This window comes from Crassostrea angulata, chromosome 1, assembly GCF_025612915.1.
Source record: "Crassostrea angulata isolate pt1a10 chromosome 1, ASM2561291v2, whole genome shotgun sequence".
Lineage (NCBI taxonomy): Eukaryota > Metazoa > Mollusca > Bivalvia > Ostreida > Ostreidae > Magallana > Magallana angulata.
The window spans coordinates 34,114,939-34,403,296 of record NC_069111.1 but is presented as its reverse complement, the minus strand read 5'-3'; the positions used below and the strand labels follow the sequence as shown (position 1 = coordinate 34,403,296).

The following is a 288,358-nucleotide window of genomic DNA, read 5'->3' as shown; positions in this document are numbered from 1 at the left end:
TTTATAGCTTCAATCTTAAATCAAACATGGGCGTTTGCTCTATAACCGAGTTTTTAAAACCTCTGAAAAAGTAATGCACATGTCAGAAAAAAACCATACTTTAAGTCTGCATGATTAATATCTAGACTGAATAGATCCAACGTCAGACGTATAACGATACTGGGTCAAACAATGTCAGAGTGGTAACAAAGGCAGGCATTTAGCGCAAAATTGTTTGCCTTTGGTGTATCTACTAGTTCTATTACACAAAAAATTGTTATTTGATCAAATTATTTTATATTTCTATATATTTTTAAATCCCAAGCAAACAGCATACAAAGAAATCCCTTGGTAGTAAGTAACTATCCTAAATAGCAGTATATATAAGAAACACAAGCATTTGACACGCCTTCTTTCTTGGCAGAATCATCATTACAAAATGATTCAAACAATCTTCCATTCATTAAACTTTCACGATTTTCTCATATTTTCTCTCTGTTTTGAAAGATAATTTTCAAAGCCTCTTATTTTTCCGAACGGATTTATTTTTATTTTTTTGCTGCTGCTATATATTCCTATCAATACTGAGTTCCCTACTTGTGCCATCTCAGTGATCATAGGATATAGTAACTAAATATATATATAATATATTCAACATTCTTCGGAACTTGGTGTTTCCCATAATTTTTTTTATTTTAGAAACTAGTCTGTTTTCTTGCTAAATATTCAAATTTAAAGTTAATCACCCAGGTAAATGTAAATACTGTATCATTCTCTTTATTTGCACGTTGTGAAGGTCTGTCAGTGAGATATATAAAAAAAAATTCACCGAGATGTATCTGAATTGTGGCTAGATGGCATAGGTCTGTCATCAAGTCACCTTTCCAGACATTTCAGTCAACATTCAGGTACCTGACATTTAGGCAACTGAAAATCTTGTTTAGTTTGTCTTTTTGTTGATTTCATAAGTCATGCTTAAAATAAATAAACTGCTTACTTAGTTCTTTAAATGATTCTAAATTAAACCGCTATATCTAATTATTCTTTAATATTCTAGCTTATATTTTTCTTACTTCATTTGGAAAAACTGAAATCCCATAACCCCCCCCCCCCCCAATAAAAAGGCTCTGTTTCATGTTTGTTTTAAAATGTCTGGATTGGGAAAAGAAGATATGTAAAAAAATAAAAAGACTACGGACAACAAGTCTTCGGATAAGCTCAAAATTTTGGATTTGATGAGATAAATGAAAGTTTAGTAAATTACGCTAATTTGTGATAAATTGCAAAAGTATTGTTTATCCTTTGTAGCACTGCAATGATTTTTTAAATCAAAATCAACCTTTTACAACACTGAGCTAATGCTCTTGTAGTTATCGTTGATTCATCCCTTTCTCTGTAAATAATGATAATATATAAACATTCAGTTTGTGTATCAGTACAAAACAGCACCTAATATTATATCAATGATTTTATTGCATTTGTACGAGATTATTTCATGACAATGTCTCATATTACAGTCTGCATTCTATCTTATACTGGAAATCAGTATGCACCCACATGACTTACATGTATATGAAACCGGATGCAAATTACCAGCCAGTTTCATATCTTTAAAAAAAAACCTGCTTGTGTCATTTACTCCAAACTTTAAATAAATTAAGCCAGTCAGACTAAGGTGAACTCAATGTTTTTTTAAGTGCAATCCATTGATTATTAACGCCATACCATTTTGTTTAGATATATGGTGCACCCACAATATATGTATTCATTTCTGATCAGAAATGGCTTAATAAGAGTTACTATAAAAGAACAGAAAAACGCTTCTTCAAATGATTTAATTGGTTTGTCTCAAAAATAGTTTAGTCTATAATGCTTTTGTCCGTAAAGAAACAGTACAAAACGTTTTGTTTCGTCTTGGTCTGAGTATTGCATTTAGGGGGGCGGGGGGGGGGGGGGGTCAGTTCATTTATTTAGAAACTAGCTATCTCATATTAATAACTCCTTAATGTTGCAAATTATTACGACATATTTAATTGTATGTATACATAATGCACAAACGGTTTAGAAACAGGTTCTTAAAATTTACCAGGGCTTGCTTGTAAACAATGTCTTATCACAGAATGTCTTGGAAAACATGTTATTCAATAGGCTATTCAACATCAAATGTTAAAAGAAAAGACAAAGGTGAAGAAGTTTCTCATTTTTTATCACAGTATCGTTTATAAATTATAGTAATGAAATTAAAAAAAACAAGTAATTATTTTTTAAAGAGAGAAAAATAAAGGTGGTTTTTGAAACCAATATTGCGTAATGAAATAAAAACAAGTAGTTTTGTTGGACAGAGAGAAAAAAAAGGTGAACACAATCTTTTTTGTAAACGCATTCCATTGCTGAATAATGTCATCCAATCTTACGTAAATGTTGTAGTGTTTCTCATCACTCTAAAACTAATTATATAAATTCTTCAACCTTAGTTCGATTAACAACTTTTCTGCATAAATATCCAAGATAGAACCAAGGGTTTACCCCACCTGTTGGAGTGTACAGCTGAAGTTCAATGTTAGGCTTGAGAGCTTTTCTCCCTTCTTGACTATATAATGAGTAAAGAACCTGCTGGTCAGAATTCATTAGTTTCTGGTCCAGAAAGTATAATACTGCTCTCTCGTAAAGTTTTTCAAACTCTATCACAACATTTCTGGTCCCAATGAATAATCCTCCACCGACCCATACTACATTGCTACGAAATATGCTGAAGGGTCTTGTGTTCATTCCCTGATGAGATATAAGATTGACTGCTAAACGAGATGAGTCAAAGTTTGGTGGGATTTTTAATTCAAAATATTGATTGCTTCCAATCAAGTCTCGAAAGTATCCTATATCAAGCCAAGCAAAATATGAAGTGTTGTATAAATTCCTTCGCACTGCATCTGCAACCACTGCGTATTTTGCATGTTGCGCAGCAGAGTAGGAAGGATTTACGGTGTTTGGGTAGTGCGCTGGGTACCCTGGTTGGCTGTACACTTGTTTAATTTTATCCAACAATGAAAATGGCCAGAGAGATGTCCTATTTATAAAAACAAGTTCAGTCTGGTACTCCAATTTTCCTTCGGACCTCTCTTTGGTTATTAAATCGCGAAATTGCACACAGTCTGTGTATATCACAAGAGGATTCATTAGGTACTTGAAAGTCTTGGTCCATGTTAAATAAGTATTCGTTGTAAATGTTTGATGAGATCCTTTTCTGAAAGTTCCAAGATTCCAGTAAGCCGTTACGACTGTTAAGTTAGAATGGGATATTTTTTGGGATGTTTCATTAACAGCATTTCCATCGACATATTTCCCTTCCTTCGGAAAGATTTTCGATAAATAATTCCATGTACCTTCATCTGATGTTTTGTTGGACACCAAATGCAAATAAATCCTGTTTGGTAGATTCCATTTCTGCAAAAGATAAACAGGTTTATAACAAATAGTGATACTTCCTCGAAATCATCGTCAACTTAAAAATGTACACGGTATTCCTAATTTTATTTATTCTCCTAGAAAAACCATATACGTGTAACAATTTTGTTATTTATGAGATTAAGAAATAAAATACGTGTTTTCTTCGACTTAACAAGATCACTTAAGTGGACTTAACATGATAACTTAAGTGTGTTTTTGAAATACTCGTATAATAGCAGATACGAGATCGAGCACATCAATAAACATCAATAAAAACTTCAATTCTGCTCTACTAACATCTCAGATTTCACATTAAATAATAATAATATAAATAAATTCCAGCTTTTTGTTTGGCTGTTTTAGGTAGCTTTTGTCTCCATTTTGGATCCGATTGTGTCAAAACCATGTGAACTCAGGTATTTTAAAGTAAACTTCAAAATTTTGAAAAACTGATAAATTGAAAATATAAAAATATACACTTTAGTTCACTTCAAAATACTTTTACTCTTTTCTGATTTTTTATGTTTTCATTGACAAGACAATAAGACTTTCTACAGTCTTATTTCATCGGTCAAGTTTTATGATTAATTTAAGTGTATTAGTGTTCGTTCAAACACTATTCGTTCGTATTTTAACAGTACGAAGAGATGTATAACGCGTTATAAACTTTTAAATAGACAAAATGATGGAATAAGATAATAAACTTTTACTATTTGAGATATATCTTTCTTTCCTTTTTTAATTGCATACAATTATTTGTAATTGGGCTATTTTCTACATATTGTGGCTACCAACTCAATGTACTGAAAAGTACGCTAAAGTGGTGCGCTCATTAGATCCTCTGTCATTCTCACTCTATCAAAGACAACAACTTTGTGACCCAGATCAACACCTTTCTGCTTACATTCATCAAAAAACAAATTGTTAACTTGATGTTTGGTTATTTTGCAATCCAGACAAAATGTAAAACAATATATCTGGAGTACCCAAAATAACGGATTTTTTAATAAGAGTAATATTTACTGGTCTTTTAAAATAAACCTGTTCTTTATACCACTTTACTTTACCCAATACCCCGGTGTTACTACATTATATTTATATATTTCTTTTCTTTATCTCGTGTAACATAATTTATGTTTTGAGTGTAATAAATGAACATTGATTTTAGAATACCCAACAAATAATTAGTTTCTTGTACATGTATCTATATATACATTTATAAATTGGAGTATGTGTAATTAGTGTATATGTTATAATTTTATTCTTGTTTTGATTGATTAGTTAAAGACTAACGATCACGACACTTCTTCGACTACGACAAAAACCGTACATAGAGTAAAGTACATGTACTTGCATATTTCCAATGTGTTTATCCTGAAATGGAAGTAATTACGTACAAACAATTTGTTTAACTTGTCCTCAAAATGAAAAAATACAGAATTCCAATTTTGAATATTGAAAGTCCTTCTTAATATTTTATAATTAATTCCAACACAGCTCAAGCGCGAAATATTGCTCAGCACATTGTGAGGGGGTGTTGTAAAAAAGGCAATGTGAAATTATTCGATAGATATCATTTGCATATCATGCTGAGTCCGTGCAAGTTTGATAGGCTTTCAAAATATAAAATAAAATTAAAGAACGCCTAAGAAGATTTAACGGAAAGAGTGTGAGTTGAAACTAAACACTACGTTCATTGCTCTTGTTTCCGGAAACTCGAGTACTTTTCCTCCTTAAAATACTAGTATGTCACACTTAGTAAATGTAGGAGAGGTTTCACTTATCGGTTTTGCATAGTTTATAAAAGCTTGATTCTTCATCTAATTAGTATATATATCTAGATTGTCTTACAAAAATATCAGATCATATTATCATGTCAAGTCAATGTATTTTGACAAATCAAAAACAAAACCAAAAAAAACCCAGATTGTAAGCAAAATACAAAATTGCGTAAGTTTAGTGTGGAAAAGAAGTGGAAACTTACTGTTGAGATAAAATTCCTTTGTCCATAATGATTGATCGAAAACCCAATAAGAAATGGTACAAAAAACAAAGAAAGGGCATAATACTTCCATTTTGTCATCTTTATCCTATACAATCTTGTAGTGAAAACTAAATGGATACAGGAAATTAATCACGTGATATGGATATTTTTAGACAACCAGACGTACATGTATTGTAGCGATCTCATGTACTGTGTTACATGAGTAAGACTGTTTCTCATAAGTTGAAGTAGTTATAAACATCCAAGCAGAGAGAGAGAGAGAGAGAGAGAGAGAGAGAGAGAGAGAGAGAGAGAGAGAGAGATTGAGATTTGTTGAATGTGAAAATTATGTTATTGTTGGTGTCAAAGTCTTATTTCCTTTAGACGTCCAATTCACATTTGTATCCAGTCCTTCGATTTACTTGTTAAACTATTTGAACAAGTAGGAAATAAAAGCATCATAATCCGGAAAATAATGTCTGAAATAATTGAACTTCCACCTTTATTATGTGGAAATAATCCGTAATATCTCTACCAAGTTGGTACAGATGACCCCGCTAAATATAAAACCCATTTAATATTATAGTTCGCTTAATATAATACATTTTCAAAATTAATCATTTCTAAATAAACCTATAACAACTGTTAATGATTGAACGCCACTTAATGTTGTATATATATCATTAAGCGTTAATATTGTAATGCTTAATGCTATTAAATTATTGATAACTAACGACATATCGCCTCTTAATGATAGAATTGCTAAGAAATGCACGGCAGCCCTAACGCTTAAAAAAAAAGAGCAAATATCTAACACTCTCAACTTTTTAACATTAAACGTTGCAATCGCACTCCTTAATGATGAAGACTTGTAAAATTGAATGCAAGACTTTCATGAAATAAAATTTTTTCATTTCCATAAATTCGCTTACACTGTAATATTACTTATTAGGTTTGTTACTGACTGTTTAAAGAAATTTGTGGGGTCGGTAAAGTCCATAGAAGGCTCGGCGAAATTTGTGGGGTCGGTAAAGTCCATAGAAGGCGAGGCGAAGCCTCGCCTTCTATGGACTTTACCGACCCCACAAATTTCTTTAAACAGTCAGTAAAAAACCTAATAAGTGTTTTGTTTTGTCGAGGACCTAAAGTTTGATATGTAAACAAACGTTTGTGTAGAAAATCAGTTCAAATAACGTTACGTCCGCCATGTTGCCCTATAAATTTTGACGCTTGCCTTTTAAAGAAATTTGTAAGGCAGCCACATGACGCGTTTCATCCAATGACGTCGCGACATTCTAGTCCGAGGCAAAACAACATTATTTAGTAATATATTTTTATTACTTCATGTATTACTTATTTACTTGTTTTTGTATTTTTGCTATTATTAATTAAACTTTCAACATGCAGAAAAGAGAGAGAGAGAGAGAGAGAGAGAGAGAGAGAGAGAGAGAGAGAGAGAGAGCATGTTGATGAACCAATCAGAGATGTGATCGACGATGATAAGTAGGAGGAAAAAGTAGTGGCTGTAATTCATACTGGATCTAATTAGTTTCGCACGAAATGGAGGTTGTCTTACTGGTTTCAATGCATGCTACATAAAGATGAGTGTTTATTGAGGAAATGATTTTACTTTGATTTTAAAATTCGTTGCTAAGAATTGCAAATTTAGATGAAAAAGTGCAATAAACTTTATAATCAATTTTTAGGCATACGAAATATACGTAGAAAATACGTATACTTGCTGAACGATGCGTTCACCAGAATTGTTGAAGGATCGGTTATTATAGGAGTCCGGTTAATATAATCATTTTTACTGACAAAATAGATTCTATATTAAGCGGGATCTACTGTATTTCTATCTGTACATAGATTTAAGGCCAGACGACGCGTTCCTCGGGAATCTTTTTTGTATCTCCTTGTAATAAAGAGTTCCAATAAAAAAAAATTAATTTTATAATTACTTTAAAAATGATCAAAATTTACTTGAATTAGGTTATATGTGTACATGGTCAAGTGGTTAGAACTGTGGCCGCTCACTGCCAGAAGCGTATAGGTTCTAGAGGTCGTGAGTTCAAAGCCCCGACCCGGCGGAGATATAGTTCTAATTTAGTGAATTTCGCTGTGCTGTAGATGTATTTATTTTTATATCAGCAATTCAAGTGTATTTTCAAGAAGATTATATAGGAAATTGCATACTCTAATATTTTGCAGAAATGCCTGGTAAGGTACCCTAATTTTTTGCAAGAAAGCTTGTCAAAGTAGTAGTAAACCATTAACAAATTCCCGGAAAAAGTTATCTAAAATTGAGGAACGTGTCGTCTGACCTTAATTGAGAATGTTGTAACTTTTTGTCATTTTCATTTTTCACATTTTTATATCAAAATCGTAGGACAGAAAGCGGTCATTGAGTAACAATGGAGTGAACACATCCTATAACAAAGCAAAGCTGATATATAGCAGATCTAAAAGAATTTACGGATATTCATTATTCAGATGCTTTTTTGTTCAAACTACGGAACAGACTTGCTCAAACACTCTAAACCATCTTAAGGTTTTCAATGTATAATGATCTTGGCATATAAAAGTATAATGTATTTACATGTACATGGAAATTGCAGCCAAAAATGGAAATTTTATGTGTTACACAATTTAAGAAAATTTTGGTGTTTGTGGATAAGATTTATTGTAAGATCGGCACAGTTTGCCAAAAAAAAGAAACCATGTTCATTTATCTGTTTATTGTTGAGTATACGAGCTGGTAAGGGGTGATGCGTTCCCTTCAATGCCTTGAAGCCGGGCACATTTTCGTTTGTTAGGATAGTATCGGGTTTTAACTTTCAAGTTCGTCATACGTCATTTTCTTTTATAAACTGTGTAGGAACAGGTTTAACTATTATTTACAAAACCGCCGCTGTCACACTCAGTGGGAACAATTAATTCGAAATCAAAAAATTAACTAACCTAAGGAGAGTTTTCAACTATTCAAATTTGTTTTGATCAAATTCAATATTACTCTGAAATATTCTGGGGCCTGTATAAGAATGTATTAAATATTATGTAATCACTTGTACAATGTATCGAATATGACAAGACGGGTGCATGATTCTTAATTCGTATATACATACATGTAACTACATATTTTAAACTTCCTATTTACTAACATGACTTTTATTAATACATTCTTCATGTAAATCTAGTTAAAAAATCCATTAAGATGGATTAAATTTCGTCCGTGATACTGTCACCCGATATTTCAGAACGTAGCGATGTCGATCAATACCTTCCCCTTTCTTTGTTGTCTCCCTAGATTGTTCAATTGTATAGACGTTCCGCATAGGTAGTTTTGGACACAGGTTTAAATCAATAGCAAGACGGAAAGGACCGGTGGTTTATCGTAGAAGCCGAAAAAGATTGGCGTACATGAATGTGTGGTATAAAATTTCCTCCAAAACTGGAAAAATGAAGTATGTTAAATTCACATCAAGATCAGATCAAGAGTCGCCATTTTTTCATGTAAACACACTGCACCACTTCACTTTACGGGGCTGGTGATGGTGTTTAAAAAATTATCAGAGGCAAATAATGGGACGACATTGGAAGGAAATTGCACGAGAAACTTAATGGTACTAATTTTCCCCACAGAATGTGTGTAAATAATGTTAATTTGTCAAAAACTAGCGCAATGTTTTTGGGCGCCGTAAATTGCAGTTTATTCTAACTTTAGGAGGTGCTGGTTGTGGATTCATTTGGGTTGAGTGAGGGCAAAAGTTTCGAAATTCCCAAGGATTTTCTCTATATCCATTAATATTTTAACATTTACACCTTATGACGACTTTTGAGTCCCCTCCATTGGAAATATGATCTGAAATATGATCTTGTTAAACACCCCCCCCCCCCAAAAAAAAGGGGGGAGGAATGACTTGTTATTTTCAACAGGAACTGCAGCAGAAAACAAGTATTTATTAGAACATGTCTGTACCATATGGACAAGGGTCTGAAGGTTAAGTACATTATGTATTGCATACAAACTGGGTCTCAGTCAATATTTCTCTAAAACCAATTGACTGTCGAGGATCTTTTAAATTTCTTTTCAATTAAGACCATGTTCCTATTTCGACAAGAACAGTGTTGGAAGGTTCAATGGTCATACTCATTTTGTTTGGGTACTATCTTTTATTATCTGTTTTATATTAAAAATAAAAATCTGCGATTCACCAGCTATATAATGATTCCGAATCCAGCCATATAGGTTACAGTATGTGAGGAAACTGTTGGTAAAAATCGATCAATGTATTGACACTGTAGACTTGGTGGTATCTAGGTACTAAGCATGTTAAGTATTTGCAGACACACGTTTATATTCCAATGTGTACAGTGTACAATATAACATGGACGAATAAAAAAAAACCTATGAAAATTAATAATCTTTAACATACAATTCACGGATGCTCTATATTTACCCTGTATATTATGTGTTTTAATAATCGCGACTTACCGTTATATCATCCAGAAAAACTGCGTAGGAAACAAAAGTCACGAACATAAAAATTGCTGCAACAAGAACTATTAGCTTGGGTCTCTCCATGAATATTTCGCTACATGTACGTCCACACCATTATCACAATCGAACATGCGCAAACACTGACGGGTATGTCGGTCATACACCGTCTGTTTCTTGAACGAAAATGATGAAATCCTTATGATCGCGAATATAAACTGAGATGAGCGGTGAACACAAAAGTGCATGTACACAGAGAAATTCAAGCCTTCTCCAGTTTCGATCCTATCAAAAATGAGTGTCTATTTAAAATCCCCAGACACAATTTAAATAGTTTATGTTTACAGGCATACCGCGGGTTATTCCACACCATTCATGAAAACATGTCCACAGGCATTTGGTTCAAGAAAGCGGAAAACCATCACGGAAGACAATGCTGTAACTCGACCGTAACGAACTGTGCTGAAGGCACAAAGCCGATAATGTAGCCGTTGTGTATACTCGTAATTATCCCTAGAAAATGTGTGTCCATATGGACACGCAGTTCACAACTAAATATAGAAATACAGGAAGACAGATTAATTGCGTAACTTCATTTTTTTTTATCATCACAGCGTTTTTTATAGAACAAAGAAAATTTCGGAGCCGAGCAAACTCTGAGCTTTGGTAATGTTTAAGCACCAATTTTAACACCATGCATTTTAATCTCCTAGTTGTACAATGTTTATTCAGAAATGAGGATTTTAAAAATGATTTGGTCATGAAGTGGCAGGCATGCAGATAATGTCTAAGATGTAATGATCTTACGTATTGTGGTGCCAAAGGAGGTATTGTTATCGATTATGTATTGGGCACTCTGGGCATTCTAGGTTATAAGTTCATGGCTAAACTTATTTTTTTATTTTACATGTAAGGTGTAATAACACATCATTACAAAATGGCTGACCGCTGATCAAAACGACATTTCGTTTTATTAAAAGGATTCTGGTCAATAATCAATTCACATTGAACTGAGAGTGGGTTTGAATTTCACATTGATTTTCAGAAGGAAATGTATTCAACAGACATGACATATGTATATCGCTGGAAGTAAGATTTAGATCTGTAAGTAGATTAAATTGTCACTTCCGCACAATGTACTTAGATTAAAGGAATATTATTTTAAATTTGATTTATCTATTAACAGAGGGTTTGAAAAATGTGTCAAGACTTTTGTGAATGAATTAGCGTTTCTGATGTCTGACTTTTATCAGCTGCCCAGTCCCCGTTAAACAAATAGGTAATGAGATCGACTATGGGCGACGGAAAGGGTAAAACGAACAACTTATTTTACAATAAAACAAGCTAAAATACAAAACAGACCAGCTTAAAACAAAACCTACAGCCTCTTTTGCGAAATCAACAGATAGTGATGCGAATCATATGATCACCGATGCAAAACCAAAAGCGATGATCAAGCACTGAATTATCGCTAGATGGAGTGCAAAGAGGTATAAGGAGAAATCGTATCCTGAAGAAAAAGTATTCATAAACTAGAGCAGAGCTCGTGGCAAAGCCACGAGTAGGTCTTCCGTTGTTGCTGCGAGTTGAAATTTAAATGATTTGGTGTCAAACGATTATAATGACTAATGACTAAAATTTCACTTCTGCTTTTGTTATAAAAACGTGTTGTGATTGAAAGCCTGTATAAAGACAGGAAGGAAATGTTTTAGGAAAACTATTTGTCGAACACAGTTTGTGTAATTGTTTTGAAAACTCTTTAAAGCCCTGTCACACCAAGTTGCGTTCCCAGGGCGTGTTCACGGCGTTGTAAAATTCATGGAATTCGTAGGATCGCAAGGAAAATTTACAAGTGAAAATGTCAAGGCATCCTGATGGGGACTGAGGCGTCCTTATAGAGCTCCCAACTACGTTTCCACAGAGTTCTACTTGGCGATTGACTGCGCTCTCGCTGGGTATCCGCCGAGTGCTCATGACGTGCTAGGAGTTTTTACCACACGTCCACAGCGTGCCCTGCGAGCTGTCTGCGTGCACGTGCGCTGTCACGGCGTTCTAAAATGTTCTAGGATATCCCACCACGGCGAACGAAGATGCCGTTGCATTGTTAAGGCGCTGTAGTAGACTCTAGTTCGTTTACCATGGCGTTTTACATTATTCAATGACGCAGCGGGATCGCCGTGAGGACGCAGCTCCAGTGTGACAGGGGTTTAAACAATGAGAAGTTTAATGGCGAGTTAAATTTTTAAGGGTAGCAAGGATTGTTATATACATGTATTCATGATTCATGTAAGGAAATGAACGCAAAAACGTGCATAAAAAACACGTAACTTCTGTAATTAAATCTTTCTAATTTTTTGAAGACTATGTGCAAGTTTGAAATTGTTGCGTGCTGTCAAAATTTGGTAAATAGCCTAAATTGATGGCATCTTTGAAAATTTGTTCAGGGCTGATATTATTTGATAATACGAGTAGACTTGAACATTTAAAATAATAATCAGCTATGAAAGATCATCGGGAGAATTTATGCATAAGTGAGCGTCTAAATTTTACACCTGATATACAGACACCGTTATGCAACGTAAAATTAAATGACATTATTTACAGAAATGAATATTACTTCTCTCGACGATGCAAAAATATGCAAAATACCTATTTTTAAGTCATTTTTGTTCTCCTTTATCGGATCATAAGTAATTCTCTCGGAGAAAGTTTACGTATGTATTTTGAAAAAAAGCCGGTAGAAACTTCAATACAAATAAGGGAAAAATTTTGGTGTTACGGTTTTTATTTTCAATTGCTTTAATTAAATGTGACAAAGGGGCATATTCGGTCGGAATTTAGGGGTAACATGTACATGAAGTAAATTTGATGCAAGTTCCATGTTTGTATTTTGTGGTTTTTTTGTTTGTTTTTTGCTTTTCTCTGTTTTATCATAAAGATATATATAAAAAATTACGTACGTCACAAGCAATATTTGCCTTCTCTATTTCTCTGGTATTTTAATAGAGTTGACCTAAAATTAGTATTCCACTGGCTGTAGCTAACCTTGTAAGTAAATTAAGTTGCATGACAACCTCAAACCACACAACTTCAATAAAACTTTTTTTTAAAATCAATTTTCATATAAATAGCAATAAAGAAAATCCCAAAGAACACATGTCCCATCTCACTGAAGTGTAACTTTGAGAAGCGCTTATATTTTTTGGAGGCAGATATGTCACTATATTATAGTCTGTAAGTCAAGTGAACTAATCTGTCCACACTTGCAATACTTTGATGATTTCTATGGCGGTGTCGTATAATATCAGGTCCGGTTCGTAAAATGGTCCGGCCGGACCTTTAATGTTAACATTTAAGGTCCGGCTTTCCTCTATAAGAAATGGTCCTACCCGTAGTCACTTATTGCAATTTATCTCAGAGTCATTATTTTTTTTGCTCATGTGCATTTACATGTATCTAAAATATGTCTTTGTTTATATAAACCTGTCGGCCATTAGCGTATGGTACATCACAGTATAGCCGTATCACTAATTACTTTGTGGAATATTAAATATTGATAGCGGATTAGATTTTGACAAATTGTTTACGAATCTGAGTAAAAAAAGAAAATAAAAACATGAGTATTTTTACAATAATTTGAACACCCTATTTCGTCGATTTGTTTTTTTTTTAATCTCTTTCGGTGTATACGGATTAACGGAGGATTTCACGTACACACGGGTAAATGAAGCCCTGCAGGCATTCACACCTTACCTAATCAGAATACACCCCTAATCTGGGAACTGTATAATGACCTGATGTTTGGATAAAACAGTCATTATTGTGGTCAAAGTCTCACAACTCCAACAAAAAGTATCGACCAATGCTGATTTTCGAACTTGACCAAAGTAATAGTGGTATAAACATTTAGTATAAATTTAATGAAAATCCGTCAAAATTTGTAGGCACGAGACCGCTTACAAAAAAAGTGTGACGCACGGACACACGGACGCACGGACGGACGCCCGGCATTTCTATGTCCCCGCACCGCGTTGCGGCGGGGGACAAAAATATGCGTTCGATTAGATTTTATAGACCATATAAAAAGCAACTGTGTAAATGTCCTGATTTGTCGATACAATGACCTGATGCCCTGATCGGAGATCTGATCATGCTAATAGCGTATTCATCATGAAGACAAAATATGCTCTGTACGAAAGGCATAGTTTACTGCATATATTGTTCATCCGAATGTTCAAAGGTGTTATTAGTATTAAACTTAATAATGATTGTGTTGGTTTGCATTAAAAAGTTAACCGATATAAGTACATGTGTAAGATTTTCTCATCCATAAAGAGGATTTTATAAATTCATATAAATATAAAACTAAACATTATTGAATACATGTTTATATTGACAAAAATATCTAAAATATCATATTGATTTAAATTTTAGACCTAATAGCTAGTATATTGATCTCACTGATAATTATGGTAATTCAGCCACTCAACTATGAATTGAAATAATTATAACCAGTTGTTATAAAGCGGCAATTTTTACTTTGATACTATCGAGAAAGCAAATTTTCAAAAACCTTTAAAAACATAATAAGAAACAGTTATCAAATTTGATCTAGATGAAGATAGTCTCCAACGATTGGTCACTGCATCTATAGCAATTTTCTTCTCAAAATTATAATTCACAAAGATGATTGGAGCGAAGATGTACATTGTTTATTTTGATCTGTCGTAAGGCAGAATATATTTTTTTCATTGGTTAAGTAAGTAATTTTTGCATGAGCGATCATACAAAAATACATATTCATATTGCTATTATCGTCTCATAATTAAATTTGTATCTATTTAAGATTACATTTTTCTCTACAAATGTAAAACGCGCTTCATTTTAAAAATGGGTTTTGCGTGTATTATTCATCGCATTGTCTTATTTATTAGGCGTTTGTTCAGGTAATAAAAAGATATGAATAAAACTTATAATATCATCATTCAGGATGCGCAATTTTGTACACTGTTCCTTGGTAAATATCTATATAAGTATGTAATGATAATGGGTTTTTTTTTAATGAATTCATGTATTTTTAACTTAATCATACTTTTGGGAAAAGTTTAATTTTGAACAGTGTACGCGATTGCCCAGGTATAGTATAACATGTATGGATACCTAACGGTGACAACTAAGTACATGTCTTTCTTTATTTTCACATGTATATACACCTCCTTTCATATCTGCGTCTGAGTTCCTTCGGGGGCTTCTGGGAGGAGATAATGCTAGACATTTGGGGGAGACTGCAATATAACCTAATCTGAGAGAGAATAAAGGCTCCACTGTAGTGTTCATCGTCTCAAGCCACGGGTTTTGTGTCCATTCTATTTCCATAAACTGCACAACCAATGATATGCTCTCTCTCTCTCTCTCTCTCTCTCTCTCTCTCTCTCTTTTAAGGTTTCATAAAAAGATAGACGGTATATAATTTGTAATAAAGTGCTATGATACAAAGCGTTTTGATGCAGAAATATATTTGTACACTGCCTAGCAATTATCTTTAGATTGCTGTCTGAGCGCCTTTAAGGCACCATTTTAAGTTGTTTTACTACTTCACATTTCAAAACCTCACAAAATTAGATGCATTTCTTTACATAAAAAATTAAAGAATGATTTAGTTTAAAGGGAAAAGTGGAGAAAAATTATGACATTCTTTAATGGGAGCTAGTGATAAATGAAAAAAAAATAATTTTATCAGTCAAATAATCTTTACATCATTCGAGCTTGACGTTAAATGAGACTTTCACATGAATAGCATTCGGAGACATTTACACTTTCCAGATCACTAAATACACAACACTGTGGGATTGATACGAGGGTTGCTCCAAAAGTAGTGTCACAGTTGCAATAAAATCATGAAAACTCGCTGTAATGACAAAATCTCGAACTTTATTATATTTACATATATTTATTTAGATCTGAAAATTTTAGTGCAAAACAATGTTTGTTTCCGAAGACAACATATATAGAGCGTTAGGTAAGGACAGTCGCCGCACGCCTGCGACGTTGGTTATGTATTTTTGACGTTTTGTTTTAAACTCATACTTCTGTGCTTTACAAAGAAATGGTTGGGAAGCTAAATCCACACTTTATTGTAATTTTTTCTATTACATGTAAATATCAATACATTGTATTTTATCTGTAACATCCGGTCGCGACGGTACCAAACAAGATTCTATAATCTATTATTGATATTTTCAATAGAATTTTCCAGATTGTTTTTGAAATATTACACAGTATTGAAATGGCAAATACTTGAAAAGTGCATTTCTTCTGTTGAGATATTTCAGATCTTATTGAGATGTTAATTTTCTGAGATTGTCCGCGCGATATCTCAATAAAGTCTAGTGACTGAACAACCAATCATTGCCATCAAATAGACCTTAACATGTTAATGTACAGAATAGATACAGCGTTTTAGTTATTAGTCCATCACTTCAGCAATCACCGAAGGTGACACCAAAAATCGGCTTTTAAAAGTTTTTGCTTTTCTAATGAAAAATTCTATCTATTTTAGATCCTTTCGAATGAAATATACGTTATCCTCATTTGAGATATTTCAGATATCTATTTGATATGTTTCTTTTCTGATTTTGTACGTGCGATATCTCAAAAACAGTAAGTGATTGAACAACCAATCTTTGCTTTATGAATATGTGCAGAATACGTATCAATAACTTGTCTGTCGGTTCTGGTCGTAACCAGAAGCAAGCAAAATTGTACTTTTTACTTTTATAATTTTCGATAGAATTTTCCAGACATTTTTTTAAATTTCAGCGCATTATTGTAATGGTAAATACATGAGTATTGCTTTTTTCTACTGAGGTATCTCAGATATTTTCAGAATCTTTTCTGATTTTGTCTGTGCAAGACTCAATAACGGAAAGTGATTGAGTAACCAAGATTTGCTATATGATAAACCTAAACAAGTAGATGTGCAGCAAAGGTATCAATGATTTATCCGGCATGTCCAGTCGTCACCGGAACCAAACAAAATTATATTTTTTAAAACTTTCTAATCAATGATAATATATTCTAGATTTTTTCAAAAATTCAACCCAGGATTATAATCTCACGGTAAATCATCATGATGATTATTGCGTTTCTTATGTTTAGATATCTCGGATATGTCATTTAGATGTCTCTTTTTTTTTTTTTGTTATTTTCATGTTTTATTTGAAATGTTAGAGTATCAACAGAGGAACACGTTTTCTTTTTTTACTATGATTTTCCGCTTTGCAATTGCAAATGCAACGAAGTGTTTAAAGACAACTTTTGTAGTTTTAAAATTCGTCTATGGAAGACCTATTCGTTGCTCGCAACGAGATCGCATCTAGTTATATTTACTTTTCAGTTATAGAAGTGGGGCCCATTGCATGTACATGCATTGTATCCCCAAAAATACAGTAAAATTAGTGTTATTTTATTTTTTTTAAAAATAGTAAAACAATTTTGTAACTAAGTTTCATCCGACGGTTTTTTATATTGAGACAAACCCCTGGAATCAATTTTCAAACGATTGTCCGTCTCCTTGAAATACTCTTAAAATAAGGTAAATTTGTGTGACGGTTTTAATTTTCATCTAATGACCTTCTTATCTTTTTTATAATGGAGGGGCCGGCAAGAAATGCATGCTATGATATTTGTGGGAAAAAAAATTAATGATACACGTATATGTGAGTGTAGAAGATTAGACAATTAGATAATTAAGGGGTCCTCTAAGGGGCACAGGTATAGAGTATACCTATGTTCACCTGAAAAGTACAAGAGTTGATTATTCATTATCACTTTCGTCATATTTTGAATTCATTTTATTTCATTGTAAAAAGTTAAAAGGAATGAACACGATTTCTTAAACTAAGATGTTACTCTCCTTGTTAAGAGCATTATGTATGTTAAATTAACTTATTGACTTATTAATCAAATAGTATATGCTACATAAAAAAAAATAGATACCTACTCCAAAATTTCCTAAATGTTTGTATTAGAAGCAAACAAATTTTCATAAGAAAGATTAGATAAAAATATGAAATTACTTAATTGAAAAACTTAAAATATTTTCAAAATTAAGGATATCGTTTTTATTTTGCTCATATTAATGAAAAGTAATCTATAAAACAAACGACATACAAAACAAATGTTTTGCCTTTTTATCAAATCCTAATGTAAGAGATAGAAATGCATTGAATTCCCTTGAGAAGATATTTCTTTAAACAACAATAATTTATAAGATCTATTTATGGGGTTTTTTTTTTTATCTACACTTGTATATCTTAACTTCTCTCTCAATTATTTTGACAATATTAAAATGAAAACTAATGTTTAGGGGATATCTGAGTGATTCGAGAAAGTTAATGCAATTTACATGTACAAATATTTTAAACCAAAATTTAACTAGCTAGTATTTTTTTTTTCTGTACATATGTCAAATTCCGTATGTTATTCTTTTTAAAGTTTAAAGGGGCATGGTCACGATTTTGGTCAATAATTTTTCCGATTCTAATGTATGCAATTCTTCATTAAGACAATTTTGATAGGCAGCAAAAATTCGAGTGCCATCCGTTAAGTTATCAGCGATTTACTGAGCTTACAATTCTTTGCTATGTAAACAAATATTTTGTTTACAATCTTAATGTCGAAGACCTTAAATGAATGTGTTAAATATTAGAAACTTTTTTTTGTTAAAATGAATATAAAGAAGATATAATAAGCTATACTTATCCCGTAAAGTTGCTTTTTAGTGCTCAAATTAATCAAATATTACACATGAATATTTAGTTATGGAGAGAGACACATCATTATGATGGAAACACCAGGAGAGAGAGAGAGAGAGAGAGAGAGAGAGAGAGAGAGAGAGAGAGAGAGAGAGAGAGAGAGAGAGAGAGAGAGAGAGAGAGAGAGAGAGCAAGCATATCATGTAATGATTCGGGCTGGGTGGTTGGGTTGATTATGGGTGCTGATTCTAATATGTTAATATGATAATCAAAGTAAAAGAAATTATTAAAATACATGTATACATGGATAATTAAAAAGATAAATTGATTGGTATCCTTCACTTTGGGACTCAGAATTGAATTGAAATTAAAACCTTCGAAATTAAAAAGATAGGAATGAAATGTATACCCCGGACCTTTTATGTTAGGCAGACCTCTTCTTATACGGGCCGGACCCTTTTATAGCAAAGGCGGACCTTAAATGTTCAAATTAAAGGTCCGGCCGGACCCTTTAACGGGGCGGACCTTTAATTATACGACACCGCCTGCATAGCATAATGTAGTCGTATTTCATAACATCTAATCCCAAGAACAAATTACCTTTGACTTAAAACTTTTTATTATAATATATATAATTCTGTTCATAACTATACATAATAGAAGTTTAGCGTGTTCAACAGGTCAATTTATTATAGCCACGTTCTCAGATTATGTTACTCGCACCTTTAATGTGAAAATGAAAGTCTTATTGTTTGATAATTGACCACTTTGAAGAAAGCACCCTTCGAACTGTTGATTAATTACATAACTATTGATGATTTGCAGCCATAAATAACCTGGGGCTATATATGTTCTGAGCTCTGTGCGCTGAAGCGACACAAGATTTTCGGTAGCACGTGGCAATTGAATTAACGCAATAAAGTTGAAATTTACAAAGACTGACCGAATAAAAAAACGGATGGAAAAGAGAAACACGTTCAAGAGAAACTGTTAAACATAAGAAGTCACTATCAAATGATTTTCGACAGATCTGGAATTAAAAAAAAAAGAGCACTTGGTAGCGGGGCGGTGGGAGGGCAACACAGATATAAGTTTGTTTTCACAATGAAATGATCGCAGGCACGTAGCATCAGGGGGGGCCGGGGGGGGGGGGGGGGGCTGGCCCCCCACTTTTTCTCGCAGCAACAAATTTTTTAAAATTTACATATAGAAATTAGAATTATCATGGAGTTGGCCCCCCCCCCCCCACTTTTTTGGGAGTATGTAAAAAATGATATGAAAGAAGGAAATGAGGATTGAAACTGAAGTTATTAGTAAGCCAGCCCCCCCCCCCCCCCCCTGATGCTACGTGCCTGCGATCATTTCATTGTGAAAACAAACTTATATCTGTGTTGCCCTCCCACCGCCCCGCTACCCCCCCCCCCCCCCCCCCAATGGATTAGGATTTTAAAGATTTTGGGAAACTTTAAATTTGGTGTTGTTTTTTTTTTTTTTTTTTTTTTGCTTGTCAAGATTTTTTGGATGAGTCTGGCCCCCACCTTCAAAAAACGATGCTACGTGCCTGGATCGAACGACCATAGAGAAACATTACAGAAGTTAGTTATATGTGACCGATAGAATCTAAACAAAACTTGTTTCAAAACTCAAGTGAATATTCTTTAAAATAATCACCGAATGCCTCAATTTAGGGCATTCCTTTATCGTGCCAGCACCTACTGCTAACATGTAACATGGAACTTTGATCATAAATTGATTTGATTTTTAAATTACCTTATATGCTGTCGTATAAATCAATGCTAAATCAACTGTACAAGTAACATAAATTAATCTGTTCACCTTAAATTAATATAATAGTTGAAAACATAATAAAAATAGTTGCGTTCATACAAAATACCAAACATGCACGCGTGATAAGGTACATGTAAATGTGGAAGATGTCACTTGCGCGGGATCTCCTCGGCCATGTGCGAGGGATGATCATTATTTAAAGGTTTTAATATTTGTGTTGTTTTGTTTTTTTTGGTTGATTGAAAACATTATTTGTACAGTTTTTAAAACATTTAAGACTTTCAAATCAAACTTTTAAATATGTCTGACGAGTTGGAGTAATATCGCTTTTATTAATTTTCAGAACGACTTTTTAATTTACTCTCCGATGTTTGATTTAAACAGATACAAAATGAACAAACTTTTATAACATATAGTTAAAACATTGTACAGTGTATTTACGGCTATATAAACTCAAACAAGTTCATATTCATGCAAGTGTGCGGGTGCGAATCTTGTGTATTTAATTAGATAACCGTTTACCGCTAGGTAGTGCAGCCGCGGATGATTTCCTCGGCCGCAGGCGAACGATAGATTACGTAAAGATCGAATTAACGCATACACACGCACAGCTCAGAACCTAGGAAGATTTGAAAAGTTTGCAATTTAATTACTAAAATCTATCAAATAGAAACTTTTTTTTACTTAAAACCCCTAATTGATCTATATGTCTGATATTGCATTAGATTGAGAATGGCATTGCTTTCATTAATAAACTGAACGATTTTTTAATTGACACCCTATCGTTTAATCCAATTGCAGATAAACCTTTATGTGTACGTAATCAAAACTGAATCAATTCTTCAGTTCGAAGCTAAATTTACTCATATATGAGAGACGCAACGCTCGTGTATTGGATAACCGCTGACCTCTAGGTAGTCCAGCCGCGACCACGGTGACCGATTTTCTCGGCCGCGGGCGAGGGATAGCTTACGTAGTGATACGCACACAGCTCTGATTCAAGGTGGATTTTAAATGCATGCAGTATGATAACTAAAATGTAATGCATAGAATTTTTTTCAATACGTAGTTTGTGTTTTACTAGAGAAGAAAAAGAATGTTTTGATTTCCGATTCCCGTCTTTAAGGACTGTGCACTATAAGAACTAAGCAACAATGACTTAAACTTCGGAATTCTTTAAATAAAAAAAAACAGCATGTGTTCTAATTTTTTTTCCTCATGAATTAAAGCTTCCTGTATAAACCAGCATACTTTCTGTGGTCACTTTATGCAAGTTTTAAGCACAAAGACTTTCGTTAAGTTGCCAAATGAAAACAGGTACATGTTAACATGTAAAGCTTTTTACACTCATACTACACAAATCACTTACAAAATAACATTGTAACGACCTTTATAAGATCCCAACATACAACTTTTCCAGCGACAGCCATATCGAAATCCTAACCGTTTTTGAGTTATTCAGCAAAATCTTTTAAGGGCTACTGGCCCTTAATTGAAGGGGCCAGCCCTTTTTTATTGGTCTCAAATGAAAGCCCTTAACATTCTGCACAACTTTTGTTCAATATGTATTTAGGAAATATTTTAAACTAAAAAGTTACGAAGCTAAACCATGAGAAAATTTTTGCTATTTTTAGAACATAGATTTCGATTGATTAATTCGAGTGGAATAATTGGAAAAAACTTAAATACAAAAATCAGAGGACAATATTCAAAGTGTCAATAATAAAGATTTTTAATTATAAATTATTTACTACGGACCATTTCGGAGCCTTTGTCTGGAAACTAATGCCCCTAAAATTTTAGAAAAAGGGAAATAACTCAAAACTTGAAGTTGCGATATCAATTCTTTTTGTGCTCTAGCAACCTTATTTAAATTACAATATACTGTGAAAATTTGAACGAAATCGAATGACAAACAAATAAGTTATTGAGGATTTAAAAACGTCTAGAAGAAGAAAAATTATAATGAAGAAGAACCATCAGAATCAATACAAGGTCTTCCGTTGGAAACGGAAGACCTTAATTAGGGTGCGTTTTTTCCGAGAGAAAAATCGGAGAAATTGGAGAAAACGAAAAATAAATTGAAATAGTTAAAAAAAACTGTACTAAAGTAATAAAGAGTACCTTAAAATCCTGATCCGTGGGGGGGGGGGGGGGGGGGGAGGGGGGAGAGAGAGAGAGAGAAATATCGTAATTTACACCAGTACCTATATTAACTTCCATTTCACCACTAATTTCCTTCCTTTCACTCCAGTCTCTTATTATGGACTGGCCAACTTGACGCCCATTAACTTTTTTACATGTAAATTTAAGAAGAATGCTTCTCTTATGTTTCTAATAATTGAATGTTTTTCAGTGTAATTCTTTTTATAATGAAGTGATTTATTTAATTAGAATTTGAAAAGAGGGTTTATGTTGAAACACTTATAGATTCTTTAAAATACATGTACCATTGGAGTAATCATTGCTTAGCCAGCTAGTTATATCACTCTACTTAATTTTAAACAAAGCGTTTTTCTTTTTCCAGTCTTATACGTTTACTCCAAGTTGCTGAATATCATATGTTTTGGAAGGTAAATTGAGTGATAGGAGACGTTCTTCCTGTAATCAAATAAACCATGTACTGGTAATTGACCTGTATCTTTAGTTAACCCCCACCCCAGTCCTCATCCCCGTTCAAAAAGACGGTAAGAAAGATTCTCTAGTGTTTACGAGTCATCATTCTATCATAAGGTACATTTGACCCCTTATCAGATATATTTTAATATAGAAAATTTTCCTTTTTTCTACATATTGTGTCTTTATATTGTAATTGTGTTTCAAACTATTTCTGGAACAAAATGCACAAAAAGTAACTAATATCTTTTTGTCACTATAAATCCCATTTCGCCGCAAGGAAATATTTTCTATCACTTGATAATCTGCTTCGTAAATATTCACACTTATCATGGCGACGAGCGAAATATCTATCTAGTTAAGGTCAAACAAATTTTACGTAACAAATCACTTTTCAATTAGAAATTTCTTTTGATGTTTGATCTACTCAATTAGTGTCAGGTCATCGGATTAAGCCCCTATCTTTTTGTCAAGAGGCCCTCGCAAGGGAATCCTTTTCTATTTTTATTGATATAATAAGTAATTAACCCCTAATGTACCTCACCTGGTCTAAGTTGATTTTTGTCCCAAGATCCCAGCGCGTCACTTTATGCTGGACCCTTGTGGAATAAATATCTTTATTGTATATCGACTCCATTTATCAATTACAGGTACATGTAGGACATTATTTCATATACATTTTTATATGCATTTTTATAGGCATTTTTATAACAACTATTTGTCTTTTTGAAGGGTAAAACGTTCAACTTTCCTGTCATTGAATTTTACAATGTCATGAAATTACATTTATTTATAAACATGTATATTACATGCTTTGATAAGAAAATATTGTTAGTCAGAAATATTAACTTGAATGTTTATTTTCTCAATCATTTTATGTTCATAATCATTTTCCCATCTGTTCTTTATATTTTGTTATTTGATTTATTTTTGATTTTCTTACTTATCAATTACCCCGCTTTTTACTTCGATAATTGCTAACGCGTCTTCCGGAATAACCACGTGATTGGTTCTAAATTTAGTCATTGTTTATACTTTCGCCCAAGAGGAAATGCGGGTTTTACAAATATATTTCGTTAAGAGAATGCGTATTTCATTATATAATTACAATCGATCGTTCTTAAATTATAATGTAAGTGTTTAACATGTTTATTTTTATCTACGCTTTCTTTTATTTGAACTTAAGATCTATATTTAACTTTAACCCACTTTACATTTTTATTTCGGCTCGTCAACATAGCCGAGTACATGTGTACTCGCGCTAAGAATAGGTTCGTAGCTTACTACTACATGTAAATAAATATAGTTGACTTTTCAATAATTATGGTCCTCACCATAGCCAAGCGATCTCTCCATTTTAGTTAATTTCCCCCTTATTTTATTTTTTATTTATAATCATATGATATAGATATGTACTTATAAAACACAGATTTAATGTGGTCAATATTCACTTAGCATGTGTATACGTTACAATTGTGTAAGAGTATGCAAAGACTCATTTTTATTGTGGTCCTTTTTATGTTGCATCTCTATACATATTTTGTAAAGACTCATTGTTTAGTACTCTGTTTTATTTGTCATCACTTTTATCATTTGTTTATAATGCACTTTATGCTGGACCCTTGTGGAATAAATATCTTTATTGTATATCGACTCCATTTATCAATTACAGAACACCAACCTTAACAACCACACCCTAAGCGCGAAATATTCTTTCGTGACAATTCTATCAACAAGTTAATTAGAAATTCCATTTCAGAATTTGTGATTTATACGCATTTTTTCAAAGTGCATTAAGTGTCTCGATACTAAAAAATATTGATGTACCTTCATAACGCGTTTTGAAAAAAAATTTCAAAGTGCGTTGATCATGTTACAAATTTAACGCACTTTGAAACAATTTTTCAAAGTGCGTTATTTTTTCAAAGTGCATTGCTACACCGCCGTGCAGTTTAATGCTGAAAGTAAGCGATTGTAGAATATTTTATCATAAAGCGCCAGCTGACTTTGACAGAAAAAAACATGAATTTTCAAAATCAAGTAAAATTCAATTCAAAATATTTGAAAGAAATACCAATAAAAAATATCATAATGAAGGTGATGTGTTAGAATAAGTTGTATAACTTCTCGGGTGAAAATTGAATTAAATACAATAAAACACGGTTATAACGAAGCGCCAGGGACGGGCGATTTTGCTTCGTTATAAGCGTAATTCGATATATCCGTCAAGTTTACGACATGTAATATAGTCACGGGGAATGAAAATCACTTCGCTGTAAGCGTCAATTCATTATACACGTGTTCGCTTTAACCGTGTTTTACTGTAATACAATAAATGGTATTGTTGTTCCGTCCGCATTTTTAAACAAGATTGTCCTTTTTCAAACAGCATTTTATAGTGCATCAAAATACATGTAGATATAAAAAGAGATTTGACATAAAAATACATGTAGATATAAAAAGTGATTTGACAACAGGCATGCAGTTCCTATATAAGTTTTCTTCACAAGGAATAATGTTAGAAAGGATTTACATGTCACAATTAAATACGGAAGCGTATTAGTGCCACATAATACACTTCACATTTTTTTTATTTTCTACACTTTAAAGTGTAAATTTTACACTTTAATCTGTAAAATTTACACTTTAATCTGTAAAATTTACACTTTAATCTGTAAAATTCACACTTAAAAGTGTAAAATTTACACTTTATTCTGTAAATTTTACACTTTAATCTGTAAATTCTACACTTTAATCTGTAAAATTTACACTTAAATCTGTAAATTTAACACTTTAATCTGTAAAATTTACACTTTAATCTGTAAAATTCACACATTAATCTGTAAAATTCACACTTTAAAGTGTAAAATTCACACTTTAATCTGTAAAATTCACACTTTAATCTGTAAAATTCACACTTTAATCTGTAAATTTTACACTTTAATCTGTAAATTTTACACTTTAATCTGTAAAATTTACACTTTAAAGTGTAAAATTCACACTTTAATCTGTAAAATTTACACTTTAATCTGTAAATTTTACACTTTAATCTGTCAATCTTACACTTTGATCTGTAAAATTCACACTTTAATCTGTAAAATTCACACTTTAATCTGTAAAATTCACACTTTAATCTGTAAAATTTACACTGTAATCTGTAAATTTTACACTTTTATCCGTAAATTTTACACTTTAATCTGTAAATTTTACACTTTAATCTGTAAAAATCACACTTTAAAGTGTAATATTCACACTTTAAAGTGTAAAATTCACACTTTAATCTGTAAAATTTACACTTTGAGCTGTAAAATTCACACTTTTATCTGTAAATTTTACACTTTAATCTGTAAATTTTACACTTAAATCTGTAAAAATCACACTTTAAAGTGTAAAATTCACACTTTAAAATGTAAAATTCACACTTTAATCTGTAAATTTTACACTTTTATCTGTAAATTTCACACTTTGATCTGTAAATTTTACACATATGTCTGTAAAAATCACACATTAATCTGTGAAATACTATGTCAACACCACATGGTTGTTTTAATTAAATGTCCGACATTTCTTTGATCTTGCTTTAATAATAAACATTGCAATCGAGAAATACTGTTCTCATTAACAGTATTCAATTTTTCAAAAACTGAAACAGTTATAATTAAATTCTCTTAGACAAAATGTATCAGTGTCACATGGCCAAAAAAATGTTCAACGCTAAGGGCTTTTTATAATGCAAGCTGTTTCCCTCGTCTTTTTCAATCAGATTAAAAGTTTCGCAAAAACTGAAAAAAGTGATAATTCAATGGACTAAAAACTAGCGATCACCACTAATTTATCTGACGGCCAGCCGGCCACCACATAATTATATTTATATGTAGAATTATCTGTAACAATTTTTTGGGGTTTTGACTTTTTGTTCACTTTTATGCAAATACACAGTCTTCAAACCTGCTAAATGTATACAAGACTTTTACTAGTTTAAAGCATCAATTTTATTCATTTGTATACAGTACAATTTTATTTAATCAAGTTCTTGTAGTACGTACACAACTCAAAGTACTGCACGTACATATGCTTAATCGAGGTTTAGACAGAATGCTACATAATGTATATTCTTTGAATGATCAGTAATTCAACACTATTTGTTATTTTTATTGTAAAATCATCATAAAAAAGTGTGGAAGAAAGCCGAGGCATAAAATCACTGATATCTATTTGAAAAATCCACGGTTTTTTACAAATATCACTGTGTAATGATGTCACTGTATTGAAGACAAAGTTTGAAATATTTGCTAATTAAAATATTTCAGTCCATAACGGTTCGATCGAACCACCGGAAATGATAAATACTCTCCAATGTATGTGTTTATATGAGCCAATTTTACAAGATAGTGTGTAAATTTTACACTTTAAAGTGTGAATTTTACACTTTAAAGTGTAAAATTTACAGATTATAGTGTAAAATTTACAGATTAAAGTGTGAATTATACACATTAAAGTGTAAAATTTACAGATTAAAGTGTAAAATTTACAGATTAAAGTGTGAAATTTAGAGATTAAAGTGTATAATTTACAGATTAAAGTGTGAATTTTACACTTTAAAGTGTGAATTTTACAGATTAAAGTGTAAATTTTACAGATAAAAGTGTGAATTTTACAGATTAAAGTGCAAAATTTATTGATTAAAGTGTAAAATTTACAGATTAAAGTGTAAATTTTACACTTTAAAGAGTGAATTTTACAGATTAAAGTGTGAATTTTACACTTTTAAGTGTAAATTTTACGGATTAAAGTGTGAATTTTACAGATTAAAGTGTAAAATTTACAGATTAAAGTGTGAATTTTACACTTTAAAGTGTGAATTTTACAGATTAAAGTGTGAATTTTACAGATTAAAATGTGAATTTACAGATTAAAGTGTGAATTTTACACTTTAAAGTGTGAATTTTACAGATTAAAGTGTGAATTTTACAGATTAAAATGTGAATTTTACAGATTAAAGTGTAAATTTTACAGATTTAAGTGTAAATTTTACAGATTAAAGTGTGTAGAATTTACATATTAAAGTGTAAAATTTACAGATTAAAGTGTAAATTTTACACTTTAAAGTGAATTTTACAGATTAAAGTGTGAATTTAACAGATTAAAGTGTAAAATTTACAGATTAAGGTGTGTAGAATTTACATATTAAAGTGTAAAATTTACAGATTAAAGTGTAAATTTTACAGATTAAAGTGTAAAATTTACAGATTAAAGTGTGAATTTTACAGATTAAAGTGTAAAATTTACAGTTTAGAGTGTGAATTTTACACTTTAAAGTGTGAATTTTACAGATTAAAGTGTAAATTTTACACTTTAAAGTGTGAATTTTGCAGATTAAAGTGTGAATTTTACACTTTAAAGTTAAAATTTTACACTTTAATGTGTAGATTCTACAGATTAAAGTGTGAATTTTATAGATTAAAGTGTAAATTTTACAGATTAAAGTGTAAAATTTACAGATTAAGTGTAAAATTTACAGATTGAAGTGTAAAATTTACAGATTAAAGTGTGAATTTTACAGATAAAAGTGAAAATTTTACAGATTAAAGTGTGAAATTTACAGATTAAAGTGTAAAATTTACAGATTAAAGTGAATTTTACACTTTAAAGTGTGAATTTTACAGATTAAAGTGTGAATTTTACAGATTAAAGTGTGAATTCTACAGATTAAAGTGTAACATTTACAGATTTAAGTGTGAATTTTACAGATTAAAGTGTGAATTTTACACTTTTTAGTGTAAATTTTACAGATTAAAGTGTGAATTTTACAGATTAAAGTGTGAATTTTACAGATTAAAGTGTGTAGAATTTACATATTAAAGTGTGAATTTTACACTTTAAAGTTAAAATTTTACACTTTAAAGTGTGAATTTTACAGATTAAAGTGTGAATTTTACAGATTAGAGGGTACAATTTACAGATTAAAGTGTGAATTTTACAGATTAAAGTGTAAAATTTACAGATTAAAGTGTGTAGAATTTACATATTAAAGTGTAAAATTTAAATATTAAAGTGTAAATTTTACACATTAAAGTGTAAATTATACAGATTAAAGTGTAAAATTTACAGATTAAAGTGTAAAATTTACAGATTAAAGTGTAAAATTTACAGATTAAAGTGTGAATTTTACAGATTAAAGTGTGAATTTTACAGATTCAAGTGTGAATTTTACAGATTCAAGTGTAGAATTTACAGATTAAAGTGTAAAATTTACAGATTCAAGTGTAAATTTTACACTTTAAAGTGTGAATCTTACAGATTAAAGTGTGAATTTTACAGATTAAAGTGTAAAATTTACAGATTAAAGTGTGAATTTTACAGATTAGAGGGTACAATTTACAGATTAAAGTGTGAATTTTACAGATTAAAGTGTAAAATTTACAGATTAAAGTGTAAAATTTACAGATTAAAGTGTGAATTTTACAGATAAAAGTGAAAATTTTACACTTTAAAGTGTGAATTTTGCAGATTAAAGTGTGAATTTTACACTTTAAAGTTAAAATTTTACACTTTAATATGTAAATTTTACAGATTAAAGTGTAAAATTTACAGATTAAAGTGTAAAATTTACAGATTAAAGTGTAAATTTTACACTTTAAAGTGTGAATTTTACAGATTAAAGTGTAAATTTTACAGATTTAAGTGTAAAATTTACACTTTAAAGTGTAGAAAATGAAAAAATGTGAAGTGTATATGTTGCACTAATACGCTTTCGTAATCAAAGAATATATTTAACGCGTGTGAAATTTATTGTAATGTTTCATTGAAATAATTTATTTTCTCTTTCATGGTGGGTTTTTTTTTTATTGTTTTACGGTTTTGTTTTTTGTTGTTGTTTTTTCGTTGTTTTTTTTAAGAATGTTTTTTAAAACATTTTAACTGACGACAAGCATTTCCTCGTCATAAACATAATCACGTGAAAAATTCATAATTTCATTTGATAACCTTTCAGTTTTCATAGAGGCTTATCAGTTTTTTGTCGGAAGTCTATATTCTGAAGTCGCCCAACGCATCGACCTTATCAAAGCTTTATTCGGTTGATGCTCCATTATAGCCTCGAGCAATCTGACGTTCAAATGCATTGCAAGGCCATCTCTTTTGCTTCCTCATGATGCTATGAAGTGCAGAGAAAATGCACCGAAAAATTGTCGCAATTGCTAGTAGCTCGATATACAAAATACATTTTAACGCGGTCGAATACATGTACCTGTTTATGTTAATAAATAGACAATTCGCTTGAACAAGCGATATTTAGACTCGGGTCTAAAGCGCGAAGAAGCAAGCACGCTCTCTTAGTCTGTCACACGTTTTCTATTACCCTGGCTCAAACATTGCTTATATTTCGTAGTTTATTTAGTTATTTAGCTCGATTATGCGCGGATCTACAATGTAGGGATGTTGGGGAGGGGGGGGGGGGAGTGGTTGTAAAAGATCAGTATTAGCTCTGTGTTACAGAATTAATTTCCATAGCAACCCACACAAGTCTTGTTACACGGTTTTCATTTATAATCAATATTTTGTCTTTTTAGAATACATGAATAACGACAGTAACGTTCTCTTTTATTTCAGGTTCCCTATTCTGGAACAACTTACAAGTATTTAGCAACCAGCAACTTTCAATGGCAACCATATCCTAGTGATATTTGTTTGGTAAAACGATTTAAAGTGAAACCATAATGGAATTATAAGATACTACACATTCGGCCAGTTAGAAGGAGTGTTTGAAGAAATACAACGAACGGTAACTCCGAAATAAGAAATAATGAAAATTACCGACCCGTTGTTAAAATATACCGGTGAATTGCACGCATAAGCTAGGATTTGCGGGTGGGGTTTGGATGGATTTAGAGACATAACTTTAACAATTTTTTTTATTCAAAACTAATAGTGATATGAATTATTGCAACTTTTCGAAGTAACTCGTAAAACAACTGTAGGCCCCAGGTAGTCCATCTGAATTTTTCAGACCAGGAGCTACAGACCTGCAACTACGACTTCTCAAAAGCACGTCCATCCGCCTCCTGGTTATTTTTCTCGCAAAATGAGGTTCTCAATAATGTAGCATGTTCATCTGTTTTGAATAATAAATGTGGCATTATGTTGAAAAAAGAAAATTGAATGAAAGCGTTAATTTTCGCCAGTAGCTCTTAGTGTTTATGACAAGGCATTTTAATGAACAAATTTTAAAAGCTTGACACAGGTCTATGACATCAAGCGACCACCATCCAAACTAATAAGTTAAATTAAAATCTGACTGGGTTATTAAAGTCTTTTCGACATGGAATAGTATTGTTTATATTTATACAAGACTTTATTTTAACCTGTGAACCCACATTTTTATCAGAGAGGATGAACAATGGAAAAGGAGATAATTGATTAAAGTATTGCCCATACCAGGCCCATTCCACCACTCTTTCTATATCCAATAGATTTTTAGGGAAGACCCTCTTGTTATTCTATTGTTTCTTTTTATTATTAGGGTGTTCCGTTTGTTATTCTACTGTTTCTTTTTATTATTTTTTTTTCCCCGCAAATTTTGTGCAGTCCATTTCTCGTACATTTTTTGTCTGATTGCTATGAAACTTTCAGGGTATGTAGATGGTATTAAGATCTCTAGACGTTCTTTTCAAATTTTTGCTAGATGTGTCCGCGCAGAACAAATCTCTGTCGGCGCCCCTGTCTGTAACCCCAAATATAAACAGCGACGAACGGCATTATGGGAAAGACAGAGCCATGGATGCCGAAAGCAGAGGAGAAGTGTATTTTTTCGCCGTACATGTTGTACGTTCACGTGCACTTTTCAATCCACAGTGAAGCACATGAACAGATGTTTACGTTTACATTGATCAGCTGTTAATAAGCTGATAAGAGTTACGAGTAATAACAGAAAAAAGATGGACATTTAACAGGTCTAGGCAACCTCCGTTTTTGGAGGATAGCTCAATTTCAAGATGGCTGCTGATTTTTACCATATATGGAAAGTCACTTTGCATTGTAGGTGAAATTATCCTCCATTTTTGGAGGATAGCATGGGTATATTTCAAAGGCTTCGTGCATATCTTTAATGAAAAAATGCAAGCACCAGACCATATGGGAAATAAAGTTATGGAAATAAACTAATGATTGTATGCGGCGATTTGAAATTCTATGTATAGTATTTTCACAATATGCTTTGAAAGTGTGTACTTCCTGTGTTCAGTTTTACAAATGACATAGACTATTTACATCTGTTTCATTTAATCAAAATCACAAAATAGTGATGTTTATTCCTCATTAAAACATTAATGACTTAATTCACGTTTAGAGACACATAATAGATATCTTGATCTGCTATATTGTACATGTACAAAGGAAATGTTTGCATATACCTTAGGAACTTTGTAGCTCTTATTCTAATTAATTCACAGGTTATTTAGTATCATTTAAATTTAATCCCCTTCACACAAAAAGACAATGTTAAATTTTATTAATCAAAATGATACCATTTATAGATATCAATTATCCTGAATATTGAAAAAAAAATGTGAGAGTCTTCACATAAAATATTTTCTTTAAAATCAGCCCTGCAATTATTTAAACTTAAATATTATCAATAAATATAATTATAAATAGCTAAATAAGGTGATATTTTTATTGTCTAATAATTATATTTTATTCATAGTTAACGCCCTTTGTAAAAACAGAATTAATTGCCCTTCATCTGAAAAGATCCACCAGGGGGCACAAACATCTATCCTCCAATTTTGGAGGATAAAATCTATCCTCCAAAAACGGAGGTTGCCTAGACCTGTTTAAAAGTGTGATTTATGTGGATGTTACTGAAGAAGGTAAGTCTTTTTACTCATTTTAAAGTTTGAACTTTCTTGTCTTTAGTGGTTAAAATGTCAGCATGTAAACTAGTTAACATTTAGTCTATAGATGTGTACATGTAAGTACGTGCACACTGTCACTGATGTATGTTATTTTGTTAGTTCAGACAATATAAATCCTTTTAACAGAGTTGAATCCAAAATGTTTACCTTTTATTTGTTTTTTTTCCTTTACTTTTTACCAGAATTTTCAATTTTCAATTCAATTTATTGACAAATTCCACATGTGGCGAAAGTCATACATACAGTATACAAATATAGTTAGTACATAGATTTTCTTATGTTATGTGCATCACGTATGAAGTTACAAATATTTCTCGCTCGAGGTTCATGGGAGACTGGAAAGGATGACCAAATTTATCTATTTAAAAAAAAAACAGTTTGTGAATTTTGAACTCAAAATTCAAAGCAGGGTCTAATTAGAAACACATGATATATTCTGGTGCGGAAGACTTTAAATGTAGACATGAATACCCTGTAGACATAACATCAAGTAAATAAATTGTATACTTCAGAGTTAAACTGTTAAAACATGACTTTAATATTTTTATGATGCCGATCATTGTATCATTAGAGAGGTTTAGCAGACCAACGGGTACCTGGTACATGTACATGTAGGTTACAAGTTAGAACTATGCGTACCAGTTCACATAATTTTTCTTGTTTAGCAATTATGATGTGTACTTAAATTGTCCTTGTTAATGTTTTAAATGTAATTTTTATATTCTCTTTTATTTAATCTGACTACTGGCAGTACTGGCGTGCGAGCAGTTCTTGCCGAGGACCATTTCTTGCTGGTGCATTGTTACATCATATTTTCATATATAATTTTATGTGTTGATATTAAAAATGACGTAACAATGCACTGGTGAGAAATGGTACTCGGCGAGAACTGATCGCACGCCAATATTGATTAATTACAGACAAAAACTGAAGGCTGCAAGTGTTATATTTTATTGATCACCATTATCTAAATAATTCTTTATATATGTGACAGTCAGACTGGTTTGAATACCAGTGCCAGATAGCTCAGTTGGTAGCTAGAGCACCTGACAAGAGATTCAGGGGGCCCAGGTTCGAATCCCAGTCTGTTCCGTCATTATTTCTCCCATCTTGTACATATATATCAGATATACATGTATAACAGATGATTAAGAGTCATCACATGTTTTGCAAGATGCAATTTATTTAAGTGTTAAAAACGTTAACTTTACAACACAATACATTTAAGTGAATATTTATGTTTCTTGATATTATTTGGTGTGGTTTTCTTGACAGCGTCGCATACAAGTCAGTGTCAGCTACATTATGCATAAACAATTTACCCGCTCCTAAACCACAAACTTTCTTATTAGTGGATTTAGGTTACCACTGATTGTCTGCTGTTGCAGCAGACTAATAATATATGCACAGACAAAACACAATGAACTTATCAGAGAATGAAAAATCCCTCGAGTTACTTTCAACTGTTGGAATTCGGGTATTTTTTTTTAAAATTTACATACTTGTGACAAAACATATATGTGGTACATACAGCTGTAGCTTTATGAAGAAAATTTGGGTTAGACCATATATAGCTACCATGCAAGCTAAATGATATTTACAAAAAACTTGCAATTTATGGCGCACGAAATATACGCTAGTTTTATAAAGATTGACATACATGTAATGTACCACATTCTGTGAAATATAATCTATTAAAAATTCTTTATTAAGTTTACTCATACATGTTTTATGCTTATTACACATAGTATATTTTAAAACATGTAATTTATAAGAAAAGAAACAAAACCCTTGCTAAATTTATTTGCAAAAAAAAACAAACCAGTAGAATTGATAAAACATGGTATACCAGAAGCTAATACATGTACTTTGACGCTGTTTGGATAGGTAATATTCCTTTGTAATTTACGAATTGAGATATTGACTGTTGCACTACAAGTAATAAACTCTCTCTCTCTCTCTCAATCTCTCTCTCAATTTGATAAGTGTCTATACCTAAGAAATTTTTTTGATATTGCCTAAATGTTATGTCATGTATTTGGATATGTCATACTTATTACACTGCTTGGTCAGTGTATTTTTTCCAGAAATACTATGCATATGTTAATGTAAACACAGCTATTACCAGTACATGTATGTAAACACAGCTAATTTTTTTTTATTTCAGCTCAAAACGGACTCCTGTTACCACATGGCACCACATGGCTTTTACCGGTACCTATTGATTATAGTGGGTCAGCTCTTGAGGTTAACCTGTCACCTCTAATCACATGCATATTCCTTGTGTTCTACAGACTATTTACTGGTAATTCAAATTAAATCGGATAATGCAAGAACAATAATGGAACTTTAAGAAAGCATCATGCTATGTTGTGGTTTGTGTTTGATAAGAAATTATGAAAAACAAAATTAAGACTGTTTAAAGAAATTCATAATTGTTGTGAAAATTTGTTTTTCAATAAAAGTATGCAATTATGTTTCCTTTATTTTTTATTTCATAAAGATATTAAGATGTGTTTACATAATTGAAAAATCAACCCCCCCCCCATCCAATTGTCTGCATTAAGATTACATGTAGGATATGTAAATGTACATTTGACTTTGAAATAACATCTGCTATGATAATTACTTTTGAAATGAACAAGAAACAACCTATTTCTACCTTTCTAAGGTATATATGCATAAAAAAAGTAGAAAAACATGTCAAATTTGAACATTTTTCATGGAAATCAACTCACTCTGTCTCCAGCTACCTGGGTGTGTTTGAATTTAATTTTAATTTAAGGCAGATGTCTAACTTGTAGGTTGTAACTAACTGTTTTAGCATGGTTAGAAGGAGACTAGAAATCAGAATAGATTAGATATTCACTATATATGATTGTTAGCTTACTTTTTTCATGAAAACAAGAAATCACAAGCAGGACAGCTGTCTATTTGTTAATTAAAATGGTACAAATCATACAATAAACAAATAAAGATCAAATTTTAGAATCAGTGATGATTGTTTTCAAATATGTGTGAGAAATGACTCAAGGAAATTGCCACAAGTTTCATAAAATTAGGTAAAACATTTCAAACCATTACTTTTTGTGAAAATCAAAATATGGGGGGGGGGGTATACATGTAAGGGCATTTCTAAGTGATGTGAAGCTTTTTATCATGATTATATCATGTAGATGTATGTTGTATTGAATAAGGTTTCTTTTTAAAGGTGGTTGAACAACAATTGACCTCTAAAAGGTCAGGTAAAGATGTTTTACTATGGAGAACCCTATAAATCTGTGTTTACTAAAGGAAATTGGAAATGGTGGGTTCACTTAAATGGCCATATTTTTATTAAACCTCAATGGAATTGGCAATATGTGGTATTCTTTTTCTCAGAATTGCATTAGCTTTCTTATTCTAAGACAAACCGTCTTTTCATGAAATGTTAGTGTATTAAGTTAAAGGTACAAGGAACAGTTTCGGATAAAGTACCGTCAATATTTTTGTAAAATTGAGAGTGACTGTACTTGAAGGTTTATCAGTGTTGCGTAGATTCATGAAATGAATTTTAATGATTATCATTAGTTAGAGGGATGTCTCTTGTTGGAATTGGTAAGCAATATTAAGGCCCTCTTGTTGGAATTGGTAAACAATATCAAGGCCCCTAATTTTAAGTACATGAGAAGCAGTAAATAAATAAATTATGAAACTTGCGGCTATGACTGTTGTGTTGACTTTACACAGTGAAATTGAAGGTTACAAACACAGGTTATATAACATGAAATGTAGATGGATGGGATATTATATACCTATTTACTGGGTATGAGGACAATAGCAAGTTTATTGTCCCCCAAGACAGCAACTATTTCATGAGGCAAAGCCAAGGGAAATAGTTGCTGTGGAGTGGGACAATAAACTTGCTACTGTCCGAATAGTCAGTTAATTTGTATTTTATTATACCAAAGAAAACTTTATTTGTCAGCGATACAGAATTTCTTGATGATAAACAAATTAGAGTTATCAAACTTTGTATTTAATGCAGCGATCTGATTAGGTCAGAGGTGTTCCTAGTTTAAAAAGGAGGGAAATCGAATTCTGCTGATGAATGGTTTTGATGACTATTCACCATGGGCATATAGCATGGATAATATTTCAAATTAGATAAAAAAGCATGTTTATGTGGGCACGCCTTCTAGTTATCAGTTGATGTCCGTCTGACCATCCAAGATTGCTTGACTGGAGCATAGCTTCTCTCCCCTTGGCCCAATCTGGCTCATACCTCATCCAAAGGGTTTCTTTGAGTAAAGGATGTGCAGTGACATTGAACCATGTTCTTAGGTATAAGGTTAAGGTCATAGCAGAATTATATATATAAAATCCTGTCTGGGGCATATCTTCTCTCCCTTTGGTCCAATCTGGCTAATACTCACAGAGTGTCTCTATGGTTAAACGATGTGCAGTGACCTTGAATGAAATTTCTAGGTAATTGGTGAAGTTCATATCGGATCATGCAAAAATCCTTTTTTCAGAGCTTATATACTTTCCACTAACCCCTATTTGGCTAAGACTTCACATAAGCAGAGCTTTTGAGTAAAGGGTGTGTAGTGACCTTGACCCTATTTTCAAGGTAAACTGTGAAGGTCATAGCAGAATTATATTAAAAAAATCCTTGTCCGGAGTATATCTTCTCTCCCTTTGCTCGAATCAGGCTCATACTTCACCCACATGATGCCTCTGATCAAAGGATTTGCAATGACCTCGAATTATATTTGTAGATCAAGTGTTAAGGTCATATCAGATCACACAAAAATCCATATATTTTAAGAGCATACATATACTCTCCTTTAAGCCCCTATTTGGCTAATATTTTACCTAAACAGAGCTTATTGGTTAATGGCATACAATGACCTTGAACCAAGACAATGTGAAGGTCATAGCATATCTTTTTAAAATTAGTTTTAGACTGTAGATTATTTCCAAATATGCTTAATCTTGGTCAGATTGCACAAAAATGCCTGTATGTTAGGGGGAATGAAATTGATCTAGAAGTTCTATGCCAACTGGAAAAATTTCAATTTATAGGTCAAGGTCAAAGCAAAATTCTCTTAAATAACATCAGCGGGGCCCTTTGAAATGCTCACCATTTCAATGTTGTCTGGTTCATTGTAATTTTACATAGAAAATATTCACAGAGGTATAATAAAGAAAAACTATACATCAATAAGTTTCTGACAGTTGATGTTGCAACAAGCACACAGTACGAAAGGTCAACCCCTTTGAAAAGCAATGAAGAGGAAAAGTTGCTCAGAATTATGTTTTAATCAAAATTTTTGGTTGGTGGCCCTGTTAAGGAGTTTAAGGGTTCGGCCCCTAAAAGACAGTGTTTCAGATATATCTTGAACGGTCAACAATTCTTGAACACTTGTTAAACAAAATATGTTTATATTTACGAGATCTTTTATTTGATATTAAAAAATTGATTTTTACAGAAATTTTAGTTTTGCATTCTGGATTAAGAAAAAGATATTAGTTCAAGGTAAAGTTAACTTGTACCTTAAATGTAGTTTATATCAATTTGTTAAGTCGTACTTAAACACATTCGGATTTTTTGTTAAGTCGTTCTTGAAATGGTTAAGGTTTTTTGTTAATTCATACTTAATACCATTCGGGTTTTGTTAAGTCGTACCAAGAATCATTCGATTTTTTTTTATCTTTTTGTACTTAAGTTACTTTTGTTACTAGATTAAGAACTCTGCTTCTTAGAGGTACTTCTAGCGTTACTTCCGACATTAAAGGAAAACCCACTTGTTGCTTTGCAACGAGCTTTGCTTTAGCTATTATTAGGGTCTTCCGTTTCCAACAGAAGACCCTCTTGTTATTCTACGGTTTCTTTTTCTTTATTCTTATTAAGGTCTTCCGTCTTCAGCGGAAGACCTTACTGTTTTTCTACGCGTTCTCATTCTTCTATATTATTATTTTTTTTCTTGGTAGTCACCCTTCATTTCTCAGCCATTTCTCAATCGATTTTAATGATTTTTACAGGGATGATGTCTTAGGTGAATATCTCTTTGCATCTTACTTCCTGTCTGAAAATTTACTTCCGTTTCTGAATTATCTCCCTTTTTCATGTATTTTGGAACATGATATTGTCCACGCATCTCCTCAAAAACTGTTATAGTTAGGGACTTGAAATTTATATGCAAGATAGAGTGGTTATGGTAGATTTGCTTGCTTGTTTTAGATTTGACCAGAAGTCATCATCCTTGAAGCTCGCCCGGAACTGAAAATGTTGATATTAAATTTTTTTGACAATTTTTACGAAATTTGAGATTTGATCACGAATATCTTTCTTCTAATCAATATTTTGCTAACACATGTAGAACATCAAAAATTAATCTATAAAAGATCTTTCAACTGACACCAAGCAAAAGGGGCTGACCCCTCACATTAGGGGCCAAGAGGGGTCTAAAGTCTTCTATCTATATCTCTTTAATGAAAAATATTTTGTAATGTATTATAGAAGCAAAAATTTTTATCTTCCAGTTATCTACCTATATTTGTTAAAAGTTTTCTGATATGTTACATAATTTGGATTTTAAAGGGCTAGAAGTCCAATATTTTGATCATTTATTTCTTAAAAAGGAGAAATATTTTGAAATGCATTATAGAAGAGAAGATACTCAGAATAATATTCGTAATAATATTTAACCACCAAATTTCGTTTAATGGTCCTTATAAGGAGATAAAGGGTCGGCCCCTAAAACAATCTTTCCCTAATATCTCAAAAACAGTAACACATTTCTAAACACTTGTTGAACAAAATGTGTTTAATATTAAGGGACCTTTCATTGATATCAAGAAAAAGGGGCTAGCCCCTCAAATTACATGATAAGAGGGATGTAAATGTTTCAATCAAAGCTCTTATACATATATCAGAAACAAAACAAGGGCGAGAAGTCCAATACATTTATGATTTATTTGTAAAAGAAAAAGAGGATATAGAAATTGAAGAAAAGAGTCTGTTTAAAATTAAAGGATTTTTCATTCTATTTCCAAATCATGTTTAGCTGGTAAATAGCAGAATAAAGGTCAAGCATGTATCTCAAATTCTAGTGATATTGGGAATTTAGTATTTTCCGTTTAATATAGAAGTCACCGACCACCCCCCCCCCACCTTTCATAAAATCATTTAGTTTTTCTGGCCCGATTTTACTTGATCTTTGATCTCGGACCTTTAATTTCAACTTAGTACCATTCTAGATTACCGTACTAATTACCAGACCAATTCGTTCATTATTAACAGAGTTATGAACTTTTTGGCATTTGAGTTTTAATTTTCGTGTTTGACATGTACTGTAGAAAAAAAATTCTAACTCCCGAGCCCTTCACTCAATCCTCATGAAATTTTGTGTAAATGTACCTCGGACCTCATTCTGTTTTTCTGCCAAATTTGCAGCGGGTTGAACAATTGATATCAAGCCGATCAAGCCTGTATGGGGACTTAAAATTTACACAGTGCAAGGGATGTAAGCAGCCGCGTAATATTTCTGTTGCATGTACATATTATGTATATTTCTTGTTTTCCGTTTAGTCTGTATCTACGATAGCGTGTGAACTACTTATGAATGTTAGAACTGTGGAAATTACGGTCATCAATTTTTTATGAATAAATTTACGTGTTACTGATTTCGTTATTTCTACATTTATAAGAATTTTATCAATCCTGTTGATATAAAACAGGCAAACATAATAGTAAACGACACAAACAAATCTCTACTCTGAAATACATGTGTAAAATGCATCAGTCATTGTTTTAGGACTTCCCCTAATTGTCGTTAACCGAATCCGAAATCCACACCTCAAAATTCTACTTTCGATTTATTTACGACGAAAATCAAGTCGGTCCTTTTCACCCCCCTCCAGACACAAACACGCATTAATATTTCAAATGACCTCGCACTGTTACCAAACCTGAGTAGTGAGACATCTTACACGTTGTTTTTCATCTCATACAAAAATTCAGCTCCTGTCCCGGGCGGAAACGCCCCAAATTCAATGAGAAAATCGGGAATTATTTCGCGTCAGCCATGTTTTGACGTCAACCTTCGATGATGAAATATAGACTGGCAATGCCTGTCTGATATGCGCGATATATATTTCGTATGATAGAGACAGAGGACCAGTCTACGATGAAATACTGTTATGACACCTGCAAAGGCTGTGTGTTCGAATCTCTCCGGAGCCAAGATTTGTTCTTTCTCTCTATTTCCTTCTCTCCATTTTTTTTTGACTGTCTAACTAAGATATTCAAAATAAAGGGGTTGTTGGACTGAAGTACAAGTTGAAAACACTCGTACATTAAGATTTAGACAAAAACATTCTTTAATTATTAGGGTCTTCCGTCTACAGCGGAAGACCCTTCTATTATTCTATTGTTTCTTTTTCACTTTTCTTATTATTAAGGTCTTCCGTTTCCAACGGAAAACATTATTGTTATTGCTTTGTTCCTTTTTCCCTATTCTTCTATATTATTATTTTTTTTTTCTTACCAATTTTGTGCACGCAAGATCTCGAAAACTACTCAATTGATTTTTATGAAACTTGTCGATCTTATAGATTACGATGTGAAGCGTATTGCAAATTTTTTTTATTGATGACGTCACTTCAGGTTTTGAGATATAGTCGTTTTGTCGATTTTCAGAGAGGTATTTTGTCGGCAGTACTCCTTTTAAACTATAGCAGATATACACTTGAAATTTTCACTGATGGTAGACAGAAGATTGAAATTGTGCATGAAGGTTTAAAATCATTTCGATCGCAAAAAGCGCCGAAGCTCGCCTGGACCCAAATATTGAGATTAAACAAATATCATAATTTTTTCTGGTTTTCTTTGTTTATCTCTTTTCTGAATAATATTTTGTTAAAACATATAATGTTAAATTTTTTTTATATTTATAAGACCTTTTATTTGATATCAAGACAAAGGGGCTGGCCCCTCAAATTAGGGGACCAAAGGGCTCTCAAGTCTTTCATCTATAGCCCCTTTACTGAGATATATTTTGTGAAAGATTATCGAAGCAAATATGTTTATCTTACAGTTATGTATCCAAGCAGTGTCATGATTTTATAATGTGATACGTAATTAAGGTTTTTAAGAGTTCAAAATTCAAAACTTTGATCACCGATATCTCAGAAAGGAAAAATATTTTGAAATGCAGTATAGAAGAAAAGATACTCAAAATGATCTACTAAACAATATGGATTCTTCAAAATTTCGTTCAACGACCCCTATAAGGAGATAAGGGATCGGCCCCTTAAACGCTCTTTCTGAGATATCTCAAAAATGGTAACAAATTTCTATACACTTGTTGAACAAAATATCTTTAAAAGTAAATGACTTTTCATTTGATACGAGGAAAAAGAGGCTGCCCCTCGAATTAGAGATCTAAATGTTTTCAACCAAAGCTCATACATCTAAAACAAAAAAGTATCTGGCCCTTAGAATGTAGACCTTTGTCTTATATTTTGAATCACATTTAGCCGTTAAATAGCAAAACCAAGGTCGTACATGTATTTCATGTTCTAAAACACACGGAAGACCTCCTCGTTGCTCGCAACGAGATCGTGTCTAGTTATTCTTTTTTTTCTTTTTCTGACTTTTTTGGAGCGTTATTTCTCAAAAACTACCCAACCGATTTGCAGGAAATTTTCAGGAGTGATAGAACATCGTCGTCGCTACATATTATAAAATTTTTGCATGATGACGTCACTTCCTGTTTCAGATATAGACGGTTTTGTAAATTTTTAAGGGTCTTTTTGTCCACGCATCTCCTCCGAAACTAATCAAGATAGAAGCTTGAAATTTTCAGGGGTTGTAGATGAATGTCTGTAGATGTACCCCCATGCTTCCAATAATGAAAATTGCTCAAGGCCTCGAAGCTCGCCTGAACCTGAAAATTAGCACCAAATTTTTCCACGAAATTTTTGCACATTTTCTGTATTATCTTTCGATGTGCACATAGTTTGTTAAAACATGTAATGCAAATTTGTTTCAATTTTTACGAGCTTTCCTTTGATATCAAGAAAAAGGGGCTGACCCCTCAAATTAGGGGCCAAGGGGGCTCTAAAGTCTTCTTATAATAACTCTTTACTCAACAATAATTTGTTATTAATTATATAAGCAAAAATGTTCATTGTACAGCTGTTTATCTATACAGTATCATACTTAAGTCATATATTACGTAATTAGGGGTTTCGAGGGGCCAGAAGTTCAAAACTTTGATCATTTATATCAGAAAAAAGAGAAATATTTTTAAAAGCAATGTAGAACAAAAGTTGCTTAAAGTGGTGTTCTTGTCAATATGCTACCTTAAATGTATTTGTTTATGACCCCATTTAGGAGTTAAAGGGTCGGCCCTTAAAACACATTCATACAGATATCTCAAGAACGGTTAACATTTCATGAACACTTGTTGAACAAAATATGTTTAAATTTGCAAGACCTTAAATTTGATATCAATAAAAAGGGGCTGACCCCTCAAATTAGGGACTAAAAGGGCTCTAATATCTTTTTACAATAACTCTTTACTTAACAATATTTTGTTATTAATAATAGAAGCAAAAATGTTCATTGTACAGCTGTTCATCTATACATTACCATACCTAAGTCATATATTACGTAATTAGGGGTTTCAAAGGGCCCGAACTCAAAACTATGATCATTAATATCTGAAGAAGGAGAAATATTTTAAAAAGCAATGTAGAACAAAAGTTGTTCTAAATAATGATCTGAACAATATTAAACCAAATATTTTGTTGTTAGTGGTCCCGGTAAGGGCTTAAAGGGTCGGCCCCTAAAACACATTTGTACAGATATCTCGAGAACGGTTTACAATTCATGAACACTTGTAGTACAAAATATGTTTATATTAGCGAGACCTTTTATTTGATATCAAGAAAAAGGGACTGGCCCCACAAATTAAGGGGCACAAGGGCTACTAAGTCTTTTTATGATAACTCTTTTCTGACCAATAATTTGATACAAAGATATCGGGGTTTAAAAATTGATCTTTCCGGAAATTTTGTTACCGGGTCCTTGGTTTAAAAAATAGCGTAATGTTTATAGTAAAATTAACTCGTACCAAAAATAATTGTTAAGTCGTACTTAAACACATTCGGATTTTTTTGTTTAGTCGTTCTTGAAATCAAAAAGGTTTTTGTTAAATCGTACTTAAAATCATTCGGGTTTTGTTAAGTCGTACCAGGAATAATTCATTTTTTTCATCTTTTTATTTTAGTTACTCTTGTCATTGGTTAAAGAGCTCTGCTTTTTACAGGAACTTCCAGCTTTACTTCCGACACTAACGGAAGACCCACTCGTTGCTTTGCTCTAGTTTTTATTCTTTTTCTTTTCTTCTGACTCCTTTTTTGCTCTCCTCAAAAGGTTTTTAACCGATTTTAATGAAATTTTCAGAGATTTTTGGACGTTAGCGTCCCTCAAAAATGTTAAAGTTTTAAAGAGAACGTCACCTCCGTTTTGACGTGACGTCATTTTTAAAAAAAATTAAAAGTCATTTTGTCCGGGACTTTTCTCAAAAACGCTTTAAGATAGAGGGTTCAAATTTTCAATAGTTATGATTTGGTCGATTTTAAGGCTCGAAATGAAAATCTGTCACTTCCGGTCGAAACCGGAAGGGAAACAAATTTTTCGAAAAAATGAATTTTCTGATCAAATCAAAAATGAATATGTGTTTTTTAGAGCTTATTAGGCTGAATCTAATACTGAAAGCCGTTTTAAAATCGGACGATGCATTACAGAGATATCGGGGTTTAAAAATTGATTTTTCCGGAAATTTTGATTCCGCATCCTTGGTTTAAAAAATAGCGTAATGTTCACAGTAAAATTAACTCGTACCAAAAATAATTGTTAAGTCGTACTTGAACACATTCGAAATTTTTTTGTTAAGTCGTACTTGAAATCTAAAAAGTTTTTGTTAAGTCGTACTTAAAAATCATTCGTATTTTGTTAAGTCGTACCAGGAATAATACGATTTTTTCCATCTTTTTATTTTAATTACTCTTGTTCTTGGTTTAAGAGCTCTGCTTCTTTCAGGAACTTCCAGCTTAACTTCCGACATTAACGGAAGACCCACTCGTTGCTCTGCAACGAGCTTTGCTCTAGTTTCCATTTTACTTTTCTTATTAGGTGGAGACCATTGAAAAGGCTCAGTGCCTATACCCTGGCCCCCCTCTCAGGATATTTTTTTTTTATAGCTTAAAATAGAAAATATTTGTGCGTATGTGGGATATTTTCTACTTTTCCGCCAGACTTTCATCAGTTAAAAAAACAACTTTTGAAAGTACAATGTGGTCCAAACACTTTTGAAGTAAGTGGCTACGCCACAGCAAATAGCATTTTCGAGAAAGAATGCGGGATGCATAGTTACAGGTCTGTCGCTCCCGAAATTGCATTAAGAATTTAATAGTACAAATTGTTTCACAGAATTTCGTATGAATAATGTTATTCAGTCCAAAACTAGCATACGTTTTTGTGCGCAATAAATATACATTTTTTTAAAATGGATGGCACTGTATCTCCCAGGTCGTCCATCCCAATTTTTTCAGACCGGGAGCTACAGACCTGCAGCTACGGTATGCAGTGATTGATTCATGATTTAATGTACGTTTTACTATTTCTTTTAAATGTAAAGCACAAAGTAGTTCTATAATATGAATCTAACACCCCCAACCCCAATCCCACGAGTTTCCAAAGGTTAATTAAACATGCATCAAAAAACACCGCTGGTGCACTGTCCAAGCTATATTCCTAGCAGTCATGTCTTTTATAAAAAAGAAATTTCTTTATATATTTATGGATACTTTGGACAGCAAGATCCATTGCTTAAATTGTGCACTTCTTTAAAACCGTGAAAGTAAATCCGAACCTATTTTTTCTAAACCTGTATGCTCATGGTCTTGGCGATGACAAAATTCAAATTCATTCCGGTTCAAATTCCGAATTCTAAGGACTTGTTATGCTGATTATTAATTAAATTAATTAAATAATTAATTAACGCTCATAGAATATATTTATTACCACTCTATCAATGTGTGTAATTTATCTTTCATGGTTTGCAAAGTTTTCTAGATACCATGAGTAAAGAATAATTCTTATTTCAGTTTATTTATTTCTATTCAATTGTTTTACAACATTGATTTGAGAAAACGGAGATGTTCATGAAAATGACCGCTTGTTGTTATTTTCTTGAATTTATTATGTTATTTGCTCTATTAGATGTAGTGCTGCGATTTACAACACGATCATATCATTGAAATGTAATTGAAAATTCAGTTGTGACTTTGATCCTTGGGGAGATGACTTCCATCATATATAAAGACTGATGTCCAATCCTATTATGTACTTATTTGCCAAATAAAATATTTTTTCTATTAGATTCTGATACCTCACTTCTCATCAGAAAATAACCCTCTTTTGACTATTGATTGTAGTTCTTATGATTTTACTTTTTCATATATATATATATCACATGTATGTAGAAGTCTGTGTTACTTAATTGCATCGATCGGAAAATTACTAACCACCGATCTACTGTATTCTAAAGTATACCAAACCATGCAATTAACAATATATACTGATAAATTACATAACTTGCTTAATAAGTTCACAATGTTTGAGGGGAAAAAAATCGTTAAATTTGACAATATTTGGTCTAAAAAGATAAAATTTTGGTATATGTTTTTTTCTTTCGTTTTTCAACACAATGCAACACAAAATATAGTGAAATTCATCTCCAATGTCTCTTTAACATAAATTACATTATAACCTCTTACTTCTGTCTACATGTGTATGTCATTCCGTCTACCAGTTTCAAAAGGTAATTTTTGGTGTGAAGTTCAAAATCTAGCGGAAACCTTTTTCATATATTTACTTAAATTACAATTATCATACGATTGGCATCTAAAGTCTACATTAGTAAACAACTGATATATGTAACACCTTTTGAAGAATTATTACATATTGATTCCCAGTTTTGTTGAAATGATCTGTTATCTTTTGTTTTAAGCTTTTAATTAGCCATTCATTATTAACTACTTGGTTATTCATCCAAATATTACTATACCAACTGTCATCTAAAATTGTTTTAGGTTTTTTAATCATTTAGATTCTTTACCATTTACATATTTAACATAAAACACTATACATTATTTAACAATATTTAGAATGTTTTCCATGGATAATTTTAACCAATATGCAATAATTCTTGTCTTGTATATACAATTAATGGACACAGATACTCTCCCTAATTCTCCATATGTCATAGTAGAAGACTTAAGATGAAAAAGCAGGTTACAAAATTTAACATGTATTCTTTCTGTTACATGTATATTAAAATTACTATATCCCCATACTTCACAGCCATATAACAGTATAGGAACTAAGATCCTATCAAACAAATGTAACTTATTTTCTCAAGAAAGAAGCAATTGATTACCCTTTATAATGACAGGTGTGACGCACCGGTTTGTTGAATCGGTTGTAAGCTCAGATGTTCAGGGACCGATAGGAAGACAAAGAGGACCGTAAAATAATTTTACCGATGAGTTTTAGGCAAAATTCAAGCTGATGTGGCAGCTAAATCTAATGTAAATCCAAGGTGGCGGCGATGAATGTTATTTTTGAATATATTTTGTTTCTATTATGAAAAAATATAAAAAACGTCAAATGCCCGTGTTTCTATCTTAATTTTGAGCATTTTAAAAAATACATGTACATGTATTTGCCCAAATTCATAACTCTCATTTTTTTGGTTGACAATAATAATAATAACGTTTTTGTTTACATACATCACTCTTATTTTTTCATTTTTTCGGTAAAATGGACAAATTAGAATAAAACAAAACTCACATTCAATCTGTGATAGTTATCATTGTCTACAAAACCTCTTTTCTAGGAATATTATAAAATATACCACGCTTAATCTGAAGTTGATGAGAAGATAAACAATATCTATTTATGAGCTGTACATGCATATTCTTTTGTTTTTTCAAATGCACTTGTAATTAAAAATTATAATATCAGTGCTATACATAATACATTTGAATTTTGAAAGAACTTAATGATAGTCCGATATATGATGTGCAACAATTTTTCAAGTTAGTCTATTCAGAAAAAAAAAGAAAAAAGTCATAAAAAGAGTAAATTATCCTAAAAGTACCAATCAACACATAACAAAACGATTAAGTCACCATACAGATAGGGTGGTGTAACGTCAAACTGTTAATGGTTTATAATAAGGAGTAACTGAAAAATCGCGATTCAAATTTCCATCGATACTTGAACATAATCACATCAAGCCTTCCAAAATTGGAACTCATTAACTTTTTTTTGGTCACGTATTTCAGCACAGAATAAGCTGATCGGGGGCTTTTTTTAGAATGTCATGTCATCCCGGGGTATATCAACCTTTTACTATAAAAGTTCAGAAAAAGACCTGATAAGTTATTTTATCTACAGGAATCACAATGGTCAGTCAAAATATCGTGGCATGAGTGTATTTTATGAATGAATGCAACACTTTTTAATTCAATAAACAAGTAGAAATTTATGAATGTTTCATTAAAAAAGTTATTATTTTCATTATTTCAACAAACAAAAAAATAAATTTCATCATTCTTTAACTTATCTTTAAACAATTTATGTTCAGATTTTTAAAAATATCAGCCATTAATTAAGTCACACCGGTATTTTTTTATTCAAATTTTAATACTCTTTGATTGGAGACATTGTGCAGGGTATAGATTTTATGGCGGGCCCACAATGAAAACACCAGAGTCGACTGACATCTTTGATGCCCACAACTTAACATCATGGATCTCAAACTACACTACACGAGCCATGCTGATGCAGTACCTTGTTCTTTGTCCAGAACAAAATATGTGTCAGGGACAAAGTCTGAGAAGAAGTTACGTCTTTGATGTAGAAATGACCAGAGCTTGTACGCCTTGCGACTGCGATGCATCTTGTATAAGAAAATCTTCTTGTTGTCCCTCAAAGCATTTGCTTATGGAAAATAGCTCAGATCCGATTGAACAATTGGAGCAAAACAAAACGATTTCTCTTAGTTGTTCATTGCCTTTATTGAACAATCATTCCGATTTTCAGGGACAGTCGTACTGGATGGTCGATAGCTGTCCAGATGGAAAAGTATGTATCCCATCCAAAAGCCAGTCTATAAACGTTTCCCTATTCACCCCGGTGACCTCTCTTTTGACCAACGAAACATACCGGTATCTACAATGTGCGCTTTGCAATGAGGAAAATATTTCCGACTTACTGTTTTAGAAACAGGACAAGATCGTTTGCACGTCGCGGTCTTATCTTTTGTCGTCGGTTTTGACTCCCGATGCAATCTATCAGAAGATATTTAATAGACTTTTGCCATGCAATATCTTGTTTTATCCACCAAACACAATAAGAGAATTGGTGACTCCCTGTATATCTACAACAGGCATTACTTGCAACCAAACAGGATCTCTCGACGGAAACTCATCGTACCTTATTCAGGCGTGCAAGGACTATTACCTACCTTTCATTACAAACTACAATACATTTAAAAATATATTCTGCGCTCTCTGCTATTCTATGAACTTGTTAGAATTACCAATTGAAAATAAAAAAAAGCTTTGGTTACGCGGGGTCCAAAGATTTTCCACTTTTCTCGGCTTTAATAAATTTCAACCAAAAGAGATCCGTCGATGAATTTCACAATGACGTAGAATGTGGTCATGGACAAATATTTCATAAAGAGTCGGTATGTATTTGTTGTTCGGTGTCTTTTTAATTTTCACATTAGAACCACTCGTCTGATATTGCAGCAAGTTCTGTACACTTTTAAAGAATCTTTCAAATTTGTTATGAATGAAGGTGATAATGCAAATCTAGTAATATGTGTTCTTTAATGTTGTAGAAGACCTGTTTTGCCTTGACCTGTGAGCAGGAATACGAATACACTCATCACCCACCTGAACCACCATCTGGCCAATCATCTTTTTCCAGATGGGAAGAAAACAACTACAAGATCAATTTGATTTTTGAAAAAATCGGTGGACACAACAGTTCAGCTTTCCTTTCAGTTGGAGTGCTTTTGCAAACCCATTTAGAAAACAAATTGCTTACGAATAATCTTAGCGACTATTTATGCTCTCTGAATATATTTGAACTTGACGAACGAACAGATGCAAGTCTTCTTAAAAACCTATTGGTAGGAAAAGCAGAAACTTGTGTGGAAGCATATATTCATGTATTGTGCATTCAAATGTAGTTCAAATCATGACCCCTCCCCGGGGGTGGGGTCATAATGGTAGTCGACGTTTACATAGTAATATAAAATGAAAAATCTCTAAAAAAATATTATTCTCAAAAACTATATAAGCCAGAAAAGCTTAGACTTGTGTGAAAGCATCCTCAGGTAGTGTTGATTCAAATTTGTTCAAATCATGGTCAATGGATTCCCTGAAGGAGGATTGGGACCATAATGATATTTAAATTTTTTTACATAGAAATATCAAGGAAAAAAACGTTTAAAATCTCCCAATTGCATTAAAAAGCTATCACTTAAGTGAAAGCATTCAAAAATATTAACTTCATTATTCAAGGAATAAATAGCAGTAATTAGAATTTTAAAAGAGCAAGATATGTAATTATGAATTAAATGAAATATTTATAATTGTAAATTGATTTTGTATAATATCCAACTGAAATTAAAGTATAGGACCAATATATACAAAAAAAAGTGTGAACTTCAACATGTTCTTTCCTATTTAAGAGTTAAATAAAAAATCAATTAATAAAGATCATTGTTGAAAGCAACTTTAACAAACATAATCTCAAAGGTATCAAGAAAGGTTCTAATAATTTGTTATTACTAGTTAGCCTTCAAAAGTACTCTAAAACATACACCATTCTTACTGTCTCTTTTATATGAAAATAAATGAAGACGTTTTGCTTAAGAGTATCGGGGTTAATAAATTTTTGGTTTATCCTTTTTATTATTTTGCTTGTCATTGTGTTGAAGGTTTTGCAGTAGGTCTGCCGCACCCCCCCCCCCCTCCCACTGGTCGTCTGTCTGATAATTTGTTAAATGTCATTAGTAACGATTTGAAAAATAAGAAAGGTCATTTAATCTTTCTCATATTGTTTGCCATATAAGAATTTATTATTCTCTGTTCTGCGGCCCATTTAGCCTGATCGTGGAATGATATCGCTTCGTTTTAAGCCGGGCTATGCTGAAAGCAGAGTCCTGGCTGTAGGCAGGCAAATCGCCAATGTTACTATAAATAGCACAACTTCAAAAGTAAACAAAAATCCTAACAGCGTCAAAGTAAAAGCTTCTGCTATACCAAATAGTTACACAAAGAGCCACATTTTCTCAAAAGTGTTGGCATTTTGTTTCTTTTATTCTAATTTAGTTTTCTTATTAATTACTTGTTTTAAAAACAAGACTATGCATTTTGGATACATACAATGCGCATGAATTTTATGAACTATTTTGTTGCGCGTTGAAGAAATAGGGATTGAATATATAACGCTTGTTGCAAAATTCAAGGCAGTAACTGTTGAACATTTTCTACTAGACAGATATATTTTTGTTTGTAGCCGCTTACAAAATTTGGTCGCTCTCTGACGCTTTGCAGACATTAAAAGCATAATTATGAGAGAGAGAGAGATATTAATTTTCAGTCTTTACCACACAATATGCATAGAGACACACCAAAAGAGCTCGGCTTTCAGTACTTCAGTACTTTAATTAGATTTTGTTTATCATAAAAACACTGCCTTTTTACCATATTATTCAAAATGAGCTCATACTTCGCGAGATTACTCTATAAGATTTCTGAAAATTTCTCGATCATACCTAAAATCGAACTTGACCTAGATATTCTTATGGTAAATATGTATTTCAAATTTCATACCAATATACACTGTATGCAACCTATGCCAAGAAATGAACGGAAGAACTACAAATAATTGGAATTTCGAAGTCCATGGCACATAACTCTTCAAAAATGTATCAATTGTACCCAAAATCAAACTTGGCTTAGATATTCTTATGATCAATTTTTATACTAATTTTTTTTACAGTAGGTGCAACCTCTGCGAAGAAAATAAACAGAAACTGCAAATAATTGGAATTTTTCGAAGTCCAAGGAGCATAATTCCGTCAAATATTTCTCGACTATGGTGACTCTGTGTAGCAAATTTCATTACAGTGGATGCAATGCAGTGGGTCCATTAGGATTATCTGTAGACAACTCTGAAAATCTTTCTATACAGGCTACATTCGAATACATAGTCTAGATTAGAAAATAATATTTTTAACGATTGCATCTTGTTTTACAGTTTTTACTGAGAACTTAATATAGTCCCTTCGGAGGGTTGGGATATTGAAATTCACAAACTCTTTCTTCTCTATTTCTAATATTACACAACAAATTTGGTCATTGTAAGCACATGATAACAACTAAACACAAAATTGAAAAGTTTGAGATCGATAAAAGCACGAACGAAGTCGGATGCATCTAGCAATACGACACCTGATTGAACAGATGTGTGTTTTGTTTTTCAGTGCTATTCTATACCTAAGTTTATTTCTTTTTTGTTATTTTTTTTATTTTGATATACATTATAAATGGCTGCTATGTATAATTGATCTACTACATTATTTACTTAATAGTAGCATTTTAAAAGACTTCTCATTGATGTGGAAACGAATGGACTAAAAATTGCAGAGGGATGATTAATTTTCAAACGTATTGTAAACTTAAAATCAATTTGGGCATTGTTCACGTCTATATTTTTTTTTATTTTGATATTATATTTATGGTCATGAGATTAAATATCGGGGGCATATTGTTTTTGTTCTGTCATTCCATATAACAACTTTCCTTATGAGATACTTTGATAAGTTATACTTATGTATCTTAGTTAAAAAGTTTTTGATTTAAGCGTTTTTGACCATTCTTACCGTTCGCCCATTTTTGCGTGAAAATAAATTATACCACAAAAAAATGACATCGGTCGGAGCCGGTATTTTATGCATTCTTGTAGCATTGGTGGACGAAATGAATGCGGTGTACAAAGAAGAAGGTCACCATTGTTCTTTTTTAATGTTATATGTAAATAAGTCGTGTTCTTTAAAATGTTAATTAAATGCTTCACGCTATCACGCATTGTTTTGTTTTGTTTTTGGTTGAAATATCGAACATTGCAGTTGACAAAAATGTTGTTTGACCTGACCAGCTGATGGTTTAAATGTCGAACATTACAGTTTAATGTACATTGTCTTACCTGATTTATGTGGGAGAAGACGCTGAATTCTTATGTGACTATCAATTTCTCTTGAATGGTATGGTATGGTGGAAATTGGAGAACATGAATTTATTAAAATGCAATGTTTGTTTTTATGGATTTCTCGTTGGAAACGTCTTGGAAAATACGTTAAGTTAGAGACATGTACATTCAACTTCCTGATATTATCTCCTCTAACAAATAAAATACACAACATTAATATTTTGACGCATTTTAGGTTTGTTTGGGCAGTCATGAATTGCATTTATTTTATTTGTTTAAGTAATTTATACTAGGAAGGACATTATGTATCATGTTTATATTATATATAAGGGAAATTGTCAAACAACATACATGTATGCAGCATTCCTTCCCACATTGATTATTATTGAGGGTGGTTGTAAAATATTATGCATATTTTAATTATGCAGTACATTAAATTTCTACTCTCAAAGGCATTTGTGTTTATCAAACATTATTTTATTTCGAGATTCCATACATACACTTATCCGCTGGACAAGAGTGGAATAGCTCGCTTTATCAAACCATCAACAATTCGGTTTGAAGTAAAAATTCATTGAATTGATAAAACAAAATTAGCACTTCATTACCAATAGTTTATTTCCACAAACTTTAGGACATTGCTTAAGAGGGTTTGCATGACCCGGAAATGGACAATTGATCAAATTTTCCGCATTGTTCTTTAATACTTTTATAGATCCTTATAAGGATTTTAAATTGCACGAGTAAAAAAACCGTACAGATAAAGAAAGCGTTGTATTATAGATTTCATCTGCTCTATATGGTGGCATAGATCTGCCACCACTTGTCAGATAATTATATCGACTTGTCAGATGATTATGTCGACGTGTCAGATATTTATGTCAACTTGTCAGATCTTTATGTTGACATGTCAGAAAATAACCATATGGACAAGAACCTCAGTATTTTGTTATTAAAAGCGTGTTAGGGCCACTAACTGCCATTTACTTGGCATCATAATATCTGACAGGTCGACATAAAGATCAGACAAGTTAACATAATTATTTGACAAGTCGACATAAAAATCTGACAAGATAACATAATTATCTGACAGAAAAAATAATATGGCCACTAGTTTAAAGTAGATCCAGTGTTCTGTGACGTCACACTTTTTTGTAAAACTTTGAATTCTTTAAAAATTGTGCAAGATAGTTTTATTTATTTCATGTGAATATAATCACATGGATGTAATTAGAATTATTGGTAGGTTAAAGATATTTTCGCACTCAATTTTATACTAAATTTCCAAATTTTTATATATTGTATCTATGCAAAGGGGAAATAACTCTTTTTCTGACTTTTTCTCTCAGTTGTATGTCTAAATACTACAGTTTTTCTTATTCAAACGATTAATTTTAAAATATTTTTGTAATTTTAGTTTTCTGATAAAGTTGACATTAAAATTAAACAAGAAAAACAAATTTCTGCCTAAAAGATTTTACTTTTAAAGAAAAAAAATACATTTTTCTAATGCTAAAATATCCTTTAGTTTATGTTTATCTGGCATCTCAAAAAGTGTGATGACATGTATATTTTTTCTAACAATTGATGACATTTAAGTTTATTAAGTTGAAATCAGTTCGGTTTTTCAACTTTCCTCAGAGAATTTTACGAGTATGGAGCTACCTTAAAGGAAATTATCATTCATATTATAAGATGACTTGTCAGATAACGATGTTGACTTGTCAGATGTTATGTCGTCTTGTCAAATAATTATGTCGACTTGTCAGATAATTATGTCGACTAAACGAGGCCGAGTACAGAACGGGTACGCATGCTTTCGCGCAGCGTTTCATTTGTATTGTGACGTCATCTTTTTTGCTTTGTTGACGCCGTAGCGTGATAGTTTCAACTGCAGATATTCAGTGAAATTTGTTGAAAATAGCTCGTTTGATGTGTAAAATTGATATTACATTGTGGAATAAACATAAATGTCTTGAAGTATAAGCTATATTTGGGCTCGGGTCGAAAACATGAAGAGGGTTCAGCAAACCTAGCCCTTTGTCACGTTTTCTTAACCCGCCTAAATATAGCTTAATTTATATATTTCAAAACAGTAACCATGTATTTTATATTGATGACCCTTAATATATGATGTTATATATTTATTTATTACTTAAATATGTCTGAATATTTTAATAATAATATAAAGATCACCATTTTCGCCTTTGTGAAATAAAAAATAGACATTATGGGAAATTGGGCATACAAAAAACAACTTTGATAAGGCCCCTGGAACAAACCAGGAGGTAAAAGGTTTTTTTTTAATTTGACCATTTGATGTCTTTTAGCAATAACTTTAATATGTAGAACAGAAAAAGAAATTCCTAGGGCAGAAGTTTAAAAACATTGTAAAAAATGTACAAAATTGATCAAAATTCCATAGAGTCCTATGTTAAAAATTAACAAACTTTGAGTTGATCCCTTAAACAAACGGTGTGGTAAATGTCTTATTTTTCTATCTTAAAATAATAATTATATCAGTAGAAATTCATGTAAAAAATTTCATTCAAAAATTTAGGGCAGAACAATTTAGACTCGGCCTCGTTAAAAGATGATTATGTCGACTTGTCAGAAAATATTATTATACCCCCGCTCCGAAGGAGAGGGGGTATACTGTTTTACCCTTGTGTGTCTGTCTGTCTGTCTGTCTGTCTGTCCGTCCGTCCGTCCGTCTGTCTCTCTGTCTGTCTGTCTGTCTGTCTGTAACAAAAATTTCTGTCGCATTTATCTCAGCAACTATTTATCGCAGATGCTTGAAATTTTAACACAGTGTTTGTTAAGGCATGCCATATCGTGGGATATATTTTTGTACCAATCGGATGTCAACTTCCTGTTAAATGACGACTTTGCTTATTTTTTAACCAAAATTTTTAAACAAATTGTCGTCAAAGATTTCTCAGCAACTGTTTATCGCAGATGCATGAAATTTTTACACAGTATTTGTATAGGCATGCCATATCGTGGGATATATTTTTGTACCAATCAGACGTCAACTTCCTGTTAAATGACGACTTTGTTTATTTTCAGCAAAAATTTTCAAACAAATTTCCGTCAAAGATTTCTCAGCAACTATTTATCGCAGATGCTTGAAATTTTAACACACTATTTGATTAGGCATGCCATGTTGTGGGATATATTTTTGTATCAATCGGACGTCAACTTCCTGTTAAATGATGACTTTGTTTATTTTTTAGCCAAAATTTTCAAACAAGTTTTCGTCAAAGATTTCTCAGCAGCTATTTATCGCAGATGCTTGAAATTTTTACACAGTGTTTGTTAAGGCATGCCATATCGTGGGATATATTCCTGTACCAATCGGATGCCAGCTTTCTGTTAAATGTCGACTTTGCTTATTTTGCATATTCACATCAGAGCGGGGGTATCACTAGTGAGCATTGGCTCACAGATATCTTGTTTCAACTGGATGGCACAAATTTGGCGTGGAAAGGTTATAGTGTTAAATTTTTAAACACATGAATAAGTCACAAGTCGACTTAAAATACTGACAAGACAACATAATTATCTGACAAATCGACATCAAGATCTGACAAGTCGACATAATTATCTGACAAGTGGTGGCATATCTATGCCACCATAGTTCTACATAGGTATTGTGAATGCTTATCCCCTCTTGTTTTTATGGTAAACGCTTATCAATTTAATTTGATCTGTCTCTTCGGAAAACAAGTTTTAATGATAGATAGCTATTTTTATTATTTTTGTCAGTCTTCTTTTTAAATATTTTAGGAAGCTACATTCAACAGATGTTTTATGCATTCTTTTTAGCCTTTATAAACTCGTGTGTACATTCAATCGTTTGTCTTCCTAGCGTTTGTAAATCTTCTTTACTAATTTTTTCTACATTACAAAATAATATTAAACCTTAAATTTAAAATTAATAAAGAGTAAATAAAAGTGGTGCTACTTCATATAAAAACGTCAATTGCTTTGTTAAATTGTTAATGTTAAATAAATGAGATATAAGGAGTTACAAAAGTGGTTGTTTGAAAGAAGATTTGTTTGACCTGTACAATATACAGGAAAAGTATGTAACAGACAGTACCATTACTGAGAAAACACCGCATACATTACATTTTCATTTCAGATTAGTATTAATATAATTTCTTATATTAACTTTTGTGTGTTAGTAACGATTTGATGAAATATGTCGATGATTGATTTATCCTTTGTACAGAAAGAGGAAAACATGCTATAGCTGATGCTGAAATGTAGTGCAGTTGTAGACTGTATCGATTCTGTTGGAACACAGACATGGTCAGATGTGGAAGCTGTGAATTGAATGGCCTACTTCTACAATGGGTGTGTGGGTTTAATCAATAACGGACATCGAGGTTCGTTTTACGATGGCATCAATACTCGTCTCTTCCTCTCAACCACACGAAGAAAATCACTTTTAAATTGACACAACTCACGAATAAAAAAAATATAAATTTGTGTAGTGAGGAAGATGTTTAAAGAATTCAGCTCAATAGATGCATGTAGTAATCTACATGTATCATCAAAATATTACGAGTCCCATGGGTCACAATGCTCACCTTATCTTTATTGTCTTGGTGTGAGCCAACCAGTGAAGTAGTAATATACATACATATCGACGTTATCAATTACAAGGAAATGAATAATTTAATAATCCGATTAATAACATTTTACTTCTTCATCCAATCTATCTTTGCAAGGCAAAATCTGTCGATCTACTTACAAAATCTGCATGCAGATCAATTATTTGTTTTCATAAAGAAATGTATCTTCCTAATGTGGTAAATAATATCGGTCTGTACATCCGTGTTCCTAATTTAGACGCCTTAATTGCTACATAATCTTCGTAGGGGTCACATGTTTGTATATATATATTGGAAAAATCCAATACTTATTTGTTTACATAGCTTCATTCGATATTTTTAAAGATGAACACGTAAATAGGCACTGTCCGTCATATTCCTTTTTTTATCACCGCTGTCCATGCAACTCCTTTAAAAATTTTACGCACTTTTGTCACGCCAGAAGTATACTAACATCAAATAAACAGATCAATGCAATATTAACAAACAGAATATGCACATATATTCACATAAAATAAGAAATCAATGCATAAAATCCAAAGACCACGAAAGAAATGCAACACGTCGGCCTCAAATTTCAGGTGTGCAATTGGGGTTAAAACGAAATTGAAGGATTTATATACCGGTACCTGGCCTTGGTGACAATGCATATTTACGAAAGGTGTTAAGTTTAAAAATAAACAAGTTTTTCATACAAAATCTTGACCCCTTAGTTTTAGCCTGGATCATAGGTCATTCAGGCACATTCTTGATTTTAAAAAATTGATCAAGTTAAGAAGGAAAAGTAATTCCTGTGGGCCCAGTGTACCCGAAACGCAGTACACACACACACGCGTGCACAAGAAGAAAACAAAGGAGAACAGTGGTTATTTTCACAACATTATCTTATTAGTGAAATAAATCTGTAATTTAATGAACACAAGGTAATATGTGTAAATAAGTCGTTGATTTACATGTTATTGGCCGCCAAATTCAAGCGCCATTATCACACATAAGGCAAGATATACACCACTTTTATAGCTTCAATCTAAAATCAAAACATGGGCGTTTGCTCTATAACTGAGTTTTTAAAACCTCTGAAAAAGTAATGCACATGTCAGAAAAAACCCATACTTTAAGTCTGCATGATTAATATCTAGACTGAATAGATCCAACGTCAGACGTATGACGATACTGGGTCAAACAATGTCAGAGTGGTAACAAAGGCATGCATTTAGCGCAAAATTGTTTGCCTTTGGTGTATCTACTAGTTCTATTACACAAAAAATTGTTATTTGATCAAATTATTTTATATTTCTATATATTTTCAAATCCCAAGCAAACAGCATACAAAGAAATCCCTTGGTACTAAGTAACTATCCTAAATAGCAGTATATATAAGAAACACAAGCATTTGACACGCCTTCTTTCTTGGCAGAATTATTATTACAAAATGATTCAAACAATCTTCCATTCATTAAACTTTCACGATTTTCTCATATTTTCTCTCTGTTTTGAAAGATAATTTTAAAGCCTCTTGTTTTTTCCGAACGGATTTATTATTTTTTTTTTTTGGCTGCTGCTGCTATATATTCCTATCAATATTGAGTTCCCTACTTGTGCCATCTAGTGATCATAGGATATAGTAACTACATGTATATATAATAAATTCCACATTCTTCGAACTTGGTGTTTCCCATAATTTTTTTTTATTTTAGAAACTATTCTGTTTTCTTGCTTAATATTCAGATTTAAAGTTAATCACCCAGGTAAATGTAAATACTGTATAATTCTTTTAAATATCACGTTGTGATGGTCTGTCAGTGAGATAAAAAAAAAAGAAGAAGAAAATTCACCGCGATGTATCTGAATTGTGGCTAGATGGCACAGATCTGTCATTAAGTCATCTTTCCAGACATTTAGTCAACATTCAGGTACCTGACATTTGGGCAACTGAATGGCACAAGCTTGTCTTGTTTAGTTTATCTATATGTTGATTTCATAAGTCATGCTTAAAGTAAATATGCTTCTTACTTAGTTCTTTAAATGATTCTAAACTAAACCGTTATATTCTTTAATATTCTAGCTTTTTTTTATTACTTCATTTGGAAAAACTGAAATCCCATAACACCCCCCCCCCTAAAAAAGGCTCTGTATCATGTTTGTTTCAAAATGTCTGGTTTGGGAAAAGAAGTTATGTAAAAATTAAAAAGACTGCGGACAACAAGTCTTCAGATAAGCTCATCATTTTGGTTCTGATGAGATAACAGAAAGTTCATTTCGTAAATTACGCTAATTTGTGACAAATAGCAAAATTTTTGTTTATCCTTTTTAGCACTGCAATCAATTTTTTTTTAAATCAAAATCAAACTTTTACAACAGTGAACATAACTTGTAGTTATTGGTGATTCATCCACTTTTTCTGTAAATAATGATAATATATAAACATTCAGTTTGTGTATCAGTACAAAACACCACCTAATATTATATCAATGACCAATGTTCTAAACAACGAAAGTTTTATTGCATTTGTACGAGATTATTTCATGACAATGTCTCATATTACAGTCTGCATGCCATCTTATACTTGTACAATGATATCAAGTCAGTCGACTGGACTGGAAATCAGTATGCGCCCACATAACATACATGTATATGAAACCGGATGCAAATTACCGGCTTGGGGTAAAATGCTGACGATGGACCCTCCACTTTGGAGGGTCCATAGTGGAGGGGGTGGAGCTTGGTGTGTCAATCTTAATTTAGAGTCTGTTTGATCTGTCATTCCAATTTCATCATTCTGAAAAAATTTAGAAAACCACCCAATGATCCTGTTCTCAAACAGTATGATTATCGGAAAAATCTAAGTCCGAATTCCAAGTCACCAAGAGTGTCAGCTTCGTTGCAAAATTTGTATTAACAATGCGGATTGTTGTCAGAGACAATGTCCGGTGTTTGAAATATCTCGCCATGTCATAGTGCATTTAGAAATTTCAGCACAATTATCTCTAGGACATAGGGACATTTAAAGGAAATGTAATATAAAATAAATTAATTATTTTTACAAGACTTACACTTTTGTAGAAAATTTGACATTATCATATTGAATATTTTCATAAGCTGTTATAAATTTTAAAAATTTTGTCCATTTCAGCAATAATGCAACTGTAATATTTTTACTATATATACATCTTGTGTAGAACTAATGAACAATATGTACTTTTAAAAAACCCAGCACCTAAATGAAAGTGCCATCATTCGTCATCGTCAATTAGGGGAGAGAAGTTTTATGTGCTTTTGTTTAAAAACAATGTGCCCCATTTTGTTTCTGATAACATAATTGGAATGACAGATCAAACGGACTCTGAATTAAGACTGACACACCAAGCTCCACCCCCTCCACTATGGACCCTCCAAAGTGGAGGGTCCATCGTCAGCATTTTACCCCAAGCCCAAATTACCAGCCAGTTTCATATCTTTAAAAAAAAAACCTGCTTGTGTCATTTACTCCAAACTTTAAATAAATTAAGCCAGTCAGACTAAGGTGAACTCAATGTTTTCTTAAGTGCAATTCATTGATTATTAACGCCATACCATTTTGTGTAGATATATGGTGCACCCACAATATATGTATACATTTCTGATCAGAAATGGCTTAATAAGAGTTACTATAAAAGAACAGAAAAACGCTTCTTCAAATGATTTAATTGGTTTGTCTCAAAAATAGTTTAGTCTATAATGCTTTTGTCCGTAAAGAAACAGCACAAAACGTTTTGTTTCGTCTGGGTCTGAGTATTGCATTTAGGGGGGCGGGGGGGGGGGGGTGAGGGGGTCAGTTCATTTATTTAGAAACTAGCTATCTCATATTAATAACTCCTTAATGTTGCATATGAATACAACATATTTAATTATATACATAATGCACAAAAGGTTTAGAAACAGGTTCTTAAAATTTACCAGGGCTTGCTTGTAAACAATGTCTTATCACAGAATGTCTTGGAAAACATGTTATTCAATAGGCTATTCAACATCAAATGTTGAAAGAAAAGACAATGGTGAAGAAGTTTCTCATTTTTTATCACAGTATCGTTTATAAATTATAGTAATGAAAGTAATTATTTTTTTTGAGAGAGAAATAAAGGTGGTTTTTGAAACCAATATTGCGTAATGATATAAAAACAACAAGTAGTTTTGTTGGAGAGAGAGAGAAACATAGGTAATCATAGATTACTAAGCTCACCGAGACGGAGCATCACCCTAATGAGACATCACCTTCATAAGACCACCTTTATCATTTTATATAAAAATCATACTTTATGATTTTGGATATTCATTGATTCTGTTTTGACAAAATATCGTATATCATCTGATAAAATTTTTTATGATAATTATATGTTCATATGTTAATCAATACAATGATATAAAATTAAATATTGCATCATGTCATATTTATAATATATATATATCATATAATACAATAAAATACCGTAATAAACAATCATGAGATATGATATTGTAACGTATGATTTGACATTGTATTGTGTTATACTTTATTGTATTTGATTACATAATACAATATCATAAAATATAATACAATATAGTATTATATTACAATATCATATTACATAATACATCATAACATTGAAAGATGATATTATATTGTATATTATAGAATGATATTGTATTGTATGACACTGAAACATATTTGATACATAATATGATATTATATCATATAATACAATATAATTTGATTCCAACATTGTATCTTATCAAATGATACAATATTATGTGATAAAGTAAAATATTATAAAATACATTATTTTATTATACATATTGTACCATATGACACAATAATATATATTACAATATCATATAATACAATTTCATGTGATATGATAATATATCATATAAACCAATATCATATCATACAATATCGTATGATACAATATTTTATAATATTACAATATCATATAATACAATTTCATGTGATATAATTCTATATTACAAAAACCAATATCATATCATACAATATTGTATGATACAATATTATAGAATATACAATATTGTATCATAGGATACAATATACTATTTTGCAATATTTTATGTAATTGTATCATGTGTTAAAATAATAAATCAAAAATACAATATAATATTTTACAATATTGTATCATAATATACAATACTATACATAACAATATCATGATACAATATCATATCATAAAATATCAAAAAAATTGATACAATATCATATCGTATCGTATAACTTTTTATAATATAACATATGATATCATATTGTATCATATCAAACAATATTGTTTCATATCATACAATACTATATCATTGGAATCATGTTATATCATTTATCAACAAACACATCTATCTATTGAGCAGGTTTGAGTGAGGTAGGAGATTTCTTTAGCATCCTTGATAATGGAGATCAGGCTCTGCATCTGAAGCAACCTCTGCGTTTAATTTATAATAAAGTTAAATCAACTATGCAAGCTATCATCTATAAAACATTTTACCTGTTCCAAAAAACTAAACTTCATCCAGCATCCGAAACCTATGGCTCAGATTCAGCATTCAAGCCCATCAGGTGCATTGGTATCATAAGACGCATCATCCATGCAAGTTTGGTGAAGTTTGGACCAGTAATAACTAAGATATCATCATCAGAGGGCACTAGCAATTAAAACCTTAACTTCCTCCAGCATCCGCAACCTATGGCTCAGATTCAGCATCCATGCCTGTCAGGTGCATCTGTATCATAAGACACACCATCCATTCAAGTTTGGTGAAGTTAGGACCAATAATAACTAAGATTTATTTTTTAGCATCCTTGATAATGGAGATCAAGCTCTGCATCTGAAGCTATCTCTGCGATTCATTCATATTACAGTTAAATCAACTATGCAAGATTAAAATAGTACTATCATCTATTAAACATGTGACCTGTTCCAAAAAACTTAACTTTATCCAGCATCCGAAACCTATGGCTCAAACTCAGCATTCATGCCTGTCAGGTGCATCAGTATCATAAGACACACCATCCATGGAAGTCTGGTGAAGTAAGGACAAGTAATAACTAAGATATCATCAGAGGGCACCTGTTTCAAAAACTTTATTTAACCAGCTCTTAAAACCTCAACCTCCTCCAGCATCCGAAACCTACGGCTCAGATTCAGCATTCAAGCCTGTCAGGTGCATCAGTATCATAAGACGAACCATCCACGCAAGTTTGATGAAGTTAGAACCAGTAGTAGCTAAGATATAATCACTAGAGGGCACCTGCTCAAAAAACTTAATCCAGCTCTAAAAACCTTAACCTCCTCCAGCATCCAAAACCTTTGGCTCAGATTCAGCATTCAAGCTTGTCAGGTGCATTAGTATCATAAGACGCACCATCCATACAAGTTTGGTGAAGTTAGGACCAGTAGTAACTAAGATATAATCATCAGAGGGCACCTGCAACAAAAACTTTAACCTGCTCCAAAAACCTTAACTTCCTCCAGCATCCGAAACCTATAGCTCAGATTCAGCACTCAAGCCTATCTGGTGCATCAGTATTATAAGACACACCATCCATGCAAGTTTGGTGAAGTATGGACCAGCAGTAACTAAGATATTGCTATCAAAGGGCACCTGCAACAAAAACTTTAACCTGGTCCAACAACCTTAACCTCCTCCAGTATCTGAAATTTAGGACCCAGATTCAGCATCCAAGTCTTTCAAGTCCATAAGTAGGTCCAGATGCATCATCCATGCAAGTTTGGTGAAGATAGGACAAGAAATAGCTTAGATACAGAACCTGCAACAAAAACTTTAACCAGGTCCGGACGCCGACGCCGACGCCACCGCCGACGCCGAGGGTATAGCATAAGCTCCCCTTGACTTCGTCTAGGTGAGCTAAAAAAAGGTGAACACAATCTTTTTTGTAAACGCATTCCATTGCTGATTAATGTCATCCAATCTTGCGTAAATGTTGTAGTGTTTCTCATCACTCTAAAACTAATTATATAAATTCTTCAACCTTAGTTCGATTAACAACTTTTCTGCATAAATATCCAAGATAGAACCAAGGGTTTCCTCCACCTGTTGGAGTGTACAGCTGAAGTTCAATGTTAGGCTTGAGAGCTTTTCTCCCTTCTTGACTATATAATGAGTAAAGAACCTGCTGGTCGGAATTCATTAGTTTCTGGTCCAGAAAGTATAATACTGCTCTCTCGTAAAGTTTTTCAAACTCTATCACAACATTTCTGGTCCCAATGAATAATCCTCCACCGACCCATACTATATTGCTACGAAATATGCTGAAGGGTCTTGTGTTCATTCCCCGATGAGATATAAGATTGAATGCTAAACGAGATGAGTCAAAGTTTGGTGGGATTTTTAATTCAAAATATTGATTGCTTCCAATCAAGTCTCGAAAGTATCCTATATCAAGCCAAGCAAAATATGAAGTGTTGTATAAATTCCTTCGCACTGCATCTGCAACCACTGCGTATTTTGCATGTTGCGCAGCAGAGTAGGAAGGATTAACGGTGTTTGGGTAGTGCGCTGGGTACCCTGGTTGGCTGTACACTTGTTTAATTTTATCCAACAATGAAAATGGCCAGAGAGATGTCCTATTTATAAAAACAAGTTCAGTCTGGTACTCCAATATTCCTTCGGACCTCTCTTTGGTTATTAAATCGCGAAATTGCACACAGTCTGTGTATATCACAAGAGGATTCATAAGGTACTTGAAAGGCTTGGTCCATGTTAAATAAGTATTCGTTGTAAATGTTTGATGAGATCCTTTCCTGAAAGTTCCAAGATTCCAGTAAGCCGTTACAACTGTTAAGTTAGAATGGGATATTTTTGGGGATGTTCCATTAGGAGCATTTCCATCGACATACTTCCTTTCCTTCGGAAAGATTTTCGATAGAAATTTCCATGTACTTTCATTTGATGTTTTGTTGGACACTAAATGCAAATAAATCCTGTTTGGTAGATTCCATTTCTGCAAAAGATTAACAGGTTTATAACAAATAGTGATACTTCCTCAAAATCATCGTCAACTTAAAAATGTCATTCTCACTCTATCAAAGAATCCAGACTTTGTGACCCAGATCAATATCTTTCTGCTAATATTCATCAAAAAACAAATTGTTAACTTGATGTTTGATTATTTTGCAATCAAGACAAAATGTAAATCAATATATCTGGAATACCAAAAATAACTGATTTTTCAATAAGACTGATATTTAATAGTCTTTTTAAATAAACCTGCTTTTTTATACCACTTTATTTTACCCAATACCCCTGTGTTACTACATTGTATTTCTTTACCTCATGTAATATAATTTATGTTTTGAGTGTAATAAAGGAATTTGAACTTGAAACATTGATTTTAGAATACACAACAAATAATTAGTTTCATGTACATGTACATAAATACATGTATAAATTGGAGGATGTGTAATTAGTGTACATGTTATAATTTTATTCTTGTTTTGATTGATTAGTTAAAGACTAACGATCACGATACTTCTTCGACTATGACAAAAACCGTACATGGAGTAAAGTACATGTACTTGCATATTTCCAATGTGTTCATCCTAAAATGGAAGTAATTACGTACAAATAATGTGATAAACTTGTCCTCAAAATGAAAAAATACAGAATTCCAATTTTGAATATTGAAATTGCTCAGCACATTGTGAGGGGGTGTTGTAAAAAAGGCAATGTGAAATTATTCGATAGAAATCATTTGCATATCATGCTGAGCCAGTGCAAGTTTGATAAGTATCCTCGGACTGACTTTCAAAATATTAAATACAATTAGAGAACGCCTAAGTAGATTTAACGGAAAGAGTGTGTGTTGAAACTAAACACTACGTTCATTGCTCTTGTTTCCGGAAACTCGAGTACCTTTCCTCCTAAAAATACTAGTATGTCACACTTAGTTAAATGTAGGAGAGGTTTCACTTATCGGTCAATATATTTTGACAAATCAAAAACAACCCCCCCCAAAAAAAAAACAGATTGTAAGCATAATACAAAATTAAGTAAGTTAAGTGTGGAAAAGAAGTGGAAACTTACTGTTGAGATAAAATTCCTTTGTCCATATTGATTTATCGAAAACCCAATAAGAAATGGTACAAAAAACAAAGAAAGGGCATAATACTTCCATTTTGTCATCTTTATCCTATACAATCTTGTAATGAAAACTTAATGGATACAGGAAATTAATCACGTGCTATATATATGGATATTTTTAGACAACCAGACGTTTTGTAGCGATCTCATGTACTGTGTTACATGAGTAAGACTGTTTCTCATAAGTTGCAGTAGTTATAAACATTGGCGGATCCAGAGGGGGGGTTCCGGGGGTCGGAACCCCCTTTCTTTGGGACAAATGAATTTTTTGGAAACCTTTAATGCCTATTTAAAGACAATTTCCCCATTTATAATATAAATACTTTAATAATCTCAAATAAATGCTTATAAAATTGCTTATTTAAAAAATTTCGTACAACGTACCGTAATTTTGTTCATATATGAAAAAAACCCTATCGATTTTTTTTATCGAAATAAAGTACTCTCCTTCAGCATCCGGTGTTTACTTTACCGAATAAACTCGTGGGTTATGCTATTTTTTTTCTGGAATTGTATCTGGAATGCTATCTACCCTCATACCCACATGAGACACAAAAAAAGCCTTTTTTTTGTTTTTTGTTTCCAACAATCGGAAATTCTGTTACAAAACTACAGTGTAAAAGGGTTATATGTAAACCATTATGAAAATGCAGAACTTATACATGTATGATCGCATCTGTACTACTACCGGATCATGTAGCGCACCAATTACAGGAGTTTCCTGAGACGACAATTGCTTGTACCATTGTATTACACATGTACCATATATTCAGCAGATAAATTATCCCCATTCTTTTGTCATATCCGATCATTTAAACCTTTATCTAAGAAGGCAATCGATAGAAATCAAAATCGATAAATAGTTCAGAATTTAAACATCAAAGACATAAAAAATTACCAAAAAAATCCATTTTTATAATAACTTGTCGTAATTAGTCCGAATTATTTTTTGTTTTTTAGTGTTTATTTTCTATTAAGCATAGTCGCACGTTTTTATTGCTGGATGCTTGTTTTTTTTTAAGGCTAGAAATTATGCAAATCTTCTTTACCTAAACAGAAAAACGCTCAATAATGCAGTGCACTCTGATGTTAAAATAGATGTGAAATAGATAGCGACTAAATAAATTTTTATTAAATTTACGCAGGGAAAACTTTCAAAAAGTCCTTGTTTATTGACAAGTAATGAATTTTGCAGGTATTGATTTTCATCAATTGGAACCCCCCCCCCTTTTCAAAATTGCTGGATCCGCCTCTGATTAGTACTGAGTTAACATCCACTCTTTTAAGTGCGTATGGCGGTGTTGCGGTCAGCTTCCGCCTTGAACAGGCTGACAACAGCCGGCTATTGCTCTTTGAGCAATACGCCCGGCTAAAAATCGATCAATGTATTGACTTTGTAGACTTGCTGGTATCTAGGTACTACGCATGTTAAGTATTTGCAGACACACGTTCATATTCCAATGTGTACAGTGTACAATATAACATATGGACGAATAAAAAAAAAACCTATGAAAATTAATAATCTTTAACATACAATTCACGGATGCTCTATATTTTACCCTGTATATTATGTGTTTTAATAATCGCGACTTACCGTTATATCATCCATAAAAACTGCGTAGGAAACAAAAGTCACGAACATAAAAAATGCTGCAGCAAGAACTATTAGCTTGGGTCTCTCCATGAATACTTCGCTACATGCACATGTACGTCCATACCATTATCACGGTCACACATGCGCAAACACTGCTGGGTATGTCGGTCATAAACTGTTTCTTGAACGAAAATAATGAAATCCTAAGGAGGGCGAACGTAAACTAAGGTGAGTGGTGAAAATATAAGTGCATGTACACAGAGAAATTGTAAGATGTAATGATCTTACGTATTGTGGTGCTAAAGGAGGCATTGTTATCGATTATGTATTGGGCACTCCGGGCATTCTAAATCATATGTTCATAGCTAAACATATTTTTTTTATTTCAAGGTGGAATAACACATTATCACAAAATGGCTGACCGCTGATCGAAACGACATTTCGTTTTATTAAAAGGATTTTATGGGATGGTGAACATAGGCGTCGGGGCGGGGGGGGGGGGGGGCTAGGGGGGGCTTAGCCCCCCCCCCCCCCCCATGGCACTAGTCTAGCCCCCCCCCCACTGTAAATTTGCTTCCGACGCCAGTGATGTATGTAACTTACTCCCCCATAGCCGAGTGGATAAAGTGTCGGACTTGTGATCCGTACATCCCGAGTTCGAATCCTGAGGAACTTTTGTTATTATTTACTGAAACAATTATTTTAGATATTAATTTTTTATCCCCAAACTGCAATTTTTTTTGCTTTTTTGACATTTTTACAGTTTATTTATCATTATATCGTTCATTTTCAAAAAAATTCCTGTTAATTTGAGTGACTTTTTCCGGGTGTGTTATTCCACCTTAACCATTATATTCTGGTCAATAATCAATTCACATTGAACTGAGAATGTGTTTGAATATCACATTAAATTTCAGAAGGAAATATATTCAACAGACATGATTAATGTATATCGCTGGAGGGAAGATTTAGATCTTTAAGTTGATTAAATTATCACTTCCGCAAAATGTACTTAGATTAAAGGAATATTTAAATTTGATTTATCTATTAACACAGGGTTTGAAAAATGTGACTAGACTTTTGTGAATGAAGTAGTGTTCCTGATGTCTCACTCTCAAAAGCTGCCCAGTCCCCGTTGGACAAATCGATAATGAGATCGACTATGGGCGACGGAAAGGGTAAAAGGACGTTAATGCAAAACGAACAACTTATTGCGTGGACCCTGAGGTCCACGCAGAAAATATATAAGCGAGGTTAAACCGGATGCTATGGGTAAAATGCAACCTGCGCATGAGGTAGCCTGGTTCCTGTGCGTAATGGGTAGCTCAGGGAACCAGGCGCAGGAGGATAAAACGTACGCTCAACTAGGACCCCAGGTCACCTGCTTATTCACAACTACCAATTCTGTGCACTCCGCTACAAAATGTAGTGCATTACAACCGCAAAGTGAAAGTAGAAGAACTAGTACCACTACTTAGCCTTTAGAAATGATATACAACAGGCAGAAATGTATTTTTTTTTTTAAAGAATAACCCTCTAAGTATTGGAAATACACTATAGAGGATAAAAATTTCAACATAGACTGTTATTTGAAAGATATATGATATACGTTATATAGACATAAGGTGACCTGTGGTCCCCCTAAGGATAAATTAAATGTAACACAAAATCCTCCTCATTAAAATAACAAAGTACATGTACTTCACCTTCTTACTCTGTATACGTAGGTGTAGCCTGTAGAAAGATGTAGTTTTGCCCCCCCCCTCCCCACAGCCACCAACCCATAGACTTTTTACTGATACTTTAATATAATGGTAAAATGATTTGATAATGAATTACATTAGATGTAACTGGTTTCCGTAATGGATGCATGCCAAAACAGGTTTGTATAAAAAATATCTGACATTTTCGAGCCCGTTAGTGATGAGAACTGTGTGATATTTTTTTTCATACAGAGCTGTTTTCGGCATACATCGTACTTAAAACACTGCTATTGAATTTCATTGTTGATTTACCTGAGACAGTCTGATTTTGAAGGATATCAGTACTGTAACCACGAGTCACGATCTTATTTTAAGAAGCTCACTAAAATTAGTCTGCTGCAACAAAGGAATGACATCAAATTTGTGTTCTAACTAAAGTTCCTTTGTCTACAGGTGTTGCATGAGGGTTGGAGTTCACCACTCCCCGCTCCACCTACCACTTCCCTGGACTGGATTGATTTTTACTCATCAAATTAAAAAAAATATATTTGAATTGCAAAAATAAACATAGTTAATGCGGACCTACTGTGAAATGCAGCTGAGAAAAAAATGAAGACGAGCAAATCGTCACCTCTTTAACCCCCCCCCCCCCCCTAACTTCCTTTGACGACAAAAAATAAGGAATAAATGTGATCGAAACGTGTACCGTTTTTGCTTATTTATAAAATAAAAGTCTGAACTTTTTTGTTCAGTAGATCAGAGTATAATTTTTCACACACCACATTTTTAACCTGTTGTCTCCTTATAAGTTATGCAATCTCTGGTCTCCCCAATGATGTACAATATATGGCGAACTCTGGTTTACGTATTTATTATCATCTTTATGTGACACCTGTTCCCTCTAACAATTATGTTCTTCTTAATAAACAACATAAATAAAGTGCATGATTTTCGTCTTTTAAAAAGACATAAGACAACCTCTGGTATCCGTATTGATTTTCTAAATATTACATTGATTTAGAAGCTAAGGTGACCTCTGGTCTCCTAATAGACATTGGTGTCTTTACAGTGGATGAATTCTGCACGGTAATTCTCCATCTTGTAAAAGAAGGCGGCATCTGGTCTTTGTATTGATGAACAATTTACTACAATAATTTAGGTCTAATGGTGACCTCTCATCCCCTTATTGATAATTCATAAAATTTTATCCCTAGTCTCTCTACCGTGGATTACTTTGGTCTCTCTACAGTGGATTACTTTTGTATCTCCACCTTATAAAATGAAATAAGGTGACCTCTGATCTCAATTAACAAAATTATTACGACACATATCCAAGACCTAAAACGAACTCTGGTTTACCTACAATAGATGATATTTTATGATTCTTCATCTTGTAAAATAACATTAACGGATCTCTGATCACCGTATTAATTTACAGAATTAATAATTACTACATCAATTTAGATCATAAGGTGACCTATGGTCTCCTTTTGGATATTTCACCTAAGGTGACCCTTGGGTCCCCTACAGTAGATGACTTTTTTGAATCTCCATCTTGTAATATGACATTAGGTGACCCCTGATTTCCGTTATTAATGGACAAAATTATAACGACAGACATCGCTTTCCAAAGGTGACCTTTAGTGGATGGCTTCTAGGGATATCCATCTTGTTATGACATAAGCTGATCGTTTCTATATTAAAATTATTTTATTGATGAAGGACCTGAGGTGACATCTGGTCTCCTTGTGCATACTTTCACTTCAGGTGACCCCTGATCTCCCTACCATGGCCGAGTACCTATCATGTAAATGACATAAGGTGACCTCTGGTCTCCCTTTAGATAAGGAAAATGATCAATAGGGGACATGAAATGACCTCTGGTCTCCTTATGGGTGTTTCTGTAAATGACATACGTTGACATCTGGACTTCATGTCATTTTAAGAAAATTAAAACTACATTGTCTTTAGACCTAGGTTGACGTCTGGTAACCTTTAAGATATTCACTTAGGGTGATCCCTGGTCTTCCCACTGTAGATGGTTTTGGTAAATCTTTACCTTGTATATTGATATTTTGTTAAAACTCAGGTCTCCATATTGAATCAAAGAATTGCAACGTCAATCTAAAACTATTGGTGACCTCTGGTCCCCATATCGATTTTTTACTTAAGGTGACCCCTGGTCACCCTACCGTGAATAACCTTAGTGAATCTCCATCTTGTAAAATCATCTGAGGTAACACCAGGTAGTCAAAGAATGGATAAAGACTGATTAAACTCCATCTGCAAGATGCATCTGCCGACCTCCAGTTTCCGTATTGATTTACAAAATCACTACGACATTTGAGTAGGAAATACATGTAAGGAGGTGACTTCTCTTTCTCTCATGATATTTCAATTACTACAGTGGATGACCGGTAGCTCTCAATCCTGTAAAATGACATAAGGGGACCCTTGGTCACCCTACAATGGATGACCAATGACTCTTAATAGTGTAAAATGACATAAGGTGACCCGTGGTCACCTTTCAGTGGGTGACTGGTGACTCTCTATATTGTAAAATGACATTAGGGGACCCCTAGTCACCCTACAGTGGATGACCGTTCACTCTCCATCGTGTAAAATGACATAAGGTGACCCCTGGGCACCCTTCAGTGGATGACTGGTGACTCTCTATCCTGTAAAACGACATAAGGTGACCCCTGGTCATCCTACAGTAAATGACCGGTGACTCTCTATATTGTAAAATGACATACGGGGACCCCTGGTCACCATACAAAGGATGACCGGTGACTCTGCATCGTGTTAAATGACATACGGAGACCCCTTGTCACCCTGCAGTGGATGACCGTTGACTCTCCATTGTGTAAAATGACATAAGGTGACCACTGGTCACCCTGCAGTGGACGGCCGGTGAATCTCCAAATTGTAAAATGACATAAAGTGACTCCTGGCCACCCTGCAGAGGATAACCGATGCCTCTCCATTGTGTAAAATAATAAAAGGTGACCCCTGGTCATCCTACAGTGAATGACCGGTGACTGTCCATCGTGTAAAATGATATACGGGGACCCCTGGTCGTCACCCTACAGAGGATGACCGGTGACTCTCCAAAATGATATAAGGTGACCTATGAGCACCCTACTGTGGATTACTGGTGACTCACCATCATGTTATATGACATAAGATGAGAGTCACCGGTCATCTACTCTAGGGTGACCATGGGTCACCTTATGTCACTTTACAGGATAGTGAGTCATTAATTAGTCATCCACTGAAGGGTGTCCACGGGTCACCTTATGTCATTTTGTACAATGGAAAATTACCGGTTTCCACAGTAGGGTGACCAGGGATCTCCTTAAGTCATTTTACACTATGGGGAGTTAGCGGTCTTCCACAGTAGGGTGACCAGGGGGTCACCTTAACATAAATATCATGAGAGAAAGAGAATTCGCCACCTTACCTGTATTTCCCACACAAATGTCGTTATGATTATGTGAACCTTATGTTATTTTACACGATGGAGAGTGACCGGTCATCCATTGTAGAGTGACTAGGGGTCCCCGTATGTCATTTCAAAATAAAGAGAGTCACCGGTCATTTACTGTAGGGTGACCAGAGGTAACCTTATGTCATTTTACAGAATGGGGAGTCACCAGTCATCCATTGAAGGGTACCCACGGGTCACCTTATGTTATTTTGCACAATGGAGAGTTACCATATATCATTTTACACAATGGAGAGTCACTCACTGGTCAACCACTGTAGGGTGACCAGGGGTCCCCGTATGTCATTTTACACAATGAATAATTGAAATATGCCTAGGGGGACCAGAGGTAACCTAAGTTATTTTATCACTGTTGTATTAATTCTTTATATCATTACGGAGATCTCGGCTCACCTTATGTCATATAACAGGATGGAGAGTCGCCAGTAATCCACTGCAGGGTGCCCACAGGTCACCTTATATCATTTTACACAATGGAGAGTCACCGGTCAACCACTGTAGGGTGACCTGGGGTCCCCGTATGTCATTTTACACAATGAATAATTGAAATATGCCTAGGGGGACCAGAGGTAACCTATGTTGTTTTTTTCACTGTCGTATAATTCTTTATATCAATACGGAGATCTCGGGTCATCTTATGCCATATTACTGCATGATTGAGAGTCACCAGTAATCAACTGCAGGGTGCCCACATGTCACCTTATATCATTTTACACAATGGAGAGTCACTCACCGGTCAACCACTGTAGGGTGACCAGGGGTCCCCGTATGTCATTTTACACAATGAATAAATGAAATATGGCTAGGGGGACCAGAGGTAACCTAAGTTGTTTTTTTCACTGTCGTATTATTCTTTATATCAATACGGAGATCTCGGGTCACCTTATGCCAAATTACTGGATTGAGAGTCACCAGTAATCCACTGCAGGGTGCCCACAGGTCACCTTATATCATTTTACACAATGGAGAGTCACCGGTCAACCACTGTAGGGTGACCTGGGGTCCCCGTATGTCATTTTACACAATGAATAATTGAAATATGCCTAGGGGGACCAGAGGTAACCTAGGTTGTTTTATTCACTGTTGTATTAATTCTTTATATGAATACGGAGATCTCGGGTCATCTTATGTCATATTACAGGATGGAGAGTCACCAGTTATCCACTGCAGGGTGCCCACAAGTCTCCTTATATCATTAAGCACTATGGAGAGTCACCGGTCAACCACTGTAGGGTGACTAGGATTCCCCGTATGTCATTTTACACGATGAATAATTGAAATATGCCTAGGGGGACCAGAGGTAACCTACGGTTTTTTTTATCACTGTTGTATTAATTCTTTATATCAATACGGAGACCTCGGGTCACCTTATGTCATATAACAGGATGTAAAGTCACCAGTAATCCACTGCAGGGTGCCCACAGGTCACCTTATATCATTTTGGAGAGTCACCGGTCATCCACTGTAGAATGAGCAGGGGTCACCTTATCATTTTACACGATGGAGAGTCACTGCCCAACTACTGTAGGTGACCAGGGGTCCCCGTATGTCATTTTACACAATGGAGTGTCACCGGTCATCCACTGTAGGGTGACCAGGGGTCACCTTATATCCTTTAACACGTTGGAGAGTCACCGGTCATCCACTGCAGAGTTACCAGGGGTCCCCGTGTGCCATTTTACACGGTTGAGAGTCACCGGTAATTCACTGTAGGGTGACCAGGGGTCATCTTATATCATTTTACACAATGAAGTGTCACCGGTCACCCTCTGTAGTGTGACCAGGAGTAACCTTATATCAGTTTACACGATGAAGAGTCACCGTTCATCCTTTGTAAGGTGACCAGGGGTCCACGTATGTCATTTTACATGATGGAGAGTCACCGGCCATTCACTGTAGGATGACCAGGGGTCACCTTATATTATTTTACACGATGGAGAGTCATCGGTTATCCTATACAGGGTGGCCAGGAGTCACTTCATGTCATTTTACAATTTGGAGAGTCACCGGTAGTCCACTGCAGGGTGACCAGTGGTCACCTTATGTCATTTTACACAATGAACAGTCAACGGTCGTCCACTGCAGGGTGACCAGGGGTCTCCGTATGTCATTTAACACGATGCAGAGTCACCGGTCGTCCTTTGTAGGGTGACCAGGGGTCCCCGTATGTCATTTTGCATGATGGAGAGTCACCAGTCATCCACTGAAGGGTGCCCACGTGCCCCCTTATGTAATTTCACACAATTGAGAGTCACCGGTCATCCACTGCAGGGAGACCAGGTGTCACCTTATGTCATTTTACACGATGGAGAAACACTGGTCATCCACTGTAGGGTGAACAGGGGTCACCTTATGTCATTGTACACGATAGAGAGTCACCGGTCATCCTCTGTAGGGTGACCAGTTGTCACCTTATATCATTTTACGCCAGGGAGTGTCATCGGTCATCCTCTTGAGGATGATCAGTGACTCTCCATTGTGTAAATTGACATACGGGGACCCCTGTTCACCCTACAGTGGTTGACCGTTGACTCTCCATTGTGTATAATGTTATAAGATGACATGTGGGCACCCTGCAGTGGATTACTGTTGACTCTCCATCCTGTTATATGACATAAGGTGACCCGAGGTTTCCGTATTGATATAAAGAATTAATACAACAGCGTAGTAAAAAAACGTAGGTTACCTCTGGCCCCCCAAGGCATATTTCAATTATTTATTGTGTAAAACGACATACGGGGACCCCTGGTCACCCTACAGCGGAGGACCAGTGAGTGACTCTCCATTGTGTAAAATGATATAAGGTGACCTGTGGGCACCCTGCAGTGGATAACTGGTGACTCGCCATCCTGTAATATGACATAAGATGACCTGAGATCTCCGTTTTGAGATAAAAAATTAATACAACAGTGAATAAAATAACCTAGGTTACCTCTGGTCCCCCTAGGCATATTTCAATTAAAGGGGGATGGTCACGATTTTCGTCAAATTCTATTTTTCTATATTTATTTTTTAGAATGCTTTAGACATGCATTACCAATGATCAAATAAATTTGAGAGTCATTCGTGGAGTTGAAAGCAAGATACAGAGCTGAGAATTCTTTGTAATGTAAACAACGCCCGTGCCCAGTTTTTGTTTACATAGGTTCAATATACGAGTAAAAAAATTTGTAAACCTGATTTGTCTATCTTTTAATTTATATTTTAAGCATGAATAAACAGTTTCATTTCATTGATTTAGGACCTTAGGTGACGTTGGCTTTCCTTACTGAAGTTCCACTTATGGTTAAGGTAGTCTCCTACAGTGGCGAACTTTTAGTGATTATCCATCTTTAAAAATGGCATTTGGTGAACTTGGTCTTCCAATATATTACCAAAATTATAACAACACTTGATTCAGGACCTAAGGTGATCTCTATTGATATTGTATTTATAATGATCCCTTGTTTCTCTACAGTGAATGGCTTCTGGTGAATCTGTATCCTTAAAAATCTATAAAGGTGACCTTAGGCACGTAGCATCGTTTTTTAAAGTGGGGAGGGGGGGGGGGCAGACTCATCCAAAAAATCTTCAAAAATCGTGACAAGCAAAAAAAAAAAAATCCCCCAAAGTCTTCAAAATCCTAATCCGTGGGGGACTGGGGGGAAGCCCCCCCCCTCCCGATGCTACGTGCTTGGGCCCCTAATTTCCCTATAGATTAATAGAATTCATAGGTCCTAATATAATATGACCTCCAGGCATATTATGAATATTTCACTTAACGTGACACCTGCTCTATTGATTACCAAAATTATTTTTCTCTCTTCATATATAGGACCTAAGGTAACCTCTGGTCTCGAACGAACATTCCACTAAATTTAACCCCCTGTCTCTCTAAAATGACTGACTTCCAGTAAATATTAATCTTGTAAATTGTCATAAGATAACCGGATGATATCTCCCCATTGATATTACACATAAGGTGACCCCTGGTCTCCCTACAGTGGATCACTTCTGATGAATCTCAATATTGTAAAACTGACACTAGGCAGATGTTAGGTAACTTTTGTAACCGTATTGATTAACAATATGATTACGACATTGTTTTAGGACGTAAGGTGACCTGTGGTCTCCCTATGGATATAGAAAAAAAGAAAGTAGATTTACATTCTTATCTTCACTTGTAAAAGAGTTCCATAAGTGCTCATTAATACACTCATTTTGGAGAACTATTTTCGGGGACCCAAGGTCCTAGTTGAGCGTACGTTTTATCCTTCTGCGAACCAGGCTAGCACACGTTTATCTGAATCGGGATCGGGATTCCGTGCCATAAGTTCAAAGGCGCTGTAATTGTAAAGTTGTCGGTTAACAGTACAGAAACAAAGTATTCCTTTTAAAGAAATGATCGGCATGTGATATGAACTGTCAGTATTATGAAATAAGTTAATGTTATGCCGAAACTACAACATGCATCAAATAGCATAATTTGCAATGTATTGTTGTTTTCCGAATACACATGTAACTTAACTTTACCTTTATAGTAGGCGAGGCTAGAGTACTTACCGATTAAAATTGTTTAAGCATTTAAGTATGATTGAATAATTATGTCACTGTATAAACGTTTAAATCTCAAGAAAAATGCATAAAAATATGAAATTTTTCATTTACACAAAGCTGTTCCTGCATAGTTAACGAAGTCGTGCGAATCGTATAGTGTGAGCAAATAGTAGAATTCACTGAATGCCTGATACTATACATGCAAACTTCATCAATAGATAGATCATGATTATTTAGGAAGTATGAAGCCTTTTAATTCTGAGATAAAAGGTCTGGGCTGTATACTTAAACAACGTACAAATTTAGTGGTTAAAAGCAGGGGGCTAGAGTGGATGGAATCTCTGATAATCTTATCACGTTTTCGTTGGAAACACGTGCAAATATTCCACGTATTGTAGTCCTTTTTTAAAGGACAGCAACTTGTTTTATAATAAAACAAGGTAAAATACAAAACAGACCAGCTTAAAACAAAACCTACAGCCTCTTTTGCGAAATCAACAGATACTGATGCCAATCATATGATCACCGATGCAAAACCAAAAGTCATGCACTGAATTATCACTAGATGGAGTGCAAAGATGTATCAGGAGAAATCGTATCCTGAAGAAAACGTATTCATAAATAAGGGTGCGTTTTCTCTGAGAGAAAAATCGGAGAAATTGGAAAAAACGAAAAAAAGAATTGAAATAGTTAAAAAAAAACTGTACTAAAGTAATAAAAAGTACGTTAAAATCCTGATCCGTTGGGGGGTTGGGGGGGGGGAGAAATATCGTAATTTACACCAGTTCCTATATTAACTTCAATTTCACCATTGATTTCCTTCCTTTCACTTCAGTTTCTTATTATGGACTGGCCAACTTCACGTCCATTAACTTTTATAAATGTAAATTTAAGAAGAATGTTTGTTTTTATGTTTCTATTAATTAAATGTTTTTCAGTGTAATTCTTTTTATAATGAAGTGATTTATTTAATTAGAATTTGAAAAGAGGGTATATGTTGAAACACTTATAGATTCTTTAAAATACATGTACCATTGGAGTAATCATTGCTTAGCCAGCTCGTTATGTCACTTTACTTAATTTTAAACAAAGCGTTTTTCTTTTTCCAATCTTATACGTTTACTCCAAGTTGCTGAATATCATATGTTTTGGAAGGTAAAATTCAACGCGTGTGAAATTTATTGTAATGTTACATTGAAATAATTTATTTTCTCTTTCATGGTGGTTTTTTTTTTTTTGTTTTTTTTTTTATTGTTTTTCGGTTTTGTTTTGTTTTTTAAGAATGGTTTTTTAAAACATTTCAATTAACGACGAGCATTTCCTCGTCATAAACATAATCGAGAACAAAATCTTTTTTCCGCTTTTTAGTAGGGATCGTCATTTTTAAACCAAACCCTTTCATATGTTATGTACTCTACACTACTGCTTTGTTGTCACGTGAAAAATCGTACTCATTCATAATTTCATTTGATAACCTTTCAGTTTTCATAGAAGCTTATCAGTTCTTTGTCGGGAGTCTATATTCTGCAGTCGCCCAACGCATCGACCTAATAATCAAAGCTTTATTCGGTTGATGCTCCATTATGGCCTCGAGCAATCTGACGTTCAAATGCATTGTAAGGCCATTTCTTTTGCTTCGTCATGATGCTATGAACTGCAGAGAAAATGCACCGAAAAATTGTCGCAATTGCTAGTAGCTCGATATACAAAATACATTTTAACGCGGTGGAATACATGTAGCTGTTTGTGTTAATAAATAGACAATTCGCTTGTACAAGCGATATTTAGACTCGGGTCTACAGCGCGAAGAAGCAAGCATCGCTCTCTTAGTATATCACGTTTTCTATTACCCTAGCTCAAACATTGCTTATATTTCGTAGTTTATTTAGTTATTTAGCTCGATCATGCGCGAATCTACAATGTAGGGATGTTGGGGAGGGAGGGGGTTGTTGTTGTAAAAGATCAATATTAGCTTTGTGTTACAGAATTAATTTCCATAACAACCCGCACAAGTCTTGTTAAACGGTTTTCATTTATAATCAATATTTTGTCTTTTTAGAATAGATGAATTACAATATTAACGTTCTCTTTTATTTTAGGTTCCCTATTCTGGAACAACTTACAAGTATTGAGCAACCATCTATATATTTAGTTTCAATGGCAACCCTATCTTATGATATTTGTTTGGTAAAACGATTTAAAGAGAAACCATATTGGAATTATTATATACTATACATTCGGCAAGTTAGAAGAGGTGTATGAAGAAATACAACGGACGGTAACTCCGAAATAAGAAAAAAATAAAAATTTACCAACTTGTTGTAAATTTTAAAATATTATCACCAGGTAAAATGTATATTTTACACCTCTTTAACCCCCCCCCCCCCCCCTAACTTCCTTTGACGACAAAAAATAAGGAATAAATGTGATCGAAACGTGTACCGTTTTTGCTTATTTATAAAATAAAAGTCTGAACTTTTTTGTTCAGTAGATCAGAGTATAATTTTTCACACACCACATTTTTAACCTGTTGTCTCCTTATAAGTTATGCAATCTCTGGTCTCCCCAATGATGTACAATATATGGCGAACTCTGGTTTACGTATTTATTATCATCTTTATGTGACACCTGTTCCCTCTAACAATTATGTTCTTCTTAATAAACAACATAAATAAAGTGCATGATTTTCGTCTTTTAAAAAGACATAAGACAACCTCTGGTATCCGTATTGATTTTCTAAATATTACATTGATTTAGAAGCTAAGGTGACCTCTGGTCTCCTAATAGACATTGGTGTCTTTACAGTGGATGAATTCTGCACGGTAATTCTCCATCTTGTAAAAGAAGGCGGCATCTGGTCTTTGTATTGATGAACAATTTACTACAATAATTTAGGTCTAATGGTGACCTCTCATCCCCTTATTGATAATTCATAAAATTTTATCCCTAGTCTCTCTACCGTGGATTACTTTGGTCTCTCTACAGTGGATTACTTTTGTATCTCCACCTTATAAAATGAAATAAGGTGACCTCTGATCTCAATTAACAAAATTATTACGACACATATCCAAGACCTAAAACGAACTCTGGTTTACCTACAATAGATGATATTTTATGATTCTTCATCTTGTAAAATAACATTAACGGATCTCTGATCACCGTATTAATTTACAGAATTAATAATTACTACATCAATTTAGATCATAAGGTGACCTATGGTCTCCTTTTGGATATTTCACCTAAGGTGACCCTTGGGTCCCCTACAGTAGATGACTTTTTTGAATCTCCATCTTGTAATATGACATTAGGTGACCCCTGATTTCCGTTATTAATGGACAAAATTATAACGACAGACATCGCTTTCCAAAGGTGACCTTTAGTGGATGGCTTCTAGGGATATCCATCTTGTTATGACATAAGCTGATCGTTTCTATATTAAAATTATTTTTACACAATGAATAATTGAAATATGCCTAGGGGGACCAGAGGTAACCTAGGTTGTTTTATTCACTGTTGTATTAATTCTTTATATGAATACGGAGATCTCGGGTCATCTTATGTCATATTACAGGATGGAGAGTCACCAGTTATCCACTGCAGGGTGCCCACAAGTCTCCTTATATCATTAAGCACTATGGAGAGTCACCGGTCAACCACTGTAGGGTGACTAGGATTCCCCGTATGTCATTTTACACGATGAATAATTGAAATATGCCTAGGGGGACCAGAGGTAACCTACGGTTTTTTTTATCACTGTTGTATTAATTCTTTATATCAATACGGAGACCTCGGGTCACCTTATGTCATATAACAGGATGTAAAGTCACCAGTAATCCACTGCAGGGTGCCCACAGGTCACCTTATATCATTTTGGAGAGTCACCGGTCATCCACTGTAGAATGAGCAGGGGTCACCTTATCATTTTACACGATGGAGAGTCACTGCCCAACTACTGTAGGTGACCAGGGGTCCCCGTATGTCATTTTACACAATGGAGTGTCACCGGTCATCCACTGTAGGGTGACCAGGGGTCACCTTATATCCTTTAACACGTTGGAGAGTCACCGGTCATCCACTGCAGAGTTACCAGGGGTCCCCGTGTGCCATTTTACACGGTTGAGAGTCACCGGTAATTCACTGTAGGGTGACCAGGGGTCATCTTATATCATTTTACACAATGAAGTGTCACCGGTCACCCTCTGTAGTGTGACCAGGAGTAACCTTATATCAGTTTACACGATGAAGAGTCACCGTTCATCCTTTGTAAGGTGACCAGGGGTCCACGTATGTCATTTTACATGATGGAGAGTCACCGGCCATTCACTGTAGGATGACCAGGGGTCACCTTATATTATTTTACACGATGGAGAGTCATCGGTTATCCTATACAGGGTGGCCAGGAGTCACTTCATGTCATTTTACAATTTGGAGAGTCACCGGTAGTCCACTGCAGGGTGACCAGTGGTCACCTTATGTCATTTTACACAATGAACAGTCAACGGTCGTCCACTGCAGGGTGACCAGGGGTCTCCGTATGTCATTTAACACGATGCAGAGTCACCGGTCGTCCTTTGTAGGGTGACCAGGGGTCCCCGTATGTCATTTTGCATGATGGAGAGTCACCAGTCATCCACTGAAGGGTGCCCACGTGCCCCCTTATGTAATTTCACACAATTGAGAGTCACCGGTCATCCACTGCAGGGAGACCAGGTGTCACCTTATGTCATTTTACACGATGGAGAAACACTGGTCATCCACTGTAGGGTGAACAGGGGTCACCTTATGTCATTGTACACGATAGAGAGTCACCGGTCATCCTCTGTAGGGTGACCAGTTGTCACCTTATATCATTTTACGCCAGGGAGTGTCATCGGTCATCCTCTTGAGGATGATCAGTGACTCTCCATTGTGTAAATTGACATACGGGGACCCCTGTTCACCCTACAGTGGTTGACCGTTGACTCTCCATTGTGTATAATGTTATAAGATGACATGTGGGCACCCTGCAGTGGATTACTGTTGACTCTCCATCCTGTTATATGACATAAGGTGACCCGAGGTTTCCGTATTGATATAAAGAATTAATACAACAGCGTAGTAAAAAAACGTAGGTTACCTCTGGCCCCCCAAGGCATATTTCAATTATTTATTGTGTAAAACGACATACGGGGACCCCTGGTCACCCTACAGCGGAGGACCAGTGAGTGACTCTCCATTGTGTAAAATGATATAAGGTGACCTGTGGGCACCCTGCAGTGGATAACTGGTGACTCGCCATCCTGTAATATGACATAAGATGACCTGAGATCTCCGTTTTGAGATAAAAAATTAATACAACAGTGAATAAAATAACCTAGGTTACCTCTGGTCCCCCTAGGCATATTTCAATTAAAGGGGGATGGTCACGATTTTCGTCAAATTCTATTTTTCTATATTTATTTTTTAGAATGCTTTAGACATGCATTACCAATGATCAAATAAATTTGAGAGTCATTCGTGGAGTTGAAAGCAAGATACAGAGCTGAGAATTCTTTGTAATGTAAACAACGCCCGTGCCCAGTTTTTGTTTACATAGGTTCAATATACGAGTAAAAAAATTTGTAAACCTGATTTGTCTATCTTTTAATTTATATTTTAAGCATGAATAAACAGTTTCATTTCATTGATTTAGGACCTTAGGTGACGTTGGCTTTCCTTACTGAAGTTCCACTTATGGTTAAGGTAGTCTCCTAGAGTGGCGAACTTTTAGTGATTATCCATCTTTAAAAATGGCATTTGGTGAACTTGGTCTTCCAATATATTACCAAAATTATAACAACACTTGATTCAGGACCTAAGGTGATCTCTATTGATATTGTATTTATAATGATCCCTTGTTTCTCTACAGTGAATGGCTTCTGGTGAATCTGTATCCTTAAAAATCTATAAAGGTGACCTTAGGCACGTAGCATCGTTTTTTAAAGTGGGGAGGGGGGGGCAGACTCATCCAAAAAATCTTCAAAAATCGTGACAAGCAAAAAAAAAAAAATCCCCCAAAGTCTTCAAAATCCTAATCCGTGGGGGACTGGGGGGAAGCCCCCCCCCCTCCCGATGCTACGTGCTTGGGCCCCTAATTTCCCTATAGATTAATAGAATTCATAGGTCCTAATATAATATGACCTCCAGGCATATTATGAATATTTCACTTAACGTGACACCTGCTCTATTGATTACCAAAATTATTTTTCTCTCTTCATATATAGGACCTAAGGTAACCTCTGGTCTCGAACGAACATTCCACTAAATTTAACCCCCTGTCTCTCTAAAATGACTGACTTCCAGTAAATATTAATCTTGTAAATTGTCATAAGATAACCGGATGATATCTCCCCATTGATATTACACATAAGGTGACCCCTGGTCTCCCTACAGTGGATCACTTCTGATGAATCTCAATATTGTAAAACTGACACTAGGCAGATGTTAGGTAACTTTTGTAACCGTATTGATTAACAATATGATTACGACATTGTTTTAGGACGTAAGGTGACCTGTGGTCTCCCTATGGATATAGAAAAAAAGAAAGTAGATTTACATTCTTATCTTCACTTGTAAAAGAGTTCCATAAGTGCTCATTAATACACTCATTTTGGAGAACTATTTTCGGGGACCCAAGGTCCTAGTTGAGCGTACGTTTTATCCTTCTGCGAACCAGGCTAGCACACGTTTATCTGAATCGGGATCGGGATTCCGTGCCATAAGTTCAAAGGCGCTGTAATTGTAAAGTTGTCGGTTAACAGTACAGAAACAAAGTATTCCTTTTAAAGAAATGATCGGCATGTGATATGAACTGTCAGTATTATGAAATAAGTTAATGTTATGCCGAAACTACAACATGCATCAAATAGCATAATTTGCAATGTATTGTTGTTTTCCGAATACACATGTAACTTAACTTTACCTTTATAGTAGGCGAGGCTAGAGTACTTACCGATTAAAATTGTTTAAGCATTTAAGTATGATTGAATAATTATGTCACTGTATAAACGTTTAAATCTCAAGAAAAATGCATAAAAATATGAAATTTTTCATTTACACAAAGCTGTTCCTGCATAGTTAACGAAGTCGTGCGAATCGTATAGTGTGAGCAAATAGTAGAATTCACTGAATGCCTGATACTATACATGCAAACTTCATCAATAGATAGATCATGATTATTTAGGAAGTATGAAGCCTTTTAATTCTGAGATAAAAGGTCTGGGCTGTATACTTAAACAACGTACAAATTTAGTGGTTAAAAGCAGGGGGCTAGAGTGGATGGAATCTCTGATAATCTTATCACGTTTTCGTTGGAAACACGTGCAAATATTCCACGTATTGTAGTCCTTTTTTAAAGGACAGCAACTTGTTTTATAATAAAACAAGGTAAAATACAAAACAGACCAGCTTAAAACAAAACCTACAGCCTCTTTTGCGAAATCAACAGATACTGATGCCAATCATATGATCACCGATGCAAAACCAAAAGTCATGCACTGAATTATCACTAGATGGAGTGCAAAGATGTATCAGGAGAAATCGTATCCTGAAGAAAACGTATTCATAAATAAGGGTGCGTTTTCTCTGAGAGAAAAATCGGAGAAATTGGAAAAAACGAAAAAAAGAATTGAAATAGTTAAAAAAAAACTGTACTAAAGTAATAAAAAGTACGTTAAAATCCTGATCCGTTGGGGGGTTGGGGGGGGGGGAGAAATATCGTAATTTACACCAGTTCCTATATTAACTTCAATTTCACCATTGATTTCCTTCCTTTCACTTCAGTTTCTTATTATGGACTGGCCAACTTCACGTCCATTAACTTTTATAAATGTAAATTTAAGAAGAATGTTTGTTTTTATGTTTCTATTAATTAAATGTTTTTCAGTGTAATTCTTTTTATAATGAAGTGATTTATTTAATTAGAATTTGAAAAGAGGGTATATGTTGAAACACTTATAGATTCTTTAAAATACATGTACCATTGGAGTAATCATTGCTTAGCCAGCTCGTTATGTCACTTTACTTAATTTTAAACAAAGCGTTTTTCTTTTTCCAATCTTATACGTTTACTCCAAGTTGCTGAATATCATATGTTTTGGAAGGTAAAATTCAACGCGTGTGAAATTTATTGTAATGTTACATTGAAATAATTTATTTTCTCTTTCATGGTGGTTTTTTTTTTTTTGTTTTTTTTTTTTATTGTTTTTCGGTTTTGTTTTGTTTTTTAAGAATGGTTTTTTAAAACATTTCAATTAACGACGAGCATTTCCTCGTCATAAACATAATCGAGAACAAAATCTTTTTTCCGCTTTTTAGTAGGGATCGTCATTTTTAAACCAAACCCTTTCATATGTTATGTACTCTACACTACTGCTTTGTTGTCACGTGAAAAATCGTACTCATTCATAATTTCATTTGATAACCTTTCAGTTTTCATAGAAGCTTATCAGTTCTTTGTCGGGAGTCTATATTCTGCAGTCGCCCAACGCATCGACCTAATAATCAAAGCTTTATTCGGTTGATGCTCCATTATGGCCTCGAGCAATCTGACGTTCAAATGCATTGTAAGGCCATTTCTTTTGCTTCGTCATGATGCTATGAACTGCAGAGAAAATGCACCGAAAAATTGTCGCAATTGCTAGTAGCTCGATATACAAAATACATTTTAACGCGGTGGAATACATGTAGCTGTTTGTGTTAATAAATAGACAATTCGCTTGTACAAGCGATATTTAGACTCGGGTCTACAGCGCGAAGAAGCAAGCATCGCTCTCTTAGTATATCACGTTTTCTATTACCCTAGCTCAAACATTGCTTATATTTCGTAGTTTATTTAGTTATTTAGCTCGATCATGCGCGAATCTACAATGTAGGGATGTTGGGGAGGGAGGGGGTTGTTGTTGTAAAAGATCAATATTAGCTTTGTGTTACAGAATTAATTTCCATAACAACCCGCACAAGTCTTGTTAAACGGTTTTCATTTATAATCAATATTTTGTCTTTTTAGAATAGATGAATTACAATATTAACGTTCTCTTTTATTTTAGGTTCCCTATTCTGGAACAACTTACAAGTATTGAGCAACCATCTATATATTTAGTTTCAATGGCAACCCTATCTTATGATATTTGTTTGGTAAAACGATTTAAAGAGAAACCATATTGGAATTATTATATACTATACATTCGGCAAGTTAGAAGAGGTGTATGAAGAAATACAACGGACGGTAACTCCGAAATAAGAAAAAAATAAAAATTTACCAACTTGTTGTAAATTTTAAAATATTATCACCAGGTAAAATGTATATTTTACATGTTGCGAACATTTTCTATAGTTTAGCTTGTTGGTAAATTAACGTTATTTACCCTTCTTAATTATCGTGAAATTCCTCCTGACTGTGATGTGATAGAATGTAAATTAATGTTTATCAAACGTCTTTACTGTAACAAAGAAATAGGACATCAAAGTAATCAAGTGTAGCTTTAGGAAATATACTTATTAGAAAGGCAGGATTAAAGGACAATGGTTTCAGCTTACAAATGTGTGTTTGACACTAACAGAGTTAATGCAATTACATAACAATTAGCGGATTAACACAGGTGAATAAATGGGCGTTTACCTGGGAGATGGTCAGTTTAGGGATAAAGAAATATTCTCTGATTGGATGATTTATACATGTCAATTATTTAGATGGTCACGCCAGTAAATATTATTATATGTTTTATAGATGATTCTAAGTTAGTTGAAGAGAGAAGAATTCAGTAGTTAGAGGTTAAGAGTCAAGATACAAGTCGTCCGTCTAATCCGTTACGATTTCCCTCACTGTCATATGTAGGTTAACATTAAGTAAGAATTATTGATAAGCGAGTTTCCCCTTTTTAATGTGTACTGAGTGGAGAGTAACTGTTTGTATAATTGTGTTATTAACTGGAATAAATGTGGAAAATACAGCGAGTGTTGAGCTAATTCCCTAGTAATCGCCCGGTATGGAAAATACCCCATACGGTACAAATCCGGCGGTTATGATATACCGGTGAATTGCACGCATAAGCTAGGATTTGCGGGTGGGGTTGGGGTGGATTTAGAGACATAACTTTAATTATTTTTTTATTCAAAACAAATAGTGATATAAATGAAATTATTGTAACTTTTCGAAGTAACTCGTAAAACAACTGTAGGCCCAAGGTACATGTAGTCCATCCGAATTTCTTAGACCGGGAGCAACAGACCTGCAACTACGACTTGTCAAAAGCACGTCCATCCGCCTCCTGGTAATTTTTCTCGCAAAATGAGGTTTAATCTCAATAATGTACCATGTTCATCTGTTTTGAATAATAAATATGGCATTATTTAAAAAAAAAGTTAATGAAAGTGTTCATTTTTGCAAGGAGCTCTTAGTGGTTATGACAAGGCATCTTAATGAACAAATTTTAAAAGCTTGACACAGGTCTATGACATCAAACGACCACGTGTCATCCAAACTAATAAACTAAATTAAAATCCGACCGGGTCATTAAAGGCTTTTCGACATGGAATAGTATTGTTTATATGTATACTAGACTTTTTTTTAACCTGTGAACCATCATGTTTATCAGAGAAGATGAACGATGGAAAAGGAGATAATTGATTAAAGTATTGCCCATACCACGCCCATTCCACCACTCTTTCTATCCAAAAGATTTTTTCTATTTTACTTTTTTTATTAGGCGGAGACCATTGAAGAGGCTCAGTGCCTATACCCTTCACCCCCCCCCCCCCCCCCGGATATTTTTTTATATAGCTTAAAGCAATATGAGCTGTATTTTTTAGAATTGTATTTTGTTGTAAAATCCTGCTAGTATGATAATTCTGCATGTGACTTAAACTTTTACGATAAATACGGTTGGAAAAAATCATTAATTTTTGTCAGAGGAAAGATAATTCTTCTAAGGAACATACAGTAAATCAATTTTTGTACAGGACGACAATAATTCAATTTCGCTCCAATTAATGCTCCTTAACGGCCCTTTTCACACAAATTTGGCGAAAAGAAATTTAAAAACCATGATATTTTTGTCATTTTAGTAAAAAATAACATTTTCGTTAAAAAAAAATTTATCATGAAAATTGCAGCTCATATTGCTTTAAAATAGTAAATATTTGTGCATATGTGGGATATTTTCTACTTTTCCGCCAGACTTTTATCCATCTCAATTTTTTCAGACCGGGAGCTACAGACCTGCACCTACGGTATGCTGGGATTGATTCATGATTTAATGTACTTTTCACTATTTGTTTTAAATGTAAAAGTTTAACACACAGTAGTTCTATAATATGAATGTACATTGTAAAACCCCCCTACCCCAATCCCGCGAGTTTCCAAAGGTTAAATTTATTTCTTTACGTTTTTAACTTCGTTTATTTCCGTTAGTATTCGTATTATCTGGTTTACTTCAATACTGGTTATTTCATGCACGAGCGCTTTCGCTCTCAGTAGTATTCGGGGAGTATTCGATTAATGCGACGTTCGTTACAAAGCAGTATAGGTTGTCTTTGGTTTTTGGTATGTCGACAGAATCTACAAATAGTTCTACGTCGAACAGAGATGTTACCCGAGAATCACAGGCCGAGTCTAATTCCAACTCTGGACAGGATTTTGATGTTATTGACGCAGTCAGTTTATTCAATAGCAGGTTAGACGCCGCCCTTGAAAAACAGAAAACTTTGATACTCTCAGAAGTACAAGATAAACTGAAGCCTACAAATTCTCTTGAGTTTCGAGGGGAAGGGAACGAAATTCAGTACAACTTTAACGAGGAAAGACTGCGTGGTTTAGAGCTTCTATCACAGAAACTTATATCCGGCGACTTCAGCGGAATCACCGATTTAATTTCTTCCGAGAAAGAGGCCATTCGTCAGAGAAACAAAATTCTACGCATAGCTGATAAACATGGCTGGGGGACCGTTAAGGACTATGTTGATTCTGATATTGCCGACAACAGTGAGGATGCCGCCAGACTACGTACGTTCTGCCATTTCAAGAGCCGCAAACAAAAAGCGACAATCTCCGTACGAAAGACCGGGTTTCCAGAGAAATACGGGAGTGTTCGACGGCTAATCCACTCGGAAGCTTTTTCTTGGGAGTGCAAAATTCAACAGCCGTCCGCAGTTCGCGCCGAGATTCAACTTGCCCAACTACAGAAAACCCTTACAAGCACAGACCGCAAACATCGTCTGCCACTACTGTCGGCTCCCTGGTCACTTCGCAAGATTCTGCCCGTATACCAAGCAGTTCCAGTATACAGAACCCACAAGACCCCAATCATTAGCACTCGTCCCAACATCGACAGCAAAGAATAAGAGTATCATGATATACATCAATTATTAGATTACAAATCTGACTTTGAGTTAAAATCTAGCATTTCAGTTAAAAATCGTTTAAAAAAAAAATTCATTCAAATTTTGGAAAAATGTTATAAACCTGATGATTATATACTGAATGTCATAAAATTTAGTTACAGGATTGAATTTATTACACATCCTGAAAGTGTATTTTTGTCTAAGTTTGAGTAGGAATATAGAATTTTCTGTAGCCTGGGCTCCACGAGAGCAGAAGAATGTAGAAGCGGATTTGGTGAGTTTTTGATTTTGACGATTGGGCTGTGAGCAACCTATTTTTTCATTTTTAAATACTGTTTGGGGGCCTTACACGTGTGATATTTTTGCAAGTTGCAATAATTTCAAAGTAAACAAATTTTATTCTTTTTTTTTTGGACACCTGGAACAAGCGGTGTAGATGCTTTTGCGTTCGATTGGTCACAAGATGTAAATTTGATTGTGCCGCCTATTTCTTTGATAGGGAGGGCAGGAAGACATTCATTAAATTGTGGCGCCAAGGGTACATTAGTTGTTCCGAAATGGAAATCTGCAGCGTTTTGGCCTTCTTTGATAGATAAAAATGGAAAGTTTTTGTGGTTTGTTAAAGATAGCATAGAATATAAACATCCAACAATTTTTTTCGTTCCAGGTTCTGATAAAAATAGCATTTTTGCAGCTCAGAAATTTAACAGTAACGTTATAGCATTAAATCTGGACGCTTCGTTTTGAAGTTAATATAATGTTGTTTATTTATATGAACTCATAAATACATGACTGTGTAGTACATGACTGTTGCAGGTATAATTGTGTGTATATATATATATATATATATATATATATATATATATATATATATATATATATATATATATATATATATATATATATATATATATATATATATATATATATATATATATTGATACGTGTTGCACTTGTGAGATAAATAGTTGGTACACAACGGTTGACTGCTGGCCAGTGTACTAGAAATTATTATTGGAATTATTTGTTACGTTTGGATGACTGCTATCCAAAAAGGAGGACTGCTCTCCTGTGATTTGAAGTAATGTTTTGCTGATGAATGACTGTTATTCAATTATATTTGAAATATGATATTTAATGATTGAGGTCCAGTTTATGGATGACTGCTATCCAGTATACAGACAATTGTTCTTTTGTATTGTATATAAGTAACGTTTTGAGTGCATTATGCTGGTTGGATTATATTGCATTGTTGTTGATATGATTTTCTAATGCGCATTTTTTATGTATTACAGAATGTACAGAACTTTCAAGGCCAATGGTTGAATATTGAAAAGTTTAAGAAAGATCGCCATTTACGAGATACAGCGAATTTTTTGCCGCATATTGTGAAAAACGCAAAATCTCAATCGACGAACATGAAATACAACACATATTTCTCAAAATTCAGAGACTGGTGTTTCAAGCATTCTTTTGTACATCTTTCAGCATCAGTGTCTACCGTAGCTCTTTTCATGGGAGGTTTGGTTCACCAGAGGGTTTCAACTTCCGTTTTTGAAGCATATTGCTACAGTGTTAACTGGACTCACAAATTTTCTTCAAGTTCGAATCCAAGTGTAGACAAGTTTTTAAAACTAGTGCTTGAAGGAGGGAAACGTATGTTATCAAAACCTATCAACAAAAAGGAGCCTATCAACACAGATATTCTACGCGAGTTAATGGATTTCTACTCCAAAGATCCTTCAAATGTTTTGCAATTTAGAACATTTGTGATGTGTTACTTGGGTTTTCCGGATTTTTCCGATTTAGTGAGTTATCAAATATTAGAATGTGTGACATCAAGTGGGAAAATGCTCATATTGAAATCAACATTCCTAAGAGTAAAACGGATATTTTATATATTGTTAGGGAAAATTTCCGAAGATGATCTGTTACAGCCGTTAATTATTTAAAATCCCAAAATGTGTATAAAGCTTCAAACAAATCCAAACCTCTCTCATGCACGAGAGCTAGAGAAATATTGTTATCATCTTTGAAAGAAATTGGCCTTGATAGTTCCAAATTTGCGTTACATAGTTTACGCAGTGGTGGTGTCACCGCTGTTGCTAATAAAAATGTGTCTGATCGATTGTTGAAAATACATGGTCGTTTGGTCACGGACAACGCCAAAGACGGATATATTAAGGATAGCATTGAACAAAAATTGCTGGTTTCAATGAATCTTGGTTTGTGAAATTTTTGTATTATAGTAACACTATACTCCTTTGTATATGCGATTTGTAACAAACGCACCAATCCTAAAAAATCTGTTTTTGTTTTTCAACAAATTAGTCAAGAAAATATTCATTTTCGGAGGAGTGAAACGAGGGAGAAAATAAATTTATTTCTTTACGTTATTAAATTCGTTTATTTCCGTTAGTATTCGTATTATCTGGTTTACTTCAATACTGGTTATTTCATGCACGAGCGCTTTCGCTCTCAGTATAAATAGATTTCCCGGGGAGTATTCGATTAATGCGACGTTCGTTACAAAGCAGTATAGGTTGTCTTTGGTTTTCCCTACCCGCCCTGACCCAAATATGTTTTTTGATATTAACTTATATTTTGTGCTGCCATTTATTTGTATGTCGAATGGATATTAAAAATGCGATTTGTAACGAACGCACCAATCCTAAAAAAAATCTGTTTTTGTTTTTCAACAAATTAGTCAAGAAAATATTTATTTTCGGAGGAGTGAAACGAGGGAGAAAATAATTGAACATGCATCAAAAACACCGCTGGTATATTCCTAGTAGTCATTTCTTTGATAAAAGTTCTTATTTCTTTTATAAAAGTTCATTTTTCTTTATATACTTATGGATACTTTGGACAGCAAGATCCATTGCTTAAATTGTGCTCTTCTTTAAAACCGTGAAAAGTAAACCCGAACCTATTTTTTTCTAAACCTGTATGCTCAGGGTCTTGGCAATGACAAAATTCAATTTCATTCCGGTTCAAATTTCGAATTCTAAGGACTTGTTATGTTGATTATTAATTAAATTAATTAAATAATTAATTAACGCTCATAGAAATCGTTATTATTATTGACAGATGATAATACCCTTTATGTGACGTGTGAATTTATTTCATGTATGTCGTTTTATCTACATGTAAATCTTTATATGATTATTATTTCTGTTTGTTCATCTGAAATGTTTGACGACAGTGTTATGTAATAGCAGGTGCTACGTTTTGGTCTTACTTGCTAAATTTAACTGTCCTGTATTATCCAAAATGATAAATTACATCACTTGCTTTTGACAATATTTGGTCTAAAGAGATAAAATTTTGGTATATGTTTTTTCCTTTCGTTTTTCAACACGGTGCAACACAAAATATAGTGAAATTCATCTCCAATGTCTCTTTAACATAAATTACATAACCTCTTACTTCTGTCTACATGTGTATGTCATTCCGTCTACCAGTTTCAAAAGGTAATTTATGGTGTGATGTTTGAAATCTAGCGAAAACCTATTTCATATATTTACTTAAATTACAATTATCATACGATTGGCATCTAAAGTCTACAATAGTAAACAACTTATATATGTAACACCTTTTGAAGAATTATTACATATTGATTCCCAGTTTTGTTGAAATGATCTGTTAGCTTTTGTTTTAAGCTTTTGATTAGCCATTAATTATTAACTTCTTGGTTATTCATCCAAATATTACTATACCAACTGTCATCTAAAATTGTTTTAGGTTTTTTAACCATTTAGATTCTTTACCATTTACATATTTAACATAAAACACTATACATTATTTAACAATATTTAGAATGTTTTCCATGGATAATTTTAACCAATATGCAATAATTCTTGTCTTGTGATTTTTTTGAAGTATACAGTCTCATAACTGCAGCGATCCTTGCATACAAATTTTCATAATTTTGTAACTAACGCGCATTACTCAATTTGTATGCACACACCGCTGCAATTATGAGACTGTATACTTCAAAAAATCATGATTCAATGCTGCAGTAACTTATCGTCTAAAGAAAGATGCAATTGATTACCCTTTATAATGACAGGTGTAACGCACCGGTTTGTTGAATCGGTTGTAAACTTAGATGTTGAGGGACCGATAGGATAAAATAATTTTACCGATGAATTTTAGGCAAAATTCAAGCTGATGTGACAGTTTGAAATAAATCCAAAGTAGCGGCGATGAATGTTATTTTTGACTATATTTTTTTATTTCTATTTTGTAAAAAATATAAAACGTCAAATTCCCATGTTTATATCTTATTTTAAGCATTTTAAAAGATACATGTAGGCCCCTACAATCATTTATTTGGCCATGCAATTGAATAGTGAACTGCGTTCTATCTAGAACGCAGTTCGCAATTCAAAATTTAGAATTCATTTTTGGGGCCCGATTGCCTTATATTCAATTGAATAGTGAACTGCGTTCTATCTAGAACGCAGTTCGCAATTCAAAATTGAACAGTGAACTGCGTTCTATCTAGAACGCAGTTCGCAATTCAAAATCTGGAATTCATATTTGGGACCCGATTGCCTTATATGCAATTGAATAGTGAACTGCGTTCTAGATAGAACGCAGTTCACTATTCAATTGCGAACTGCGAATATGAATTCTAAATTTTGAATTGCGAACTGCATTCTAGATAGAACGCAGTTCACTATTCAATTGCATATAAGGCAATCGGGCCCCAAATATGAATCCTCGATTTTGATTTGCGAACTGCGTTCTATCTAGAACGCAGTTCACTATTCAGTTGCATATAAGGCAATTGGGCCCCAAATATGAATTCTAGATTTTGAATTGCGAACTGCATTCTAGATAGAACGCAGTTCACTATTCAATTGCATATAAGCCCGATTCTTAAAAACTAGAGCTAACTGCGTCACCATATGTTCACAGTGGTAGTGAAATACCACTAGTAGTTGCCCCTGAAAATTTCGGGCCCCAAATATGAATTCTAAATTTTGAAATGCGAACTGCATTCTAGATAGAACGCAGTTCACTATTCAATTGCATTTAAGGCAATCGGGCCCCAAATATGAATTCCAGATTTTGAATTGTGAACTGCGAATATGAATTCTAAATTTTGAATTGCGAACATCGTTCTAGATAGAACGCAGTTCACTATTCAATTGCATATAAGGCAATCTGGCCTCAAATATGAATTCGATTTTGAATTGCGAACTGCATTCTAAATAGAACGAATTGCATATAAGGCAATCGGGCCTCAAATATGAATTCTAAATTTTGAATTGCGAACTGCGTTCTAGATAGAATCAGGTCACTATTCAATTGCGAACTGCAAATATGAATTCTAAATTTTGAATTGCGAACTGCGTTCTAGATAGAACGCAGTTCACTATTCAATTGCATATAAGGCAATCGGGGCCCCTAATATGAATTCTCGATTTTGAATTGCAAACTGTGTTCTAGATAGAACTCAGTTCACAATTCAATTGCATAGAAGGCAATCGGGGCCCCAAATATAAATTGTCGATTTTGAATTGCGAACTGTGTTCTAGATAGAACGCAGTTCACTATTCAATTGCATTTAAGGCAATCGGGCCCCAAATATGAATTCTAAATTTTTAATTGCGAACTGCGTTCTAGATAGAACGAAGTTCACTATTCAATTGCGAACTGCAAACTGCGTTCTAAAAACCGATTGCCATTTTTTTTCGGTAAAATGGAAAAATTAGTATAAAATAAAACTCACTTTCAACCTTTGATAGTTATCATTGTGTACAAAACTTCTTTTCTAGGAATATTATAAAATCTACCACGCTTAATCCGAAGTTTGTGAGAAGATAAACGATATTTATTTATAAGTTGTACATTCATATTTCTTTTGTTTTTTTAAATGCACTTGTAATTCAAAATTATAATATCTGTGCTATAAACGATACATTTGAATTTTGAAAGAACTTAATAATAGTCCGATATATGATGTGCAACGATTTCTTAAGTTAGTCTATTAAGAAAAAAAGAAATAAAGAAAAAAGTCATAAAAAGAGTAAATTATCCTAAAAGTACCAATCAACACATAACAAAACTATTAAGTCACCATACAGATAGGGTGGTGTCACGTCAAACTGTTACTGGTTTATAATAAGGAGTAACTGAAAAATCGCGATTCAAATTTCCATCGATACTTGAACATAATCACATCTAGCCTTCCAAAATTGCAACACATTAACTTTTTTTTTGGTCACGTATTTCAGCACATTACTGATCGGCGCCTTTTTTTAGAATGTCATATCATCCCAGGGTATATCAACCTTTTACTATATAAGTTCAGAAAAAGACCTGATAAGTTATTTTATCTACAGGAATCACAATGGTAAGTCAAAATATCGTGTCATGCGTGTATTTCATGAATAAATGCAACACTTTTTAATTCAATAATCAAGTAGAAATTTATTTTCATTATCATCAACAAAAAAATAAATGTTCAGAGTTTTAAAAATGTCAGCCATTAATTTAGTCATACCGGTATATTTTTTTTAATTGTAGATCCCTGTATTTCTTTTAATATTCTTTGATTGGAGACATTGTGCAGGGTATGGATTTTATGGCGGGCCCACAATGAAAACACCAGAGTCGACTGACATCATTGATGCCCACAACTTAACATCATGGATCTCAAACTACACTACACGAGCCATGCTGATGCAGTACCTTGTTCTTTGTCCGGAACAAGATATGTGTCAGGGACAAAGTCTAAGAAGAAGTTACGTCTTTGATGTAGAAATGACCAGAAGTTGTACGCCCTGCGACTGCGATGCATCTTGTATAAGAAAATCCTCTTGTTGTCCCTCAAAGCTTTTGCTTATGGAAAATAGCTTAGATCCGATCGAACAACTGGAACAAAACAAAACGGTTTCTCTTAGTTGTTCATTGCCTTTTTTGAATATACATTCCGATTTTCAGGAACAGTCGTACTGGATGGTCGATAGCTGTCCAGATGGAAAAGTATGTATCCCATCTAAAAGCCAATCTATAAACATGTCCCTCTTCACCCCGGTGACCTCTCTTTTGACCAACGAGACATACCGGTATCTTCAATGTGCGCTTTGCAATGATGAAAATATTTCCGACCTACTGTTTTGGAAACAGGACAAGATCGTTTGCACGTCGCGGTCTTATCTTTTGTCGTTGGTTTTGACTGTCGATGCTATCTATCAGAAGATATTTGATGGACTTTCGCCATGCAATATTTTGTTTTATCCACCAAACACAATAAGAGAATTGGTGACTCCCTGTATTTATACAACAGGCGTTACTTGCAACCAAACAGGATCTCTCGACGGAAACTCATCGTACCTTATTCAGGCATGCAAGGACTATTACCTACCTTTCATTACAAACTACAAAACATATAGAAATATATTCTGCGCTCTCTGCTTTTCTATGTCCTTGTTAGAATTACCAATTGAAAATAAAGAAGGCAGTGGTTACGGGGGGTCCAAAGATTTTCCACTCTTCTCGGCTTTAATAAATTTCAACAAAAAGAGATCCGTCGAGGAATTTCAGAATGACGTACAATGTGGTCATGGACAAATATTTCATAAAGAGTTGGTATGTATTTTTTTGTTCGGTGTATTTTTAATTTTCACATTAGAACCACTCGTCTGATATTGCAGCAAGTTCCGTACACTTTTAAAGAATCTTTCAAATTTGTTATGAATGAAAGTGATAATGCAAATCTAGTAATGACGTGTTCTTTAATGTTGTAGAAGACCTGTTTTGCTTTGACCTGTGAGCAGGAATACGAATACACTCATCACCCACCTGAACCACCATCTTGCCAATCATCTTTTTCCAGATGGGAAGAAAACAACTACGAGATCAATTTGATTTTTGAAAAAATCGGTGGACACAATAGTTCAGCTTTCCTTTCAGTTGGATTGCTTTTGGAAACCCATTTAGAAAACAAATTGCTTACGAATAATCTTAGCGACTATTTATGCTCTCTGAATATATTTGTACTTGACGAACGAACAGATACAGAGCAATTCGGTGCACTTATTGAATTAACTCTGAATCGTGTTCACAGTCTTAACGACATGATTGAATACTTGTTAAATCTTTTTGCAAAAGACAAAGAAGTTGTTCTTGAGGATACCTATTTGGGCTTAAACATAACTTTTACAAGTTTTTTAATTGGACAAAGATTTATTTTGTACGAGGAAGACAGATATTTGTCCCTTTTTGCCCGCCATTATGTTCATCCAATAAGTTATCGAACAAAATCTTCTTTAGCTTTTATTAATATGGCATCGACTCGGATTTTCTGTTTAAAGTCTCTCTCCACAGTGGTTGTTGCCGACTGGTATACTTGTCCCAGAGTCAGGATCAGTACGGAAAATACTCTGATAAGTTTGAAAAACTACTCTTTGTGTCTTCCAGAACTGAACACTTGTATTCCTTCTAGGTACTTTAAGAAATCTACAAGTAATCTTCAGTATGACATCTGTTTGGATTGGTTCAATCGAGCTCAAGTAACTGCCTCCAAGCCATCTGCAGATTTAGAAGAGAGTAAATATTTGTCATTGGTTTGTCTTTCCCTTTCTACAGCAGGGTCCGTCTTGACGATCATATCTTACATTGTCAAATCAAATCCGTTGGTTTCTCCAGGATCTCACATCGTTGTTTTGTCCTTCTTTATAACATTTGCAAATATTATATACACAATTTCTAAGTTTTTCCTTTGGAGCAAATCTGTATGCATAACCGCAGGTGTCTTCGTTCATTTCTTTTGGTTATCTTCGATGTTTTGGATGAGTCTCTCTTCCTTCAAGATCTTTCAGACTTTTACTGACATTGCCACCTTTCGAAAAAAATCAAAAGTTTCTACTCTCTTGTTGGTAAATTTCTTCTTCTGTTTGTTTTTTATTGGTGTCAACATATCTGTAAGCTTCTACTCTAGCGGTGGTAACAGTTTTGGGTATTCTACTTCAACGTGTTACATTGCCGATCCGAACATGATCCTTTACACGTTTGCTCTACCTGTTGGTATTACCGTCATTATCAACACATTTATGTTTTTTGTTACGATCAAAAAGATTTTTCAAAAGGAAGACGTTCGCAAGTCAAGGGAACAGCAGAGAGTCAGTGCTTACTTCCGGTTATCCACTTTGACTGGTGCGTCCTGGTGTTTTGGTTTTCTTGCTCAGATTACCCACCTACAAGTGTTTTCGTTTTTGCATACAGTTTTCAGCGGGGGTCAGGGCGTTCTTCTTTACTTTGCCTTTGGAATTCCCTTGTGGGTAAATTGTAAAACCGATAATAAACGAAACATGTCCAGTAATTAACAATAGAACATAGGTGCAGTACTCATCACTATTATACAGTTGAAACATTTGAATCCTTGTCAATCTGGCGGCGTGATGCATGTAAATAAGTTTCCTACAAAGTGTTGGCTGTCAGTTTTGAATCTAACATTACTAGGTATGTTGTCACACTAGCATTGTTTTTGTCCTAGATGAAATACCCGGTATTTATTTCCTAGATGATATATAGACTGTAGTTTTTTATAATGAATACTTCCTTTAATACTTGCTGGTTTGTTTGTTATTTGTTGTTATTTGATGTTATTCGCGTATCAAATGTGTTTTATGTGGTGCTTTAACATTTTTTAAATTCTAAATTATAAACGTACGAAATGTTGATTAATTAGTAAACCATCCAATGTATCATATCGTAATTTAAAGTAGATCCAGTGTTCTGTGATGTCATACTATTTTGTAAAACTTTGAGTTCTTTAAAATTTGTGCAAGATGTATTATTTTTTTTTTATGTAAATATGATCACATAGATGTAATTAGAAATACTGTTAAGTTCAAGATATTTTCGCAGCTTAATTTTATCCTAAATTCCCAATTTTTTATACATTTTATCGATGCTAAGGGGAAATAACTCTTTTTCTGACTTTTCTTTCAGTTGTATGTCTAAATGCTATAGTTTTTTTTTATCCCAACGATTAATTTTAAAATATAGTTTTCTGATAAAGTTGACATTAAAATTAAACAAGATATACAAATTTCTGCCTGCAAAATTTTTACTTTTAAGCAAAAAAATACGGTTTTCTGATGCTAAAATATGCTTTAGTTTATGTTAATCTGGCATCTCAAAAAGTATGATGACATGTATATTTTTTCTAACAATTGATGAAATTTAAGTCTATTAAGTTGCAATCAGTTCGGTTTTTTCAACTTTCATCAAAGAATTTTACGAGTATGGAGTTACCTTAAAATCTTTTGTCAGTTACGGCAATATTAGCTGACTTTTCTTGTACAATTTGAACTTTTATCTATAATAAGTTCAGTTTATAATTAAAATTAGTTTTGTTTCTGCAATTTGGTGCCCACATTTTATATTTCATGCATAATTCATTTGCTTTTCATCATTCATGTCGTTTTATATAACCTTTATATATATATATATATATATATATATATATATATATATATATATATATATATATATATATATATATATATATATATATATATATATATATATATATATATATATATATACTAGATGATACCCCGCGCAATCGCTGGATCTAACACTTTATATACACATTATCATCATATAATGCTTGATATGTTGAATCATATTTTTGTTCCTTTTTAGTATTATCTTTGTCCCATTTTTCTTTAAAATTGAAATAAAAAAACCAAACTGCATTGCAGATTTAGAGGAACGGACGGGGATAAAAAATCAGAACTTCAGATAAAAAGGCTGTTTTTAAAAAACGATTATTGGGGGTGGGGGTGGGGGGGTGGGGGGCATCCCTAATAATAATTAAACATTTACGTAGAATACAATAATCTTTTCAACAAATTTATGTCTTAGGTTTACCTAACCAAGGTTTACATCTGTCGTGATATAAAAAAGTATAAAATTAAATTAAAACACGTTAGGTTATGCATTATTATCCATTTGCATACATATTTTTAACCAAACTTGTCAGGTCTAAAGTACCTGGCCGACATGTTAACTCGCCCTATATATAGGGCCATGATGTCAATTAGTCAACCCGTTTCTGGGCAACCTGTTCTGGAAAGTTCTTTTCATTAATACTAAAATCGCATTAATTGTTCCATTTTATTTATTAAATTTTGTATTAATAGAAGTCCGATCCAAGGTATCTGCCCGCGATGCATGATGAACCCGTCCTACACTTTTCGTCAATTAGTCCATTCGCGTTCTTGGTTACCCCGTTCTGGAAAGTTCTCAAGCGAATGGGTATCAAAACTAAAATCGCCCACTAAAGAAACGAATTGACTCATTTTATTTATTCAACGTTTGTCAGATCTTAACTTTAATGTATTCTCTAAATAGGCTCACAGTAAATATATTCACTCTTTACGTTATCATTCAATAATATTTCATTGCAATTATATATTATGATGCAAACTATCCCTGACTTGGATCCGCCAAAGCGTGTCCACCACCTAACTCTCATTTTTGCTATTTCGGGCTTGTTTATCGAAAATGAAAGTAGGTTTTTGATTAATTTCACAATAATAACTTATCAGTTAAAATTCAATTATACCTTACGGACAGCATCACGCATGTGTTGAAATACCAAAGGTGTAAGCAAGTACTCTGGTGCAGGCGTTTTATAGTTTATTTGCAAAATGCCTTAATTTATAAGTATATATATATATATTTCATAATTTCGTAACTAACGCGCATTACTCAATTTGTATGCACACACCGCTGCAATTATGAGACTGTATACTTCAAAAAATCATGATTCAATGCTGCAGTAACTTATCGTCTAAAGAAAGATGCAATTGATTACCCTTTATAATGACAGGTGTAACGCACCGGTTTGTTGAATCGGTTGTAAACTTAGATGTTGAGGGACCGATAGGATAAAATAATTTTACCGATGAATTTTAGGCAAAATTCAAGCTGATGTGACAGTTTGAAATAAATCCAAAGTAGCGGCGATGAATGTTATTTTTGACTATATTTTTTTATTTCTATTTTGTAAAAAATATAAAACGTCAAATTCCCATGTTTATATCTTATTTTAAGCATTTTAAAAGATACATGTAGGCCCCTACAATCATTTATTTGGCCATGCAATTGAATAGTGAACTGCGTTCTATCTAGAACGCAGTTCGCAATTCAAAATTTAGAATTCATTTTTGGGGCCCGATTGCCTTATATTCAATTGAATAGTGAACTGCGTTCTATCTAGAACGCAGTTCGCAATTCAAAATTGAACAGTGAACTGCGTTCTATCTAGAACGCAGTTCGCAATTCAAAATCTGGAATTCATATTTGGGACCCGATTGCCTTATATGCAATTGAATAGTGAACTGCGTTCTAGATAGAACGCAGTTCACTATTCAATTGCGAACTGCGAATATGAATTCTAAATTTTGAATTGCGAACTGCATTCTAGATAGAACGCAGTTCACTATTCAATTGCATATAAGGCAATCGGGCCCCAAATATGAATCCTCGATTTTGATTTGCGAACTGCGTTCTATCTAGAACGCAGTTCACTATTCAGTTGCATATAAGGCAATTGGGCCCCAAATATGAATTCTAGATTTTGAATTGCGAACTGCATTCTAGATAGAACGCAGTTCACTATTCAATTGCATATAAGCCCGATTCTTAAAAACTAGAGCTAACTGCGTCACCATATGTTCACAGTGGTAGTGAAATACCACTAGTAGTTGCCCCTGAAAATTTCGGGCCCCAAATATGAATTCTAAATTTTGAAATGCGAACTGCATTCTAGATAGAACGCAGTTCACTATTCAATTGCATTTAAGGCAATCGGGCCCCAAATATGAATTCCAGATTTTGAATTGTGAACTGCGAATATGAATTCTAAATTTTGAATTGCGAACATCGTTCTAGATAGAACGCAGTTCACTATTCAATTGCATATAAGGCAATCTGGCCTCAAATATGAATTCGATTTTGAATTGCGAACTGCATTCTAAATAGAACGAATTGCATATAAGGCAATCGGGCCTCAAATATGAATTCTAAATTTTGAATTGCGAACTGCGTTCTAGATAGAATCAGGTCACTATTCAATTGCGAACTGCAAATATGAATTCTAAATTTTGAATTGCGAACTGCGTTCTAGATAGAACGCAGTTCACTATTCAATTGCATATAAGGCAATCGGGGCCCCTAATATGAATTCTCGATTTTGAATTGCAAACTGTGTTCTAGATAGAACTCAGTTCACAATTCAATTGCATAGAAGGCAATCGGGGCCCCAAATATAAATTGTCGATTTTGAATTGCGAACTGTGTTCTAGATAGAACGCAGTTCACTATTCAATTGCATTTAAGGCAATCGGGCCCCAAATATGAATTCTAAATTTTTAATTGCGAACTGCGTTCTAGATAGAACGAAGTTCACTATTCAATTGCGAACTGCAAACTGCGTTCTAAAAACCGATTGCCATTTTTTTTTCGGTAAAATGGAAAAATTAGTATAAAATAAAACTCACTTTCAACCTTTGATAGTTATCATTGTGTACAAAACTTCTTTTCTAGGAATATTATAAAATCTACCACGCTTAATCCGAAGTTTGTGAGAAGATAAACGATATTTATTTATAAGTTGTACATTCATATTTCTTTTGTTTTTTTAAATGCACTTGTAATTCAAAATTATAATATCTGTGCTATAAACGATACATTTGAATTTTGAAAGAACTTAATAATAGTCCGATATATGATGTGCAACGATTACTTAAGTTAGTCTATTAAGAAAAAAAGAAATAAAGAAAAAAGTCATAAAAAGAGTAAATTATCCTAAAAGTACCAATCAACACATAACAAAACTATTAAGTCACCATACAGATAGGGTGGTGTCACGTCAAACTGTTACTGGTTTATAATAAGGAGTAACTGAAAAATCGCGATTCAAATTTCCATCGATACTTGAACATAATCACATCTAGCCTTCCAAAATTGCAACACATTAACTTTTTTTTGGTCACGTATTTCAGCACATTACTGATCGGCGCCTTTTTTTAGAATGTCATATCATCCCAGGGTATATCAACCTTTTACTATATAAGTTCAGAAAAAGACCTGATAAGTTATTTTATCTACAGGAATCACAATGGTAAGTCAAAATATCGTGTCATGCGTGTATTTCATGAATAAATGCAACACTTTTTAATTCAATAATCAAGTAGAAATTTATTTTCATTATCATCAACAAAAAAATAAATGTTCAGAGTTTTAAAAATGTCAGCCATTAATTTAGTCATACCGGTATATTTTTTTTAATTGTAGATCCCTGTATTTCTTTTAATATTCTTTGATTGGAGACATTGTGCAGGGTATGGATTTTATGGCGGGCCCACAATGAAAACACCAGAGTCGACTGACATCATTGATGCCCACAACTTAACATCATGGATCTCAAACTACACTACACGAGCCATGCTGATGCAGTACCTTGTTCTTTGTCCGGAACAAGATATGTGTCAGGGACAAAGTCTAAGAAGAAGTTACGTCTTTGATGTAGAAATGACCAGAAGTTGTACGCCCTGCGACTGCGATGCATCTTGTATAAGAAAATCCTCTTGTTGTCCCTCAAAGCTTTTGCTTATGGAAAATAGCTTAGATCCGATCGAACAACTGGAACAAAACAAAACGGTTTCTCTTAGTTGTTCATTGCCTTTTTTGAATATACATTCCGATTTTCAGGAACAGTCGTACTGGATGGTCGATAGCTGTCCAGATGGAAAAGTATGTATCCCATCTAAAAGCCAATCTATAAACATGTCCCTCTTCACCCCGGTGACCTCTCTTTTGACCAACGAGACATACCGGTATCTTCAATGTGCGCTTTGCAATGATGAAAATATTTCCGACCTACTGTTTTGGAAACAGGACAAGATCGTTTGCACGTCGCGGTCTTATCTTTTGTCGTTGGTTTTGACTGTCGATGCTATCTATCAGAAGATATTTGATGGACTTTCGCCATGCAATATTTTGTTTTATCCACCAAACACAATAAGAGAATTGGTGACTCCCTGTATTTATACAACAGGCGTTACTTGCAACCAAACAGGATCTCTCGACGGAAACTCATCGTACCTTATTCAGGCATGCAAGGACTATTACCTACCTTTCATTACAAACTACAAAACATATAGAAATATATTCTGCGCTCTCTGCTTTTCTATGTCCTTGTTAGAATTACCAATTGAAAATAAAGAAGGCAGTGGTTACGGGGGGTCCAAAGATTTTCCACTCTTCTCAGCTTTAATAAATTTCAACAAAAAGAGATCCGTCGAGGAATTTCAGAATGACGTACAATGTGGTCATGGACAAATATTTCATAAAGAGTTGGTATGTATTTTTTTGTTCGGTGTATTTTTAATTTTCACATTAGAACCACTCGTCTGATATTGCAGCAAGTTCCGTACACTTTTAAAGAATCTTTCAAATTTGTTATGAATGAAAGTGATAATGCAAATCTAGTAATGACGTGTTCTTTAATGTTGTAGAAGACCTGTTTTGCTTTGACCTGTGAGCAGGAATACGAATACACTCATCACCCACCTGAACCACCATCTTGCCAATCATCTTTTTCCAGATGGGAAGAAAACAGCTACGAGATCAATTTGATTTTTGAAAAAATCGGTGGACACAATAGTTCAGCTTTCCTTTCAGTTGGATTGCTTTTGGAAACCCATTTAGAAAACAAATTGCTTACGAATAATCTTAGCGACTATTTATGCTCTCTGAATATATTTGTACTTGACGAACGAACAGATACAGAGCAATTCGGTGCACTTATTGAATTAACTCTGAATCGTGTTCACAGTCTTAACGACATGATTGAATACTTGTTAAATCTTTTTGCAAAAGACAAAGAAGTTGTTCTTGAGGATACCTATTTGGGCTTAAACATAACTTTTACAAGTTTTTTAATTGGACAAAGATTTATTTTGTACGAGGAAGACAGATATTTGTCCCTTTTTGCCCGCCATTATGTTCATCCAATAAGTTATCGAACAAAATCTTCTTTAGCTTTTATTAATATGGCATCGACTCGGATTTTCTGTTTAAAGTCTCTCTCCACAGTGGTTGTTGCCGACTGGTATACTTGTCCCAGAGTCAGGATCAGTACGGAAAATACTCTGATAAGTTTGAAAAACTACTCTTTGTGTCTTCCAGAACTGAACACTTGTATTCCTTCTAGGTACTTTAAGAAATCTACAAGTAATCTTCAGTATGACATCTGTTTGGATTGGTTCAATCGAGCTCAAGTAACTGCCTCCAAGCCATCTGCAGATTTAGAAGAGAGTAAATATTTGTCATTGGTTTGTCTTTCCCTTTCTACAGCAGGGTCCGTCTTGACGATCATATCTTACATTGTCAAATCAAATCCGTTGGTTTCTCCAGGATCTCACATCGTTGTTTTGTCCTTCTTTATAACATTTGCAAATATTATATACACAATTTCTAAGTTTTTCCTTTGGAGCAAATCTGTATGCATAACCGCAGGTGTCTTCGTTCATTTCTTTTGGTTATCTTCGATGTTTTGGATGAGTCTCTCTTCCTTCAAGATCTTTCAGACTTTTACTGACATTGCCACCTTTCGAAAAAAATCCAAAGTTTCTACTCTCTTGTTGGTAAATTTCTTCTTCTGTTTGTTTTTTATTGGTGTCAACATATCTGTAAGCTTCTACTCTAGCGGTGGTAACAGTTTTGGGTATTCTACTTCAACGTGTTACATTGCCGATCCGAACATGATCCTTTACACGTTTGCTCTACCTGTTGGTATTACCGTCATTATCAACACATTTATGTTTTTTGTTACGATCAAAAAGATTTTTCAAAAGGAAGACGTTCGCAAGTCAAGGGAACAGCAGAGAGTCAGTGCTTACTTCCGGTTATCCACTTTGACTGGTGCGTCCTGGTGTTTTGGTTTTCTTGCTCAGATTACCCACCTACAAGTGTTTTCGTTTTTGCATACAGTTTTCAGCGGGGGTCAGGGCGTTCTTCTTTACTTTACCTTTGGAATTCCCTTGTGGGTAAATTGTAAAACCGATAATAAACGAAACATGTCCAGTAATTAACAATAGAACATAGGTGCAGTACTCATCACTATTATACAGTTGAAACATTTGAATCCTTGTCAATCTGGCGGCGTGATGCATGTAAATAAGTTTCCTACAAAGTGTTGGCTGTCAGTTTTGAATCTAACATTACTAGGTATGTTGTCACACTAGCATTGTTTTTGTCCTAGATGAAATACCCGGTATTTATTTCCTAGATGATATATAGACTGTAGTTTTTTATAATGAATACTTCCTTTAATACTTGCTGGTTTGTTTGTTATTTGTTGTTATTTGATGTTATTCGCGTATCAAATGTGTTTTATGTGGTGCTTTAACATTTTTTAAATTCTAAATTATAAACGTACGAAATGTTGATTAATTAGTAAACCATCCAATGTATCATATCGTAATTTAAAGTAGATCCAGTGTTCTGTGATGTCATACTATTTTGTAAAACTTTGAGTTCTTTAAAATTTGTGCAAGATGTATTATTTTTTTTTTATGTAAATATGATCACATAGATGTAATTAGAAATACTGTTAAGTTCAAGATATTTTCGCAGCTTAATTTTATCCTAAATTCCCAATTTTTTATACATTTTATCGATGCTAAGGGGAAATAACTCTTTTTCTGACTTTTCTTTCAGTTGTATGTCTAAATGCTATAGTTTTTTTTTATCCCAACGATTAATTTTAAAATATAGTTTTCTGATAAAGTTGACATTAAAATTAAACAAGATATACAAATTTCTGCCTGCAAAATTTTTACTTTTAAGCAAAAAAATACGGTTTTCTGATGCTAAAATATGCTTTAGTTTATGTTAATCTGGCATCTCAAAAAGTATGATGACATGTATATTTTTTCTAACAATTGATGAAATTTAAGTCTATTAAGTTGCAATCAGTTCGGTTTTTTCAACTTTCATCAAAGAATTTTACGAGTATGGAGTTACCTTAAAATCTTTTGTCAGTTACGGCAATATTAGCTGACTTTTCTTGTACAATTTGAACTTTTATCTATAATAAGTTCAGTTTATAATTAAAATTAGTTTTGTTTCTGCAATTTGGTGCCCACATTTTATATTTCATGCATAATTCATTTGCTTTTCATCATTCATGTCGTTTTATATAACCTTTATTTATATATATATATATATATATATATATATATATATATATATATATATATATATATATATATATATATATATATATATATATATACTAGATGATACCCCGCGCAATCGCTGGATCTAACACTTTATATACACATTATCATCATATAATGCTTGATATGTTGAATCATATTTTTGTTCCTTTTTAGTATTATCTTTGTCCCATTTTTCTTTAAAATTGAAATAAAAAAACCAAACTGCATTGCAGATTTAGAGGAACGGACGGGGATAAAAAATCAGAACTTCAGATAAAAAGGCTGTTTTTAAAAAACGATTATTGGGGGTGGGGGTGGGGGGGTGGGGGGCATCCCTAATAATAATTAAACATTTACGTAGAATACAATAATCTTTTCAACAAATTTATGTCTTAGGTTTACCTAACCAAGGTTTACATCTGTCGTGATATAAAAAAGTATAAAATTAAATTAAAACACGTTAGGTTATGCATTATTATCCATTTGCATACATATTTTTAACCAAACTTGTCAGGTCTAAAGTACCTGGCCGACATGTTAACTCGCCCTATATATAGGGCCATGATGTCAATTAGTCAACCCGTTTCTGGGCAACCTGTTCTGGAAAGTTCTTTTCATTAATACTAAAATCGCATTAATTGTTCCATTTTATTTATTAAATTTTGTATTAATAGAAGTCCGATCCAAGGTATCTGCCCGCGATGCATGATGAACCCGTCCTACACTTTTCGTCAATTAGTCCATTCGCGTTCTTGGTTACCCCGTTCTGGAAAGTTCTCAAGCGAATGGGTATCAAAACTAAAATCGCCCACTAAAGAAACGAATTGACTCATTTTATTTATTCAACGTTTGTCAGATCTTAACTTTAATGTATTCTCTAAATAGGCTCACAGTAAATATATTCACTCTTTACGTTATCATTCAATAATATTTCATTGCAATTATATATTATGATGCAAACTATCCCTGACTTGGATCCGCCAAAGCGTGTCCACCACCTAACTCTCATTTTTGCTATTTCGGGCTTGTTTATCGAAAATGAAAGTAGGTTTTTGATTAATTTCACAATAATAACTTATCAGTTAAAATTCAATTATACCTTACGGACAGCATCACGCATGTGTTGAAATACCAAAGGTGTAAGCAAGTACTCTGGTGCAGGCGTTTTATAGTTTATTTGCAAAATGCCTTAATTTATAAGTATATATATATATATTTCATAATTTCGTAACTAACGCGCATTACTCAATTTGTATGCACACACCGCTGCAATTATGAGACTGTATACTTCAAAAAATCATGATTCAATGCTGCAGTAACTTATCGTCTAAAGAAAGATGCAATTGATTACCCTTTATAATGACAGGTGTAACGCACCGGTTTGTTGAATCGGTTGTAAACTTAGATGTTGAGGGACCGATAGGATAAAATAATTTTACCGATGAATTTTAGGCAAAATTCAAGCTGATGTGACAGTTTGAAATAAATCCAAAGTAGCGGCGATGAATGTTATTTTTGACTATATTTTTTTATTTCTATTTTGTAAAAAATATAAAACGTCAAATTCCCATGTTTATATCTTATTTTAAGCATTTTAAAAGATACATGTAGGCCCCTACAATCATTTATTTGGCCATGCAATTGAATAGTGAACTGCGTTCTATCTAGAACGCAGTTCGCAATTCAAAATTTAGAATTCATTTTTGGGGCCCGATTGCCTTATATTCAATTGAATAGTGAACTGCGTTCTATCTAGAACGCAGTTCGCAATTCAAAATTGAACAGTGAACTGCGTTCTATCTAGAACGCAGTTCGCAATTCAAAATCTGGAATTCATATTTGGGACCCGATTGCCTTATATGCAATTGAATAGTGAACTGCGTTCTAGATAGAACGCAGTTCACTATTCAATTGCGAACTGCGAATAAGAATTCTAAATTTTGAATTGCGAACTGCATTCTAGATAGAACGCAGTTCACTATTCAATTGCATATAAGGCAATCGGGCCCCAAATATGAATCCTCGATTTTGATTTGCGAACTGCGTTCTATCTAGAACGCAGTTCACTATTCAGTTGCATATAAGGCAATTGGGCCCCAAATATGAATTCTAGATTTTGAATTGCGAACTGCATTCTAGATAGAACGCAGTTCACTATTCAATTGCATATAAGCCCGATTCTTAAAAACTAGAGCTAACTGCGTCACCATATGTTCACAGTGGTAGTGAAATACCACTAGTAGTTGCCCCTGAAAATTTCGGGCCCCAAATATGAATTCTAAATTTTGAAATGCGAACTGCATTCTAGATAGAACGCAGTTCACTATTCAATTGCATTTAAGGCAATCGGGCCCCAAATATGAATTCCAGATTTTGAATTGTGAACTGCGAATATGAATTCTAAATTTTGAATTGCGAACATCGTTCTAGATAGAACGCAGTTCACTATTCAATTGCATATAAGGCAATCTGGCCTCAAATATGAATTCGATTTTGAATTGCGAACTGCATTCTAAATAGAACGAATTGCATATAAGGCAATCGGGCCTCAAATATGAATTCTAAATTTTGAATTGCGAACTGCGTTCTAGATAGAATCAGGTCACTATTCAATTGCGAACTGCAAATATGAATTCTAAATTTTGAATTGCGAACTGCGTTCTAGATAGAACGCAGTTCACTATTCAATTGCATATAAGGCAATCGGGGCCCCTAATATGAATTCTCGATTTTGAATTGCAAACTGTGTTCTAGATAGAACTCAGTTCACAATTCAATTGCATAGAAGGCAATCGGGGCCCCAAATATAAATTGTCGATTTTGAATTGCGAACTGTGTTCTAGATAGAACGCAGTTCACTATTCAATTGCATTTAAGGCAATCGGGCCCCAAATATGAATTCTAAATTTTTAATTGCGAACTGCGTTCTAGATAGAACGAAGTTCACTATTCAATTGCGAACTGCAAACTGCGTTCTAAAAACCGATTGCCATTTTTTTTCGGTAAAATGGAAAAATTAGTATAAAATAAAACTCACTTTCAACCTTTGATAGTTATCATTGTGTACAAAACTTCTTTTCTAGGAATATTATAAAATCTACCACGCTTAATCCGAAGTTTGTGAGAAGATAAACGATATTTATTTATAAGTTGTACATTCATATTTCTTTTGTTTTTTTAAATGCACTTGTATTTCAAAATTATAATATCTGTGCTATAAACGATACATTTGAATTTTGAAAGAACTTAATAATAGTCCGATATATGATGTGCAACGATTTCTTAAGTTAGTCTATTAAGAAAAAAAGAAATAAAGAAAAAAGTCATAAAAAGAGTAAATTATCCTAAAAGTACCAATCAACACATAACAAAACTATTAAGTCACCATACAGATAGGGTGGTGTCACGTCAAACTGTTACTGGTTTATAATAAGGAGTAACTGAAAAATCGCGATTCAAATTTCCATCGATACTTGAACATAATCACATCTAGCCTTCCAAAATTGCAACACATTAACTTTTTTTTTGGTCACGTATTTCAGCACATTACTGATCGGCGCCTTTTTTTAGAATGTCATATCATCCCAGGGTATATCAACCTTTTACTATATAAGTTCAGAAAAAGACCTGATAAGTTATTTTATCTACAGGAATCACAATGGTAAGTCAAAATATCGTGTCATGCGTGTATTTCATGAATAAATGCAACACTTTTTAATTCAATAATCAAGTAGAAATTTATTTTCATTATCATCAACAAAAAAATAAATGTTCAGAGTTTTAAAAATGTCAGCCATTAATTTAGTCATACCGGTATATTTTTTTTAATTGTAGATCCCTGTATTTCTTTTAATATTCTTTGATTGGAGACATTGTGCAGGGTATGGATTTTATGGCGGGCCCACAATGAAAACACCAGAGTCGACTGACATCATTGATGCCCACAACTTAACATCATGGATCTCAAACTACACTACACGAGCCATGCTGATGCAGTACCTTGTTCTTTGTCCGGAACAAGATATGTGTCAGGGACAAAGTCTAAGAAGAAGTTACGTCTTTGATGTAGAAATGACCAGAAGTTGTACGCCCTGCGACTGCGATGCATCTTGTATAAGAAAATCCTCTTGTTGTCCCTCAAAGCTTTTGCTTATGGAAAATAGCTTAGATCCGATCGAACAACTGGAACAAAACAAAACGGTTTCTCTTAGTTGTTCATTGCCTTTTTTGAATATACATTCCGATTTTCAGGAACAGTCGTACTGGATGGTCGATAGCTGTCCAGATGGAAAAGTATGTATCCCATCTAAAAGCCAATCTATAAACATGTCCCTCTTCACCCCGGTGACCTCTCTTTTGACCAACGAGACATACCGGTATCTTCAATGTGCGCTTTGCAATGATGAAAATATTTCCGACCTACTGTTTTGGAAACAGGACAAGATCGTTTGCACGTCGCGGTCTTATCTTTTGTCGTTGGTTTTGACTGTCGATGCTATCTATCAGAAGATATTTGATGGACTTTCGCCATGCAATATTTTGTTTTATCCACCAAACACAATAAGAGAATTGGTGACTCCCTGTATTTATACAACAGGCGTTACTTGCAACCAAACAGGATCTCTCGACGGAAACTCATCGTACCTTATTCAGGCATGCAAGGACTATTACCTACCTTTCATTACAAACTACAAAACATATAGAAATATATTCTGCGCTCTCTGCTTTTCTATGTCCTTGTTAGAATTACCAATTGAAAATAAAGAAGGCAGTGGTTACGGGGGGTCCAAAGATTTTCCACTCTTCTCGGCTTTAATAAATTTCAACAAAAAGAGATCCGTCGAGGAATTTCAGAATGACGTACAATGTGGTCATGGACAAATATTTCATAAAGAGTTGGTATGTATTTTTTTGTTCGGTGTATTTTTAATTTTCACATTAGAACCACTCGTCTGATATTGCAGCAAGTTCCGTACACTTTTAAAGAATCTTTCAAATTTGTTATGAATGAAAGTGATAATGCAAATCTAGTAATGACGTGTTCTTTAATGTTGTAGAAGACCTGTTTTGCTTTGACCTGTGAGCAGGAATACGAATACACTCATCACCCACCTGAACCACCATCTTGCCAATCATCTTTTTCCAGATGGGAAGAAAACAACTACGAGATCAATTTGATTTTTGAAAAAATCGGTGGACACAATAGTTCAGCTTTCCTTTCAGTTGGATTGCTTTTGGAAACCCATTTAGAAAACAAATTGCTTACGAATAATCTTAGCGACTATTTATGCTCTCTGAATATATTTGTACTTGACGAACGAACAGATACAGAGCAATTCGGTGCACTTATTGAATTAACTCTGAATCGTGTTCACAGTCTTAACGACATGATTGAATACTTGTTAAATCTTTTTGCAAAAGACAAAGAAGTTGTTCTTGAGGATACCTATTTGGGCTTAAACATAACTTTTACAAGTTTTTTAATTGGACAAAGATTTATTTTGTACGAGGAAGACAGATATTTGTCCCTTTTTGCCCGCCATTATGTTCATCCAATAAGTTATCGAACAAAATCTTCTTTAGCTTTTATTAATATGGCATCGACTCGGATTTTCTGTTTAAAGTCTCTCTCCACAGTGGTTGTTGCCGACTGGTATACTTGTCCCAGAGTCAGGATCAGTACGGAAAATACTCTGATAAGTTTGAAAAACTACTCTTTGTGTCTTCCAGAACTGAACACTTGTATTCCTTCTAGGTACTTTAAGAAATCTACAAGTAATCTTCAGTATGACATCTGTTTGGATTGGTTCAATCGAGCTCAAGTAACTGCCTCCAAGCCATCTGCAGATTTAGAAGAGAGTAAATATTTGTCATTGGTTTGTCTTTCCCTTTCTACAGCAGGGTCCGTCTTGACGATCATATCTTACATTGTCAAATCAAATCCGTTGGTTTCTCCAGGATCTCACATCGTTGTTTTGTCCTTCTTTATAACATTTGCAAATATTATATACACAATTTCTAAGTTTTTCCTTTGGAGCAAATCTGTATGCATAACCGCAGGTGTCTTCGTTCATTTCTTTTGGTTATCTTCGATGTTTTGGATGAGTCTCTCTTCCTTCAAGATCTTTCAGACTTTTACTGACATTGCCACCTTTCGAAAAAAATCCAAAGTTTCTACTCTCTTGTTGGTAAATTTCTTCTTCTGTTTGTTTTTTATTGGTGTCAACATATCTGTAAGCTTCTACTCTAGCGGTGGTAACAGTTTTGGGTATTCTACTTCAACGTGTTACATTGCCGATCCGAACATGATCCTTTACACGTTTGCTCTACCTGTTGGTATTACCGTCATTATCAACACATTTATGTTTTTTGTTACGATCAAAAAGATTTTTCAAAAGGAAGACGTTCGCAAGTCAAGGGAACAGCAGAGAGTCAGTGCTTACTTCCGGTTATCCACTTTGACTGGTGCGTCCTGGTGTTTTGGTTTTCTTGCTCAGATTACCCACCTACAAGTGTTTTCGTTTTTGCATACAGTTTTCAGCGGGGGTCAGGGCGTTCTTCTTTACTTTGCCTTTGGAATTCCCTTGTGGGTAAATTGTAAAACCGATAATAAACGAAACATGTCCAGTAATTAACAATAGAACATAGGTGCAGTACTCATCACTATTATACAGTTGAAACATTTGAATCCTTGTCAATCTGGCGGCGTGATGCATGTAAATAAGTTTCCTACAAAGTGTTGGCTGTCAGTTTTGAATCTAACATTACTAGGTATGTTGTCACACTAGCATTGTTTTTGTCCTAGATGAAATACCCGGTATTTATTTCCTAGATGATATATAGACTGTAGTTTTTTATAATGAATACTTCCTTTAATACTTGCTGGTTTGTTTGTTATTTGTTGTTATTTGATGTTATTCGCGTATCAAATGTGTTTTATGTGGTGCTTTAACATTTTTTAAATTCTAAATTATAAACGTACGAAATGTTGATTAATTAGTAAACCATCCAATGTATCATATCGTAATTTAAAGTAGATCCAGTGTTCTGTGATGTCATACTATTTTGTAAAACTTTGAGTTCTTTAAAATTTGTGCAAGATGTATTATTTTTTTTTTATGTAAATATGATCACATAGATGTAATTAGAAATACTGTTAAGTTCAAGATATTTTCGCAGCTTAATTTTATCCTAAATTCCCAATTTTTTATACATTTTATCGATGCTAAGGGGAAATAACTCTTTTTCTGACTTTTCTTTCAGTTGTATGTCTAAATGCTATAGTTTTTTTTTATCCCAACGATTAATTTTAAAATATAGTTTTCTGATAAAGTTGACATTAAAATTAAACAAGATATACAAATTTCTGCCTGCAAAATTTTTACTTTTAAGCAAAAAAATACGGTTTTCTGATGCTAAAATATGCTTTAGTTTATGTTAATCTGGCATCTCAAAAAGTATGATGACATGTATATTTTTTCTAACAATTGATGAAATTTAAGTCTATTAAGTTGCAATCAGTTCGGTTTTTTCAACTTTCATCAAAGAATTTTACGAGTATGGAGTTACCTTAAAATCTTTTGTCAGTTACGGCAATATTAGCTGACTTTTCTTGTACAATTTGAACTTTTATCTATAATAAGTTCAGTTTATAATTAAAATTAGTTTTGTTTCTGCAATTTGGTGCCCACATTTTATATTTCATGCATAATTCATTTGCTTTTCATCATTCATGTCGTTTTATATAACCTTTATTTATATATATATATATATATATATATATATATATATATATATATATATATATATATATATATATATATATATATATATATATATATATATACTAGATGATACCCCGCGCAATCGCTGGATCTAACACTTTATATACACATTATCATCATATAATGCTTGATATGTTGAATCATATTTTTGTTCCTTTTTAGTATTATCTTTGTCCCATTTTTCTTTAAAATTGAAATAAAAAAACCAAACTGCATTGCAGATTTAGAGGAACGGACGGGGATAAAAAATCAGAACTTCAGATAAAAAGGCTGTTTTTAAAAAACGATTATTGGGGGTGGGGGTGGGGGGGGTGGGGGGCATCCCTAATAATAATTAAACATTTACGTAGAATACAATAATCTTTTCAACAAATTTATGTCTTAGGTTTACCTAACCAAGGTTTACATCTGTCGTGATATAAAAAAGTATAAAATTAAATTAAAACACGTTAGGTTATGCATTATTATCCATTTGCATACATATTTTTAACCAAACTTGTCAGGTCTAAAGTACCTGGCCGACATGTTAACTCGCCCTATATATAGGGCCATGATGTCAATTAGTCAACCCGTTTCTGGGCAACCTGTTCTGGAAAGTTCTTTTCATTAATACTAAAATCGCATTAATTGTTCCATTTTATTTATTAAATTTTGTATTAATAGAAGTCCGATCCAAGGTATCTGCCCGCGATGCATGATGAACCCGTCCTACACTTTTCGTCAATTAGTCCATTCGCGTTCTTGGTTACCCCGTTCTGGAAAGTTCTCAAGCGAATGGGTATCAAAACTAAAATCGCCCACTAAAGAAACGAATTGACTCATTTTATTTATTCAACGTTTGTCAGATCTTAACTTTAATGTATTCTCTAAATAGGCTCACAGTAAATATATTCACTCTTTACGTTATCATTCAATAATATTTCATTGCAATTATATATTATGATGCAAACTATCCCTGACTTGGATCCGCCAAAGCGTGTCCACCACCTAACTCTCATTTTTGCTATTTCGGGCTTGTTTATCGAAAATGAAAGTAGGTTTTTGATTAATTTCACAATAATAACTTATCAGTTAAAATTCAATTATACCTTACGGACAGCATCACGCATGTGTTGAAATACCAAAGGTGTAAGCAAGTACTCTGGTGCAGGCGTTTTATAGTTTATTTGCAAAATGCCTTAATTTATAAGTATATATATATATATATATATATATATATATATATATATATATATATATATATATATATATATATATATATATATATATATATATAAATATATATATATATATATATATATATATATATATATATATATATATATATATATATATATATATATATATATATAAAAATATATATATATATATATATATATATATATATATATATATATATATATATATATATATATATATATGTTGCACACGTATTCAATACTTTTGGATAACCTTTGTGTATGTACATTATGTTTTACATCTATTCAATACTTTTATTTTAATAACCTTTGTACATCTTTGTTCGTAAAATAAAAGAGGCACATTAGTAGTTTTTTTTTCTCAATATAAATCATGATTGATTTGAGGTATTATAAAGCTGACCAATTTTGTATTGAGATATACTTTTATTCATATACATGCACCAAGTATAAATGTTGGATACAGACCCTGAAACGTACTACTACACCAAAAAAGCGTGCGACATTCGTGCGAGAAACGTTTCGTGTAAACCGTTTAGCGTTTCGTGTAAACCGTTTAGCGTTTCGTGTGAATCGTGAAGCGTTTCGTGTAAACCGTTTAGCGTTTCGGGCAAAGCGTGCAGCGTTTCGGGCAAAGCGTGTAAATCGTTTCGAGCAAAGCGTGCGAGAACCGTGTGAAACGTTCATCAGATTTCATTCGGAACTATCTGACAATTTAATTGTTTCAAAATAGCGCTCGTGTTAAACATTACTTGAAACTGATTGGCAAAACTCCTTTGAGATATTCTCGTGAAATAAATCTATAAGAAATAATATACTTATCTTTTTACAAACTTGAATTAATTTTTAACAAACAAAAGAAAAGTACGCGTATTGAAAGAAGACTAGTTACTGAGACTATTAGGCTGTGTACAACCAGTACACATACATGTAACCTCGGACATCGGGTAAGACCTGCACCTGGCTGAACCTGTCAATCAAACTCTATGTATTCGTTTTCATTGGATGGTCACGCGTCTCTTTTTTTGTCAATAGCCAATAGAAATTTTATGACTTCAAGGTAGTCGGAATCAGTATTTGATGATGCACACAATTTCAATGATCGATTATTTAACATTAATTTAAACAAAATTAAATGTAAACATAGAAAGAAAATATACTGTTCATTTCTATGAAATGCGGGAAGTAAATTCTTCTGAATCCCGATTAAAAATATTTCTACAAGTTATTATTTTAATTATTTAAACACTGATACCGGAAAACAACAAGTAATTTACACACTGAAATTTTCCTAAAATGTACACATGCAATTAATTATTATGGGAATCTATATGCATGGTACTTAATTCAAATAGATTAATTTATGATAGATATATTGTACGCCGTTATGCAGGGCGCCGGTTATGTATACGAATATTGAGACAAAAATCTAAATCATTTTTTATTTGTTGTTCTTTCCGAAATCCAAAATAGTAATGACAACTTTCTCTATTGTTTAATCCATTGATTTTTCTCTGTGATATGTACGGAACATTTATTTACGCGAATGATTCGACATAAAAAAAAATTAGTTGGTTGTTTTATAGCATTTTTCTAACTTATGTGACTAATTTAATTTTACATAACTTTCAAAATTATCAATTTAAATAATTACAGGTTTATTTACAGTTAGTTTTTTTTACATCGTATTCTCTGAAACCAATAAGAATATTAATGTGAGAAGAAAAAACAAATCCCGCCGAATACTGAAAAACCGATTTCAGTTTGTAATCATACGGATTTTATTTCTGGTATTGAATATTGTGTTACGGTAACTTTTTTCTCTGGAATTTTTAATATTTATCGGACTAATAAGAACCATGGATATTTCTTTTGAGCAATTAATATTTTTATAGAAGTAATATTTTTGACTAGTTCTTTGAATGAATAATTTTTTGCTTTAAATATAAGTACCAAATTAATTTAATTAATCAATTCAATACTTATGTACATATATGTTTCTAATATCAGTATTTCAATTATTTCGTGTTTTCTTAAAATTAATTCCTACTAACAGAGTAAGAAGAAAGAGAATGGGTAAAATCCGAGAGGACCCGAATCGATCAGGATAAAAGCGTGTCCAAAGCGTGTGAAAAGCGAGCAAATCGTTTCGTGCGAGAATCGTTTCGTGTAAACCGTTCAGCGTTTCGTGTAAATCGTTTAGCGTTTCGGGCAAAGCGTGCAGCGTTTCGTGTAAACCGTTCAGCGTTTCGTGTGAACCGTTTAGCGAGCGTGTAGCGAGCGTGCAGCGAGCGTGTGGTGTAGTAGTACGTTTCAGGGTCTGTACATTATCAGAGAGAAAATAGCACCAAAAAGCATCGCAGGATTGAAGTCTTCTTGCAGATTTATCAAATATACATCACAGTCGTGGTGGTATCAATATTAATTGTTGAATACCAATTTTTGTGGATTTTAGTTGAATTCATCCACGAAATTAATGTTTATTAAAAGGGCAATACTGATTACTAAAATTTTTTATGTTATAATAGGATTATTAACTACGAATTTAACTATTTTTGTCACAGATTTTTTAATACAATTAAAAAGGCTCGATGGCCATGGCCATTTTTAAACTAATTAAATCTTCTTATTAAGAAGCATGTGAATACAGATATAAAAAAAATGATCAACTATCACAGCTAAAATATTTGGTATTTTCTTCACTAAATGTTATTTTATTGCCATTAATATCACATGTCAAAGTTTAAGGGACATCTTATGGTTAATGTGTTGACCGTCAAGGCTCCTTAATAATTGATGCCTACATAGTAGTAAATATATTATTTTATAATCAATATCATTATTTATACTGACTGTATAATGATCACAACCTTTATATATGTACCCTCGTGTGAACAAACAAGCTGATTAATTCATTTATTAAATGTCGAGACAAAGTGCAAAATATATTGACTATTGTCATTAAAGTCAGAAAGAATTTCATTGTTTATATGTATATCCTTTTATGGATGAATAAACTAAACGACATATTATAATAAATAAAGCCATATATACAGACAACTCTTTGATTGTATCTATCCGTTTTATCCGTTTAACCAAATGTATCGTTAAAAGTGTTTAAACCGTCTAGCGAACAACAATTGTCTAAGAAAGTAGGATGAATAAACATTTTACTTGGTATGTATATAGAGTGCTAGTATTCTGAATATTCTACTCTATTCATATAAATATTGTTGACCACGTAGTTTCAGATATAAACAGCTAATTGATTTTCCAACCAGAAAAAGACGTTCTTCCCCATGGGTTACTCGTCATAGGCAGGTTTCCGTCTGGCATTCCACCTCCGTTTCTGGTTCTCAGATATACATCGTCCCCTTGATTAAGGTAAAGAACAACAGTTGTACTGCACTGGTCGTACTCCCCGACATGCGCCTTTTGGTAAACAGCCCCATACTCTTCATTGTTATTCACCAAGGCAACAGAATGTTGACTACCATCGTGTTCTCGGATTGTCCATGTGAAGACATACAAACGTGTAATTCAAAAACAAAATACAGTATATCTCAAGTAATGATACGCCTATAACTTTGAAAATAAGTAGGGTTTGATTCCTTTACAGTGCAAAAAAGTATGTAAACTTTGATGATACTAGTACCGGTAACTCTCGATAGCTCGGAATCCATGGTACCGAGGAAAAATCTCGAGGTTTCAAGAGTTCAAGTTTTCAAGAGTTCAGAATTTTCCGGATTGACCGACGTGTTTTAAAATTAGTTATGTTGTTATGATTAAGCCATTTATTTAGTGGTAACTAACTTTATTGTACTAAGTTTGCCAAATTTCGTACATTAACACATCAGTAAGCATAATTTAACAGAAACTGTTGTAAAATTATCATTTTCTATATCCTTTTCGTAACGAGATACAGTACAGGTAACGCGGATCCCGTGTTTCCTGCGCGCCGTCACGGTATAAATCGGCCAGGTGAGACAGGTATACCGCGTTCCCATCACGGTAAACTCATCATCTACCTGTCCCCGCCACGCTAAAATTATCGATGGAAAAGTATCTTAAGCGGGAGTTACCTCCCAGAATGACAAATAAATCGCGTGTTTATTTATATTTAATGACGATATTTAACCAGATTTTGATAGAGATTATAATCGAAATACTTGGAGTCTTCTTTACTATTTCTTTATTTTATAGCTATTAAATGAATTATTAAAGTATTTAATTTAATACGTGTGCAGCAATTGCAAATAAAATATTTCCGATTCCATTATCATATTTTAAGAAGAAATGATTTTAATTGCCAATAGAATTATAAATGTGTACGCAGTGTGACTGTGTTTTCTTAACGATTAATTGGTCCGCCCTACATTTGTATTGTTTGTTGTTGAAGTCCATGCTTGTCAACTAATGATGAGCAAGTGATTAAAAATTAGGGCACCCTATAATCACCAACCCGCAGTTTGAATTGCGAACTGCGTTCTAGAACGCAGTTCACTATTCGATTGCAAAAAGGTCAAAATTTCAAAAAGTAAAGTATTCCACCTCACAAAATTTTCATTTAGGCAGTGGTATACCACCAGTAGATGCCTCTGGAAATTTCAAGCCCCAAATATGAATTCTAAATTTTGAATTGCGAAATGCGTTCTAGATAGAACGCAGTTCACTATTCAATTGCATATAAGCCCGATTCTTAAAAACTAGAGATAGCTGCATCACCATATGTTCACAGTGGTAGTGAAATACCACTAGTAGATGCCCCTGAAAATTTCGGGCCCCAAATATGAATTCTAAATTTTGAATTGCGAACTGCGTTCTATAACGCAGTTCACTATTCGATTGCGAAAAGGCCAAATTTCAAAGAGTAGAGAAGACCACCTCACCAAATTTTCATGGTGGCAGTGGTATACCACCAGTAGATGCCCCTGAAAATTTCGGGCCCCAAATATGAATTCTAAATTTTGAATTGCGAACTGCGTTCTAGATAGAACCCAGTTCACTATTTATTTGCATATAAGCCCGATTCTTAAAAACTAGAGACAGCTGCATCACCATATGTTCACAGTGGTAGTGATATACCACTATACCACTAGTAGATGTCCCTGAAAATTTTGGGCCCCAAATATGAATTCTAAATTTTGAATAGTGAAATGCGTTCTAGAACGCAGTTCACTATTCAATCGCTCGCGACCGAGCCTCTCTCTCTCAACAGAATAACTATATATATTTTTTTGAGAACGAAATGTTGTTAAAACGTATCCTTATGTTCTGACACATTAAGAATTAAGAACATGTTTTGGTAGTTTTGCTGTTGATATTTCATGCCGTTAAAAACATTTAAACATGTATTGATATCATTTTATGTGTGCATGTAATCTAATTGAATATTAAGCTACTACACATATGTAAACCCGTTTTTGTAACCTTAACCCCCCCCCCCCCACCCCACCTCAAAGTTTTATGACTGTCAAAGTTAACTTTATTTGACTTTAGTCCCAATTGTTTTACATAAAGGTATGACGTCATCGCACTGACAGGAAATCACTATACGCTTGAATGCACAGAATACACAGGAATGAGGCAGGTAGATAATCTGTGTAACGATTGACCAAGAAGAATTCTACATGTATATCAAACAATTTTACTAATAGTTATATTAAATAATTGATTCATTTTACTGCGTCCTTTAACCGCTAAACGTGTTTAAGATGTTCCTTCCCGCAAAAACCTCCATTATAAACTAATCGAGAGAGAGAGAAAAAGACACAACGCATTAAACTTTCCAAACAAAGTATATCAAGCATCACGAACATTGTAAAAAACTTAACTGTTAGACATACTTCTTATTTTCTTTATGAGAAATAAAACTAATAGAACGAAACTTTATCATGGAGGGAACACGTGGTAGAGCTTGCGGGCTAATTTGATTGACAGATGCAGCACGTGGACTCAAATCTCTCTCTCTCTCTCTCTCTCTCTCTCTCTCTCTCTCTCTCTCTCTCTCCTGTAAAGTGTTGTGCGATTAGACGAAGCCGTACGCGATTTAGACCTTTTCTATTGTCGCGAATAGGTGTGAAAACCCTCAAGGGCATGTCGTTTTCTACCCTGAGTTTGTTAATCACTACATGTATACACAGAAAATGATCGTGACTTAAACTTTATATGTATACACAAGAACGCATACTGACATAACACGTTATGATTCAATGTGCTTTAATGCAGCACCAACTTTATATATGAATGATAATTTTATTATTGAATGGAAAAATAGATTTGTTAGTTGATTCCCGACATTTGTTCATTTCTCAATTTAAAAGATACACATTACCATGTATTGACAGTTTACGGCGCTTATGTGTGTCAACTTATATAATGAGAAAATGAAATTGCTCTGCACTGATACAAGTTCATCTAATGAAAATATTTAATTTTAAGATTGTTATAAAACAGGATTAACAACTAATAGAAATAATAGCCGAAATAAGTACGTCAAATACTAAGATATTTGTTCTTATTTACACATCACAAAATTCAACAGCGTAATAATCATGTTATGTTGTAATTCGACTACTGATGTTGACATGTAAGCATAGAAAGCAACAGCGTTTTGAACAGGCGACCCTGGGGTAGTTTGGGATAAAAGCCGTTCTGCAAAACAAAGAAACCAATTTAATTAGATATCAAGAACCGAAAGTTGAAGTAAACTTTTCTGAAAAGTTTCTATCGTCTGCCGTCTGTCTTTATCCCCATCTGTCCGTCCGTCTGTCTGTTTACTTTTTCGTTTACGACTTTCTCCTGAACCACTTGCTTTAAGAGTTTCACTGAATAAAAAAATATTCGAACACGGAGACTAGTACGTAGAAGAAAGCTTATATGTAGAAGTTTATTAATAAGTGTTCTTTATACCATCAAAAATGTAGGTGTCAGAAAAAGACGAAATTTTCCTTTTACGTAGGAAAAAGTAAAACGGGGTAAGGGGGTCTATCAAATTTACGGAGAGTTACATAGAAAGATAAAGAAAAAAAATAATCTGACAAAAAATGTAGCCTAAGATTTATATTTCATTTTGATGTCAGTAAGTACGAATTTATTTAGTACTTTGAAGCTGGTATTCCTGGACGACAGAGATGGACCTCAATAAGAATCAAATGGAGTCGGGGGAAAACGTGTAAAATATTTGTAGACAATATGCTAATATATAATGAAAGTTTTGTAAGAACAAAAACAAACACCTTCTCCTTCTTGTTTGTTTTAGATATACGATAAGAAAAGTTATTTTTCTATTTGAATCAAAGTAGGATATTGTAACTTAGGAAGAAATATGTGGCCAATGGGCCTCTTGTTCTTGGGTCCATCATTAATTTGACTTATGATAGGGTACTCTACAACACTGATATTTTGCTGCAATGTTCGCCTCTTCTTTGGGATTCTATGCATAATAACCCCATATATTCATATTCCTACAAATAATCGATTTGAGAGTTAAGATATGATAATCATGAAATGTTTCTGTGCGTCATTACATTTTAAAAATAAACATAGATTTAATTGTTGGGATATTTTGTACTGTTTTCATGATTTTGCTGTTATACATAAAATACAATATATATAGAATTGAAATCCATTAATTTGTGCACTCATGAACATGCATGACGGTGTCTGCATAATATCTAAAGATAGAATATTACACAATCTTACTATTTCTTTGGTCTTCAGCCAGCAATCCTTCGTGTGAACTTTCCTGATAGCCCCGTATAACCCTTGTGTTTTCATAAATGTCGTGTTCCCCGACGTTTTCACTTTTTTGGTTTACTAAACCAGTCCGATTGAAACTCCAATTCCGAGATTTATTTTTAAGATCTTGATTCTCTGACAAAAGCTTTTCAATGAGCACCTGTTGTTTTTCTATTGTCTTATGTTGGTCTTCTGTCGTTTTCTGCAGTGACTTAATCTCTGAAGAATGAAGACTGCAAACATCCTGGAGACTTACCACTACACTTTACAGATTCTCCACTTCACGCCGCAGAGACTCCACCTCTGGGTCGCCGCTCACCACAACCCAAACTATTGCAGAACAGACAACCGCTACCAAATTCATTTTCCTTTGAGTCACGTTCGCGTGGAACAGAACGCCTGATAGCTTATATAGTGCTTGGCTAGTAGATACAAATGTAGTAGATAAGGCAAAAGGAATATGAGGGAGAAAGTCTTTGATGCCCGAAACATAAATAGAGTTTTATAGAAATTGGCTTAAAGATAGATTAAAACATATGTACTATTTATTTAGATTTATCTAAAGTGTCAAAGAACATGTTTTTACTATGATGTGCAAAATAATATGAACAGTTACATATGTGTTACTGGCTGCATTCTATTTTTCCTACTGTTGAATATGAGGGAAAAAATGAAGAATTTTTCATGTGATTGAAAAATGGCGGGAAATGAATTCATAAAAGCACAAAGAAAGAACGATTTTATATAATTAGTTAAATTTAAAATTCGTTTACATGCCTATTATTGCTGTATGCTGAGAGGAACTATAGTTCTAAGTTGTTAGAACTTGTTTTCGATCCATCTGATTAATGTCAATAAAATATGTTCAACCCAATGTTGTACAATTAGTAAATTTTCTGTAATTTACAAATTTAGCTTTTTATGTTTTGTATAAGTATCAGTATGAAATGAAAATATTTTAAAATTTGTAAAAACAAGAGGCAGAAATCCTATCGAATATCATCCTTTTTTGTCAAGATGTTTGATATTAGCACAATACGATTCACATCTTGCTTATTTTTCAATTTTTTTTGGCAATTGAAAACGATTGAGTTCCGAAACAGTACTTTATCCAGTAATTGTAACTAGTAATTTTAACTAGTACATGTAATTGCAATTACCAAACGTTTCAGCATGTTTTCTATAAAAGAACATCTCACAGGTTTGACCAAATCAGAAAAAGAATAATTTCAACGTTTCTTTTTGAAAAATATTGAAAGTAACAATATTGTTGAAGTATTTTCTCAAATACTACCAGCGAAACTGTTACAGCAAGCATCGATTCACAATGCACATATTATAAAAGTGGTTTGAAATACTGGATGTGTTTTGTTTTGGTTACAGTATCAGTTAAATGAAATGTTTTTAATGTTAGGATACCTTTTGAAATGATAATCTAATTGTAGACTCAGCTTTAAATAAAAACATACTAGACAATCAATGGAGAAGCTTCTTTTTTCTTCGAAACACGCAACTTTGAAGTGACTAAGCCTACTTATACATGCGATATGTCATTTGATATATTTTGTCTGAAAAAGGTGATAATTAAGTGTAAGTAATTTACTTAGATGTAGTAGGACAAAAGGTTTTTTTTCACGTAAAACTTTAATGATTCACGTTATCTTCATTAGAAAAGAAATTGACACTCATAGTGACATTTCGCTGGCTGAGTGCCTGGTCATAGTGACTCTTTCTTTGGGAATACGACACGCATTGGTAAAAGAGTGTTAGAATGACGCTTATGTCCCAAAAGATGCGCAATTGTAATGCAAGACAAGTCATGAAAAGGACAATACCAACAAAATACCAACAAAATACCAACAAAACATTAAACAAAAACAAATAACAACAACGCGAGAGAAAATGACTAGGACCGAGATGTGTCGGTCAAAACACATTTTAAAAATGATTTTTTACAAATTTATTTTTAGACTATAAACAACTCTCTATTATTTCTCATTTAATTCAGAAAAAAATGGAAAATTTAAAATTAAAATTAAAAACTATTGTAAAATGAAAATGACGTGAAGTGGCAGGCATGCAGATAATGTCTAAGATGCAATGATCTTACGTATTGCGATGCCAAAGGAGGCATTGTTATCGATTATGTATTGGGAACTCCGGGCATTCTAAGTTTAAGGTTCATACATGTAGCTTAACTTCTTTTTTTATTTTTTTTATTTCAAGGTGGAATAACACATCATTACAAAATGGCTGACCGCTGATCGAAACGACATTTCCTTTTATTAAAGGATTTTATGGACTGATGTATGTAACTTACTTCATAGCCGAGTGGATAAAGTGTCGGATTTGTGATCCGTACTTCCCGAGTTTGAATCTCGGAGGAGGTTTTGTTGTTACTTACTGGAATAATTATTTTAGATATTCATTTTGTATCCCCAAACTGCAATTTTTTTGCTTATTTGACATTTATACAGTTTATTTATCATTTTATTTTTCATTATAAAAAAATTCCGGTTAATTTGAGTGACTTTTTCCGGGATGTTATTCCACCTTAACCATTATATTCTGGTCAATAATCAATTCACATTGAACTGAGAATGGGTTTGAATATCATATTGAATTTCAGAAGGAAATGTATTCAACAGACATGATTAATGTATATCGCTGGAGGGAAGATTTAGATCTTTAAGTAGATTAAATTGTCACTTCCGCACAATGTACTTAGATTAAAGGAATATTTAAATTTGATTTATCTATTAACACAGGGTTTGAAAAATGTGTCAAGACTTTTGTGAATGAATTTGCGTTTCTGATGTCCGACTTTAAAAGCTGCCCAGTCCCCGTTAGACAAATAGATAATGAGATCGACTATGGGCGACGGCTAGGGTAAAAAAAAGACGTTAACGCAAAACGGACAACTTATTTTATAATAAAACAAGCTAAAATACAAAACAGACCAGCTTAAAACAAAACCTACAGCCTCTTGTGCGAAATCAACAGATACTGATGCGAATCATATGATCACCGATGCAAAACCAAAAGTCATGCACTGAATTATCACTAGATGGAGTGCAAAGAGGTATCAGGAGAAATCGTATCCTGAAGAAAACGTATGAATAAATAAGGGTGCGTTTTCTCCGAATGAAAATTCGGAGAAATTGGAGGAAACGAAAAAAGAATTAAAATAGTTTTTAAAAAACCTGTACTAAAGTAATAAAAAGTACCTTAAAATCCTGATCCGTTGGGGGGGGGGGAGAAATATCGTAATTTACACCAGTACCTATATTAACTTCAATTTCACCATTATTGTCCTTCCTTTCACTTCAGTTTCTTATTATGGACTGGCCAACTTCATGCCCATTAACTTTTTGACCTGTAAATTTAAGAAGAATGCTTGTTTTAATGTTTCTAATAATTTAATGTTTTTCAGTGTAATTCTTTTTATAATGAAGTGATTTATTTAATTAGAATTTGAAAAGAGGGTTTATGTTGAAACACTTATAGATTCTTTAAAATACATGTACCATTGGAGTAATCATTGCTTAGCTAGCTAGTTATATCACTCTAATTAATTTTAAACAAAGCGTTTTACTTTTTCCAGTCTTATACGTTTTACACCCAGTTGCTGAATATCATATGTTTCGGAAGGTAAAATGAGTGATAGGAGACGTTCTTCCTGTAATCAAATAAATCATGTACTGGTAATTGACCTGTATCTTTGGTTAACCCCCCACCCCAGTCCTCATCCCCGTTCAAAAAGACGGTAAGTGATATTCTCTAGTGTTAATGAGTCATCATTCTATCAACAAATTAGAAATTCCATTTCAGAATTTGTGATTTATACGCATTTTTTCTAAGTGCATAAATTGTCTCGATACTAAAAAAATGTTGATGTACCTTCATAACGCGTTTTGAAAAAAAAATTCAAAGTGCGTTGATCAAGTTCTAAATCTAACGCACTTTGAAAAAAATTTTCAAAGTGCGTTATTTTTTCAAAGTGCATTGCCACCCTGCCGTACATGGCCGACCATGGTTTAATGCTGAAAGTAAGCGATTGTAGAATATTTTATCATAAAGCGCCAGCTGACTTTGACAAAAAAACTATGAATTTTCAAAATCAAGTAAAATTCAATACAAAATATTTGAAAGAAATACTAATAAAAAATATCATAATGAGGGTGATTTGTTAGAATAAGTTGTATAACTTCTCGGGTGAAAATTGAATTAAATAATACAATAAATGGTATTGTTGTTCCGTCCGCATTTTTAAACAAGATTGTCCTTTTTTCAAACAGCATTTTATAGTGCATCAAAATAGATATAAAAAGTTATTTGACAACAGGCATGCAGTTCCTATATAAATCTTCTTCACAAGGAATAATGTTAGAAAGGATTTACATGTCACAATTAAAGAATATATTTAACGCGTGTGAAATTTATTGTAATGTTACATTGAAATAATTTATTTCCTCTTTCATGGTGGGGTTTTTTTTTTCGATTTTTTTTGTGGGGGGGGGGGTTGTTGTTGTTGTTGTTTTTTTTTTTTTGTTGAAGAATTTTAATTGACGACAAGCATTTCCTCGTCATAAACATAATCGAGAACAAAATCTTTTTTTCCGCTTTTTAGTAGGGATTGTTTTTTTTTAAAACCAAACCCTTTCATATGTTATGTGCTCTACAATACTGCTTTGTTGTCACGTGAAAAATCGTACTCATTCATTATTTCATTTGATAACCTTTCAGTTTTCATAGAAGGTTATCAGTTCTTTGTCGGAAGTCTATATTTTGCAGTCGCCCAAAGCATCGACCTAATAATCAAAGCTTTATTCGGTTGATGCTCCATTATGGCCTCGAGCAATCTGACGTTCAAATGCATTGCAAGGCCATCTCTTTTGCTTTGTCATGATGCTATAAACACCGAAAAATTGTTGCAATTGCTAGTAGCTCGATATTCAAAACACATTTTAACGCGGTCGAATACATGTAGCTATCTATGTTAATAAATAGACAATTCGCTTGTACAAGCGATATTTAGAGTCGGGTCTAAAGCGCGAAGAAGCAAGCATCGCCTTTTTAGTCCATCACGTTTTCTATTCCCCTGGCCCAAACATTGCCTATATTTCGTAGTTTATTTAGTTATTTAGCTCGATCATGCGCAGATCTACAATGTAGGGATGTTGGGGAGGAGGGGGGTTGTTGTAAAAGATCAGTATTAGCTCTGTGTTACAGAATTAATTTCCACAGCAACCCACATAAGTCTTGTTACACGGTTTTCATTTATAATCAATATTTTGTCTTTTTAGAATAGATGAATTACAATAGTAACGTTCTCTTTTATTTTAGGTTCCCTATTGTGGAACAACTTACAGGTATTGAGCAACCATCTATATATTTATAGTTTCAATTGCAACTCTACCCTAGTGATATTTGTTTGGTAAAACGATTTAAATTGAAACCATATTGGAATTACTATATACTACACATTCAGCAAGTTAGAAGGAGTGTATGAAGAAATACAACGAACGGTAACTCCGAAATAAGAAATAATAAAAATTTAGCGACTCGTTGTAAATTTTAAAATATACCAGTGAACTGCACGCATTAGCTAGAATTTGCGGCTGGGGTTGGGTGGATTTAGAGACATAACTTTTAAAAATTTTTTATTCAAAACAAATAGTGATATAAATTATTGCAACTTTTCGAAGTAACTTGTAAAACAACCGTAGGCCCCAGGTAGTCCATCCTAATTTTTCAGACCAGGAGCTACAGACCTGCAACTATGACTTGTCAAAAGCACGTCCATCCGCCTCCTGGTCAGTTTTTTTCGCAAAAAGAGCTTTTATCTCAATAATGTAGCATGTTCATCTGTTTTGAATAATAAATATAGCATTATGTTGAAAAAAGAAAATTGAATGAAAGTGTTAATTTTCGCCAGTAGCTCTTAGTGTTTATGACAAGGCATCTTAATGAATAAATTTTAAAAGCTTGACACAGGTCTATGACATCAAGCGACCACCATCCAAACTAATAAACTAAATTAAAATCCGACCGGGTCATTAAAGGCTTTTCGACATGGAATAGTATTGTTTATATTTATACTAGACTTTATTTTAACCTGTGAACCCACATTTTTATCAGAGAGGATTAACAATGGAAAAGGAGATAATTGATTAAAGTATTGCCCATACCAGGCCCATTCCACCACTCTTTCTATCTCCAAAAGATTTTTTCCATACTACTTTTTTTACTAGGTGGAGACCATTGAAGATGCTCAGTGCCTACACCCTGCCCCCCCCCCTCTCAGGATATTTTTTTTATATAACTTAAAATAGTAAATATTTGCGCGTATGTGGGATATTTTCTACTTTTCCGCCAGACTTTCATTAGTTAAAAAAACAACTTTTGAAACTACAATGTGGTCCAAACACTTTTGAAGTAAGTGGCTACCCCACAGCAAATAGCATTTTTGAGAAAGAATGCAGGATACATAGCTACAAGTCTGTAGCTCCCGAAATTGCATAAAGAATCGAATAGTACAAATTGTTTTACAGAATTTCGTATGATTAATGTTATTCAGTCCAAAACTAGCCTACGTTTTTATGCGCAATAAATATACATTTTTTTTTAAATGGATGGCACTATATCTCCCAGGTCGTCCATCCCAATTTTTTCAGACCGGGAGCTCCAGACCTGCAGCTACGGTATGCAGGGATTGATTCATGATTTAATGTACGTTTTATTATTTGTTTTAAATGTAAAACACAAAGTAGTTCTATAATATGAATCTAACACCCCCCAACCCCAATCCCACGAGTTTCCAAAGGTTAATTGAACATGAATCAAAAAACACCGCTGGTGCACTGTCCAAGCTATATTCCTAGCAGTCATTTTTTTTTAAAGTGTTTTTTTTCTTTATATACTTATGGATACTTTGGACAGTAAGATCCATTGCTTAAATTGTGCACTTCTTTAAAACCGTGAAAAGTAAATCCGAACCTATTTTTTTCTAAACCTGTATACTCATGGTCTTGGCGATGACAAAATTCAATTTTATTCCGGTTCAAATTCCGAATTCTAAGGACTTGTTATGCTGATTATTAATTAAATTAATTAAATAAGTAATTAACGCTCATAGAATATATTTATTACCACTCTATCAATGTGTGTAATTTATCTTTTATGGTTTGCAAAGTTTTCTAGATACCATTAGTAAAGAATAATTCTTATTTCAGTTTATTTATTTTTATTCAATTGTTTTACAACATTGATTTCAGAAAACGGAGTTGGTCATTAAAAATGACCGCTTGTTGTTATTTTCTTGAGTTTATTATGTTATTTGCTATGTTAGATGTAGTGCCGCGATTTACAACACAATCATATCATTTAAATGTAATTGAAAATTCAGTTGTAACTTTGATCTTTTGGGAGATGACTTGCATATATAAAGACTGATGTCAAATCCTACTATGTACTTATTTGCCAAATAAAATATTTTTTAAATTAGATAATGATACCTCACTTCTCATCAGAAAATAACCCTCTTTTGACTATTGATTGTAGTTCCTATGATTTTACTTTTTCAAATATATCACATGTATGTGGAAGTCTGTGTAACTTAATTGCATCGATCGGAAAATTACTAACCACCGATCTACTGTATTCTTTAGTATACCAAACCATGCACATAATTTGCTTAATAAGTTCACAATGTTTGAGGGAAAAAAATCGTTAAATTTGACAATATTTGGTCTAAAAAGATAAAATTTTGGTATATGGTTTTTTCTTTCGTTTTTCAACACAGTGCAACACAAAATATAGTGAAATTCATCTCCAATGTCTCTTTAACATAAATTGCATTATAACCTCTTACTTCTGTCTACATGTGTATGTCATTCCATCTACCAGTTTCGATAGGTAATTTTTGGTGTGAAGTTCGAAATCTAGCGTAAACCTTTTTCATATATTTACTTAAAGCAATATGAGCTGCAATTTTTATGTTGAAAATTTTTTTAAAGAAAATGTTATTTTTACTAAAATGACAAAGAATATCATGGTTTTAAAATTTCTGTTAGCTCTGTTTTTGTGGGAAAAGCCATTAAGAAGCCTTAATTGGAGCAAAATTGAATTATTGTCGTCATGTACAAAAATTGATCTGCTATATATTCCTTATAAGAAAAACCTTTCTCCTGACAAAAATTAATGATTTTTTCAAATGTCATTTATCATAAAAGTTTAAGTTACAGGCAGACTTATCATACTAGCAAGTTTTTGCAGCAAAATAACATTCTAAAAAATACAGCTCATATTGCTTTAAATTACAATTATCATACGACTGGCATCTAAAGTCTACAATAGTAAACAACTGATATATGTAACACCTTTTGAAGAATTATTACATATTGATTCCCAGTTTTGTTGAAATGATCTGTTAGCTTTTGTTTTAAGCTTTTAATTAGCCATTCATTATTAACTACTTGGTTATTCATCCAAATATTACTATACCAACTGTCATCTAAAATTGTTTTAAGTTTTTTAACCATTTAGATTCTTTAACATTTACATATTTAGCATAAAACACTATACATTATTTAACAATATTTAGAACGTTTTCCATGGATAAATTTAACTAATATGCAATAATTCTTGTCTTGTGATTTTTTGAAGTATACAGTCTCATAACTGCAGCGATCCTTGCATACAAATTTTCATAACGCGCTAACGCGCGTTACTCAATTTGTATGCACACACCGCTGCAGTTATGAGACTGTATACTTCAAAAAATCATGATTCAATGCTATATAGTAACTTATCGTCTAAAGAAAGATGCAATTGATTACCCTTTATAATGACAGGTGTAACGCACTGGTTTGTTGAATCGGTTGTAAACTTAGATGTTGAGGGACCGATAGGAAGACAAAAGAGGACCGTAAAATAATTTTACCGATGAGTTTTAGGTAAAATTCAAGCTGATTTGACAGTTTGAAATAAATCCAAAGTGGCGGCGATAAATGTTATTTTTGACTATATTTTGTTTCTATTATGTAAAAAACATAAAACGTCAAATTCCCATATTTATATCTTATTTTGAGCATTTTAAAAGATACATTTACAATCATGTATTTGCCCAAATTCACAACTCTCATTTTTTTGTTGACTTTAATTGAACAAGTTTAAAGGCAGATTAATTTTCATAATAACGTTTTTGTTTACACACATCACTCTTATTTTTTTTCGGTAAAATTTTCAAATTAGAATAAAACAAAACTCACCTTCAATCTGTAATAGTTATCATTGTCTACAAAACCTATTTTCTAGGAATATCATAAAATCCACCACGCTTAATCTGAAGTTGATGAGAAGATAAACGATATTCATTTATAAGCTGTACATTCATATTTCTTTTGTTTTTATAAATGCACTTGTAATTCAAAATTATAATATCAGTGCTATAAATGATACATTTGAATTTTGAAAGAACTTGATAATAGTCCGATATATGATGTGCAACGATTTCTTAAGTTAGTCTATTAAGAAAAATAAATAAAGAAAAAAGTCATAAAAAGAGTCAATTATCCTAAAAGTACCAATCAACACATAACAAAACGATTAAGTCAGCATACAGATAGGGTGGTGACACGTCAAACTGTTAATGGCTTATATTAAAGAGTAACTGAAAAGTCGCAATTCAAATTTCCATCGATACTTGAACATAATCACATCTAGCCTTCCAAAATTGCAACACATTAACTTTTTTGGTCACGTTTTTCAGCACATTGCTGATCGGTGGCTTTTTTTTATGTCATATCATCCCGGGGTATATCAACCTTTTACTATATAAGTTCAGAAAAAGACCTGATAAGTTATTTTATCTACAGGAATCACAATGGTAAGTCAAAATTTCGTGTCATGAGTGTATTTCATGAATGAATGCAACACTTTTTAATTCAATTAACAAGTAGGAATTTATTTCATTTAAAAATTATTATTTTCATTATTTTTAACAAAGAAACAAAAATTTCATCATTCTTTAACTAATTTTCAAACAATTTATTTCAGAGTTTTAAAAATGTCAGCCATTAATTTAGTCATACCGGTATTTTTTTTTAAATTGTAGATCCCTGTATTTCTTTTAATACTCTTTGATTGGAGACATTGTGCAGGGTATGGATTTTATGGCGGGCCCACAATGAAAACACCAGAGTCGGCTGACATCATCGATACCCACAACTTAACATCATGGATCTCAAACTACACTACACGAGCCATGCTGATGCAGTACCTTGTTCTATGTCCGGAACAAGATATGTGTCAGGGACAAAGTCTAAGAAGAAGTTACGTCTTTGATGTAGAAATGACCAGAACTTGTACGCCTTGCGACTGCGATGCATCTTGTATAAGAAAATCCTCTTGTTGTCCCTCAAAGCATTTGCTTATGGAAAATAGCTCAGATCCGATCGAACAACTGGAACAAAACAAAACGGTTTCTCTTAGCTGTTCATTGCCTTTTTTGAACATACATTCCGATTTTCAGGAACCGTCGTACTGGATGGTCGATAGCTGTCCAGATGGAAAGGTATGTATCCCATCCAAAAGCCAATCTATAAACATGTCCCTCTTCACCCCGGTGACCTCTCTTTTGACCAACGAGACATATCGGTATCTTCAATGTGCGCTTTGCAATGATGAAAATATTTCCGACCTACTGTTTTGGAAACAGGACAAGATCGTTTGCACGTCGCGGTCTTATCTTTTGTCGTCGGTTTTGACTCCTGATGCAGTCTATCAGAAGATATTTGAAAGACTTTCGCCATGCAATATCTTGTTTTATCCACCAAACACAATAAGAGAATTGGTGACTCCCTGTATTTCTACAACAGGCGTTACTTGCAACCAAACAGGATCTCTCGACGGAAACTCATCGTACCTTATTCAGGCGTGCAAGGACTATTACCTACCTTTCATTACAAACTACATAACATTTAAAAATATATTCTGCGCTCTCTGCTTTCCTATGAACTTGTTCGAATTACCAATTGAAAATAAAAAAGACAGTGCCTACGGGGGGTCCAAAGATTTTCCACTCTTCTCGGCTTTAATAAATTTCAACAAAAAGAGATCCGTCGAGGAATTTCACGATGACGTAGAATGTGGTCATGGACAAATATTTCATAAAGAGTTGGTATGTATTTTTTGTTCGGTGTCTTTTTAATTTTCACATAAGAACCACTCGTCTGATATTGCGGCAAGTTCCGTACACTTTTAAAGAATCTTTCAAATTTGTTATGAATGAAAGTGATAATGCAAATCTAGTAATGATGTGTTCTTTAATGTTGTAGAAGACCTGTTTTGCTTTGACCTGTGAGCAGGAATACGAATACACTCATCACCCACCTGAACCACCATCTTGCCAATCATCTTTTTCCAGATGGGAAGAAAACAACTACGAGATCAATTTGATTTTTGAAAAAATCGGTGGACACAACAGTTCAGCTTTCCTTTCAGTTGGATCGCTTTTGCAAACCCATTTAGAAAACAAATTGCTTACGAATAATCTTAGCGACTATTTATGCTCTCTGAATATATTTGTACTTGACGAACGAACAGAGCAATTCGGTGCACTTATTGAATTAACTCTGAATCGTGTTCACAGTCTTAACGACATGATTAAATACTTGTTAAATCTTTTTGCAAAAGATAAAGAAGTTGTTCTTGAGGATACCTATTTGGGCTTAAACATAACTTTTTCAAGTTTTTTAATTGGACAAAGATTTATTTTGTACGAGGAAGACAGATATTTGTCCCTTTTTACCCGTCATTATGTTCATCCAATAAGTTATCGAACAAAATCTTCTTTAGCTTTTATTAATATGGCCTCGACTCGTATTTTCTGTTTAAAGTCTCTCTCCACAGTGGTTGTTGCCGACTGGTATACTTGTCCCAGAGTCAGGATCAGTACGGAAAATACTCTGATAAGTTTGAAAAACTACTCTTTGTGTCTTCCAGAACTGAACACTTGTATTCCTTCTAGGTACTTTAAGAAATCTACAAGTAATCTTCAGTATGACATCTGTTTGGACTGGTTCAATCGAGCTCAAGTAACTGCCTCCCAGCCATCTGCAGATTTAGAAGAGAGTAAATATCTGTCATTGGTTTGTCTTTCCCTGTCTACAGCAGGGTCCGTCTTGACGATCATATCTTACATTGTCAAATCAAATCCGTTGGTTTCTCCAGGATCTCACATCGTTGTTTTGTCCTTCTTTATAACATTTGCAAATATTATATACACAATTTCTAAGTTTTTCCTTTGGAGCAAATCTGCATGCATAACCGCAGGTGTCTTCGTTCATTTCTTTTGGTTATCTTCGATGTTTTGGATGAGTCTCTCTTCCTTCAAGATCTTTCAGACTTTTACTGACATTGCCACCTTTCGAAAAAAATCCAAAGTTTCTACTCTCTTGTTGGTTAATTTCTCCTTCTGTTTGTTTTTTATTGGTGTCAACATATCTGTAAGCTTCTACTTTAGCGGTGGTAACAGTTTTGGATATTCTACTTCAACGTGTTACATTGCCGATCCGAACATGATCCTTTACACGTTTGCTCTACCTGTTGGTATTAGCGTCATTATCAACACATTTATGTTTTTTGTTACAGTCAAAAAGATTTTTGAAAAGGAAGATGTACGCAAGTCAAGGGAACAGCAGAGAGTCAGTGCTTACTTCCGGTTATCCACTTTGACTGGTGCGTCCTGGTGTTTTGGTTTTCTTGCTCAGATTACCCACCTACAAGTGTTTTCGTTTTTGCATACAGTTTTCAGCGGGGGTCAGGGCGTTCTTCTTTACTTTGCCTTTGGAATTCCCTTGTGGGTAAATTGTAAAACCGATAATAAACGAAACATGTCCAGTAATTAACAATAGAACATAGGTTCAGTACTCATCACTATTCTACAGTTGAAACATTTGAATCCTTGTCAATCTGGCGGCATGATGCATGTAAATAAGTTTCTTTCAAAGTGTTGGCTGTCGATTTTGAATCAAACATTACTAGGTATGTTGTCACACTAGCATTGTTTTTCTCCTAGATGAAATACCCGGTATTTATTTCCTAGATGATATATAGACCGTAGATTTTTATAATGAATACTTCCTTTAATACTTGCTGGTTTGTTTGTTATTTGTTGTTGTTATACTTTCATGTTAAATACTGAAATCTGATTGGTTAAGACGCAGTTAATAATATTTACTATTACCCTCAGCGTTAGCAACGCACTTGGCAACGGGTAACATTAAAAAAAGTTACATGCGCGAAAATCATGCGCGTACGGTTCGCTGTAGAATTCACGTTATTCCTATATAAAAGCAGTAAAATTTTCTTAAAAATTTAAAAAAAGACATCCAGTATAACAAAATAAATAGTGCCTGTTTGGGAGGATAACAGTTGAAATTGACACCCCTCGAAAACCATTGTCAACCTCCGCTTCGCGTCGGTTGACAATGGTTTTCTCGGGGTGTCAATTTCAACTGTTACCCTCCCAAACAGGCACTATTTATATATTATTTGATGTTATACGCGTATCAAATGTGTTTTTTTCGGTGCTTTTAACATTTTTTTTAAATTCTAAAATATAAACGTACGAAATGTTGATTAATTAGTAAACCATCCAATGTATCATATCGTAATTTAAGATATTTTGTCAGTTACGGCGATATTAGCTGACTTGTCTTGTACAATTTGAACTTTTATCTATTATAAGATCAGTTTATTATCAAAATTAGTTTTTGTTTCTGCAATTTGGTCCCCACGTTTTATATCTTTAATGCTTAATTCATTTGCTTTTCATAACTTATGTCCTTTAATATAACCTCTGTACATGTATATGTACATGTAATTATGTTGTACACGTATTCAATACTTTTGGATAACCTTTGTGTATGTACATGTAATTATGTTTTACATTCTAATCTTTGTACATCTTTGCTTGTAAAATAAAAGAGGCAAATTAGTAGGTTGTTTTCTCAATATAAATCATGATTGTTTTAAGGTATTACAAAGCTGACAATTTTTTTATTGAGATATACTTTTATTCATGTACCAAGCATAAATGTTCATGAAAGTGTTGGATACATTTTCAGAGAGAAAACAGCACCAAAAAGCATCACAGGATTGAAATCTTCTTACAGATCTATCAAATATATTACACAGTCGTGGTGGTGTCAATATTAATCGTTGAATACCAATTTTTGTGGATTTTGGTTGAATTGATCCACTAAATTAATGTTCATTAAAAGGGCAATACTGATATCTAAAAATTATTATAGTATGATAGGATCATTAACCACGAATTTAAATATTCTTGACACTGATTATTTTTAATAAGGTTAAATTTAAAGAGCTCGATGGTCTTGGCCATTTTTAGTCTATTTTAATCTTCTTAAGGTGGCAGGGGACAGTTTTTTTGATACAATTCATTGTAGCCAAGAGATGCATGTCTTCGGAACTCTATAACTAGAATTTTCTCAGTTCCCATTCAGCACAAACTACCTTTAATTCATTATTTATAAGGCCAACCACCAATTTCTGAAGAAAATTATTATTCAAAACCTGTAAAATTCTCTACATACTGGTTTTTATGAGATTTTGACCCAAACATATTTTGCTAATTTTTCATGATTTTTCAGCTTTTTAGACCTCCCCCAGCTAACTCTCTGCAGAGGGTTGACCTTCCGTACCGCGTGCATGTTGCACTATCACATGTCAGAAACTTACCGGTGTATAGTTTACAATGTCCCATCCACCTATTTTTCGTGTTATTTTACCTCCCGTCTGTAACTTGCAATTTCACTGTGTAAAGTCAGCACAACAGTCATAGCCGCAGGTTTCGCATTTTACTTCTGATTCTCATGTATCTAACATAAGGGGCCTACATATTGCATATCAATTTCAACAACAGACACCCCTCTAACTAATGATCATCATTAAAAATCATTTCATGAATTTTAACAACACTCATAAGCCTTAAAGTACAGCAACTCTCAATTTTACAAAAATATTGACGGGTACTTTATTCGAAACTGTTCCTTGCTACCTTAAGAAGAAGAGTGTGAATACAAATATAGAAAAATGATCAAATATCACAGCTAAAATATTTGGTATTTTTCCTCACTAATGTAAGTTTATCGCCATTAATATCACATGTCAAAGTTTAAGGAACATCTGATCTGTTGACCACCCAGGCTCCTAAATAATTGATCCCTACATAATAGCAAATACATAATTTTATAAAAAAATATCATGATTTTATACTGACTGTAACGATCACAACCTTCATATATTTACCCGCGTGCGAACCAACAAGCTTATTAATTCATTTATTGAATGTCGAGACAAAATATATTGATTTTTGTCATTTAAGTCAGAAAGAATTTCATTGTTTATATGTATATCCTTTTATGGATGAATAAACTAAAGGACATATTATAATAAATAAAGCCATATATGCAGACAACTCTTTGATTGTATCTATCCGTTATATCCGTTTAACCAAATGTATCGTTAAAAGTGTTTAAACTGTCTAGCGAACAACAATTGTCTAAGAAAGTAGGATGAATAAACTTTTTACTTGGTACGTATATAGAGTGCTAGTATTCTGAATATTCTACTCTATTCATATAAATATTGTTGATGACACACGACCACGTAGTTTCAGATATAAGCACCTAATTGATTTTCCAACCAGAAGAAGACGTTCTTCCCCATGGGTTACACGTCATAGGCAGGTTTCCGTCTGGCATTCCGCCTCCGTTTCTGGTTCTCAGATATACATCGTCCCTTTGGTTAAGGTAAAGAACAACAGTTGTACTGCACTGGTCGTACTCCCCGACATGCACCTTTTGGTAAACAGCCCCATACTCTTCATTGTTAATCACCAAGGCAACAGAATGTTGACTACCATCGTGTTCTCGGATTGTCCATGTGAAGACATACAAACATTTAATTCAAAAACCAAATACAGGATATCTCAAGTAATGATACGCCTATAACTTTGGAAATAAGTAGGGTTTGATTCTTTACAGTGCAAAAAAGCATACAAAGTTTGATGATACTACATAAGTAGTACTAAGTTTGCCACAATCTCGAACATCAACACACCAATAAACATAATTTAACAGAAACTATTGTAAAATTATCCTTTTCTAGTATATTCTTTTCGCAACAAGATATTGCGGTTACTTTTTGTGTAAAATGAATGGAGAATGCTTAAACAATGCATCAATCACAGTTGTGTATACATGTACCTGATGATGGAACCATAAATACTCCAGTACTATGGTGGAAACTGTCTCCAATGTTAGTTTTCACTGTATCAAAGACTGGGACATGATGATTGTTGGTATAAGACACTGATGTTGACATGTAAGCATAGAAAGCAACAGCGTTTTGAACAGGCGACCCTGGGGTAGTTTGGGATAGAAGCCGTTCTGCAAAACAATGAAACCAATTTAATTAAATATGAAGAACCGAAAGTATAAGTATACTTTTCTGAAAAATTTCTGTCGTCTGCCGTCTGTCTTTATCCCCGTCTGTCCGTCCGTCTTCCTGTTTACTCTTTCGTTTACGACTTCCTCCTGAACCACTTACTAAAAGAGTTTAACTGAATAAAAAAATCTTCTCTCGAACACGGAGACTAGTACGTAGAAGAGAGCTTATACGTAGAAGTTTATTAATAAGTGTTCTTTATATAATCAAAAACGTAGGTGTCAGAAAAAGACGAAATTTTCCTTTTACGTAGGAAAAAATGAAACGGGGGTAAAGGGGTGTCTAACAAATGTATTGGGAGTTACATAGAAAGATAAAAAACAAAATAATCTGACCAAAAAATGAAGCCTATTATTTATATTTCATTTGGATATCAGAAAGTACGAATTTATTGAGTACTTGGAAGCTTATTTTTACTGGTATTCCTGGACGACATAGATGGACCTCAATAAGGATGAAATGGAGTCGGGGGAAAACGTACAAAATATTTGTAGACAATAGGCTACTAGTATAATTTATTGAACGTTTTGTAAGAACAAAAACAACACCTTTCCCTTCTTGTTTGTTTTAGATATACGAGAAGAAAAGTAATTTCTTTATTGGAATCAAAGTAGGATATTGTAACTTTGGTGAACCATGTGGCCCATTGGCCTCTTGTTCTTGGGTCCATCATTAATTTGACTTATGATAGGGTACTCTACAACACCGATATTTCGCTGCTATATTCATCTCTACTTTGGGATTCTGCGCATATTAACCCCATATATTCATATTCCTACAAATAATCGATTTGAGAGTTAAGATATGATAATCATGAAATGTTTCTGTGTGTCATTACATTTTAAAAATAAACATAGATTTAATTGTTAGGATATTTTGTACTGTTCTCATGAATTTGCTGTTATACATAAATGCAATATATAGAATTGAAATCCATTAATTTAAGCACTCATGCATGATGGTGTCTGCATAATATCTAGAAAAGATTGAATATTACACAATCTTACTATTTCTTTGGTCTTCAGCCAGCAATCCTTCTTGTGAACTTTCCTGAAAGCCCCCTATGAGCATTGAGTTTTCATATACCGGTATGTGATGTTCCCCGACGTTTTCACTTTTTTGGTTTACTAAACCAGTCCGTTTGAAACTCCAATTCCGAGATTTATTTTTAAGGTCTTGATTCTCTGACAAAAGCTTTTTAATGAGCACCTGTTGTATTTCTATTGTCTTTTGTTGGTCTTCTGCCGTTTTCTGCAGTGACTTAATCTCTGAAGAATGAAGGCCGCAAACATCGTGGAGACTTACCACCACATTCTTCAGACTTTCCACTTCACGCCGAAGAGACTCCACCTCTGAGTCGCCGCTCACCACAACCCAAACTATTGCGGAACAGACAACCGCTACCAAATTCATTTTCCTTTGAGTCACGTTCGCGTGGCACAGAACTTCTGATAGCTTATATAGTGCTTGGCTGGTAGATACAAATGTAGTAGATAAGGCAAAAGGGAATATGAGGGAGAGAGTCTTTGATGCCCGAAGCATAAATAGAGTTTTATAGAAATTTGCTTAAAGATAGATTAAAACATATGTACTATTTATTTAGATTTATATAAATTGTCTAAGAGCATGTTTTAACTATGATATGCAAAATAATATGAACAGTGACTTATGTGATACTGGCTGCTTTTTATTTTTCCTACTGTTGAATATGAAGAAAAAATGAAGAATTTTTCATGTTTTTGAAAAATGGCGGGAAATAAATTCATAAAAGCACAAAGAAAGAACGATTTTATATAATTATTAGTTAAATTTAAAATTCGTTTGCATGACTACTATTGTAGTATGATGAGAGGAACTATAGTAATTTGTTAGAACTTGTTTCCGATCCATCTGATTAATAAAATATGTTCAACCCGATGTTGTACTATTTGTAAATTTTCTAAAGTTTACAAATATCTGTTTGATATGGAAATATTTAAAATTTGTAAAAACAAGAGGCAGAAATTAGATCCTACCGAATATCAACCTTTTTGTCAAGATGTTTAATATAAGCACAATAAGAATTAAGTCTTGCTTATTTTTCAATTGTTTTATGGCAATCAGAAACGATTGAGTACTGAAACAGTACTTAAACCAGTAATTGTAACCAGTAATGTTAACTAGTACATGTAATTGCAATTACCAAACGTTCAGTCTGTTTCCTATAAAAGAAAATCTCACAGGTCTGACCAAACCAGAAAAAGAAATAATTTCGACGTTTCTTTTTGAAAAATATTGAAAGTAACAATATTGTTTAAGTATTTTCTCAAATACTACCAGCGAAACTGTCAAGTTGCAAGCATCGATTCACAATGCACATGTTAAAAAGTGGTTTGAAATACTAAATGTGTTTTGTTTTGGTTACAGTATCAGTTAAATGAAATGTTTTTAATGTATGGATACCTTTTGAAATGATAATCTAATTGTAGACTAAGCTTTAAATAAAAACATACTAGAAAATCAATGGGGAAGCTTCTTTTTTCTTCGAAACACGCTACTTTGAAGTGACTATGCCAACTATTATATGCGATATGTCATTTGATATATTTTGTCTGAAAAAGGTGATAATTAAGTGTAAGTAATTTACTTAGATGTAGTACGACAAAGGGTTTTTTCACGTAGAACTTTAATGATTCACGTTATCTTCATTAGAAAAGAAATTAACACTCATATTGACATTTCAGTGTCTGAGTGTCTGGTCGGAGTGACTCTTTCTTTATGAATACGACACGCATTGGTAAAAGAGTGTTAGAATGACGCTAATGTCCCAAAAGATGCGCAATTGTAATGCAAGACAAGTCATGAAAAGGCCAATACCAACAAAACATTAAAGAAAAACAAATAACAACAACGCGAGAGAAAATGACTAGGACCTAGATGTATCGGGCAAAATACATTTTAAAAATGAATCTATTTTGTACAAATTTATATTTAGACTATAAACAACTATCTATCATTTCCCATTTAATTCAGAAAAAAAAACTATTGTAAAATGAAAATGACGTGTATAATTTTTATTAAACATGATACTAGTATATGTGAAATTAATATTCTTTTCTGATAAACGCTTTCTAGATGGATGAGATTGATGTATGTTTGGGTTAAAAAGTTAAATCCATGTTGATGAAAACGTGGTACATTTTTTTATTCTGACAACCTGACTTCAATACATACTACAAGTATCATGGTATTCATTTTGGATATATAAAATGTAAGAGCCAATCTTTTAGATAAATATCAGACTATTTTATTGTTTTGCTATTTTGTAGAATAATTGACATTTAAGTAAACCTACTTTTTACCTATAGGTTGAATGCAGTTGCATTAAGTGACGTCGAAAAGTATGCGATTTTTTTTTCATTCCCATGAAAATATTTTAAAACTGTTAGTTTTTGGATTTCCTTTATGTTAGCCATCAATCCATAGATCTTCACTTGGTCTTGAAGAAATACAATACCAACGTAAACTCAGAATAGGTTTCATAAGGCATGGGTAATTACCAATTCAAACCTAATGTACCGAAATAGCACAATTTCAAGCACTTTTCATAGAATTAATTTGGGTTTTTTTTTCTAAAGTAAGCTGTGTATTTGATATGATAAAATGGCCCCCAAAATAGATTAAGCAATCATGATACCATTCGGCTCCAACTCATTGTCCTCACTTTGGGCGTTTACGTCATTGTGTTAATTGCGTCATTTTAATGTATTCTGCGTATGCAAAAAATACAAAAGCTTCAGTCTATAATACTTGTTAAAATGATCATTTTATTAAAACATTATGCATCGTACCGTATAAGGAAGAAATAGGGGCATTATGTTACTAACATTACATAACGGACAGTAATGAATTATTCGACACGATGAGTTTTGCATCAGTTGTTAACAAATGGTAACTATTAAACAAAACATGAAAGTACATAAGAAATAAATTAAATCAAAATGGATGCTACCAGTATACATTTTACGCCATTAAACTGCAAAAATGTGAAACTGTGCTTCCATGTGCAAATCTGAAGAGCTGAAAATATAACAAATATTCCAAGTTATATAACAAATATTCAAAGTTACAACACGTAATTTTTCGTTATCAAACAGCTACTTAAATTAGGAGAGGGGGTCCGATTCTATTTCAGTAAGGCAGTATATAAGATTTAAACATTGTCTCTGGAATACCACCTAATGTCATGGAACGTTTACCAAAACGTTAAAACGAATACAAGTGCAACCTGGCATATTGAACCATCTGAACATTTCGTTAGGTAGTTTTCTTTAGATACAAATGACATGAGAGGAAAACATCTTTTGAAAGTGACCTCGCAGACAGGGAACCCGGGGTGGCGCGGATGGGGGTGGCCGTCTACCCGGCCGATTCAATTGTCTGCCGAGACTGGAGCGAGGACCGAGGAACCTCCACTTTGGGGGTTTCCACGACCTTGATGACCTTTTGACGCGTACTTGCCCGGCTGGTCAGCGTGGAGTGGGATTTCTTCAGTGACGGCCGCGGTTGTTTCGGCAGGAGGCTGACGTTGGCTTGGTCCTTCAGCAGACTGGCTTGGATTCCACTGATGCAGTCGTCCAGCGCTTGTTTGGAGCCTGGGGTGTTCTTCAGGTAGGCATTGTACGTATTGACCATGCTGGGTCGGTTGTACGTGGGCCGCATTTCGTTAAGTTTGTCCAGCTCCATCCTGTAGAAATCATTCTTAGTTTTCGTGTAGTCTTTCTTCACTCGTTCGGGTGAACGTTTGCTCCATTTCTTCTTCAGTTGTTTCCTGTGAATAGATTAGTGCTTTGTAATACTAGTATTCTTTCTTGATTGACTTGACAAAAATCGGCCAACAATGATTTTTATAAGCATGCAAAAACATATCTTTTAATTTGTTTTTGTTTCGTTTGGGATGTTTAACATTGGGGGTGCAATTAAGCAATAGTCGGATGCATTTATTCACGAGTTTTCTTACATTACAAATTATTAGTTTTTAATTTTTAATAGAAACTATTTGTAAGTATGATAATTTTTCCAACGCCCCTTACCTGACTTTGGGTACGTCATCAAGTTCAAATATGCGCGTGGGACTCTCTGATCCACCATAAGGATAATTGACATTTGGAAATTTGGGGAAGTAGGTGCTGCCCTCTGGCGGCGGTCTGTTGGGGTAATCTCTCCGCCGTCTGAAAGGCAAGTGCTAATTTCAAAATTTTGCAAAGTTTTAACATGTACAGCCTTGGCACGTGTAAAAATTATGGATTATTTAAAACATAGAGCATTATTATTTTATTTTATTATTCTTGTAAATGTTTTCTCCAGTGTAATTCTGGTACGGTGTACTTGATGTCCACTGAATTGAAGAAATCGGGTCTTACATGTACATGCGTATTAATTATGGACTTTACCAGTTTTTGATCAACACACCTTAAACAACGCGCGCGTACGAATCGTTGTAAAATATTTTTGTTTGTTTACTGCAATTTGAATAGCTGTGTATTGTTCATGCCATTCGCCCGGTGATTGACAAACTACATGTACATATATAAGGTCTTTCGATAATATTAATGGTAAACAAATGGTGGACAAATTCGTAATTATGATCATGTTATGATTTAGCAATTGCAACCAATACTTTCGTAAATGTCGGCGGCCATGCAGATTTTGAAAAATGTTTTACAGCTGTTTTCTGTGGGGGTCTACACGAGTACTCACGATCTTGAGCGTTCATCTACAACACATATACTAACCATATACTTACTTTTGGGATCCCCTGTAACGGGGAACTGTTCTTCTGGAAGACTCTACGCTGTCCAGTTCCAGGAAATCCCAGGGATCCAACATGTCGACGGCTGTTTTCCGATACAAGTAACCATGGTCCGAGTCCGGGTTGGACGGCTGTTCAAAGTGAAAATGTACGTGAAGTACAGTATGTATGTACATTTTGCATACAAAGTATGTACGCGTGGAGGAGTGAATATGTACATGCAGTAAAGTATATATGTACGTACATGTAGTGTACAGTAGGCCGAAATGTTTGACGTTTTCCTGGCTTTTTAAACGGTTTTGATACTTTACAAGCTCATGTAAAATATCAAAATCATGAAAACGCTAGACATTTTAGACTAAGTGTACAGTAATTAATGTGTATGTTACATTAAAAGTTTAAAATCGAAGATTTCTAAACTTATCTATAACAATCTAGATTGTTATAGATAAGTTTAGAAATCTTCGATTTTAAACTTTTAATGTAACAGGTTATCAATTTAAAATTTACAAGCTGCTATGAGAACTTAAGTTTAATTTTTTTTTTCTCTCAAATTAATTACGCAATTTAGTTTGTAACAAAAAAAAGGAGGAAATAACCAAACAGACGGAGATGCTTTCATTTGACAAAAATGTTAATCCTCTTGACACTAGTCTTTGATATCTTCTTTACTTAATCTCCAGGCAAATTAAATAATTGTTGGACAATAGAAGTGTGAAATTATCGTAACAGCTAGATGTGTGAATGTTTATTTTTCTGGCATGTCATTACCATCTCTTTGTCATCGAAAAAAAAGCAATGCCTGTAAAAAAGAATAATTGTAAGGGAGAATGGTTTAAGATCCGGAAGAGAACGGTTGAGCTAACTGTGCTGGAACCCCGCACGTTAGCATAGAGTGTTATGTTGGGCTAACTGTGCTGGAACCCCGCACGTTAGTGGAGTGTGTGTGATATCGGACTAGCTGTGCTGGATTTCCGCACGTTAGTGTCGATTTTGTGCATAGAATTATATCGGACTGTCCGTGCTGGACTCTCCGCACGTTATTAAGTGGTTCTCTCGGAACTCCGAGAATCGGTTTTCATTGGAATCCCATGTACCGTTTATTTACCAACTTAAATACAACTTGTTGAACTTTTGTTTCGTTTTGGAGTATTTTTATTCAGCGTAAACTTGAGCGAGTGTAACGAATTGAGCTTTCCCCTGAATTCACCATATGGATTTTAAGAACTTTTATATTACAATTTACAGTCTAGAATACAAATCAAATACAAGATACGTTCGTGAAAGTTGGGTAGTATTTTTAGTAGAAAGCCGATTGGCATGCTACCGGGCTAACCGCAACTTCACGGAAAATTCGCGATAGGAACTTTACACTTAAAATTCATTGGTGAAAATTGGTGTGAGAATCGAATTGTTCCCCGTCTTCTCAACAAAGCGAGTGATAGAACCTCTAACGTCATGATGAAGCAACAAGTGCGACCGTCCATCCGCAAGAAGTCCGAAAAACAGAAAATACGGGACAGGAATCGAATGCAGCAGTTTTTGGATAAGAAATTCCAGGGATCTACGAACTCTGTGTCTCCGCCCGCTACTAACGTTACCATCATAACGACGCATTCGGAAGGAAATCCAACGCAAGCTTCCCATGCGGATTCGGAATTGACCACCACCACTCCGTGTCCAGGTGATGTAGTGGAAACCCGTGCAAACACCGTGGACGAAATAATTAAAGAAAATTCAAAACTGAGAGAACTTACAAAATCTTATGAGAGAAATATTAAAGACCTGAATGGACAGTTACTTTTATTACAGAACCTGTTACAAAAACAATCGAACTGTGCTGCCTTACAGAGCAATTTATTAGACGCTAAATGACTTTGAATCAACATATATTGTGAATTTTTGTCAAATATGTATGTTTGCATTGTTTTTTTAAAGCTTTAATTTTGTTTCAAAGTAGAACTCTGGGACAGAGTTCATTAAGGCTGTGAGAGAGATTGTTATAGATAAGTTTAGAAATCTTCGATTTTAAACTTTTAATGTAACAGGTTATCAATTTAAAATTTACAAGCTGCTATGAGAACTTAAGTTTAATTTTTTTTTTCTCTCAAATTAATTACGCAATTTAGTTTGTAACAAAAAAAAGGAGGAAATAACCAAACAGACGGAGATGCTTTCATTTGACAAAAATGTTAATCCTCTTGACACTAGTCTTTGATATCTTCTTTACTTAATCTCCAGGCAAATTAAATAATTGTTGGACAATAGAAGTGTGAAATTATCGTAACAGCTAGATGTGTGAATGTTTATTTTTCTGGCATGTCATTACCATCTCTTTGTCATCGAAAAAAAAGCAATGCCTGTAAAAAAGAATAATTGTAAGGGAGAATGGTTTAAGATCCGGAAGAGAACGGTTGAGCTAACTGTGCTGGAACCCCGCACGTTAGCATAGAGTGTTATGTTGGGCTAACTGTGCTGGAACCCCGCACGTTAGTGGAGTGTGTGTGATATCGGACTAGCTGTGCTGGATTTCCGCACGTTAGTGTCGATTTTGTGCATAGAATTATATCGGACTGTCCGTGCTGGACTCTCCGCACGTTATTAAGTGGTTCTCTCGGAACTCCGAGAATCGGTTTTCATTGGAATCCCATGTACCGTTTATTTACCAACTTAAATACAACTTGTTGAACTTTTGTTTCGTTTTGGAGTATTTTTATTCAGCGTAAACTTGAGCGAGTGTAACGAATTGAGCTTTCCCCTGAATTCACCATATGGATTTTAAGAACTTTTATATTACAATTTACAGTCTAGAATACAAATCAAATACAAGATACGTTCGTGAAAGTTGGGTAGTATTTTTAGTAGAAAGCCGATTGGCATGCTACCGGGCTAACCGCAACTTCACGGAAAATTCGCGATAGGAACTTTACACTTAAAATTCATTGGTGAAATGTATATGTAGTTGTGTGCATGTAGTTCAGTGAGTTTGTACATGTAGTAATGCAAATATGTATATTCAGTACAGTAAATATGCATGTGATGTGCATTAAATAAGTACAACAGTACAGTAAATATGAACATGTAAATGTAGTAGGTACTGTAAATGTTAACATGAGTACAGAAAATTTATATTTTTATAGTACATTTTTTTCTTCATATTTTGAAACTATAGTATTAGTCATTTAACAATTATATAAATGTAGTAGACTAGGACTAATTCTCACCAGTTCCCGCAAAGAATTGACAAAATGCATGGTTCCCAGAGAAGGAACTTTGTGAGAATTGGTTCAAGACCAGTGTAGATATTCAGCCAGTTATGTTATTAAGTTTGATTTGTGCATCTGTGACACATTGATCAAAGAACATAGTAAACTCACAATGGATTTGGTGATTCTTTTCATTTCTTTCTCCCCCTGTTCAACCTTGTACGGGTCAAGTCTGGATATGAGATTGGATTTGGTTCTAAAACAAAAGGACCGATCTTAAAGGACACTAACCACTAGCATTTACTAACTGACTGTAGAAAATTAATTTCCATTCAGTATCATTACACTTATTTTACAAAAGCGTTCGATCACTTGATCACCTTTAACTGTACTTGATATTATTTTTTTTATTCGTCACCCTTTATAGTTTTGCGTCCGAGTACGGGTGTTTTCTGCGATATTCATTCTATGCCAATTGGAAAACAAAAATTAAAAATTTGAAAAAAATAGTGATTTCCAGAATGCATTCACTTACGGATTAATCCTCGGTAGCATGGTGCGGTCAAAAACGTGTATTTCTTTGACGTGGAAAAGTTTCTTAAATGCAAGTTCTTTCCTATATAAACTGCAATGAAAATTCAAACAATTCTATATATACTAGTATATAGATCGATTACTCAATCTGAAGATAAACATTGCATATCTTTCTCTCTCTCTCTCTCTCTCTCTCTCTCTCTCTCTCTCTCTCTCTCTCTCTGAACTACTTACGATTGGAATCTCTTGATGTTGACCTCGTCAACTTTTTCTTGGATGGCGGGTAGACGAGCTAACTCACGGGTTTGGAGATTTCTGTAATGTGCGACTCTGTTCGAAGTCTTCCTTGTGTGTTTCAAGTGGTCGCCACCATCCGCTTTTTGCGAACCTTCAGTTGTTTTTCTTTCTTTGCTATCCTTAATTAAACTGTCCTTTGACGCAACACTGTGTTTCTCTATCCCCTGCTGTTTGTGGCTTTTTCCCGGTGCAGCTGCCTCTGGTCCGTCCCTTTTCTGGTCATTGACCTGAGGGAGTTTGGTTTCCTCGGTGTCTTTTGGTCCTGGATCTTGTTTCGGCTCCGGGCTTTTGATTTCCGGAAGCTGTTGAACCTCTTCTGGTTTTTTGCCCTGACCGGAACCTTAACAGGAGATGAAATAGTCCAAGATTATTTGAATTGTATAGCAAGTATAGAAAACAATTACACAGTTCATATAACTGGATGTTCCATAGAAACTACACTGATTTGGTCACAGCGGAAAGGGTCAAGGTGCAAGTATCACCAGGTAAAAGAGGCCAAATGGGAATCCCAGGTAGGAATCGAATACTTCTTATTGGTATTTGGCGCTGATTAAAAACTTCACAGCTTTTTTTATGTTTTCTCACAAGACCAGTTAACATTCATTTCTTGCATAAGAATATTTATGTTGATTAAATAATTTTGTTACTGTTGTATAACGTCTAGAAAACGGTCGATTCTCCTACAACGAGCCTTTTTTATTCACGTAAGAATACAAACCGATTAACATATTTAGAGAAGAAAACAATGTACATTAACATGTTGAGATAATCTGAAAGGTATATAAGCTTTAAACTTTCTCTCTAATACATCTTAGTATTGATCTTTTTGATAGGGTTTGTGAGGGACTTTCATAATTAAGCTGCGGCAACACTAACCTTTAAATCCCGCTTTTAAAATTAACTAAACTTCGCCTATATGTTTCTAGATATATGCGGTCTAAGTCATTCTATTTTTCACTCATAGAATGGAAGGTCAATATATTAGAAATACTCGAGAATATGAGATAGCTAAGAGACTGATACTGATTTTGTGAATCTCACTGAAAAATCGGAGATATACATGTATGAACATACCGGTACTTATAGCCTACATATACATTGTATGTGCAAGCCTGCCTTAAAATGCTTTTAAATGTTGAGTTTTCAAAAAACTTTATATACATGTATGTACATTAAAATCAAATTCAGACCAACATTTATTTGAGTGTGGACTGGTAAGGTTTCAGTTACTTTTAAGTATTGATGTCTAATAATTATAAATCAAAATACAAGTAAATCGTCGTTTATCATTATATTAGTTTTACAATATAACGACCCAGCTAGTGTTGTTATTTCACTAAGATTACTTAATCTATATGCAAATTTACGTGCTATTTTCATCAATCTAATAAAAAATCTCAAATTCATGCATATACATGTGCCTCTTACCTTTCTTTTGCCGTATTAATGAACAAATGTCGAAAACTGGGTCAAAGTCGGCGCATTTTTGGTTTTTAAAGAGCATTAACATACAAGGATGCTTAATGGCAAGAAATGTATCTCTTAATGGCTCCAAAATTTTAAATCGTATATTGATAAGACAACACATAAATGTACATTATCATGTAGAAATGGATTTCCTTTTTAAATGCAAACAAACTATCATGTAAACTTGAAACGAAATGAAGAATAAAGGGGCATAAATCTTTTGGTGTAAGGGGTATTTGTAAAGGATAAAGCATCTCAAGATTAGAAGACCACTTACACGAACTAAAGACTTATCATACAAGGCTATATTATCAGTTTCCATTCCTACTAGTAAAATTGACATCCCAATTAAAAATAAGTGGGAGAAAAAAGCGCGACTTCAGACAATAGTTATCAGCGATAACCCCCCCCCCCCCCCCCAAAAAAAAAATAAAATTTGAAAAACACAATGGAAAAATACAAACAAGCAAACCAAGAACAGTTAGCATCATAGCAGATAAATTTTTAAAAAAATGTAAATTACATGTAACACTGTGTTTGAGACAAACGCACGCCCAATATCGTTTTTAACCTGAAAAATTGTTTACAACGTGCAAAACGTAATTTCAATTGCAGCAAATATAAATTATAAAGAAAGAATATACATCAATTTTATGAAGTTTAAAACGCAGCAAATACCACATCCCCCTTTCAAAAGTTCGTATTAATATTACTATTTATTTGTCACAAGAACATTAATTTTTGCGAACGAAAATTTAGAATACGTACTTTTCAATTAATTTTTAATAAAAATAATACATTTTTGTTTTTGTAACTATCTTTTTGAGGCAACATACGGGGTATGTTACAGTAGCGTTATATTATTTGAAAAGGACATATTATTTGAAAAGGACACTCATGATCAGTTTAAAATAAATCAACGAGTGCTCGACTATCGCTCGACTAAAACCTCCGATTAATCGACTAGTCTTTACGAGTAAAATTGACATACAAATTAAAATTAAGTGGGAGAAAAAAGCGCGGCTTCTGACACTATGAATCTGCGATAACCCCCCCCCCCCCCCCCAAAAAAAAAAAATGTGAAGAATAAAATATAAAAATACAAATACAAATATACAAACCAAAAACAGATCCATAGCACATAAATGAAAAAGATGCAAATAACACTGTGTTTGAGACAAACGTACTCCGTATATCGTTTTTAAGCTGCAAAATTGTTTACAACGTGCTAAACGTAATTTCAATTGCAGCAAATATAAATTAATATAAAGAATGAATATAACTTTATAAAGTTTCAAATGCAGCAAATACCACACCCCACTTCAGAAGTTTGTATAAATATTACTATTGATTTGTCATTAGAAGTCAGTTTTCGATTGTTACCTTCACGAGTCTCAGGGCGTGCTATATCTGGTAATTTGACATCAGCCATTTTCCTTATTAGGGTAGAAAAATTCCCAAATTCCAAAATTCACATATAAAATTATAGTAAGTTATTAAAATGATTGCTTCATCTTCCCCGCCTTGTAACATCCAGAGAGCTCGATCAACTTTCTTTCACATTGAAAATGTTGAGTCGCCTATCTTGTCTATTAAGCCCAAACTGATAAGCAACCAAAAAAATTCCTCTATTCTTTAAAAGCGCGTTAATGTGCCGCCTTAGTGTGTATTTTACAACGATTACAAAGATAATGCGATACACTAATGATAAAATAACGATTACACCTGATAGAATCATTCTGATGGTATCGAGGAGATCATCAGAAAGATATGATAATACAGCTTTAATTAATTAAAAACTGGTACATGGCTGCATTAATATAACTATTAATGACAAAAATATGGAATTTAGTTTGCTAAGCTTTGATTTTGAGATTTATAATCAGTACTTGATATCAAATAAAAATAGAACGGTACAGGTGCCTTAATTGTACTTTAAAAAACTATGTAACTATGTCACTTGTACACCCGATTACATTCAAGTCAATTCAATTCAAAATGTCACACAGTTAATTGTTTAAATTTAATTTGTCTGTTGAAAAAGGGGACTAATGAGAGAGAGAGAGAGAGAGAGAGAGAGAGAGAGAGAGAGAGAGAGAGAGAGAGAGAGAGAGAGAGAGAGGGGCTGATCATTTTTCAAAACGTTCTCCGTTTTGTTGGATTTTCTACAATATACATTGTATGTAAATAGTATGCAAGCAATTTACTTTTTGTATTTTCCCTGTTATTCGTAAAAGTTATAGAAAGAAAGAACAATGAAAATTGTAGAGATCATACCTTTTTGGATTCGCCGCTGAAAATAATGCAATTTGTTTTACCCATCGCATTCTATTCTCTACTTTAAAAAAATCGGTCCAGATTTCTGAATATATTATAATAGCAGAGAAAAATAATTCATTGAATTTGCGCGAGATAACAAAAATGAATTCATTCCGTATGACCCGCCGTTATCTTTTTTCAAAGCAACTTGTTTTCTATATGAATAATAAAGAATTATCATGAATGAAATGTTTGTGCAGCTCAACAAAACTTGCCCCCTGACTGTGTCAGGTCTAAGAATGGAGGGATCAATTGTTGTTAACAGATGAATAGTCCAATACCCCTTGCGTGGAAAATGTCGGTATTAAACTTATTGAGAAGCATTGACCTTTCATCATGGATTTTAATTTTGATTACGGTTTTTTCCTCAGTCTTGGTATGTCTCATTTCTCATATACTTAAAATATGTTTTGCCCCCCCCCCCCCCCCACCTCTGCTTATCATTTTGTTTTTAGGTGTTTGCTTTGTAAAAAGGGGGCTTTTTGCTGCAAAGAAGAACATAAAATCAAGAATCAACTAGATATCGTTTAGATGATGACCTTTTTAAAGGATCCCGCTTAAACAATGGACAATATGATGAAAAGCATTTGGATAATTTTTGCTTTGACCTTAACCTATGACTAAGAAATTTTCCATTGCACGCCCCTTACCTACAGGGGTTCCTTTGATTTAATCTGAGCAAGAAAAAGACACATGGACATAATTTATGTACTAAAACTGGATATTAAAGAGATCTGAAGTGACCTTTACATTTGACCTTGAAATCTGGGTCAAGATCACTTCACATCCTTTATCCAAAAGTTCTGTTATGACCTTTACATTTGACATTGAATTTTGGGTCAAATTCACTTCACATCCTTTATCCAAAAGTTCTGTTAATGTGAAGTATTAGCCAGATATGGCGAAGGGGAGAGTATATAAGCTCAGAACATGTGTATTCCTGAATTGTTCAAAGAAAGATAAACCCACATTTAGATATACTTTGTTTATTGCGATAACAGAGAGTGTTACACATAATAGTCAATCATGCACATTGCTCCTTGTGAAACAAAAAAACCAAACTAATAAGCATCTGTATATGAATGGTGTGACCTAATTTGAATTTTACAATCGATCTATAAAAGTAGTGTTCTAAGAAATATGGACCCTGGTTCAGTATACATTGTAAAAATAGAGCTACTTTCATATTTGAGGTTATATCTGGGTCAAAATAGTTAGAGCATAAAATATTTCTTTCGTTGTACTATTGCATCACATGTTTCTCAATAATTAATATTTTTTTTAAATTGTGGATCAATAATTCAAGCCATTTAACTTTTTTTTGTAAAATCTGCAAGACAGTTTATCTGCATATTAATTTTAACTTTAAATAAATATAATATCAAATTGTATATATATGTTATTTTTCTTAAAATTGTTAATATAAATTTTTGCTATAAAAAGAACAACCTTTAGAAAACTATAGAATATTTTAGCAAACACTTAAATGTAAATATAATACAATCATTCTTTTTACAACATGTTTCTATGAACTTGGAATCTTCATGTGTCTAAGCATTGTGCATCTATGCAAATAATGAAAACAGCTGATGAAATGAATATCTCATAAAATACATGATAGTGTTTGCATTAATTTCTTTATATAATAATTAGATAAATCAACAAATAAATACCTAGCTTTTATCAAAAACCCATTTTAAACCCTTTCCATTTGTAAAAACAAGGAAACTTGCTTAGGACACATTTCAAAATGACATATTTTAGGTTATGTGCCATTTCTGTGTACCAGTAGATGAATACATTTATACAAACACAGTTGTATGTAATACATGTATAGGAGAAACTCTATATGAAATCAATGAATATTAAAGAGTTCATTCACATAAACAAAAAAACTGACAATTGTTCATAAAAGTGTACACAGCAATGAAGGGTTTTCTTGATTCTTCTTCCATTTTGACTTGAATTAAGCTATAGTACAAATGAATATTTTGCTAGGTCATTATCTGCAGAAATTTTAAATGTGACAATCAACTGAAAGGTGTATAAAATGTATATGCAAAGAATGCAATCATAAGATGTACATGTATTTAAATGTGTTTTTGAAAAATTTTGGCACTGGAAATTGAACCTTTAGACTTTTTGACTATTAGAATTTAGACTTAAAACTATTAGACATACCACTCAATATATGAATTTAGAATTCTTAAACAAACAGGCCCTGTTCCTCTGACTAGAACTCTTCAATGCCATGAGACAGAAAAACTTCTTTTATCATAAGCATCATCAAATCTAACAACATTAGAACAAATATATCAACAACCTTGAAACAACAAAACAACAACAAAAAAATCTTTTTACTGTGAAAGGAAGCATGTTTTAAATATGTGAAGATCCATATTTTTGTCAAATAAATGAGGTCACTAGGTACATGTGTACTAAGGCACTGCTCCTGAAAGGAAAGGTAACTCAAATATATAATGTTAGTTAATAGAATGTATTATCAAGGAAGGGTACACTGTACATTCCCTCTATGTACTTACAAAATCCATTGAGACGGACCCCCCCCCCCCACCCCCCCCCCCCCCCCCCCCCCCCCACAAACAATGATGATTCCACAGAAACTGACATGCCACAAATGTAAATAAAATTGCCACTCCTCCACCACATACAAATGAAATTATGTAGTTCTGTGGGGGAAAAAAACAAGTAATCTGTTTAACCCTGTGGTGAAACCAAAGATTCCTTTTTTTACATGAGTACCGGTTACTTAATTCAGAGATTCTGTCGCTTTGCATCAATTTGCATGATTAAAATTACACAAAGGAGATTTATTTCAAAGTTTCATTTAGTTCACATTTGACAGAGAAATGAAGGTGAGATTTGAAAATCTGTGTGATGTACTTCTTGCAATTTACACAGACATTAACTCCTCATATTAAATTTGGAATCTATATATAAGTACCGATAATTATCCCAACCCATCAAACCCTGTACTCAAAGAAATCTGAACCTCAAGAAATCTTCCATTATAACTGCATACATGCATGAACAAAACAGAGCACATAAAATGATTATTCAAATATGTCAATAATAAAAATCAGCAGGCACCACCATACATGTTGTACATGTACTTGTCATGATTTTGCATGGCACAGTATTGTTCTAAAGCACTTAATGTAATCTTAAAATCCTTGGAATGTTTTGATCTTTCAATGCATGGCAAGAGGGAAATGCTCAAATGTGTATAAAAAATGTACAGCAAAAAAAAATTCTAGAGTTATAAACTCAAAATATTATATCATTAAATTAAAGCTTTGCATAGTTCATGCTGCATACCAATATGGCTGCTAGAGCAAAGTGCACTATTTCTAGCAATGTATGCATAATGCTCAACTCATAAATATAAAAGAGAAATCAACTGCTTTCAAACTCTCAGATCTATGGTAACAGTAATTATTGTCCAATTTTCATATATCTGGTAAAAAAAAATTCTCAAACATAAAGAAAAACATAACAGAAATGTGTCAAATAAGCACCGTTTTACAGGTTTGAAAACAAACAACAATGGGTGCATTGAACAATCAATAAATGATGTCTTTAAAAAACAAAAGGTTTACCCATCATCTATTTTTGTGTGTAGTTTGTTCTATGAATTCATTGTGAAAATTTATTTAGACAATTAGGTGAAATGTATAAACTTTAAACTGGTGGGCTCCAACAAACACAGGTTACTTATCATTAAAAAAAAAATCATTTCTTACATACACACACAAACACACTTACAATATTTAGATGGCACATGCTCCATTGACCAATTCTTTTTATCTTCATACATATAAACCAGAATTCATAAGTTTATAAATCATTCATCAAATAAGGAAGTTCTTTCAACATCTTTGATGCACAGAAGTGGTGGTATGTTTGATTCAAACTCTGTATAAAAAATTCTACTTTTTTTTTACTGTAGACCCCTTATATCACAAGTTGCTGCAAGATAGTGTGAGTTGCAGGTCATAGATCAAAAGTAACAAATAAGGCAAATATTGTTTTTTTGCCTCTTCATTAATCTTCACAATAAAAAAAACATTTCTTGTATGAAATAAGAGTTCTACAGTTACAAACCTAATTAATATACAAACTAGGTTGTAACACAAAATATAAACAACTTTGATATCATCATGATAATACGTTCTGGCATTAAACATCTACAGAATTCACACAACTACATGTAGCATTCGTCAACATTTTTCCTTCACAGACATCACATGTACTTGAATGCATTGAATAATTTGCTGATAAATTATTAACCTATTGCACCGCTTTCATCACAGCTTCTCACAAAATCCCATCACCACTCCATTGCATCTACATTCTCACACAAAATGTGTATATAACAACTAAAACCTAAACAGACAGAAGGAAAAGTTCACCAAAACAAAACTTTGTCAGAATTATCAATAACTTCTAACTGATGTCCCTGAATCATATAGGGTCCAGTGTTCTCCGCGTCTTCTCGTCAATGTCTGGGTGCCAGAAATCCACGATCAGGATCAGACGATCAGAGGCTCCTGTGTGCCAGACCTCGTGTTCGAAGGAATCGTCAATAATAATGAACTGTCCCTCCTTCCATGTTCTGCAAACAAAATTTAGGCAGACGTGCTGTCAGAGCTCAAATAGTTATCAAAATTACACAGGTTACATATTACAAATAAATGTAGGATTGCATGCTTGGCTAAAGTTACTATAAACATATTATATATAGCAAGTACGATATATTCAATTAGCAAAAATCTGAATGTATGCATGACATTTGGCAAATTTGTACTTGTTTTAGTGGAAGTAACTTTCCACTAAGATTGATAAATTTGTACTTGATTTAGTGGAAGTAACTTTCCACTAAAATTGCTAAATAAAATACATATTGCCAAATACAGTAAATATACACTACTGACATGGATTAACCATGCAGTAAACCTTGTTCATTTGGACTTTATGATAGATAAACTGTTGTCAGGGAACAATAAATCTTCAAATGAGGAGTACAGAATGATTACCTTGTTTCATCAGCGACTCTGATTTTGGGTCCCTCAGGGATGACTAGGCCGAGATGTGCTCGGATTCTGCAGTTAGTGGGGCCACAATGGGGCCACACATGTACCCCGGGCTTCATCAGAGAGTACTTGATCTACAACAGACACCAACACTTCACATACCTCTAAATATGATAAATTACATGTATATGACCATGGTCTTAGACTTTAGGTAATACACGTATATCTTAAATAAAAATAATACAATAGATTACAATTAATTGAATTTCTTTTCATGGAATGTAAATTAAAGTGACATCTCTCACTATAATTTTTACACGTAAACTCGATAGGCATGAATGAGAATGTCTACAAGTGATACTTTAGCAAGATTATCTATCTATGATTGCTTATATTCCTGCTCTCCTCACCTGACCCCTGACACAGGATTTGGCTGGAGTGATCTGGTCCAAAAGCTCACACACTTTGGGGACTTTGGCACAGTTTTTAGCATTCTTTTTACCTTCAAAGATGAAATCAGAAGTCTATATGTACAAATATAATAAATGCAAAATAACAGCATATATTTCCTAATTTTCTAAACTTCTAAATAAACATCATAATATCAAAATTTTAGAATGCACTTTGGCTCATAATTCATTCAGGCATCATATCAGTTAATAATAAGATGAAAAAGGTATCAATATATGATTTACTGTGAATGAGGATTGCCAGTTGATTCAATTAAAATCTCTTTGAATGTGTGACAGTGTTATAGGGTCAGAGTTTACCTCTAGCATACAAGGTGAACTGCATCCACTGGCCCTTGTCCAGGAGGTTTTCCTCCTCAGGGAGGAAGCTGCCTGTCTTGGGGTCAATCTGCTTCATTCCCTCATCTCTAATCAATTTCCAGTTGTCTGTTAGTATCTAAGAATATATTTAGAATAAAAAGGAATTTTTCATTAAATCCAGAATCAGCTCTTCTTTTGATACATTGAAACTTGCATAATATTAATAAAATTGACACATTATCGGAATGCATGTGTAAAATATTCATAATGGTCACACAGATTGGACACATTTTTTGCCTAATAGTACTTGACAGTCAATGCAGCACTGTACCTTTAAATACTGTTGGTAGCCTGTTTCCTCTGGTTTCCACCAAGGTTGTGCTTTAATCCCATCACAGTTATACAGAGATCGCTGGTACTTGGACAGAAACAATCCTTTCTTTACACCTCTCTCATACACTTCATATGCCTACAAAAATAGCATTTAATATCTTCAATTAATTCTTTGATATACACCATACATCAATATTCCTTGTGAATGCACTATGCTAATTTGTCTTTATCTTCCACTGATTAAGATTTTGTATACACATGCACAGTGTATCTATATTTTGTTATTTTATATTGGAATGTATTGGAATGATTTGTGAAAACTAGCTATCACTGGGTGTAATGGCTATATTAATTAGAAGAAAAATCCATGTTTTATGAATTGTATCTATAGATAATAAATTATTACATACATGTACTCTACAAAACAAAAAATGGGATTTTGTAACAACATTGTAATATGTCTGGTTGATGAACTTCCATAGACAATCAATAACAAACCATATTAGCAATTATAATCTTCTTTCCCTAACATTTTCCTAACCCTTACTTCTCTCCTTCTATACTGTAAACCATTTACATTTGGCCATGTATTGTATTTAGCGTTTTTGGTGGAATGCGGCTTCCACTCTATCAAGTACATGTACATCGCTAAATGCCATACATATACATGTACCTGTATGCATAAGAATAGTCAAATTCAAGAATACATTAATTCAAAACCACCCTTATTTGTTCAAAAACTATTTTCCGCCAAATATAATACCCGCCAAACATCATACGTTTACAGTAAAACAGTCACCTATATTTTTGCAGACGGCAGATAGCATAAATGTACAGTAAAACATGGTTATAGGGATTGGCGCTTACAGCAAAGTGATTTTCATTCCCGATGACTTTATTACATGTCGTAAACTTGACGGATATAACAAATTACACTTATAAGAAAGCCAAATCACTGTCCGTGGCACTTCATTATAAGCGTGTTTTACTGTAAATGGAAAATTGGAAACATGGTGAATCAGATATATATCTGGTTGTTCAAGCCCATCGGTGAACATCCACAGACAGTCAGATAAAAACCTTACATGTATAGGTAGTAGGCAATCATTCCTAACTTTTTCCTCACCTTTTCTGTCTGGTTCAATCTCTGGTAGGCATCCCCGAGGTGGAAGTAGAATTTGCCCTCCTGAATCTCTTTGCTGTTGCTCTCCATTATAGCTCTCAAGAGGGGAATGCTTTCCTGAGGGTTGTTGTCAGTGACTTTTACAATAAATCCAAGATGGACCCTGGCAAAATTGTTTCCCTTGTCGATATCTAGAATCTACAATAATAGATGATAAATCTTGTGATGTTCAAGACCTTAAATACTCCAATTCCTTAAGATTTAATTGGCATCAATCACTAGCTTCTGGAGTATTGAACCACGCAGAGTAAAAGAAACAAACTCAACATAGGTATTTTTCAAGATATATAGACTTACATCTGAGAAGACTCTGCGGGCTTTTTCATTTTGGCCCATTAACAGGTATGACACTCCCAGCTTTTTCCTGACAGTTATATCTGATGGGAATTTGTTCACCAAGTTTTGGTAGGTCGCAGCAGCCTTAGAGTTCCAACCTACAAGTATTACAAAAAAATAAAAGTACCAGAACATGTTATTTCATTTTGATGATGATAGTTCATGATATATCATAAACAATCATCAAAATATATGACCAACATATATATATATATAAACGACCAATAAAATCATATATATATATATATATATATATATATATATATATATATATATATATATATACACACTGTGGAATCATTAAATTTCGTGGGGGCCAATTTTCGTGGATGACTTAAATTTTACAGGTTCGTGGGGACGTAATTTCGTGTATTCATATATATCTACAAAAGGGAATATGACTTTATTACCCTAATTCATCAATTCGTGAAGGATGTTATTTCGTGGATGAGAGGTACCCACGAATTCCACGAAAAATGAGCCACCACGAAATCTAATGATTTCACAGTACAAACGACCAATAAAATCATATATATATATATATATATATAAACGACCAATAAATCATCTCTGCAATGATGTGAATTTACACCCCTACTCCTCTCCTCAATTTACTTCTACACAGGTCTTGGCTTGTCAGTCCCCTATTGAAGAAACCTGAGAGGACTAACGTCTTCATCGCTGTTTGCGTGTCAGTCATTCTGTCCTATCTGGATTTGTCCCAACATAATTTTTCAACTATGGTTATAAGAATTAGTACATGTATAAAACTTTGCTGTGTAGCTTTATAAAAAGAAAACTACACATCAAGTTTAGTTTATAAGACTGATGAACAGATGATAAGCAAATTTTAAATTTTCTACTTCTTGTTTTTTTTTGTCCGTAAAAATTTATCTTTGTATGAGTATTTTTCAAAACCTTTTTATGCAAATCAAATGACATTACTTTTAAAAATGGGAGGTGGCAGAAGAGTACATATTTTGCTTATGCGATACCGTAGATTCTTAATCAATCACAAGGAATTAATATCTGCATAAAATCATGAGAATCATGAATTTTAAAATTTCCCTTTCATTTTTCAAACAGATGTAAACATAATGAAACTCTGATAAAAATTTGGGGTTCATGATTTTTTATTCTCCCAATCTGATGCAAAAAGGTTGAACCTCTGAATTAAGTGCTCGCATAAAATAAGGAAATTACAGCACTGTTAGAATGATTGTTACCTCGGAACTCTAGTTTCTCTCCTAGCTTCAGACCTGCTTGTTTGAACAGTTCGTCTGGGGTATCCTTAGCATCCATTACTTTCTGGAACGTAGCTATGGCCTCCTCCAGCATCTTATTGCTTCGCTGCTTCTCTGCTAGCTTGTCCAAGGATAGAGCCTTTCCATACAAGGCTCGGGGACTGTTTGGGTACTTGGTCAAAAGTTGCTCAAAATGGTCATTAGCTCTCTCCAAGTTTTTCTGTACAAATAAATGCAAAATAATTTAATCCAATGATAAACTTTTGAAAGTAAGGATAAGGAGTTCGGTATACCTGTTTTTAATATACACTAGTATTAAATATCTAAAGTCATTACATTGTACCTCTTATGTTTACTGTCAAGGCAAATAACATGCCAATATGGGTGCATGTACCGGGTACTAACTTGCCTTCTTAGAAATATAAATGCACTCACCTCTTGTATAAAGTCATCTCCTAAATCAAGTAAGTCACTGATATTGTAATCCTCATCATTTGTGATGTCTTTCTTTGGATAAGTTGCCTTTTCAAAGTTGACATCTTCATCCTCTTCCAAAACAAATTTTCCTTCTCTCTCGTCATTTGCTTTATTTAATTCCTCTCTCTTTCTCATTTCCTCTGCTATCTTTTTCTCTTCCTCTTTTTTCTTCTTTTGCTCAGCTAATTTGTCTTCTTCTTTCCTCTTCTGTTCAGCCAATCTTTGCTCTTCTTTCCTCTTTTGCTCTGCCATCTTTTGCTCTTCCTCTTTTTTCTTTTGTTCAGCTAACTTTTGTTCTTCTTTCCTCTTCTGTTCAACCAACCTTTGCTCTTCTTCTTTTTTCTTTTGCTCTGCCAACTTTTTTTCCTCCATTTGTCTCTCTTCTTCGTGTTTCTTAAACTCTTCCTCTAATCGTCTTATTTCTGCATCTGTCTTTTCAGCTTCCTTCTTTTTTGTTTCACTTTCTTTGCTTTCGTCTACTTTCTTTTTTTCCTCTTGCTTTTTCTTCTCTTCTGCTAACCTCTTTTCTTCTGCTCTCTGTTTTTCCTCTGCCAATATTCTTTCTTCTTGTTTCTTCTTTTCTTCAGCAAGCTTTTTCTCTTCAGCTTTTCTTTCTTCCTCTATTTTCTTTGCTTCTGCTTTCCTTTTTTCTTCAGCTTTTCTCTCTTCCTCTTTTCTTTTTTCCTCAGCCAGTTTTTTCTCCTCAGCTTTCCTCTTTTCATCTGTTTTTTTCTTTTCTTCTGCTAATCTCTTTTCTTCTTCTTTTCTTCTCTCTTCTGCTATTCTTTCTTCTTCTTTTTTCTTTTCTTCAGCTTTCCTCTTTTCTTCAGCTTTCCTCTTTTCCTCAGCTATTCTCTTTTCCTCAGCTATTCTCTTTTCTTCTGCTATCCTTTTTTCCTCAGCTATTCTCTTTTCCTCAGCTATCCTTTTTTCCTCAGCTAGTCTCTTTCCCTCAGCTTTCCTCTTTTCCTCTGCTATCCTTTTTTCCTCAGCTTTTCTCTTTTCCTCAGCTATCCTTTTTTCCTCAGCTATTCTCTTTTCCTCTGCTACTCTTTTTTCCTCTGCTATTCTTTTTTCTTCTGCCTTTCTCTTTTCCTCAGCTTTCCTCTTTTCTTCTGCTTTTAATTTTTCTTCTGCAAGCCTTTTCTCTTCTGCCTTTCTCTTTTCTTCAGATAATTTTTGTTCTTGTTCAGTTTTATCCTTAGTACTTTTAGGATCGTTCAGTAATTTTTCAATTTCTGCAAATCATGAAAAAACAAAACCAATTAATAGTTATTGTTATTAACTGTGAAAGTTCCAGACGATGAGTATACTGTATACAGGGTTATGAATTATTTTCTCCTTTCTTCACTTGCAAACCATTTCATCTCATCTTGAATTAGCCCAGAAATAGTTGTGTTTTAAGAGAGATATTTGGGACATTAAAATTTGATCCCCCGTCTTAAATTCGCCCGTTGACAACAAGGGCGAAAGGGGCAAAATTAAAACTGGGGTGAGTATTTCCCTGTATACATGCAGTATTCAATTTAGGACCATACATCTTTATCATGTTTGACAATGTGGTTTAATCAATTGACTGAAACCTTTAGCAGCCAAATAATATTCTTGGACTGCACAAAAAAATCATGATGATAATTTGACTAAAATTTTCATATATGAAGATCTGGCTATTTCTTTTATTGAATGTACTGATGCACATTTACAATAATTTAGTTACTATCACTTTTGATCAATTCTTTAATTTATTAAAAGACAGATGTAAATATAAACAATAAAATGCTTTCTTCAATGATTCATGTGGGTTATGAAGGTAGTGATCTTTGCAGAAAAAACTTACATAACCTGCTACATGTTGTGTATTTTTTCTGTGATGGTGCTACCTTCATATAAATGTACTAAATAAATCACCAAAGAACCATTTTTTGTCCGAGTGAATTTCATCAGGTCTACATACATATACACATACTACATGTGATAGGGACATATAAAAAATTCAGATTGTTCACCTTCTTTGGCTTTGTAGAAGAGTTCTGTCCCTTTATCTAGCACGATCTCACTACTTTCTTTGACCTTGTGGAAGAGTTCTGTCCCCTTTTCTTGCGCTATCTCGGCATAGGGTTTTACAAACTGCCAAGCATCCTTCGCTTTATGGTAACCCTCATCCACCATCTCATTTCCAGCATACTGTCGTAATACCTTATCTGTCAAAAGAGTTAGCTACTGTAAAATGTCTTTTATTCATGACAAATTTAATTCGCATTTGACAAGTGATAAAATGGTTGTTTATTAAATTGAGTCTAATTCAAACATTTTAAAACACATTTGGACATTAATTATGTTAATAGACTGATTCCAGTGAGAAATGCTTATACTAATGAATTTCTAGTGAACCTCTGGAAATGTTTCTTGCTTACGATTAAAAAATTGACTTATAGAAACATAAAAAAACCCCAATAAAATGCTTACAATATAGAATGTATGTATACAACCAATCAATAGATCAAGAAACCAGTAAAAACAATAATTATATGATATGACCAGGAAAGTCTCACCTAGCTGAGTGCAGTATTCCTGGTTGGAATACAGTACTCCTACACCCCCCAGCAGGGCAGACAGGAGGACAATGAAGCACAGACAGCCCCCTCCACAGCAACGTCTTTTCTTGGATCCAGAAGTCTGGCTGGGGACCTTGGAATCTTGCTTATTTCCATTTTCTGTAAAGATGTAAAAATCATTGCTTAAATTATCCTGTGAATTAACAGTGACATTGTTCCTTGTGTCACTTTACAATCCACTTTTATTTTTAACATATTTAATCATCAATGAATTTATGAACCGAAGAAAATATGCAGTTGTCTGTTTGTTCAACAGAATTGATTTTTGTTGCCTCAAGGTAAAAGTGGCATATAGCTTGAAGAAAATTTCATTCAACTGTATCTGATTTTTCTCTGTTATAGAACTTGTGACATCTTTTTATTACACCAAAATTCATTTGAACTTTAATATCTCGAACACTGATATCTCGAATACAATGGCAAGTTTTTTGTAAGTCCCAACCACTTATTTTTTTTTCTTGTGTTTTACCCTCTATATCTCTAATACTTGGATATCTCGAAGTTTTTAAACAGTACCATCTAGTTCGAGATAACGACTGTATTAAGAAATGTGTACTCATATGCATCTTTGTTTTGCCCAAGCTATCTTGAATGCAATCAATACTTGGTTTTTTACGGTACCATAGCACCAAAAAAGCATATTGACCTAAAATTTTTGTGTAAGTTTTCTGTGTAAATATTTCAAAATGCTCTATAAAAACTTCAAAACTTTTGGCCTTAAATAACTTCCGAAAGAAGTCTTACATAAATTCATGCAGCCCCTTAGGCATAGATTTTACAACTGAATTGACACATGTTGGCTAAAACTAATATCAAGATAAATAGTTTCTTTAAACATCTTTCTTTTCAGTTCTCATATTGCAAAATGCAAAGAATAATTTAACATTTAGTTTAAGATGAACAGCAATGAGCAAGAAGATAAATGAATTTACAAAGCTGTCTTGCCAATTCTTTTGAATTCAGATCTACAATACATTACATAATAAATTTTCAAATCTGTGGGCATGGAAAATCAACAGACTGCCTTCTCATTAACTTTAAAATCTACTTTCACTTTTATTCATTACATTTTACTTTCAATCATTTTCCTCAATTAGTCAAATAATTAATACGTCATCACAGTCATATCTCAAAACCTCTTAGAGATCACTCTAAAATTCTGTTTGTCTTAATTCTTATTAATCTTTCCAAATGTCACGAGAAAAATTGAGTAGAAAAAACATAAGAATTTAAAAGGATTTCTCACATGAAACGTGAGAAAAATTGAGTAGAAAACATAAGGATTTCAAAGGATTTTTTACTCATGAAATGTAGAAAGACTTAATTATAGACTGGCTCTAAGTAGGTAGATTGTTTCAAAGTCGCTAGCACGTTATTAAGTCGGCCGTAACTTTGCTGTGTGGGCAAGAATTACCCGACTTTCAATTAAGGGCATAGGTAACTAAGTGCTCCGGATATTAAAAATCCACACTTGCATTTTCTCTTTTGGATAAGAATAATATCTCTTGATTTACCTTTTCCATTTTGGAGTAATCTCCAGAAATATGAGGTTATTCAAAAAATTGAGGTAAAAAAGCAAGAGGTAAACGAATAGCACAGCTGACCAGACCCTCGAATTTGTGAGCAGCAGAGCTGATCAGAAACCGTTGACTTGGGATGATGTCTTACTTACTGATCGGCCTTAAACAGTGTTACACTATGAAAATTCAGTTAAGGCAAAAAGAAACTGGCTATAGCTAGCTGACTTACTTTAAGCACTCTCAGATAAAATATTTTTTTAAGTTCATATGCAACTCTTGTGTGACCATTAAACTCGTAATCGTGTGTCAATATATAATTTCATACCATGCATCTTTTTAAACTTTCCCGTTATGTACTGTATATGTCTCCACATATGTATTATAATTGTTGGCCTTGTTCAATATTATATTGACATTGGGACATTAATGTTATCAGCTGGTTACTGAACATTTTCTATAATATTGTTAACAATCCGTGGTATCTTCTTTTTTTTTTTAAAAAATACCTTTCTTGGATGCCTTCTTGCCCCGAAAATTTCCTTGCTTCCCCATTTTTATAATCGGAGCAAAATCAAAAGTAGAAGACACCGGGCAAACGTGCAACACCTGTAACGTGTACCATTGACATCTGACCCGGAAGTTGTTTTTTTTATTACTCGAGGAAAAAATATATATGTAAACCGGGTTCGCTTGGCAAAATATATTTCCGGTAAAGTAAACTAGTGTAAACTACTGACATTTTCTGTCAATTTTTAAAATAAAAAGTAAATCTTTATCAGGGACGAATATACTAACTGTTATATCTGTCTTTGTCTTTGTTTATGATGAAGAGTATTAAATATACGAGGGTTGTTCGGAAATTATTGAGACAACTCATATATTTTCTTTTCTAATTGGCGAATTTTGGTGAAAATTGGCATAGACACTGAAGAAACGCCAACAAATAATAAAACAAATTAATATTAAAAGAATATTTAATATTTTGTTTACAACGGTAGATACACAATTCGGTGGTCGGGGTACCGGGCGCAGCCATGAACTCGGATATTTAACTTAAACATCTACTTTATAAGTGTCCGTAGAATTACAGTTAATGATAAAAGAAATCAAATTAAATATGTTCTTTTTGTTATTCTTTACGACTAACTTTTAATAAAGTTTCATTGATGTTTGAGTTGAAATACGGATATGGTACACATATATTTACCAAACAATAAAAATCTGACAACGACTTTACATTGAATTTTGACGTCAATGCGGCGCACTGAAAACCGTCAAACTGGTGGAAATCTCAGAAGAAGACCTTTTAAGGCCACGCAATTGCTTAAAAAAATATTTGATGCCAAGACAAGGTATAGAGCTTCAGTTCAACTAGAATAAGGCCAAATGGATTAATTATCAAGTACTTTTGACACACTAACTGTTGTCAACAGTTTTAAAATATATAAAATCAAAGTACTGAAAGTACTGAAAAGCGCTAAGCCGGTAAGAAATTGTTAGAAATATATCAATTGATATGAAAATACATGTAAAGAATCATAGTGTTCGTTATTGAGAAAAATGCACTTAATAGAGAATCGAAATTTCAAATTTACAATTATATAACAATCTGCCTTAAAGAGTGTTTAAAAAGATATTGCTTGATTTTAAAATGTTAGCAATATCTTGAAATCGAGATCATTTGTAGTAATTTTATAATGATATTGCTGGTTAGTTTTAAACAGATTTCGCTACTGTTTAACAGAGCTACAGAGTGCATGTTTCTTGTAAAATTAGATTGTCGCCAATAACAACGTTAAAATGATGATTATTATTTATTTGCTAATTTTCATAATTTCTTTGTTTGTACATCTGACCACTTCCAAGCAAAAAAAGATGAACACTAAAAAATACAGTGACAAATTACGATACCAATATTATTGCAAAATAAAAAGCCAAAAACTTTTGACAAAAGTAAGATAATACTAATCGCATTAAAGATCTTACTTGCAGGGAATGCTACTTATTCTTTAAAATATAAGCTTTGGTATTCGAACAACATTTCCAGCCTTATTTAATAATACACCATGCAAAGACCCCTCATGAATAAACATTACCAGATGTTAGAATATCAAAATGGAGTCGCTTAATTCTTTTCATTTAAGCATCAACTATACGGTCTCTTCTGGGGTATATTTTAGCGTATATGATTGAATTTGATGAAGTCTAGCTCACATCTCATCAGACGTAAAAAGTATCGTGTTTTAACACGTATTATTAAAAGGATGTTGTCATGGACGCCTATGCAGATGTCACAACAGTATTTCACTCGTCAGAAATCGTTGGAGAAATGGAAGAACTTTTTTAAAACATAGCTTGAAACAAGGACCCCCTATAAATCCAAGATGGCGAGTGTCGTCCCTTTACTTTTTATAATGTACATTGAATACACTTTTTTAACATGACTGAAACGGGGGGGGGGGGGGGGGGAGGTTTCAGTGTATTTATTTAATGCAATACACAGAAATACATCTAAGATTACCAATCTTAATCAATTTTTTTCTTCGGGAACAAATAATTAAGAACTTCACTATCCAACAACCAAGCCCCTGTGGGGAAGAGGGGTGATAGGTTCTTGGCTTGTGGTCTTGTGGTTTTCAAGCACACGTGTAACTTCGACGTAAACAAACTCTCGTTCCTTGCTGGATGTACCTGTGTTTTGCTACTAAATTGTAGAAGCTTTGATTTAAAAAATATCAAAAGGATTTTCGCAGAAGTTTGTTTTGAATTCATAACTTGTATCTAAAGATGCGCATTTTTGGCAGGGATATATAGTAATCTTGAATACTGTAGTGACACCTGCAATACATACAAGGTCTGCCGGAAGGCCCTAGAAGTTGCCATTGGATGGAAGAACTGTTTTCACCAGCGTATCAGAGGTCGTATTAAAGAAAACTCGTAGCCATGTAATAGGGTACGGGTTCTTTTTAGAAAAATTGAACCCAGATAGAAAACTTTTAGGTTTTTTTCGACGTTATCAAGCACAGTTTCATTTCATATATGTCAATATAATGGGTACAGTTATCACATAATACGCGAATTTAAATATCTAATAGTTACATGTATATTTAATTCATAGCAATGTTGAATCTTACAAACCACTTTCAATTTTTACTGTTACTAAGTGTTTTTATTACTGCGTAATTTGTCCAATCTGCACATAAATTAGATCATTAATAAAATCATATTTGCAAATTAAACGAGGTTAGCTGGTATCACTTAATAAAGATTATTACATATATTCACAGTAGTATTTCAAGTAACTCGACAGTTACATTTTTTTTTATGAATAATAATCAAATCATTGGTTTTGGAAAATTAAAATATTACATATCAATGCAAATTGATAGAAAACTATTCCTGAAATATTGCATACAGGAAACGAAGCCTAAAATAATGTTAATAAAAAGCAGCAAAAATTATCCTGGAAAAGGTGTTAATAAAAAAATTTTGTATAAAAAATTCTGCATTTTTATATAAAACATGGTGTTCATAACTGTAACATATTAAATTTAAAACACTCAAAACCTATTGATGTTGTAGAATTATTCCAATTATCAATAAACAGCTAAAACACAACTTAATGCATATAAAATCCATTTTTTTCTCGAAATAAATCATCATGATATGGTTTTTGAGCACCCGTATCTGATACATAATAATGACATTTAAATGAAACTTATTGTTAATTTAATACTTGTAGAACAAATGCATCTGCATGCAGTATAACTTCAATTTAAATAAGTCTCACTACTGCAAAGTTATGATATTTCAAGAGTACGTCATCTCCAGGGTACGACCTCTCCAGCATCCGCCAGTAGGTGGCGGTATATAGGAAACGCGAAAACGAAAGTGGAAGTAGGTTTAGAAATCTGGCGACAAAAAAGCGCTGCAGCTATGCTTAGCGCTTTAAAAAATCACTGCAGGAGACATTCAAAGTAATTAGACTTTCGTGTAAAAATTACTCGGTTTTTCCCCTATAAAAGCAAGAATGAGAGAAAATGTAAATGATGACATCTTGAAATGAAAACAAAGGATGAGAAATGAAGAATAATTATAATTTCTGTTCGTTTGTAAGCTGTTTAAAATTAACAGAGGAGCAATAAGAAGAGATAAAATGACGTTGCAAAAAGTTTGCGGTTGCGCCGGGTCACTGGACGAAGGCACATTGGTCGGCTTATCAGGAATGATCTATTCATGCCATTGACAAGAAACTTTTCACATTGATAATCTCTATCCTGATTTACGTTTTGGTGAAATTTCAAGAGTTTATCTTTTTTACTAAAAGAATAAGGGAAAATGTCTCAATAATTTCCGAACAACCCTCGTACAACATCAGTAACCATATTCTACATTTTAACATAAAAACATCGTTATAAAAGGGGTACCTGAAACAGTTGATGCCCCTGTGATATGCGGAAAGGGCGAAATTAAAAACGAAATTTTATAAAAACTTTCTTAATATGAAAATTGGAAAGAATAGGTGCTTGGTGACGGGACCAAGAACACAATATACACCCCTACACCACATAGAAGAACTTCTCTTTTTGTACCAGCGGTATACCCGGTATATATATTTTTTATACAAAGCTTATTTCGCGTTAATTGTGATTTTTTTTAGTGTAGCATACATCACATATTAAAATGAATGATAAAAAAATAACTTACGAATGAAAGGGGTGATTTTTTTTTTTTTGGGGGGGGGGGGGGGGGGGTCCCGTTCCCAAGCACCTGTGGCAAAGATTTATGATGTCGATTTTTTGTAAAACTATAACTCTCGTAAATTGATTTCATAAGGAATACATTTTTTTCAAGTTAAATATAAAACTTAACAAGACTGATTTATATGATAGTAAAATGTTTTGTCTGCGTACAAAAGGAAAACTTGCATGCTTAATTTTTAGTTTTAAAGTGTTAACTTATATGAGGATATATCTGCTGCATGTATATATCGGGACAATATGTGGAGTCTATTTTCTAACACCGTCCCAGAAATGAAAAAAAAAGTGTAATGGTGGTGGTGTGGTTGTGGTGTTGCGTGTGTGTGTAAGGGGGGGGGGGGGGTGGGGGGTCTGCTATCCCGCAATGCCCTTCAGCATCGCAAGTATGGTCTCTTATAGTTGTTCATACATGTATCATTGATTTTATGTTGAAAAAGGTGTCGTAACATAGACATGCACTAAAGATGTCCTAATACTGCCTCTATATACCTTTATTATTATTGGGACAATATGTATACGAAAATTACAAAAGTTTGTCTGGAATTCTGCAAACATTCTAAATGAATTAATGTTTATCTCTCTCAAACCATATATCAATGGTATGTGAGATTAAAAAAATATTAACGAATGTACAAATGCAAGGTCAAGTTAGGAAGAGTAGAGAAATAAAAAAAAATATATAAGTGTAATTTTTACTAATATAACAAGAACGTTTTTGCTTGTAACTGGAGGTCAAGAGTATCTGCCAGATTTAATGGTGAGATTTCAAGCACTTGTTCATGATGCCAGTTGCTTTTAATCAAAGATTAATTAAAACCAGCTCTTTCTCCAATTGTTTAAATCAGATTATCTCGATTATGTCAACCAATCTGAGCCACAATTCGTCACTTTTATTATTTCGATGCTATATATGAACATGTAAATGCAATCTTAACACATTTTGTCAAAAAAAATGTTCTCGTTGTCACCGTGTTTATATCAAACTGTCTCGGTAAAAATTATCAATTCGTTTGCAACAATTCTACAATATATCTCTATTTCATATATTTCTACATATGGAGCTAAAATTATATTTCTGATACATTTTGTTTCAAATTTAGGACGCCAGTTATGAAACATTATAAGAACGACAAGCCACATCGCAAACTCGAAAAATAGTTTCTGTATTTCTGTATTTTTTTTTTTTTGTAGTTTAAATACAAAACACCCACAAGGTCTTGACGCTCACCTGGGTGCCACAGTCTGTAGATGGATATGTAAGGGAGTATTTTAAAGCTTCATTCAGGCACGTAGTATCGTCGTTTTTGAAAGTGGGGGGGGGGGGGGGGGTAGACTCATTACACAAAATTTGACAAGCAAAAAAAAAAAAAAATCCCAAAATCATGAAAATCCTTATCAGTTGGGGGTGGGGGTGTAGTCTACCTATAACTTCTTTTTCTGTCTTAATTCGTTATTTCATTTATATTTTTACATACTCCCAAAAAGGGGGGCGGGCAACTCCATGATAATTCAATTTTTTATATGTAAATTTTATTAAAAATAATCTTTGCTGCGAGAAAAAGTGTGTGTGTGTGTGGGGGGGGGGGGGGGGGGGGGGGGCTACGTCCCTGTCATTTTGGAGTCTAGACCCAATAGTAGACTCCTTAGACTGTTACCACCGCTCTTATTATTTGATGTTAACTAAAGGCAGTGGGTTATCCGAGTGATTCAGGTGACTTTAAACAATACATGTTCCTACATGTAGCTAGAGTCTGAACCCCTGATTCAGGGCCATGGATTTCACAATTTTGGCAAATGGCTTCATGGACATCATAACCATGCATTTAGTTGTCCCCCCCCCCCCCCCAACAACATTGCTTGGGGATTGTCAAGTAATAAATTTCACCACTGAGATTCGATCCTCTTATCTTAGACATGCTTCAAACCAAAACTGGTCTCCTAATTTTCAAGAAGTTAAAATTTTAAAATTGTTAACGGACGACAGATGAAGAACAATTGCAAGAGGTCATCTGAGTGACTCAGATGACCTAAAAACTTTGACCTCAAGGTCAGAGTCCAAGTAGCGGTAGTTTAATCAATTTTTAAAGAATCCATATCCAAAGTTGAAGCATTAAGTTACAGTTCTTGAGATGAGCATTTTAATAACATTTCCCCATTTATGTCTATATTTTATTAGGTCTCTTTTCTAGGACTAGGCCCCAGCAATGGTACCAGTAAAGGGCCTTATAGGTAAAGATTCAACCAATTTAGAATCTATACATTTCTGATGCAGTGTTTGGTTCTTCAGAAGAGAGGTTTTTGAGATACCCAACCTACTTTCACAATTTTTGTTCTCATCTCCAATTTAAACAAGAGGCCAAGAGGCCTTATCGGTCACCTGAGTTGCATATATAACCCATACACAAACTTGTCGAGGAGTCTCATTTATGCATTTAATTAGGTTTCATTCTGGAGAAGAAAAATTATAAATTTGTAATGAAGACCACCTCCCTGCCTAAATCTTTCAAAAAGAGCTGTGAAACCTATAATTTTGACGAAAAACTTAAAGATCTGTTCTATAGAATAATGAATTAAGTTTTCCTTTCTGGTGTGTGGGAGTAAAGAAGATAATTTTTTTAACATTATATGCATTAACACCTATACATTTATTTTGGCCCTGTCCTAGATTCAAACCCATACTCCCGGGGACATGAAATTTAAAATTTCAGTAGGGGACTTCCTGGTAAACATAATTATAAGTCAGTTTTTCATCGGATGTGTGAGAATAGAGAAGAAAATTTTTAAACACTATATGCATTAACACTATATTGCCCCCCCCCCCCCCCAATGTCCTGAACCCTTAACCCAGGGGCCATGAATTTCAAAATTTAGGCAGAGGGGTTATAGGAGATCATAACCATGTATTAAATTTTTTGCCCACATGTGTGGGAGTAGAGAAGAAGATTTTCTAAGATTTAATACATTTTTACTATATGGCCAATTGGCCCCACCCTAGAACCTGAACCCCTAACACAAAGGTCATAAATTTTACAATTTTGATAGAGGGCTTCATGGACATCATAATCATGTATTCAGTTTTTTGCTCACATGTGTGGGAGTAGAGAAGAAGATTTTCTAAGATTTAACACATTTTTACTATATGGCCATATTGGCCCCACCCTAGAGCCTGAACCCCTGATCCAGGGGCCATGAATTTCACAATTTTGGTAGAGGGCAACATGGACATCATAACTATGCAACCAGTTTTTTCCTCACACGTGTGGGAGTAGATAAGAAGATTTTTGAAAATTTGGCTCTTTTGTTTGCATATTTGGCCCCACCTGCAGTGCCCTGGGGGTGGTAGAGCCATGAATTTCACAATTTAGATTCCTCTTACCATAGAGATGCCTCATACCAAAAATGGTAACAATCAGCCTTGTAGTTTTTAAGAAGAAGTTAAAAATGTAAAATTGTTAACGCACGATGGACGACGACGGACAAAACGGATAGCAATAGAAATTAAGGGTTTTTTCCTCTACTCTGACAGAAAGTGATCAGAAATTAAGTTCACTAGAACTTCAGTCCAGGTGATTTACTAAGGCAGTAGAAATTGTTTGGTACATGTATGTCTCAATGGACTGAAAAATCCCAAAATAAAAGAAGTGCAAGTTTATTTTAAACTTTATTTCAAAACCATCAAAACAATTAACAACACTTGAATTTTTCAACAATAACCATGCAGTAAAGTTGATTTTGTAGTTATATTTCACCAGTCACAATAGATTATTTTGAACTTTTTATCAAAAGTTGCTGAAAACTTCTGAAATTAACAATATCACACACAAAGTCATCAAACAAGAAATATCTATATGTGATATTGGACTTAATGAACTCGTGCATAATGGAAAATTTCAAAACAAAATATACAGGATAACTATAATTCTATAACTATTGAAAAACTTCCTGATACTAAATATATAACATGTAAAATAATATTTAACAAAAATTGCATTGATGTTGCATTGAAAATAGAGACATATATATGCTTGCTTGTAACGGAAGCATGATATAGGGCAGTCACACATGACTGAACTCTCCAATGACTACACACTGAAGCAGTGTTGAATTAAGATACTAATTAAGAGACATACTGATTAGAAATACCAGTTTATGAATCGATCATGTTAAAATGTTGACTTGAGTGGCCTTCATTTTCCTACATTTCCAAACTTTAAATGCATTGCTTCATCTCAGCTAGGTGACATGATTTTAAGATATATATATATATATATTTTTTGATCCATTTTCTAAAGAAGTAAATGTGTCCAATTAAATTGTCACAACATTGTCTATTTTGGGCTTCTTTATGAATACTAATGAGGTAAAAATAAAGATTTAAGTCATGTGTACGTGGGAGAAAAGGTATATACTATACACCAATTGTTTAGCATAAAAATTGTAAATTTTTGGAATTCCAATAATTTTAAAACAGAGATGATGGAATTTCAAAGCTAGCTAGAAAACTAGAAAATTTTCAATAATACAAACAGAATGGAGGGAAATGCAATAATATGGCTATTCAATTACTAAAACAGGAAATGTTTCATAATTACAATGCATATGTGCACTGCAAGTGGAGATTCAGGAATATAAATACCGGTATCTTTATCTCTATAAAGTTATCTCCCCACCCCCTTCTGCGAAAAAAAAATATCATTATAACAGTTTCTGAAAATTTGAACACCATGGATAAACATATTGTACACAATTACACGTGCATGTATAATGACTTGAAGATCAGACACAGTAGTTTATATGTTACATGTATAATCTTGCGATACTTATCTGAGACTCCTTCGATGCAACCCCCCCCCCCCTTAAAAAATGGCATTTTATTTAGATGTTAAATATATACATTTCACGTTAGCTTACATCTACAGTGATGTATTGAACACATCCACATAAAACAGGCCAAGAAGGAGTCTTGGAATAGATATAAACAAGTACTTACATGCAAAGGGGTAGGCGTGCATGAAGAGAATTATGTTGACAAAAAATGAATAAAATATGCAAATGTGAATATCAACTCTGGTTAATTATTATAATATAAATGTTACTGGATACCAGTATTTTATCCACTAATTCCATAGCCCTCAAAAACTGTTTTTAAAAATAAAAGAATGATTTAAGGAAAAATTGAAATCAAGCACTACATAAAAAATAATATCATAGATAACAAATAATATTACTTATGTAACAAATTCTGAAGGACAAAGTTCAAAAGTCAATATTACCAATGTTTAGCTCAAGATATAAATAATAAGGTAAGTATCAGGTAATTGACCTAAAAAGTAAATATTAGTGCATACCTTGATAGGTATGTAGGTAACGACACAGAGGGGATCGGACGTTGACAGATGATTGGAGAGCACAGGTCTCCATTACTTTGTTTGTATGAATACAAGTTAATGTAAGCAGAAAACAAGATTACGTATGTACCGGTTTATAAACATATAAGTACACAGCCAAAAATGTTAATGATCAACTGAATTCTGTCTTAAAATTTATCAGAATTGTTTTTGATAATTAAATAAAGAAAGTAGTGATTTTTCTTGTTTTTTAAATGCGAAATAGCGAAAAAAATTCATTAGCATTTCAGAATGAGAATATGACATTTTTGTGTCACAGATAATGAAATTCAGAGCCAGGCAAGCAGAATTTGAAACATAAACACATTTATCCAAATGAGAAAATAAAACAGTAAGTAAAAAATAAGAATGTTAAATAACATACACATAAGCCAGGGTGTCTGGGAAAATAAAATTTGGCTTGATACAAAGTATTGAAATGCAACACCTGGTATTGTAAATATATTGTATATTTAGCGTAATGCAGATTCATGATTTGAATATGTCAGAGTTTAATATTTTTGATTATTTTGTTTGATAAAGAAAAAATCACAACATATTTTCAGCACATTAAATCTAGTAAACTTTCAAAGAAAACATATAACTGTTAAAAAATTCAACTGAATCCACTTTTGAGTATTATAACAGGGCAAAATAAAATTTTGCAAAATGTGCATGATATATATCAAATTTTTTTTGTTCAAACCATCAATATTGTCAAACAGTTTACATTAATAAGCACTCAACATCTAACACAAGAATCCCAAACTACTAGCTACTGTATTAATATACTGCTAAACTATACACATAAAAGACTACCCCTCACTGCTCATAGTTTTGTTTCACACTAACATGGCAAGTTTCTGTAATGATGTAATCAGCAGATATATGTACAAGTATCAAATGGTGTTCAATCAATCCATGCAGATATGATTTGAACACACAGTCCCCCCTCTGAGGTACTAGTATACTTTAAAGTATAACTACAGTTTTGGCATGAATTAACCATTTCAATAGGGATCTGTTCCTTAACTCCAAACTTTTCACCATAATTTCTGTTTTTGGGTCTTCTCCAGAAGCTCATCAATAGGGCTGTCAACTACAGACAGGGATATTCCCAGTTGGGCAGCATAGTACGTCAGCATAATTATCTGGTGCTGGAATGGAACCGGATATCTGAACTTGTTGACAGCGATCGTGATGTCAGAAATTACGAAAGAAATAGCTCCCATGCAGCCGCAAAGTTTGGTCCAAGTCCAGAGATCATTGTAGAACTCCACCCTGGCCACCGCCCGCCACGCCATGGTGCAGATAAGGGTGATGTATGCTGCCACAATGTACAGCATAACGCCCTCCAATGCTGGTGCTAAAAACATATAGACTAGAGCACCAGCAGTAGCAAATCCAAGACCGTGTAAGATCTTCATGGGGCGCCATCCGAAAGCTTTGGCATACGAGAACTGGGCAATGGCAAACATAAGGATGCCAACCTCAAAGTAATCAGGCCATACCAGGAAGGCATCTCCAAAGCAGGAGAAAATCAGCCCAACAAGGACTCGGCGTGAGTAGCGATAATATTCTGTCAGGTTCATTCCATGTACAAGGACAAATAGAATCAATGAGATGACTGGGAGGCATTTTACTATGCAGTAAAAGATGGACTCATCTCTGCAATCATCACCAAATAAAACAAAGAATATTGCGACTGTCTTGAAGAAAGGAACAAGATATGGTCCCACACTCTTCACCTGTAAAATATTAAAAAGAGATGGATAGAAAATTGAATACATGTACAAATATGCAAATCTGAAAAATCACACATGTATTAATTATTTACAGTGAATACCAATTTTATGATACTGCTGGCTATATTTTTTAATTCCAAAACATATAAGTTTGGTGTTAAAAATTATACAGTATTTTTTAATTAAATTTAAAATTTAGAGAGTTGCAAAGGAATGTTCATCTGCTGACAACTTGCATTCGTACAAGAAAACATAGTAAAATTTACAGCTGTGCTACAACATGGTTTGTATAATTATGTAGAACTATAAACACACTTCAGATGACAATTGATCATTAAATTAAATGTATAAAGTCACTGCGCAAAGTATTTTCATCAAAATCACCAGACCCTATAAATGAAAAAAAAAAAAATGTTATTTCCCCCTCCCCGACAAAAATACTAATAAAAAAAAAAAAACCATCGCTAGCTCTTAGCTCTCACCAGAAGAAGGGGGGATTTGCTGATTCGGTATCCCCGGACAATGTGACTAAAGGCCATGATGTGATCCTCAACACTCATTACCAGCTTCCTAATTGTCTAATAACTAACAGTCACTTAAAGTATTGGTTTCCTTCCAATTCACTGTCCACTTCAGAACTCATGACATTATGCTTGCTAACACTATATATACACCCATGTATTGAGGTTTTAATGAGTCAATGGATCTCTTAAATGGTACAAAGTCCATTTGACAGAAATTCTGGCAACAATATAGGGTATAGTTTTGTGCTGATAAGATGAGAGTTCAACAAACTCAATAGCAGTTATTAAATATCAGATGTCTTGTTGGGGGCTTTGTCCTCTTTTCTTCTTCATACTTATAACATGCATTCACAAAAACAAACAGTAAGCAACCTTCACATAATCATTAACTGAATACTTGTTGATGCCAATATGAATTAACGTCATACTGAATATCAAAAGTTCAGTGCACTGCATACCCATGAGAGAGAGAGAGAGAGAGAGAGAGAGAGAGAGGGGCTTGATATTAGATGTACCGGTATTGTATATATACCAATATTTAATTGTATCATGATTATTCCTTTAAAATATTTGATAGATATTATTAAAGAATAAATACAAAACCTTTATCATCTAGAAAGGAATTTAAAATCTGATACATGTACAAGTGATTCATACAGTACATGAAATAAAATTTGAATCAATAAATTAAATTTAATGGTTGATCAATTGTGTAAAAAAATTAATTCATTTAACACTATGTATATTTGATAAAATGTAACATACAAAAATTGAATTTAGAAAGAAAAGGGAAAAATTTTCAGTTTCTGAGATGCGTTTCTTAACTGTTCAATGTACAGTGCTGACCAGACAACTTGGAGAGTTGACGGCCCTGCTTACTGAACCATGTAAAAGTTTGTTTTCTCCGATCACATGTGATTGACTATTAAGGTATTGTTTGGCTTGAGGAATGGGAGGAGTCATACACATTGGAATATCATATAAGGAATCATTCTTTGAGTATTATGAGGTGATAATTTTGGTCGGGGCGTGATCAAATCCAATAAAGCCCGAAGGGCTTTATGATAGATTTGATCACGCCCCTACCGAAATTATCACCTCATAATATTCAAAGAATGATTCCTTATTACTTATATTTATATAATTTTAAGCCATCGTACGATTAAATATTTAAATATAAATAAGCAAACTCCGCTAGCGCCTCGATTTGGCGTCATTTGCATTATGGGTTATACAGTACAAAATCGATACCTAGTGTTATCACAGGCAAAGACACTGGAAAATGTAAATATAAAGCATATAAAGCACTAGTATTGGGTCAGCTTTACTCAATAAAGCAGCTAAAGCAAACTGCAGATGTCCATCAGAATTATAATGGCGATGACATCTGTTGACCTGCAATCAGCTTATGTACCAATACATGTAGCTGAAAAAATATCTTAAAATTCTAAATAGGTTAAGTCTAAATTAAATATACTTAAAAATACAAGTAATGCATTTTATGTATGTTATTTGACTTCTAAAGGTAATATCAATTATCAAAACTTCATTGAATTTTATTTAAAATTACATCTTTTAGTTTAGACAAATTAATTTACATCAAGATGCATCAATCAAAAATTATCATAACTTTTTTCCTGTGCTTGACCAATCTGTCAATAAACTATGAATGCAGTTCAAGTACCCTACCAGGTACCGTCCTTATAACATGAAAGGTTTACAATACTCATGCATACAGGTCATAGGGAAAAAGCAGGAACCTCTGATCTATCATGACTGGAAGCCTAAGGAAAACCTTGGTAGCAGATGAAGGGTATGTTACACAGAAGAAACTCCCTGAATGCTAAATCTCAGAGATCAGTCCCCTCATCTTGACCATTTGCTTTTGGGTTCTGCGACATGACAGGTTTTGTTTTAATGGTCTTACAAAGTCTAAAAACGGTTAACCAAGTTAATTATTTCTCAAATTAATATCACACACTCATGGCACATGTATATTTTAATCACATCTAATCAATTAATTCATCATTGTGAAAATTATCATAAACAAACGAAAATGTACAATCGATAAACATGTAATTGATTTATATAAATTGTACACTTTCATCTGGTGATAATAATTTTTAACTTATTAATAAATGCCTAATTAATTTTTTTCTCTCTATTAATATTAATGAAAAGGGCCGATAGTAAATCAGCATATTTCCCAAATGTTGTGACGTATAGGACAATTAAACACCACTAGAGTCACATGGCTATTAGACAAAGAATGGCAATTTGCCAACACAAAGAATTCACCTGTTTACCACTTTGGCGTCATTGGTATTAAATATATATACATGTATTTATTAATGAACAGTATTATCAATGTTAGGATGTAACACATGAGCTAGCTAGATAATGGTAGACACAAATATATTTAAATATATTATAAAGTCTATTAATAGCTTTAGAGTCACGTTGTTCGACAGTTTCTAGAGAGTGCGGAGAATAAAAAAAAAAACAACCAACATTAGGAAATTTTCTTTTTGCAATGCATGGTACTGTGAATGATAATTAATATGTCTACTCAAAAACGGTCAGCAAAGACAACATAGGTATACAGCAAAAGCACGGTTATTCTCTAGAAAATATGGCGCTTAAATAAATGGAACAATAAAGAACTTTCAGAGATAACCGTTAGTTCTATATGAAATGACGCCTTAAAAAGTATCAACTATCAATAAAAATGCAAGTTATTCATACCACTGTTTTAGGACTTGTTCGATTATTCATGTTTATCCTTTATATTTCAATAGCACATCAAATGTTCTCACATCGCCTGCACAGCTGATATGTCCTTGTCTATGTTTACGTCTTCTATAATTAGATGGATTGTTTACGTCACGATGCAAATTAGCTTTCGGGGTTTTACATTGAAGAAATGTAGATAAGCTCAAGTGAATACCGATGGTAAAGATCACGACTGCGCGAAAAAAAAGTAAACTTACTTTTAATTGGCTTAAATCTGGAGGAGTGACTTACTTTGACCCAATAAGAGTAATCTTTATATACGGTTTACGAAATACTCTTCGAATTTAAGAAATATAGTTTGATTGGTTGAATTTTAGTAAAATAAACCATTCACAACCGTTGTTAGAAACGATAGTAAAAGATGGTGCAAATGAGATGAGGAAGTAACTCGTTAGCATTTGATATGCTTTGAGAACTCGTGGTATGGCTGCTATTCGTCAACTTGTAGGAATAGACAAAGATGCAGAATTAATTGAAGCAGCCAAGAATGGAAAATGTGATGTCATCGAGAAGTTGTTGAAAAAATCAACAAGTGGGAGCAGCCTGTTAACCAATCTCAGGTTGGTTGGCTTTCGGTCCGCTTTCACACCTATTAGATATACATTGCATAACATTACAGGATCAAGGTGTCATCCATGTAATAGCATGTTTTTATTCTTTGCCTAACTCTACTGCTGCATACAATTATGTAAAGAATTAGCTTCTACCATTAAGTACATAAAAACTATTTGTGCATCCCTAAATTTTATTAATAATCAATGGTATTGCTTCACATCAAATGTATAAAAATTCACATACATAGTCAATCTTTAAGAATGATTAGTTGGTATCTCTGTTTTTAAGATGTGTTTACACAAAAATTGTTGTGTGAATGGGTGTTTTATGTATGTTTTGTGCATTTGAACATATTTGTACACCTCAATAGCTTTTACACAGTATTAATGCTACCATGTTAGGCATGTAGCATAGCTGCAGAACTGAAGCTCCACATAAAATTTGGGCTCATGGTCCATGGTCCCTCAGCTCAAATTTTCCGTGGAGCTATAGTTTGGTTTGATTGATTTGATTGCAATGCCAGATTGCCCAGTTGTTAATTAATAAGCACCTGACTTATGATACAGGGCATACAGGTTCAAATCTTGACCTGGTGTCTTCCATCCCATCACTTTTAAAACTAATAATATGTGCTAAAACTGTTAAAACTATTCAAGTACGAATATTCAAAACCTTTTTCCTAGCTCATTTAAGATGGTATGGGACACATCCATGTTGTGACATTATTCCTATAGAAATAAACAATAAAATCAAGTATATTTTTAGAATTGTTAGGTAACGACGTAGTGCATTAGGTTAGAGCGTACATGAACTACAAATCTGTGAGTTGGAATCCCGCTGGGGGTTTTATGATTTTCACCTTTCCAAAAATTTTTAAAATCAATATTTTGATCAAATATTGTAAAATTTGAACTTTGTAAACTTGTGAATGTATTTTGAATATCAGTAGCTTTTAATAATCCATATTAATCTTATTGATATCAACAGATATGTCCCATACCACCTTAATATGATACCATGCAGGCAATTCATTTTCTAAGTCTATCATGATAAGTAAAGCTATAAATTGAAGTATGTTTTTCAAAGTGTAGCATATCAAAATGTGATTGAACTGCATTGATTCTGTAGTTATTGTATATTGTACCTATAGATCTTTACCTAATTACTGTATGACTACAAGAACTCATTGAAGATTTACATACTTCACCATGTGTAAGTCTCTGAAATGTTATATTTTTCTATTTGTAGTAGTCTTCTGAAAGTAAATATCAACTGCGTGGACAGAGAAAAGGACACCCCTCTCCACCATGCTGCTCTGAATGGCCATGTGTAAGTCAGGATCTCAAAATATATGGAGAAGTCAATATTCAAAGTACATGTATAAGCTCAGTGTCAACATATAGTTATGAAAATGGCATATTCCTTTGCACACATTTCATTATTAAACATCTTTGCACAGCAAAGATATCCAAGTTCAGCGTCAATATATAGTTATGTAAATGGTATATTCCTATGCACACATGTCATTATTAAACATCTTTGCACAACAAAGATATTCACATACAACACATTGTAGGTATAGGCATGTGTTGAAATAAAGGTATCCTTACATAACTGTAGGGTGACTACTTGGGATAAAGTCTTAAGATGTAATCTTTCAGTAAAGAATATCTTAAGGGGCATATGAAATTGGAGAATATACTTTAACCAAATCAAATGCATTACATACATCAGTTGATACATACCACACCTGCATTATAAACAGTTTAACATTATAACTTCGAGACAATGTCCACAGGTATCCCAGAGGATTCCTGGCTGTATAGATTGATACAAATTAGAGAAAGTATATAGCTGTTTCAGAATTTTGACAATTGTTAAACTGGTAGATAAATGTGTTTAATAGAGACATCGCTTGTGCAGCCCACATAAGGAAAACATTAGTAAATCAAATAATACAAAATCTCATGAAAAGGAAGAAGACAATCTGACATGTAGTGAAATTTAAAAAAAAAAAGTTCTTGGTAAACAGAACACACCAGTATGTGTATATTTTGCGGTCAATCTATCTTGTCAGAGATAAGAAAAAGATTCAAAAATCTGTTTTATTGTTTTAATAAGTCGGGGGCTTTATAGGGTACCTTAATGCTCAACAATTAATGTAAATGAATGCATGCGTTTCCATAAAACAGCGGTAAACTGTAAATATTCTGCTAGCTATCTTTGTATGATCTAGAACTCTATGCGTTTACCTTATAACAGTAACATAACAGTTTGATCAAGATGGGGTTTTTTTCCTTAACATGTTAAAATGTCAATTCAGCCCACTTAAAAAACATTTCAGACCTGAGTAGCTGTCAAGTTATTTTAAAAGTACATCCTCAGTTTTCTTAATGTCTCCTGTGTAGTATGCATTTATGTATAATACGCACTACCCAAAAATTGGTTATAAAATGCTATAAAAAAACCCACTGTTTCTATATACGCATACCCAAAAGACGAAATTTTTATTGGAGATTTTAGAAAAGTCACTGATGTGCAAGCTTTGATAATGTACCAGAATTCTAAGCTCCTAAAAGTAATTATAACATTTGCGTATCTTTCCCAGAAACACAACAATGGTAATATCTTGATAGATAATTAGTTCAATTCTTTGATTATTGTTGTTAAATAAAGTTTGTATGCATGTCCAGAGGCGCCTGACATAATAAATATTTCTTTTTTATAATAAGATGACTCTGTACAGTGCTTCATTGGATATTGTTAAACAAACACAGTATGGTAAACAAGTGGCTGATTACCTAATGGCAAATACACCCGAAATTTTTTTTGATGCAAGGAACAACAGATAAATATTCAAATACATGAAAATTATATTAATGATTAGGTAGCTTTGATCAAATTTTGGCTGAAAAAAGTATGTACTATACATGAGACTTTATGATAGTCTAATGTTCCTTGTTTTTTGTATGACATGTTTTTAGACTCAATCATCATGACATCATTATGATGACCTTGGCCGTGACTTTGACCTTTAACATTGAACCTTGTTATTCATTTGATCAAAACTGCAGGGCTGAAATCTTGCAGAGCATCTCTCTTGAAGAGGAGTGAAAGAATTGATAATAAATCAGCTTTAAGCAAAATACTGGTTAAACCATCTTGTGGCCTTTAGCTCAAGTTGACAATTCATTTATTTTGCCAGCTATCCACATATTAACCTGTCAAGTGCCTTTTTTGCAGACCAAGGGGTTGTTGTGGTTGATGAGAGAGAGAGAGAGAGAGAGAGAGAGAGAGAGAGAGAGAGAGAGATTTTGTTTTAAAAAGTGTATCTAATTTCAGAATTTTATTAGAATTTTAGAGAGAGAGAGAGAGAGAGAGAGAGAGAGAGAGAGAGAGAGAGAGAGAGAGAAATACCAAATACTGTTAGAATCTGTAATCACAATGTATTTCAAAATCTGTAAACATGTTAAAGGTACAACAGTATCATTATTTAAAGGCAACTGAAGTAATGCACTGTCTCAGATAAGTTTATTGATTTACATGTAATTACTCAATATTCATAGTTTTAAAATGTATCGTCTTATATTTGTATTTTGTAATGATGTTTGCTTTATTGAACACTGAAAAAGTACAGATGGAAACTGTAGATAGTTACACTGTGAAATTGATTTAAAGGAGGATGAACAATTTTCATCTCACTTGTGTCATAAAAAACTACATGTAATTATCATCCGAGAATTGTATTTTTAAAAAAATGTTGTGAAGAGTGCTTTCTTGAAAAGTCCATAAATGTGTATACTTATCACAAATAATGTATTTAGAGTCCTTTCCATATTACTACATTTACCATAGGTAAATGTCTACAATATACATGATACAGTACACACGGTTATTTTTACATTGTGTTATTTTCACCCTTCTTCACTTGCAAACTATTTCGCCCTGTCTTCAATTCGCCCAGACAAAGTTGTGTTTAATTGAAGATTGATAATTTTGAAACATCAGAATTTACCAAGTCTTAAATTTGCCACTTTCCCTGTGCACATTATTTCAGATAAGCATCATATTGTTTCAGATGTTGTAAACATATTGCATCTATACTAGCTGTTCTTGAATTGTGACCCTGGCTGCTGCCTACATTCCAGAATCATATGGTTTGGGATAGAACCATACAGAATGATTGATTCTGACTTTTAATACAAACACGCAAAAAAGAGACCTAACCCCATAAAAATGAAAAAAAAAAACCAATTAATTACAGTAATTCATTTATCCAAAATGCAAAATTTAACCTGAGGTTTTGCTTTTGGCGAATCATAAAAAATACTGGACATCTCAAAGAACCGTGGCCTGGTACTGATGAAAACTGACCATGAGCTTCAAGGACTCTTCATTTCTTCTTATTGATATTTTTCTCCTGAACCAATTAGGAATGGTGTATGTAAAGGAAAATCAATTGTGGAGGAGAGAATTGCATTCTCAGTTCCATCTAGTGATTCCATCTAGGTCCATGCAGGGTAAACTTAACTGAGACACTAAGAAAATAGGCTGGAAATCAATTAGGAAATAAAGCAGTGCTATAGATATGGATAGTTTTTTTTGGAAAAAAGGTTACATTTTGGAGAGAGAGAGAGAGGAGAGAGAGATAGATATGAACCCTATTTTATATCCTTTACTAGATGATGGTTTTGAAAAATGATCCTTCTAAATAGGAATGGGTAAAATATTTGTTAATAATATATGGGCCATTGTATTGAAAAAAAAAGTTACGGGTACATGTAAAGATTTGTTGGTGTTTGTTTTATATCCACTGACTGTTGTAGTTATTTATATCTGTTTTGTTTTTGTTTTAGAGGTGCTGTTGAGATTTTGCTGAGAGAGAATGCCAATGTTAATGTAGTGGACAGCAGGGGATGTAATCCACTCCATCTAGCGGCCTGGAAGGGTAATGTGGAGATCTGCAGGATTCTCCTCACAAGTCCTCACTCTCAAATCCAGGTCAACATACAGGTAATTTCTCCTCACAAGTCCTCACTCAAATCCAGGTCAACATACAGGTAATTTCTCCTCACAAGTCCTCACTCTCAAATCCAGGTCAACATACAGGTAATTTCTCCTCACAAGTCCTCACTCTCAAATCCAGGTCAACATACTGGTAATTTCCCCTCACAAGTCCTCACTCTCAAATCCAGGTCAACATACAGGTTATTTCTCCTCACAAGTCCTCACTCTCAAATCGAAGTCAACATACAGGTAAAATACATGTACCGGGGTATTAATTAATCTACCTGAGAAATGTAGCTTTATTTTAGGTCTTTCTTACAATTAAACAATTTTCAGCGATCAACAAAATTAATAGATTTATGTACATGTAACTAAATTGAAAATGTTTTGAAACAATTTATGCTGAAATTTTCAAGAGAAATTTGAGTGAAACATTTATATAGAGATTTATGAACATCAAAATATGTAATATAGAAAATGGGACAAAATGGTGTTTTTGAACATTGAAGAACACTATTATATTTGATTTTTATTTTAGTATGATTTAAAGCTTTTTCATTTCTATTCTTGATTAGTCCAAAGTTATTTTAATCCGTCCACCACAAGTTCTTGTGATATGTAGCAAGTTTCCCGAAGACCACATTGTGTGCAGGTGTTATAATTATTGGAAACAAATAACACACCATAACATTTTGACCTCGGATGCATTGTTATGAAGGTCTAATCATACTTGTATACATATATAGGTCTGAAGCTGCCTATTGTTTAAATCTCTATTGCCAAGCTGTAATGATATCCTTGTGATGAAAATAAACTTCCCCTTACAGTGGTTAGTCTGTCTAAATGTACAAACACATTCAATGCATCTGTATTTTGATGTTATTATGGCTCCTCTTACGATATGCCCTCAGAACCTATAGTTATATTTTTTGTGTGATATATTTGAATTTATGATTATCAAATGATGATGATTATCTGTTGAAATGGCGACAGACATCTTGTATATGCATATTTAACAGCAATTGTTTCTTGCCAGCAAGCTTACATAATTATATTTTTGCATGACGCAGCATACTGTGATTTTATCGTGAATCTTTGAGAACCAATTTTTGTGGATTTGATATAATTATTGCACAAAATCAGAACGTTGATCGAAGAAAGCCGTTTATAATTCAAAATACACTTTCTTTTTTTAAATCGTGCAAAATAATCATAGCATGTGTAAAATATTTTACTTAATCATAAAGTATAATACTCCATGTCTTTCTGACTGTAGAACTGTGATGGAGAGACCCCTCTTCACAGCGCCGCCCAGTACGGATCTACTCCCACCGTGAAAATTCTCCTGGATTTCAACGCAGATCCCACTATCCGGAACCTGAAGGATGAGTCGCCGCTTGACCTGGCCGCCCGCTACGGTCGAGTGGATGTGGTGCAGTGTCTGATGGACAGATGTCCGGACCTGGTGCAGATTCCAATTCTGATCCACTCTCCACTCCATCTGGCCGCAGCGTGCGGACACAGACAGATTGTGGAGATCCTTTTGGACAAGGGATTTGATGTTAACACTACGGTATAGATTTACATCACGAGGCTTATGAAATGCATGCATTTAAAATCTTGAAAATTTTTGGTAGGGAATTAGGAGCATAAATCAAAAATATGATGTTGAAATTTTAAAGAGTTGATGATTTGAAAGGATAGATAAAGTTATTTATGCATTTGCAAGTTAAAAAAAAAGACTGTTGAATAAATGATACCTGAATGTTTTATGTTGAAATGTTACTCATTTCATTTTGTTTAAAAGAAACAATGGCTTTATTTTTATTGTGGATAATGTTTGAATAATATGAAAAGAAAACTTATTAATTAAAAAAATTGTCCATTGCAACACCTGCCCATGCAGCATCAAATCTCAGGCATGTAAAACCCAACGTGATGTCAGGAATAAAAAAAAGCATGCGTTCTTTGTGATTGTAGACGGACGAGGGTACTGCGCTTCACCTTGCAGCCTTGTACTGTAAAACAGAACTTGTTAAAATTCTTTTAGACAGAGGTTGGTATTAATTTTACATCAAAACTAAAGAATAATAATGAATTTGAAAAAAATTAATCATATTGCTATAAATTCTCATAACAATATAAAACTCGCTGTGTTTCAAAGATGTTGTGTAAAATATTTGAATGTATACTTTCTAGGTTAATAAAACTTAAATTAGCACTCTATTTTTAATGAAATTTTTTAACTGTTAAAAAAATCATGTGAATGGACAAAAAATAATTGTTTGATGTTAATTACCAGCAGGTGTATATAAAAAAGTAAATACAGTAAATTCATTGTATTGAAAATCAATACATATAAGATAAATCACAACAAAATACAAACTTCTGACCGCATGAAATTCACCATATCAATGCTTTACTATATTCAAATTTTGATATACTATTATAAAAAGTTTGACAGCTTGAATTTCACTATATCAGTGTTGTGCTATATCATAGTTTTGGTGTACTATTGTATAATTAAAAGTTTGTTTAAAGTGTTATACAAATATGACTAGTATTTAGTTGCATTCAGCAGATTCAGAAGATTATAAAATTTCTTTTGTTGCTAAATAGGCATTGACTGTTCACTCCAAAACCGAGATGGGAAAACAGTAATGGAGATTCTGACAGAACAAAAGAACCAGTCGTCCTACAGTGAAGTTATTTCACTGATTACAGGTAAAAGTAACTTGGACAAGGATATTAATAATAAAACTTTGTGAAAATTATCCAATTCTGAGAAAAAAACCATGTGGCACATATGAGAAATCAAGTTCAGGAAATTTGATTTTTCCTTTCATGCAAGTTCACAAAGGAATTGAAAATGCTGAATACTGTAGATTCCTAATTAAACGCAAGGAATTATTATCTACGTAAAATCGCGAGGAGCACCCTTGGCGAATTTTAAAATCTCGCCATTATTTTTTGAGAGTTGAGAACTATGAGAAATAAGGATAAAAGTTCTGAGCTCACAATTTTATATTCTCATGATTTGATACAAAACAACAGGATCGCGGAATTAAGTACTCGCGTAATATAAGGAATTTACAGTATAGGAACAAAGTGTTAGAAGAGGAAATCAGGACTGACAGACACATGGTTAATTGTTACATTCTTATACTGCACCAACAAGTATTTCATTCAAGATATATGACATAAGATATACAATGAACAGATATACTGATTAAGACCACCAGGCATAATGCCTATCATTCTTATCACCTGACTAGATTATTTACCTCAGACATATACAGTACATGTACTGCTCATCATCACTGTCTGACAGGTTTTGACTTTCTCTGGATGGAATCAAATTTCCATGATAAATGCTTTCTTTTTTGATTTGTTTTGCTATCATTTCAAGATGTAAAAGGAGAACATGCGAAATGCACAGAATATATTATGTACTAGTAGACAATGTCTAACATAAACAGTCCTTTGTGTAGACGTCTCAGACTCTATAGGTATTAAAAACAAAAACACCGTTTACCGTAAGTCTTGTGTATATTACCTCACTTTTTCTATCCAAAATTAGACCAGAAGTTGGGAAAGGGATGTTATGCATACTAGGTCGTTAAAATATGTAGCCAGTATGCGTGAACTTCATCTTTGGTTTATATGGTAGGACTTAAATATTTAATTTGCAAACTCTCTTTACAGAGCATTTAAACAGGGTTTCACAGCAGGAGAACCAGGAGCCCAGCGTTTATGACACGCTGGTGGAACAACCCACTCGTCCAGTCCCCACCCCCCGACTGTCGCTCTCCCCTGAGCCCGAGGCTAGGGGTTCTGACACCAGTGTCGGGGAAACTGTGTCCGTTCATTACGCAAAGATTGATAAATCCAACACCGATAGCATTCCAGCAAGGTAGTTAACAGTAAAAGCTCTCTCAAGTTTATTTGTTTATTAGATATATGTAGCAGTGAAATAAAAACCTGTAACATGCATTATTTAAAACTAAACAGCATTTGAAAAAATAATTTGCTACAATGTATACATTGTGTTGTATATATTTTAAACATGAAGGTATTGCACTGTTAAAGATTTTCAGGAAATGAAAAAATGTATTGTATTCATCCTGAAATCCTTACAGTGATGCTAAATAATGTAGTAAGTTTGGTTTGTAAACAATATTTGTCATGCTAAAATTATCAGGAATATGAAACAAATTGTGCAGTGTCCTGACTGATGTTTCCTGATTTCTGAATCAATGCATTCAGTACACGCTCTCCAGATTGAATCATTAATGCCAAGTGGAAACATCAAGGGCAGAGGCAATAAATTGAGGGAAATACTGGTACATGTACAGCAATTTTTATTACCGGTACTAGAGATTTTATAACAAAAATGCCTGGGTGTCTTTTTTCAGTGGATCAGATGACGATGCTGTATTTGAAAGCACCCCACCCCCTGTCCCCCCGCGACAGTCCACCTTTGATGACGGGGATATCTCACCTGTCCACAGGTAGCACTAGTTCATTTAACTGAACAGTACATGACTTCATAGGAGATCCATGTACCATTACAAATTCATGAGCTGGACACTTTGGAACAGTACATGATATCATGATATCATATGATATACAATCACATATTTGTTAACCAGGACACTTTGGAGTTATTGAATATCTTGACTCTGATATTCTATGATTAAAAACGAAAGGCAGTCACTATACTTTATAAACAACAGAAAAAATATGAGTGGCGATGCTGCTCACGAGAGCCTGGGATAATTCATATTTTGCAAAAATAGTGGAACTAACTTCCACTATTACACTCTTACAAAGACACACCCATGAGAATGAACCATTTTAATTATTATGATTTCCAATGTGTTGTCATTCACATTATAACATAGTCATGTTTGCATTGTGTAATGAAGTAATCCTCCCTGGAAATAATCATGATCCTACTTACATAAACTTACCAGTACTACCTATTATAACTAGGGAGTGTGGAGTGATGGGAAGAAAGAGAACCAGCTAGTGGATATTGATAAAAATTACATTTGATTTCAGGATGTAGTTTGAAGAGAACCCTCCCACCCAAACTCCAACCTCCCTCCCCCCTTGATAAAACACCACCTCAAAACTCAAAGATTGTGTACATTTTTATATGTATCTTATTTTAATCCAAGAGATTTATTGGATAAGCAAATTACAGAATAAAATACATTGAGGTATTGAATGAAACAATGTTGTTCAACCATGTAATGTTACTGTGCTGTCAAATGCTATGATTTTAACATCTATCTGTAACAGGACCATCCAAGAGGTCAAGCAGGAGAGAGACTCAATGGCATTCCAGAACATCCAACCATTCCAGCCCCCCTTCCATCATCAGGCACCCGCTAACACACCAGTCTCCAGACCCATGCCGACCCGCCGGAACGGAAACAGTCGACAGACTGAATCCCTGTATGACCCACCCATGCAGCTGCCTCCAAAAATGTGGAGGGGGGCCGCAAGCACCCAGAACCTGAGCCTGGAGGACACGCCCCCCTCTCCCTGTGAGACTGGGAGACAGCAGCAAGGTATGCTCAGATGCCAAAGTATCTTTAGATTATATCAAAATGTTTATATTTCCATTCACATTTCACAGTTTCTAATTTTAAAGTTTCTTTTGAGAGCAAGATGCATCTGAGGCTGTATATAGTCTTAGTTTATACATGTACATGTATATGTCCTACCTGTAGTTAATTCTAAATTCTCACTCTTACCTATGCTGATAATGCTTTTAAGCTTAATTAACACACCATGGTTATTTAAAGAATGCATGAAAATCACTAAGCATTCATTATAATTAATATATCAATTTAGAAATTGAATGAAAATTGATTATACATGTATCAATAATTTTAGAATTACTCAGCATTCGAACGCTTTCTAAAACTTAAAATCAAATGAAGTTCTATTGATATCTTTTTTTAATAATCTCAATCAATAAATGATGACTATGCCCCATTTCTTTCTTATGTGAGAGATATATAACAAAACGCTAAGTATGCACACAGTTTGAAGGAGGACACATTTCCTTGTACAATACAGGAAACAAAGCTCTATAGGCTTCTCAGTCATCAGCCTACCAACAGCTCACTCTCCCTTCCTTTCCTAATGTTCCTCTCATTGGGAAATTCTATTAAATACTCTCAAATTTCAAAAAATAAACTACTCTTGACAATTAGCCTCTTATCCATCTTCTAGTCAACTTATTACTTTTAAAAGAATAAGCTATATATTCATACTTAATTAAAAGTCGTATTAGAAAATATCTGACTATGTTTTATTAATTTGTTAAAAATTCAAAATGATAGGGAAATCTTCATTCTTTAAATTTCTAATTTTCTAAAAGCATCTGCCATTATTACACTTCGTTAATTATTCAATAAACATTAAGGTCTGTTGAACAAGTTTTTAGCTCACCTGAGCTGAAAGCTCAAGTGAGCTATTCTGATCACATTTTGTCTGTCGTCCGTCTGTCCGTCCGTCTGTCTGTAAACTTTTCACATTTTCAACATCTTCTCAAGAACTACTGGGCAAATTTCAACCAAACATGGCACAAATCATCCTTAGGCAAAGGGGATTCACAGTTGTGAAAATAAAGGGTCACTGTCGTTTCCAAGGGGAGAAAATTAGAAATTAATGAAAAATTTCGAGAAATTTTCAAAAATCTTCGTTTCAAGAACCATAAAGATAGGAAAGCTGAAACTTGTGTGGAAGCATCCTCAGGTAGTGTAGATTTAAAGGTGTGAAATTCATGACCCCCGGGGGTAGGGTGGGGCCACAATGGGGGCTCGAAGTTTTACATAGGAATATATAGAGTAAATCTTTAAAAATCTTCTTCTCAGAAACTAATTAGCCAGGAAAGTTGAAACTTGTGTGGAAGCATCCTCAAGAAGTGTAGATTCAAAGGTGTGAAAATCATGATCCCCGGGGGTAGGATGGGGCCACAATGGGGGGTCGAAGTTTTGCATAGGAATATATAGAGTAAATCTTTAAAAATCTTCTTCTCAGAAACTAATCAGCCAGGAAAGCTGAAACTTGTGTGGAAGCATCCTCAAGAAGTGTAGATTCAAAGGTGTGAAAATCATGATCCCCAGGGGTAGGGTGGGGCCACCATAGGGGGTGTTAAAGTTTTACATAGGAATATATAGAGGAAATCTTTAAAAATCTTCTTCTCAGAAACTAATCAGCCAGATGATTCTTTATAATTGTTAAGACTTGTCTCCAGGACAATTTTTCTGCCTCACAAGAAGGTTCAGAGTTTGATGTAGCTTTATATCCCATATATAAACAATTGTTAAGGATCTTTCTGAGAATCGCATTACTCAACATGTGATATGACTATAAAATCATCCTGTTAGAAAAGGGACTAATGATTATAAACATAAGAATATCCAGGGGGGAAAATGGATTTTATTTATACAGGATCTACATGTATTATTGTACAGTGTCCAGATTGTTTGTATTATGACTCTATTAAGCTGATTTTATCATACCTATTGTTCCTCAGGTGAGCGATGTGGCCCATGGGTCTCTTGTTGTTTGAACCTCTATTACTGACCCTCTTTGACTTCCTTGGATCATGCAATCAGCTGAATTTTTAAACTGCATCATTTTAGTTTACCGGTAATTGAAAATAATTATTATTTTATAACTTCAAATGATTTAATGCGCACTTGCTCAGAAAGGATTATAAAAACCAGTAAGTTGTGGAGGGTCAGATTTGGATACCGTTGCACAGGTTAAGGTTGTGGCCCACTTACCTCCTGTATAATTCTAACCTTATGATTTAGTGATATGACATGAAATAAAAGTTTGCATTTGAAAAGTTGAATTTGCTTCTAAGTTTTAATAAAAAAAAAAATACAGTCGTACTTTGGTATTGAGAACATTGATATGTTATAATTTCCATGAAAGTACTAGTGTCAAAGAGATTTGAGGTCTAGACGAATATTTCTATGCAATTGAATGTGATTTTTGATTTCAGTGGATCTGAACTTGTCATTGTCATTCTTAAGATCAGTGCAGATCCCCAGACAAATTTGATTTCCTCTGTTTTCTTTCTCTGCCTATCATATTTCTGATGTATAATTTTAAGCTTGAATCCTTGAATAAATATATCTTGATCACAGTAAGTTCAAGATGCCTAGGTTTTGATAATTATGTGAAGAATGCTACACTGTATGTTATGAATATACACATACCCACCCCTATAACTTTGTAAATGTATTCTAATGATGTTCACATTGTTTTTATTTTGTAGGAAAATATTTTGAAATGTCAACAAATTCCCCTGTGTCAAGTCCAAAGGTGAGAGATTACTGGTATATAATGAAATGTTTATTTATGGACATAGCAATTTCAAATTTCAGTCAAAGAGGAACACAACTCAAAGCGTGTTTCAGGTTTTTTTTAAACATGTAAGGCTGAACAAAGTTAATTCTATGTTTTACATCACCAACTAAATCTAAAACTTATCTATCTAAAGATTGGAGTTTTTTTTTTAGTTGCAAAGTAAAACGAAACTGATGGAATGATATTGAAAATAGGAGTTAGTTTTGAATTGATCAATAATGCTTAACTTTGAAACAAAGAACAGAATTTTGTCTCAGGGGTGTGGATGGGTTTATAGATCTTAATGTCCTGCATCTTGTTTATTTTTACAACCTGCCCGAAAAAAGATGTGCGGATCCTAGCTGCTATAAATGAATGCAGAAAACTTCTGTTTTTAGATACTGAATCAGAATGCAAATATTAATTATCTCAATGCTTTTACCTTCACAGGCTGTAAGACCAGTAAAACCTCAAAGAAAAAAGAAAGCATTAAGCCCTGTACCAAAACGAAGTAATCTAGCAAACAAAATCACTGACACAAAAAATGAAAGCACTGAAACTGAAGATGGCAGCCAACCAGTGAACAGTCAAACTGACCATGTTAGTGCAAAACCAGCAGAAAATGATGTCACTTCCTGTCCCACAAAAACCAAAGGTAAAGATGCCACTATTGCCCCAGATGATCCCTCACCTTGTGCTAAAACCAAAGATCATTCAAAAGAGGAGGGAGACTTAGAACCAACAGAATATGAAGTAATGGCCAAAGTAAAACACCCAGATGGAGAAGAACAAACTTTTTCAAAACAACAAAGCAAAAGTCATTCTTCTGACAAAATAGATGTTACAGACACTTACCAAATTTCTTCACATGCTGACAGATGGAACTCCTTGGACAGACAGGATGTGATTGACACTTATAAACTGGCTGGAGAAATAACAAAATTCAGGGAGGGGGAAAGCTTACCGACCCCCTGTCAGTCTAGTATACTAGATGAAGATGAAGACCATTCGGAAGAGTCTAGTGTTCCTGGGAAAAGTGGAAAAAACAAGTATGGTGAACTAATTCCTGAGGAAGCTGCAGTAGAGTATGAAAACAATAATTCTGTAGTTTCTGCATTTGGAGGAGAGAAAGAAAAAAAGGAGGTGGAAGAGACTTCCTATGAAAACAACGCCTCAGTTGCTAAGGGAAAATTTTCTGTCAGATGTTCTGAAGGATTCATACCAACAAGAGATTCCATAGGATTTTCTCCAGTCAGAGAATCAAAAGAAATGGAGACAACCAAAATGGATGTGGCATCAAATGAGACGGAAGAAAACCCTTATGATGCTACCCTGTTTCTGCAGTCTAAACCAGTTTCCAAAGCTGAGAACATACCACATGCTCAATGCAAACCAAAAGGTGACATTCCAAAGACTGAAATTAAACCAAACAAAGGTACCAATACTGAAATTACCAAAACCTCACATGCAGGTAGTGTGACCAACTGTGATAAAAACTCTAACATTCCAAGTGAATCAAAAGAAAAAGATGTGATAAATGTTGAACCCAAAAGCCCTTCTAAAAAAGGGGAACTTCCAAAGAAACCCTCTATCAGAAAACTAGCAGAAAAGAGTTCTTCCTCTGGGGAGAAAATTCCAGACCTTCCAAAAAGACCCAAACCCCCACTTGTCCCAAAACCTGTTCTAAAACAAATGGTTAGTGCTACAAAGAGAGATAACTGTGATGTACCTGTCTGTGATAACAGTGGCGGTGGGGTGTATGTGACTCTCAAAGGCCCCACCCCGTGCAGTGTGAAGGACGGAAAGTTGGAGAGGTTGTCGAATGGGGTTAGTGAGTCTGCAAGGACCAAAGAACAAGGTAGTTAATCCCTCTGCTGGTATTTTGCATTTTTTCAGAATATGGCAACTTGATGTACTGTGTATTTTTGATTGTCAATGAAATGGATTGAATTATTACCTAGTTCTAATAGGAATATCTGATCAATGAATGAATGCTAGGTTCAGTTTATATTGACATAAACTGCAGAGTTTTAAGAAAAGTGTAAATTTTTGTATTCCAGTTTATACATGTAACAAGAATAGATTAAAGTGCTTTTTAAGTTCATTCCTTGAAATTTGATTTGCAATCTTTAAAATGTCATATGTTTTAAAAAATTAAAACACTCAGTTAATGAAATTTTTGTTTACATAAAGAGCTTATAAATATGTAAAGAAATACACTTTAAATTTTTTCATATTGTAATACAAGGGGTTATTTAAGATTTGTAAAATAACTTTATTTTCTTTCATAGCTACCAAGCCACCAGGGTCTTTACAGTTTGATAAGAAAAAACATAAGGAAGAGATCCCTTTAACCCCCACGGGCTATACCCAGCCCCCCACCCCAGATTTCCCTCCGCCCTCACCGCATACAGCCATTCTAGGCATTGAAGAGAGAATGGCCATTATTGATGTAAGTTAATAATTTAGAATGGGTATGTACATCTTAAAGATGTGAAAATGACATTTTATTTTCTCCTGATCCATTTGAATTTTGAAAACTTTTGCTCATGAACAATGATGTTTGAAACATCATGTTTTACTTGAATACTTAGAAAAACAAAAATCGTTGTAACCAAATGACTATGGAAGTAGGTAATTATCTAAAACCACAATTAGTGAAATTTTATGAAGGTATCAAGCATGTATCTGCACACAAACTTGTAACAAATATAAATACATCTTGTAAAAAGACAATTTTTTTGTATCTTCCAATTAAATTCAGAGTGAGATCATTGATATTTAAAGGAGAGGAAATATTATTTAAAGGATTTTTTTCCTGTAATGTTCCACTTATATTGAATCAGCAACATCTGCAATGAAAAAAATATTATTAGGGAGAACAGAGTTTTCAAAAATGTTTTACCTTTTGACCAGTGGAATGTAGATCATTTAGAATTCTTTGATGGCTAATAATTGGCACATTAATAGTCTACCTGTAGAAATACATGCCAGGTTTGGTTAATTTTTACCTGCAGTTTAATTATATCTAAAATCATTAAATGTGAGCTTGACTTTCAAGTGCTTGTTAAAGCTTAAAATGTATGTTTTTTGGCACAAAATATTTTCTTTTTGAGTCATATGTAACCTTGGAAATTTTTAATCCACATACAACTTTCTTCTTTATTGTTACCATGCACATCCAAATTTTCTATGGTTTAATTGAAACTCAAAATTACTAGGTATGTTTTAAAATCCTTCATGTATTTGACATTTGGCAGTAGATTCTTGTGACGTTGTATATTGTGTATTAATGGAGACAGTGTATTTTACTCGTTAGTGTTAACGAACAGTAGGTGCTGGTTTGAATACCATAATTAACAGGGGGCTTTTAATCTCACAAATTGTGGCCCTGGAATAAGTACCTCTAAGCTACTTCCAGATTCCTAGCACTCACAACTCAATGGTTTATTGATTAATTCAAGATTTCCTTATAACCTTTGTTCCTTAATTGTTAGCAAGTTTTAATGTAAGAACCAGTAAATATGTGTACGACCAACAGGTATATGTAGAAATTCCTTTCTTGTTTAGCAGTATCCATCAGGCATTATATTTGTTTCATCTTTGCTCACTATAATAGCCAAGAAGATGGGTAAGCTGGTGTACCCTATGTATAGGCCACTAACATGTATTTGTTTTACATTAAATTATGATAATTATATGCTGTGTAATATCCTTATTAATACTTGAAAACTATGCTATAATAACCTTTTGTTTTTGTTGTTTTTGTTTTAAAAGTATTTCAAGAATAAAAATATTGTTCAGTAAGGAGGAGGACATAATCAAACCGCAGTACATATAAACGTTCTGAAGACCCTCCTCTGACCATAACCATGTGTTCTAGTGTAATAAGCGTATTTGGTGAAAGTCCCCCACCCCACCCCATATAACTTTGATTGCATAAAAAATAAAATTTGTAACTATCTTCAGAAAATATTTATGAAAACAAAACTAGAATAATGGCTCATAGCTTACTTTTAATCGTACATTGCATATTACATATCGCATATTATCTCCGATGCAGGCATGAAAAGCAAACATGGCAATAACTTATCATTTTATTGAGTAATCTCCCTTTGCATCTGCCTGATGTAATCTGCTTGCACTCCTAGTTTATAATCACGGTTAATTATGACAATTAGTATTAAAAATGTTAATTTTTGTACTGAGATAGGTTAATAATACATGTAGGTATGTGAGATGGTATTGGAATTGATGTCATTATTTTGAATAGTTATTCAGGAGAGAGTGTATTATAATGACATATCACCAGGCCACTACCTGGTTGTTCATAGATAAGTTTGTCCTTTGACTCTTTGTAATGTGCATTTAAACAACAACACACCTACTACATATGATGTTTGGGTCATTTATAATGTAGGTAGGGCATATTAATAGATCATAGACTACAACTTAAATTGTGACTTTGTGCTTTGACTGCTTGGTGTGAATATATAAATTTACAGGTAATGTACCATCCAGTATATGGTGTATGTACTTTATTTTGATTAAATTCTCTTACCATGTTTATCTGTTTTGATATTGTGATGCATTCTGTTTGTGATAATTTGTCCTCTCTAAAGCCATTGTGTAGAAGTGATGACATACTTCCTGTCAGTTGATTAAGAAGTAAGATATTTTAAGAGGACCTAGGATTTTTGGAAGTGCTTGACTTTACATGTAGTAACAGTGAATTAATGCATTTATAGTCTGGATCTTACATATTGTTACAGAACAAGAGGTCTTCTAAAGACATGGAAACAATAACAGAGGACAACATGATGACTGGGTCACAGGTTAAAGGTCAAGGCCATGCTGCTGATACCCAGAATTCAAAAGCACCTGCAGGCAAGGTGATGGATGAACCAGAAGAACCAGTTGTATTGAGAAGATCTTCCACGAGGGGGAGCAGTACCAGCCTGGATGACATTGTGACGGATGACAAGCTTGGCCCTTTTGCAGGTCAGTCTTAAGAATTTTCAAAGGTATTATCTGCATATATATACATGTACATGTATTAGTTAATTGATTTACTATTTAAAGGAATCATTAGTGTATGCAGTGCAACAGAAGTGCCAAGATGATATGATTATATTTTGTTCATGGTATGAACAGGAAAAAGTATAATCAGCTTACCTTGAATAAATATTCTTTTATATTTACTAGTAGGATGTAAGAACTCTGCTGCTGAAAGCTTATGGAACTTGAAATAATAAATAGTAATTGATGTAATATTTTGAGAGCAAAATGTGTAAAGTGTAATCAGTGTATGGTTAAACAATCTTTAACAGGTGTTGATCATTACTGTTTCCTGTAAATCAATATTCATTTTAAATTGAAAATTAAATTTGATGAAAAGTTAAAATTAGGTTTATTAATTAACAGATGTACAAAGCTGTCACGGATAGCAAATTGCATATATTTTGGTATAGGATATACATGTATTCTTATTTGCTAAACTGTTTTTCCCTGATTCTCTTTGGTTAATACGTACTATTTTGTTTAATCTTAGGTGAATATATTAATTTTGATCAAACATTGTTATTTCTTATGATATATACACCTTTCAAACACAATTCTAAGTTTAAAGAGATTTTTACACGGGAGAAGCAAAAATTTGAATCTCTATGAAAATCATAGGTAAACACAGGAACTCTTTGGTTGATTACCGTCGTACGTGTATACATACCATTTATTTTTTTGTTACTCTTTTTATTATGCTATAAATTGTCCTCTTTTTCACTGTTTCCAAGAAAGTGTTATATTATGTACAGCTTTGAGATGGGTAGCCATTTTGATTTGGTTGTTGTCATTGACAACTGATTTGCTTCTTTAGCAAGCTCTCTTACCCAGGACCATGCTAACTGTAAGTCTTCCTTAGCACTTGTCTCCACCATAACTCTCAGTTTTGTTTTCTTCAGTTTTGATTTGATGAATGTTGTTCAATGAATGGATTTTTTTCTTCTCTATTTCTAGGCATTGTAATTTTCTGTATATTATTTGTTATTTCTGTTCAATAATGGAAACTTAATATTACTTTGGTTTGTGAGTCTGCCATGTGCGATACTTATATGATAAATACCTGTATCAGAGGCAATGCATGAGTATGGTGTGTAATCTTTGAACCAACTTAGTTTTTCAAATGGTGAAAGTTTCTGTGTTGTGCAAGTTTATTTTTTTTAATTTTGAATTACCCGTATTTACAGATGCTGAAAGTGAAAGATGAGAATGTTGATATACCCATAAAGAGCTAGTTTTCAAGGAGTGTTACTGTAGTGTTAAAAAGATTATGGATCAGGCTTCTGAAAATACATAAGAGACTTTATATAAATCCCAGCTATAAAGCTTACCCACAGAAGCATAATGGCTCTACTTTTCAATGCAATATGAGTTACACTAAAAGAAACCTCTTCAAAAAGTATTAGGCAGCAGAGACCTGGCCTTCACTTGTATGTAGCTCAATAAAATTGAATCATCTTTTCCACTGACCTCGCCATTCATATAAATCATATGAAACTCGCTAATACTGATGTATGGTAATAGCTAGAACTCGGAGATTGCCAAGTTGCTATGACTTTATTAAGAATATTGATTGTTTGTGAAGAGGATATTCTGCAATACCATATGGTGAAAACGGACTAAATGATTCATTTTCTTTGAAATGTTGATCAATATAGGGACTGTGAACCAAGATCCTGCAGCTAATTTGAGTTTTTCTGTTGAATTGCCCGTATTTGCTATCTGCTACTTAGGAGGGGTAAAGTAAATTTACATAATGCGTCAATATATCCAAGGTATTTTTTCTCTTGCATCACAATGCCAATATTCTCTCAGCCAAATGTCATGCTTACATGACTGAGTTTGTGTCAGAAAATTAATAATTATTATGGTGTTGTCTGTAAGCTTGGAGTATAAACTTATACTGTAATCTTTCTTTTTTCTTGAGTTTCTTTACTGTAGTCTGTGTGTGTGTCTCTTTCTCCCTTACCATACTATATAATTTCTTGGTATTTGTCTGTCTGGTCAGGTTAGAATAAGAAATACATGTTAATGTGAATATGCTTATAGGTGTACATTTTAGTACATGTACATGTATATGTATTTACTTTGCCAAAATTTATACTATACATGTATATATTATATATGTAATGCACCTTTTAACATTCTCACAAAAGTTGTTAATTTTGGTTTTAATTTACTGCAAGCAAATTACAAATGATGATGACTATATGAATTAATTCTAAGAAGAAAAAGAATTATTGCCATCGGAAGTCATTAATCAGTTATGGGATATCCATCAATTGTTGTAAAATCCTAACTGCTAGAATTCTTCAATGACCTTGGTAGTGAATTTAAAGGATTCTGAATAAACAACTTTCTCATTAGTCTGCCTGAGCTAATTAAGAATTCTAGCTGAGTTGACCCCCATTTTTATTACAGATTTGATCTTTTGATCTTTACTAATGGCTGTTGCAGTGTTGTGACCCTATGTGATTGTGAATATCATTAAAGTTAAGCAGCAGTTATGTAATCGGCTGCAGATGTTGCTTGTAAAAGGGGGAGAGAGCTAACTAAACAATTTGCTTTGGCAGATAAGAGAGAGGCCTTTTAATGAAGAGAAACCAAGAGAAATTAAGCAGAAAATAGAAAACTTGCATGTAGTCAAGATACACATATTGCTGTGTAATGCAGTTGCCTTATTGTCAACATCAGCTGGTTTTTTTGTGTTCTTTACAAGTTATGTTTGGAAACAAAAGTAAATCTAATTGATGCGTTGCAGATGCTCCTGCGGTGTTGCACTTGCTGTAGCAGATCGTTCATGGAGCCGCTGATTTACTTATAGATTACAGTTATAGCACTAGCTATAGCACACACAGGGTACTGAAAGGTTAAAATGTTGAGTTTTATTATGACGTCACAAACATTGAATGCTGTTTGAGTGCAATGTCACAAGCAAAAATCAAAGCTCACACTTGTGGCTGTTATGGTGGCTCTTCCATTAATTTGGACTTACCTTTAGGCTAATGTACAGTTTGATAATTTGTCTGCACGGCCTGGTGTGTTAAAGGACACACGATTTACACTTAGTAACCAGTGTAAAAAACTTAATATCGATATACACTTTCTTTTAAAGTGCTCCACTACTAAAACAGAGACCTTGGATAGCATAAAATTACCCCTATTCTACAAAGAAATATTTTGTTGTTTTAATGAATGTAAACGTGAACTGCACTTTGAAAAAAGATCACCTGATGATATTTTACAACAACCAATATGGAATAATTGTAACTTAGTATATAAGGGAAACTCTGTTTTCTTCGAAAACTGGATTAAATCAGGAATACTATACATTAAAGACTTGTTTGACGACGAGGGTAACTTCAGACGATTAGAACATTATGCAAATATTATTAATAAATCTAACTGGTTATGTGAATACAAAATTCTTTTTCAAATAACTAAATCAATTCGAAGACTTTACTCATTCAGCAATGTAAACTTTATCAACATACAAAGCGTAATGAGTTTCAACTTCCCTCTGGGATATTACAACTTGACTGGTAAATCTAGTAATTTTTTCTATAAAAATCTCATTGAAAAAAAGTTTTGTAAGCCATCTTCTCAATTAATACTGCGTAAAGAATTTGAAATATACGATGAGAAGAGTTGGAAAAATATTTATGAATGCAAGATTAAAGATATAAAAGATAAACATGTAGCTGAATTCAGTTACAAGCTTTTAAATAATATATTATGTAATAATGTATATGTGAGTAAATGGAAAAAAGATATATCAAATCAATGTGTACACTGTAAACAAATAGAAAATATAAAACATTTGCTTTTTGAATGTAACAATGTTAAAAACATATGGAATACTGTTAGTAGTTTATTGTCATTCAAAATACAATGGAAACATATCGTTGTTGGTTTCTTCTATGAAAAAAGCGATAAAACTAAATCTCTAAATTTACTTATCACTTATGTAGCTTATAGAATTTATAAACAAAAATTCTTTGTAGATTGGATTCTATGAATGAAACTGAATGTATCATATATAATCATGTTAAAAAATCCACTTGTTTTTATGCCTCAGTTTTACGTTTTTTAAATGCAAATGCTGAGTGCAAGTTTTTTGAAAATCTGTCAAAGATGATGTGATATGTCTTATTATCATAGTGTAAAATATTCTATTATCCTAAAACTACTGAGAAGAGACCTGTCTTCCAGTAGAGCTGTCATAAAAGGGAGGATATGGACTGTAAAACAAGGTAGAACCTCCTTATTAGGACAGCAAACTCTTTTTGTCCATGATTTTTATATCATAATTATATAGACAACTACAGTGTAATATAGTAAACTGTTATATACCATGGATACATAGAGTCTGCCTATATATCTCTACACCCAGAGACTATGTGATTGATAATATTGTCTACCAGGTTAGGCAAATTACTACTTGTACATTTATTTAAATCTCTATACATTGCTAATTTAGCCTTATTTGTACACCATTTTTTTACTTGCTTTATGAATCTATGCTAATTTTATATATATGTGTAATACACTGAAACATTATCTGTGGAATCTATACAACTCTAAATACTCTTTAAAGTATTTTTTTCATAAGCAATATTTAATTAGATGACAAAAATAATAATCATAGTATCTTATTTAAGACAATGTGCTGTCTTGTAGATAGCTTATTAGAATTCTGTGCTTGAAGTTATTGTATACTTTGTTTGTTCTTGCAAATAAATTATCAAAAAAAAAAAAAAAAAAGGACCTACGATATCCCAAAATAAGGATTTAATGTTTAATTAATTGATCTTCATATTTACTGCTAAACAATTGAAAGCCGAGATTCTTTGAGGCTTGGTGTAAAATGCTGACTCTGGACCCTCCACTGTGGAGAGTCAGCTAGGCCGGGGTGCAGGGGGTGGAGCCTTTAGTGTCAATTTCAATTTTACACACAGCACACTTTGGGTAATCTCTTTCTCTGTCATATCCTGTATGTATTCTTTCTACTTGATCCAGGTCCTTAGATTGATATTTCTGATAACTCAATGTATTGTTTCTAAATGTGAAGGAAAGATTAGCATTTAGACTTCAATTAGTCTAAATCAATTAAAGCTCAGCTTTTCCCAATTTTTTGCATTAAATATAGATGGCATTGTTCTACATTTAAAGACTTACAGATATACTATAGTCAAGGTTTTATGAATGCATTTGCATGGAGCTTACATAAAGTTGTCAATTATCCATATGTGTACAACGAGGAAGTTTGGGCTTTGGGTGATCTAGCTCCAGGGTTACATGTATGCTTAATTATAAAGACTTTTTTCTCTAGATTCTGTAGAAACAGACTTCCTTTAAGGATCCATACATGCAAATTCAACTGCAGTTCATGTACTACATGTATAGTTATAGGCTAAGGTTCTTATGAATAAATCAGCAAAGTAATAAAGGGATATATAGATTAGAGCATTGTACAATATTAAGTGCCATAAACACATGTTTGAGCTCATACAGTTCTCCTCATTTGAGTCTATAATAGCGTTATTTTTCACAGTATTAAGTTCAGACAAAATTACAGTCCACCCATCTTCCATGGTAAAATAAGGTCACTTTGTATTGGTACTCCCCTGGGCACCAGATTACCCACAGCACCTACCTTTAGATTGTCTTTTGTTTTATCATCACTGCCTTCTTAAGGTCTTATATTGATTGACCTATTGCGATAAAGTTTTATAATCGGCCATAACAGGAAGAAGGTCAGCCTACACCTTCAGTAGGTTAGGTCTTACTGGGAAGCCCTTGATACGTCGACCAATTGACAACCAATATTGACAAGTTATTACTATAGATTGACATATTCTTGTTTGGATCAGTTTACCAAGTGTCCACTGGTTTTAATCAGGAGACTTTGAGCCTTATTGACAGCAAAGTTGTAGGGTATTAGACTGTGGTTGATCCGAAGATTTCTCTTGTTTGATTTTGCACAGATAAACACACCTAAGGTTTGTTACTTTATTTTAGTTTTGATTCTTGGATTTTTTTTTAGAAAATTCTGCTTAATTCTGTAATTATATGTTTGTGTGGGTACTTGTACATATGCATTTTTGAAAAATGCAAGAAATCCTGAAGCAATTTTGATCGAGTTGGAAGCCTACGTAAGGATACACATGAAAATCAGACAGACAGACAGTTTATGAGACCCACAGAGCCTGTTGCACATTAATTTATTTACTTAAACTTTCTTTTAAACAGGCTCTGTTCATTCTTATTACTAAATGTACCACTTCTAGGTTATGTAGAATAAACTATCTCGGGTGAGGGAAAAAAATTGCTGAGATTCCTAAGATTTCATGGGATGTGTACAGATTATAACAGATATAGATTCAAAAAACATTGCATTAATTAATTTAATAATGCATAGCATTCAGACGAAATCATTTAGCTTCAGACAGGTGTCAAACGGAGTAATAATCCAGCATAATCCAATTAGGGTATTAATGTCCTTTGAAGAGATTTTAAAGAACTTGTAAATGTAAACAGAAGGGCACTTGATATGTGTAGGGAATCAGTGAGGGGAATGTTATGACTAGGGTATAAAGTCGCTCTGAATAAAGCTCATTCAGTGAGTTTAGATGCCCTGACACAATTCCCTGCATTGAAAATCATCGAAAGTAATGAATGCTTTCAAAGGGGGAATTGAAAGTAAATAGTGTGTCTATGTATCAAATGGGAAACGAGTTTTACAAAATTGTGGAATTGATTGCATTTACTGTGGTGTGGCAGGGACTGTACGAGGTAAGGTCGAATGAATAATTACATGTGAAATTGAGTTCTAGCTGACAAAGGCATTCAATTTGCCGAGTGGAATTTTGAACAATTGATACATAATATCAGTGTACTCAGAATTTAAACCTGAACAAAAGCTGTGTGACTGCATTGGTCCGATGCTGAATGTCTTATTATCAAAATTAAAACAGAGTTTCTCTTGAATTTGCAATGCAAAATGAGCAGGATCTTAATGGAGTCACAAAAATGGTAAATTTAATATTTGATGCAATTAATGATTCAGTGTTTTACCAGTAATGGTTTGTTTTCGTTTTGCACCGTTTCATTTGTTTAGACAAATAGACTGCATTATATCTTTTGTAAATTAATGCAGAAGTTTGTGCCTGCAATAGATTGATTTCAGTTTAGATTAGGTACAGCAATTTGGCTTTATTGAAATTAATATTTGATAACAGAACTCCAATTCTTCCAAGGGAAGATAATATGAAATTTGTGAAGTATCAAGAGAATATCCAGACATGGTTGTTTGAGTTAATGAATTCATTTCTGTTTGCTTTGCTGGTAAAGTGACTTAACTTCAACATTTGACAATTGAATTGTATGTGTAAATCCTGTGGGTATTGAACATTTAAAAAAAAAAATTCAGATTCCAAAATATGCTACTCATTACAATGTGTGAATTACTAATACTTGTGTTCGTGATTTTTGCTAAGTCATTCTGAGCTTGTAAATCTTTTTGAGTACACGTGTGGTAGCTGCATGCATGATTTTGTGTATATATATTTTGATTGGCGATATACTGTGAAATCTTTGAGCAAGTGCAAGGTACAAGCTGTCTTCTTTTCTTCAAGTGATCAAACCCAGGAAATGTGGCTAGACATTAGAATGTAGAAAATTAGTAAAAGTCTTCCTTCCTACAAATCCCTGGAGTTCTTGAGCCTGATTAACTGATTTGTGATTGCCTGGCCATTTAATGAGGGGGGAGAGCCATTGTGAGTCGACTGACCGTTGAAGTGTTAGTAGTAACAGTGGTCTGTAGTGATTTGTATTTGTTATAGGGGGTCTTTAACAAAGAGTGGAGTCAATAGTGAGATAAGTCACCAGACAGATAGAACAAGTGTCCTACATTGTTGTTTTGGAGGATTAGATCAGTGGAGTGCCCTCTAGTGGTGTATTGCTGATTGAAGTCTTTGTGAAGATTGTGTTCAGTGGTTGTTGCAGGACTTGTGTAGTTGGAGTACTTACAGTGTGTATTGTGACATCACAGTGCTGATTTAAGTACCGGTAGATTGCAACAAAGAAGCATGCAGTAACACTATAGGAAGCAAAGGTCTGCAATTGTTGATTGATACATGTACATGTTTTAAATTGGAAAGTGAAATTGGGAAATAACTGGAGCTGCAAGTCTTCAAGTCCTCGCTGATCAACAGAGAGCACATGTAAGATACTTTTAATGATATAGACACCCAATATTTTAAAACAGCTGGCTTAATTTTACTCAATAGACATCAAGTTGTGCTGGTCATACCTGGGTAGGTGTTGAAGTTTTCTAAGTTGGTTGCAGTCAATTATATTTGTGGTGAACAAAAGGATGTAATTACAAAGACATCAAATTTTAATGAGTGTGCTGCAGTCATTATGGGGTGGTTGTCTGAAAGTGAGAAGAGAGAGAGAGGAATGGTTGTCTTCAGTGAGTGGTAGACAGTGAATGCATTGACAGATCTTATAGAGCAGGTGTGAACTGTAGCAATATCAATGAACACTGCTGAAAGACTCCCCTGTTATTTATGTGCAGGCCAGCTTGAAGGATTAGAAGAGTTGGGATAAAGGGAAGTATAATCCGTGTGAAGTTAATGATTGCAGCCTGTAGGTAAGGTGGGAGAGGCTGTCGTTTACATAGCGAATGTTGGCTGATGATCAGTAGTATTATGATGGAGTTTGGCCTCCAGAAACATTACACAGGATAGGACAAACTGCTGTTTGGTTGGTTTTGAGTTTTGAAATTTTGTCCATTTTGCTTCTGCTGTTTTAGAAAAGATGTTTTTCATTTATATTCCTGATATTTTTCTTTAACATCTTTTTATTAAACTTTTCTCTGCATTTATTGATTTTTTTCACATTTTCAGGATGCAAATAAATTATGTCAATAAATTGTAGGATAATTGAATATATTGTTGACCTTGTTAAGCCATCATAATGTAATATATATACTGCGAGGTTATCGAAAGCGTGTAGAGGAAGAGACCTTGACCTACATTTTCTTCTTACAATAGAAGTATTAGTGCCATTCCTGGCAAGTACGCCCCACTTCAAACATAAAAGTTACAAAATTAGAAAAATTAAACACAAGTGATATACACAAAAACTTCCAATTTGGGGGTTATTTATGGGCCAGTTTAAGGACATGTATATATATTTTAGCATCATGAATTAAATCCTTTAAGTATATAGGGAAATCACTCTTAATGCAACAAATTAATTTGTCAACATTGAATGAATATACAAAATGTAAAATATGTACATGACTGTAGCTTATACCATATTAAATTGTCTGCTTGTGTACTGTATATAATAAGTGATTGACCTTTCATTTTTCTATGAAAAATTTATAAATTAATTTTTTTTTTTTTTTTTACAATTACTGATTTGTTGATCATTAAATGTTGCATGCTGCAGAATGATGGCTCACACATGTCAACTAACCAATTAATATTAATTTTTGCCATTTTATTAGATCTTATAAATGAAAGTAATTGATGTAATTAATTGGTACATTTGGTATGATTATGCACTAAAAGGAGGCCAGAATGCACTTAAGGTAGTCCTATACTCGGCACTAAATGGGCTCAATCTTTAAAAGCTTAGCTTTAAATGATAAATATACATTCTAGCAATACATATACAAAAGAAAATATGTATGTTTACATGCTAGTTTGTTTGTTATCACCTCTCAGACGGGTGTACCCCCTTGCGAAAATTATTGACAATTATGAAATTTGCCAGACGTCCGTTTTTCCTAAAAATAATTACCAATTTTGCGAAAATTAGAACTGAACATACAAAATAGAGTATAAATATTTATTTAAGCCATATCTCATCAATAATTTTGCGCAAATTTTTGTATGTAAGTTCGCTTTATGGACCTGATGTATCAAAATAGAATACAAAAAATGCAATGCTAGTATCGCGTTTGGTAATTTTTCTACTATTTTATGGACTCAAACTTAAATTCATGGTGTTTATTCTATAGATTGACATCTTAAAAAAAAGATTTGGTAAAATAAATTATATGTTGACGGATTACTTTTCACGCTATAAGCTCTAAACTAAGTAGACCCTGACGAAAAAATCCGTAAAAATCACATTTTGCTACAGTTTTCTGCCTAGATCTGTCAACAATGTTAGATATCATTTAAACATTTATTAATTGACGATTGATTAAATTCGAAATAGCTTCTGTCTCTAAATTTAAACGGCCGATTTTAGTAAAAGAAAAAGAAAAATTCGGGGGGGGGGGGGGGTCAAAACAAAGAAGATATAAGCATACCTGAAAGCCTGGTTAATCAGAAACTTCGTTTTTCATTTTACTATAACAGAATCGAGTTTCTCAACATTAATCATTTCTATCTCTCATAGAATACATATATTACCGTTGTAATTGCTTATTATTGCCATTGTTTACAACAGCGATGTAGAGCAAAATCAATACCGGGTATCAAAAACGCTTTGTAAAAGTCGAACCAATATTGTAAAATCCGTATTATGACGTAGTGCGATACTCGGACTACTTTACAGTTCAGCTTAAAATATTTAGTTTTTTGTGTTAATCTTTTAAGCTGACTATATGGAATTACAGTTTATCAAGTTAAAAATAAAAAAGGCACTGCAGGACTCAGTCCTTAGTCACAAGTAATATGATACATGTACTAGAAAGTCAAATTAAACTTGAGCAACTAAATGTATATTCTGATATCGAATGGAAATGGGAGAAACCATTTTATTTAATTTTCTCGGTAATATAAAGAGGATTTTGTGCATCAGAGTTTTACAAATATGAAGTACCTCAAGCATGTTACATAATTTTTATAAAAATGTTATAAAAATGAAAGTAGACAACCAGAGAGCATTGCATTAAGCTGTAATTCAATGGGGGGGGGGGGGGCATTTAGATATAAACATTAAAGTTATACAATATCATTACACACACATAGATAAACGTCAATGGACTGAGTGTGTATCTTGGCCACAGGAAGTAATGGCTGGTAATGATTCCTGGTTATATGAGCCTTATCCTGAATAGTGTGTAATAGCGGGTGATGTAAGAACAGTGATTATAATAGTCCCAGTACGCAGGGAGTTATAGCCATCCACAAACACCAAAACATCCCAGTTAGGCTGAACAAAGCAAAATCATTTGTCAATTGTTGTGCAAGGATTATAGACACAATGAAAGGAAAATATTGTGTTTTTGGTGCATTGAATCACAGATAGTGACTTTCAATTGACGGGCACCGACTTCCTATTTGTGTTCGATGAGGTCAACTCTTCTTTCCTGAGTTTCCCCCCACCGGATATTTCAGCATTAACAACATGAGAGAGGAAGAGAGAGGGAGAGAAGGATAGGAGATGTATGCTGTGCTGTAGCTGCCCCATTCATTATTTTGACTGCAGGCTGATTGGCGCGGTTTACTTTCCTTGATTTAATCAGGGTTGTCTCAGTGTTTGTTTCTGTGTCGGCATCCTTTTATTTATTAGGTGAGCCTAATCATTTAGGAGTAAACATTTTGTCTCTGTGAACCAGGAAAGAGACCCTATTTTAACTATTGGGATTTATCTGGGAACTTTTCTGGGTTTTTTTGTGTGAGTGCAGACCATTCAAACATTTTTGGAAGGAATTTATTGATTTACAGTAAAGAGGTAATTATGGGATGCTGTATATTTAATCCATCAAATATTTTATATGTGATCTCTATAAAGATTAGATTGATTTTTCAGGCTTTCGTCAGAAAGGGGAGAGTCAGTTTTGATTTTATTCATACAGAAAACTATCCTATGTATGCACAATAAATCTATATAATAGCCTTTTAATGTCAGCATCAGGCCAGTTTTTGCCAGATACCGAACATTTTTTATCATTTTTGATAGCTCTATAATGGACAAAAACCCAGATAGAATGCAGGCATTGGTGGGAGGAAAACTTTTTCCTGTGCTTGAAACAACACACAGAATGATGTTCAGGCTTTGAGATGTTTCTATAAGCATGCTAAGATCTCTATCAGATTTCCCTGTAGTCTGCTCTCATACCAAGATCTCTTTATATCAGTCCCGTAGTATATATATGTAGCGTACTGATACATCAACATTCTTTCCATGTCAACATTTTATTCTGAAGCTCTAAACTTATTTTTATGTGATTATCCACGTATCTGTGTTAATTTGATAATGGTCTTATTACTTACTTGACAGGATTGCGTACATATCTGTGTGTATGTGATTAGTGTAAATGGCTTATGTTTATCGAGATGTCCCTCTTATAAGTAATTTTAGTGAAAGGAAGAAGCACATGTCAATAAATGGTTAAAGCTTGCTATGTAACAACAAATATTATGGTTGGCGACATTTAATTGACCATCTAATTGTTTCTATGTTCCTGCTATGGATGAGTTCCTTGACATATAAATTTAATCAAAACCACCAGCTGCTAGATTTACAGAAATATTTTTTTTTCTGAAACAGAGAAAGCTTTAATTGCGTGAAAATGGTGTTTATCTTCATCGAGTACGAGTTTGTTTCACCTGATACCTAATCACTCAAGGTAAAAAATCCAAAGATAATGGGGTGTGGGGGTATGAATTAAAACTCAGAATCCATCGGTTCCTTGCTAAGGACATTCCTCTTTCCACTTTTTGGCACATGGTTGACTTCTTCAGGCACCAACCTATTGGAATCCATGGTTCTGGTGTTGGAATGTGAAAGGAGGGAGATGTGTTTTATTGCAATCAAAATCTGTGGCCCCTAGTTTTTCCTTAGATTACATATGTACAGAGGGAGCTTTAATGAAAACGGCAGACACATTAGGTTATCTGATTCGCGTTTGATTATCCAGACAGCAAGCACACCTCCCGGAATTCATTTTTTTCTATCTCCGCATGTACAAGTGTCTGAAGAACATGGAGCCATCCAATCTCTTATTATTATTTGTGAAGATTTTCTCTCTCTGTTTAAAACATCAGGTGTGTAAGTCTATTATAATTCCAGTTTGATGTTGCAACGAAAGCTTGAGTTGCTCATTGTTTTATTTTTCTTTGATCTTTCAATGGTTTTATGTAAATTCACTGGATAATTTTGATATGTGTCTGCATGGAAAGAAAAAAAGAATTTATGATTTATAAAAGATTTCCTGTCCCTCAAAATATGATACATTTGGCAGCTAGCTTAATATTTTAGTAATTCAATTCAGTAAGCCCAACAGAATGAATGCAATACCAATATAAACAAATTAGGACATACATTCTTCCAGCTTTAATACATTTTTTAGGTCAAGCAATTTCATAATATCGTGCCTGTATATTTAAAAAATAAACAGCAATTGAAAAAGTTCTCCAGGATATGAACTTGGTTTGTCATGTGATCAAATCCTGCGAGGCCCAAAGGGCTTCTCAGAAGATTTGATCATGTACCAACGAAGTTCATTTCCTGATGAACTTTTTAACATGGCTGTTTATTACTTATATTTACAGTTGTAAAAGGAAAAGCGTTCAGAATTGTAAACATTACCGTGTTTTTTTGTTTACAATAATCCAATTGATATGCGTGTGCGATAATCAATGTGACGTCATGAAAATGTTAACACAGAATTGAACGTTTTCGCAATTCTTTAAATTCATATAAGGAAGCATTTTTGCAGATGTAAAAATAAAAAATTGAAATAAAGGGATTGCATGGACACTTAAAGTTTGCAGAGAAGGGGAACTTTGCGAACCTAGTACATGTTCTATGTCCGTCCTTATCTTTGTTGAGTAACTTGAGGATAGTTTTGTAGTGGGAGGTAATTCTTTACTAATTCTGAAAAAGAGATATGTAATGTAGAATGTTCTTTTAGTGTTTCAAGTGATTTTGCAGCATTTGTGAGTTTCATAAAGTACTGGTATTTACACTCTTTTTTTTTATTTACTTCCTCATTATCGGAAAGGGCAATTAAGATATCCCTGTCGGGAAGGAAACGAATTTATATTTGAATGATTTCAGTACTGGTTCAACGGTGTAATTTTGTAACAATTGCTGTACAAAAGGATGCGAAATGGAGTGATGCATAAAATTACGTGATGTTTTACAAGGGTGGAGACAATATGCGGAGATGTCACTTACCACAGCTATATCATCAGCGAGCTGCTTCTCCATATAGATTGTGTTATTCACTACAGGAAGTCACTTGCAGATGTATAGATTGCAAATTATGTAGTGTTTTACAACAGTAAAAAGCTCTTCTCTTGAATGGGAAGTACATGTACAGTAAACGACTAGTTTATGGGTAAATTTAATCTGTGTGCTTTTATTGGTTCATAAAGTACATTTGATGGACTGACCATTATAAGTAATATAAAAGACATTTTGTTGGTAAGTGGAATTTTTATAAAGTTTTTACACTAGGCTTATTGTCTTCCATTATAGTTTATATGTTAAATGAATGTACAGTAGAAAGTAAAAATCCTTTGGGAATTCCCCATCATTTTCATGAATTATGATACATTAGCTTACCGGTAGTTTGAAAACAGACAGATATTGTATTGATATTTTATTGATTCTATAGAACATTAGGTTTAAGGTGAATCATGCTGCTTTGATGGGTAAAATTGGATGAATTCTTGATACATTGAGATATTATTATTTATTTTCTTTAAGTACGGTAATATTAGTACTAACTTTATGTACTAGTATTGGATGTATATATCACCATTGTAACATCTAGATATTCATTCATTATAAATTAATAGAAAGGATTAATAAACCTAATTCTCTATCACTTCCAAAAAAGGTTACCCTTCATTATCAACATACACAGAAAGTTGCGCCAGATGCTTATTCTATTGTCTATGGGCATGCTTTATCTTGACAAGAAGCTAGGAGTCAAGCTGGAAGCAGAAATGAGGAGCAAAAGAATTCTGGCGTGAATTCCAGGGAAGTCAGATTTACCTGCAGATCATAGGCAATGTATCAAATGCTGGCTGACATGATAGTGTCTTGGGAGGCAATAATGTCTTAGTTCCTGGGGAGAAGTGAAGCATAAAATGCTGTTATTCCAGGCACCAAACAATGATGCACTTACATATCAATCATAGCTATAGTAAACAAGATTATACTGTGGTGCTAGGGAGTAACGAAAATGACCCATTTCCAAATTTTCCCACAGGTTTTTTTTGGCAGTCTATTGCATATGGTATTTTTTGCGATCAAGCTGTAATGTCAGTGCTGTGGTAGTAATTTTGACACAGCTGTTGTCTGTTTCGGAGAATTTTGTCAAATTAGCTAGCTTATCGGAGGAATTTTCAGTGATGATCATGGAGAAAAACAGATCTGTACACAGCTTTGATAGCCTTCATTGGCTCCCGTCTGCTCCCTGTAATTTGTGCTGTGATAAATTGAAAGCAAGGTATTTTGCACTTGATAAAAGTGCTTTGTTTCAGAGGCTGGTGTGTTTAGTTTATCAGATACAGAGGAGTTATAGTGAGGGAGTTATATTGGAAATTTGATCTTTCATTTGAAGAGAAGGAGAATCACACATTTGTTGGCAAAGATAAATGCAGTCTCAAAGCAATTTTTTAAACTTATGTTCCTCTTATAAATGAGTATTTTGTCAGTCTTTTCATTGAAAAGTAAGCATTTGTAACCCAAAGGTATTCATTTTTCCAATATATGTAATGTGTACGTAAGAAGTTTAATTTTTATTATCGATAAAGGTGGTGCAAAGCTGTACAACTTCTTGAGATATTGCATAATCAACACTTTATGTTGTGTTGGCACTGAGGTATAGCATTTGGATGCAAAGGGTAATGGCTTCAGAATAAGCAGTTTAACACTTCAAATGTGTTTTTTAACCAAAAACTCACACTTTCAATACTCTGAACACTTTAAGTCATTTAGCCGAATTTTCAACCATAGACTATTTTACAGCTTTATTCTGTGAGCGTAAGGTGAGGTGGTTATTTGAGTGTTTGATCCTCATAGAAGATGTCTTCCACCATGCAGGATTCTTAGTCTGATATCAATTTTTTTCTTTCAATTCTGTTTTGGTTGGTTGTGTTTGGCTTGAGAGTCTGCTAGCACTGGAGCATTTGCAGATCATACAGGTTCTAGAATTTCTGGTTGTGGTGTGGCATAAGGTTTTAATTCCTCCATGAATAAGTAAAGATCACAGTCAAAAAACTTTGCCAAAAACTGATAGGGAGTAAAATTGATTGATTCATGATCAGTGCTTTCAAACAATTGAAATACAATATTAAAGAATTCTTGAGATTTTAGTGGCATGTGCTACGTACTTATAGATATATCTTCAGCGTCTGAAATAATCCATATTGCACATATTGCAAACGGCAGGAAACCACTTCCTGAGAGTTCTATATGATGCATTACTAGGTGCAAGTATCGGGATAATGTATGGAGACAGCAGTAATATCCCACACAGGCAGGTTCAGTATGAGTTATGGCCCTTTGGAATGCACCTGTATAAGAATTATGAGTCAGCTAGAAAACTAAACAGAGGTCTTGGGAAGCTCTGCTTGCACGTTCTAAACTAGCCTGATATAGCTATTGTCAGGAATGTCAAGTGGCCATTAAACTGGTCAAGATATATCAACGTCAGCTAAAATTGATTTTGAAAATGACCTTGAGTGTATTGTATTCCAGAGGTTTCAACAAGTGGTTTTACTATGAATATGATTCAATAACTAATATGTTTGGATGAATTCCAACATTCTAGAAATCACAAAAGCATGATATTGTGAGGTCAAGGTGACTTAAGTTTTAGTTCTCTTTGCCATCATAGTTTCTAAATAAGTCATAGAGTTTCCAAATGAACCTGGTATGATATCCATGGAGTGACATTTAGGTGTTCTATGAGATATCATTTATAATCCATCTAATTTGAAAATTTAAGGTGGATGAGGTTATATTGTTATGGTTAGTCATATGGTATATTGTTAGAATTCTGGATCAATGATACAGACATCTAGCTAAGATGTCAACAATTGTTATTGACATTCGAGAACATTGTTGCTGTTTTGTTACAAAAATTACCAGTAACATCGAACTTTGTGTAGAATGATCAACAATTATGTAACCCCATAACATATTATTTTGTTATATTCTATCATTGTAATATATTTAAATTTTTGACAAGTCAGCATGAAAACAGAGAGTAGCAATTGATATATTTTTAACATTATGACTTAAAAATTTGATGTAATATCTAGTCGAGCTAAATAAACCTTACTACCTATCCCAAATTCAACACTAAGAAAAGTGTATTACAAATGATAGAGGTTGATATGGCAGCACTCCTTGGGCTTCTTCAAGTAAAGTTATGTAAATTGTACATTGCCAAATGTTTTTTCACATATGAGCGGGAATCAAGGACTTACACTCCCCCATCATAATCAGAGTCAGATGGGTGATTGAATCAGCAGCCAGCAGAGGCTTGGCGGGAGTTGCACAACAGCGATCCCGCTCAGATTTAGATTGTTTTAAAAAATTTATTGTGTCTGTTTTTTGAAAATTGTGTAATAATGCGGATTTGGTATCAGCCAGGTATGTTTTGTATTTTTAGATACTTCAGATTGAGTCTTGAACATTCATGGTTCAGGAATTCTTTCTGCAACAATCCACTGTAATCAGATGGTTTAAATTTTTTATTATATGTTCAACATATTGGAATGCTTTTGAAAAAGTTATTTTGTGTAGTACAGTGTATTGAATTAGTATATTTTATGTCATCAGTGGATCGAACTTCTATTTATTTTTTTTGGATCTTATTAATAACTCAATCAAAGGACATCTTATTAAGTCATCATCATTAGGTTTCATTACAGGTACATTAACGTCATGATGAAATTGAAACTCTAGAATTCAAGTTCAAGTTCTTTATTCCAAGAGACAAATGTCTCATAGGTTATACATATGAACATATACATATTAAATAAACAGTAAGAAAAACAAAGTGTACATAATCAATTTGGATAATTCACATGGAGAGTTCGTTGCTTGTTTGCATAATATAAATATTTGCCTAAATTACACAGTAATTCAAATCTGGTTTATTATGGCTATCAACCATGTATTACCAGTACAAATGATAATAAGATTTTTTTTTCATTGGTTTAATTCAAGGCATGGATTAAGTTGCAATAAAAGGGTATATGTAGTCATGAAGAGTGTAGCTCATTAAGTACTTAGAAACAGGTAGATCTTATCAGTGATGATTACCGGTATATAGGTTCTGACCTGTTCATGATGAGTGTATATATAGTTCCAGTGGTCAAGCTCATATCTTCTGTGATCACGATGTTCGAAGATTCATTATGTTGGCAGTAGTTTCATGGTCATATTGAAAGGGATTTTTGCTCAACTTAAGTTAGTGTCATAACTCATAATGTTTTCATGCAATTCAATTCAGATAATATTATTAATTACCCGGGTATTTAATAAACAGCACTTTTTTAAAACCTCATTGAAACAGGGAATTTTAATTGCAGTAATATTAGCTCAATGTACTGGGTAATTGATGACAGCATTTCCTGTCAATGTTTACTTGTTGCACAATTTGTTGACTGCTGTACAGTAAGTCAGAAAGAAGATGGGCCAGCATCTGGCTTGTCTTGTTTACAGTGAGGTATACTGGATACAGATCATTAGTCAGATGTTCTGTGGGCACCCACAAGCAATGAACTTGTGTAATGAAGTGAAAAAGAAGAAGGAAACATGAATTCTTGGCCAATTTGTGAGAAAGAACCAGTTGTTAACATCAGAACTTTGACATCTCATTTGCTGCTGTTTTTACAGCTTTTTTTTTAAATTTCCTGAAGATTTGCTGTTTGTTTTATGCAGGTTTAGGAAAAATGGTTTTGATATCTTGTTTACGAATTGTAGAACCAACCAAAAATTTCATGTATTGGTAAATTTAAAAGCACTTTGCATAATGTACAAATGATGCGTGTATGGAGACTCAGGACACATCTTCATAAAGTTACTCATTTGCCTTCAAGCATACTATGATCAATAACAAGGGTTTTTAGAAAAATGCTCACACACACGTGAATGAGTGCAGCATTGCAGGGTTCCTTAAGTTTAAAATTCTTAGTGATGTAACAGTCATCTTCATCATCATCATCAAACCATTATCATCAGCAGCAGAGCATTGTGCATTGATTCACCTTTGGTTATGTTTTGTATCTGCATGCATCTCTCCTCCAAGGAATTTGATATTGGCATTGAAATATGGTTGACTTGGGACTTAACTGCTGCCATGGCTCAAGCAGTGCTAATTTGTAGGTGCTAATTGAGGATGGAAGAATAATGGCTTCTACAGATTGAACATGCTTTTCATTAGTGTTAGAAAAAATATTTTGGCAGTGATAAACTGATATTTCAGGTATTTCAAATTTCATATCAAACCAATATGCTAGCAATCAATTCAGGAGTCATCATATCTAGTCCTGTATTTTGGGGAGAACTTTTGATCAGATTTTGTCTATAAGGAGAGTGATTTTGGATGTTTAATTTTGCAATATATATTGAATGAACACAATACAGTAATAAAATGTTTATCAAGACATTTTGATGTTTAAAGTAATACAATTTATAAGTTTACATTGATATTACTGATTTACCCACAGAAAGAGGTAAAATAAAAAGTAAAAGAGAAGGAAGTCTCAGCTTGTTGTATTAGCAGGAAATAAATTAAGATACTGTGCAAAGAGTAGTTATGCAAGATCTTGCTTCAAGGGGGGTGGGGGAGTCAACAAAATTATTATTATATATGTACATGCTTATTAAAATGTTTTTGTGGAAAATAAAGGGGCCTGAAAATAGTGGCAGAATCAAATGTTTACATTTATAATTTTTCTTGTGTTTTTGAAAATGTATCATGCAATATGTTATTGAGCAAGAGTTTCTCTTAATACGCAAATTTAATAACCAGTAAAAATACCTAAATTGAGTGGATGACTAATTAGAGAAAGTTAGATAAATATAAGTAAGTATTTCCCTTCAGGGTACAGCTCACACAGCAGGGTGCATAAATAAAGGTGTTGGTGACACCGATGAATATATACTGATCAATAAACCATATGTACATATTATATTTTATTATATGATGTGTACACTACAGTGAAGCAGTGATGGTCTTTGTGGTCATTGTAGGTCTGTATCGGGGCTCTGTGATTGGTGGACCAAGGACCTTAGTGACCCAAATTTCAGACAATGTCGCTCATCGAAATTCCTGGTCCTCTAAGAGGAAGTCTCTTCCTGGCGCCTTGGCAATGACCTTGGATCCCATGAAGGAAGAAAGCTTTGAAAAGAAAATGGCCACAATTGCAATGTCATCTCATGATCCAAGAATGTCAAGGTTACATGGTAAAGAAGATGGACCAGATGATGATGAGGAATGGGCGAAGGTAAGCATCATAATATCAAATGAGCTGGCTTCATTTTAATTTAGAGTGAAAACTTATGAATATGCTTTAAAACTTCCTCTAATAAAACCAGGTTTTTCTCAGCCCTTTTTTATCACCTTGACTTGAATATTATCAGAGTTTAAGGTACATATTCAGGTGATGGTAGAAAAAGTGGTCTGTATTGATAGGAACATGGCACACTGTACTGTGAACCAACTGTTATAGGGTACAACAAATATTCTCAATGCTCCTGTTCAAATCATTATGAATTACCTGGTACTGCAATATACTGCATAAATACATGTAAATATGATTGAAGTCAGATAGCTAGGAAAGGCAATACTTTGTCATTGGGAATATTATATTTTAAGTAAGTTGGTTAACAGAACTACATTAAACCTTAAGCTATCTTAGAGGCAGTATTTTATCCTCATTTTGATATTTTGACATGTAATATGAAATGTATATTCTTATGAGATAATTATATTTTGGAAACGCGAAATTAAAATTAATTTGACCTTTGACCTTTAGATTGCGGATATTGTCTCTAGTTTTGGAGGAGACATTGGTGTGTACACTGACCTGCCGTCATTTGAGGCTGAAATACAGATGCTCAACCGAGGTACACCAGCATGCTGTGAAGGCACACATTGTCTTGTGTGTCCATACCAATTTCAGAATTATTCACATCTTCACACAATAATCTGCCCATATTCTAGGCCATGCATGAACAGAATGAAATCTATTACCAGTTTCAGTACCAATTTCTTTTTGTGATTGCTGATTCTCATACTAATATATTTCTCTTTACATGGAACATTCTGAGCTTGCAGATACTATATTGCTTAAAAAGGCAGATAATTTTAGGCTTTCTAGTACAGAAGAGGAAATCTGCAGTAATTAGTGTTTTTTCCAAAATATCACGTGACTCAAACTTTTAAACAATTTCAAAACAAAATCCGATTATTATGGATATATAAAAAATTCAACATTCTATGTAGTACATATTACATGTAATTGACATCACACTAGAATATATATACACCGAACATATACTGATAACAACAGTTCAGGTTGCAGAGTAGAATTATAGACGAAGGAACAGGTACTAGTATTAAAGACAAAAAACTGGACGAGGTCCCAATCTCCCCTAAACCCAGACTGGTTTCTAATTTCTCAGCTGACTAACCATTCAATTAACAAGATTTTTTGTGGATTTCAGGTTTCTTTTATATTTTTTCCTTCCTATTTATTCTACTAAAAGCGGCAGGACTTGTTTTTCCTTATTGAAAGCGCCAGATATCCTGTGAAACGATATCTATTTCCTTACAGTATTTGCATGACCTTTCTGCACTTGTAGTCTTGCATGTTCTTTAGATTGAGGACATTATGGCATCTTTTGGGGGTGGAATTGCGAGGGAGTCAGTGTTCATGCGAGAAATGGAACCCGCCTTTCTGAAAAAGTTAGCCGACAGTTTGCAACAGTGTATGTATTCATAATGTCTCATAGCTGGTTTATCCTGTTATGTCATCAATATCCTATCACACATAGACATAAGAACGACACTCAGATTAGAGTCTATAAAACATAAAGCACTTTAAGTAGCATCACAGCTTCACTCATGTTTAGAAGTTTTCGTGATTTCTAAATTAGTAAAACATAGCTAGAGCACATATAACTAAAGAGTGAAAAAAAGTAAGTTCTAAATAGGTTTGGGGTTATTGAATCCCCCCCCCCCCCCCACCCCTATCTTCCACTGCCAACCTAATCCTCCCTTCCTACTCCCCCAATTACCAAATCAGATAGGAACAAAAAAATAACCAAAATGACATTAAGAAGCAGAGGATATCCTGAAACCCCTCCCCTCCCCCCCCCCCCAAAAAAAAAATTAAAAAACCTTAATACTCCAGCTGCCAAAAATCTTTGGAATTCAAGCCACCATTTATTCTTAACAGATTTTTGTTGTAATTTCTACAGTATCATATTTGTGTTGATTATTTTTGATAGAAAAATTGAAAAATGCGGTCAGGTTTGAAAAAAAAAAAGTTTTGATAAAGTCAATTAAGGAATCCTAATTGTTCCCAGCTATTTCCTCTCTCTCTCTCTGCTTTGATTCTTTCAATGCTAAGGCCAAGTCATGCTGCAATTGCAGATTTCAAACTGATTCCATAATCTCTCCGATTTGAAAATTATTCTGAATATATCTTGCATGCTTTTTTAAAATAAATCTTGACTTGTTTGACTCTTTGCATTCCTGTGCAGATCTTCATCATTGATTATATGAAAGTATTCCCTGTTATAATATGATTAATGTTTCAATATTTTTTCTGTACAACATGTTGTATCGTAGCCAATTCAGTCATATGTATAGAGATAGTGGGGTCGATAAAAATCACTTGGTGCATGTTTGTAACAGATGGGATATGAGTCAAGATATTCATGCATCTGATATGAGTACATGTACCGGTACATGTAGGATAAAATGATAGGTACAAGAAAAAGGGAGAGGGGTGGGGGTTACATGTAGATTTTTACCAGAAGTTTAACAAAAGTTATATTGGGAGTTAAAAATTGGGGAAAAAAATATTTTACATGTGTATGTAAAATACATGTATTTTATTATTTTTTTTTTTAAAAATGTAAATCAGTAATGAGGAATAATTGATATGTTTTTATTAATTTTCATGTACCAATACTTTTGTATGTATGCATCTACATCTGTTGCTGTTTGATAGACCCTGGGAGGATTTTGAGTGTCGGGGAGTGGCTGGAGGAAAACGGCCTTGGACATTACGAGAACACACTGGTTGCTAATGGCTTCGATCACACAGACTTCTTGGTGAGTTCTCAGTCACTTAAATGAGGCATCTGTTAATAGCATGGATGTTTTATCCATATTCATAGATGCAGGTGTATATTTACACAGTGAGGTATTGAAATTAAAAGCTGCACGATGCTGTTTTTTGCAGGGAGGAAAGATAATGGAGGAAAGTGACCTTGAAGCCATTGGAATTACCTCAGCAGAGCACAGAAAGAAGATCCTGGACTCAGCCAAAGCTCTGCCCCAGCTTACCCCGATAGGTAATCAAAGTACTGAAGCTACATGTAATTACTGCAGTTGCTTTTTTGTTTAGAGATCAAGATGATTTAGAAGTGCAACCTCATCACTGCATGCACCAATGTTGGAGCATTGCTGCTTTGATGGTAGTTAATTTTTCTACATTAATTTAAATCAAAGACTGGCATGATGATCATAGTATTCACAACCAAAAAATTAGATAAGAAGAGTGTATTTGACAGTAATATTTTACTTCCCTAAATAATTAAATGTACCGGTATTTAGATTTCTATGCAGAGCATAGGTATGCCAGGGCTTTTTGTTCACATTTATGGTGAATGACTAAATACCAAAGTAAAATTTTCAAATCAACTAAGTATGCATACATGTTTCACTTAGATTGTTTCATTCACCATTGCATGGTTATCAGACAATTACATGAGTCCAATATAGTGTTGATACGGAAATCATTTTGGATGTTTGGGACAAATGTAGCAATATATCCTTTATGTGCAACGGTTATAGACTGTTTGTTTAGAAGTGTTGTGTAAATATTTCAGACCCTGATAACCTCCCCCCTTCCGTCAGTGAATGGCTGAATTCGCTGCATCTGGGAGACAAGACGGAAACATTCATGAACAAGAACTTTGACACGATGGACCGAGTAATGAAACTGTGGGAAGTGGAGCTGATCAGTGTATTAGACATCACAGCTGTTGGGCACAGGAAGCGGATCCTGGCCTCGCTAGAACACAGGAAGAAGCCTGACCGACAGTTCACCAGCTTGGTACGACAAGGACAAAGAGGGATAACTCCTGCACTTCTCTGTCATATCCTAAATTGATTCAATTATACTTCATTCTTTTTACATGGAAGTGTTGTCATAACATGCGAATCATGTGTGTTTCTTTTAACTTATTTTGAGTGAATTTACTCATTCGGTTTGATTTTTCATTGCTTTACAAATTCAGTTAGAATAGATGCTATATCTAAAACCTATTGAGATTTTTGTATAGCATACAAATAATTTGATGACCATTGTAAAATATCTCCTATTTGCCAATCAATGCAAGCATTTAAAACAGAAGCACTATCTTTACCATTAAACATGTAGTCAGGCTTTGATATATATATATGTCACCTTTTTAAAGTTTTTAATTTAGAGAGCTGCTGGAAATATGAATTAAAGATTTCTTATTTTTATTTAATTGTTTATGAATTATTAGGGTCTTCCGTTTCCAACGGAAGACCCTCTTGTTTTTCTTCGGTTTCTTTTTATTATTATTTTATTTTTTATTTTTTTTCTGACTCCTTCTCGGCTTTATATCTCAAAAAGTTTTCATCCGATTTCAATGAAATTTTCATAGCTTTTGTAAAGTTTCCGTGCCTCCAAGATGTTAAAGTTTCAGCATTTACATCACTTCCGTTCAAATTTGGCGGCCTTTTTAAAATTTAAAAAAAGTGATTTTGTCCGGAAGAAATCTCCGTTAACTTTAAACATATCGCTTTGAAATTTTTACTGATGATAGATGTATCAATTCTATGATGTACTGGGGGGTTTAAAATTTTGTTCATCAATTTTGCTCAAAACCGGAAGCAATTCCAATTTTTGGAAATTTTCATTTTTTTTGAACAAAATAAGACAATACTAAAGTCTTATAGAACTTGCCATGGTGAATTCAAATCTGAAATCCGTCTGAAAATCAAACAATGCATTACAGAGATATCGGGGTTGAAAAATTGATTTTTCCGGAAATTTTGATTCCGCGTCTTGGTTTAAAAAATAGCGTAATGTTCAAAGTAAAATTAATTCGTACCAAAAATAATTGTTAGGTCGTGCTTGAACACATTCGGATTTTTTCTGTCAAGTCGTTCTTGAAATCAGAAAGGTTTTTGTTCATTCGTACTTAAAATCATTCGGATTTTGTTAAGTCGTACCAGGAATAATTCGATTTTTTCATCTTTTTATTTAAGTTACTGTTGTTGTTGGTTTAAGAGCTCTGCTTCTTACGGGAACTTTCGGCTTTACTTCCGACATTAACGGAAGACCCATTCGTTGCTTTGCAACGAGCTTTGCTCTAGTTATTTTTATTTTTTTATTTTTAGAAGAGGCGCAATAAGGATGAGGATCGATCATCCTCAGAGCCTGAACTTAACCTTTACAAGGATTACACCAAGGTCAAACCTCTTGCCTCATCCTCCGAGGAGGACAACAAGGTATCCCAGTCCCTCCCAGATAGCAGTGAGGATGAGGAAGTTTTCCGCAAAGAACAGGTAAAACCTATATCAGCAATACATGTAAACAGTAAAAAAATGCATAAATATATACTGAAGCTACAATCACATATCTGGAATTTTCGATGGTATATTATTTGCTATAGTTTTGGAAAACGTAAAAATTGCAAAAAATTTTGGTTTGTGTGTATCTTAAAAAGGCCCAATATTTTGTTTGCATTGAAAAAATTACTCATGCAAAAAAAAAATTATATAAGAATTACCTTTTATTTTTCAAAAATTGTACTAAAGAAAAAAAACAAATAATAAATTTACGTTTACCAGTATGATTCTATAGTGTTCAATATTTTCCTTGTAAATATAAATTACCGAGTTTTCAGTACTCTGATAAGAAGTAGTTAGTTGCATGATCCTTGATGAAAAGTAAAGTTTGGTTATTTGATGATCCTTTCAGGGTAAAGCTTTGAGGGACAGCTCCATACACATTCGCCCCCCTCACCAGGCTAACACCACCACTCCCATCAAACAGTGGAGGCACCGGCCTGAGATGTTGATCAAAGGCTGCTGTAACTACACCGCCCAGGTAACAGAGCAGAGTGAACTTGTGTCGTCTCTAGGGCTTATTATTGTAAATTCCTAATTAAAAGCGAGGAATTATTATCCATGTAAAATCGCGAGAAGACTAGCTGTTTCGTGAATTCTAAAATCTCGCTTTTAATTTTCAAACACATGTAATCTACATGAAACTATGATAAAATTTTGACATTCGCAATTTTGTGTTCTCGCGATTTGATGGAAAATCGTTGAATCGCGGAATTAAGTACTCGTGTATAATAAGGAATCTACAGTATTATATGTTTAAACTAGCTATGACATGGATAAGATGTAGAAACATCTCAAGTTTTGATTGATTCAGAAATAATCCAAACAAAGTCACCACCAAAAGTACAAAGAAAGACATCTTTGAACAATGTCAAAATTATTTATTATACTTGAATTAAGATTGACATTTGTTAAGCTAAGCAATGCATTTGTAAACAATTTTTAAAGTTAAAGGAAAGTGTTTATTCATTTTTGGACAGGTCATTTTACTATTCATGTCAGTTTCTTTATGAATTACAATCGATTTTCATAAGAAATAGAGGGGAAACTGTCTTCCTGTATGAAGCAAAAATATAATAAAAGCTTCATATAACATATAACAAAGTTTGACTGACTTAACAATATTAGTACAGAAGTTAATCCTAATCTCTGTAGGTATTGTATGAAATTTTCAATGTTTTCAGTATCTGGGATCTACGCTAGTCAGAGAACTTGTGGGGACGGAGTCAACGATAGAGGGAATCACCAAACTTAAGGTAGGTGTGTGAACCAGTGATTGGGGCAAGGAGAGTACGACATGCAGTGGTTTCATTGATATCCGAGGGCATCAATTTTGATTGACGTATACAGCAAAATTCAGTAGTTAGATCATTTACATTTGATATTTTTATACTGCAATTAGCATTTATTTTGCGAAACGGCTTGACAACAAAATTAAATGACAGAAATTGTTTGACAAATATTGATGAAACCACCTTAATACAAGAAAACAAATAAATGTTACTAAAAGGACTTTTATTGTTTCAACTTTGTAAAAAAAGGGAGGTAATTGAATAAGATGAAACCAACAAGTAATATATGTCTCTAATAATTGAATTTATGTATCAAAATATAATATGTTAATAAATATTTAACAGACATGTTATAATATGAGTTATCTCATTAATTCGGTGAATGACCAATTTAAATGACTGATAAGGTCATAAAATTAATCTTTCTTCTGCTAATTGTTCATTCTGAACTTTAATTTTAATTACATAACATAATCTGATTGGCAGATGAAATATAAGAAAAAAATTCAGGTTGGTTAATTGTTGTAAGCTCTGTCAGTAGTTAGCTTTGGTGATCTTCTAAAGCCTAAATCAATCACCTCTGTTGTGTTAGATTTTTAATAATTGTGTCATTTATTTCTGATATACTAGGTGTATGCATGACAAATGAAAATAGTTTCAGGTCTATTGAATTTAATGGTCTTTTTCTATTTTTGTTTTTAAGTTGAAATTGTTAGAGAAGGTAATTAATATGAATGTGCAGTCATTTTTATTATTTTTTCTTCAGTTCCTGCATTTACTATTTTCTCTTTTTGTGCATAGATGCGCATGAGTCTGGGGTTCAACAAGAGTTATCATTCTTTGATCACTCAGTAATCAACTCATCCGACCACTAACAAAGCTACCTCCGTCACTTCATTAACTTTCTCTCTATCCAAGCATGGCAATTTCAAAATTTGATTTTTTTTATGTAATACTGTATATCACTTCCCTGAAAAGTAAATATAAAAATTTAGCAGTACTTTTTAGATTACAAGATGTATGTTGTGTTCATGTGTATAGTTTTCTGTGTTATTGATACTGTGCAGAAAACTCCAAAGCATGTTGCACTTAATATTGTTTGATTATAGATGACATGGCCTTGTGAAACCTTTGCTTGCATGTACAGGCAGTTCTCTTTTCCCAAACTTTTTGAATTGTTGTACACTATATTGTGTGCCATTTAATCCTCCTATGGACATCGGATTCAAATACAGGAGAAATAGTATTCCGCATTGGGAGGAGATGTAAAATAGCAAGGAGGAAATGTATTTATAAATAGAAATAATATGTAAAGATTAACTTGTTCTACCGTGAGAAATGAGGAAGTTAATGAACATATCATTTGTGGTAATTTATTTTGTTGTAAATAAATTGGGAGCAAATTCAAAATAGTGAAGAGCATTTTTAAACATTTCTCAATGAACTCTGTATAATAGTATAGGAACATGGTGGAAAACAGTTTTAATGATCAAACTTTTAATTGCACCCATATCCTGATATAGCATCTTGGTAAAAGTCAAGTGAAATTAAGTAAGCATTAACAGAAACTCATACAATGTAGTCAGACTACTTTCTCTGACCAATCTATAGAAATAAGACTAAATATTGACAACCCTATATATTTCCTACGATGTAAATCATTGTAAGTAAAATTGAATTTTCGAGTAAAAAATCTGTATTATATTTTGATTCTTGCATGTTGCACTCTTTGTATGATATGGGAGAATATTAAGCATTTTGTCTCTGGGGAATTTGATAGGTTTCTGGGTTTGAAACAATGCTGCCTTTTTGCATGCTATAAATCTATATATATATTCTTTTTTTCAAGTTTTCCTAAAACAGGGGAGAAAAAAACTGATTGAATCTTTTACTTCTAGTTGAAGGATTAAAAGATGAAATGTAAACTTGACTTTATATTTGATTGGACCCTTTCACTCCAGTGAGCTGAATGCATTCTCAATAACTCTGAATAATATCTCCGGCCATTGGAAGCCCATAAGTCATCTGTGATCAAAAGAAACTAGACATATCCACTGAAATCGGAGATTTAAAAAAGCATATTTCATTTCGGATGTTGATTCTCAAGGGAGTCCGGGCCAGAGCTTTAGAGTCATCGTTTATAGTTTAAGAGATGAGACAGTTTTGTTTTCTTCTGATCTGCGAGTTATATCAAATTTTCCGAGCCAGTACCCATGATATCAGGCAGTATTCAAGAGCCAAATTAATTTGAAAAATGCTAATTCTCGGCGCTCATCAGGAGCAGAAATCAAGCGAATAAAACAGAACATTTCTGTCCTATGGCTGTAAATGATGTGGTCTGGAAGAAATCCTCCGTTCCTGAGAAAATGATAAAGGCCACTCCAATCATTAATCATGTGACTTCTACACAGAGTTACGCATTAAAATTTCCTCTTTCTTGTCAACAGAACTAATGGTGAAATATGAACTAATATGACTTGTCAGGTCTTCTTTTTAATCTCCTTGATCTTATTGAATTGGAGATGTTTAGAGCTGTCAACAGCTACTAAATAGCTTCCCCTATCTTTGTCCATTATTGGACATTCAAGATTTATTTCACTCAGCATCTTAACTACAGAATCTTTTTTTAATTTTTCGAGATTTAGTTGGAATCTGTTTTCTAATGGTGGATACATAGAAACTTGTCTGTCACATTTAAATCTCTGTTAACTTACATATATTATGCATGTTGCATTGAAATTTCTTAATTAGTAATTAAAAATGTCTTTTGATTGATTTTTTTTCAATATTTTTTTTTCAACTTACATTATAAAAATACTCCAATAATGTATATAAAATTTTAAAAATTGTGAGCAAAAAATTAAAAAAAAATTTATGATTGATTTTTCCATATCAAATTTACTATAAGTTGAGAGATATTAATTTTCATTTTTAGAAATCAGCAGACGTCATTGCCAAAATCCCCACCATTTTGTTGTCAATTTCCTATAAAGGGGTCAAGTTCATTGATGCTAAGACCAAAAAAGTGATATGTGACCACGAGATAGGGAACATCTTCTGTGCCTGTCAGGACGCCCAGAGCATGAACTTCTTTGCTTACATCACTCGAGACAACCAAACAGCCAAACATTATTGTCATGTGTTCAACTGTCGGACAGCAGTAAGTGGATAGAGAGATCAAGAGAGAAAGATAAAGATGAGAGAGAGAGAGAGAGAGAGAGAGAGAGAGAGATTATCTGATATGTTGTGACAGGGTTTTTTGGATGTGTATTACTTGGTATCAATTCATCTGCATTTTGTATTAAAATATACATAACCTGTACACATTAATTTCTTCCCTATAAAGTCTTAAGTGATGGACATATGGAAATAACTGCAAATTTTAGCCAAAGATTGGACTTATTAGCAAGGATAAAAAATCTATCTGGCCCTTATAGTTTTTTGAACATATTGCTTTAGTGGTGCTATTGCCAGAAATAGATTTTCTTTTGATTTGTTATTAATCTGACATTAAAGTCTCAATATTTTGCAGACAGACTGCATGTCTCTTATGTTAAACAGAGAAACAATGACAGGAGAACTTGTAAATTCTCGTATCCTGAAGTGTTGAAATAGCATTATCTCCCTTTATACTGAATTTTACAGTTTGTTAAACATTTCTGGCTGAGTGGTTTTTAAGCTAGGAAGGGTTCCATAGATTTTCCCCCTGGCTGGGTTTTGGGAGGGGCTGGCTGATGAAGCAGCATCTGTCAGGGTCAGAGAGTGGGTCCCTCCCGGTAGGAGGGTGCATCTGTATGTTCCCTGTGTATTGTGTGAGAGGCCGTCACCTGAATTTTAGCTGAAATTCATATTCTAATTAAGTTAAAGTTAGAACGAATTCATGTAAACTCCCGCAGGGCAGTTCCTTGCCATGATGGAATTTTATGCTATCGAAGGAGGCTTTATTTAAAGAAGAGAACGATAAGTGTATTAGCATTAATTTGGTACAGAATTTAATCATAGTATTCAAACTTGTTAATTGTTATAAAATAATGTTATTATAAACGTAACATACAACTAAGATTTTCTTGTCTGAATTGTAGAATGCTTATACTGTGTGTAAATTGTACAACTTGTTTGAAGGATATCATCATCTATCCGTCAAACCTGGACCAAACTCTCTATTACACATGGAAGATCTTTGCCTACTTGTTGTTGAAGAAATGTCTTTGAGTTTGCGCAGTCATCTGCATGACCTCGTTCTGAAATGCATTCAAAATGGCGTCGGTTTCTAGAATTTAAGTTTTGCAAATTGGAATTAATTTTTTTTCCATAAACTGAATACAATAACCTAAGATATATTTTCTTGTTGAGCTGTTTATTGTTCTCAAATTGAGACTCTTCAAAGTTCTGATTTCCAAGAAATAAATTCTTGCTGCAGAAAACCATCCTGAATAGACTTTGAAATACTTGGAGATTATAATGATCTGAAAAAAGTAATAATTCATTAGGGATTATTACAATGTTTACAGCGTCCATTAAGGGATTAACTTTTCAACAATTTATGGCATAGAAGTATTTAAATTTTTGCGGGCTCTGCATGTTCAATACCTTGAATATGTTAACAATTCAAGTCCTTTTATGATAATTACACAAGAAGTCATGTAGGGAAGGGTTATAATTATTTTACACCTGTAGCATTGTGCCGGTTTTGTAAGAAATAAAATATTTAAGAGAAAATCGGTACGTCCACTCGAACTAAACTGTTTACATCATAAATCATTAAATGGTTTTCTTCTAGTTCGATATGCATTCATGGTACCACTGAATAGCTGGATGCCCTAAATATAAAATTTGCCAAAGAGTGCAAAAAATAACTGAAACTTACAACAAAAGTTCTAATGGATCTCGGCAAGCTATCCCTTCATGTCATTGCTGCAATTAAGGTTGCTCAGCGTTTACCATAATGACTAAAGTGAATTGGGAGACTTGTGTAATTATGATGTATTTGTTATTGGGGCTGCATTAAATGATATTGATATATGTTTCTCAATAATTGTGCATTGTCCAGAAAAGCCTTAAAAATGATTGATTCGTCGAAGCTGTTTTGTTTGATATCAATGAATTTTTTTTTCGCCACAGTTTAAATATTGCATTTTTTAACTTCTTCTTTTTTTTTCTGAAGGAAAGAGGAGAATCAATGAAAACATTTATCATGATCTGCGATTTAAAGATAACGGGCATTTATTTGATATTAAAGGCACACCTTTTGTGAGCAAATTTGGAAGCAAAGAGGAAAATGTGATGATTTTGATAGTGCAATTTTATCTGATCTTGGCCACAAAAGATTTAAATTCTTGGGGTTCAAAAGTCACTGATTATGAACAAAAGTTGACTGCTCCTTGTGTCATTGAAAATAAAGTAGTTTAAAGTGAACAAGCTGTGAGGCAAATGCAGATAAAAAAGGAGTTAATGTTCATTGACAAATTATGTGAATGAAATGTGTTACAATGCCTTTAATGGACAGATGAGTTAGAATTACAGCCAGAGAGAGCTGCCATAGAAACTCGTGTTCTGGCTTCTTCTATCTGCATGTTCATCAGCAGTATTGGCAGCCATGCTCATCAAACTCGCATGGTGACCTTGGGATTATGCAGGTTTAGCTCACCTGTGACATTAACTCAGTATAGCTAAATTAAGAGGGTCGGATGGGTGTTGCCAATTTTAGATGATATTAATCTTGAGATTATATTAAGACAATATTAATCTTGAGATGAATAGCTCAATTTAAAGATGTTGGGAAATATTCAAATTTATAATTTGAGATATTTGGAATTTTTTCTTTACCAATAAATAATTCACAGCAAAATATATAATTTTTAAAATATTAAGACATCTGATGGGAAAATTAATGACATTCTAGCCTCGATCATTAATGAATTAGGATTGTCTGTAGTGATGACAGGTACTTGCATGCTCCTCTTTTTTCATCCGTTTTGTCACAAAACAACTTTCTCATTCATATAGACCAATCAAATCTGGATTTCCTATAACAATAAAAAGAAAGAGTAGTTAAATATTTAAAGTTTGTGATATGTGTTTGGTCATACAAGTGCTTTCCTTAGTCTACTCCCCTATAACCTTTGAAAATATGTTTTAGTTTTAATTGGTTTTTGGTGTGGAAGGCAGTTTGAATAATATCTTTGTTGCCATTTCAACTTTTTGTAAAGTTGGAATCATATAACGTTAGCCCTACATTTACATAGCCAGTTAAAGAATGTGTCAGGTTAGCAATGTGGTCTTCAGGCATGCCCTGTTTTTGCTATTAAGGTTAAAAAAATGTCCAAGCTCCATAAATTATGCCAAATGGACACAAGTGGCTATTGCTTCAATTTTAGTTTAAATCAGTTAATTATTTGTGCTTCTAAGCAAACAGCATTATTGTGTGTGGCATCTATATGTTAATGGCAATTATCTTTTTAGTATACTACGTAGAAAAACACCACGTTGAAATGTAATCTGAGATACTTAACTTATGATGATTCAGAAATGATGGAAGTTAATGTGCTTAATATATATGGAAAAACTGCATCATGATGATAGATTTAACAATCCTGATTTTCTCAGAATACTATGGACACTTTAACATAAAGAATTCAGTTGTACATGTATTATTTTACATAATTTTTTTTTTCAAATCACCCAACCTTATTAAATTTCATGTTTAAAGTAAAGCTGAGACCCTATCAAAACATCTGAACTAATTCAGTCTGTTCAAGTAAATATTTTCACGGAGTGATAGGATTGCTGGATTTTCACTGTTAATAGGTACTTTGAATGTAGTCAGCACACCCCATTAGGCCAGTGCTGAGCTGACATGTTTTCTTTGTAAGGCCGAATTGTCCGTCCGGGCCTGGCCTCTCATTTGTTGACGCCTCTGTTTGTTATTGGTCATCAGCCTCCGACAAGTATGTCAACAGTTTAGCATTGTAGCCTTTGTATTGTCAACAGTGTCACTGGGCAGCAGTATTTTCTTATTTCTGGACAAAAGTAGTCCTACACCCACAGTCATTTGGAACTTGTACAAGTGTACTTAGTTAGGGAACTGGTGATGATGATTTTATAATGATTTAATGATTTTAATTTACTAATGATTTAAATCTTAATTGTTGGAGAGAGAGAGAGAAAGAGAAAAAACTTGCATGAGAATATCAGTATATGTATCATATTTTATGTTTTTTTAAATAATGCCTTATTTGACTCAATTTACTCATTTTGATGAATGAAATATTGTTGACATAATAATATGAAAGCCTAATTGTGATCAGAATAGTACAATATTTAATTTTTTTTTTTTATTTGAACATACAATAATGTAAAACTGCAAAACCTCACCACTATATAATTATTTATAAAACTAATTTTATGTAATACTTTGAAGGATCTAGCAAGGGAGATAATTATGACACTTGGAGAGGCATTTGAGGTTGCCTACCAGATGGCACTGAAGGACAAGGCTATGGTGGAAGCCAGCGAGTTTGAGCAGAAGTTGAGTCAGAGTGACACGGATGAATCCAGTATATCCTCCTCGAAAGCCTCCATTAACACCGTCTGACAGCAACACTTACCAGGTGATTTGTAGTAGGTGACCATCTGTTTTATCATCATCAACATCCTTTATGAAGGATGAATGGTGGCATTGAAACATATGATGAATGGGGTAACCTACATGTATTAACCAATGATTGGCAAGGATTATTGTTCTTGGTGGTCCTTATTTTACCTTGGTCTTGGGGTATCGGTATATCAAGATCATATACGTTTTCAGTTTAGTTCATGTCTATGATGTTGAAACATTTAAATGCATCAAAGCCTGATTAAAAAAATTTGACAGAGAGGTTATTCCCCTTTTGCCATACACCATATGACGATAGCCTGTGTACACCCTGTAACCTTTATTAATTACATGTGGGGGCAAAACTTAAAGGGCTTTATGGCCTAAAAATTACAGCCTGCATATTTTGATGAAAGATTACACAACTGTCAACAAGGCGGTTATGACATTGCTAGAAAAAATATAGAGTTCAATCATTCGTAGAGGGTACGGACAGCGATTTTATTACTCTCCAATTTCACGATCGCATAATTCGTACCTGTTAACACGTATTTAACGAAAAACTAGTGTGTTCATTATCTGTCCTTCACTACCTAGTAAAGCGAAATTAATTTTGAAAGCAAGCGCGATTCAATCTAAATATATGCTATATTGCTACATTGATCTTTACTGGATTACATGACTTCTACGAAGAGGTCGAACTTTCAGTTAACGAAAATGATAAGAAGATAGGAAGTAGATATTAAATTAGGAAACATTAGCTTAGATTTTATTGCATTTTATATACATGTATTAAATCTCTATATGCAGATGTTCTTGAAAATGTAGATCAGTAAATGGCTACCGATCCGGGTGTCATTTCGAGGCGTTTGTTTTTTCTACTAAATTTGACGTCAATTGTTCGTGCCCAGTGACACACTGTGATTGCTGCAACCCGATCTTATTTCTGGCTTTATTTTCTTTGTATCCTACGGCGCTGTGTCAATACATGCCAAGTTGCGCTGCCGTTCCTCTATGGAAATATAATAGGCTTGACCCTGATCTTGTGCGTAGCTAAATCAACTGTATTGCACAATGGCAATTTCAACTAGATTCGTAGGGGCTCAATTATGTGTCATTAAGCACTTTAAATGTAAGGGCGGAGCTTAGGTATTTTTGGAAAAGAGGAGGAGACATATGAAAGCGTAAGGGGAAGAAAATTAATTTTGTTGTTTTATGTGCCTTAAAATTGATTTTTTTAGTGGTTTTCTGGATGTTTGATCATGCAAACAAATTTTATTCGTTGCAGCGAAGAGATTTCTAGCAGCCATATAATTACGTTTACAAAGAACGATTGGCCTTAATATACATAATATCTATTATCTATGTCAAAATTATGATAGCGTGTTCAGACGTGTAGATAAAAATTTTGGTGCAACATCGAAAGAGTAGTTTAACGCGAACAGCTATTATCGCTTTAACGTTTTTAATATGCAAAAAATATGAATCGCGTCAGTACGCATTTCAGTATCTGTCATCGTTTAACATATGTTTTGATTCAGTCATAATAGTAAGACATTTTTAAGTAAATAATTGGACATTCGCATGAATTTGAAATCGTCCTTACAATAATTCGCCAAGATTTTATTCTGATATATAGTCGTCAGATTGCATTCAAGGACTATCCTTATAGAAAAACAGGGTTGATTTGTCATCGAAATCTGTTGTTCTGTTCTTTTCCTGAATTTAATAAAAAAAATTCTTTATCGTATTTCCAAATATATTTTCCATTACGATAAAAATTTTGACATTTAGATATAATTGGATCTAACCAAATAAGTCAAATCGATACTGGTAAAGCAAACAGTTATTTTACCATCAGCAGATTTAAATGTTGGGAAAGAAGTGGATATAAGGATTGCTACCCACTCTATGATTTTGCTTGAAAAATGAAGAAAAAAAAACGTATTTGTAAAAAAATCCCTAGCTGTTGGATTTGAAGTGGCCAAACATTTTAAAAAAATGTAAATTAGAAGTTCATATCAACACGTGGGAGCAACATTCATTGTATTGACTGGTATATTAGTGGTTTATTTCTTCTTTGATTATTCATACCTTTAATACACGTTGTTCTAGGCTAACAATAAATCAAGAATATCAAGAATATAACATGATTATCAATATACTGGTACATAAATAGCTAAATGTAAATGAATGTAAATGAATTTTTCGGAAAAAAATTGCAGGAGTTCTCTTTCCTTAGGTACTATTTTTTTTTATGGAAGCTTGTCACTAAAACTTGTAAACAACTATTTGTCACAAGAAAGACATAAGTAGATGTGTCACATTATTTACAATACTTCAGGTAAATATACACAGTTGGGACCAGGTAAAATAGATTTATGTTTTCTTTTCAGAAAGCTTTTCTTTCTAGGCTGAGTTAAAGACTTAAGCATAGTTATGCAATCATTTCTATAAGAGCATTTAATCGAGATAAATTATTTCAATATAAACAAGGTAAACAAATCATTATGACTCTTCATGAATTTGATCTAGCTTATATCTAGCTAAATCTTGACAATATACAGATAACAACATTGTTAACACGAAACTTACTATTACATCATGTGAGAAGTATTCTATAGAATCTTTATGAGATTGAATGAATTAAACCACTTTCAAAGCTTTTGAAACACTACAGTGTAGTTTTTGGTCATTGACCAAGTATTCAAGTAATTGCAATGGTCAATTCAGCATTTCATGATTCCTTTATGGATTTCATGTAACACTGACCAGCTTTTGAAAATCTCCAGTTTCCTCGTTGGTGTTTGTCTTTTTACCCAGAAGACTGGCGGAATTTCTGTGGTCTGAGTTTGTCACAACACTCGTTCTTGTGTGCTCAGTGCTCAGACTCTGAGATGACTGTCTGTTGAGTCTCCGTTGATGAAGCATCCTCCTGAAATAGGTCGAGTGTTTGGACAAGAATGAAATATAACCCAGCTGAACCTCTTTCAGTCGGATAGCGTATATGATTGGGTCAAGCAAGGAATTGCAGAGCAAGAGAATGTACAGGTAGTTGTTGGCTTGCACAAAGACCACCAAAAAGTCTTTAACTTTGGATGCATCGACATGAACTTGTATGATCATGGCCAACTCGAAGAACATATCAGGTAACCAGCAGATACCAAAGGTTCCGATGATGAGGAGAGTGGTAACCAAGGCTTTTTTGTTGTGCATTTTATTTTTGGACATCACTGCCACAGGAAATTTATCCATGGCCTTGATTTTGGAGTAGAGGGTGATATAAATGACAGTTATTCCAAGAAAGCATAGAACAGTCAATAGGATGAGGAGGTATTCGGCTTGGTAATTGCTGTAGAGGGCACGCTCACACATATTGAATTTCTCTAACTCGGGTGGTTTCTCAAGTCCTGCATAGAAATTAGAAAAGCCACCAAGAATCGCAATGCCCCACAAAGCGACTATCATCAGCTTCACTCGACTGGATGTCATTATTTGGTTGTAGTGTAAAGGTTTCATGATGGCAACATAGTGGTCTTGAGCCATAGCGAAGAGGTTAAGAAGGGATATTAAGTGTGCGGTGACGTTTAAGGAGACCACAAACTGGAACCCACAAGCAGACAAGAGACGTTCGTCCTTGGTGTGCATATGAAATAGGAGAGGGGGGTTCAAAGCTTTGTTCATGATGTGAACCACAACACTGAACACTGTAAAAATATCCGAGGCAGCCAGGCTGAGAATCAGTCGAAAATGTGCGGTGAATATGTTCGATGGAACATGAGTGGTAGCAAGAATAGACAAAACGTTTGTACACAGAGCCATGATACAGAGAATAATCAGGATTATTGTCACTGGTTCCTGGAGATATTTGTCCATGTCTATTTCCAACATTTTAGTTAAATTTAAAGACTGCAGAAATCTGTTAATGTCCTCCATTGTAAGGTTTTCCATAGGGACATTGACGAAAGTTTTATTGATGCCCATTTGTTGTAAAAGCATCTCCATTTGCAGGTATTGGACAGTGAGGTTGGTCATTATCAGTGATTATTTTGAGGGAATCTGAAAAAGAGAAGAGTACCAGTATATATATTGATTATATGAATTAGTTATTGTTCCTGTCAAACTTTATTTTACTCAGATCTGTTACATTCCTTGCATAGGTTGAATATTTTTTTTTTATTTTCACAAAAAAGTATCATACAGAAACATGCAGTTTTCCATTTAAAAAAAAATATAAATATTTAATTGAATTAAATTACCCTTGAAGCAAAATACTAATTTATTGATACAAATCCACCTTGTAAGTATACTAGTTTTTGAAGGAAATTTTTGGAACTCTGGGTAAAACCGGCATACATAAGAAAAATTAGATATTTCATCTTGAATGTCTGTTATGCTGCCAAAAAAATAATACAGTCATGTTACACTTCTTATTCATTGATACTGTATTTTAATATTGATTGTTTTTTTGCTTTACTAAAAGAGTAATTTTGTCATTTGAAGGTCTTAATTGATGAATATTAATGCTTTAAATTTATTGGAAACTGAAATTTATTAATATATCAAGCTAGGTTTCAAGTTTATTAATAAATAGTTGTATATGACCCCCCCCCCTCCACCTTCAAAAAATTTTTTAAAAGCAACCATTGAGTTGCATTGGTCTATTAAAATCTTAATACCAAATAGAATTAAGAAGATAGGAACAATAGACTCTGACCAGCAAAACAAAATAATGTACTTGCATACCTTGGTGGCAACAAGTCCAAAAGTTGTTCAGTACAGTTTTAGTGCAACTGATTGTCAAGCTCCCTCTAATCCAGGTTGGGCCTGGTCACAATTGACAAGCAATGTCCTAACTGTCCAGGACAGAATGAAATACGAACGCTACGTACTTGCCCTCACATTTAGGCCCTGGGGGTCATGTTATAAGAGAGAGAGCTACAAAACAAAGACTTAAAACCTCCTTTAGGAGAAGCTGTGGTGGTGCATTGTGGGTTGTCAGGAGCTGTAATGAAGAGGTCCATCATATGAAGTATACTTTTGTTCTACATACATTGTATATATATATTCCACGGAAAGTAAAAGGAGAATGCTACTTATGACATGGAGGGCAATTTGGAAATTGATGTAAAAGACAAATATTGTCTATTAATGTTTATTTATTAAAGAAAAGGTTGTCTATTAAAGATATGGTAATGTTTCCACAAAGAAAATACTCTTAGCTTTTAAGAATAGTTCGCAGAAATTTGTGAATGTGTCAGTATTTTTAGGAGTGTCTATTCTTCGATATGTTCAATGCAGGTCCCAATGGCTCCCTGGATACATTCATGATAATACTGTTAGTAGTTTCTAGATAGAATTCTTATTCCCTCAGATTTTCATTTTAGTCTTTTCCACCAGACATGAAGGTTTAATGTAAGATAAGGGACAGAACATTTATATATAGGTGATAAAATACATAATTATTTTTTTAACAGTTATATATACATGTAGATGATAAAATACATAATGGTTTTTTAAACATGTAGCTATAGTGTTTACAGCTTGAAGCGTGTGCAGGACTTTGATTTATGTTTTTCATGTTGTCGTGTATATATATGGATGAAGAGTGTAAGATTTATAGTGAAACAGTTATTAGCTTTTCCATTTGTTAACCATTATTACAATAGAACGCATTTAATAATATCAACAAAAAATTGATAAGAGCAGACATCAGAGAATTAGTTGACATACAGTAAAAAGTTGTCTTCTATTTTCTCCCAAATGAAGTCTTAATGTGTGTTTAAGAAAAAAGAGATGTCTTCCATGACCTAATTATGTCTTTTGTGTTATTTGTAGGGAAGGGGAAACAGAGGAGACCATACCTCAAGGTAGTGGATAGTGTACCTTAAAGGTAGTGAATAGTGTACCTTAAAGGTAGTGGATAGTGTACCTTAAAATAATGCATTAAAGAGAACTCTGGGAATATCATGTCTGAAAGTGCCATATGTAATTCTATAAAGGCTGGTTCTAAGCTGTGAGGCTGGGGTCCTGCTTCCATGCAAGTACAATGTAACACCCTCTGTGCTTACATGGCCCAAACTGCTTCAGGGATAGCACTGTTCACTGAGCACTTGCTGTATATAAGAGCCAAGGACTCTGAACCTGCTATTGGACATCGGCCATTGAACCAGTGTTATTGTACATACTGTTTTATGAACAAGTAAAAAAACATTTGTGAAATGATGGGGTTGGAGCTTTCTTAATGAATCCATTGTAGTGTTCAGCCATTTATTTTTACTCAAAAGCTTATGAAACATATTTTTCTTTTTTTACAAAGCATGGATGTATGAAGGTTTTTTGAATTAAAAATTGACAGAAATTACATAAACTCTTGACTACTTCAGAGACAATTTCATATAAATATTTATTATAACAACTCATTGCTTGATATTTGCTTATATTTTTCAAAATTTCATTCATGGGAGTGTATTGTGTAAGTACACAGTCCTATGTCAGTGAAATAGTTTCAAAATGATGATACACGTGGACATTGATTATGAATTGCTGGGTTTTATTTTTACTTTGTGTAATAAATGCAGGTGCTTAGTTACTAGGATGATGAGCTGTGTGAACATTGTCATGAAACTTGAACAAATGTCGGTACTTAACGATCTACACATAAAATCAAAACCTGTGTTCATGCAAATTATTTTATTTATATATTAAAGTCATGTTTTTGAAACATGTCAGAAGATATCATTGTATGTAGAATTCAAGTACAAATGTATTTATATTTTTTTATAGTTGATTTGAAGAGAACATGTGACAAGTACTGTAAACCAACTTCTATTCGCGAAGACATTATTTCGCGATTTAATGAACACAAACTGGTTCGCGACGACTAATTTTTGCAAGAAGCTTTATAAAGACTAGTGTTGTTATAACAACCATACGACAATGGCTGGTTTGCTGCTAGAAATATTCTCGACAAACCTTAGAAAATTTCTCACTCGTGAATAAAAGTTGGTTGTGGTACTTTTCCATGTATTTCTGATTGCAGTTCATTATTCAAGATGTTTTGCTTTTTTTAGTACTAGACTGCGTACGAAAAGTGCTTATTTAACTAACACAAAGTTGTTATTTCTTGACGGTTAATGTACATATTTTACCACAATGTAAACACAAATTCAAAACAGAAACCTTTGAAACATGTCAGACATGCATTTCACTTTTACATCATAATTTTAAGGGAAAAAAAGCATTTTTTGGGGATTATGTATCTTCAATATAATAAATCTAATTTAGTTTTACAAATGCCAAACTTACACAGATTACGTTATCTTCATGTATATGTTTTCTGCAATATTACTATTACTATACTGATAGTCATGATTCATGCAAAGTTTGATGAACGATTGTCCATTATTATTTATACGTGTATCTCAGTATGAAATTTACGTGTACCTTTAACAATTGATGGACATGATAATTCCATGTGTTGATAGTTGTTGGGAAAAGTTGTTATAACTCTTGTTAACAAATGGAACAGATTTGCAAAAAAAAAAAAAAAATTTCTTATGCATTTTGCAGATCTTTCTGTGCAATATAGAATGATGTGAAGTTGCTTGTACCCAGTTGTCTAACATGAATCCTGCTATTTGATGTGTGTACAGAAAATTATTATACATTCCTCCAGGGTCAGAGATTACTCTTTGTTCTAGCCATATTAAACTGTTATATCTTTGTCTGATGTAAAATGGATTTTTTTTTAGATGAGATTATAATCATGTTTTTCATTGTTATGTATACTAACTTTTTTATTACACCTTTTAATTAATTCATTTGCGATTGGGCTTTCTTTAAAACAGAACTGATTGATAAGTTAATTATAATATGCTTATATAAATTATCTGTTTTAACGTGTACTTAATATTTTGATAGTCCTTTAAGTTTGATAAATAAATGATGCAATTTTTTCTTAATAATTGGAAAAAGTTTATACTGATAATGAAAATAAAATGAAAATGTATGAAAACAGAAATAAACAACATTCATCAGCGAGTTATTTTTGTTGTTGTGTTGTGACAATCTCAGTCCTTTAACCCTTACAGTTGTAAATCAGTATTTTTGTTGTCAGCTGAGGGTTTTCCTCGTAAAAATCTACCGCCATCCAGAACTGTCACAAAAACGTACGTTCTCCACGTGCCTTGGTAGTAACTTAGTACATTACTCTGTCGTCCGTACAGAGATTTATGATGGCAGGTATTCACTGGCTTAAATAATTTTCTCGAGCCCCTGCACATAAACATTACCTGCTTTCGTTCTCAGCAATTTCCATCGTTACGTGTTTATTATGGACATTGGTTAAAATTGAACGTAAATACGAATTGAAGGAAAAAAACAAACCTTTGGCAGACTGTCCCCAGCTACAGAAATCATTGTTTTAGAAAACACATACAAAATTACAAGAAAGGGTCACGTTTCCATTGCTAATGTCATCGGAAACTGTTAATTGCCGATTGTATAAAAAAATAAATAAATAATGCACTAAAACTCGCCCATATCACTTTTTCTCTCATCTATGCACTGACATTAGTAGTCCTCTTTTTTATTCCTGCAGGCTAACAGAGTCACCTTCTATCTATTTTTTGGCAATCAGAGAATTTGATCTTTTATCAGAAAATATCTGAAACACGCTTTCACCATTCATGTTATCTGCTGTACATTTCAAATGATGAGAAGATGTCACTCTTTGATATTCAATATAATGCCAACATAAAATGCTTTTAAACATTTGTATGATAAAGTTTCAAGTCATAAGAGATATGATAAAGCATTGTTTTGGAGTGGAGCTATACTTCACTATCTAGATTTCCAGTACTTCCTTTTTGCATCAGATTTTTAGATCTATATCAACACACCGGAAGTTCGTCCAATAGATGACGATGACATTCAGATCATATGTCGGCTGTCAATTTGTAACTTATCCTTTGAGGTTTCACTTGCAGCAGAACAGGGAATACGATGCAAGTGCAATAGTTCAAAAAAATTGTTTTTTATTGTGTTAGTACAATGTGCATATTAGGCAGAGCATATAAAAATGGAACCTCGTGAACATTGGTCGGAAAGATTTTTCTTTTATATTTTTAGATCAAATATTAATGCTTCTCATATGGAATTATTTTCACATGGAACTATTTTCACATGATCCATTTAGTATTTTGAAAGCCGTCGTGAAAGATCAAATTGAGCATATGGTATTATGATAAATATATACATGTACATGCCTGTTTACGAAATGTAAGAGATATTGCTCACTGTTAAGAAAATATAAATTTATCAAATCCTAGCAGTCGTGCTTTTGCATGAAAACTCTAACATTAAACGCTACAAGAAGGAAACTGGTATTTTAATGTGGAATAGTGTACATGTACATCAATGTCGTGTTAGAAGATGACATATATTTTTAATTCCACAACATGGATCTCTCTGTCGACGCAATTCACCAAAAATCTTTTGCAGTATGGCTCTTTTACAATCCCCCACACCTCTCTCTCTCTCTCTCTCTCTCTCTCTCTCTCTCTCTCTCTCTCTCAGAATTGCAATGAAGGTCAAGGCATATCATTCACGACAGTTGATTCATAAATTGATTAACTGTCAAGAGACAACCATACTACGGTCTAAAAACAACTGATAAGGAACAAATTTTGCCACACCGACCTTATTCTTACTATTAATGTACTATATTTACCCTTGGATTTTGTTTATCATTTCTCGCCTGTACAAGTACAAATACGTAAACAACATTTGCAAACCTAGTTGTCACGAACGTAAAAATTATAAATGTACCATCATGATTTGCAGAATTGTAATGCAACGATTGTAAAACTTAATCTGCAGGAAGTGGAACTGAAACAAGATAAGAGAGAGAGAGAGAGAGAGAGAGAGAGAGAGAGAGAGAGAGAGAGAATTATTCTGATAAGTTAAAATCTATATTCTGTTTACATTTTGTCTTTATTAAGTATTTTGTTTATTACCCTATCTTTTAATCCCGATCATTGTTTTTATTACCTAAAGTAAACACAGTGTTAACTGACTTTTCTATCTTGAACTCAAAGTTCAAAAATTGCTGTGTTATTGTTTGTATACATCGGCATATTTCGTCTTAAAACAGTGATTTCGACTTCAAATTCTAAGAAATATATAAACATGAATGACAGTAATATCTTAAAGTTATCAATGCCATTTACAAGTACTTGAATTTATAAATACAGTATGTCATTAATTGAGATAAAGCAACCTATTCACATCTATGTGGAATATTATATGTCGCAAAACAGGGGTAATACGGAGTATTTTCAATTTGGTACAACCATAACAGAATTAGGAAATCGCTTCATTTATGTTTTAATTTCTGTAATTTTCTTATAGAATTTCTCGAAAATGAGAAAAATTAAAACAATTGGAATTCTTTTCAATTTTTCGAGAAAAAAAACCCGATGCCACAGTGTCAGTTTCTTTAGATATTAGTGAATAAAGATAAATAGTGTTGTCAAATTACTACAGTTTAAATTACACGGTGTAATGTTAATGTACGACTTAGCTGCTACTTCAATTACTTAAAATATAGAATATTTAATTATCGGAACTTATTAACAGCAACAAAAAGGTAAATAAAAACCACAAAAACAATAATTTTACGAAACAAGATTGCTTATTTACTTGTATAAAATAAGAAAAAAGACTTTGTATTCTTTTTAAATTTAAAAATGTTTATACTCAAATGACATGTTTTATCAATATATTCGTTGTCGTATGAATACAATTAATATATGCTTCCAAAATATGGCATTGCAATTTTTTTAACCGTAAGCTTTAGTATAGTGTACATTTTATGTTAAATATTGTCTATATTTTCATTTTTTCTTTCAAAGTGTTGCAACACATAGACAATCAAGCCTGACCTCGGGATTTTCGGATGACAAGTGTATGAATTATTTCTAATCATAACAAAAAAATCAGAACTATTATTTTCTTTCTAAATCTACAACTTTAATCCAATATAAGGTCATATTGTGACCAACTACTGGTTTAAATGTATAACATAATATTATAATTTGGAACAAAATGTAAAAACAATTTAGGTTATTCGTTTACTGTCATAAAATTCATATAATTACATGTAATATTTTACGTAACTCGTTGTTGTCTTTTGTTTCTAAAGTACCCGTACAAAGAAAACAAAATTAAAAAAAACGCCTAATCTATGCTTATATTATTTTCGTAATACTATGATGTTAAGTAATATTGACAATTATCCCAAATTTTAGTTTATTCCATTTATTACAAAATGCTTCAAAAAATAAATAATTTGAAAAGAAATAAAATAAACTTTTAATTTATTTTTAAAATTTAATAAACTTTGAAAAAAACCTTTTCTTGAAATTGAAAACTTATTTAAGCATTCCACCTCATTCATACAATATTACGATGTTTCATTTTATTTGAATAACAATAAATAAAATTCAAATTTTAAACACAAAGAGAACACCTCTTATTTCATAAGGCATTCAAGAGTTTCAAGCTGTAACGAACTTACCAAATGTATTAAGATTTTAAATAAATCCTTTTACACAAATACATGTATACTCGTAAATGATTAAAGTAATATGTGGTTAGTTTTGAAAAAAAAAACACCAACACACCCTCAGCCATTACTTTTAGGACAAAAAGAATGCATATTTATAAGTAGGTCACGGAATTTCGTCTAAAGTTTAATGATGCATGAAATCCGTGCACATTTTTCTGCATACAAGCCGCTCCTATATTAAAGAAATAAGTACAGCATGAAATGATAGGTTACAGATCTTTCCTATCAGTGGGGCTGAAACAGTGCCGTCAACAGTTGTCTTGGATGAAATCTTCAATGATGCGATATTGAATAAAAAAAAAACCCAGCCAAATTAAAAAAAAAATATTTTAAAACTTATGATTTTTTCTCTTTGATTAAGTGTCCTGATATTTTTATCTATGACTTGAAAATATTTCAAAGCTACTCATTAATACTTTGCATTTGCCGATGCAAACATTTTCTTTTCTCAAATCCCATATTCATCAGTGCTCGCTATCTCTGAATATTTTGAATTTCAAATTCTAAAATGAATAAAAATCTTTCCGATTCTTCTAAAGCTGTCTTTACAAGTTCAAAATCCCTTTAAAGCGTTGCTAAACACCCTCGCATCTTATGAACCACATCTTTTGAAAACAACGCAAGACATACAGATCTCATGCGTAATATTCCAGAATCTCAAATAACGCGAATTGTCACGGATTACGAGATTTTACACGAGACTTACCGTGAGCTGTTTTGTCAAAGAAAACCATGAACTGAGAGGAACCAGATTAGTCTTTGATCTCGCTATTTTCAAGGTGAAGTTGAATTAGGATTAGATGCCGAAATCTTTTTCACAACAAGGATTATGCTAATTATGTAACATAAAGCAAGATATTGAGTTGAATTCAAATTAAAATGGCACTATCGATTCTATAAGTGCATAGCGCTTGGACTTTCAAGTTTTCAAGAGATACGTATCAATTTCAAGGTTTCATCCACTGACATGTATTAAACTCATAATTTTCAAACAAATCAATCGAATCAGCTGATTCTATAAATGTTATCAGGCAAATGTCACTAATTTCGCATACATAATAACGTCAAATGCACACATGTTAACTACTAGTATGTACTGACAGATTTATGTAAATATTTAACAACTTCATCAGTACTAGGGTGCATCATTTTGATGCATTTTATATGGGGTGCGAAGAGGAATTCAGTCATATATTTTCTTTGATGTGTAAGAATTTCATTCTAAACTTCAGTACACTTTCGTTTAAAAAGTCAACGTTAAATCTTTTATTGGTATATTGGAAAACATCAAAAGAGCGCAACTTTTCGTACAGCATGATGGTTTCACATTTAAAATGGCATTTTATGTTTCTATATACATGTAATTATATTGATAAATTTAACACATTTACTGGCTAGACTGATTAGTACATTCAATTATATTTCAACGACAAGTAATAATGACATATTGTGAAATAATAAAAAAAAAACACATAAAAACCCACGGATGGTATCCTCGTTGCGCACTGCCACAACGAAGATTTCTTGCAATGAAGCTACCAATATTACACCTAGAATCATGAAATAAATAAACTGTATACACTTTTTAGAAAAAAGGAAGGGAATAATACATCGTATGTGAAATTAAGATCAAACAGTAGTTTGTATTTCTTCTTATTTGTTACCTCTTTATGAAAAGAACTCAAATTTCATGCTAAGAAAATGTATGCGATTGACTGCCATTGGCAACAACGTTTCATTGATGCAATCAAATTGTCATTAAAAATAAAACTTGCTAAATACAACGTTGGAATTGGGTTGTCCTTGAGTAGACAACCTTTGTACCAATGTACCAAACATGCGTGTATCTTTTGGATGCAACGCAACGACGACCGACCAAGATTGTGCTGCAGTGTACTCATAAAAAAAATCAGTAATTTGGTGCGAACTTGAAGGGTAATGGGGAACAGAACTGGACTTGGAAAATCCTTTATGAGCACCTCCTACGGAAATGTTATAGAAATCCGAATTAGGAACTTGCATGAAACTATTCAACACCCTCTCTTGCCCTTCATCTATAATCGCTTACTACAGACTTCATTGCAACAGAACAACACGGAACTCCATTTGCACGGGTTTGTTTTTTACTTTGTCGACAGACATTCATTACAATGCATTGGCGTAATGTTTCACCCTTTGTAGATTCGCCATGTAAATAAAAGTTGTGTCTACTCTCACATTCTACAGCGCAGATTTTTTTACTGGTCTATTTTTTATAATATGTCAATCAGTCTACTCGATATCTCCTATGTTGAGTTCTGCAGTAAGGACCGGATAGCTCAATCAATCGTTGGTCCTTACAATTGGTTCCAAATGGTTCTTTAACATATTGAATTTCCATTCTTCATTCATGTAAACCACTATCTCATATGCATATAGCCTAGTTTAATATTTTTGTAGATAAACAAGTCTTACGGACGTGGCGCCATTATCGGGAATCCATGCAGTGCGTGGATAGTATCCTTCCAACAAATCTGGCAAAAAGGCTTTAGAGTAAACTGACACCAGACTTGACTTTTTTGATAATTTAAAAATAACTCTAATGATACGATGTAAATATTTATTTACCGTTGTCCACGTTTTATACTGTAGTACAAAACAAAGGGGTAAAATGATAACCAATCTTATCTACCTTGGATATTGGCAGATATTAATTTATCTGATCAAAAATTTGCATCGGCCGGGAATCGAACCCGGGCCGCCCGCGTGGCAGGCGAGCATTCTACCACTGAACCACCGATGCGATATAATAGGGAATATTTCTCATAATTTTGACACTAATCTATTTATAATTTTTACCTGAAGGGACGATTTACCTGTGTCTTGTTTTAGCCTATAGCCGCGGGCTAACGACAGCCAAGGACTATATACTTCGATTTTTTTTAGAGATAGACTGTGTATTAATAACTATAAATTTTCTATGTAATCAGACTTTTTAAGAGTTGATATAACTACATTTTTAACTAATTAAAAGTATTTCTGTGAATAAAGATACCTATGTACTTTGTTACGTGTTATACTAGAAGTCCAGGAGATAATATGTTCGTGAAACCCACAACTGTCATTCATAAATCATACATATATTCTTTAAATCAAATCCTTGTCAAACCTTTTTTTATTCCTGTTTTAAGGCGTACTTTAAAATATGCTATGTATTCTTAAATATATTATAAATAAGGAATCATTAAACAAAATATACTTTGCGTTTATTCGTCTTGTGTTTATGGTGATGTAGTTTGGGAAAATTGGACAAATGAACAAAGTAATTTATTAGAAAGTATACAGAATGAAGCTGCACAAACAACTACTGATCCTAAACGAAGCAATTTCTATATCAAGAGCTAAGCTTGGAAACACTTAAGAAACGTATAGATATATAACCACAAATCAATATCATTGCTTAAAATATCAAACAATGTTGCCCCTGTATACTTATATAATAATGTTGATGGACCCCCCCCCCCCCCCCACACACACACACACAATAACTACATGTGCTGTACAATAACTTGACCTACCGCATTCCAGTTGCAAGAATGGCATCTTTTTCTCAAAAGTTTTGTACCTACTACAATTACATTGTGGAACAATTTACAACAGAATACAAAGAATATAGCTACAGTTTCAGCATTTAAAAACAGTCTCAAAATATCAAAAGTGAAAAATTGAATACGTAGAAATTGTATAATTATGGCAAAGGTTAGAAAATATTTGGCATTTACAATGGAGAAAAAAAACCCCAGTAGTGATATTAAAGTGTTTAAAAATGCTGACCTCCACTCACATCACCTTCTTGAGTCACCATTATATGCCAAAAGTGTTTTCAAGATGTTGATCCTAGACCAGAGTGGCACATTGGTCAGTGGCATATGTGTAATTAGACACTGAAGATATGAATTAATAAATGAATTGTACATGTATGTAGTTTGCCTTAAGTCTTTGTCCCAAAGTTATGTCATTTTCCCATATGGTATCAATTTATATAGTGTCAATATCTCACCTGGTTAGTGGGACAAACTCAAAACAGAAGTGGTTTTTCAATTTCTTGGAATCGTCCAAACTATAGCATGCATTGATTTAATTTGGAAAAAGAACCTCTGACTGTTACAAAAATGTATAATTATCCAGTACATTAGTTTAACATAAAACAATAATTAATTAATTGGTCATTGTTTAGATATCCAACTCTAGATTGTGGCATATTCCTAGTCGTGTTAAAAAAGAAAATTTCATCCTTCTTTCTTTCTTTGAATTGTACAAAGTTATTACCTCTATTTTCTCCAGAACATTAAATATAGACTTTTATTGGATATCAGACGGTTCAAAATTGTGACCTTTCTCTGAACTATCCTACTTGACTTTTATTGACACTTGTTTTCTGGGTTTGAGATTTGAAGAAACTTAAAATTTAACATTCTTGTTGTTCTGGAAAAGAATTCTTAGTATATTTTACACTATATACACAAATGAACTATATTTATTATATCTCATCGAGAAAATACCTTGTCCTTCATTCCAATAAAGTGGTAAGTCAGTGCTTCACGGAAGCATAGTTTGTGCCAAATTTTGTAATTTGTAAAATGAGAAAACAACAAACAACGAGGACTACATGAACAGAGGCTATATAATTATTTTCCTCAGGTGAGCTAAATGATAAAGTTTGTTGATTTTTTTCTAATGTATACCGTAATAGTTTTCGTTCCCGCATGTGCTCATGTCCTTCTTTACTCCCTTGGCAACAATTTTTGTATATCAAGAATGTGGGTGCCCTGGGGGCATACATTTCACAGGTAAGAATATATAAAACATTGCTGAATTGTTATCCAAATATGAGATCCCTACGAATTCTAAGCATCGGTGGTCAGTGGTAGAATGCTCGCCTGCCACGCGGGCGGCCCGGGTTCGATTCCCGGCCGATGCAATTTTTGAGGTATTGTAAAGACGATTAATTATCTAAAGTACATGTATAACCAAATGTTTAATGAAATATCTTTTTTAGATCGAAAATATTGTGATGATTTACACAACAACCATTTTACCAAAAATTAGTCACATACTGACTGTTTGATTTTACGAAATAATATAAAAACATGCATTTGATTATGAATACTAGTATATTGTTAATTGCTTTGATGTATTTACTGATGTATTTGAAACCTGATGATGAAGTAAAGACTATAACTGATGCTTTTTCTTATCTTTAAAATAAAAAAAAAGATCAATTATGAATATAGGACCAGCATTAAAGTAACTTCTTATGAAAATAAATAGACGCTGTTTTATTGGAGAAATTTAACATGTTTTATGTTTTCTTGAAGTGTTTTCGTTTTTATGGGCTTATAAATCCATTTTTTTTTCTACAGCTACAAAATACTTTTTTCTCTCCAAATAATAACTACATGTATGTAGGTATAATGCTTAATCAAAATAAAGACAACATCGCATTGATAAAATATTGCAGCGTTCAACATGCCATTCCATATGTTTATTACATGATGATATTCAATGCATGTCATTCAATTTGAACAAATACTTTATAATGAAAAGCCTCCTGTGTGATATCTCTTTCCATAATTCTACTCGATGAACGCATATTTTTTTTTTTTTTTTACATAAGGTTGCTTTGAAGGACAAGATTTTTAATTCGTGATGAGAGAAATTAATCATTTGTGATGTGAGTGGGGTGGTTTTAAAGGAATTTTCTTTCAGAACCATGCAAATATGGCAGGTTCAGTTTGTAAAAATCATTATCTTAAACAATAAGGGGCCGGGAATGATTCAAAACGAGGATTTAAGGAAGGAGTCTTTTCTGGTTTTCGACTTGTCAAACGTAAATTTGATTAATTGTTCATTAAATCAAGATGAAAGGAAATTAAAATAGTACATTTTTCTTTCCCTTTTTGACTATCATACAACTTGGCATAGAAAAAGTAATCAATGTTTAGAATCTAACAAGGACTATATTTTTGGCCTAATATTGGCGTTGGAAAATATCGCATGTTTCGCAATCCAGAATTGCAGTCTGTTTTAGCATTTTAAAAACAATAACATTAATGTTGGATTTTTTTTAACTAATTCAAACTAATAATATGATACTTGGGTTTCAGAATATGTTTTTAAAATATGATTTGCCTGTCAACTTACATCTTATAAGCTTTTTAAAGCGCCCATTCTATACATTGATTTTTGTGAAAAAAATCGCTAAAATCAGTTTTTCTCTCTTATTAAATGGTCAATATATTAGCTTTTCTGTCAATGTATATCTTTATATAAAGTCTTCAAAATACATAAAAATCAGAAATACAATGTATTTTATTATTGGAAGCCTTAAAAAAATAATCAAAATTTCTTCAAAATTTAAGAAAATTAGAGGAAATGCGGGCTAAGCAATATCAATTTTAGTATAAATATTATATTTAAATTAGTAGTATAAGGTGATAGACATTCTGATATTCTATCATTTCATTGAAGAATAGAATCTTCAAATCTTTAACAAATGTCTACAGAACGACAAAGAGCTACACTTTTACGTTGAGGAAAAAGGTAGTGACCTTGACCTGACCTTTATGCATAAACAAAAAGGTCTAATTTGATTAAACTGTGAGAATCATTTGGTAATATGATCCGTTTGACTGTGTAAAAATTTCATGAATTTCTTATTATAAGAAGTATGTTTGATAACGAGAAGATTTCTTCCTTAAGAGAAAGGCAACTTTTGGGGTTGTCCGATATCAAATAGAAATCTATGAAAAATTCTTTCGAAGGTTAAATAGGTTAATTAAATCATTTTGCAATTGAATGGAAGAAATATAAAAGTTTCATTTTTTTTTACATGATTAGTAAGGGATCATAATTCTGGAAGTGTAATATTTGAACATCGACCACTGCATTTAGTATTTTTTTTTAGTGTGATATTTAATTAATTTAATTACTTTGCTGGATAATTATGTCAGTGCCAAGTTGGCATTATTGTATATATCTAAGGTGCAGTTTTAAAAAGTTCAAAAATGACATTTGATAGTCCTTTGCCAAAAGATTATAATCACTTCTTCTATTATTATTTTGCACCTGGCAAGTAAAATATTTACCTTTGAGAATTAATATCCATTAAAAAATAATGATAATTCTTTGGAATGATAAAGTTTCTTACTGGATATTTAAAGTCATAATGGTCAAAGATTAACATGGTTGCTCAGATGAGCGATGTGGTCTATTGCATTTTCTTCCATTCAAAATAATTTGAAATAATTTTTTTCATAAATAAATATGAATGAATGTCAAACCATTCATTTAAAGCATCAAGCATAACAATGCTAGTATATTCAATCAATATTGACATAAGTAAATGCTACTACATGTAACAGTGAATAAAATTTGTGTCCACAATTTACTTCACGCATTGAAGTAAACAACACATCAATATACTAGTATGCATTATATCGCACTAGGCTTTATTTCGTTGAAGTCTAACATAAATTAAGCGAGGTAAACCAAAAAATATGGCGGATTCATTCTAACAAGCCTAATTGTTGATAGGCAAATTTTAAAAAAACCTTTACAATGAGCTAAATTCAACTTGCTTGGGTAGAGCGTGCGCTAGAAAAAGAACTTCAAAATACCAAGAATATAACTCAAACACGTTTCCAAAAGTCTAATTCCATTCCAAAATAAATGCATCGGCCGGGAATCGAACCCAGGCCGCCTGCGCGGCAGGCGAGCATTCTACCACTGAACCACCGATGCGTTTTGCAACATAGTACATGTATAATTCCTTATTTAATACTTCAGCAATAAATTCTATATTCTGACCTGTGTGTTAACATTTAACATTTTTATTTTCTCGTTTAAAACCACAGAAAACACTCTAAATAAAATTTGCACAAAATCTCTTTCTGAACAACTTTCAGGCTAGTTCAAATGAGGGTACGTTTTTCTCACATAAGGGGCCCAATCACTCATTTTTGTTTATATATAGTTGCTTTCAGAATTCTCTTCCAGAATCATATAGACACTGTCAAGATTATTAAAGTGTACAGATATACATTACTTAATTTCTTTTTCAAATTTGATTCTCATATGATACATGGTGAGGGGGAGGGGGTGTCAAATAATGATGGTCAGAAAAAGACAACCATTGATTGTGTTTGTATCAATTGAAATCATCTATCAAATGTCTGAACAAAGAGGTTATTGCTTTCAACTGTTTAATTAAATTAAGGGTTTAAGGTGCCTCACTACACCTTGAAATAGTTTCTCAAATCAGCAGAAAATTACTTGATTATGACAGAAAGCATGACGGATAAGAAGTATATATATCAAATAGGTGAAAAAATGTGCAATTTTAGATAAAAATTGGATTTTCAAAAATTTCATTCAAAAGCCCCAGGTGGATTCAAACTCATGACCTGCAGTTCACAAGCCTAATACTTTAACCACTGAGCTATGACGATATACATCTGAATCGATTGATACAAACAGTTTAACAAAACATTTAAATCGCCATCTTGTGACGTAGTGTCTTAAAAAGTATAAGTCTCGGTGTGGTGAAGTACCTTAAAGTTTTAAAAAGCAACGAGGAAGCTAATTGTGCTCAGGTGGGCAACTTTGCATCTTGTTTAATAACGATTTAAAATCAATTCAATCTGTCCCTTTCGCCTTCATCAGTCGATATAAAATAATTGTCATCATTTTAATTACCTGTGTAAATATGTCATATCCTTAATTTCCCCCAAAAGAATTGCATCGGCCGGGAATCGAACCCGGGCCGCCCGCGTGGCAGGCGAGCATTCTACCACTGAATCACCGATGCTATACCAGAGTTGGCATAATTCCAGAATGGATAATTTAGCAATTATTTCAATAAAATGGCATATTCTTACCTGTCGATTTATCCTCAGGGCACGCGCGACAAGATAACCAACACATCTATAGCAGAATGTTGGCTGAAGTGGCCATGGTTTATTGCGAGAAAAAAAATTAGTATGGTAACAATGAAAAGCATTAAATGTGATTATATATCGTTTTAGCTCACCTGTACAAATGGATTCAGGGTCTGGTTTCCTTAGAATTAATGTTCTTTGCTGTCGTCATTATTGATGTCCACAGCGTTAACATTGCTTATTAAATCTCCTCCTTCAGAACCTTTGAGAAAATTCCAGCAAAAATCAGAACAAAATAACCGCTTGAAGCGCTCTCAGATTAGTTTAAACGGACAAGTTTTTCTTACAAAGGGAGAATATTATTCATTTGTTTATTATAAAGTATAGTGTTTTAAGAATTTCTCCAGATTCCTATAGATAATTTAAAAATATAAACTCTTGCATAATTATATGGAAGACTTAAGTTTTTTTCAAATCAAACTGTCATATGATATAAGAGATGAAAGGTGGTTCAAGTAAAGAAATTCAGAGAAAGGCCACCGCGCGTTGGTTGATTTTCAACAAAAATGGTCCATCGGATTAAAAATCCGCTAGGCAAATTTAGTTTTAAAGTCAAACAATAAAATCAAATATATCAGCGTAGCGCAATGCGTTACAGCATTAACTACGAAGCTCCTGGTCATGAGTTCGAGTACCGATAAGGCTTTTTATAAATTTTACATCTCTAAAAAAATTAAAACACATTTCATTAGATCAGTGTTAAAGTTGATAATTCTAAAACTGTGGAAGTATTTTGATTATAATGTAATTTAATCCACATTATTTTAAAAGTGCAGGAAGTAGTAAGGTAATTCATAAAAATATCATGTGATCGAATTTTTAAGCTGACCTGAGAAAAAGGACTTAGTGTCTGTCTTCTTTTAGGCACGTTGTCGATGTTCACAGCTTTAACATTTACATTAATTTATATCTTTTCCATTAGTACCATTAAGACAATTTCATCAACTAAAAAATGGCACAAAATATATGTGCCTGAAACGCTTTCACATTGGTTGATTTGAAGGGACAAAAATTCTCACAAGGGAGACAGTCATCCATTTGTGATGATAAAATATGTTGTTTAAAGATGTCTTTTGATCCATTTAGACGAAACATAACATATAACCTTATGTTGTCGAAACATAAACATATAGGTGACTCAATTTTTTTAAATCATATCTTAATTTGAATTCAAAGAAAGGAAACCATTTGTTGTGTCTAATTTCAAACAGCAATCTTTAAAAAGACTTCTCTTGAAGAAAATGAAGGCCTATTTCTCCTCATTATTCAATGAAAGAAAGCATGTAAAATTGCATTTTTTTCCCACACATAGCACCAAAGGGTCTAAATTCAGAAATTTTAATATTTAACAACGACAACTGAACTCCGTATTGGTTTGCATTATTTGCACACTGTGACAGATAATTGTGTAAGTAACAATACATGGTGGCAATTTGAAATCTTTTCCGAATTCAATAATTGTTATATGAAAGACTTTTAATGTAATCAAAATTCATGTTACTTATACATGCATAAAACCATTTAAGGAAAACAATGTTCTAGATGGTTATGCTAGAACTAAGGTGACAATTTTGTATCCGTCTGAGGCTCATTTTATTTAGACATATGGTTTGCCATTGGAAAGTTTGATTTCTTTACCTGATTTTAAATCCGATAAGAGTTTTGTTTTAATCAAATTTAATTACATTATAAATTATATAATAAAATGAAATTTAAAAAAAAATATTTTACATTAATTGATGAACGTAAATGTTTTTTTCAGGCAAACAAGCCAATAATGCTTACTTCAGTATATCGATAAGCATTATTGCTAGGGTTAGCAAGTCTGCTCATTGTTTTATTATAATTGATTTACTTCAAGTCCTTTAGCAGTCATTACGAAATGTAAAATAATTTATTTCAGTGATATAATACGTGTATAAAACCATTTAAAAAGCTGGGTGGCTAACAAATTCCCTATCGATATCAGATCTGCCTCAAACCTTAAAAATATGACATAATTTATCATGCATTTTTATTCAGTAAAGAAAAAACCCGACATATTTTGAAATTTGAACATTTTTCTACGTCTTTTTACAGAACTTCGTCTAAAAGAGGTAATTAAAGGGGCATGGTAACGAATAAAGTCAAAATTTGTTTTCCCGTTTTTAATGTTTACAATGCCTCAGCTAGCATTTCTGACAGTCAACCAAAATTGATAGTAAATATCTCATAAATATTTGTTGTGTAAGGAAAGCTCAGATGCTGTTTTTGTTTACATTTTAAATATTGAAAGAAACTTCCAAGTTTAGAATTTGACAAACGTAAGGAATAGTTTATTCATGTTCAAAACGAATAGGCAGAATAAAAAAAATCTGCTTGAAAAAGAACTTTACCGGTATATTATTCAGCCAATTTAAACAAAACACATGGCACGAGCATTGTTTACATAACAAAGAAATGTGAGCCCTGTGTCTTGCTTATATCTTGACGACTGGCACTCAACTTTTGGTTGACTAATAGAAAAGTCTTACTGATGCATTGTAAACATTAAAAACGGAAAAACAAATTTTGACAAAAATCGTTACTTTGTCCCTTTAAAGCCTTAAGGTGGAATGGGACACTTCCATATTGTGACGTATTGCTTATCAAAATAAACAATAAAATAAAGTGTAATTATATATACTTTTTAAGACACTACGTCACAAGATGGCGATTTAAATGTTTTGTTAAACTGTTTGTATCAATCGATTCAGATGTACTCCAGTATATCGTGATAGCTCAGTGGTTAAAGTATCTGGCTTGTGAACCGCTGGTCATGAGTTCGAATCTGCCTGCGGCTTTTGTTCATGTTTACTGAATGAAATTTTTGAAAATATAATTTTTTATCTAAAATTGCACATTTTTTCGCCCATTTGACACATATACTTCTTATCCATCATGCCATCTATCATAATCGTGTAATTTTCTGCTGATTTGAGAGAATATTTCAAGGTGTAGTGAGGCGCCTTAAATATTGTAGAATTTGAAAATTTTAAACTAGTGAAAGAATTTCAATTATAATTATAATTAATGTACTTTAATCCACATAATTATCGACAAATATCCCATACCACCTTAAAGAGGCATGGTCACGATTTTGGTCAAAAATTATTTTTGCGATTTTAATTCTTACAGTGCTTCACCAGGGCATTTTTAATAGGAAACCAAAATTTGAGTGTCATTCGTTGAGGTATAAGCGATTAACAGAGCTTCAAATTATTTGCAATGTATACAAAGCTGTTGTTTACATTTGAGTGTTAAGTGAAAATTCCAGTTTTATACCTACAATGAACGTTAAATGTAAGAAACTGTCTATATATGCTTAAAATGAAAAAGAAGGTAGACAAAATCATTTTGAAAAAGATGTTTTACTAGTAAATTGAACCTATGTAAACAAAAACATGACACAAGCCTTGTTTACATGACAAAGAATTGTGAGCCCTGTATCTTGCTTATAACTCTACGACTGACTCTCAAACTTCATTTAATCACTAGAAATGCATTCCTAAAGCATTGTAAAAAATAAAAACAGAAAAACAAAATTTGACCAAATCTGTATCCATGCCCCTTTAAAATGGCATTTAGAAGCATTCTCTACGTATGAATTCATCACATCTTAACGACGTCTAAAAAATTGCATCGGCCGGGAATCGAACCCGGGCCGCCCGCGTGGCAGGCGAGCATTCTACCACTGAACCACCGATGCGATATATGATGTGATATAATTCCATATCTTAATTAATCAGCAATGATTTATGAATTATTACCTGTAGATTTACCCCTCGGGACACGCGCGACAAGTCAACTAACAAATCTAGAATGTTGGTTAACGAAAAAAAGATTTGGTCAAGTCAACCGCGGGAAAAATCTTGTAAGATAAAACAAGAAAAGTCAGTGATAATATTGTTTGAGCTCACCTGAACAATGGAAGTCTGCGTCTGAAGTTCTTAAGTAATATCCGTTCCTCGGCATTAACATTTCACATTTTCATTTGTATATCTAGAAATACTAATTAAAAACAATTTCAAAGAAAAATGACCTGCACAGATTATTTATGTGTGAGGCGCTTTTAAGTTAGTTCGAATGGAGGGCCAGATGTTTTCTTGACCCATATAGACATAAAAGTCAAAGGCTAAATTAATGTAGATTTAGTGTCAAGGTTTTTTCAAAATCATACTTTTATCTGAAAAAGGGAGAAGAATGGGTAATTTAGGGAATCAGTGAAAGGTTACCATTCGGTTTTTTCTGGTGTCAAATAGAAACCGTTAGATTTTTTTCCAAAGTCATGGATTACCTTTAAATGGAAGAAAGTATGTGCATGTTTCGCTACACAAGACCGGAAATGGGCTACAATCTACAATAGGGAGTTGAATATCTGAACAATGACCATTACATTAAGTATTGTTTTACACTTTGCATTCAAACACTTTGTCTGATAATAAAGTAGTCTAAAGTGGTATTATTGTACCTAGTGTATTTTCAAAATTCAATAAATTTCATTTAAAAGCCCATTGCCATGATCATAGCATGCATGTAACCATATTTTAGAAGTGTGTCTCTCCTAACGTGAAATATTTACTGTTACTCCTCAAGTTTCAGTGTACCTACAAGTATTTTGGCCAAAAATAAACATCCTTGCACAAGTAAGGGATAATCACGATTTTAAACCAATCCATTCAGTCTGTTCACAGTCATCAGTATGTGTAAAATTATTTAATTTACCGGTATCTGTTTATTTAATATGCATTAAAATGAGTCACATTCTCTTTGTGTGAATGCATCACATCTTAAACTTTCCAAAAACTATTCCACCGATGCGATATGTGATCTATTATTAATCCATAATTTACCAATGATTTTCTATACTCTTACCTGTGTAAACCCCCAGGGCACACGCGACGAAATACCAAAAAGTTCTGTACGTTAGGTTAGCAAACGAGCAAAGCAAGATGTGATATGATGATATAATGAAAATGATCATTCATATTACTTCCTTTTTGGAAACTAAATTGTATACTGTTTGTGTAAGTTCGAATTTACACGTAATAAATGATGATCATATTTTCTCATAGATTGTTTAATGTACAAATAAATTTGAAATGTCTGAGGGAAATAAGAAGGTTACAGATTAGTATACTTTACAAAAAAGCTGCTGATTTTATGTAATAAAAGGGAATCGTATCATAACACTGCTGTGTTAAAGACATGACATGATCTAAAATAAAAGGATAGTTAAATTAACCAAACTCTTCAAAATTGGCACAATTGTACAATGTTTTGTTTCAATTGTTTATTGCTGAATATTGCTACCTATGGCTGATATGCCCTTTGGGATTGTTCATAAACGTAAACAAGGCAGAAACAAGAAACTTTCGGAAGGAAAATCGTTGGCATACGAACAAAATGTTGTATAAAATATAACCAATAAAAGATCAGGGAACACATTATTTAAACCATGAGGTTGTGGGTTTTTTTTACCAAATAGATGTTTGCTTACCTAATAGAAACACTTAACATCGACCAGATTGTTTTAGTTTATATTTTTATTACACACAAAAAGGACATGTAACATATATGTATTTCAGTTGAAAACACATCCGTTTCTTATGAGAAAAAGTTTAGTTATGTTATAATATCGTTATATCAAGGAACGCTGTGATTTTCTCGCAGACTTTTTATTAATTTAATTTAAATACTTTGAATGACATTTCTTATGCAAGCGATCCAGTAATTAAGCAAAATAATTTTGATAAGGATGCACGAGAATACGGAGAAAAGCTCTTGGAATACATGTACTGGTATATGGTGTAAAAGTTAACTTTAATGTTTCCTTGTTGTCATCTACCGTTTTAAACAAATCTTAAAAGTCGTCTTTCGTAATTTTGTTCAAATATATTTACCATCTTTTCGGTTGACCCATATGATTGATGCACAAACTTGAGATTTTTTCAAACATCGTTGATCTTAATATAATGAATAATAAGAATTGAAATCAAAACAATAGGTTAATGAATATGATATGGACTATCCAAAGCTAAGTCAAATGAGAAATAGGAATACGGAAGAGAAATAATTCGTTTAGCTTATGATTATACAGAAATGTAAAATTTTGCATCGGCCGGGAATCGAACCCGGGCCGCCCGCGTGGCAGGCGAGCATTCTACCACTGAACCACCGATGCGTGTAATTATATATTTGAAATATATTCTAAATGGTAATTTTTTTACCTAGCAGATTCTCACTTGTATAAAAATTACCATCAAAGTGCTTGTTTTGTCAAAATTTATACAGTATAGAAAATCCATAAAACTAAGTTTTAATGACGTTTAAGGCCTGAATTCCCTACTTTATTAGACAATTGAAATAATGATTTTACTCTGTATATTCTTAACCAGTGTTAAATAATATAACACCTTTTTTTATATATTATAGATTTATTGTATAATATATTTATGATATATATTTATTTTAATATAGTTTTAAATATTTGCTGAAATCAAACTATTATTCATTTGAAGCCAAAAGTGTTCTACATCTAAGTGTGTAAGAAACATGTTTTTTGTTATACTGTCATGTTAAATACTGAAATCTGATTGGTTTAAACGCAGTTCATAATCTGTTCTATTACCCTCAGCGTTAGCAGCGCTCTTAGCAACGGGTAACATTACGAATTGTTACATGCGCGAAAATCATCCGCGTACGGTTCGCCTTAAAATTCACGTTATTCCTATCTAAAAGCAGTGATGTTTTCTTTAAAATTAAGACATTCAGTATAACAAAATAAATAGTGCCTGTTTGGGAGGATAACAGTTGAAATTGACAACCCTCGAAAACCATTGTCAACCTCCGCTTCGCGTAGGTTGACAATGGTTTTCTCAATTTGTCAATTTCAACTGTTACCCTCCCAAACAGGCACTATTTATATAATTGTAAACTATTAATACACAACTCATGCATGTAAATTCAAGTAAAATAAATTAACAGCAAATTAATAACGTGTTATTTTATATCATTGATGAACATTGTTTTTACTGTTTCTCAAAGCTGTACAGCATTATAATTCTGAAAGTGTTATTACAAGAATGTTTTTATATACTGTAAAACGCTTACATTTATGACTGTTAATAATTTTACTGTTATCAGGATGGTAACGGGCTAGTCATGTCAGTTGGAGACAAAACAAATGTACATGCTAATAGTTGAATTTTTTGATTTTGTCAAGGGCCAAATTGCCTAAACATGAATATATACATGTGTAATAGTAAAAAAAAAACACAACGGAAAAGACAACAATTGTTTTTTCCCCACAGATCTTTGAAAGAGACCCGAGAAGGTGCGAATTTAAGTTTTTATGTAACTGTTTCATTCATTCTAGTTTGATGCCAAACAATACCTTTTGTTTGTATTTCCAGGTCACATTGCAAACTGAAAACAAACGTATAGGACAACATGGCAAACATACGAATTGTCTGAGCAACGAAAGCACATTTCCCTTTATTTTCCAATCTCACACAAATTCCCAGCAAAAAAACCCGCAAGAACCCAAATATACCAAGAAGAAAACATTGCATCATTCGGTAAGCGAACCCTATTTGTCCGAATGGTAAGCAAGCGTTTTGCTACTAAACAACTATATGAATGTAGCTATTTGTTAGGGGGTATCGTTTACAACTTAATCTTTGTGTCTGGTCTTTGATACAAAAATTAGTCAATATCGCAGATTTCAGGGAAGAAATTATCAATGACATCCATAGATGTTGCAAGGATATATATCATTGCAATGTTTGAACATGTAACAAATACAGTGTAATAGCAACACGCAAATACATGTACACCAAAGTATCAAAATAAGAGGAAGAGAAATTTATTCATTTCATGAACTTTTCAAGATTTGAAAGATTTCAACTTTTAATTTTGTTTTTTATCATCATGTTTTAATAATAGAATATATTTATTAAATAGTTATAATTACACGTTATATTTTTCTGTGGGTAAAAAAAAATGCCGTTTAGATTATTTCGCCGTTTATTAAAAAAACTATTCTGACTGCAATAATGATTTTTACATAATAATTTACTTCCAGATATCATACTTAATTTAAATGTGAAACACATAATTCGAATAAGCAACCTGTTTATAGCAAATCTAATAGATTTGATATGAACTTGAAGTCTTATCACAGAACAAGGGACTGATAGAATGAGGCAGAAATTAAGATTTATTTAACATATCTCAAAAGTATTTATATCTTCAATAATATAATTTATGTGAAAAAAGAGTTTTATTTCAAAGAACATGGAAAAAAATTCTTATTCGAGGGTATGAATTTAATATGCCTAAATAGTTTTTGCTTTTATTTCATTTTACAATTGTTTAAGCCTTATTCAACGGAAATGTTTCTACCACAAATACACCTATTAATTTTTTATGTTTCTTAATCATTGAAAGAATCAAATTTGATTGAAATCTATTTGTAACCGACAGAACCAATTTTCAACCCCTTATGTAAGAATATCGCCAACAGCAGCACAATCATAATATAAAATATAACATTGTTATAATAATAAATTAAATAAAAATTATCAAAATGACTTGAATTCTGTTAGGATTTATCTGCATACCATTGCAAATTGTTTAAAACAAAATAAGATTACAGAAAGTAATGTTGCAGAAGGAGACAAATATATTAAGCAGCATTATTTACCATACCATGTAAGCCAAATCTGTGAATGTCCGAAACGCTATGCCTGTTGCCTAGAGATTTACGGTTTTGAACGAGGAAACTCCTCATTAATAACCACTGCATTATTACGTAACAAATTTCTAACAGCCATTTTGAAATAGAGACGCGTGAAATGCATGGAATTTGTTTTAATATCTACGGTAAGACAAAGCATAAAAACATGTGTTGCTTATTATAATGTATATGTTTAGCAAAACAACATACATGTAAATATATTGATGCATTGATTTGTGTATTGTTTTTATAATAATTGTTTTATTTAGAAATGAGAAAAGACACAGGAATAAATCTAAATGGAAGTAGAAAAGGTACAATCCAAGCATCAAAATTTTCTTTTATTTAAAAGTATAAGTGTATCACTCTATTTTATCCCAATGATTCATTTTAGTATTTTCTGAGGTACAGTTCAAGAGACTTTTTATAAATTAATTGCGTTCAAGAAGTTGAAATACTGAGAAATTTCAAAAAATTTGAATGTTAAACTTTGTTAAACCGTTTGAGGTGGGTCCCTACTAGTTTCCTTTAAGGTATCTATTTTTAATTCTAATCTTTCTTTAATATTTATAAACAAAAATAAATCTCCAAAACACAATTGTTTTGTAAATTGTTATTTTTTCATAATTCCACTTTAAAAAAAATTGTAATGTTTGAGACTTTCACAGAATTATAACAAAATATTGTATCATCATTAACAAAAAATGGCTACTAATCACTTTTAGTTCAATTATAAGGAAATCTTTCTTTTGATATACATTTAAGCCTTGATTTAATTTTTAGTTTAATTAATCATTACTGGTTGTATGTAACATGCAGAATAATTGTGTTATGATAATATTGGTGTAAAAGATGACCTCATCGACTTGAATTCTACATTATATTTCTGTTAGTTAAGGATTCTGAAGGCATGTTTTAACATAATTACTCTGCTTTTAAATTTACTAATGCATTTATTCGTATATATTACACTTAAATTCATTTATCATGACTTATGTAATTTATAGAAATTTACAATTCTCACCATTTCACACTGGTCAAGAGTGTACTCGTAACCCTAGCGCTGTACATGTGATGCTGAATCTTGTAAAGACACAAGCATGAAAAAGAGTTCTGAAAATAATATTTTTGTTGTTAAATTTGTATTTTTGATAGCTTGAAGTTTATGAAAACAATGTTTGTAAAAATCAGAATCAAAATGTTTAATCTTTTGAGAATTTCTGAGTCATTATTCTTTTATCATTCACATTATATATGATACTATAAAATGAAATAAAATATATCAAGCAGCTTAAGCTCACTTTGATTCATATAAATTAACATATACATGTAACATATTATATTCCTAATGTCACCCAAAGTTATCTTCCCTTTAATGTCGATGTTGACATTCTTTGCAAGCAAAAGAAAAATTATAGTCCAAAATAACTATTTTTCTACCGAAAAAGACTAGAACGGATTATCTTTCTGGGTTTTATCTATTTTATAATTTTCAGTATTTTTTTCCATTTTATAAGAAGTTTGGTTTTAAGGTTTTATACCATCTTATGTAGATCATGCAATATAAGTATATTGGAAGTCTATTTAGAACACTTAACACACCCATACTTAAAAGGATATGTAGTTGGTTTTTGTTCTGTCTGTAGATTGCTTGATTCAAAATAAATTAAAGAGAGAGTTTGTTTTTAAGTTACTTAAGGGAATCAAAAAATTTGACAAAGGTACATGTATTGGAAATGTCAATCAATTTTTAATTCAAAACTGATTTGAACCGACCACATCTGCGAGATAGGTGAATGCATGTTTATAAAGATAAAATGAATTTTAAGATTTTCCATCAAAAATTGCATCGGCCGGGAATCGAACCCGGGCCGCCCGCGTGGCAGGCGAGCATTCTACCACTGAACCACCGATGCGTTATATGTATTCATACAATCTTGTAAATTATTTTTAAAAAGGGTTCATCATTACTTGACAAAGATTTTCAACTGATGACTTTTAGCCAATGGTGTGTAATGAAATCGACTGAATATTACAGAAAATGTACAAAGATAGAGCATACACCACAATTTATTAATATATCCCAGCCTCCACTTCCAGTTCTATTGTTTTTTATCTTTACAGTAAAACTCGTTTAGTACGAACACGGATATAGCGAAGTTTTTTGAGTCCCCGGTGAAATACTTAACAAATCCGTAAAAGTTTACGGTTATAACGAATTCGGTTATAACGAATTCGCGGATATAGTGAACTGATTTTGAGTCCCGTAGCGGTGGATAATAGCTAAATTTTATCACTTTTATAACGAATTTCTTTACAGTTTTAAAAAGTTTGCATTATTTTTTAACATAACAGTTTGAAGTAAATCCATTGGTTCTTAGGACTTCGCTATAACCGAGTTTTACTGTAATTGAATATAGATTATACTAAAGATTTAAACAAAATTATTTTCGTTTTTGCAGAAATCTATCCTAAATTTTGCAGCAAGAAACAGTATGATGATCCATATTGTATTTTTACATCATTGTATATTTGGCTTTGATATTAAAAACAATTAAAGCAAAATTATTCCATACATTTCATATGACACCGACTTTATTTTCTTAGATTATAATAGTCTTCCTTTGTAATGAATTAAATATTTGTTTTGTTTCTAACTAAATTGGTGGTCTGTCATTGGATAAAACGCGTCACGTGTTTGTCGGCTAAACTTCTATAGATTGCATCATAGCGGACAGAAAGGTTTTATTCATCTTCATTTTCTAACATATTTACAGTATGTATATACACAAGGCCTAGATTCTTGAGAAAACAAAATACTTCTTTGGTTTGTTACAGACTGTCAAAGGAAATTTAAGAGGTTGTTACCTTTTGCAACCAAACAAGTAATATCTCTGTAGACAGTCAGATGAAGTCATATGTAATACCACCATACCTATGACCAAACATTTTTAAAATTATCAATTCTAATTGGCTGACGTGGTCACTTGGAAACCGTGTTTATTATATGCCATGCCAAATCCATATTTCTTTGCATTTTGCGTATTTGACTTTTGTTAAACTCTGTCAAAAGTCAATCATGAACATATTTATCGCTAACTAAATTTGTTACACGGATAATATGGCTCATTAGGATACTGTATAATCACGTATCCCGATCTGAACATTACCATTTTACTAACATTCCTTCGTCGTGATATATTTTGTCCACAAATTGTTTTTTCTCTTCGTTTATTTTGTTCCCATGTTAAATTATTGAGTATAAACCCTCTTACACTCTTACACAAATACGATAGCGAACATCGAAATAGATAAAATAACAACATAATATTTGATATGACAACTATTGAATTAATCATTTTATTTTTTATCATTTAATTGAGACGACATTATTAAGAATACGAAACGGAAACAAAACTAAATTTATGAAACATAATCCTCAACGTAAGCTGCACAATTAAGTTCTTATAATGAGTCATACAAGTAGTTTTCAAAATATTTGCATGAAATAAAAAGAAATAATAACACTACAGCAATACATTATTAAATGGATAAATATAAATGTAGGAATATACATTATTTTCCATGCCCTGCCAGACAAAATACATGTACGGGGATGTTCATAATACTAGACCTGCTGTTGTCTAGAGATTTACTGTTTTGAACTAGGAAACTGCTTATTATTAACCACTGCATTATTACGTAACAGAATTTCGAACAGCCATTTTGAAATTTAGAAGTGTAAACTTTGAAGGATTTGTTTATATTTCTACGGTAAGATAAATCAAACCGATATCAATGCTAATCTTAATTTTTAGCAGTTTACTCCATTGTTAAACAAAATAAGATACATGTAGATCTATACTTGTAGGATCATACCTTGTTTAGAAATAATATAAACATTGACCTAAAATATGAGGCCATCTTAGTTTTCAAAATTTTCAGTTTGGTTGATTTCTTTAATTCTTTAGACATATCTTGCCTAAACATATCGAATACATAAATCTATTGAATGTTTTACTTATTTCTAAAAATAACCCAGTTTGTTTCTAGCATGATCCTTAAATGGAAATTGTTTGGGTTTTGTGCTTAAACTACATCATGGAATAGTAATTTGTATATAACATAAGTTTGTGATTAAAATACTTTACCATAGTATACTAATTTGTATATAAAATAAATTATTTTGAACTAAATCATTTTAATAGATGTGTTGCACTAAAAATTCTTAAAGAATTTAAGATTTTGCAATTAAATTGATCTTAGTGTCGTAAGCATTTGCAAATATAAAATTAAACATTGCCTAAACAATGAATTGTTATTGTACCGTCAAAATTTTTTTTTGGTTAAATCTAAAATTTAAAGTTAAAAATAATAATAATAAATTTTTGATGGGTATAGATAAAATATTCAACTTTTTAAAATAAGATATTTAAGCATTTCCACAATAAATTTTATTTTGGTAATCTAATGTTATTAATTTAAGACATGAGATAAGTATCTTCTTTTCAAAACCTATCTTTAGCGATGCATCATATTTTGTTTGTAATAACAAGAGCCGTTTGAGAAGCAACAGAGAGTCAAAACAAAAATTAGAGCAGTTTCTTGATTTTTTCAACACACGTTAAAAAGATTAACTATTAACTGTCACGGAATAATAAAAAATTGTGTTTGTCATTGAGTTTGAATTTATTATGAGTTTAATATCAGTAATTTGATTCTGAAAACCAGCAGCAATTTTATTATTAAATCATTGTTGCTCCTCTCTATTCATTGCAACATGAACAATGATTAAAAATCAGTAAAACTGTTATTTGAATAAAATAACTAAACAATTTGTTGTTTTGGTTTGGTGGTTTTTTTGAAAATCCGATAATGAAAATAGATCGATTAAACTTGGAGGGCAAGGGCACTTAATTTTAGCAAATGTGTGATTATGTGTAATAATAGTTCTTTGGATGAGTCGTTATCAAATTATTATTACATTAGAAGAAAAAATAGGTATTTAATTCTTTATTTCCATTTACTGAACTCATTATTTATTTTTCCAACATGTAATATGCCGCCTTTTTTTAATGATTAATTCGATAAAACAGAAACTGGGTATATTGTTGTCTAATTGTGTATGCATATTTTTTATTGAAATTTTACCTGTGACTTTTTCTATTTAATACATTTCAAATATATTGAGAAGATCATTTGACAATTGTTGAAAAAAGAAAATCTAGACTTGGATTTCCATATATGTATATCTCTCGGGTTGCCACTTTAGAATATCCTTGCAATTTATGACGCAATAAACCAATTGTCTAGAACCTTGTTCAAACTTTTTTCTATCTGTTACATGTACTCAAAATGATCAATCAAAATATTTTGATCTAATTTAGAGTATTATCATCCTATACTTTTCTTAGTTTTTGGTTTTGGGGTTTTCTTGTTTAATTGTGAAACCTCGCAGCAAAAGAACGTTAATTATATGTTTACCATTACAACATTTTGTATAGATCTTACAATTTAATTTTAAAATTACGATTCTTTTACCGAAAAAAACCCAAACTGTTGTGTTTTATTCTCATTAGTGCTCCCACTTACAAAATGTTTTTGATATCATAATGCTTCAATTCTGAATCGTACCTAGTATGTTTCTGGCCAAAACACATCAGATTACATCATACCTGGCGTATTTAAGAAGGATAAGCGAGATTTAGTCATGAATGAAATATTGCTATTATGCAGTATGTTAAATTATGTAAGGGGTTATGTTGGAAACCTTTACAATTAGAATGAAAGCAATCTATGAACATTTTATAGATATACAACATTTTCCTCTATAATGCATTAATAATGCATTAAGTATTCATATACACTTGTAAGGTTAGTCTTATTTACAGCCATTTAAGTTTCACATTGAATATTTGGCATATCTCAGCTTCAAAAGTAATAAAAAAAAACACATTTCATACAATTACTAAACAATATTTTAACTATCTGTATCAAAGTGTAAATGTCTTTTGTGTCAAGTTAAGGGTAATGAATATCTGTCATTAACTGCCGATTTATTCACAACTTCAAAAAATCATTAAAACAAAGAGAATAAGGTTTTTGTCAACATCAAATTTGGCTTACACTAATTCTGCATAGAACTTAATCTATTTACTAAAAATAAATGAAATGAAATGAAAAAGGGTTAGACACATCAAAAGAAAGATGAAAGATTCTAGTGCTACAGATCACATTATGAACGCAATTTTTTTTAAAAGGATGCTTCAACCAAAGCCTAATAGTAGGTTTTAAAAAACAAAAATATACTACAGACTGTATTTCATGTCACTTAATTTGTTTAATAATGAAATTGTTTGGCAAGAAAATAGCAACTTACAATGCTTAACATGTATCTAAGGAAATATTAATTTTATTTTTCAGAAAGCTTTCATACTAGAGGTCTGAATAAATCTTAACATTATACATTGATTGTTAAACAAAATTATTTTAATTTATATATATATATATATATATATATATATATATATATATATATATATATATATATATATATATATATATATATATATATATAAACCTTTGATATATCTTTTTACAACTTAAGCTTGAATAGACAAAATATCTTTAACCATTAACGAGATACAAATATTTTGGAGTATATAAATGGTTTACAGTAATATTGGAAAGGCACGGTGATACATGATTTTTATTGCAAGGTCATTCTATGTTTATCTTCCAGTGATGTTCCTTTTGAAAAAAGTCCATGTTTCATTCAGATTTAGATGTTTTATTCAAAGTTGTATAAACTAAAATAAACAGTCTAGGTCAATGCTAGTATTATTCACCACTGTCAGTTATGTTTATATAGTACCCTGGATACCATTATATAGCCAGACGTTCCATCCATTAATCTATTTAAGTCTTAAGTTATGAAGGACACCTTATGAAAAAAGATGATTTTTTTCTTCTTAATTTGAAAAAGTAATAGCGGTATATAAAGTCAGAAATGAGAACAGAATAACATTTTATATGTTGGATAAATATTTCGGTATAGAAAGTGATTCATGGATGACAAGTGGACAATATAAACCACAAATTTTATAACAGAACGTAAAAAGTGTATCTCAAAGGTTGTAAAAAAAGCAAAGTCTAGCAGGTTGACAAGTTGCAGAAGAATGACAATTAAAGAGGGAAAAGATCAAATCGAAGGTTTATTAATAAAATAAATCATCATAAGTCTAAAAAAAGTTTTGAATGTTTTGGCAACGGACATTGAAATTTCTCGTTTCTCGATTGATTTTTACATTTTGTACAAAGTTAACTCAATGTCTAAATTTACCCTATAACTAGACACTCGTTAGTTTTTATATTTATGTCCTTATGAGCCATTGTCTGTTTATTAGGCTGTAAAGGTGTCAGTTTTCAATAGCGTGAACGTTATTATACAGCGATCTTTTTAGCTCACCATGACAAGGTACCGAGAGCTCAAGCAATACCCTCATCCTCGATGAGCAGGTCCCTAATTTAAATTATTACTGGTTTTTTTAAATTAACTTGTATGGATTGTGCATGATGATACGCATATGAACTTAATTGACATGGTTGCTGAATTTGGACCATAAATTACATATGCTGGATTAAATCCATGTTAATGAACTGGTTAAAAGTTTTTGAGGCAAGTACATATAGATGCCATAACTATATATATATATTTACATGTAAATAAGTGATTTGTGATAACATTGCTACCAAAGTTGGATGGATGATGCATCTTGTGATGTCCGAGCCGAACGTATCGGAAGTTGATAAGTCGATTAACGTTTGGAAGAGAGACGGAGCCCTGTGATGACCACATTTATGTTATTTACTGTGACATTTTTTTTTTACTAAATGTTGATGAATGGTACATCTTTTTATACCTATGTATTTGGACATTTTGATTTGCTATGTTGATTGCTAATTATGAACAATGCTTGAGTAGGATTTGGAACATAACAAACATTTTGAATCAGGTTTTTTCGCCATATTTAAGTTACAGCTGGCCATGACAACAAACGACTTAACCACACCTAGATGGATGATGCATTAAGTGAAACTAATGGATCCTAATTCATAACCAGGTACATTTATCAGGAACCCGGGGAGGTTAAATATAATTTGGAGTACTATGCATTATAACTAATTTTAAAAATATATACCTCAAATATCTTAAAGCATTTATGTAACTGTTTCTAGTCAGTCATTATTAAACCTTAGATATATAAATGAAACATTTTAAGATATCAATGGAAAATACTAACAGTTGTGGATGAATCTATGCCATTGGTCTAGAGTAGGATACGAATCTAACTGAATATAAGTTCTAACCTGTTCAACTGTGCATGGATTACGTTATGATATATTTGAATTTCAGAGCCATTATCAGATACGTTTTACATGAATGAGTAAGGTCGTAGAGATGCACTAAACAGGAAGAAGTTCTTTTTTAAAATTGTACATTTAATTGTAAAATTTGATATGAAGTAATATTAAACATGTATTATATATAATAAAATTACTATCGAGTTATGTAATTTGACATTGAATCATTTGATAACATTAGATGATATTTTAAGATATAAAATCAAATTGTACCTTGATTATATGACATATTTCGATATGAAATTCAAATATTTAAGTTCAATAAATTACGATAATAATTGATAATAATATTATTATATCTATTTTTGAATTTCAGAGCCATTATCAGATACGTTTTACATGAATGAGTAAGGTCGTAGAGATGCACTAAACAGGAAGAAGTTCTTTTTTAAAATTGTACATTTAATTGTAAAATTTGATATGAAGTAATATTAAAAATCAAATTGTACCTTGATTATATGACATATTACGATATGAAATTCAAATATTTAAGCTCAATAAATTATGATAATAATTGATAATAATATTATTATATCTATTTTTGAATTTCAAAGCCATTATCAGATACGTTTTACATGAATGAGTAAGGTCGTAGAGATGCACTAAACAGGAAGAAGTTCTTTTTTAAAATTGTACATTTAATTGTAAAATTTGATATGAAGTAATATTAAACATGTATTATATAGAATAAAATTACTATCGAGTTATGTAATTTGACATTGAATCATTTGATAACATTAGATGATATTTTAAGATATAAAATCAAATTGTACCTTGATTATATGACATATTACGATATGAAATTCAAATATTTAAGTTCAATAAATTATGATATTTAATAAAAAAAAATTGATAATAATATTATTATATCTATTTTTGAAATTGAATCAAGTAATACATTGCCTGAAGATTGTTATAGTGTAAAGTCTGCTCAGAAGGAAGAATGGATGCATATTTTGTGTAAAAGATAATAGGTTGGAAAACTACCCCGATCAGTTGAGCATCTATTTGGACATTGAAACAGATGGTCAAATGCTAACAATCATAAAATGAAATGTATCTGAATAAAATAAATTGATAAAAGCAAAACAATAGGTAGAAAGATTCCGCAAATCATAGATGTGATGGCTAATTCGTATATTTAAAAAATGTGCAACTGATTTAATTTGACAAAAAGAGTTTACGTCAGAACATATTGCAGTATCTTTGTATATCTATTTGAACTTCAGAATACACCTCCCTATATACCACATGTTTCTTTGGAAGTAAGAATGGCTTAAGGGTTTTATATGTCAGTAAAAATTAATAGCACCACGAAAGTGGGGGGCACACAAAAGAAGAATTAAGACAATTCGCACGTCAGGAGTGGATTAGGAAGACAACATCTTGCTGGAATATGATTATAAAATTGGGTTCATCCTATACGATCCCCGAGTCAAGATGGGGAGGCTGGAAGTGATACACATAGGCGTTAGCCTTCTAGCCTTCCTTTGTATTTTGGAATGCGCGGTGTCCGCAGATCAAATGACAGAAAAGTGCACTGAAGCAAGCGTTTTGATAAATAACATCACTGCAACAACACCAAGGGATAACGATGGATGTGTAATGCAATTTTCTACCAAAAGGGGAACTTGCTGTCTAATTGGAGCAAAACTGAACCAACGAGAACATTTCAAAGGCCGGTTTTTTATTGAGAAGAAATGTTATAAGCTCAAATGCCTCTATAACAAAAAGAAGAAGTGGGAAAAATGCAAATGTCAAGTGAATAAGGTAAAGTTGCCAAAGAAAAAGAAAAATAAGAAACGTAAAAAACCTAAAGTAAAAACAACAACGACAACAACACCAAAACCCATTTCATCTACTCCTTCAACAACTCCGAGACCTTCGACAAGTTCAAAACCACCATCGATGCCACTCTCTAAAACGCCCCCACGTTTGCAGGGACAAGTTCTCAGAAACCCAGTACGAATAGTTGGACCTCCCCCCTTAATGCCCCAAGCTCCAATAGGAAAACCAACGCCTTTGCCCCCTGCTCCGACAACGAGTCCTAAGGGAAAACCATGTGTCTTTCCGGGGACAGGGGTACAAATTCCACCGGGACGTGAAATTCCGGCGCTAAATAAGAAAATAGGTCGGAAATGCTGGTCTGCCTATTGCTCCAATGATGGGAATATTGTGTTTGACGAATATGAATGCCCGGATGATCTAGATTTAACAACTTCTATCGGTTTAGGATCAACGCGACCATTTCGTTTCATGACAATTGTACCTGGAGAGGAGGAGTAAAGTAAGTAAAAACTATTACAACGCTGGGAGCGAAGCTTTTCTTAAATGATTATCATAAATTCATTTGGGTATAGAAAGACTCGCTAATTACTTTTATTAATTTCCATTGCCTTTCATCGTATTGATTGTCTGTTTTCAGATTAGGAGAACACTATTGGTGCATCGAAGTTTCTGATTGAGGAAGCTACTTCAAATCAAAATACTCAATAAAATAGTCTTTTTCACGAATATGAGTTGTGTAGTTTGTTATCGATTTTAGATACTTATTTCTTTATGAATATTCAGGTTTAGTTAAGAAAAAATACATTTTTATATCTTATGTAATGATTCCTTTAATATCAGAAACTTCGATCACAACAGAATATTCATAATGGAAATAAGTATTTAATGGAAATATGTGTGTTTGAGATTTCATATCACATGATGTCCGTCGTATATAAATTTTATCATATTGAAAAAGAGATTAAAGATATTACATGTATAATTTAAAAGACATTAATTTAAATTTTCTGGCTTTCATATTGTCGGATTTTTTGTCTTTAGTTTTACCTCTTCATTGTTGGCAACATAAGATGTATTTAGTTTGAATTTGTTAAATGAAATTCTTGTCAAGACCAACATTTTCCTCTCATTTTAGGATTTATTCGTTGATGACGATGATGATGACGACGACGACGATGATGATGATGATGATGACGACGACAACGATGACAACTGAAGATCCCTAACAATAGAGATGTGCCATCATCAAAAGTACATTGTCATTGAATTCATGTGATTAAATCTTGATCTCTACCTAATGAGAATCCACATGTGTTTCTTTAAAGTAATCACTTGTATATATTTGATTGAATCAAGCGTACAATTTACAATTAAGACTTTCTTAAATAAAAAAATAGATAAGTTTTGTAAAATTAAAAGCAATTGTTACAAACGAAATTGACAATGAATGAAGTTTTGCAATATAATATTGAAACGATCCCGGCCAGCAATAAATATTAGGCGAGAAAGAGATAGCAAAAGGCAGATATTGAGCGTTTTAAAAATGTATGTACGGATCAAATAAAGACTTTTTCCTGTTTCAAACAACGTAAGACAATTGGACAACAGTAAATATTAATGATTGTTATACTTTCATGTTAAATACTGAAATCTGATTGGTTAAGACGCAGTTAATAATATTTTATATTACCCTCAGCGTTAGCAACGCACTTGGCAACGGGTAACATTAAAAAATGTTACATGCGCGAAAATTATGCGCGTACGGTTCGCTGTAGAATTCACGATATTCCTATATAAAAGCAGTAAAATTTTCTTAAAATTTTTAAAAAAGACATTCAGTATAACAAAATAAATAGTGCCTGTTTGGGAGGATAACAGTTGAAATTGACACCCCTCGAAAACCATTGTCAACCTCCGCTTCGCGTCGGTTGACAATGGTTTTCTCGGGATGTCAATTTCAACTGTTACCCTCCCAAACAGGCACTATTTATATAATAATGCTACTGGAAACATGTATGATACTTTTTTGGAAATGATTCTTTTAAGTGGGGATGGGGTGGGTTGAGGTTAATCATCATTGACGTGTCATTTCCCAAACATGTTGCATCGTTTTATTACAAGTAATCCCTCAGTCATTCACCGGTCTCTCTGCACAGATGTGACAGAGTTAAGAGAGACACGGAGGGGATTAGCCAAATCCCGTAATTTATGGACCTACATTGAGAACGCGTCTGTTCGAATCTGCTTTTTTCTCCACGATAACAATGGCAAATATAGGATCAATACATATGGCCACATCAAAGGTTAAGCAATGCTTTATATGTATATGTAAATAAATATAGGAGGTAAAAGAGAAAAAGTTGCTTAGCGATACGATGAAAATGAATAGTTTACTATTTTCAAGAAGGATTAAAACGATTATGATACTTCTAACACCAGACAAGGAATCTTTATATGTCAACGACTGAAGCCACGACACCAGTTAGGACCGTAGTAATTTCATATGAAAGTGAGAATGCCAATTGTAAAAATTGGTAATTACTATTTGTGCGACAAGCGTTATTACCACATTTTCCAGTATCGTTGATGATGACAGCTAATTATAAACATTTGTTTCGATTCTTGTTTAGAAATTTCCAAAATATCCTAGCTAACCGTCTTCTACAACCGAAACTTGAACATTTCCGACAAACGGAAAAACAGCATAGTATGCAGTACATAGGCGTCCATGACACCCTTCCTCTTGATAACACTTACTATAAATACAATATATTTTATCATCTGTTGAGCTATACTCTAAAAAAAGTGAGAGGTAGGATCAGGTGCCATGGAGGAGTGAGCATCCTCCGTCTGCTCTTTGCCGTAATCGGGAAAAACGGAAAATTCCGTAGACAATTAGGTGATTAACTAGAGCAGAGCTCGTGGCAAAGCCACGAGTAGGTCTTCCGTTGTTGCTGCGGGTTGAAAATATGTGTGATATGGTGTCAAACAATTATAATGAGTAAACATTCAGTTCTGCTTTTGTTATAAAAATGTGTTGTGATTGAAAGCCTGTATATAAGACGTGTTTTGAAAAAGAAAGGAAGAAAATGTTTTAGGAAAACTATTTGTCGAACACAGTTTGTGTAATCGTTTCAAAAGTTCTTTAAAAAATGAGATGTTTAATGGCGAGTTAAATTTTCAAAGAGTAGCAAGCATTGTTATAAACAGTATGTACTCATGATTCATATCAGGATTTTTTTTTAAACCGAACCCGCCTACAAAACACGTAACCTTTTCTATTGGATAACTTCTTTATTTAAATCTTTCTAAATTTTTAAAGACTATGTGCAAGTTGTAGAATTATTACGTGCTGACAAAATTTAGTAATTAGTCAAGATTGATGGCTTCCCTGAACTTTTCTACAGGGAAATGTGTGTCGTCCGATATTATTAAATGATACGAGTAGACTTGGACATTCAAAATAATATATAATCAGCTAAAGAAAAAGATCAGCGGGAGAATTTATGCAAAAGCAAGCATCTAAATTTTACACCAGATGGTGCTGTTTCATAGAGACACCGCTATGTAACGTGAATTAAATAACCTTATTAACAGAAATGAATATTACTTCTCTCGACAATGTAATAATATGCAAAATCGTCATTTTTATGTCAGTGGGTTGACTAAATAAATTGAAAAAAAAACTTCAATTGCGCTTGCGTTAATTGGAATTCTGGGATGGAATTAGACAGTTCGTGTAAGAGAAATTCGAAGAAGTTATGAAACTGGTCAGTTTCTAAATCAAACAGCGCATTGATGTATTAAAGGACTATCATGGGTATCGTCTGTACCCGCGGTCCGGAATCTGTATGTGCAGTCATACATTGTATGTACATCGATACACCTTTACCTCCCCACCTACAGCCATACAAATTAGGGTGCAACCTTCATATACACATGCATAGTATTATAGTTCTGGAAACTATTTATCTTGTATATTAATATCTTGGGTATTCATTGTTCAGCTAAAATTAGTATTCCACTGGCTGTAGCTAACCTTGTAAGTAAATTAAGTTGCATTACAACCTCATAATACACAACTTCAATTAAAAGTTGTTTTTTTTAAATCAATTTTCATACAATTAGCAATAAATAAAATTCCCAATAACGCACATCTATCTCACTTAAGTGTAACTTTGAGAAGCGCATATATATCTGGGAGGCAGATATGTCGCTATATTATAGTCTGCAAGTCAAGTGAATGATCATGGTCTTTAAAAGAAATAAGAAATCTGTCGACACTTGCAGTACTTTGATGAGTTCTATGGCGATCGACTGCATTGCATAATGTAGTCGTATTTCCCAAGAACAAAATTTCCTTTGACTTCAAACTTTTGATTATAATACATTATGAATGTTCATAACTATAGAAGTTTAGCGTGTTTAACAGGTTTATTTATTAGCCACATTCTCAGGTTACGATTTCACATCTTCAATGTGAAGATGATTGACTTCGAATAATAGTCTTATTGTTTATAAAAGCACCCTTCCAACTGTTACTCAATTACATATGTTCTGAGAATCTTCGGTCGCACGTGGCGATTGAATTAACACAGACTGACCGAATTAACAAACGGGTGGGAAAATGAAACACGTTGAGGAGAAAATGTTACACATAAGAAAAAGTCACCAAAAATGATTTTCGACAGTTCTGGGGATCTTTTCGGCAATTTAAAAAAAATCCAGCGCGAGCACTTGTCAGGGGGGCGGGAGGAGGGGGGACGCAGTAATGAGTTCGCTTCCACACTGAAACGAACAACCATGTAGAAAAGACTACAGAGTGATTAATATGTGACCGATAGAACCTAATCTTAAGTTGTTTAAAATTCATGTGAATATTCTTTAAAATAATCATCAAATGCCTCAATTCAGGATAATTCAGGACATTATTTTATCGTGCTAGCACCTACCGCAAACATGAAACATGGAACTTTGATTATAATTTGATTTGATTTTTAAACTACCTTGTACGCTATCGTATAATTAAATCAATGCTTATTCAACTGTACAAGTAAAATAAATTTATCTCTTCATCTTAAACCGATATAATAGTTGAAAAGACAATAAAATATAGTTCTGTCCGTGCAAAATATGAAACATGAACGCGTGATAAGGTACGTATAGAAGAACACGAGCCGACCGCGGATCACTTGTGCACTCGCGCTGGATCTCCTCGGCCATGTGCGAGGGATTATCATCATTTAATATTTGTGTGTGTGTGTGGGGGGGGGGGGTAATTTTTTTTAGATATACAAACCAACCATTAATTTATGTCTGACGATGTTTCCGATTTGGAGTAATATCGTTCATTAATATTCACTTACACTCAAATTTTTAATAAAATAAATACAAGATGGACAAACTTTTATAACATAAATTTAAAACAGTTCTTGTATTTACGGCTATATAAACTCAAACACGTTCATATTCATCTAAGTGTGCGTCGCGGTGTGCGAAACTTCTGTATTAGATAACCGCTTACCGCAAGGTAGTGCAGCCGTGGCTGATCTCCTCGGCCGCGGATGAAGGATAGATTGCGTAAAGGTACAACGCACAGACACGCACAGCTCAGAACCCAGGAAGATTTGAAAAGTTTGCAGTATAATGACCATATTCTATCAAATAGAAGTTCTTTATTTTAAACTTGAAACCCACAATTGATCTATGTCTGATATTGCTTTAGATTGAAAATGACATAGCTTCTATTAATTAACTGAACGATTTCTGAAATGACACCTAATCGTTTAGTCCCTAAGATTTTATGTGTAATCAAAACTAAAACAATTCTTGAGTTTGCGGCTAAATAAACTCATATTTGAGAGACGCAACTCTCGTGTATTAAATAACCGCTGACCGCTAGCTAAGTAGCCCAGCCGCGACCATGGTTACCGATTTTCTCGGCCGCGGGCGAGGGAGAGTTTCGTCAACTTGGCCAAATTGCCGCGGGTACTGGTCAACACGTATTACTTTTTACCCTCATATTATGCAATACCCGAACACAAAAACAGTTTTATGAGATCAATAAAGTCACAAACAACATTTTTTGCAGCGACGCCCATATCGAAAAATTTACCGTTTTAGAGTTATGAGGCAAAGACTTTTAAGGGATCTAGACCCCTCATTTTAAGGGCTAGCCCCTTTTTTATGGTATCAAATGAAAGCTCTTAATATTCTGCACAACTTTTGTTCTATATGTGACTAGAAAAAATTTACAACTAAAAAGTTATTGAGCAAAGATATAAGCAAAATTTAACATTTTTTGAAACATAAATTTCGATCCAATTTTTTAAGAAGTAAACGTGGGTTAATCAAACATGTAAAACTAGGAGGACAACGTTCAAGCTGTCTACATTAAAGATTTGTAAATTAAAACTACTTGCTACGGATCAACTCGGAGCCTTTGCAGGTACACGAGACCCACTAAAAAAATATTCAAAGGGGAATAACTCAAAACCGGAAGTTGCGATTTCATAATCTTTTGTGCTATAGTACGCTGTTGTCATTTCCAATAAACCCTGAAAATTTGAATAAAATCTAATGACAAACAAGCGAGATATTACAGTTTAAAGAAACGTCTAGAAGAAAAAGAAGAAGAAAAATAATAATGAAGAATTTCCAACAGAATCAGTACAAGGTCTTCCGTTGGAAACGGAAGACCTTAATTATGGTCTAACAATAAGTATGAAAAACGTCAGTCATCATGCGACCCAGTGCAAGATTTTATTTGCTGACAAGGTCGTTGTATCGACCATAGAACTTACGAAAAGATGACTTCAATCGAGACTGTTGCTAGCCCTGTTCAAACAACTTGTCCTCGCCTTAGAAACTGTTCATACATAGAGCATGCACTTGCGTTTTGCATAAAATTCTAAAAGCCGATGATTTTCACACATTCGAGCTCTGTCGGGGAGGCCTGAGACTTACACAAAATAAGTTATCCACATTCACATCATATACATATACATGTACGCCTGCGTTTCACTTGCTAAGTGATAAATGTTTCCATCTATTCCAAAGGCCTGTTTCTTATCTAAAAGTTCATTTTTACAATATCACACAAAAAACATATGCGTTTCAATTGCTAAGTGATACATGTAAATGTTTCCATAATATTCCAAAAGTTAATTTCTAATTTAAAAGTTAATTTTTAAAAGTATTACACAATTAACTTTTGAATATATCTTAAAACATTGAAAGTGCTTAAGGAGGCTGGGGGGTCCAAAAAAAATTTCTCCAAAATTCACCAAATTTGCAGAAATGTTTCATTTAATCTTAATTTACATTTTAATATGGAAGACCACATCACAATCATCGTTAATTTTATCGTTTGTTGCATCTGAAGAAATTGCATTTACTAATGAAAAAACCCAATTCCACTGATGATAATGAAAAACCGACTATTGTGTGTTATAACCTTACATGTACATAGTAGTGATATTCTTCCAATGACCTACTTTTTGAGTTAATGGCCACTGAATGTTTTTGAAAATTTAAGAAAAATCCCCCAAAAATCTTCCACTGTGAAGAAGAAAAATACAAATTGCTAAACTCTTTAACAAATGAAATACAGATTATGAATGGCAGTGATATTAAACAGATACAAAGTATTAAGTTTTCATTCATAATTTTTATAGATATTCAAGTCCGAATTTCCTCTATCAGTTTTCAAATCCCTACCCATTTTTTATTCAATGTAACAAAAAACTGAATGATGATAGTGCTAAAATATTTATAGTATTAAACTAAGTACTGTAACGTGTCGAGGAGTCCATACCTAGTCAATTCTAGTGTCTGGGGGTTCAATATAAAAATATTAAACAATAATAATTTTCCTCTCTAAAATGATTGGTGATTATAATTGGCCTACAAAATATTTACAAAATGGACTTCCCTTACTTAGGATAAAACTACAAAATAAATATGGTCGGCCGTGATCGAAACTTTATTAATACCACGGGATAAACACCATTTATGCCTTATTCAGGCGGTAGTGATAACCCGTGGCACGCCCTACCTGGATAACCTACTCTAGAGGTAAACCCTCAGCAGAGGCAGTCACTGTGTTACATATGTAACGCCTTGTGCAGGACGGACAGTGTACAACCTCTAAGTAAAGGCGTACCTGTTCCCTAACACTACTAGTAGAGTATCAGCGACGACTAACTTCGGCTGGTCTCCGCGAGGACAGCCTCTATAATAACCAACTAGTGGCCGGCCTCCAAACACGAGTGGTCCTATGATTATCAATGTGGTAAGCCTCTCTCTCAAGGCAACCCACCTACCAAATCGCACTTTAGTCTCGCAATTCCTCTCCGTTGGAACTGAAGAGAACGCTGTAACTGCGAAGCGCTCGTTTATATACCCTCTTTGGGTCATGTGACAATCTCTGCTGGTTGCTAGGCGACAATACAAACACAGTCGTCATGTGCCGTATGCATGATTCAACATTACATAAGATAAAATCGTTACAGTACATTGACCTTTCTCTCCTGGAATAAAATTTATTTGAGGTCAATGATCAAAATTTTAAATAGGGTGTCTTTTATCATTTTTATGCACTTTTCAATATTTTTGTTGTGTGTGTCATACAATTACATAAACGAAAAAGCGAGATAAAACAACTTTAAATATTATAGTACTACCAAAAATATTACAGTGATAAACAAAATCTGAAAAATTTAGTCCGAATTTCCTCTGTTTTACTAAAAGTCAGACTTTGTTTGAGCCTTATTCCATGATATAGTAAAAATATAGAATGTTATGTCAATAATAATTCATTTTATAAATACTTTTTATGTTTAGAACAAATTTTATTCATGACATTGAACTTTTGAACAATCCGGATTTGAGAACTCAAACCCTGAGTAAACAACGTTCTTAATAAGCAAAGCGTACATTATATCACATAGGAAACCTGCTAGCTAACGCCTGTCAATATTTATATACATGTTAATCAATTGACAATTTAAAGATATCCATAATTAATCATATGAAATTTGAAATTGAAACAGCTCAAATTTTTTACGCTCCATTACTGTATCACTGTCAGCCATTACACACGTTCCCCCTTAACTAGGGAGCGAGCTTTGAACGACCGATCACCATACTGATCATACTGTGACTCTAAATCAATTGGCTTAAACTTCGAACATGTATTAACATGTGGTATATAATTAATATAACAATTTAGATAGAAAACTGCATGTATCATGACGGTAGAAAAAGATGAGGGAAATGATCTATGTTTTTAAAAATTCTAGATTTCAAATTGCAGAATCTGACAAATATACGGCCCATTTTTAGGAGATATGGGACATCTCCATATTGTGACGAAATAAACAACAAAATAAAGTATAATTTAATGAATACTTTCTTTCCCAAAACTGTTGTCTAACAGAGTAGCGCAGTGGGTTAGAGGGTTCACTGGGGATATGTAAGTCATGAGATCGAATCCCGCTGGGGATTTGTTATTTTTTATGTTTCCATAATTTTTTTAAACTTAATTTTTTGGTTAAATATTGTAAAATTTGAAAATTCTAAACCGGCGAAAGTATTTTAATCATACATGTTATGTACTCTATCAATATTAATATCGACAGATGTCCCAGACCACCTTAAAGGGGCATGGTCACGATTTGGTCAAAAATTATTTTTCTAATTTTAATGCCCACAATGCTTCAGTAAGGCATTTTATTCGGCAACCAAAACTTGAGTGTCATTCATTGAGTAATAAGAGAGTTACAAAGTTTACAATACTTATATAAACAAAGCCATTGTTTACATTTTGAATGTTGAGGTTAAAATTAAAGTTTTAGACCTAGAATGATTGTATCAAACGTTAAGAACTGTTTATTTTTGCTTAAAATAAATCAGAAGATAGACAAATCAGCTTGAACATTTTTTTACTGGTATATTCAACCTATTTAAACAAAAAAAGGGCACGAGCCTTGTTTACATGACAAAGAATTGCGAGCCCTGTAACTTGCTTATAACTTAACAGCTGACCCTTAAATTTCATTTGATCATTAGAAATCCATTCCTAAACCATTGTAAATAAAAAAAACCCAGAATAACAGAATTTGACCAAAATCGAGACCGTGTCCCTTTAAGACTATAAGTATCTTTTGTACTCTTTGGGACATGTACTATTATTTTCATGTTCCGTTTTATTCAAAATATTTTAGATATATTCTGCATTGCATCTTTAAAATTTATATGCCTCCAGTGAGAGTCGAACTCACGACCCCTGGTTTACGAGACCAGTGCTCTAACCACTGAGCTATGAAGGCTGATATGTACATTAAGCTGACACATGCAGGAAAATCTAGGCCCTAGATATTAGATCAATAT

The 288,358-nt window shown here is 33.2% G+C and overlaps 13 protein-coding genes, 8 non-coding genes and 2 pseudogenes across 34 annotated transcripts; 8 read left to right on the top strand and 15 right to left on the bottom strand.

Annotated features, from left to right (window-relative positions):
* Positions 1–2,168: 2,168 nt before the first annotated feature.
* Positions 2,169–10,507, bottom strand: LOC128183425 (uncharacterized). 2 transcript variants are annotated; one of them, XM_052852421.1, is made up of 2 exons: positions 9,903–10,507; positions 2,169–3,420 (listed from the first exon to the last, which is right to left on the bottom strand). In XM_052852421.1, exons 1-2 carry the CDS (start codon positions 9,990–9,992, stop codon positions 2,431–2,433), a joined length of 1,080 nt encoding a protein of 359 aa, XP_052708381.1. In that variant the 5' UTR covers positions 9,993–10,507; the 3' UTR covers positions 2,169–2,430. The 2 variants fall into 2 exon arrangements, with proteins under 2 accessions (XP_052708381.1, XP_052708377.1); XM_052852417.1 differs by lacking the exon at positions 9,903–10,507 and adding an exon at positions 5,408–5,563.
* Positions 10,508–54,860: 44,353 nt separating this feature from the next.
* On the bottom strand, positions 54,861–184,735 carry LOC128184120 (lysoplasmalogenase-like protein TMEM86A). Of its 3 annotated transcripts, XR_008243695.1 has the most exons (3): positions 184,602–184,735; positions 180,157–181,335; positions 54,861–55,000 (listed from the first exon to the last, which is right to left on the bottom strand). XR_008243695.1 is itself a non-coding variant. In XM_052853469.1 (2 exons), exons 1-2 carry the CDS (start codon positions 184,629–184,631, stop codon positions 180,631–180,633), a joined length of 735 nt encoding a protein of 244 aa, XP_052709429.1. In that variant the 5' UTR covers positions 184,632–184,735; the 3' UTR covers positions 179,363–180,630. The 3 variants fall into 3 exon arrangements, 2 of the variants coding, with proteins under 2 accessions (XP_052709429.1, XP_052709437.1); XM_052853469.1 differs by lacking the exon at positions 54,861–55,000 and having other exon boundaries at positions 179,363–181,335; XM_052853477.1 differs by lacking the exons at positions 54,861–55,000; positions 184,602–184,735 and adding an exon at positions 181,815–182,267 and having other exon boundaries at positions 179,363–181,335.
* On the bottom strand, positions 63,036–68,808 carry LOC128184097 (uncharacterized). Of its 2 annotated transcripts, none has more exons than XM_052853433.1 (2): positions 68,672–68,808; positions 63,036–65,938 (listed from the first exon to the last, which is right to left on the bottom strand). In XM_052853433.1, the coding sequence occupies exons 1-2, from the start codon at positions 68,759–68,761 to the stop codon at positions 64,949–64,951; spliced, it is 1,080 nt and encodes a 359-aa protein (XP_052709393.1). In that variant the 5' UTR covers positions 68,762–68,808; the 3' UTR covers positions 63,036–64,948. The 2 variants fall into 2 exon arrangements, with proteins under 2 accessions (XP_052709393.1, XP_052709383.1); XM_052853423.1 differs by lacking the exon at positions 68,672–68,808 and adding an exon at positions 67,021–67,259 and having other exon boundaries at positions 63,037–65,938.
* On the top strand, positions 89,178–90,776 carry LOC128184137 (uncharacterized; annotated as a pseudogene).
* On the top strand, positions 97,324–98,680 carry LOC128184103 (uncharacterized). The gene has a single exon (XM_052853443.1). It carries the CDS (start codon positions 97,388–97,390, stop codon positions 98,435–98,437), a length of 1,050 nt encoding a protein of 349 aa, XP_052709403.1. The 5' UTR covers positions 97,324–97,387; the 3' UTR covers positions 98,438–98,680.
* Positions 105,112–109,013, top strand: LOC128184152 (uncharacterized). Its single transcript, XM_052853512.1, has 2 exons — positions 105,112–106,168; positions 106,327–109,013. The coding sequence occupies exons 1-2, from the start codon at positions 105,176–105,178 to the stop codon at positions 107,902–107,904; spliced, it is 2,571 nt and encodes an 856-aa protein (XP_052709472.1). The 5' UTR covers positions 105,112–105,175; the 3' UTR covers positions 107,905–109,013.
* Positions 112,878–114,234, top strand: LOC128184111 (uncharacterized). Its single transcript, XM_052853458.1, has one exon. The coding sequence runs from the start codon at positions 112,942–112,944 to the stop codon at positions 113,989–113,991; it is 1,050 nt and encodes a 349-aa protein (XP_052709418.1). The 5' UTR covers positions 112,878–112,941; the 3' UTR covers positions 113,992–114,234.
* On the bottom strand, positions 121,260–128,083 carry LOC128192212 (uncharacterized; annotated as a pseudogene).
* Positions 135,881–138,534, top strand: LOC128184145 (uncharacterized). Its single transcript, XM_052853499.1, has 2 exons — positions 135,881–136,334; positions 138,413–138,534. Exons 1-2 carry the CDS (start codon positions 135,948–135,950, stop codon positions 138,494–138,496), a joined length of 471 nt encoding a protein of 156 aa, XP_052709459.1. The 5' UTR covers positions 135,881–135,947; the 3' UTR covers positions 138,497–138,534.
* Positions 141,400–143,836, bottom strand: LOC128192206 (uncharacterized). Its single transcript, XM_052864716.1, has 3 exons — positions 143,302–143,836; positions 142,054–142,236; positions 141,400–141,746 (listed from the first exon to the last, which is right to left on the bottom strand). The coding sequence occupies exons 1-3, from the start codon at positions 143,834–143,836 to the stop codon at positions 141,475–141,477; spliced, it is 990 nt and encodes a 329-aa protein (XP_052720676.1). The 3' UTR covers positions 141,400–141,474.
* On the bottom strand, positions 146,081–155,175 carry LOC128184086 (uncharacterized). Its single transcript, XM_052853414.1, has 7 exons — positions 154,973–155,175; positions 152,060–152,462; positions 151,827–151,916; positions 151,463–151,547; positions 148,080–148,216; positions 147,367–147,504; positions 146,081–147,104 (listed from the first exon to the last, which is right to left on the bottom strand). The coding sequence occupies exons 1-7, from the start codon at positions 155,019–155,021 to the stop codon at positions 146,693–146,695; spliced, it is 1,314 nt and encodes a 437-aa protein (XP_052709374.1). The 5' UTR covers positions 155,022–155,175; the 3' UTR covers positions 146,081–146,692.
* On the bottom strand, positions 158,494–170,074 carry LOC128184078 (aspartyl/asparaginyl beta-hydroxylase-like). The gene is made up of 12 exons (XM_052853404.1): positions 169,947–170,074; positions 167,858–168,019; positions 167,312–167,506; positions 165,264–166,543; positions 164,811–165,048; positions 163,546–163,682; positions 163,192–163,386; positions 162,064–162,201; positions 161,733–161,868; positions 161,373–161,464; positions 160,966–161,096; positions 158,494–160,544 (listed from the first exon to the last, which is right to left on the bottom strand). Exons 1-12 carry the CDS (start codon positions 169,990–169,992, stop codon positions 160,394–160,396), a joined length of 2,901 nt encoding a protein of 966 aa, XP_052709364.1. The 5' UTR covers positions 169,993–170,074; the 3' UTR covers positions 158,494–160,393.
* Positions 184,736–184,988: 253 nt separating the features above from the next.
* LOC128166067 (ankyrin repeat and sterile alpha motif domain-containing protein 1B-like) lies at positions 184,989–246,433 on the top strand. 8 transcript variants are annotated; one of them, XM_052830989.1, is made up of 26 exons: positions 184,989–185,209; positions 186,453–186,533; positions 190,061–190,217; positions 191,488–191,784; positions 192,192–192,267; positions 192,831–192,935; positions 193,917–194,124; positions 194,627–194,722; positions 195,519–195,790; positions 198,523–198,569; positions 199,044–200,451; positions 200,885–201,045; positions 203,366–203,594; positions 204,469–204,498; positions 223,851–224,104; positions 225,482–225,590; positions 226,841–226,944; positions 227,075–227,186; positions 227,724–227,950; positions 229,270–229,437; positions 229,853–229,981; positions 230,685–230,756; positions 231,496–231,513; positions 233,728–233,952; positions 238,213–238,402; positions 244,225–246,433. In XM_052830989.1, the coding sequence occupies exons 1-25, from the start codon at positions 185,073–185,075 to the stop codon at positions 238,384–238,386; spliced, it is 4,896 nt and encodes a 1,631-aa protein (XP_052686949.1). In that variant the 5' UTR covers positions 184,989–185,072; the 3' UTR covers positions 238,387–238,402; positions 244,225–246,433. The 8 variants fall into 8 exon arrangements, with proteins under 8 accessions (XP_052686949.1, XP_052686929.1, XP_052686934.1 ...); XM_052830969.1 differs by lacking the exon at positions 231,496–231,513 and adding an exon at positions 231,279–231,302; XM_052830974.1 differs by lacking the exon at positions 231,496–231,513 and adding an exon at positions 231,279–231,302 and having other exon boundaries at positions 238,213–238,412.
* On the bottom strand, positions 240,431–243,415 carry LOC128166097 (melanocortin receptor 3-like). Of its 2 annotated transcripts, none has more exons than XM_052831036.1 (2): positions 243,133–243,415; positions 240,431–242,445 (listed from the first exon to the last, which is right to left on the bottom strand). In XM_052831036.1, exon 2 carries the CDS (start codon positions 242,419–242,421, stop codon positions 241,144–241,146), a length of 1,278 nt encoding a protein of 425 aa, XP_052686996.1. In that variant the 5' UTR covers positions 242,422–242,445; positions 243,133–243,415; the 3' UTR covers positions 240,431–241,143. The 2 variants fall into 2 exon arrangements, with proteins under 2 accessions (XP_052686996.1, XP_052687004.1); XM_052831044.1 differs by lacking the exon at positions 243,133–243,415 and adding an exon at positions 242,646–242,994.
* Positions 246,434–252,729: 6,296 nt separating the features above from the next.
* Positions 252,730–252,800, bottom strand: Trnag-gcc (transfer RNA glycine (anticodon GCC)). The gene has a single exon. It is a non-coding gene; the product is annotated as a tRNA-Gly (tRNA).
* A 2,108-nt stretch (positions 252,801–254,908) lies between these two features.
* Trnag-gcc (transfer RNA glycine (anticodon GCC)) lies at positions 254,909–254,978 on the top strand. Its single transcript has one exon. It is a non-coding gene; the product is annotated as a tRNA-Gly (tRNA).
* Positions 254,979–257,729: 2,751 nt separating this feature from the next.
* Positions 257,730–257,800, bottom strand: Trnag-gcc (transfer RNA glycine (anticodon GCC)). The gene has a single exon. It is a non-coding gene; the product is annotated as a tRNA-Gly (tRNA).
* A 995-nt stretch (positions 257,801–258,795) lies between these two features.
* Positions 258,796–258,866, bottom strand: Trnag-gcc (transfer RNA glycine (anticodon GCC)). The gene has a single exon. It is a non-coding gene; the product is annotated as a tRNA-Gly (tRNA).
* Positions 258,867–262,652: 3,786 nt separating this feature from the next.
* Trnag-gcc (transfer RNA glycine (anticodon GCC)) lies at positions 262,653–262,723 on the bottom strand. The gene has a single exon. It is a non-coding gene; the product is annotated as a tRNA-Gly (tRNA).
* Positions 262,724–265,127: 2,404 nt separating this feature from the next.
* Trnag-gcc (transfer RNA glycine (anticodon GCC)) lies at positions 265,128–265,198 on the bottom strand. Its single transcript has one exon. It is a non-coding gene; the product is annotated as a tRNA-Gly (tRNA).
* A 4,401-nt stretch (positions 265,199–269,599) lies between these two features.
* On the bottom strand, positions 269,600–269,670 carry Trnag-gcc (transfer RNA glycine (anticodon GCC)). The gene has a single exon. It is a non-coding gene; the product is annotated as a tRNA-Gly (tRNA).
* A 7,922-nt stretch (positions 269,671–277,592) lies between these two features.
* On the top strand, positions 277,593–279,264 carry LOC128155251 (uncharacterized). 2 transcript variants are annotated; one of them, XM_052816879.1, is made up of 2 exons: positions 277,593–277,948; positions 279,102–279,264. In XM_052816879.1, exons 1-2 carry the CDS (start codon positions 277,619–277,621, stop codon positions 279,180–279,182), a joined length of 411 nt encoding a protein of 136 aa, XP_052672839.1. In that variant the 5' UTR covers positions 277,593–277,618; the 3' UTR covers positions 279,183–279,264. The 2 variants fall into 2 exon arrangements, with proteins under 2 accessions (XP_052672839.1, XP_052672830.1); XM_052816870.1 differs by having other exon boundaries at positions 277,593–278,465.
* An 8,960-nt stretch (positions 279,265–288,224) lies between these two features.
* Trnat-cgu (transfer RNA threonine (anticodon CGU)) lies at positions 288,225–288,297 on the bottom strand. The gene has a single exon. It is a non-coding gene; the product is annotated as a tRNA-Thr (tRNA).
* Between the last annotated feature and the right edge of the window lie 61 nt (positions 288,298–288,358).

Coding starts and splice junctions, on each gene's coding strand:
- LOC128184111 (XM_052853458.1), top strand. CDS start 112,942: ATGAAAACACCAGAGTCGACTGACATCATTGATGCCCACAACTTAACA.
- LOC128155251 (XM_052816870.1), top strand. CDS start 277,619: ATGGGGAGGCTGGAAGTGATACACATAGGCGTTAGCCTTCTAGCCTTC.
- LOC128184097 (XM_052853423.1), bottom strand. CDS start 67,119: ATGACAAAATGGAAGTATTATGCCCTTTCTTTGTTTTTTGTACCATTT. Junction 65,939..67,020: donor AAAGGAATTTTATCTCAACA/GTAAGTTTCCAC, acceptor AATCTTTTGCAG/AAATGGAATCTACCAAACAG.
- LOC128184078 (XM_052853404.1), bottom strand. CDS start 169,992: ATGGGGAAGCAAGGAAATTTTCGGGGCAAGAAGGCATCCAAGAAAG. Junction 168,020..169,946: donor CAAGAAGGCATCCAAGAAAG/GTATTTTTTAAA, acceptor ACATCTTTACAG/AAAATGGAAATAAGCAAGAT. Junction 161,465..161,732: donor GTTCACCTTGTATGCTAGAG/GTAAACTCTGAC, acceptor TCATCTTTGAAG/GTAAAAAGAATGCTAAAAAC.
- LOC128166067 (XM_052830969.1), top strand. CDS start 185,073: ATGGCTGCTATTCGTCAACTTGTAGGAATAGACAAAGATGCAGAATTA. Junction 200,452..200,884: donor TGCAAGGACCAAAGAACAAG/GTAGTTAATCCC, acceptor TTTCTTTCATAG/CTACCAAGCCACCAGGGTCT. Junction 233,953..238,212: donor TGTTCAACTGTCGGACAGCA/GTAAGTGGATAG, acceptor AATACTTTGAAG/GATCTAGCAAGGGAGATAAT.
- LOC128183425 (XM_052852417.1), bottom strand. CDS start 5,506: ATGACAAAATGGAAGTATTATGCCCTTTCTTTGTTTTTTGTACCATTT. Junction 3,421..5,407: donor AAAGGAATTTTATCTCAACA/GTAAGTTTCCAC, acceptor TATCTTTTGCAG/AAATGGAATCTACCAAACAG.
- LOC128166097 (XM_052831036.1), bottom strand. CDS start 242,421: ATGACCAACCTCACTGTCCAATACCTGCAAATGGAGATGCTTTTACAA.
- LOC128184103 (XM_052853443.1), top strand. CDS start 97,388: ATGAAAACACCAGAGTCGACTGACATCATTGATGCCCACAACTTAACA.
- LOC128184120 (XM_052853477.1), bottom strand. CDS start 181,892: ATGAGTGTTGAGGATCACATCATGGCCTTTAGTCACATTGTCCGGGGA. Junction 181,336..181,814: donor GCAAATCCCCCCTTCTTCTG/GTGAGAGCTAAG, acceptor AATATTTTACAG/GTGAAGAGTGTGGGACCATA.
- LOC128184152 (XM_052853512.1), top strand. CDS start 105,176: ATGAAAACACCAGAGTCGACTGACATCATTGATGCCCACAACTTAACA. Junction 106,169..106,326: donor AAATATTTCATAAAGAGTTG/GTATGTATTTTT, acceptor TTAATGTTGTAG/AAGACCTGTTTTGCTTTGAC.
- LOC128184086 (XM_052853414.1), bottom strand. CDS start 155,021: ATGGCTGATGTCAAATTACCAGATATAGCACGCCCTGAGACTCGTGAA. Junction 148,217..151,462: donor AAAGAATCACCAAATCCATT/GTGAGTTTACTA, acceptor CACTTTGAACAG/CCGTCCAACCCGGACTCGGA. Junction 147,105..147,366: donor GATGACGTACCCAAAGTCAG/GTAAGGGGCGTT, acceptor ATCTATTCACAG/GAAACAACTGAAGAAGAAAT.
- LOC128184145 (XM_052853499.1), top strand. CDS start 135,948: ATGAAAACACCAGAGTCGGCTGACATCATCGATACCCACAACTTAACA. Junction 136,335..138,412: donor ATAGCTGTCCAGATGGAAAG/GTATGTATCCCA, acceptor TTTTTGTTACAG/TCAAAAAGATTTTTGAAAAG.
- LOC128192206 (XM_052864716.1), bottom strand. CDS start 143,836: ATGCTTCGGGCATCAAAGACTCTCTCCCTCATATTCCCTTTTGCCTTA. Junction 142,237..143,301: donor GGCTGAAGACCAAAGAAATA/GTAAGATTGTGT, acceptor ATTGTTTTGCAG/AACGGCTTCTATCCCAAACT. Junction 141,747..142,053: donor ATTTATGGTTCCATCATCAG/GTACATGTATAC, acceptor TTTGAATTAAAT/GTTTGTATGTCTTCACATGG.